Source organism: Pezoporus occidentalis, unplaced genomic scaffold (assembly GCF_034315485.1).
Source record: "Pezoporus occidentalis ecotype Australia unplaced genomic scaffold, CSIRO_AGI_Poc_V1 ctg231, whole genome shotgun sequence".
Lineage (NCBI taxonomy): Eukaryota > Metazoa > Chordata > Aves > Psittaciformes > Psittacidae > Pezoporus > Pezoporus occidentalis.
The window spans coordinates 116,499-404,856 of record NW_026914191.1 but is presented as its reverse complement, the minus strand read 5'-3'; the positions used below and the strand labels follow the sequence as shown (position 1 = coordinate 404,856).

The window sequence follows — 288,358 nt, the reverse complement described above, 5'->3', positions numbered from 1 at the left end:
TTATGAACCTTCTCTCCTTTGTGTTCCTAAACCAACCCACAGGAAAAATACTGGAATTAATCATAAGAAAGACAGCCTAAATGCTGGGATGGCTACTTCAAACACATGTGCGAGAAAAAAAGCTTATTTGTAGATAAAAACCCAACTACTCCTATTTACCCCTCTGCACCTAGAATAATAATGCAACCATCACTTCCAGCAACTATACAGACTTGAAAAGCAGAGCTCTGTGAAAAACTGTCTGCACCGTCTAACAAATTGTGAATAGCAAAGGGAAAGCTGGAGTTGATGCATGGGGAATCCTTTTCCTTGTTTAACTTAGGGCTTCTGCAGGAACACAGGCCTGTGCTTCGCTGGAGAACAGATCTTGTAATGCCATAACAGCAAACACTCACCCCTCACAGCTGTGCCAGTGCTAGTGTGTTCATATTGCTTCAAACCAAATGCACGGCTCTTCAAGACACAGGTCTGAGATACACCAAATGGGCACTAGCAATTGCTGTGGTAGATCCTGATGTCCTCTTTGCACTTGCTGTCCTCCTTTTATGAGTTACACTCAGTGAGGAAAGATAAAAGGGAAAGAAGACATGCAGCTTGTGCTACAGAGGAGTCTCCCTGTGGTTATCCCTGGAGCTCCTTGTGGAGCTATGCTATGAGGAGGAGCACTGGCATTCATTTTAGTACAGCTAATAACTATAATTTTATTCTTTTAGGTTTTTAATTTAGAAGCAGTGGACACCCATAGTCCTCTCAGTGGCTCTGCCCATCACTGAAGGTCTTCAAGAGTCCTATCTGCATTCAGAAAGGGAGACCAGATCCTTAATTCAGTTATGAAAGGTCTTTGAAAATGCATGTATTTGATGCTGTAGAGAAGTGGGAGCCATGGCAAGGATGCCAAGAAAGTAGTATGAACCTGGAGGAGAGCTTTCAGCTGTCCAGGTGATTAGAGAAAGCTGAATATTTGGATATGCATATGAGCTGAGTAAGAAGCTGTGCAGAAAGCATGATTAGACACTGAGTGTCTGAGAATGTGAAGGGAGAGAGTATCAGGTCAAAGATGATGGATAAGGTGTAGGTGTATAAAAGGAGCCTAATGGCAGTGGTGCCTGTGGCAAGCAAGGGAGAAGGTACCAAGGGTGACTTTGGGAGAATCGATATCACACTTTGCTGAGGAACATGTTTATTCAGAAACAATTAAATGAGAGTGCAGAGCAGCTGCCCCCTGTAGATTAGCTCACTATTTATAGACATTTAAAACTGTCTCCTTTCAGCCTTGTCCTTGTCTTTAATGAGTATAATTGGCTTGGTCAGTATTTCTCAAGGCCACTAACCTCAAGATAGCATCACTGGGAGGGATAACTGTGAACCATGTGGAGGATGGCTGAGAAGGACCTCTGGGCTTTGCATCCTCCTCTGCTGTGAGGAAGCATCCTGCGAACCACATCACCGCATGAGTGAAAGTGAGCCTTAGTCGAGAAGGCGGCTGTGGATGTATTTTAGAGGCTTGCAAAATGAGCGTCTCTGGCCCAGGGCTTCTTCCTTTGCTTATTCTTGCTGCCTTGAAGTGTCAGCTAGTAGCTATCTCCTGACTAGATTGCTTTGCCTACTGCATGCCTTTGTAATATTTTTTAGGAAATAGATTCTGAGCATTATTGTTGAGCATGAGGATTTGGGGACATTTATGTTTGTTTTTTTCTGCGAACAACCTTTACTGGTACTGGTGAACAACCCGCCAGGCTTAAGGCAAACTCTAATGCAAAGCAACAAGCTCATCCCAGGAAACACTCTGCTTGACACACTGTTGATGAACAACCTCTGAGGAGACAGCAACAGCTGTCCTCTTCAACTTGAATGCCTGGAATATTAAAAAACCTAAGTAAGTTGTTTTCTCTTGAGAGGTGCTGGACAGACAATGCCCTGTAATTTGTCAAAAGGTGCTAAATATAGATCTCAGGCCCTGCACTGAGCACTCCAAATTTGAAAGCGCTAGCTGATTTCTTTCTGTCTTACAGAGTCACTTCCTAGTGGCCATGACACAAACTGGGACATGAACCCTTTCTGCTGATCTCAATCCATGATGTGTCTGGTTTTGCAGGCACATGTAACTGAGAGCAGAACTTGGACCACGGGGTGGTGTGGGGAAGCGCAGGCCTAGAGATGTTCAGAGCTGATTTTGGCTCTACTGATCCTTGGGCAACTACAGTGTGAATGACAGTGAATCCATCCTTGTGAATAAGATTAGTCTGTCCCCTTCTAAATACCTCTCACTGCCACTAAGGTTTGGTTACACACAGTTACTGAGATATCTCAGTATCTGTCATGCTGTGCCCTTTCAGGTAAAGCTTTATTGGAGCAGACTCCTGCTAGCTGTATCTGAGGTCTTCACCTTTTATCAGACAAAATGCTCTTTTGCTTTAAAAGGTGCTGCCAGCCAAATAAGCCTTATTTGTCCCTGATCATGACTTCCAGAGGAGTAACAGAAAGTCCAGCTCTTGTCTTAGGCAAGCTTGGGCTGGCTTCACAGCCAGGACTTTGGCAGGAGCTGTGTGAAGTCAGTTGTTAATCCATATGAATAGCACATTAATACTTCAGCAAAAAAAAAACCAAACCCCAGCATCAGGGGAGTTTAGCTTCTTCTGTTCTTCCTTTCTAGCCTCACTGTAAAGTGCTATCAAATAGGACACAATCAATATTTGCTTCTTAAAAGGAGGCACTTGTGTGGCCAGGCAGGTTTATATTTAGAATGGGAGTGGTTTAATATGAGGCCTGGGAATTGCCTCCAAACATTGCCATTACTTCTTTAATGGAATATACACCTTGCCTTCCACAAGCAGATCAGCCCTGTATAGCCAAGTACTAAAACTTGCAAACCTTTCTCAGGCCCATAGATGGCATATTCCAACTATTTGTGTTCCGTGAAACCAGCAGTGGGATGGAGAGCAGAACAATCTAAATGGCAGCATTAAAACTGAAGTGTTTCTTTACGGGCACAAGGGAATGGGAGGGTTTTTTTTTCTTGTGATTCTAAGACAGAGAAGTGAGGAGCTCAGGGAAGACTCCGTGAATGCTCACAATCGATTCTCCCCAGTTATCCCTTGTCTAGCAATAGACAAGGAAAGCAATGTGATGGTACAAGGCATTTATGTTTTCTTGAGAACAAAAGCAGATTGGAAAATGAAGCACAAAATGCAACACAGATGGGAATTACAAAAAAAAGCACACCACTGATGAATGCTGGAAGAACCACAGATACTTTTCCATGCTAGCTTTACAGTGGCCTCAGTGCTGCAACAGATCCTTGTCACACCGACTAAGCTGTTGAAGGCTGATCAAGTGTTACGCTGGTGAGTGGCCTTCCTAGACAAGAAAGACAACATAAGGGAAAGAAAAAAGACCAAGTCTTGAGTCTGTTCCTTGAGAGAGCTAGCTGTTAAAAAGTCTGAAGATGATAAACGATGGGCAAGATGAGGGAGGACCCAGCTGACCCTCCTGGCCCTTTTGTCTTGTGCTTCCTATGCCAAAGTCTAATCCAAGAGCTTGTGCAAAAATGCAACTGTGTCTTCCTCTCCTGTCTCCTGTCTATAATTCATGCAAATTATACATGCACAATCTGTATAAAGGGTAAAGGAGATGCAGACAAATAGTGAAGTTACCTGGGAATTAGTTATGGATGAGTAAGGTGGTTTGTGTGAAGAGAAGGAAAAAGGTCTTATGTTCTCAGAGCATTTTACAAGCAGACCTAATTTTTGGCCTGCTGTGACCATCAGTGCTGCATTTTGGTACTGAGAGGCTCATGCAGAAACAATGGGAGCAAATCAACCCAGCATACCATAGCCTTCAGCAGAGGTATCCTGTTAGGGAGGATATTCGGAGCTTTTCTGGTTACCTATGTGCCCACCACAGAAGCCAAGTTCACCTAGCTCAGCAAAATATATGCTCAGGGCTGTGCATATAGGAAAGAATTCATTCACTGTGTATATGAAGGAATAATGCTGCCTGTTTTCAATTTCTTCAGACATCTCTGCAGCAACAAGAGCATCTATGGCAGGACACGATCCCCAGTGCCCAGGCCAAGTGGCAGAGAGGACTTATCTGTGCCACTCCTGGTAGCCACGCCTAGTGCAGCGTCGTGGCATCTACCCTGAAACGTACATGTCCTGGCTCTATTGTGCCTGATGTGGCACCCCAAAAATACCTTTATTTTTCACTTCAGCACATCTGAAATATATATGTTACAGCCAGAGGGGGTATAATAGCAGGATGCTGAAATTAACGCATTGCATATTTGAACATCTTGCATGAGACGCAGCCTGAGAGTACAAAATGCTGTGGCAGTGAGTGGGACTGCAACCTAGTTCAGTTCTAGTGTTGCTCTTTAGAACATGGAACCTTTAGTCCTTTAGAAGCATAGCTCCAGATAATGTTCTAGGGGAAACTGGAGAGCTTGTTCTGAAGGGGACGCTTGGAGCTCAGTTTCCTCGTGCAGTGCAGATGGTTATAGGACTACAACTCAGCAGCAGACCAGGCAACAAATTTATACGGCATTTTAAAAGTACTGTGGTCACTTGCTGGTTCATAGATTAGTTAGGCCAGAGTCAAATAACCCTTTGTCTCCATCCTTATGAAGAAAATACTCCAAAGATGTGCTGTATACTTCTATGAAGAACATACTATGCTAGCAGACAGCTCAGCAGCATGTCATTTTAGTAGACTACACTGCTGAGTCAACCTCTGTTGGGGTTTGTCACACTTCTTTGTGGATTTTGGCACCTTCTGTACTGCAAGCAAAAGAAAAACTTGCATTTTACAGAGCAAAGTTTGCTGTTGCAGGGTTAAAGTTACCTTGGTAATCTAAACTGCCATCCATCTGGAGACGTGCAGCAAAGCTCACCAAACCCTAATAAAATAAACATTGGATAGAGAGTGTTTATATAGGAAATTAAATCAATGATAGCATTAGCAAAGCAGGCCACATGCAAGGGTGCTGAGAATTCATCAGAAATTGTTCTGATGATCCTTAAATAACATATTCTTCTTTGGTTTTGTAACACATGTGATGGTGTATTTCCAGTGTCCTTGAAGCCTGCCAAGAACGGGGAAAAGTAAAGAGAAATTAAGGAAAGAGAGGGGAATGCATTGCAAATACAGGATGACAGAGGGCAGAGAAACGTGGAATGAGCTTTGATGTGGAGCAGATGTACCCCTGCATTCCACAGGCAAAACCAATGCTGCTCTGAAAACAAGAAGGAAAACATCTCCTGACTCCCTTTAACACAGAACTATTTCAGAAAGTAGTATGGGTAGCAGAAATGTTCTAATAAAACCTCCAAACGTTTCCCATAGATGAGGGGGAACAAAAAGCAGCCATAGGGAGAGTTACACTCTCGGGTACACAACAGCCGTTCTCCAAATTACTTCTGGATTCAGACACTTTGCAAAGTGCCCTTTGTTACCCTCAATCTGGGAATATTTGCTCTGTCTCTTAGAGATAAAGCAGAGTGTCATATTTAATGTGTTGTAGAAAAGTGTTCAATTGACATAATATGCAAATAAGGGAATATATCTATTTTTTATGTAGTGCAGTAGCAGAAAATACAAGACAAAGGCATAAGCAGTGGCAAGTTACATTGTTATTTCAGATATTTTCTCTTTTTCTAATAACATTAGAGATGATCCTTTCAAACTCCTCCTAGTACTCAGAAGGGGATGGGGTGCCCACAGATTGTTTGGTATCAGCACTTAATCCAAACCCATGTGGAAAGCCTGTGATGTGATGTTCACGTTTCTGCTAATTTGATCTAGGCAGAGGCTGGGGTGCAGTTCTGGCCTTGCAAGAAATTAACAGCAGAAGCTACACTGACTCCAACAGAACTGATGTTTAAACCCTTGCATGGTTCTGCTTTATTAGAAACATCTGCCAAAGACACGAAGAGTTGACAAGGAGCTGAGAGAAATTCTCCTTGTGGTTTTGCATCTTAGAAGTATGTTGAGATGTATACACTAACACGTATGTTATAACATATGCACTTATTGGGTATATGAGTATGTGTACATATACATGTATGTGTAAAGATACAAAGCTTTACACATGCCTTTTTCCATAAGTCAGACTGAGTACATTCTAAAGCTTTTGAAATATTTTAATAAGAGGAAAAAAAGCCCTGTTGAATTAGATGAATAGAAGAACTAAATAAGAATCCCAAAGTATGCAGTGTCATATATTTTTTCAAACAGAAGTGACTTTTCAGAGAATGAGCTGTGTATCATTCATTATTCCTTTTCTGCCATTTGCATGGTTGAAAGTTAGAAGTGTTTGCAAACTCTGAAATGAAAATGCTCCTCCATTTCTTTATCCCAGTCTGTTTAATAGGAAGAAATTATGTGCTTCAGCAATACAGGAATTTTATGTAGATTTCCTGCATGATTTACTAATTTCTGTTGGATGTCTTAAGTAACAATTGAAATAAAAATCAAAACGTAAGAGAACAGTAAGAACGACGATAGCTACTGAGGACACATACAGGTATTAAAAATGCTCCCTACAGCATCAGGGGCTCTAGCACAACATGCTGTTACCGTTCCATGCCAGCTGCTGGTACAGGAGGAGTTACGCAGGACCAGAGGTTTTGCAAGCAGGATATGTAGGCTAGCACATCTGATGAATCAAGCAGCCAAGGACAAAGAGCCATGTGAGAAGGGCTTCAAGTGCCCTGTATCAGCATACAGCCCAAAGGGCTCAGCACCTTCAGAAACTTCCTCTCGTAGGGTGCAGTGGCATGTCCTCCACTTCCATCTGAAACTCCTGCTGGTGGCTACAACCAGGAAAAGAAGCATGGGACCTCTCACTGGCTATGCAGTTGTAGTACTCAGGAGCCCCAGACAACCAGCTTGGAGTAACTGGTTCTCCAAGTGTACAGGTAGTGGCGTTCTGTTTTCCCTTAGCTGTTATTAGCACCAGCTCCCAGAAACCAGGAGAGAAGATATGGGTGAATCTTGGGAGTTGGAACTAAATGAACTTAAGGTCCTTTCCAACCCTAACCATTCTATGATTCTACACAGATCCAGCTGAAAAGACCCCCTTATTGTTTCAATGGGATATGTCACACTGAGACAGGGGGCTCTAATGGAGATGCCTCCATGGAAAAGGTTCCTACAGAAGCTCCAGAGCCCCCTTCTCAGAAGGAGGCCTGAAGAAAATGATGAATTAATACAATCATTGTTTGGTAAGAACCCACATGTCTTGTAGGACAAGTGCATGGAGACCCACCAGGATTTCATAGCCTGCCCTGGCCAATACTCCCCATACCGGAGCCCACAGAGGAGGCAGGATTAGGTCTGAAAATGTCTGTTAAGGTTTAAGCTGAAATAAAACCTGCCCTATGGCAGCAAGCAAAGTCTGATGTTTTATTTCACACATTCTGGGGTATGCGCAGAAAGGGATTCCTCAGAGTCCCCAGGGCCTGAATGACATTGGTTAAAGTGCAAAAAAAAGCCAGTTATAAAAACCCCTCAAAGCAAGGTAATTGCTTCCAGATGTTTTAAAATTGCCTTCAGAAATGAATAATCAAATCCTACATGAGAAAGACACAATAGCAGAGACGAGAAGAGTCAGGAATATTTATGAAGAATGGTGGGGAGGGCACCTCTTCTTTCATGAGGGGCACAAAAGACTTAACAGCCAACGGCATCTAAAAATCTGTGTTTTATATGGTGGCTTGCTATAGACTTTCAGACTGGAAGCTGGTTAAGCAGAAAGGATTGACATGCTAATTACAAATGAACACAGCCTTGACAAGTGTTGCTGGCAACAAGTTTTTCAGGCCTTAATTAAACGTGATAACACACAAAGCCTTGGTTTATTGACCTGACAGCACAGGGCTGCTGCCTGTCACTCATCTTCACATGTGGTCTTATGATAAACAGAAAAGTAAACTTACAGCCTTATTTCCCTTTTGTCTGGTTTAGCACATGGAATATTCGGGCTCATTTAACTTTATTTCAAAATTAGGATTTTCTTATCTGGTCTTTTTAACTCTAAAATGAAAAAAAAGAGTGCACTGCATTTTAAACTGTTTCAGACAGCAGAGACCTGAGTCTGATGCTTGCAAGGCCTTCTCCATGTCTCACCCTTCAGAGCAGATCCCAGGCTCATGTACCACAATGCTCCACTGTCTTGCCCCACAGTCAGTGTAAAGAACTTAATTGCCACACAACATTTATAAAAAACCCTGGAAGAAATCTCCCTAAATACGATTTTTGAGGGACAATGCCTGTGCCCACAGCATACTTGAACCTGAACTGACTACTGCAGAGTACTGTCCAAAAGCAATTTAACAGGACTGTTTTTCAAGCAAGCTGCACCCACAATGAATAAGCAGTTAAAACATAATCCGTATCAACAGGTACCATAATGATTGATAGACTTACATGCAGTATGTAAATAATTGAACGGAGTATTGAAGGAGATAAGAGGAAAAAAAAGTTATGGCCACAGGAAAAACATCAAATATAGATTTACAATGACATTTACACAATCAGTTGTGTTGTTTTGTTTTTAATGAACGTCTGTATCTATGCGTTCTTCAACTTAAAATGCAAGCAGAAAATGGAAGGCATTACAGCTGAATGTGGTTTCTATACAGGGATCAATGTGGTTGGAGCACAGCTAGCTCTTCCAAGCCGAAGTGGGACGGGAGAGGTAATCTGCCTCTCTCTGGGGTAGATGTTTGTAATTAAAACACCATTCCTTCTCAGCCCCTAGCAAAAATAAAATGTGCTTTGTTCTCTGCACTTCCAACAGGCATCTGAGGAAAGGATTAAAGAGATTAAAATGAGATGAACTGCTGGACTAATTGTTACTGAGGATGGACCATGCACTTGCCACCTTGGAGCTCAGCAGCAGGTCCCTCCCTGGCAGCGAGGAGCTCCCGGAACACACCACACCAGTGAGGAGAAGGGGAGCATGGGCAACATGCAGTGTCTCCAAGCCTGTGCTCTTCTTCTTCACGGAACACTTCCCCTTTAATGTCATTCCAAAGTTGGCGTGTGGGGGTTTCCTGGTATGTGGTGCAGCCCACCTCTGGAAGATGTGGATGTAGAGGGCTGTGCCAAAGACTTCTTCCTTACACTCACCAGTCCAGCTCTCCACCATTTTGTCCACTTTAGGGTCATTTCCACCAGTGCAGGTTAATACAAGATATTCCAGGTCTGGGTTTGTAGCATGTTGCTTTCTCTTGTGACACAAATGGTCAGCTACTGCAAATGACCAAGTTAAAAATGTAGAGCCTAGTTCTTTGAAGCAATATTGTCCCAAAAGCTCCTAAAGTAACTTGTTGATCCACCTGCCAATTCAGTCTTTGCTCAGATAGCCCTGGCCCAACCTGGAGAGCAGCCCAACACCCTCTTTTTGGCTGTTGAATGACACTGGCACTACGTTCCCCTAGTGAGCAAGGGGACCAAAGCCAGACGACAATTTTCCCTCCCCAGCTTTTAGCATTTCACCTCTTCCTGTCACCAGATACCTCTCTGCACCTTCCCCTGACCCTCACCTGGAGTTCACAGATTTCTGGCTTGCAGCCCACAGGATGGCTTTGGCTACCAAGCAAAGACAGGCTGCTCTCAGCTCCTCACTCAGCCCTTTAAACCCACTCTCCATCCTGGCACATGCACTGCAAAAGCAAAGCACTGCGTGCACTCTCTTGACCAGGGAGTTTGTGGTCACTTCACTTGTGATGGAGAGAAGGGCAGCAATTCAACCCCTGGCGCAAGGAGAAAGACTTCTGCTCCAGGGAGGCTTGAATGAGAAAGTAAAACCCCCAAGTGAGAGAAGGCCGCTGTGCAACACTGTCATAAAACAAAACAACAAGAGGTGCCCAAAGATTAAGCCTCTCCAGAGGAATTAAGGTTGACTGCAGGTTTATCCTTAGACTTCACTCTCCATCACTCTGTCAATATGCCTGAGACTAACCAAAGCAAAGGCAGCTCCATCATGGTCTGCTTTCAGACATGCACAGGCATACGGATGATCTACAGCCTCTGTGTCTATTTCCCCCGAGTTGTATGAACACACAACTGACACTGTCATATATTTTCCTAGAACTAAGTTTCTATTATATCAAATAAATTGTGCCAGAAACAACCTCCTCAGTGGCCTTTGCCTCTCTGTTGTGCTGCAGGCAGTGCGCCTGGGAGCATTCCCTCTGGAGCCAAAGTCTTTGACCTTCTTCCATCAGCAGCTGGCATTAAAGTGTGTCTCTGCAGCAGTTGTGTACCAGGAGGAAAGAAGGAATTGAAAAACTCCCATAACTGAGCTTGCTCCTGCCTCTTTGATGAGTGATTTAATCTTTCTGACACAAATCCTCCCTCTTGCAAAGAAAACTTGCTTTTTTAAACAGCTCTGGCTACACCATTAAAAGCAGCATTTGAAAGCAGAGGCCATGGATGCACAGCTGGACTTTCCCTTAAATGTCCAGAGCTTATTTCATGGCTCGTCTACGCTTGGAAAGTCTCCTGCCTACACAGGCACTCTGGAGAGCCAGGACTGATAGCAAAAGCAAGGGCAAAAGTTTGTATTGCTACACTGCACATAAATACTTCATTTTCCCTGTCTGAACAACTCTCCTGACGTCAATGGGATGAGAAACCAGAAAAAAGTTAAATGCAAGCTTACATGTTTGCAGGACTTAGGCCTTAAGCAAGCAATAGGTTGTTCTGTCTAGAGGGAATTATTTGTGTAAGTCTTTCAGGGAAGGCAGGCAGAATTGAGAAATGGTTCAATACAAGATAAAGTTTTTGTGCAGTGAGACACAAGCCATTATCAGCACAGAATTAACTGGGAAAGTGATAAAGATCATAGTGATTTTCTAGACTCAGGATTGACTACATTTCTGCTCATCCTACGCAGCAAGCCTTTTGACAGGTTAGTGTGAAGATGTCTGCACAAACAAGAGAATATTGATAAAATAAAGACATTCTCCGTCCAAGAAGTGGAAATCATTCTTTCTCTTTCAGATAATTTTCCTCTCTCTCAGACGCAGAGGCCCTTGTGCATGGCTCCTATTAGTCCTGGTATTGTAATCTTGGTTTATTTTTCCCTCGACATTCTCCTCGTCTCTCCTAGTCTCTGCAAGGGGTACACTATGTAAGGGCAGAAAGAATTCCCACCAGCACTGGTTGATCAGTGTTTTTCCAATATAAACAGCCTAAAAGAAGGACCATGGGGAAACTCATAAACAACCAACCAACCAACAAACAAAAAAAAATCAAACACATTAAGTTCCCATAAGGATACTCCCATTGTCTGGATTTTAAAGAATGACACAGACTTTGGTGCCAAAAATGCCGCATAAGCCACCACAACCATTTGCAAACTGAATTTTTCAAGGAATTCTTCCACTCTAGAGCTGTGGCCTAATGCTTCCGTAAAATATCTTACTACACAGTGCAGAGGAAGTACAAAGGATGATAAAAGCAATATACTGTGTGATATAAACCTCCTTTCTTTCAAATACCTACTATTTACTGAGTTAGATGGTCCCACTTAGTTTTCTGGAAAAGTGATGAGTTAGCAAAGGAGATATACAGCCACAGACAGGGAAGAGGTCTGGAAAAAAACCCTGTTTTTCTCAGCCCTGCAATGAACACATGTAACTCTAGGGAGATGATACCAGATAGTAAAGAGTAACTGCAAAGAAAACAAAACAAACCAGAGAGACAGACAAGATGACTTCCAGCTATTCAGTGCCTTCACCAAACCTTTAGAGAGTTATAAAGTCAGCAAAGTCTTTTTTTTACAAGGCACCAGAAGAGACTCACTTTTGCTTTAACCTAGGAAAATTGTTGCTCTCCTGACAACAGTAAATCAAGAGTAGAAAAGAATAATCAGAAGGGACATTCCTGCAAGCTTTGCCCCCTCATCAAAACTCCCAGCAAAGACAGCTGGTATCACTGCCCAAATTTTTCATGTGATACATCTGAGGATACCTGATGGCCTCCTGCTGCCTTGAGGTCATCAGCCTTTAATCACCAGCATCTAGACCTGTTCTGATGGCTGTCTCCAAACTCCTTGAGAGGCCCATGTTGTCCAGTGAACCCACTTTGAACTTCATCCATTGTAGGCCAGTAGAAGCCTTGTTTTTGTAGAAAAAGCTCTTATCTGTAGCCATTCTCTCCTTTCATGGGTCTTTCTCCTGTCACTTAAGTGCAACTGTCCTGGCATGAGAGGAAGTAGTCAGTCAAGCAAGCCTAGATTGTCACTGCCCTTACTACTCATATCTGGTTTACAACCTTTGTCTTTAAAAAGGATACTGGAAGTTTCTTCACCCAGCTATTATCACCTGTTAATCACACTTGAGTTAGTTAAACATTCACATCAGCATCATGTTAACACCATTAGCATCTGCTTATATATCTATATGCCTCATTAAAAGTAAGCAAATAATTATTTCCAAGACTGAATTGCAGTCATTTACATACAAGGTGTGTTAATGTTACCAGAGAGATCTCATATAGACCAGAGACAGGAGTTGTCTAGAAACCACACTGAGCCTGAGTAACTAGGTTACACAGCAAGCCTAGGCTTATGAACAAGGATACGTTTGCTTCTGCTCAGGTGGACAGGGCAAATGGTCCCAGGAAAGCAAAGGCTCCACATGCCTCAGTCACTGAGCAAACCAGGAAAGATTATTGCAGCAAGTTTTGCCACATGGATGCTGCTTTTGATGGCTACCTGGCAGAGAAGCATCCAAATATTTCTGAAGGCAATCTGTATCCTTTAAATGCCTCTCTCATTGCTCTGCCTTGAGAGGACCCAGATAACTGAACTTCAAGTCTGTGATGCTACATCCAAGAAATCTGTGCCTGGAATAGCTGGAGCTTAGAGTCAGAAAAGCAGTGCTGGCTTTGTTAGCCTTTCTTGTGAATTCATAGCTAAGTGAATGTACAGCGCCTTGGTACAGGGAATTGGTACTCCGCCCTGCAGAAGTTCACATACAGCTATGCACTCTGGAAGTGAAGCTACAGGCAAGTATGAAGACCTTCCATTACAGGTTTTCATCTTATCAGGATACCAACTTTTTGCTATGGGCACCATAGGTAGCCTTAGCCTTGCGGTTTGAGAGCAGATGATCTGAAGAGCTTATCCCTGCCTTGGCTTTAGTTGCCAGAGCTGGGACACTGAGGTGAGGCACTTGTTGCAGAAGGCCTGGATACAGCCTTCTGTGTGAAAGGCAATGGCCAAGGATTTTGAAGGAGCCTGATTTTCCCCGTATGCTTCCATCCCTCCTTTTATACACCTAAATATCTTACTGATGTCAGGGCAGTTTTACAGTGTAGATTAACTCAGTGATGTGAGTAACTGAAGCCTGAGATGACCCTGCCTTCTCAGACACCACACAGCAGCAAGAGCACATCAGAAGGCAGAAAAAGATGCATCCATGAATCCCAAAATTAAATAAAAAATAAAAAAAATAAAAGTAATAGAATGGAAATAGTAGAAAATTATTTTACAGCACTACCACAACCTGGGATTTGAGATAGGGTACTAATATCATCATGTATTATGAAAGACCACCTCACACTGTCTAAAAGTCTGCCTTAGGGCTAGTGAGGACTGTTAACTGGAAAAACAGTAACTGTTGTTAACATCTAACGTACATTCCTCCTCCAAGCTTTCTGCTCACTGCAGCTTCTTTTGGGAGATGAAACAAATTTTGTCAACTAAATTTCAGCCCTTCAGGGCTTCTTACTCCACTGCCACAGAGTTCCTTGACCAGCAGAAGTTATGCCTGCCTATGTTTTTGGTGCCTTCGCTTTGCCAATTCAGAAATAACAACCTTCCGTAACAGTGTGAAAAATGCACTAATCAGTTTGCTGGTGTGAAGGAGAGCATCATAAGAAAAGAGGAAAAAAAAAGACATTTGCTCAGAGAAGAAAAGGGCTCTGTGGTCAGTGGGATGTAGGATACTTCCACTGGCCAAGTGCTTTTCCCCTGTCTATTTGACGAAAAGCAATTGCATCATAATAGATTGAATTTCGGGTGCTGTGGCTCATGCTGTCACAGCTTAAGCGCTTTGCTTTGGGACTGTCTTCTCATCCCAGCAGCAGCTTTCTGTGGTGGTTTAGTTGCACCCTTGAAATACGTTTACTTGACCTTCCTGGCTGTAGCTCTGGTCTGGCTGAGGTTGAATGTTTAAAGCAACGTGCAATGAGCTATACGTGGCTGCAAGGGAGTTCCTACCTCCTCACAGCTGCATGCTATTTCCACCCCCCTGTGGTTATCCAGATGCTGGCAGTACCTACCACAGCCTTCAACAAGCATCTGAAGGTCTGGATGGAAGAGCTTAAGAGAAAAAAAGAGTCTGAAATCCTCCCAGACAAGCAGCTCTCTCTGTGCACATACAGTCCCCAGCATGGCAGTGACCCTGATCTAATTTGGATCCTTGGGACAATACCTTTTAAATGTCATTACTTCTACACTAATGATGTTGATGTTTAATGGAAAAATGATCCAGGCAAAGCAGCATAGTAGATTTCATAAACTGGGACAGAGCTTTCAGGGAACAAGCTGGACAAGAGTGTTTCTTCAGAGCAGCAGGTAAAGGGATTTTCTGACCTAGCAGGCCTGCAAAACAACCTCAGAGCAGCATCTTTCCAGGATCCATACTGGGACCCCATGTGTTTAGTTTGTTTCTGCTCAGGTGGGCTTCCACAACTGGCCAACAAACACACACCTCAGGAGCATTTGCTTTTTTATGATCTTTGTTTGAAAAGCAGAACTCAGAAGAGAAGGAGATCCTGACCCCAAAAGGAAAGGGCCACCTGTTCTGCCAAGGGCCAACAGTGCAAGAGCCTAAGTAGAGTGGGAACCAGTCCAGGCCCTCCCAGAATGAATCCTAACTGGGGTTTCCCCCTTCAGGCTGACTTTCTTACCTTACATGCACCATGCTAAGCCATCGTGAAAGGTGCTTTAGCTCCTATTAGCTTATCAATAGTCTTTAATGATAGCCCAAGAAAAAGCTGCTGTCTAGCCCAGTGGTGGTGGCATACTTTTCTTTATTGAAAAATTTTAGTTGTGATTTCTGTGGTGAGAAAATGTACCCAGACAGAAACAGGTTGAAATCCTTGTTTTACACAGTACACTGCAATGCTTACATGAAGATAACTTTGAACAATGAGTTCCCTAGGACCATGATGCTAAATTACTCTGTCCTTAATCCACCCTGCGACTGCACAGAACAATTCCAATCCAGCCAAATACAGTGAAAGGATGCTTTTCATCTGTATGTCATCACCTAATATTACTGTATTTTGCAGTTAATTAATGCTTTACACACTTTCTTTCTGAACATTGGACATGCTTATCCTTCTCCAGGGATAATAACAGAAGCTGGTTCAGCAATCTGCTGGTTGCAGGGAGCAAGCAGAAGCCTACAGTTGGAATCAAATTGTTCATGTCAGGTTGCCTTTCATAGAATCATAGAATAGTTTAGGTTGGAAAAGACCCATAAGATCATCAAGTCCAACCATTAACCTAACACTGCCAAGTCCACCACTAAACCATGTCCCCAAGTGCCACATCTACATGTCTTTTAAATACTTCCAGGGATGGTGACTCCACCACTTCCCTGAGAAGCCTGTTGCAATGCTTGTAAATCCTTTCAGTCAAGAGATTTTTCCTAATATTCAGCTTAAACCTCCCCTGGTGCAACATGGAACAGTTTTCTCTTTGTCCTTGTTACCTGGGAGAAGAGACCAACACCCCCCTCACTACAGCCTCATTTCAGCAGTTGCAGGGAGCGATAAGGCACCCCCTGAGCTTTCTCTTCTCCAGACTGAACACCCCCAACTCTCTCAGCCACTCCTCATCATCCTTGTGCTCCAGGCCCTTCACCAGCTCCGTTGTCCTTCTTTGGAACTGCTCCAGCACCTCAATGTCTTTCCTGTAGTGAGGGGCCCAAAGCTGAATGCGGTGTTTGATGTGCAGCCTCACCAGTGCCAAGTATAGGGGAACAATGCATTGTCAAGCATTGAAACAGGCTTACAAGGGGAGTGGTGGAGTCACCATCCCTGGAGGTATTTTAAAGACATTTAGATGTGGTGTTTGAGGACATGGTTTGGTGGTGGACTTGACAGTGTTAGGTTAACGGTTGGACTTGATGATCTTACAGTTCTTTCCCAACCTAGGTGGTTCTACGGTTCTATGCTATAAGGTAGGATTCTCTCCCTAATTTTTTTGCAAGGCTTTTTGCAAACTCCCATTACATCACCTCACCTTTGAGAGTCCTGGTACCCAGCAGCTGAGAGGACATGGTATTTGCAAGTATTGAGTTCGAATTTCCACTGAACTACGAAGCTTGATGCATGTTTTGTGTTCTCTTCTGGCTGCACCCTGGGAGCTGTCACCAAACAAGGCTGTAAGAATTCAGGGCAGGGATGTCTTTCCTCAGGTGTATTGATTCAGAAGCTGGCACAACAAGGTTTTCAAGCCTAATTTAATAATTACTTGCTACTAATAATTACCACTTGTGCACTAATTATTATGTAGGAAAGCTTTAACAATCGTTTGGTCCAAAAGGCACTGTTAATGCCTTTGTTTGTTCAGAGCCTCTGTTTGTTCAGAGACTCTACCCAGCAGCGCTGCAGAGCTCCCTGGCCATGTGGCCCATGGATGTGTGCTGTCTAGTTCTGCAGCTGGGGAGAAAGGATATCAGAGCCTCCATCCCCTGCCAGTAGCATAGATTGGCTGCTGGAGCAGGCTGGACCAGACTCTCTGGCAGCCAGCTATTCCCAGCTCTGCAATGGCTCCATGGTTCCAAACCATGGAAATTAAGTGTTGGTCTGACTGAGCTGCTTACACCAGAAATGTTAAATTACAGTGTAAAGCAAACCCCCATAAGACTTGAATTGCTTAGAGGATAATTTTGTTGTGTTTCTGGCATCCTGTGCATGCTTCCATCATGGTTCTTCCAATAAGACATCCCTCTTGGGTTTTGTTTGATTGAAGGGTACATGCAACCTCAAACTAAAATAAATATGCACATGCTTGGATAACATACAGAAATTCGGGCATTTAATCTGTGCATGTGTGTTAGTATATTTGCATATACACAGCCACTGTACGTAGTAGCGTGTGACTGATGTAAGTTGCCCCCAGAAGTTTGGGGTTTCTAATTCAACTGAATTTCGGATTCCTGCTCATGAAACCCTGTGACACATCCCAGTGTTCAGTAATGCCTCCTTGGTACACAGGACTACGGAAGTCAGAAGCAGGCACTCTCGGTCCAAACTGTACCCACTGGAAAGTGTTTCTGAGCCAGGAGGATCTGGCAAACCTCCAGGTTGTGGCTCTGTCCTCATACAGACGTAAGCAGAAGCATTAATCTGCTTTAGCAAAACAGGCTAAATAAGAGAGATAAGAAAACAGGAAAAATCCTGGGACGCATGATTTATTTTGACATCAGAATAGGAGTAAAGCCTCTCTCTCATTACTGCTAACCATCAGCCTTTAAGAACCTCTGTCCTGCCTTTTCCACATATGATCCTAGACAAATTAGGAGCTTGCTTACAGCGATGCCCAAGTGTCTTCTGTACGGTATTTACTCCAAGTTTGATCAGTTGTGAGCAACTAGAAGATGTTAACATGCATTTGTAGCATTAACCAAACAGATACAAGACCAGATCCCCAGACCAGAAAAGAGCTTACAGCCTGTGCCATGGAAATGCAACCTCTGGCAGTAAGGTAAAAAGGTTTTTTCACTTCTGTTGTCCCAAACAGCAGCCAAGCAGCCTCCACACTGGGGATGAAGCACTAACACTGCTGCTGTGCCCAGCTGCTTCCCTGCCACCCACAACCCGTGCAAGCCCCTGTGGATATCCTTTCCCTGCTAGGCAAGGGTCATTTGGGAGCACTCTGCAGAAGAGCTTTGTGGAGAGAGGGGAGAGCAGGTAAAAGTAGTAAACCTTGCTAATTCTTCACAAGCTCTTCTATTGGTTTAACATTGTCTCCCAGTGTTCATACAAGGTGGGATGAGAGCAATGAAAGCCTCCTGATTAAGAGCCAGTTCTTCACCCGCTGTAATTACCTGAAGTAGCCTCCTGGCTTTAACTGCTTGCTCATCTTCAGTTATGAAAAAAGCAGCCTCTCTTTATGGCTGCTCAGTATAGGTGCCACAAATTCAGACTTATTACCTGTCAGCATCATTTACAAGTAGGAAACAAGAGACCAAATTGCTCATTCTTAAAGGAGAAGAAGCACAGAATAGAAAGGAGAAGGATATGAAGGGACCAGTTGAGTCCTGGGAAATTAAGGTGAAGACAGTGTGGGGGAACTTCACAGGACACCACAGAAGAGCCCAGTTTGAAGCAGACTAGGATCAGTGAGATGCCACCTTGCACTACTGTTGGGTCTGGCTGCAAGACTCTCAGCCATATGCCAAGGGGTGGAGGTGCAAGTGGCAGCTTGTGCTGTAGTCAAACATCACCCCTGCCATGTTGGATAGAAATCCTCCTAGGTTGCTATTAGCAAAAAAGTGCATACCTTGTGAAATAAGGGCTAAGATAAGCTTAAGCTGATACTTTAAGATCAGCCATATCCCCCTTGGAAACAGCTGCACTCAATGAACATAGGTTTGGCTGACCCAATGCAACATAATAATGCTGCTTTTCTGTATTCCAAGAGAAACCCAGAAAAAGTCCTTGCAAAGCTGAGAAGAGCTCTATGAGCCCCACAGGCCAGTGCAGAGGCCTGAATACAGCACACGGTGTTTTAACTATATCGTGTTTAACTGCAATTGCAGATCATAAAGGAATGCTGTGCAGCCCACTGCAGCTACAGCAATATATTCTGGTCCAAGAGTCCACTCCCACCAAACCAGGGTGCTGCAGGTGTATGTTCTGCAAGTGGCATTTTTAGCACATCTCTTTCCATATTGTTCCATGTGTTCACCTTTGCAAAACCTCTCATCTGTGCATGAAACGGCCATTTCCCTGAGTGCTGTGAGGCAATCACATCTAATGGTCTAGTTTGTAGTTGCAAATGCTTGTTTGCATGAGGAGCCACATCTGTGGGCAAGGCAGCTCAACAATGCAAGCAGAGACTGCTACATATCTGGACTGCAGGAATTAGAAAGCACCAGCAAAATAACAAACCTCCTGACAAGGCTTCGAAAAGTAGCGTGGCATTTAGGTGTCAACATAAATGGCAACATAACCAATGGAAAACATAAAGGGAAGGAAAAAGGGAGTCATTTGAGTTGATTCTCAAATATAATGTAGTTCATTTAATGTTAATTTAATGTTAACCTTAATTAGCTCACATCTGTTGCAGAGATCCACAGGACCAATTTAACCTTTGAACTTTGGCTGCTTTTCCTGGTAGCCCTTCGTGCCACACCACACTGTAATGCTACACATCTAATTGCTCCCTTGGGGAAGCTGCCAGGAGGGGATGAGCTACGCAGGACAGACACTGGTTGCATTGCTTAATGTACAGCTATAAGACCTATAGATTCTGTGCTGACAAGAAGGAAACAGGTCTGACATGCACAAGACAGAGCCTACCCAGAGCTATGATTCATCTTAGTATTGGCCTGTGCACAGTTTTCTGTAGAAATGAAAATGTGAAAATACTTCCATGAGTATTGGCTGGAATTCTAAAGAGCTCTGGCCACTGGTCTCAGTTCTTTCTTTTCTTGTACGCTTATGACTGGCTGAAGCCTGCTTTTCACACTTGCTGGAGGTAAGTGAATGTTAAGGCTGTGAAATAGTCCACACTGGAAAAATTGCACTGGGGACTCAAATAATCCAGATGAAGATGACTTTTCCAAGACAGATTAGATTTTTCAAAGCTGATGTTCTGCATTATGATGACTTTATATGGATGTAGTATTGAAGGATTGTAGGATTAGTAGAATTGAAATTTGGATGATCTGACTACCCTTAACACAGCTGTCAAAGGAAATGTGCAACAATTTAAGCTAACCACTCACCAATCTCCCTCTCTTTCAAAGAACTCCCTTTTCTGTAATAAGACTTAATAAAAGGACATGTACACATGCCTGCTTATTTAGCAGCTGGGCCTAAAAGTTTCAAATGGGACCATTAAACTAGACAAGAACAAATATATCATAGAATCATAGAATCAGATAGGTTGGAATAGACCTTTAAGATCATCAAGTCCCCAGGCCTGCCAAGTCCACCACTAAACCATGTCACTGAGGGCCTCATCTGCATATTGTTTGAACCCTTCCAGGGACTGTGACTCCACCATTTCCCTGGGCAGCCTGTTCCAATGCCTGAAAACTCTTTTGGTGAAGAAATTTTTCCTTATATCCAATATAAACATCCCCTGGTGCAGCTTGAGGCTGTTACCTATTCTCCTAAAATATGTAGGATATATAATAGATAGATATAGGTATAGATATAGATATAGATATAGATATAGATATAGATATAGATATAGATATAGATATAGATAGGTATAGATATAGATATAGATATAGATATAGATAGATATAGATATAGATATAGACAGAGTATGCAGTAGCACCCATGATGGGCTTTGTTATCTCTGCACCCAAGCATTATATTTTATAGTGCACTCATTTTAGGGACGGCTTTGACATTCAAAAAAAATTCCATTTCTTCCTAGACTGAAATCTAAGCCTGACAGAGTCACGAGCTAAATTAATTCCTTAAGCACTTTGCCCAGTGATAAAACTTATCTGAAGCAGAAAATGGAAATGTACAGCGTGCTTTACAAAGCTGATCAAAGATCCCCTTCAGAAAGCGCTGAAGCAATAAAAATGAAGGATCTGTTTCCATGGATGGGAAAAGTGGATATTTTAATTACATTAATTATTCATCACCAGTTATTTGTGAGAAGTCTTTCATGTCTGGGAGATTAAGAGGCCTATCTATGTATGTTGAAATAAGCTGAGTTTCCTATTATTTTTCTGTGGACACCAAGTTAGCTGTGGTGATGTTTCAAATACAGAGATGGAGGAGCTTGATGAAGTTTGTAGCTGACAGCTACTGTGTGGCCCTTTCCCTACTAAAACTCTAAAGAAATTAACAGTGTGGTAGGAATCTGCTGCTTACTGAGCTGACCTTTAAAAAAAATCAGAAAGCAGACAATCTCCCAAAGACGACAACCACGTACTATATTTCAATGTACTGATATGTTGTTATCCAGCAGAAGATAAGACACAGAGGATGCTAACACAAGCCATTTCTTTCTGTTATTCTTCCAGCAGGGAATAAAACATCTTTGTCACTGACTAATCCATCACTCTTTTCATATCCATTTGTAAGCATACATAGTGTGGTTTGAGGACTTCTCTCCAGATATCTCTCCAGGCAGCATTAGAGTTTCTGTGCTTCAGAAACAGGTATTTTGCAGCTTTCTTTCCAAATTCCCTCCAGCTGAGAGGCAATGTCCTCACAACTCTTGGGGCACTTTCCCTGGGTTGCTTTGAAATGCCAGAAGTACAAGGAATTTCCTCAGCTCCTCTGCTGCAGCTCCATACACACAGCTTTGGGGGCTCTCACATGGTCTGGAACAGTCTCAATAATGCGTTTTCCCCTGCTCAAGCCCAAGCAGTGTCTGCCTCTACCTCCAAAAACCCATTAGGATCACAAGGACTCTTGAAAACCAGGAGTGTGGTCAACAAAATCTGTATTTAAAGTTGCAGCAGAGGACACCCCCCAGCACCAGCAACCTCAGAGGCAGTGAAAAGAAGACATTGAGGGGGAAGTCTCAGGCATCCTTCAGGCCATGCTTGGTGCCATCCCTCACACCCTCTCTGTGTGGACTGAAAAGCCGTACACCTCCCTGCTTCATTTCACTTGAGCTCTGATGGGAGCCTGGTGACATTTTCACCAGTAACACAGCAGCTCTAAGAACTGACATCTCCCAAGTGCAGGGGAAGGAAAGCTGAGTTGCCAGCTCAGTTGACAGAGGAGCCTGAACACATGAATTTAGGCACAGATGCGTGTTTGGTTATGGCATGACATATATCGCTGCCTTGGACTGGCATGCTGTTACTTTTCCTTTCTTCTTTCCACCTATCAGTCTGTCTGTTCCAGAGCAGGGAATCAAGAGCAAAGCTTGCAGGTGTGGCAGCCAAGAGGCTTCAGTCCCAGAAAGCATGATAGGAAGAATCCCACAGATTCCTTTAACAAGGAGAAACAGGGCAAAGATGAAGAAGGGAGGCAAGGAAAGAAGGAAAAGAACAGAGATTACATGGGTTTTAAAACCATCTGCTTGATCTTGTGTGGCCTGATTCGTAACTGCTGCATGCCAGGTGTTGGCAGCAGCACTTCTGGATCCCACCAGCAGGAGAGTGGAAGCGATGGCCAGGGAAAGCATGTGGTAAATTTCATGGTCAGCAAGCAGAGAGGAGGCAGAACACGTATCATAATTTATTGGAACCTAACAATAACACCTACATGATATGTTTAAAATTGGGCAATTGCTAGCTCTTAAAAATCAAAACAAAGCTATTTGAATGTCATTGACAATAATCCCATAGGATCTTCCATTCTTTAGATGTAAAAGGAAATCCTTGCTGAAAAAAATACCATCTGTGTATTATAAGGAGATGGTTAAAGAAGTTGTAGAACAAGTCTCTAAATGACATCCTGTCATTGTATCTATCACTTAAGGTCCTTATTGCCTTATAATAAAAATGGAGGGTTTGTTAATGACCTTCTATATAGCCAAACCCAAGAAGATCACTCTCAGCTTAATGACCAGGAAACATCCCAGACTCAGGCCCATACTCCTGTGCGCATTTAGGCATCAGGAAGGAAGAAACAGTTGCCTTTGATGAACTCATTAATGAGGTCTCAGGCAAACAATCAACCTATTGTGGTGCCTTGGCAAGATGTCACGTGCACGCTCTCTGCTTGCAGGAAGACCTGAAAAAATGGGTTGGCCTGAACTTCCTGTGCGTTCATGGGTTTCCCAATGATCCAGTTAGTGTGTCTGGAGGAGTCTCTGCTCTTCCCCTGAGCTGCAACTTCTTGCTGCCCTCACTCCAGTTGCCAGCTGAATCAAGGCTCACCTAAACCCCAGGTGCTACATTTCTCCAGGCTCTGCCACCCGGCTGCTACCTGCATCCTCATCTTAACCCAAGATTTCTCCCCTGCTGGCACAGTAAACCTCAGCAGTCTGCTAGCTCCTGGTTTTTATGCACTGGAGAAATTAACCCATATCCTAAGGATTAACAATGGTAGATAAAAACTGTATTCGGCCACACAATCAAAGTTAGAAATATGTTAGCCAAAGTGACAGATGACAGCAATCTGTTCAGCCAGCCGTGCAAATGGGATTTCTGAGTGCGTCTGTCTCCTCCATCCTTCTTTCCATGAGGCATTGGGAGTGATACCTTACATGAGATTTTGCAAAGGAATCAAAAACTACGAATATGCTCTCCTTAGCTCTACCAGCCACAAGAATCCCCTTCACAACTGTGTTACAGCCCCTTATTCATATAAAGCAGACACAGTCCTAGCAAAATCTTCCCTCTGAGTTAGAGGTATTCGACTGTGGTGTCAGCTTGAGCAAGCCTTGGTGCTGACACTTTCTGGTAGTGGTATGACTTAATTTAGAAAACATCAGGTTTCAAAGTTTATAATATGTCTAATAATGGAGCCATGGCCACATCTCCTGCCACCCTGAGCTGTCCTGGCTCCATTGGAGCCAAGGGGTCTCTGCTGGCCGGCAGCAGCTTGAGGGTAGAGGACTGAGCCTTGTGGCTGCCTTGTGCAGCTTTTGCCTGTGCAGCAGCATTAAAACCCATTTCCCACCTCACAAAGAAATGCAGGAAGGGTGATTTCTTCACCCCATCAGAGGTGACCCGTTTCTCTCTCTTTGCACTCTGGTTTTGATTACTTTACAAAGCAGAACCATGGAGAGTTGGTACAAACATTACCGTAAAAGGATGCAGGCCTCAGCTGGATTCAAAATTAATTTAGGGCTTATATTCCCTGTGTTCCTCCATAACACCTGGAGATCCTTACCTTGGCTTTGTCAGTAAGGTCTGGTGCAGGAGGACCTCAAAGCAGTAACAAGGTTCACCATAAAGTGCAGCCCATGCTGTCCCTCATACTGCATGTGGGCACCAGCACCTTTAGCTCTCCATTATTTGTGGACATGGTGGTCGCTGTTGTTAATATATCCCTGGAAAGTACACTTCCAAACCAGACTGGCTAATTTTCAACATGCAGTTATGTGCTCTCACATCATTCACAACAGAAACCTTCCCTGGTAAGACTGAGCAGGTTGAAACCGTTTGAGCTTCACAGCCACGTCAGGGAGAGCAGGGACTTCAAACTAGGTCTCTCCAAGCCTGGGGCAGATGCTCATTCTCCAGCCATGTTGCCTAATAGTAATATCTCTCATGGGCTGTGGTGTCCCCATAAAATCCACTCAAATTGTTTTTTTCCCATAACAACTCATCTAACATGATGCCAGATGATACCAGAGATGCAGCCTGGTATCCAGTCCACACTGTGCCTGCCATTGTGCCAGCCATTTCTCCTGAGCAGAGACATCCTCACTGATTCTCCCATTGCCCGTGCAGAGTTTCCAGCGCAGCAGCACAGTGGGTTTTATAGACAACAGCAAATATAAGGAACAAAACCAAGAGGAAGGGCAATGCCTGAAGCTCAGCCTGAAGCTGAGCACATGGCAGGTGGGCAGCAGGATGCGTTGCCATGGGATGAGCTTGTGAAAATCAGTAGTTACCAGCTAAGCAAGAGAGGGCAGGGAAGTGGTTTTACCTCTGGGACTCACTGGGAATTCCCTGTAGATGTGTCTTGGCATTAGGCACATGGTTCCCTCATTTTCTCTCATGGTGGTTGTAACTGGCACTCTTACCTCCCCTTTTCTCACATGCAAATGCTCCTTAAAACGAGACGTGATTCTCTGTGGAATTACTGAAAATAGAGGTGCCAGAAAATGAGAGCTTTTTGTTAGCATTCAGTGTAGCCCTCATGCAAAAACTACTTTCCTAGTTATTTTACTCCATGTAATTACACAGCAAAGCCCCATTTAACATCTCACTACATAACAGCAACTTTTTATTTCAAAACAGATTAATGTAAGAGTCACCCAGCTATTTTAAGAGATAATAGTTGTAATTAAGGTATTTCTTGTGATGGGTTCCTATTATGATGTGGCAGATGATTCTCTGATAGTTTTGTTGGCTGCATTAGTCACAATTGTTTTCATTAATATTGGCACTATTCTCTTGCCACACAAACAGAAAAGGAGATTAATCAAAATACTGTGCTGGTTTCCTATGCTCCGAGCCTTCTTTTGGACTGATGCTTTCAGTAGGAATAAAGAGCAGGTTTTGTAAGACGCACAGACAACTTCACCCATGTTATGTAAAGCAATATTGTAAGAACAGTGGGGGAGAATGATTTTATTGAAAATGTGAAAATAAAGCACTAATGAAACTTATATGTTATGATTTCTAAACATCTCATCCCATTCCAGTTTGGGTGTCAGTGATGTGAGATTGCTTGAGTGTGTCCAGACTAAGGAATGAGGTGAACATGTACATGTGGGTTCATTATTCTGAAGAAAAAATTGCATAGGCCAAGGGAAAACTGGCACGTGAGCAATTTGGGATTGTGAGGCTGGCTCAGGAAATTGGGGGTCTCCAGTGGCAGACCTCCATGGTGATGGCTTGGGATGGCCAAGCAGCTTCTTGAGTTTCAAAATGATGGGACAAAAAAGTGTCTTTTTATACCATTATTTCCAGTGAAACCAATGAAGTTAAAGTGGATTTGAGTTAAAAACTCCTATAAATGTTTATTTTCAACAGGCATCAGTTCTACGCCACCAGCTGCAGCTGTCAGAGGCTGCTCCTGAGCAAAGTTGTCACAGCAAGTCACCCAGAAAAATCTATGTCGAGTGCCAAAAATGAGAAGGGCTGAGGCAGGCAGGGAGCATGATCTCATATAACTCACAGCAAAAAGAGGCGCAAAGGAACAGCTTTGCTCTGAGGAAATTCACACACTGGTTTCCAGATCCAGCAGTTTGCTGATTAAACAAGCAAGGGAAGAAAACCAACCATAAAATGACACATTTGAGAGCACTGTACATACTGAACACTGTGCCTGAGGTAGCTAAATGTCTGTTGGAAATATACCTGTTAAATAAGATAAGTCAGTTAAAATTGATTTCTGTAGATTTGCATACTATGAAGAAATAGGAAACTGAATCCTTCAATCCCAGTTTTCTAGAGGAAAACTGAAAATACCAAGGGAAAATAATCTTAGCAAACGTTTTCATTCACTTTCTGCATTCAAATTCTGGTTACTAAGAGGCAGGCTCCTAAATAATGTGTTATTCACAGAATTTTGTTGACAAAAGATGCACTGATCGAACGGCTCCAAACCTTCCTTGCATATCATCCGTGTATTTACAGCACAGAAGGCATCACGGTGTGTAAATGTTTTTGGTTTTGTAGGCAAGATGTTTTCGTATAATTAAGACATATTTTTGTGTAACCATTCAAATGTGAACTAGTATCTTGTGTTTTGGTACATAAAGGAATATGTACTGCACATTAGAGTACCCTTAGAGTCTGTAAAATGGCAAATAGCTACGTTCTATCCAAATGTATTGCTAAGCTGTATATCTATAGCAGCTTAAAGGGATGAAATCACCAGAGCCTGAGACCAAAGGGCCTTATAAATCATTCATTACTGAAGTGAAAATAATAACAAAAATAATCTCAAAGTAAGAAACATGCCTTCTCCATGGGAGGTCTCAAATGCCTGCCTCCTGCCATAACATTGACTTTTAGAGGCTAGAGGGTCGTAAGACCATGGCTCACTATTAATTGCCTTGCTGACCTTTGTAACATGGGCTCAAATCTTGCTGCACCTCCTGATATTTTGTTTTGTTTCTAGGGGACCTGCAGGTCACTGAGACTTTAGTCCCACTGGGATATGTCTAGGGACCAGTGGTCCTATGGAACCAGTAGGTTCCTATGGTCCCTGCAAACAAGCCAGTGTGCATGCCTGTTTTCCTGCTATCTAGTCTCTGCTCTGGACACAAAGAATATCCTCATGGGAATGCAAAACTCAATAAATTTACATTACAAATCCAAACCAAAACTGCTCTTCTAAGTTCTGTATATAACTTTTTAATCCATGACCCCAAATTACTTTTTGCTAATGTTTTGTAAAATGATCCCGTAAACTCCATTACTGAAGGCTATGCACTCACATATATAAGACTAATGAAACCAGCTACATGAATTGCAGCAACGAAGACTTCAGCAAAATCAATATTCAAAAAAACCAAACCCAGATTTGTACAAAAGCAGCAAAATACATTGTGACACTGATGTTCCAAATTCATTACTGCTCAGTGTCTGTGGAACAAAACTATTGGCTGTAGAAGATGTGAAAAGCATAAGGTTTCAATAAAGAGGAAGTGTATAATTCTTAAAATGAGAGCTGTGGTTGTACACAGTCTTTAGAAAATAATTGTCATTTTAGGTGAAAAGTTGCTGTATTTTTGGTGAATCAGGGCAGAATATTCTTGAATTTCTACTTTAATATATGAGAAAGTTCTATGCTACCAACAGGATTAAACAGAGGTAAATCAGAATGGACCTTCCATCACTGAAAAATACAAATAGTGTAAAGATCATACAACTCTGTGGAAATATATTGTAGGGGATGGTACAGAAATTGTTCCTATGTCCAAAGTAATAGAAACAACAATAATGATATAAAGACTTAAAGAAGAGAAAGAAACAGAAGCGTACACTTACAGTCTAGTAAGTCACGTTCTATTTGAGGTACGATGAAACAGTGATTGGTGATGTGCATCACTGAATTTGTTACACATTGCTCAGGACAGTGATAAAGTATGTCTGATCAACAGCAGTGTGTGGGATTTCTCTGCTGGCTTCCTTTGTGTTGTCCTCAGAGGGGCATCAGCATCCCTGAGTAAAGCTGCATCCCTGACGGCTTGGGGAGCTGCTGCTAAGGCCTGATTCTTGTTTATTGTTTTTCTGAGCCACTGCAAAGCTTTGTAATTGTGGTTGTGATTTGTGTTGCTTCCAGGGTAATAAAAAGCAATTTGGGAGTTTAAAGCCCTGGTTCTGTGCTAGGGTTAAACATGCACTTAGCACTTGTTCAGTCTGTGAGCTTATCATCAATGAAAACAGAAAAATGAGCATATCCCTAAAGTTGTGTATGTTGTTAAGCACTGGACTGAATCATTGCCTCCATCTCTATTCTGTTGACTGAAGGTAATTTCTGATTAATTTTCATAAACCCAAATATAAAGGGAGTGTTTCATTGTACTGCCTTGTGCAAAAAACTTCACCAGAAAGATGCTTGTAGTGTCAAATCGGGGTCTGTCATCAGTAGGGGACAGAAATGCTGAAATGTGCATGCTTTTTGCCAACAAACCTTCCTCCACAGTTTTCTCTTTGGAAATGAAGAAAGGATTATTTGGGCACAATAGCGTAGGTGTGTTCTGACTATTCAGTCAAAGCCTTTGGAATATGGCAAAACATGGCATAAATGATGCTGTTGGCAGTAGGCTCCAGGATTGCACTCATAGCCTGGAAGTGATGGGAAGCTTTAAGTTCATTAAAGGTTACAAGTATTTACTAACTCTTGCATATCTAAAAACTAAGCATGTACAGTAGCTTTGCTCTCATTAGGCTTCTGTCCTTCCAGTTTTCCAGTTTATGGAAACCTTGTGTATTATTTCGAGTCAGAAGAAAGGTTTCCTCCAGAAGTGATGCTACTCTGTGGCTTCACCCTGGAGGTGACATTATTTCCTGGGGTGTGTGTTTTCCCCATGGGAAGGATCTACCATGTTTCATTGCCTGACAGATTAAAACCCCACACCCAATAGGCATCACAAAACCTGTATGTGGCCATATGATGTATTTTACATAAAGTGGCTGCTGCATATGGTCTGCCAGCCTGTGGCAGATGGCTTTCTGTATGTGACACGTGAACTCCAATCTTACAGAATTTCTACAACTGCCATTTTTTATTTCTGCACAAATACACTGTCATCCACCTGATATTTTAAATGAACAAAGCACAGCATTCACCAAAGTAATGACTTCACACATATAAGGCAACCATCGGAAACACCTAGTACTTGCGCTCTGCGACCACTGACGGGACATCATTAAGGAGATGCTTGTCCCTAGTCTAGGGAATGGTAGGACACTGTTTCATAGGGACAGGAGAAGAACAGTACTCACTTTTCTGAGCAGCTGCTGTGCTTATGGGCACAAACACAGCTAACGGGACCCACAAGAAGCGCCATCGCGTGAACACCACAAAGGGACTGGTGGAGAATGGAGGTCCACCATGCAGATCCCACCCTCCAGCTCCCCTCCTCACACAGCAGCACAGACACACTTCTACAAGGAGCAGCAGGCAAATCTCACAAGGGAAACACAAGCACGAGCACAACCCTGGCTATGGGTTCATTTTCAGCCCGAGACACAAAGCCAGTTCGGATTTCTGAATTTTGCCATCTTTGTTCACGTCGCAGTGGTTGAGCAGGATCTGGCGGAACTTGTCCAGGTCCACCCCGCTAATGCTGGGCTGCAGGCAAAAGATAAAGACAGTGCTGAGAGAGAAAACGGCTCTGGATTCCCTCAGCTCTGTAAAGCAGCAAGCTGTGCAGCAGCTGGAAAATCCACCTGAGGAAGGGTAACCAAATGGCCTGACCCTACATCAGCTCATACACAGTGGGGAGGCAAACAGAGCATGAGGAAAGGGCACCCTGCAAAAACAGAAGGGGTATGGGACTGTGAGTAACTGTATGGAGGTGCAACATGATTTTTGTGTCTATTAGTCAAGGCCATCAGTATCCTATCCGTATCAAACAAAAGTCTGCAGAAAGGTGTGCAATACAAATCACTGCACTTTTCTACCTGTGCTTTCATTTGGTTTCCTCTCTCAAACCTGCTACATGAGGAGTGATGTGGCATTTCTGTCAGCAGGCTACTATTTTACAGGCTAGTCAGCAACTTAAAAATACCTTTAGTGGATCATATGAATGCTAAAGACACGCATTACAATCTACACTGTCTCTTTATGTTCCTAATGCTGTACTGCTTTCTCTGGTTCTACACACTGGATACGGTATTCTTGACTAGAGATAGACCTCAAGTAATTTTCAGGTGTAGCCCTGTGATGAACTAATGAACCATGAGGTCATTCTGGTGAGGGCTACGTCCACAGTGAAGAAAGAACTTCTGATGACTGATCCATGTCAACACAATTTGCGACGCTAACATAAACCATCTTGCCTAATTCGGAGTATGAGCTAGAATGGATCTTCCTTAAATAGCGCTGCAGAGTGAAGTTGTATTAATTTGTCAGGCAGAATTTCTGTGATATGATTAAATGCTCCACAGTGTATACGCTGAGACTGACATCCATTTCTGCTGATGATTAAATTTGTCTTACTAGCCCCTCTATTTACTTAACTTTTCCCAAACATGCACCCTCCTCTCAGAAACAGGATATTAACGAACAGAAAGAGCCATGAAGCTACCTGGACCAGTTCCATCATGTCTTTGACAAACCCATCCACTTCTGGGCCTTCTAGTGCTCCTGTTTTACTCTGAAAGATGAAATAAACTCAAAACATTCCAATGTGAGTCAAAACCACTACAATGTTTACTGGTCAGTAGGTTCACATGGTCACTGAAATTTGTAGCATAAAGATCATAGAATCGTAGAAAGGTTTGGGTTGGAAGGCATCCTAAAGATCATCTAGTTCCCCAGGCAGGGACACCTTTCACTAGACCAGGTTGCCCAAAGCCCCCTCCAACCTGGCCTTGAACGCTGCCAGGGCAGCCACAGTTTCTCTGAGCAACCTGTGCCAGTGTCTCACCACCTTCACAACAAAAAATTCTTCCTAATATCCAGTGTTCTTTCCTTTTTCCCAAAACATCTCCCCTCAAAAGGGAGCAACATCTCCCACCATTTTTTGTGGCTTGCTGTTCACCACACTTAGGAAGTTGTTAACTGCCAGAGTGGCACTGAATTACTGATTCCTGACAGCAGTTTGCTGATTATGTCTGTCCTGGGCCAGACTCCCTAAATAACCCATGGATCAGTACAGGAAGGGGTTTTCATTTCAAGGTGGTGGTGATGCAGGTCCCAAACTGCCAGAGACTGCAAATGCTAAAGACATGACCTCCTCTACGTCTCTTGAGTCGTTTGAAGTGAAATGCTGCTAATGCAGCAGCACTGGCTGCCGTGATGAAGAAAGTCAGAATGGGTCCTTTGCCACCAGCTATGGTAGCATCGCTTCCCTCTGCCCCCACCTTACATCCAGCGCTGGACCCCTCTGGCCCATGGTCTCAGGCACAACTGCACCTCCTGAATGATCCCCACAGCACCGAGCAGGAGGAGTAAGTCTGAGTATGCTAAATCTGTGTGATTTAAAGACTGCAATGGAATTGCTTCTGGGACTCACAACATCATAGTGTGCAAAGATCTTCTCAAAATCTCTCCTCCTCTCTTCCGTGCTGCAAGCCTGCATGAGAAGGGGACAAGCAGATGAAAAGTACATTTAAAAAAGAATCAAGTTTGGGCCCAGGTTATCTCAGCTGAGAGAAATGGGATTGATACATTGTCCTGCTGAACCCAGGACAATGCATCACCAAGTAGCACTACTTACATCCATTTTAAATTGAAGAAGGAAATTTTCCTGGAGAGCCAGAATCCTGAATGGAGACATTTAAATTATGATCTTTCCACTTTATTATCTGCACACAAACTTCTGGGTCATAAAGCAAAGGGGTTTTAGATTATGGGCTTTTCAAAAAGAAAATTGCCTGTAGGGTTATTTACAGAGGGCTGTTATGGGAACATATGCCCCCCTCCCTGGCTGATGGGGAATGGTGGGTGCCCTTTGTCTCACTACAAATGAGTTTCTTAGCACCATTGCTTCTCCCAAACCATTTCCGGTGGTCCTGCACAATGGAGGTTGACAGCTTTGGAAGCAAAAGCTACCAGACAATCATTCCTTGTAACTGGACTGCTGTGCTGCATTAAAGGAAAGAGTAATTTATCACTCTCTTTTGGAGGGAGAATTGGTGGTTGTAAAAGACAAAGTACTACTGGCCTGTGCACTGGGACTGGCCAAATTCCTCTCCTTTCCCCTCCCAAAGACCCTTAGAGAACTGATAAAAACCTTTTCTCTCTGGCTGCTCTGCTAACCCTGAGGTTTTTAGAGCCTATGACACTGGGCATGCTGAGCAGTGCCTGCACACAGGAGGGTTGGGGCTGGGGTGTGAGAAATGTGCTCAGACCGGAGGGGAGCCTCAACTGGCCTGGGGTAAGGCACCAGCAGGGAACTGCAATGAAGAGGAAAATGCAACAGCAACCCCCTTTAAATATTCTCTATTCTCCTTCTTTCTCTTAATGTATTCAGTGGCCAAAGGGAACTGCTATATGCACTGCAGTTATTTGTGCTGGCTTGCATCATGATCCCAAGCAGAAAGAAACAGTGGCAAACCAGTACCTCTCTCCTCTCATCTCCCAACCTGGTGTTCTAAGACTGTACTTGCATGTTTGAAGTTTTGTGCAGTCACTGCACATAAATTTACAGACAGAGGCATACTCTCTATCTGCATGCAGTGAAAATCATATAAAGAAACCTCTAAGGATAGAAAAGAGACTGTGGTCCATGACTGAGTCCCCAGCCTCATTCACAAGTGTCTTCACGTTGTTTTTCCAAAAACATTGGCAAAATGCTTTGTGGTGGCACTTTTATTCCTCAAACAAGAAAGAAAAGTCCTTTGCAATCTCTGCTGTGCACAATGATGTGAAATGCACACATCCATGGCCCTGCTGAAGGGATTGCCATCCTTTTTTGGAGAAGCAGTGCCACTGGCTGCTTTGTCACCTCCCGAGGAGCATTGGAGAGGTAGCACAGATCATGCCAGAGCATGTCGATAATGCACAAGCAGGTCCTGGCACTGCTCACTGTCACAGGCTCTGGGTTCTCAGATTACTGCGATGGGGACCATATGTTAGAGACCTGTGATACCTACATCAGAGTCCCTGAGTTAACTTGAAAGGAGGTAGGGCTCTAATGCATGTGTCCAGTGGGAGATCGTCACCTTGCCTGGATCTGCCACTGAGAGCTGAAAAACCCCATCAATACTACTCAAGCACACCTTGCCAGGTCATTCAGATCCAGTCGTCCATCTTTGTTTTTGTCAAAGATTTTCATCTAAAAATCAAGAAAACAGAGATGAAATAGGGAAGCCATGAGGAGAACACACATAAAAAGAGCAGTCAGTACATATTTTACTCTATCCTGTGCCCTCTCTTTGCTTGCTTGGGGTGCTTGCCGAAGCCCCTGGCAGGATGTCCTCTGCTAGCACCAAGTGCAAGGGTGGCGCGATTTTCTGAGCTGGTGGTTTTCAAATGTGTCTATTTCTGAACCCCTCACAATATTCCAGCAGTGGCACAGACCCCATTAAACACACTTGGCTGCAGAGACAATATTTTCCTTATTGGAACTGTAACGAAAGGTAACATCCCCAAGAAACAAATAAAATTTATTTCATTTGCACCCTATCTTTGACCTTAACATTAACATCAACATAGTGGTTGACTGTGTCTATTTACAGCTAACCAGCTCCCCTCTCTGACCTCCTTCACTCAGCTCTGCTGCTGCAATACCAAGACAGAATCTTTGTGATTTCAAATTGTTTGGCCTTTTTTTCTGCAACAAGTATCCTGAATAAATTTTTCAGACATATGCCATATTTTGATTGTCCATGCCAGTCAACAGAGAAAAAATAAATGCCTGTCTGGAAGACGTAAGCCAAGCTAATTCTTGTCCTGTGACTTCCACATGAAAGATGGAAAACATGTAGGGAAGATGGACCAGTGTTTACTGAATTAGTTCAGGTACCACAGCTAATAAGATAGACCTAATCCTATTATCTGGAAAACTCGAACTCATGCATACCCACTGCATGGCAATCTTGGGCTGTGTTACTTGGGAAAAGCCTTGGAAAATTTATTGGGAAATCTTGGAAAGCTTATGAATTAAACTTCCAGTTTTCAAGCATGTGTTTGATCTGATCTGCCAATTGAGTGCATACTACACAACAAACAACAGAGGGTACCTACCCAGTGTTATGAAGCATACATCAAGGGAGAAGCAGATATTTGAAATCATTATGAGATTGTTTTAGTTTACGCTTTTTACCTTTACGCACCATCTTGATACGTTAAACTGTGTGGATTTTCAGTTTACACTCCTGAAAGGTGTATTTATGCTGCCAGGCTGACATGAAACATCCCAATGTGGTTAAGGATAAGGTCTGGCATGTTTAAATAGCACTGCATTTCAGTAAAAGCTTTGTTGCATCTAGTAGTATGCTTTATAAAATGATGCATTTATTTTACTGTCAAGCTGCCCCATGTTTTAAAGCGTTTGCACAAATTAATTCACTGACATTTTAATAGCACCAGGGAAGTCTTAGCTCTATTTACTTGAATGCAGTCCGTGCATTCAGAGGCAGACAGAGCATAAAAGTAAGAGCTGGGTTTGCAAAACAAGAGTTGTTACATCTCATGTTTTTAAGTGCAAAATCGAAACTGCCATTGGCTTTGAATACAGCAAAGGAAATATCTCTGCTTTCCCAGTCCAGTGTTATCAAGAAGGCCACTGAAACACCACAATATGACAGACACATGTGCTTTGAAGAGCAATATAAGATTATAAATGTGAAATATTTTCCATGACAGAGATAAGGAAGGAAGTAAACAACCAAAATAAATAGTTCAGTGATCAGTGGGCTCACTAAAGCCTGCTTTTAAACCTTCTCTGGTTCTGGTTGTCTGTGTGCAATAAAGTGCTTTATCCCCCAGGTGGAACACAGAAAGAATTGCCTCTTGCCTGAGCTCCTATTCTCACAAATACATACACTGTGGGCACCTATACCCGAGAGCAGGAACTAAAACTGGCTAGTGAGTTCCAAAGTTATTAAAGGAGCATAAAGACAGGAATGTGTTCGAGCCATAAGACTGCCTGTGTCTTCTTTCCTTAGGGAAGGAAGGGGAGGGGGAAACAAAGGCTTTTGCAGAGCAACAGGAGGGCCCTGCTGCCCTCAGATCAAAATGGTCGGTGCTCTTCCTGACCAGATTGCCTGTGTAAGCTAGAGAAGTCATTTAGTGCAGGATTTCTGAGAGTGTTTTGGTTCCTAAAAGACCAAGGCGTTATCTGCTGAGGCTTTCAAAAGCCTGCAGGCTCCTGAGTTCTGTTGCTTTTGATCTTCAAAAATAAAGTTTAAGCTTAAATGGGATTTTCTGCTTCCCCTGGCTTATGCCACAGGAAGTATGGTGTGAAACTAGAGGTGACAGCATCATCGTGATCAAGTCTAGAAGGCAAAAGGGAGGCAGATTTCCCTCCTGTGTGGGTCCTCTCTTTATCCCACACAGCAAAGCAACAAGAGGAATCACACCCACCCAGAGCCAGTAGGAAGCTCTTCGGAAATGGGGTGGCTCCTATAGTGGTGGCTGGGGGTAGGAGATGTGATGGTTGCAGTGCAGTGCATCACTGCAGATGCAGTCTTTTGGAGGTCACAGCATCCTTACGGAGCCACCTGGGAGGGAGGCCAGCATGAACCATTGCCAGGAGAAGGGATGTATAAAGACCTCCTCCAGGCAGCCAGTCTTCTAGGCTATAACCCACTCCTACTATATTTCTAGAGCTTTGGGAGGTTTGCTCAGTGTGTTAATAAGCATAACAAACTCTTTTTAGGCTTTTTTCAGTACAATAAATATTTGCCTTTCCATTACTGCACCATTACTTTGGTGATCATAAGAGACTCCATTAACACAGATAAGCTGGCTTGGCCATAAGGCATTAAGGGGCTAAATGACCTGTGATTTCTGTGCTGTGACTTGTTTCCTACATAAATACACTGGCATTGGCACTGAGCACAGACAAACAGACAGGCTTTCACAGCTAAAGAAATGGCCACACTGAGCCTCTATCATTGTCCTCACAGATGGGACAGACAGCAGCCTCAAAAGCACCAGAAATCCCTGCAATGTTCAGTAAAGATAACTCACCATGCATACTCATGGGCACAGACCAGCTTCAGGGAGAAGTCATCCTGTTCCCCTCTGCACTGAGAAGATGAGAAGCCCCCAGCTTGTCAGCTGGAGGCTGGCATGATTGGGGTACATAGTTCAGTCCCCAGGAGAAACTTTGCAGATGAGCACAGCAAAACCCTGGCGTCGTTGCAGCTGGGAGGATTTCTATATTGCCTTCTCTGGGGTTCATATTTCATCCTCTGCCATCTCCTTCTGCAAGCTCTCAAATGCTGCAGTTCATGACCCTTGCTTGTTGAGTTATTATCACTGCACTTACATTATTGCCTCTCTAGAATTTATCTTGCGATGAGCAAAGATGGTATGCTGCCTTGGGAGGGTTTATCCTTTACATTTTCCTCAAACATAAAAATGCTGAAACTAAAGGACTTTTTCATGCTCAGTCTGACATTATCAACATAAGGCAATGCAAAAAGTGAATGTCAGTGTTGCATGTGCGACTGCTTCAGCAGTATATATATATAACTTAATTTGCTGAAGTTTGCCTCAGTAATGAGCTTGCCCTGAATGTGGCTTGTAGACGCTAGAATTACTAACTAGAAGTAGCATGCTGCTATTTGCAAAGCTGTGGACTATCAGTGCTTCTATGGAAAAGGTAGCAACATATGCCAAGATGCAAAAGCTGAGTGAGAATTTTGTTCTTAGATAGGAGAAAGGATGAATATTTCATTTCATCAGAAATTATGTCTTAAATCTTGTTCATATTCCAGCGTTTACAATATCTGGTACATTTAAAAGTACACAGCTGTATGCATGCACACGCATGGAAGCTGTCACTCATAACAAAATATTGTCAAATGCATGTGTAAGCTGGGTATTCATGGGCTGAAACTTCACCAGGACCCAGAAGCCTAATCATACCTTGATTCTGGGGACTGAAAGGTGGTGGTAAGGGATTGGGAAAGGCTGGTAGTACTGCTGTGATCCTCCACAGCCTCCTTCTCATCATGAAGCAATAAGGGGGTAAATTTTAATTTCTCCAACTTGTTATTTCAGAAAGGCAGACTACTCCCACCATGCTCTTAAACCCTTCCATTCTCAGCTATGCTTGTCCTGTCTCCTGGAACAGGACCCGCAGGATCACTTCTCATGGACTGGAGAGTCTCAGAGCAATAGAAGGCTTTGCTTCAGCCTCCAAGTACCTGCTCCATGCTGACAACTATTGGTTTGCACCCATGGGAAGGCAACAAACCTACTGTTTTCAAGGATACAGAGCTACACATGACTGTGTATCTTCTCATGCAAGCGGGTGCCGATAAATAAACATCAATACACACTTAATGACTATTAATACAAACATACATATATGCAGGTACGACAACTAACTAGAACTATGCCTGCAAAGGGGCTTCCTCAGCACAGGGTTGCTACTTTAAATCCCCCATGGAGAGTCCTGAGAATTAAAATGTTTTTATTTTGTGGTTTAGTGCTATTTAAGATTTGATTTAGCAGACTCCTGGGGCTTGTGCAATGCCAATGCATTCACTACCTGTTTCCTTTCCAGGAGTTCATTACTTGTTCATCAAATCGCTGATCTCTATTAGTGCTCTCTAGAGGATTTCAAGGTCACAAGGAAACAGAATAGCATCCTAAGAAATGGCTTCGAAGCAACCCGATAAAGTGATATTTCTTTCTGGAGACAACAAATCTCTTCCAAAAGAAACACTTTCTCCCTCTTTCCAGATTTTTTTTTTTTTTAATGTGGTTTAAGGTCATTCATGGAAACATAAGTGACAAGTATTTAGCATAGCCTGGTTAATATGATATCTGCTCACACCCCTCACAAGCTAAAGCAGCAAATACTCAGCACAGAATCACAAACTGCCTTTTTTCTTTCTTTATCTTTTTTTTAACTTCATGCCTGGGTGAGCTTCTTTAAAATCACAGTTTCTGTCTTTTCCCCTTTATCCCTTTCTCCAGAAGGCTGTACGGTCCACTCAGGGTATCAGTAGCTTCTTAGGATGTGTGCAGTTGGCTGTGAATGCACAGAAAAGAGGGCAGAGATCTATAAAATCCTGTGGAGACAGATGGGCTTACAGCTCCTTGGGGCACAGCTTATTTCAAGTAATGTTATTACAGTGGCACTTGAAAGCCCTGAGTTGGAGAGATAGGCCACCATGAGAGACCCTGTAGCCGTGTACAGCAGAAACAGACGCTTGTCCCAAAGACCTTTTGCTCTAAACAGATAAAAGAGTGAGAGCAAAGTAATAGGGGAGAGAAATATTTCCATTCTGCAGTAAATTAATGGGTGCAGCTGGTTACTAAAGATACATCAGGAAGTCTGTGAAAGCCTCAAGAGTGAAATGTAAGGGCCACTGTCCCTCTGTTTTCTCAGACAGTACTGATGGTGGCAGGGTTCCATCACAGTTCTGCACTTTGGCAGCTCCCAACTCCACATGGAAAGCAGAGAGAAAGCAAAGAGCTTTCATTGCCCTGGACCTTGACATCATACCTTTGCTCTTGGCTCCTTGAGTCACTTCTGCCTTTTTAATCCAGCACTGCAAACGTAAGACTGAATCTTTCCTTCCTTCTTTGTAATTTTGCCCTCCTACTTCAGGTAAGTTCCATGCTATCACTTTGTACAGTTTATCTATCTGCTACTATGCAGATAGGGTCCATGGGGATACTTTGCCGTGATGTACAGAATTCATATCCTCTCTTTTACTACAGGATATCACAGGGTAAGATTGCACGTGTTGTAATGTCATACCCTGCCTTAGCTCTTGGGATCAGGTGTGTTGGTAAATATCCTTGATCTTCAGTTTATAGCAAGAAATTGCAAGGGGAAAAAAGTCATCTGCCATATCCTCATTTTCTAGTAACCATTAACATCCCTGATTCTTTTGACATTGAAGCTTTCCAGTGTTTTGTCCTCATGAGCCAAATCTGCATTTTGGATCACAGATTTCCCCAGATAAACAACACATCTCTTTTCCCAGATCAAAATTTATCCTGTGACACAGAGACCAAACTGCCTCTCCAAAGACACAAAGCCAACGTATAAAAACCCATGTGATAAGAAAGCAGGCCTCCTGGCTGTCAGCCCCAGGCTGCACTGACATCTAGCTGCATTGAAGCAGCAAAAATGGCAAATCTTTCTTGGGAAATTATGGAAAAGGGAAAAGAGCTGGAGGAAATGAACCTCCCAATGTCTACAGGCTTGAGATTGCCTATTCCCCAGCACCTGATCATAAATAAGCCACTGGGGATGGAAACCTGAATGAAGCGGCATAAAAGCTGTTTGCTACCTGTGAAGAGTACCAGAAAGGTTTTTGCTCTAGCTGTAGCTTCTGGCACCTATTGTTTCCAAGCCCTGCCAGTTGGGAAGGAATTTCTGTTGCCTGCATTCCTCTCCCTTCATTATACTACAAATATGAAAAAAATCCACAATCTTCAATAGTGTTATGGACCCTTTGCTCTAAAGGATCACATTTCAGGCACAGATGCATCATGCACTCATAACTCAGCATCGCAAAATATGCTGGCAGCTCCTTTTTTGCTTGCATACCAAGCTGGTTTTCAGGCACAAGCACAGATTTTGTGCCAGGAATCATGACAGTCCCATCTGAAGCTCATTTAGAAAATTGCAATGGTAGATGTCTGCTAGTGGAACTCAAATGATACCCTTGCGAGTGACATAAGAAATAAGCTTTTTGCTTTCCTTTCCTTTTCTTGTTTTTAGATGGTTAGATGTGATAAGTTGCTCTGAAATCCAGGTGACTGATGCTAAACTTACACCAAATATTATGTTGCTGATTGCAGTATAAAAGCTATATTGTGATAAGGCAGGGAAAGAGTTGAAGCTTCCAACATCCCAGTCTTTCAGGGAAGCAGCAGGGAGCCTTCAAGGCTTGCTGGGCTTCACAGAGCAGAAGAGACAGATACGTGCGTGTCTTGGGAGCAAAATGATTTGCTAGGAGGAAGGGAGGAAGGGAAGGAACTGCAGACCTGGCTGGAGCTGCACACACCATGAAGAAGGATGCACCCCACCTCTTTTTTGAAGGGGCATAGAGCCCTGTTTGCTTTAGCATAAAGTCAAGCTGTTTTCTCATAGAAAACAGTTCAACTCACAGCAAAAACACCTGAAATGCTCTTCACAGCTGACGTCTGGTGCAGTGCAAAGAAACAGCAGCAGCATGTGCAAAGTTCCCAGAGAGATCTCTTGGAGAAGATACACCTTTTAAGACGGCATTTACAGCCCTACAGATACTGACTCTGAAGGAGATTTTTAGGCAGTACTATAATCTAAGCAATATTAACACCATCTTCTCTTACCATGGTATCAGTATATTCTTCCAGCTTCACTTCAGTTACCACCTTGTCATGCTGCAAAAAGAGATCTCGCAGGAAATCCTGTAGGAAGGAAAGAGCAAATTTGGAGTAAATTCAAGAAAAAACAGTAAGAAATTAAATCCAAATTCAGCAGGGTTACATGAATCTGTTTCACATTCCTGACTAGTTCTGGTGTATTCAGTTTCACATAAAGTTCTCTTCTTTTTTAATTGAAACCTAAATAAGTACATTAGAAAATAACCAGATTTCCCCAGAGCAGGCACACTGGAATGAGTCATAATTAACTCACAAAATAAGGAGAAGATAATGTAAGCCCTGCAATGTTTGCTAACTGATCTCAAACCAAAATATCCGTCATTCAGCAAAAACTGAAGCATCCTTTTAGCTCCTTGTTAGGGCACAAGCTGAAACCACACTCTGAGATGTCAGCGCTGGGTCTGTAGCCCAGGGATGGACCCCTGTGCCCAGCTGGCTCAAAGCATTTGAGTTGAACAGGCTTCAGCCTCAATAGCATGAGCTTTAAAAAGAAATCAGTGCTCAAGAAATCTGCAGGCTCAGGAAGAGACTGAAGAAATCCCATTAATAAAACACAACAGCTTCGGATCTGTTTAGCTGGGAGAGGCACATGCGCAAAGCCAAGGTGAGTGCTGCCTCACCTGGGGTGCTTGGGGGTCTGCGAGACAAATGGGATCATGTGATGAGGCAAGGAGAAAGCAGGACAGCAAGGGAAACAGCAGAGCATACTCCGTCCCAGCAGGGTCCCTGCAGCCACACTAGAAGGCTGGAGGATCCCCAGTCCTTAAACTTGCCATGAACAACCTCAAAAAGCTATTTGTCAACCACACAAAAAGGCAGCAAATTGGCAAAGCCATTGTAAAGGCTCCCACTGACATCAGTGAGCTGCAGATCAAGCCCGAAGAGACTTATTAGAATAACTTACTTTGAGCTCACCAGCTGAGATAAATCCACTGCTGTCAGCATCGTAACTGCGCCAGATCTGAATGGGGATAGATTGATATGACCACATAAATATTGCAGTTAATCATCTGCTGGGTGATAGATTGTAAAGATTCAGATCAGAGCTTCCCTAATGAGCAAGCTGTGCATTATCCAATACTTAATTAATTGTAGATGACATAAAATAAACTTTTCACACAATAGCTTTTATTCTCACTTGGATGCTGCACATGTGACATGCTGCTATCACATATTTAATGCAGACACACTGTCTATAAAAGGAAGAAAAGACTAAGAAACTGCTCTGCATTTTTTACCTAATTTGTACATGCAGTTTCTTTTATTGCTCTGAGTAAAAGCCGAGGTCATACAGAACTGGCCATTGATCTGCAGAAGCCCTCTTTTTGATGTGAAATGAAAGTAACTGCAAGTAGTCTTGGAAAAAAATTTGGTGCTGGGATGCTTAGGAGCAGAGACATTGGGCAAGGCTAAGGAAAACTGACGGGATTTTGCTCCTCAATTGACCCATGTTAAGGAGATTTCCACTCTACACCCTACCAGGCTAATGCTTCAGGGTAAAATGGCACTTAAGACATGCCTGGTATGCCTTCTTGGTGTATGCTGTGCTGCAGGAAAGGCAGCTTTGGCTGTAGCTCCCAACAGGGCTGAATTCACCACTGGGTTTGGATTACCATAAAGTTTTGTCTCTGGCAGCATTACTGATAGGTGGCTGAGACTGTTTGCAAAGTTTAATGAGCTCTTTGGGTGCCCTCTGTCCACTCCGAGCTACCACATCTCTATTTTGCTGGTATAAATAACCTTCTCCACAAGAACAGGTCAGAACACATCTTTCTTCCACAATACCCATGTATTTCCAATGTTATGTACTACAGAGACTGGTAGCATACACATTGAAGAAGCTGTTGGTGTTGCAAGGGGAAGAGGCAATGTGGAGATACAGACCCGCATGAATTCCACACTGTTGTCCAAGGGAGTTTCCCGTCGGAAAAGCAGCAAAAAGTTCTCATCATCCGGCAAGATTATCTTTGCAAGCTTGGGGAAAAAAAACAAACCAAAACCAAAATGTAACCAACAACAAAACATATAACCCCCCCAAACCAAACCCGAACTGTGAAAGTAAAGAAAAGAGAAAAACTCAGGTTGCTGCTGACCCAGTATGAGAAATATATACTGGGCACATTGTTGCCTTGGAAATAAAACCCCATACCAAGAGGTCTGGCTACTGTAGTACTCCACAACTCACGTCCTCCCCACTCAGGCTCTATCTTCCATATCTTCTATAGGCCCATTTCATAGATCCATAGAATGGTCTGGGTTGGAAGGGACCTTTAAAGTTCAGATATTCCAATCCCCCTGCAATGGGCAGGGACCTCTTCAACTACATCAGGCTGCTCGAAGCCCCATCCAACCAGACCTTGAATGCATCTACCACCTCTCCAGGCAACCTGCTCTAGTGTTTCACCACCCCCCTTGTAAAAAATTTCTTCCTTTCATCTAGTCTGAATCTACTCTCCTTTAATTTAAAATGACTGCTCCATGTCCTATCCCGACAGGCCCTTTCTGTAAATCCTGGGCTGGGGCTCGGGAGAGATACCTCTTGGATTTGCAAACGTCCATCTGCAGTGACATCATAGGCAGACATAAATTGCTCCTTCATCCTTTGAACTTTTTCTTCTGTGATGGTATTCTGCCATGGGGAAACAACAAGCACATGAAAATTGCTGAGGGCATTAGAAGAGTCTCCTGGAGGAAATCTCTCCCCACTGGTAACCATCAGGATCATTGTATCCTTACCTCCTTCTAAAAGCCCACAAACACATCACCACAGATTAACTTTCGGTAACAAGTCTTATGCAAAGCTCTGTAGCAACTAAGGTTCAGTCGGAAGACCAGTGTTTGGAGACCCCAAAATATTTCAGTGACACCTGCTTCCTTATCCAACTGTTCCCACTGTATCACTGGGATTTGATTTTCCTTGAGTGTGTGTTACAGCGGTTTCCATGCAACTCATTTTCAACTCATGCTTTTCAGGAAGTTGTCCTTATCCTTGAGCTACATCCCTTAGTTCATTACATCATCAGCCCCGAAAGGTGTCAGTGGGGCTTATTATTGCCTGTCAACCGGTTCAAGACCTGGCATGAAACCCTGTCAGTGTTTCTAGGTTAATAGCATGAAATTTCAAGCGATTCACATTCCCTTTGCATCAACCCCATAATCAATTTATACATAGTGAGGAGTTTTCAGGACTTGTCAGGCTGCACGTTTTGACAGGCATCTCTGTGACAGGTGATGATTTCTTTCTCTTAGCAGTAACCATTAGAGTATCTGGCCTGACTAGGCTACACAAAGCACAATTTCCCTACCCTGGGGAAAGGTTTCTGGTCAGACAAGCTTTGTGGCTGGGCTGGGAAGCTCACCTACTCAATCTTGTCCAAGCAGTTAATGAAGTCTAACATTACCCTCCTCACCTGTATTGAGCAGGTCCTGGCTCCTCTCCCAGCCCTATGGGAGGTGGCCCTCTCTGGGACAGTAGATACACTAGGTTGTCACAGAAAATGAGATATCTTAGGCTCAGGTTCATTTAAGCTGAGGTGCACATTTGCACCCACTTTGTCGCTACCTCTCCCCATGTGTTTAGATGTGACTGGTACTTCCCAAAAGCTGTAATTTGCTGCTAGTAATAACAGAAAAAAAAGATAGCTATAAGTAGATGGGTAGGCCGATAGCATGAGTGATCACCTATGATATAATTCGATTTGCCTTCACCCCATTTCAGAGCAGACTCAGAGCACATGAGCACTTATTTGCACAGTCATTATAGGTTTATAAAAAAGCTTTACTGTCAGTGCAGAGGATCATGCACTGAATTCAGGGGAAAAAGAGTTAATTGGCTTTGATTTATCAATGTCAAGTCAAAACAACCAGAGAGAGTTCTGCTTAGAACAAGTGAAGCTCTTCAATCTCTTCACTATCTACGGTACCACAGGACTAGGATGGGTCAGACGATGGAAAGTTTGGGAATCTGGGAGTGGGAATAGGAGGCTAGGGTACCTATATGGGTCTTTGTAGGGCAGGTGGGGTGCAGCTCCTGGGACACATGCTTGGGGTACAATGCTAAGGGCTGGAAGCTCCTAGTTAGGGGATTAAACACCCAGCAGTGATCCCACAGGGATGTGCTCGAGATGGCAATCCCCTTCCTGAAGCCTGCCATTGGTCATGAGCAGGTCCCAGGGCACAGCTGCAGGATACTCCATCCCCATGGTGGTGTTCAGCAAGCCCTGCAGGCCATATGGCTGGGAGCCACAGTGGACAGAGCTTACCACTGAACATGCACATACACTTTTCTTTCCCCTTAGCATTATAACTGGCCATCAGGCTATTTAAATTGCCTTCTGATGGCACCCTGATGCTTCGAGATAGCTCCCAGGAGTTAGGCAAGCCTACCAGTTGCTGACTTCAATAGGCTTGCAAAGTACTCTGAAATTATACTCCTCCGTGCCCAGTTGGATAAGTTATTTCTGAAACCATAATCATAGCTGGTATGTGAAAAGTGTGCTGTGGAGTTCAGACTAGTCACTTGTTAAGAAAGCTTATTGCTCAGCTTCTTGTCAGCCATTAACCACCACCTCATTGAGCATTCTGTGGCAGGAACATTGTTATCTACACAAAAATAGGACTGCCTCCTTTTTTATTATTTATTTTTAAGTGATGTAAACTATAGATTACATCAATTAAATACCGGAAATAGTGACAATATTTACATAGCTCCAGCAGCTTTTAGTCCAAGGGGTTACAACACAGTGGATTTTTTAAGTTGGACAATCTCTCTCTGTCCATAAATATAAAAACTTATAAAACAGAAGTGATAATGGATCTACTAAAAGACATCCTTTACTCTCAATGGATAAAAGATATTGCACAAACTGGCTTTCCCAAGATGCTTGCTCAAGGCAAAAATATTTGTAGAGTATGAAGTTTTACACTGAGAATGATACACTTTGGTTTATGACCATTAGGTTTCAAAAATGACCTTTATGTTTACCAAAAATCCCAATCCTAGAGGATAAATGAATAAATAAATGAATCAAGTAAGCCATACCACTTCCACTGGGGGATACAGGGGTGCCCTCACTGCCTTGGCCACCTTGGGCTGAGGTTGATGTGGGGAGGCCAAGGTAGTAGCTTGGCAGCTTACTGATCAAGATGCCTGATTTTTCATTCTCTGCCTTTGGGCATTTACAAGTATTTCCTTGCCTCCCAGATGAGGGCAAGTCCTGTGATAAAGGGAGAAAGATCAGGATGAGGAAAGCAAGAAGGGGAGACCTCCAGGCAGGCGAACGCAGGGACATAATGGTATTTACATGGGCACACAGGTGCTGCACTGAGTGCTGTGGCCACCAGTTTCCCCAGGAAGTTTGTTTTTCCTTCCTTCCCTTTAATTATTAACTCACCATTCAACTAAGATTGCAACAAGCAGGAAAGCCTAGAAACCAAACACATTCTGCTTTCAAAAGTCTCATTTAATTCCTGCTGGTCAGGACAGGTTTACCATAAATTGATTTTGTTTTTTTCTTTCTTGACATGATTTTTGGAAGCAAGCCACTATATTGATAATGGTATAAAAAGGAAGAAGAAACTAAATGTAAGTGACTATTATAGCCGTTTCTTTATCTGAAAATGCTGGATTGGTTACATGTTTCTGCTAATGTTTCAGCCAAATTTGATAGAAGAGCAAAGCGTCCCAGAGATATCAAGTTCATACAAGATCTATGAAAATAAATTACATCTGCCAAGAAACCTAGTTGGAAAACAAACTCAACAACTATCACCATGCCAAAAGCCACACAGTTCAGAAAGGATGCCAGAAAATACCAGATGAGACATCATTAATGTACACTTTGACGTTAGAAGAACCACTTCTTTCTTGGCCAAAGGTTTCTTCTTTAAATCCTGTAGCTAAAAGAAATGAATCACATGAATGACTTCACTTCATCCATGCAGTTGTACATTGGATTGCCTGTATTAGTGTGGGATTTCACCATGCAGCTCCTGAGACGTCTCATTTGGGCCAACCTTGCTTACTTAACTGCAGTGCTATCGCTTGAGAATTTGGGCCTGTATTTTAGTTAGGATTTACTGTAATCCTGCATGCTACAATAGATGAGTGCTTATCCTGTCATCTCACGCTGCGTTTTTTGCTCTCATCAGCATATATGTGGGAAATATTTTTTCACATAGAAGACACCACCATACAACAAAAGCTATTACAGTCTTCCCTGTGCCAGCACGGTTTTGTGGTTAGGCTTTGGACAGGTTCTTTGTTCTGTCCTTTCCACTAGGCTGGAAGTCTTTTGACATGCCTTTGGGCACTCAAAGCATATCATGTCTGTCTTTTCCCATGGGCACGTTGAGTTTGCATTTAGAGATACTTCCAGGCACTTGCAGCGCCCTACCTTAATGTTCAGGAACAGGAATAACAAGGCTATGGTAAGGCTAATCAATGCTGTCAAAAGCCACACCTAAAGAAATAACTACTGTGTCAGAATCAAAGAATGGTTTAGGTTGGGAGGGACCTTAAGGATCATCTAGTTACGTGGCCAGGGACAGCTTCCACTGGATCAGGTTGCTCCAAGCCCCATCCAACCTGGCCTTGAACACTGCCAGAGATGGGGGAGCTGCAGCTTCTCTGGGCAACCTGTGCCAGGGCCTCACCACCCTCACAGTAAAGAACTTCTTCCTAATGTCTAAATAATCAGGATTGATTCAAGGTTTAGATTTCTGAATTAGTCTGGAGAAGGATGAAAGATGAATGCTTCCTGTTAGAAGTCTTGTTGCTGTAAACCTAATGGTCACCAGAGACCTGGTCTATCATCCTGGGTCTCTTGGATTGGTAATATATAGGGGAAGTCTGCTTTGGATGGCTTTGAGGCTGGCTGGTATTTTGGCCGTTGAACTTTGAATGATTAGGTGCTGCATTCGTGATCATACTAAGTTAAACACATAAATTAGACAGACAACGCACTGTGTGAGGCAAAGATGAAGTACAAGAGCAACTGGAGGCTGCTTATCTTCTTTGGAAGTAAAAAGCAAAGACAAATCCTTTATGACTGTTTCTTCCAGTCCTAGCTACCTACACGGTTTGGGCAGGGGGATTGGAACAAGGCTAATACCTGTCTTGCCTGATCAAATTTACACATCAAAAATATTTACATGTGGTTTCTCACACACTTACAGTTAGGTGAGGGCAACCAACTTTTATCTGAGACTCTTCTGTCTAATTGAAGCAAAGTGAAAGGCCTGTCTGTGAAAGCCCAGAGAGCATAATGGCAATGAGCCTTCTGCATCTGCCCAGACATCACTGGGTTTATGGAGATTTTCAGTAATCCAAACCCCAAATTTGTAGCCATTCATCTATAAAAAGCTTCTTGTCTAATCATTATGAGAATATACATAAAACGGCATTGAAACTATAGCAAAGAGCAAGCAAGGAAGATGCTAAATGATCTCTATACAGAAAGAAAGATGTACAGCAATGTAAGAGAGAAAGGCAGGGGCTGTAGTTTCTGTTCCAACAAAATTACTCCTTCAGTGGTGAAAGAAATTCCCTTTTTTTTCCCGAATGAATTATCTCCTTAATATAAAAACTAGAAAATGCATGATAGCCAAAATGTACGATGAGAAGTTTTATGAGTGAGCAGACAAGAGCACAGGCCGCTCACAGCAGCCACGAAGCAGCAGTTGGAAGCTGGAGGTTCGAATGCTTAGAGAGAAGTCATAGGAGTAATAACAACAGCAGATGGGTAATGCCAGCGTTCAAAAAGCTCTGCTAGCGTGTGGCTGCATTATCCTCTATTCTGCCTCATATCCCCCAAACAAATCAAACTGCAGAAGCCCCTCCAGCTGATGGAGAATTTATATAAACTTCAGTGTCATAAAACACTGAAGTCTTACGGATACGTAACGCACACCTGGAAATCAAAGGCATTTCCTTAGGAACAAACCAGAACAGAACAGGACAGAATAGAACTGATCAGACTATTTTGTTTGCAAGAGACCTACACCTGACCACTTCAGCATGTTGTGAAGGGCATTTTCCAAATGCTAGAGGAGGAGAAACAGGAAGCAGCATCTGGGATGTAGATCAGTTTAATGTAGGCCTACCTTTGTTGCAAAGTTCACCCCCCCACCCCCCCCCAAATCTTGATGGTTCAGCAAAAGACGATGAGTTAGCCTCCCTTGCTGGATGATATTTCAAGCTTTCTTCCTTGCTGGGCGCCGTCAGGAAGAGCTGTGCCTCTCAGCTTCCCAACAGGCTCCCTTTTGCATTGTTTTCCCAGCTGCTCTCATCCCCCTGGCATTTAATGTCAGCTGGGGATGCTGCAGGGAAGAAAAACAGAGCTGAAGGACTACAGTGGTCATTAAGAAAAATAACAGCTTAGAGAGTGCAGGCTGAAAAAATATAATTATGAAGCCATTCGCTATTCAATTCAAGTGAGACAACTTTAAGTGCTGCTAACATTATTTATCACTTGCATGGCACTTCAGGCACGGTCACTAATTAATCCCTGTGACACATCTGGAAGTTATGCCAGCGTGTCACTGTCTCCTCCTTTTACTGTGCAAGGAAACAGAGACATTAAGAGCCAAAGGAAGAAGTAAAGGTCAAAAGGAGCACTGAAGCACAGAGACGCTCAGTGCCATCTCACTGCTTGCATCAAGGACACTTCTTTTCTGTAAGGTGGTGAATACCCGTGCAAAGGGGATCCTTTTCCTCTCCTACTATAACCACAACCCGTACAACATAAATCATGCGAAAAAGGCAAAAATGGCTCAATGCTGTTAGACAACATTGTAGGTCTCTTGCCTATTCATTCTCTTTAACAGGGAGAGAGGGAGATAGTTCTTTCTTTAGTCAATTTGTGTTAAGCTTTTTCTTTTAATGGCAAAACCTAGGCAGCAGAAGCAAAGGAGATGCAAGCGACATGAGGGTGCTGGTTTAAGATGGAGTCAGCTGAGCAGTGACTTTTGGCAATCAATGAAACTGTTCCCGATTTCTTGAAGCAGAACAGTTCATCACTAACACACCCTTACTTTGTGCTGAATGTAATAGAGTTCATGTCGATATCAGCAAGACCACAAAAACTGCTGTGGCCCACTGGGTTTGCAACCCACCTGGTGTGAAGCTGTTTCCAAAAGCTCACATGAGGGATGTGCAAAGGCAGTGATGGGCTAGAGTGGAGCTGGAAGTTTCCTCTTGACCTCTCATCATTACGAACCTGCCTGCAGTGTGAGATCCCTGGTTAAACTTCACTTTAGCTAACACTGGAGAGCCCCACTCAGAGGTCATTTCTTCAATGACCCACTACAGTGTTGAGCTCTGTGGCCTCATTTCAAGCCTCTCCTTCAACAGCTCACATTTGCTGTCACTGGGATCATTTAAACATGCCCTGTGCTGGTGTTTCAATACCCCAAGAGTGGCAGCTCCCCATTTCATCTTTTGTTCCTGGGTAAACCATCATGAGCTTTTCAATTTCTCTTCAAATTGGTTTTTCAGCTTTTCAATTTCTCTTCAGATCAGTTTTTCTGTGTCCTTAATGATTCTTATCGCTTATCGGTGAATTTTTTCTGATTTGCTTTAAAGTCTTTTCACGTGCCTATCTGTTCATCTAATCTTCCATTCTCTAGAAAAAACATTTCTACAGAAACTGACAGTATTTCTATCCAAATTTACTTGCGAATTAAACAAAAACATGCTTGAAAAACTATTCACGGCGGCTATCTTTTTATTATAGCCCCAAAGATCCAAGAATCCTAATTGACTTGTAAGCATAATTCCGATTTTACACTTGATACTCATTAATTTATGCCTTTTAAGAGCTACCTTTTCCCTTCTCGTTAATTACTTTTTGCTTAAAGGTATTGTTTCATCTCTGTTTTTTTTTTGGCACAGCATCCCCTTCCATTTGGAAGTTTCTTATTCCTTATTCATTCTTATTCACTTCCTAGTTGGATACACACTGTGTAGTGAGAATATTAAGCCTGCTATCAGAATATATTCTTTACATACTTATGAAGAACTGGCCTGAGTGCCAGGATTTCTCCTTCACCAATGGTGACAGTCAAAGGCAATGTATGACCTAGAGCTGGGGAAACCAGCTCCTGTAAATTGTTGTGCAGCTTCTGATAGAACAGTGAATTTAAGAGTGAGGGAGGGGAAGAAAGGAAAGGAAACCATGGGAGAAACCCAGAAACACTTGAGAGCGAGGTCTTGACATTACGAGCAGCAGAATTTACTCCTGTTTGGCTTCTAGCCATTTGCAGCATTACAGATGCACATCTTCTTCCTAAGTACCGTTAAAAATTAATGGCAGCACAGTTGTTAAAGATTGACCTTGCAAAGAAACATATCATATTAACAAAACTAACCAGCACCTGCTCGAGTAAATCACCACTGTTGTCCTCTCATTGCCCTGCCAGACAATTTGCCAGTGCTTTTCCACTTGTTTCTATTCAAGTGCAATAAATTACTTTCTCTCCATCCTTCCAACCATCCCCTTCAGCAGTTGCTGACAGCAGGCTTACCCAGGCAGCAACCCTTGGACTGAGAACAATGGATCAGCTTCTCAGGTGATTGCACTCATGGTTACACCTTGTTGCCAAGAGAAAAGCTCTTTACCTTGGGGGCTGCTGTGGAAGCTAGGGAACAACAAGTATGAATCATCTCTCAGTTTAACGGCCTTTTTGCTTGGACTTGACGCACAATTACCACGGCACAGTACTTACTTCTGGTCCCACTTTCTCCAGGAGATGATGGAAAAAGTTGTCCAGCTCCTTCCCTTCTATGTAACCATTGTCTAAATAAAAGTCAAATATATTAATGGTCAGGGGGCACTGCCTGAGGTCTGGGATCGTGTTGTGGGCTGCCTGCAGAAAGGTCAGCCTCCTGCTGCTCGTGGGGGGGTCCTGCTCCATTTGATCAGCTCCCATCTATTGGACATTGGGCACAGTGTTTCCAAGTTTCCCGAGGAGTTTCCTTACAGGAAACCTTTCAGGGAAAGGTAAACGTCACAAGCTGTGCGCACACGAGGGAGCAGCTAAAGAAACAGGGAGGTGACGAACAGGCAAAAACTTGGGAGTGGGGAGATTTTCAGCCCTGCTACTGGGCATGCGGAGGAAGAGGGAGACGGGGTTCACGTGTCTCACCCTAGCACCCGCATGCAGCCACCCCGGCGTGGGCCCCCCCTTCTCTCCCCGTCGGCCCCACTTGCCGTCGGCGTCGAAGCGCCGCCAGGCTCCAAGGAAGACGGCGGCGTCGAGGCTCCCCTCCGCGCCGCTCTCCATGGTGCTGCTGCTGCTGCCGCCGGCGCCCTCCCCGAGCAGCCCCGCAGGCTCTGCCCGCAGCCCGCCCAGGCTTTGAGTGCCGCGGCCCCGCCCCGGGGGGGGGGGGGGGGGAAGGACCTCCCGTCCCACCGCTCCCACCCCCGGAGCCGCTCGGATCCCTCCCACCCGCTGCAGGGCCTGTGGAAGGCACGGAGCAAGGCCCGCGAGTAGACGGGGTGCGCCCGGGCACAGGAGTGGCAGGACGGACCTCAGGGTCCTCAGGATGCGGAGCACCCGCCCCGTAGCCACTGCTCTGGAGAGCCGTGCTCTGCTTGCAGGCAACCTTCACAGCTTCACAACTACCCGAAGGGGGCAGAGGTGCTTGAGGGAAACGTAAGACTTCAGAGGACGTGGGGTGTTTAGGGAAAAAGGGGGGGAAAACCCCAACTGAATCTTGTACCTCCTCAGTTTATGAATCTCACCTTCTCATCCCTTCCAGCCATCAGCAGGGTTTCCCTCCCAGGGATGAAGAGCCACGAAATGAAGACAGGTGGAAATCCAAGCTCTCTTCCTCCTTCAATACCAAGCAAAAGAAGGAACATTGAGGTTAGAGGTCTCAGTGCTGACAGCAAATTGCTAGTATTTACATTCCTGAAGGTCCTGCTGGGGACTGCACATGTTTTGGGTGTCACTCTTATATTCACCTTTCAAGTGAAAGTGGTGATTTCAAGTACCTGGGACTGGGCTCCGTCTCTTTTTGGGTGCTCCCAGAATCAGTTTTCACAGCTTATTACCTCCCTTGAAGTCCCTTACAGACAGTTTTTCCTTGGTTGCTTTTGATTTGATATATATATTTCAATTTTATGCGAATACAGATTTCTTTAGAGAGGCTTTCAGGGCAGAAAGCCCTTTAAAAGCTATTGGTTTGCCCTGAGCAGGCTTCTATTTGATCTGAGGAGGAAAAAACCCAAACCAAAACCCCAAAGCGAAGAACTAAAAGTTGTGTTTTACTCAGGAAACACCAGGTCTGCAAATTACATTCTTTCAGAGACACCACAACACAACAGGGGGACATGTCCAGCTTTTCCAGCATGCAAAAGAAAAGGAGATGCCACGGAGCTGATGGCTTTAAGCGGCAGTGCATGAGCAGCTTGGTACAGGGTTTCCCTAGCTGGCAGCCCAGGACAGGAAGAGATAGGAACATCCTGGTCAGGTTTCTTTGGCAAAGAGCTGCAGATCAGCTTCTGGCAAGGTTTGTAATCTGGCCTTGGAAAGCACCACCATGGCTGATACCAATGAGGGTCCTTGGTAGTATGATCGTGATAGCTGGTTTCTCACTAAGAATATTCTTAACTAAGAATAAGGAATAAATAACAATTGAGGGTAGGCAGCATTTAAAAAAGTAGAGAATGCTTTTGATTAAGGACTTCTGTGGCTCCAGCTTTGCACTGTGCAGTAACACTCGAGGTAAAAGATCTCAACTCCGTGTTTCGAAAAGCTGAAAATGAAAAAAGCCAATGGAATTGTTTTGCTTCAGAGCATTTTGGATGTTTAAAGATGCATCTTTTGAAAACCATGCCACTGTCCCAGTGTATTTTTCTTAAGTTCAGAAATGGCTTTAATGCAATAATACTTGACAAGACGATTTTCTCCATGGAGGCTTTGGGGTGGCAGATCATTAGTTCAGCTGTTTCTGTTATTGGTTTATTTCCAAATTATGGCAATTGGACATCAAGGAATAAAAAATGTCCCCCCTTTTTTTATAGTATCAATCTAGGTGTGCAAAATAGCTTTGAAAATGTATAAAAATAGCAGTTTTTCTAGAAAACCTCTTTTCCCTATGATGTTCAAGGATCCTGAAAAACACAACCAAAGAATTGGGATTTGGGTAAGACTCACTAGGAAGCAGAAATGAATAGCTTATTCCCAGTAACTCCTACCTCCTTTCAGCTCAAGTGGTCTCGTTTTGGTGGGCATCAACCCTCACCCTGCTGCTGCTCAGGGAGCCTCCAACCCGGCTTCTGCACCTTCCTGGGCTCCCTGAGAGGTGCTTCTCTTCCACAGCACCCCTCACCCTTCCCAAAACCCTGCCCCACACCTGCAAAGAGGAGGAAATACCCCGGATACACCCTGACTTTGGAGGCATTTGGCTCTTAATGAATGTACTTCAGTAGGTGCCTCAATGCTGGAAGCATTTGCAAGGCCATTATGCAGCCCTGCTGTGGGCTGGGGAGCCCTCCAGCTGGAGGACACCATCAGTGCTGTGTCATTTAGCTGATGCTAAATGAATAAAAGAAAGGGCAGTTTTTCCAAATAAGGAGCGTGTGGCCAAGCCTCAGGGTGGGCCAGCTCTGGAGAAAGGTGTAATCAAGCGACTGTAAATGGAAAAACATGCATAGAAGTGCACACTGCTGATGTGGAAACAATAAAAAGACCAGCTGACAAATGCCTCGTTCTTTGGGTTGGACTCAAACACACATTTGGGATTCCATGACCAGAACAGGAAACAAAAAAAAAACCTTCTTCTGGATTTGTGGCACAGCTTTGTCCCTCACCTTGTCAGAAGGTAATTCCCAATAGATGCAAACATGGACTTACAAATGGAAATGATTTTCCTCATCAAGTGGCTTTTGCTATTGCACTTACTGGAGATGCTGAGGAAGTCTCCGCTGGCCCCCGTCAGTGTTTCCTCCTGCACTAGATGTGTGCTTTGCAGGTAGTTTGGGTCCTGAAGGAAACCCAAGCCTGGATCCCCGGCGTCACCCATGCTCCCCAGCGCCCCATTTGCAGTGGGGCGGTGGGAGGGGAGTGCTGGGGCTGCAGAGGGAGGGGACGACGTGCTGCCACTCGGCAAGGATCTATGAGCACCCCAGCGAGGGAAGACGCTGGAGAAGCAGATGAAAGAGAAACAGAAGGGGAAACAAAGTGGAAATAATAGAGTCAGTGAGTTCCCCTGCCATCTGCCTGCAAACCGAGTCAGAGATAAAGCTGGCTGGGCAGAAAAGAAATAGACCTCTCCACTCCACCCTCTAATGGGTACAAGCTGCTTATTAGTGCAGACCCTACCCCACATTCCAAGGCAGATACCCTCCTCCTTTCCTCTGCTCTCTCCCCCTTTCTGCCCAGCAAATCCCGCATCACTGTGCTGGGCTGGATGCTGGCTCCATGCTCTCTGCCTCAGCTGGCAGACAGTATGTGTTTGCAGGGGTGCATGGAGATGCACAGTTCAGGTTGTGGTACTGATGGATGCGATGTGATGCAAGGACAACCATCACATGAATGTTCCCATCCACAGGTTCCAACCAAGGCCAGATTTCTTCATCCTTTCCCATGCAGCCCCACAAACTGAGAGGCATCAGTCCTCTGTCCTCTTTCTTTGGACCGACAGTGAGGATCCCTTGAGTATTACAGTGGAGCGGCCGACACCTTCCCACTAGGATGCTGCTGGAAAGGGACTCAGGCTATCAGATGGGGCATAAGAAGAGATTTCCCAAAAAGAAAACCCAACGTTTCCCCTCGCCACATGCTGCTTGATGCCCCTCAACCAGGGGCTGCAACCTCAGTTACAGTTCATGACCTTCATTATTTCAGTCTTTGACTAGAATTTAACGTTGTCTGAATAAAGTGGGGGTTGTACGGCCCCCATTCTGCTCTCCTCTACCTGCCTGCATCTGTGATGCTGAGCAGAGATCACAGAATTAACTTTACTCCTCCGTTCAGTGAAACCAAATCGGATTTGAAGCCCCTCTCCTGCCTTCTCTGCCCAGCACCAATGTGATTAAAATCTCATTCTCTCCAAGCAGCTTTTCTTCTCCTCAATTCAACTGACTGAAAAAGCAGAAAACAGGCTCTGAAGGGCCAGGCCTGGAGTCAGCTGGCAGAGCTCATCACAGATTGCCAGAGCAGCATCAGCACAGTGCTCCAGCATTAGCACAGTGCTCCAGCACAGGGGCATTGAAGCAAGGACTGGCCCATGAGGCTGAGAACACCCATGACAACATCTCTGCTTTCCACACAGGCTTCTCAAACACAGGCGCTTGAAACCTGCATCTAATAAAGCCCGGGAACAGCTGATGGAGGGGTGGTCAAAGGCAGAGGGGCTTTCATGTTGGGAAGAGACTGCTCATATTGGCAGGAGCCGCTTCAGTTTGTGGCTGGATACAACGTAAGAAATAAAGTTTTGGGACAGCACAGCCCTTGCAAAGGTAACTCTAACAAATGCACTTCACCTGATGTGCAGGCTCACACTTCGCTCCCCTCTGTTTGAAAACACAGGGTCTCACTGCTCAGCTCCTCGGTGCTGATGAGCATCTTTGCTCTCACAGCAATTTCTCTGTGGTACTTGACAGCAGGGCAATTTGGACCCCCAGGGCAGAGGCAGCCCTTGCAGCACCTCTCTGATGCCGGAGTGACCATGGGTGGGATGTCTCGGGAGGGGTGACCTGGCAGCCCAGGTATGGTGATGGGGTTTACCCCCCAGGCAGGGCAAGGATGGCAGCTCCAGCTCCAGCCCAGGCAAGTGCCTCATCCCAAGGACCAGCGTGTCCCTGGCTGAGTGCTGGTGGAGAGCCAACAGCTCTGTCCCAGACCCAGGGGAAAACTTCGTTGCTTGTTTTTGAGAGATTTCATTTCAGCTGGCAGAGATAGAGAAGCTTCTTTTCTCCTCCATACCTCCCATAAGAGGCAGGAGCTCTGCACTGGACTCTTTCGATCTCCCTTCACCATGTGAGACCCCAGAGGCTCTGGGATGTGTCACATCCTCAAGGGATACTTGGATGTTGTCCCCCTAGGCTGCTTTCTAGGGGCTTGCCATCAGCTTTTACACCACTCACCTTGTTTCACTGCCCTGCAGCTCACCCTGAGTCAAGGGACCTCAACTTTGCATTTCTTCACCTTGTTCAGATGCCTATTCCCAGGTCCCTGAACACACAAACCCTGCTGGGGAGCTCCCCACGGGATGTCAAACATGGTTCCATGTCCTTCGCCAGGTACCTCTGGGTTTCAGCACAGGAGCCCCTGCTGAAGCTGGCAATGCTCAGCTCCCCACCTCAGAGCCCCAGAAAGACAACCCAAGAGTTGGGAAGAGGCATGAGGGACTGCAGGAGGATGAGGAGGAAAGCTGGGAACATGCCTGGCAAACCTTCCTATGCTTATATTCAGGATAAGAAGATGGAGGCTAACCCCAGACAGCACTTGTCTTGCCTTAGCAGAACACAAGTTAATGTTTATGCAACAGACTGGAGGCATTTTCATTATCCAGTGAGCAGGCTGTAATCTTTGAGAGACTTCCTGGCAATGATGTTGGGTACCCAAGGATGTTAGAAGGGTTTTGGCTGGGCACCAGCTCACCAGCTGCCTGCTGGGGCTACGGGTAGGGCTCACACAGAGGAGGTCAGGGCTGATGGGGGGGGGGGAATGATTCAGGCAATGGGGTTTTGGCATCTCCTGTATTTGAAGGAAAGAGAAGGTCATCACCATGTGTTTATGTAGCAGTTTTCATCCTCCCCATTTACAGACTCCTAGGATGGGGAAAGACTGCTCTGCTTTCAGGCCTGGTCAGCAAGATTCCAGCATTAAATGATAATCTCTGGTACTCACCTGTGCTGTGTTTGTTAAGAGACACCCTGGACCACAGCTCCAGAAGCAAAGGACAGTGTCACTACCTGAAACCTCCAGCCAGCTTCAGCACAAGCAGAGGATAATCTCCAGAGGTGGGATTCAGGCACAGCCCACCCAGCATTAACACCCCTGGGCACGGGTAAAGCAGTACAGTGTTCTCATGACCACAGGAAAGCAACATTTGGAACACGAGCAGAGCTTTCTTTCCTAGATAATGTATCTCAGTAGCTTTTTTTCCTGTGCAACAAGAAAGAGAAGTCATCTCCACATTAATCCATTAATAAGCAGCAGCAGCGAGAGCTTGTGCCCATGGCAGCTCTCAGCTTAGAGCAATGGATTGTTCAGAGTTTTGACTAATGGGCCACATTAATTCCCAAATCATCTCAGCCCGGCTGGATGGCTCTGGTGGAAGGGAAAGATTTAAGACAATTGCTGTCCCCGTCCTTCAGAAGCAGCTATTTACTGTTGTTACTGCACGCCAGGGAATACTTTAAAATGCTCAAAATCTATGAGCCCACTTCCTTTAGTAGGGAGTGGTGCTTGAATGCACGGAGGGATGAAGAGGACCTCACCGTCACCTCTAAACAGAGAATGCAACATGCAGCATCTGTCTTGCCTGAGACCAAACCACTGTGTTAGACATAACCCCAGCTGGACCTTGTGAGCCCTTTCTGAGCAGCCAAGTCCACACAGCACAGTGCTGGGGACATGCTCCCAGCTGCAAGAGGAAGGCTGGCAGTGTGCTCTGCAGCATACCTCCTCTTCTGTGCCAACCTCTGTTCCCACGGCCACCAGCACAGCTTGAGGTACTCAAAGCAGTGTCCAGTGTGGGGCTGAGAGCAAGGCAGAGTTTGGTAGTACTCAGAGATATTATGGATGCCATGGGGGATCAAGCAGCAGCACTTCTCTTCAGCAGTAAAACCAGCTGATTTTTCTGCTCAGCTTCCCAGGATCTCTACCACTGGCATCCCACCAAAGGACATAACTTGTGTCCCTTGCCCTCCCAGTGCAGCACATGGCCCAGGAAGGGCAGGGAGCACAGGGTGCAGTGGTTGTTACTTCCCTGAAACACACTGACACTTACCTGAGGCCTCTATGGGCTCAAGATACACGAAAGAGACTATTTCTTAACTGTGTAAGAGGTACAACGCTGGTGCCCTGGATGCAACCTCAATTCTTTGCAATGGGGCCAACAGTGCTGGGCTCAGCAAGCAGAAAGACAGTAAAGAAATGAAAACTATTGCTCCTCCCCACACCCAAAACCACACATGCACACAAAACCAACCCCAGGTCTCCAAGAGCTCACTCCAGCACTCCCCTAAAGTCATTTTTCCACCACTCAGCCTGCCCACAACACACTGATGGCTGAAATAAAGAGTGGAAAGGCTTTCCATAACTAATGTGGAAAAACACTGGTGTCTAATGAAATCTTTACACTCCAGCAGGTAACTATTACAGCACTGGAGCTTTTCGTCTTCTGAACAGCACAAACATATTTTCTGTAACGCGTTTCAGACGTCCCTGTCTGGTTTGCTGATGCCAAGCACACACTGTTGCCGTGACTTCTCACAGTGGGAGCAGTACAGTGTCTCAGGTGACTGGTAAGAAGGACATCAAGCACAAGTAAGAGAAATGTTCAGCAGTTGGAAGTTAAGAGTCTGTTCTTTTTTTTTTTCTTTAATACCACAAACCTTGCTGTTAATTTTCTTAAGTTCACAAAGCCAACTAATCAGGCAACTGTGTTTGCATACTTACATTTCTCAGTTGTCTTTTCCATATCCAGTGGTAATAAAACTGCACTTTATTTATGACTGGATTGTTTTTCCTTTTTAATACAGGAGTTTAAAGCTTTCCTTTGCCATTTGTCTTGTGTTCCCACTGATGCCCCTCAAATCAGGAATATATGTGAAAATCAAGAACTTTCTCTTAATCGTTTTAGATGAGAGCAGAATTCCACGACAGTGCAATCCCCCTGGGTATGAACCCCCATCCTTCAGGACCTTTTTCCCACAGCCTTGTAGCCTACTTTCAAGATGTTAACCTCTACGAAGTGCCTCTAAGGTGTTCTGGCATAAAAGGATACTGGTTTGACTTAGCAGCCCTTTATACTGCAGTAGGAGGAGTCATAATAACAGGTATGTGCACAGGGATCAGACAGAATGTCATTTGACAGACAGCTAACTGAGCATTTCCATCCAGGCAAGAAGCCACAGCTGGGGCAGGGAAATTGCTCTTGGGAGAGAGTTACCAAAATGATTTTGTTCTGTCTTCCTATGGCACTGAAATAGAGAATTAGGATGGCAGGTATTTCTGGCTCACGAGAAGGCTGCTTTGCTGAAGATGCCAAGGGAGGAGATTAGCAAAGAAATCTCCTTTCACCAGTTTCACAGAGGTGATGTGGCATGTCTCCCTTTCAGCAGGAACAGGCATCTTACTAGAAGCAGAAAAAGATTATATGTATTTTAACTATGCTTTGTCTACCTGACACAACAGCATCATTCAGCAAGCAGAGACTATCAGACCACAAATAGTGCTGTAAAAACACAGATGAGCATTTCAGTTGTAAAATCATTTTTTTATTGTTACAAATATACATATGAATAAAATCCCTTCAACCTGTAATGTAAGTGGGTAGCTGTGAAATCTGAACCCCCTCCCTCAAAAGCTGAAATGTTTTTACAGATGTCAAACTATTTTTCTTGTAGAATTACACATTGAAAGGAAGCTAATATGCAGACAGAACTGAGGAAGGCCTCTAGAAAACACCAATATTAATAAAATTTCAATTGCCCTCATTCCAACCAACTATATACATTAATATACGAATGCGGAAGCATACCATGATTATACGTCATCCGAATCCTTCTCTGTTGTGCTTTTTGAACGGTACACAAATGTAAGCGTTGGAGCTTTATGTACAGTACGAGAACAGGAAGAAAGAAGCTCCCTATGGGAGAATGTAAAAACCATACCCAAGCATTTAATATATATAATCTATACAAATTATTTTATTAGTGTGCTCTTTTAATATAATTACAATGTGCAATTGCATACCGCAAGAATATATTTATAGGTAAGTCACGTGCAGATTTGACACATTTACATTCAGCAGTACAACACATTACCTGCTGTACAGTGTATTAGTGTAAGACAACGTCCAGTTAATTTGCTTCGCTTTCTAAATGCCCTAATGCAGGGCGCTCTTGGTAGCTGCTTCAGAGAAATTCAAGTAGAATACATGAAAGAGTCGCTGGCTTTAGCAAAGGCATGGAAAGGAATGTCTGCGTCTTACAGAACAGAAATTAAGGACCAAATCAATGCTAAGTGAGTGCACTGTAAATCATGACTGGAAGATCAGGTTTTCTGCATGGAAATGTACCTGTGGTGAAAGAGCAGCTGGATAGAAGGGCTGTTGATTGCTGTACCCTGATTGTTATAAAAAGCTCTTGCACTACGAAGCACTTGTACTGATTGCTAAACAAAAATAAAATCTTTATCTGCTTCTTCTCCAGAGTCACTGGACTTGTTTCCCTGATGGCCATCTTTACTTAAGGATCTCTGGAACTCATGAGGCTGCTGGCCAGGGCTTCTTTTCGCAGCTGTATAAAGCAGAAATAGGTCTTACTAATAATTGCAGAAAAGAGAAGGCAGCAAATAATAAATAATCATTCGTGCACACAGGACCTGCTTCTGCTCCCACTCAATTCATTTGCACTAGTGGGACTAGCCTAGGTCTGTTAATCTTCAACCCAGAAAAAAGGTGAGAGAGAAGAGAGAGTGAGCAAACTTTATTCCAGTGTTGGCTGCCAAGCAGGGAAACTTGAAATATGAAACTCAGTACTTCACTGTGACATGGATAAACATAACAGTTAGAAACAGCCTGGAGACATTCCTCTCATCACACCACTTCAAATCCAGAACAGTATTCTTTTCTTCCCCACTGGGCTGGATCTCAGGCAATGTACTCCTGACTGCTAAGGTGGACATCCTCACTGGCCACCCCTCAGATGTGCAGCACATTCCCAGGTGGGCCTGTCTTCCTAGCAGGACACATCTACATATTCTGAGTCCCTTTTGACTCAGCAGCCTTCATCAGGACAGACATTCACCTTGGCATCCACATTACTTGAAGTGTTGCTCCCTGCCTACTCTGTTCTGATGGGGAAAGGAAAACACCCATGGCTCTGAGCCCAATCTGCACCTCTTCCAGCTGAGACCACAGGCTCTGCACCTTGCTGTGCTTGGCAATGGGGTAAGCAGGACATACCCACTTCCCATGATCTAAATGCAAACAACACCCATTTTGTTCGCCCAGCACTCTATCATCTCTGTAAGGCCAGGGTTTTCCCCAAACCTATAGGCTTTGAAATAAATTACAAAGAAGGTTGTGAAACCTTGTTAAGATTTCTAATTGAATCAGTGATCCACAATTGCTGTGGTAACAAGAGAGTTATTATGCCCATCAATGAGGGTGATCATACACAAGGATTGATAGCTTTAGAAATCTCATTCTTTCTATTAAAATGAACCTTTAAACACACTTAAATGTGTTAAATGTGACTTCATTGCAAGTTGTCTCTCTTCATACCCAGAAAAATAAATGTTAAAATTACAAGACCACCTTTGCTCCACCATTTCAGATAAGGATGTCTAGCTTTGGTTCACACTGATCCTTGTGCCTGTTCCCATTTGTGCACACCTTGCTTAACAAGGCACCACCAGCAGTCACAGTGACCAAGAAGCACCACCTCTCCTTCCCATGTACTGCATACCTATAGCTTCACCACTGCAAGGGACAGCCTGCCTGTCACCACCATGCAGCTCCAGCCACAGCAGGGACAGGGAAGCAGGAGGCTGTCACTGATGCATCTCCATGACCCATTACAAATTGTGCCAGGCTGTGTTAGGGTCTGCCAGGAATACAGAAGATGCAAAGAGGAATCCCAAGGGAGTCAACGCTGCTGCGGCAGCCTCAGTAGGGATGCTCCCTGTATCTACAGGGGGCCAGCACAAGTGCCCAGGCAGTGCTGCTGCATGCCAACATGCTGTGAAACTAGAGACAAAAAGCTCTCGACCATTTCTGCTTGGCACAGACATTGTCCAGTCCTGGATCTCTGCTGTGATGAAAGCAGAACAGACATATCCAGCACATGTCTTGTGGAGACCCACCTCCGCACACATGGCACAATTGCTACCCAAATAGCATTCTTGAGCCAAAAATACCTGTTTCCTTGCTTGCACTACCCAAAATATGGGAGGAAATGAGAGCCAACAGCTACGCAATTGCTGCACTCTTACCCTGGCTTTGCAAGTTGGGACAGAGAGGAAAGGATTTTTAAAAATAATACAGTTTTTTAATAGAATTGGAGAGGATTAAGATACCTAAAAATTCCTTTAAAAAAAAAACACCATTTAGGCATTTTCACCTTCCCAAACACCACTGCTTTTCAAAGAAATGGTGCCTGGAAATTTTTGAGTAATTTTTGATAGTTGTACTTCCTAATAATTACACGGCCTTTGTTTGGCCTCCATTCACTCTTCAAACAAAACCCAGAACACATCCTGCAGCAGCCGTTTTAGTTTAGAACCTGATAAATTAAGACAGGTAGTTTGCCCCTGAATTACCTGAAAAATGTATCATCAAGCATCTAAGTTCACATACTGCAAAGCAGGCTTCTGCCACAAGAGCTTACCCTTGCCCCGATGAAACCATACACAGGTGACCTGCATAGATCTGTGGCAGCATCTCAGCTTTTGAAACTTACTTTATCAGAGGGAGATCTTAGAACAAACTAAAATATAATAATTTGATTATGACAGGGAGTCCAAGTCTGGGTGGGCTAAGTTTGATTCTACAGTATGAAAAGGAAACAAGTTCATACATTTTGGGCTGAGGATGTTATAAAAGGGATACATGATGTCTTACAAATAGAAAAACTGAAGGGTAAATGCAATTACATAAGATGTTCAAATCCCTCATTAAAATACTTCATAAAAAAGTAATTTTGAATCTTTGTTTAGACAAACCAGCTAAGAGGTAAAAAAAAACCATGTAAACACACACCATTTGAGAACAGGAGCTTCTATGTTTTAAAAACACATGGATCAACCATTTTTATAGCCTACTAAATGAATTCACCGTAAGTCAAAGCTGCTCTTCAGGAAGTAATGGCTTAAGCTTGCAGCACAGGGCTGGGTTTGGGTTCTTTTGGTGTTGTTTGTTTATGAAGCTGAAAATCTAAGTACTATGTCAAAATAACCTGATTTACCCAGTTCTCAAATGGTTTTGTGAGTGATGTACTGAAACTGGCACTAACAATATTCAGGCTGAAATGTATTTTGAAATACTTCAGTGCACACATTTTAAAAAGGGAAGGTAGGGAAGCACACAAAGCTTTTGTGTGACAGTCTACCTGCAGCATGCCTACACATCAGCATCACTGCAATGAGCAAACACGGTTTGTAATAAACCCTCTTCTGCAGAAGGGATACAGGTCCTATATGGTACTGGTCATTGATGTTGTCATGAAAGAAAAACAATAGAATCACAGAATGGTTTGGGCTGGAAGGTATCTTAATGACCATCTAGTTCCAACTCCTCTGCCACAGACAGAGACACTTTTCACTAGACCAGGTTGCTCAAAGCTCTGTCCAATCTGGACATTCACATGCATTTCTTCTCAGGAAATTCGCTCATGCCAGGTAGTCCCCATGGGAACAGAAAGATGATTAGCATCCCATGAGATTTCTGCCTTTCTCATAATCCAATGACAAACCCACACCCTTCTGTGGCTTCTTTGCTATTACAATTGTTAGTGCCAGTTATCAAGCACTGTCTTGATGAAAAATGAAAACTTCTAACCAGAAGTTGGCTGTGCCTTCCTCTGCCCAAGCACATTAGCCTCCTCTTCTGCACTGGTAGAACACTGCCCCGAAGTGGTTTTCATGCTGCTAGATGGCTTGGCACAGTCAGGAACTGTATCTCTTTTTTGACAATCTCCTGTTTGCTCTAGCAGGGAAAAGGATTCATATCTCTAAGCTGTTCCATAGGCCCACATACAGAAATTAATATAAATAACTTCATTTATCCACCCCATTTAATCAGTTGTTCAGAGTAGTAATCAATATGCGAGACGCTTGCTTAAATGTAGTCCAGATATTTATGTTAGTAACTGCAGCCCAATCTTACAGGTATGCTGTGTAAAGAGGTGTATTCCAAGACTGTCCCAAAACGATTTTATAATCAAGTATCATCTAATTTGCAGCTCTCTTTTGCACGAGATACAATTTTGCTTACTTATTAGGCAGATTTGCAGTGATTTACCAGTTGCAGAAATAAACTGAGCATGCTAGCCTGAAAGATGGCAGAAAGCAAGGACAGAGGAATGACTGAGTGAGGAAGTACAACAGCAATAAAGAAAAAGGAAAACCTCAAACACAATTAAAAAGCCTAAAAGAATTTACTCTTTCCAGACCTATAGTTGTGTAGCACCAAGTTTACTCTCACAGTCTGATGAAAAGCTGATGAGAAAACAAGGACTCCAGCAAAGGCAGTTATCAGACAGCAGCTTAGAGAGTCTACTGTGACAAGAGCCTTTGACTGCAACAGCTCTCAACATGACAGCACTAGTGGAGCAAGTCTGATGCCTAAGCTGTAGCCCAGTTCACCTGTCTCAACACAGGCTCTGATGTGACTAAATGCAGGAGAATAAACAGGTTCTATTCTGCCTTGCAGCCCTCGTAATGCCGCAAATACTGGAAGGCACTTCAGACACCCTGCTGTCTTTTCCAGACCTTGAGCCACAGACCGCAGCTGCTTTTGGCATCATGGACCTCTGAACCCTCAGCCCTTTCCAGACACAGTAGAGGTCCTTGGGTGTGCCGTGTCCTGCTGGTTTTAGGTAATTCAGTGTGACTGTGGTGGTTCTGCTGGGCTACCATTAGGGCACGAGAGCGGCCCAACGGCATCATATAGGTGGCTGAAGTGAGAGTCAAAACCTGCAAATACCCCACACATGTGCTGACATGCAGATCACAGCCACACAGCAGGAAGTTTTAAAGCAGAGCAACACCCAGACTGTGAGGTAAGCTGTTTCATAGAGGCCATGGTAGTTTCAGGACAGAAAGGGAGAAGCTTCTCAAAATATACCTCTGGACCATCCTGCTTTGGAGATCGCTTTGCCCCTCCTCTTGTCTAGAGAGTAACCGTGGGCTCTGTGGGCAGCACAACCGCTTGGTCTCCACAACCTAGTGTCAGGTATCTGCCTTGACTTACCTGCCCCAATGCCATACCATAAAGAAATGCTGGCAGAGTGTGAAAGGGCACCCCTTTGTCTCACAGCTGAAGTGATGGGAACTGCTTTGTATTCATGAGGAGAGTCCCAGGAAGGAAGAGGTGTTACCCCCAGATTTCAAATGTCTTTTGTGCCAGCTAGCACCACACTGAGCAACATTTCTGCAAAGACTTCTTTACACACCCTATGCTATCAGAGGAAGCCTTAGCAATTCTAAGAGGCCACTGTGGGCAAGGAAATGCACCAGCAAAAGTAGCAGTGCAGTGCACACATGAAAATCAAAGACAAGGCAGCAGTCTACTGGTGTGTGTAAAAGGTACCAAGCCCTGACTTGTCACATAGAGTATCATGGTCTGAGGAGGTTAATTCAGCCACATGCAATGACCCTGCAGCAAGAAAGAGTTAGAACAAAGCAGGAGGCTGGCTGCAAGGAACAACATTGTGGCTGCTCCCCTGGAAATGAGCTGCATTCCACATTACTGTGTGTGACCAACACCAATCAGCACCTCAATTCAGACCAAACTAAACCATAATATACACAAGAGTCCATTAATTGCTCAGCTACATTATTAACACCAAAGGACTCATCTTTCATTTGGCTTGATCAAAGGGTGGAGGTGAGGAACAGATAATTAGATACACTTTCCTTTCTCTTTCTTCCTCCAAATTAATAACCCTCTTCCAATCCAAGTGAAAACAAATCAAGGGACATATCGAGTTCTAGTAGCTGGAGCAACACACCTACCTTCTTGAGAAAATGATCTGACAGAGGGGCTGCTCTGACCATCCTTTTCTTTATCAGAAGGAACCTTCTTCAGCACTGGTGGAATCAGGGCAACTTTTGGGGAACTGGGGCCAGAGGGAGACTCTGGAGCATCCTCTGTGGAGTACCATGAACAAAAGGGTGAGAAGTTACATTTGTGCTGTAGCTCACAGAAATGGTGCTGTTATGATGGGCCAAACCACAACACAACACAAAACCAAGAAACAGCTAAAATCTGTGTCAGAAAAGGGAGGATTCTACATTAGGAAGAATCTAGGAGGAATTTACATTATGTCAAGAGAGCATATGATGGCCTTCGGTCCAGGATCTTAATAGCCAAAACCAAGATCTCAATTTCAGCATTTTTAATTTGTATTGCTGTTGCAGCACAAATAGTAAGCCAATGGGACCAACTGAATTTCCTGCAAGACGTAAGTATACAATTTGTAAGGGACAGCTGAAAATTATTTTGGATGGATTTTTGGAAATATTGATTCTATTTATATTTTCATTGTACTGAAACATAATGAACTGATCAATTTAAAAGTACTGTTTCACAGTTATAAAACTGAACTAGGGAAACAAGTTTCATCAATAGCCTACAGAGCTCTCTACTTCCAGGAATAAATTGCCAGTACATAACCTGATCACATCACATCTGCAAAGACTTTCTAAACAGAAAAAATAGTTTGCCTTCTAGACTGTGAGGAAACATGGAACTTAAGTTCACATTCATAGTTTAAACCACCTGGATATTTTGTTTCTCTAAAAGACTGGATATGCATTATGTATGGCAAGTTGACTACCATCTTTACAGTCATTACAGGAACACCTTTTCAGCCTTAGACACCTACCATTTGGACAGCAGGGAAGTGCAGTTACAATAGATTACTTAAACTGCTTGTATGTTTGCCTCCCAAGGAGGAAACAGTGACATATGTACACAACAGAGGGACTAAGAAGATACATTAGTGCTGACAGAAGGAAAAAGGAACTAAGGGTATCACCTGTATTGCATGTTTGTACAATGAATCAATTCAGTTGCATACTGGAAAATAATAGGAATTAATCTCTTTGTGGAGGAGCCACCACAGAGGAGACAATCTTTTTACTTTCAGAATAGGAAAGTGATGAACTTCCAAATGCAACTCGAGCAGAACAGACACACCAATTCTTGGACCTGCTCCATGCTTTTGATGTGTGTGTGAGGCCAGTTGCTTTGGGAAACTTGGTATCAACATATGGATGAGCTCAGTGCTTGGCAAACACAGCCATGTATTTCTGAACTAAAGCTGTAATGTACTTTATTGAGGAACCACTTGCAGTCTCTGATAATTTGTGGACCTCTGCTTTGTATTCCTTGTCCCTCAGATGACTTAGCAAGAATTTGCTACCACAGTTTGGCCACACCACTGGGAACAACAGCGGAAGCAAGAGTGTAAATAGAATTATTGCTTGGCTTCTTCACCACATCACCTGGGCATGCTTAACCAGCAGGTTGTTACAGGTACAGGAATAGAAGTTAGACTGCAACAGAGATGGTGCTTCTTTTTCTGGCACTTGAGGAGCTGGCCTATTACAAATAAATATTAATTACCTTGTGTTAAACCCACAGTATGCTCTCTCTGCAGGAAACAGGAGCTGGCAGAAACAGATAGCTTAGGTCTTTCTGATATCTGAGATTTTGAGATAACCCACTGCCTATTTTACAGATTAAGCATCACAATATAAGCCCTGCTTTCCTATTGTATTAATCTTTGTGAGCATCTTACCCAACACCTCTTACATTTATGGCCATTTCTAAAATGATCAATAAAGCAAATATAACGCCATCTAAAACCTGAAGGTGATTCTGTGTTTGAACAACATCCTACCCACTGAAATGCAGAGACTAGGTAATGCTCAGGTTACACATGAAGGGCAGGGAGGAGGCTGTAATACCCCTCTGTCCCCTCATCCTCACCAGATATATTTTCCTAAGGTCAACAGTGAGTATGGGAGAAGTCCAGAAGTCTATAAGCTCTTACAGATGGCTATGCTCAAATTTTTCAGTCGTTAGCAATTAATAAGCTGTATTTGTGATAGCTGATGTGAGAGTCAGTAACTACCACTTAATTCTCCGCAACTGCAGTGGCTGTACTTTGGGATGAGGGGGTTGTGATACTGGACTATTAAAGCAGCAGACAGACAAATGTATGGGAGACGTGCTGAGGTATTTCTCACTATTGGAAACCTGGAGATAATAACCAGGCAGGAAGTTAGGGCAGAACAGAAGTTAACAGTCATTCAACTGGCAGACTTACAGAGTTATAAAAGCACAGTTACAATTATTTCTAGTCAAAAGCAATACGGAAAGAAACAAAGGCAAAACAAATTAAAAGAGTGAGAGACGGTTGTTTTGTTTAAGTTATTAAAAACAGGCATTTACTTGAGGACCTAGGAGAATCCTGCCAGAAAACCCCAAGGACTTCAGTACTTAGAGAAAAGTGTTTAGGGAAAATACAGTTACTTTTGTCAGTGCTACTACATCAGAGCTTTGAGGCTGAAGTAGCTTTCTGTGATCACCTCTTCCATGAAAGCAGGCTAACTCAAAACAGCTCTGCCACTGCTGTTATTGCTTCTCCTATGGCTTTACTATTAGAGATCACAGATTGAACCATTTTAGGAAGTTTATCTGAATTAGGGCAAAGGGAGGTGGGAAAGAAGGATGCAAGTCAAGAGCAAGCGACGGAAGAACCTGCCCAAGAACCTGCCCCTCTACATTTAACTTCTGTTAAGCATGTGGCCATTGGTGTCTCCTCCACAGCCCCCACAAACACCCCTCAGAAGTACCCAGCTGGGAACAGCAAATGCCCAGAAGAGCTCCTCACCAGTACGAGAGGCAGAGCGCGGTTTCTGTGGCACCGTGGGTCTTGCTGCCAGGCTGGGCTTTGTTGCCTGCAGTGGGGGTTTTGGGCTGGTCGGTGTATTGGATGAACTTCTTGCCTTTGCACCAGCTTCTGCCTTTGGTTCAGCTTTTGAATTTTTTTCAGATGATGCTGAGATGGAGTCACCTTTATTTGAGGCAAATCGGCTCTCTGGAAGGGTCTGCTGGAGTTTAGGCACTAAAATACACAGACACATAAAATAAAATCTCCTGCAACACAGAAGGCTCCATACAGAGATATGCTCATGTGGAAAATACCACCATTACCTCACAAATCACTGCTGCACTGCTGGGTGAGTAAGAGGACCCCTAACAGTTCATTCAAAATCACTGCAAAAAAAGCTTCTAAAACTGCTAGTTCTTACACGTGCTAAGCTTCATAATGATGGCATCTCCCCTTTTTTAATGCACTTGGGGCGATGGCTGGCTGGACCTTATTCTTCCTTCACCTTTCTCAGAGCAGATGCTACAGCCTACCTGCTGAGAAAGCATGATTGGTGGAAAAGGCAGTCTTTGGCTGTTTTGCGCCTCTACAGACAAAAGGCTGGGTATCCAAGATCAACAGAGAATTCCTGGCCCAGAAAATAAATCCCAAATGTGTGATCAGCAGGCTACATCTTTTTATTTGTTGCTTTTAGCAAGCTCTGGAGGAGGTTTTGAAACTTAGCTGAGATCAAAGTATTCACTGTATAACATTTTGATTTATCTAGTAACAGTGTATATGGATTATGGTTTCCACACATTAGCAAATTTATCAACTTATTATTTACCCCAACCAAAGTCCAAGGTATTTACAGATAAAGCTACACTGACTTGCAGGCAATAAATCAGTCCTATCTAGCTGTGCAACTTGTAGAAAGCCTGCAGGACTCCAGGCTGCAAACAAGCAAAATGCCCGCCCTCCTTTCCTATGCTGCAGCTCTTGAAAGGTTGAAGGCTTGTACGTAGAGGGTATAATGATTATCTTGGCACTTGTATGTTAGCTTGGGACTTTCAACGATTGTCACATCTTTATCCTCAGAAGAGAATTACAGACTGAAATGCAGACTGGTAGCCTTGGTAGTTGGCAAAGATGCTGATTTGACCTACCTACCTGCTATTGCCATTCAGAAATCCTACTTGTGACAAAAGTGCTGAGTACAGACATTTTAAGGGCACTGGGAGGGAAGGGAATGTTGATACAGCTTTTTGCAAGCCAATCTCCAATACCTTCTTCCAGCTTATGTAGCTGTTTTTCAGTCCAGCTGGAGTTAAACTCTGGCAAACTATAGAGAGTTGGGTGGCACATACATATTTTTGTGGGTCTTCACGCATGCAACAGACTTTCATGCTGCAAGCAAAAAACAGCAGGACACCTTCTCCACTTGTGGAGAGGACACCTTCTCCACAAAAAAAGCAGGCAACATCCAGACATGAAGCAAGGAATAAAACCCCCCATATTTTCCTTCTGCATCACCAGCTTCAGTTTTCCTGTAGCAACATCCAGCAATTCTCCATTAACTGTCTTTCTTGCCTTCCTAACCTCAGGCCTGCTAATATCATTAGAACACAGTAAGTTAAAATACATTAACCCAAACCAAAGGCAAACTGTAGTCGCAACAGCAAAGAGCAGCCCCGGGGAGCTCTTAAGCAGGAGTTTACTTTTTTAAGGTATAAAAGAACTGACAGCTGGAGGCCAAATGGAAGGGACATGCACAGTGCAGTGAGGTGGGGATGAAATGTGTCGTATACAGAGACAAGGACCAGAGAAAAATTGGGGTCAGACACTCCCACCTACTTTAACGCCCCAAGCACAGATTATTCTGGCTCCTCTGGCTTCAGTTTGATAGTATTAGGGAGCACACACAGTACACAAGGTCCTCCTCAAAAGATAATCAGGCTTTAAAAGTGCTGATGTACAGAGTTTAGCATGCTCTGAATATGCCCCATTTGGATTTTGATTCCAGCCTGTTTTTTTCAGCCTTGCTTCTGTATGTTTTGGCAGCCCTATGTGCCATGCTTGCAGGATACCTACCACTAGGAAATCAGACCTGGATTTCCCAGTTCAGCCTCCTCCTTTCAGTCCAGTCATTGTTGTATGCACGAATCACCAGATCTGAATCTCTTCTGAATGCTTCACTGGCCAGCCAGTTCCAGAACCATGCACAGACACCAGAATTTCATCTTGTCCTGATATGGCTGCATTGTAGGCACTGCCATGTCAGGGTCCAGGACTACAGGCAGAGGGAACTGGTGCTTTAAGCACTGCAAGGCTAGACTCCACTTTGTACATAACAGAGAGTCATTTTGTGCATGTGTGCAATGTCCAAGGGCTTCCACAGCTTTGCAGACAACCCTGGCTTTGGTCAAGCCAGGTAAACCTTTGGAAGAGCCAGCTGCCATTGCCTACGAGATGTCTAGTCTAGCAGTTGAAAGCTGGCATATGCAGACTACAATAAATCTTGCTACTTGGTCATATTTAGGTCATCAGATATATTGAGTTTCACTTCTTCCTGCACAGACATTTTTGCTGACTCCTGGTTTCATCTTCAGCTTTGCTGATCCCAAGTCGGCATCTTTTTGAAGGTACCTCAGGCATATGCATCAAGTACTTTCCCTTCTGCACAATGTGGAACATGAGTAAAAGCTAAGCTGTCAACTCTGCCCTAGAGCTGCCTTCACAAGAAGCATTGCCCAACACAGTAAAAAAAAGTGAGCTTGTTTCTAATCCTTTTCACATAGTGTAAGCTCATATTTCACTTAAGCAATTGTAGGCACACAACCTGGAGAAGGAAGTGAGATTTTTGAGGTTAAGCATTTTGCATTTTCAAAAAGAAGCTTATACCAGGACATTCAAACTGTACCTGTGCCACTTCCATCCAGCCGCTCTGAGCACGTCGTGGTGTCAAAAGATTCTCTGGGAGTTGTGTCATTCCCAAGTTTCTGAAAGAGTGAGAAAATCTCTCATATTAATAATGTATCTGTAATTAATACAACTCAGTGGTTCTGTTAGGGTAAAAAAAGCTCTTATTTGGAAGCCATAAGGCAGAGAAAGCAGTGATAGTAATAAATGGCAGATTCTCCTTGTTTCTATTGCAGGTCTTGAAGATCTAAGCAGGAAGAAAACTGCTACTACAGCAGTAGCAGTACTAACATATTTTACACAACAGACCTTACTTACTGAAAGGTGTTTAAAGCTGCCCATCACAAGCACCAGTGGATGTTCAGCACCTCTACAGAAAGGGGTCTTCTTGTTCATGTGATGGTATACTGGCTAAGTCTTATATTCTCAAAAATAGCTTTCCTAACATCCTGGCCTCAAAACAAAAGGTGCAAAGACTAGCTCTAGCCTAAGTAAGCTTGAAACCTGCGTGCTCACTAGAAGAAGCTTAGATAGGCAGCTGATGGGCTTGTAAAAGAGCCAGCCTCCTTTTAGTGTCTGACCTGCAGGAACATTATGCTTTGTACCACTGAGTGAAAACTCAGGTTTTATTAGAATTTCTTGGCTGTCATTGATATTTTGGCTAAATTCTCACCTTTCCACCTCCACCTAAAGTAAAATGTTTCTTTGTAAGACGGTCTTGACTATGTATTTTTGAAGTGAATAGCACTCTCTGCTTACTTTTTTTTCTTCCATACCTTGGTAAAAAAGCTTTTGGGACTGAATTTGCGACAATTTCTTCATGCCTGTCACCAATATACTTTTTTTTCTATGTAAATATTGAAGATACATGCATAACACTTAGCTACGGTAAATGACTTAAGACAGTTGTATGACAATATGAAAACTAATTTCACTATAACTCCTGCCTCCACCCCTAGTTATGGGACTACTGGGGAAAATCAGACCATGTACAGAGACAAGTACAACAGCCAGTGCTGGCATCTGTTAGTGGAGTACTTAAAAATGCAATTAGGATGTTACCATGTTTGGCTACCTGCAATACACACATTACAAACTGCTTATAGTCCCAAGAGAACACTTAATACTAGCTACAAAACTTCAGTCTGAGAAGCTGTCAGTCATGTCAGATAAATGCAGGTGAATTTATTACGTAGATAAATAACGAGCAGGCCCTACTTTTAATAGGAATTCTTGCAAGGTTGGGAAATCCTGCAGAGTTGGGTACCATTGAGTGTGAATAAACAGGTTACGAACGATGGTCTGCTCCTAGGTCTTGCTTGCGGTACTTAAAAATGCAGTCTGCAAACACTAGATGGAGCTAAAAGATAGTTTTATGCATGCCCAAAGACTGTACCCTTAATGCCAATTCACACACTGTATTCTAAGCAAAAGAAAACAAAAAAAGCATCTACCTACCATCTTTCCATCTACTGTGCACCTGCTTGTATCTGTAACAAGACTGTGGTAGGGTATGAATGAAATAGTAAATTCCTTCTGGCTTTGTTTGCATGTAAAATAGCTCAGAATATAAGCAACCATCTGTAGCTTAAAGGAAAATACCATTTTCCATCACACTGGAATTCTGATAAATTTGAAGATGGTAGGGAAGTTGATGTCATACCCATCCTAAACAATGTAAGAGCAGTAGGATGCTGTCTTCTGTAGCTCAACCATCCAGATACTGTATGATTTTCACCTTTGTGAATATCATGAATAAAAGTACAAACCTAAATTATTCAATACTGTGATCCAGGATGAAGTATGTGAAAAATTCTTTTGAACAGCAGTTCAATTTTGTGTGGTCTTGGCAACATTAAGAATGGATAACTCGGTACCCTGCTGTGTACAGATTCCTATTTCAATTCTGTTTTCTTCAATTCTCTTTAAATAGTAGTACAAAAACCCCTCTATTTTTATATTCCATAAATATGATAAAACCAAAAATCTAACAAAAAAAAAAAAATCAATAATAGTTTCTTGAAAATTAAACCTTAAAGAAAAAGAGGGGCAACCTTTCCAACCAGTAAAAAAGCAAAGGGTGGAAAAAACTGGGAAGAGGCAACTTTTCTTTTTGATAGATGAAACTCAAATTTTCAATCAATGCTACAAAGCTGCTCATCAATCACAGAGCACTTTTACTCTGCCCACTTAAGAAAAAAAATTACATATGCTAATATTATACCTCAGTCACATTATTCCAGATCTGACTAACTCTAGATGACAAGTGTTAAGAACTTGAAGAGCACCAAGCATACACTGTTTGCAGTTGTAAAAATGTACATAATCTGGAGTAGCATGGTAAATTTAAAGTTACAGGCAGAGCATAACACTCTCACTTAAAATCATACAGCATTTTCCTTAAAAACTTGGTGTTTTAGAAACCAGTGGGATTATTCACGGGCAATACTCAGCACCAATGAGAATGGCAGAAATTGGTCATTTCTTCAAAAAAAAAAAGATCAGTTTTATGCTGAGGATCCCTTCAATGAACCATAGGCAACTGTTAATTTGAATCTGCTTATTACAAGACTCCAGTGTTTGCAGGAATGGTTCAGGTATCATGGCGAGTACTTTAAGCTACAAAGAAAGACAGAATGAACCTGCAATGTATTAAAAAAAGGAAAACACAGCAAAGCTTGCAGATGAGCTCTGTCATAAGGTAACAGCTTCCAAATGACAGGGGATAAATGGTGGGGAATGGAGAGCATCCAAGTTCCCTGTATGCTGAAAAGAGAGGACTGAAAAAAGGTTGATCTTTTGGTAATTTAAGAATATGGCAACTGCAGCTGGGATGATAATGGGGAAGTTCAAAGGCAAATGGACATAAGGCAAAATAGTTTGGCCTAAAATGCTTCAGAGTAACACTAGGATATTCCACTCCACACGTTTGTAAAGTGAAGCAAGGTTCCTGCCCAGCATCAGCACTTCACAGAGGAGAAAATTAGAGGGTAGTGGAGGTAATCCAGACAGATAATTGGGAATAGACCAATTTTTTTTTAGAAAGCTTATTTTCTTTGAGTGTTAGCTTTGAAATATAGAAATTGAAGGCATAACAATAATTAGATGCGGGGCAAAAAGGATGTAAAAATGAAGTGCATAAAGAAAAGTATCATCTGAATAGTTGTAAACAGTGTCACGAAGCCAGATTTACTTCTCTGCATGGAATATATAATTTAAAATACAGTACATCTCTCCATCTTTCTACATCACCTTCTAAAAGAGAAGAGTACATACAGCTACCACTGTAGTTCACTCTGCCGAACACCTGAGATACTGATGTGCAGGAGGCACACAGTAAGACATCTGTCCTAGTTTTACCTTTTCCAAAGCATGTTTCCATTACACATAAACAAACCACACATCATATAGAGAGAAGACTTCCACGCTGTGCTTACTAGTTGCCCAAAAATTTCTCTGTAACGCATGTAAACAATTACGTGCCCTCTTCTGTGCTTGTGATGGCCTGACATAAAGCGCAAGAGCTGGTGTCACCTTCTCCAGAAGAGGAAAGTACAGGCTTAAGAGCGGATTTCCTGCTGTACCTCCACATTTGCAGCCTAGCCCTTAGCCAGGGTATTCATGTTTAACCAACACAGCAGAGAGCAAACCTCTTGCAGAACACCATAATCCCTAGTGGAAAGCAGGACTGATGTGCCAAACCCCAGGCAACAACACTTGTAGACCCAGTCCACCTCCCCTGAAGACACTTGGCTCTTACCCATTTTTGTAACAACTCAAGAGAAATCAAATTGCCTTCACCTTCTGAGCAGATGCTGCTCTCTTCTCTTGCTTGGCTTTCATTTCTGCGAGAAGTCCACTGCCCATCACCTGCACGCCATACCTCCGGCCTCCTTGTGGGCTTCCTTTGCTGTCACCCCTCTCAGCTTTTGCTGCATCATCTGTCTGTGCCTCCTCCAGCGAGTCTGGCGTCTTTAACTCCTCAGATCGCTCTGTACCACTGTTCTGCTCTGCCGGCTTTACCTCCTTCTTGTTTGTGTCCACAGCTGGACTTTTTGCAGCAACCTTGGGTGAGGAGGGCTCCTCTGCCACCATCACAGTCTGGGGACGTTCAGATTTGGAGCCTCTTGATTTGATTAAGTTAAGGAAGCCACTCTTCCTTGAGTCCCTTTTCTTCTTCTCATCGCCTGCTTCACTGGGTTCACTGCTCTCTGAACTTTTAGCTGATGGTCTCCTATTAAGACATAGACATTTTAAACAATTCTCTACTCCCCTCCTCCCTCTCTTTTACACAGTACCAAATTTCTTCTACTGGGCAAACCAATCTTTTGTGTGACCCATATGTTGCTCTCAGCCAAGTCATTAGCTGGTGCGTCTAAATTACAAACTGGACAATTAACATTGATCATACTGTCTTGAGGATTTGTCCTGGGTTCAGCAGTAGCAGTCATTTTTCCCCTTCTTGGTATACATCGGACTTCCCCATCTTCCCGCATTACCCACCAAGTATATCCAGGTCCCTGAGCAAAAGCAAACCCACTCGTGTCCTGGCCTTGTGCATGTACATTGAAGAGAGGCAACTATGTCATCTGCGCTCGGAACGTCGCTGTTTCCAACGTCAATCAGCTCTACCCAACCTGCCTATGCACATCTGTACTGGGTTCACATGACAGTATTTTGGTAGTGTGTGTGGGAGGGGATCTAGAGGAGTAACTTCTGTGAGAAGAAACTGTTAGAAGCTTCCCCTGTGTCTGATAGAGCCAATGCCAGCATGTATGTTACAAGCAGAGTATTGAGAGGAAAGCTGGGTGCATAACATGCCTGCATAAGAACATCCTAACTGGAGAGAGAACCACCAGTGCAGCAAACCACAGCACCAAACAGGCATGTCCAGGGATGGGCACACAAGGATAGTGCAAGTTCATAGTGATATCTGAAAACGAGTGGCTGGCAGGCACCCAGGGGAAGCACAGGAGGATGCAGTAGTCTGTGAGCACCCTGAACCCAACCTGGCTAATCCATTTTTCAAAGCTGCCATCATTTAACCACCACACATAGTGTATCACACATGGCTTCACATGTCACTGTTGATAACTCACGCTGACTTTAAAACATTTGCTTTTCTTGCCACAGCTAGTTACCCACTAACACCTACCATTCCTTAATGGATGTCACATACAGCACAGAAGCGGTCATTCCAAGTTGTCTGGAAATCAGCCTTGCTTTCTCATTTATTTATGCAAGTATTTGTGTGTGTCTCTGTATGTATATGCACAAACATGCATGAATACAAGAACATCTAGATTTGTGGTCCTGTAAATACACAACCAGCTACAAAGCAACTGTATAAGCTGTATAATTCTTCTACAAAGCTGAAGGAGATACATCTTTCAGATAAATGAATTGTCTAAATCTGGGACACTAAACCTTGATCAAACATGTCTTTAACGTGTTTCTGAATCAGCTTAAATCTACTAAATCATCTACTATTTCAATCATCTATCAAAACATTGCCCAGCAGCAGTCCTTACTAGACAGAGATGCCCATGTGCACTACTAGCACTGGAGAGGAGATCCTCAACCAATACAAAGCCCTGCTCCAGCCCTAATGAGCTCCACTGAAGAATAAAATGAAGGCAACTGAATTACAGAAATACACCTGAGTCAGTAACTCCCATCACACAGTATATGTCCTGGGTTTAGCAGTAGCATTCATTTTTCTCCTTCTTGGTAGCTGGTGCAGCGCTGTGTTTTGACTTCAGCCTAGGAACAGTGATGATAATACCGATGTTTTCAGTTGTTGCTAAGTGATGTTTACCCTAACCAAGGACTTTGTGAGGCTCATGCTCTGCCAGGGAGGAGGGGAAGCCATGAGGAAGCAGAGATGGGGCACCTGACCCGGGCTAGCCAGGGAGGTATTCCATACCACAGCACGTCATGCCCAGGGTAGGGGGGAACGGGGAGTTACCCGGAAGGACATGGGCTTCTGGGTTGGACTCGTTTCTTGGCCGGTGGTATTGTATTCTCTTCCCTTGTTATTTTCTCTTATCATTGTTGTCGTTGGTGGCAGCGGTGGTGATTTGTGTTGTACATTGGTTGCTGGACTGTTCTTGTCTCAACCCGTAGGAGTTGCACTCTTTCGATCCTCCTCCCCATCCCTCCGGGAGCGGGGAAGGGGAGAGCCCCAGGGGGGCCTTGATTGCTTCCAACCCAGCACCACTCACTGGGAGTGAGTGAACAAGCTGTCTGGCTGGAGTTTAAACCATGACAGTTCTTTTTGGGCACTCACCAACCCAGAAGCCCGTGTCCTTCCAGGTAACTCCCCGTTACCGCCTGGGCATGACATGCTGTGATATGGAATACCTCTTTGGCTAGCTTGGGTCAGGTGTCCTGTCTCTGCTTCCTCTCGGCTTCCCCTCCTCCCTGGCAGAGCATGAGGCTCACAAAATCCTTGGTTAGGGTAAACATTACTTAGCAACAACTGAAAACATCGGTATTATCAGCACTGTTCCCAGGCTGAAGTCAAAACACTGCACTGCACCAGCTACCAAGGAGAAAAATTGACTGCTACTGCTAAACCCAGGACAGTATATTAAAGCAATTTATTACAAAGTAGCAGTTTTTAAGGGAGGGTAACTGAATTCACAATGTATTGATTATCAAGATAATTTCTGCCTTTGACTACAGCAACCCTGGATATTGGGAACAGAAGTCAAACACAACATAGAAGTGCTATGTGCCCGTCTACCAGGATGGTTTTTGCTTGTTTGGTTGTGGGTTGGGTTTTTTTATTTATTTTTAGAAAATTAAACTTAAAAAAATAAATTTGAACTTACTTTGAATCCATTTTTGTCACTTTCTTAGTGAAAAATTCATCCACGCCTTCATCCACTCTCCCCATGAGGCCATTCTGATCACCTTCTGGAGGTACTCCAGCAGATACCTGAAGGAAGAGAACACTTGCTCTGGTATACAGTAATCTAAGCATACTTGCTTCAGTGATAATAACTGAGAGTTAAGACATTATAAAAATTGTGTGAGCCAACCAAACCTCAGTGTGGACAATGGAATCACCACTGGAATCCCCCTTCCCTTCAGTGAGGGCAGGTGACGCATTCCATCAAATGTGAAGCAACCCAGAACATCAGTGACAAATTGCATACTGCAGTGCACGAGATCAGGCATTGAATGCCTTGGGCTTATGAGAATAGATCAGTAGTTCAGCTAGGAAATTAAAAAGGGAGTTAAGACATCCTGATCATGTGGTGACCTGAGGAGAACATTTTTTCAGCAGCTAGCTGTACCCCCATTCAGAGAAAAAACTTATGTTCTGGATTTTGGATTTAGAGATCCAGAAATAGAATTCCAGCAGGCTAACAAAAAGCCTTTTATAGTCCATTCAGTCCAGCACTACCAGAAGCAGAGACTAAATACAGAATCAGGGGTTTCACTTTAGGAACTGAACACAGATATTTGCTGAGTGTCTGAAAATGGCGCACCCACTCCCCTTTTTTGTTTTCAGTGCCCACATTTTGAATGTGGGTGACAGAAGCATCTAAACCAGGCTGATGTAGTAATACCTGCTGATCACAAAGGCCCTGTGAAGATTAGCTTGTGACTCTGTAGCCTCCTGAAGATGAAACATACTGTCTCCTGGGAGGATTTCTCATGTGGTCTGGCTCCTCTATGTGGCTTTGATGTGGAAAACTGCTAGTAGCAGTAGAGAGAGTTCCTTCCATTTAAATGCTGTATAGAAACCTCTTAGGTGACTACAAAGGACTCCACAAGACCCAACCCAGCTATATTCTTGGTAGTACTAACCACCAGGTATCGGACTGCCACAAAATAGCAGGGTTTGTAATTTAAAACAATTTAAATCAAGGAATCTCCTAGTTGCCACAATAACTAAGAATAATCCCAGCTTCTCTTTTCAGCTGGAATACACACTTTTTGCTATACCTCTAATAAGAAAAATGAATACTCTTAAAAGCTGCAGTTAACATCAAACTCAAGACTCCATTAAGCCAGGACAACGGATGTGCTTTGACACATGCATGAAACTTCTTACTTTTCACTACTGAACCTCATTAGAAACCAAGTATTTACTTTCTTATCAAACAACAGTTAATATTTTATGAATACCTGCTGCAGCAATGTAATACTGATCTGAAAAGAGCCCACCTGGAATGACTCCCTTGTTGCCAGTTAAACTGTGTATTTTCTATTAAAAACCAGTTTATTCTAAGAAGCACAATGACTTCTCAGACCTCCAACTCTTGCCACCTTTGGGGTTTTCTGCACAGAACTTGTTTAGCTGGAACATCTGACACTAAGCAGCAATGCATATGCTAACATCTGGGTTGGTCACACCAGTGTTGCTTGTCTCAATGTAAATATTTACCTCCTCAGTCAAAAACAGCTGACATTGACGTTTCAACCAAAACACATCAACCAACAGCGGCTGACACATTTCAACAGAATGAGACACCATTTAATATTGATACTGGAGCCCTCCAGATAGTAGGAACAAACATGGAAGTATCAAAGGCAAATGCATCTCCTGAAGGAGAAGTAATAGAAGAATCCAATGATCTGCAGCAAATGAGGTCTACCTCAAAACAGAAACTAGTTTGTACATGAAAAGCAGCAAGTTCCTAAAAATGTCCTAAAGACGTACACAAATGTTGAGAGCCTAATAAGGTCCTCAAAGCACAAGATTTTCCTAGAGATATTTAATGTAATGCCCTTTAGTGATCAACATTCATGTAAAGGACTGAGCTCTGGTTTATGTTTTACATTCCTAATGCTAAACAAACCAAAATAGTTAAGTTTTCATTTGTCAATTCTATTATTTTTCTTAGCCTAAGTTTAAAAGTGAGCCTTGTCTGTTTCTTTATTAAGGAAAAAAACTGGCTTAGAAGCAGAACTAAATAAAATGAATCACAATCTCTTGCATACTTCCGAGATTCACCTCTTTGCTGTACTAAATCTTCACACACGATAGAGGAACTCATGAGGTTAAGATCCCACAAAAATCTGAACAATAAACAACTGCTTCATCGCACTGCTTCAAAACTACGTGGGGGTGAGTGGTGTTAATGTTCCCCCTTTTTTTAATTCCCTCTGAACACTCATTTCAGTAAAAAGTGTGACAAAACTATAAATCTTAATTCTGCCCACCCACCCCATGCTAGTTTTCACTTCTCCCTTTTTTCTCTTTTTCCCTTTTTTCCTCCTTACATTTTTCAGCAAAACCAGAGAAGTACAGCTCTGACCATCAGAGACCCCTTTTAATCACTAAATGGAAATAACGGGAACAGCAAACAACCCTACAGATCTGCTTTAAGCATTAGAAAAGGTCAAGATTTTGCCTTGCTCATTTCAAGTGCTTTTCCTAACCACTGCTTTCTGTAGTCTCAAAGTGACAAAACCAGAAGCAAATGAATTCTGCAGACAATGCCTCATGATATTTTGTGCATTACCTGTGAAAGCTCCAACTACCTCCAGAACAATGACACAGTCCACTCATTACTCTGGCCTTCAAAATTCAGCTGTTTCATTTTTGGAAGCATCAAAGCAAACACCTTCAGTCTTTCAAAAAGTTGTTTAGACTTGTTATGGGGTCAGAAACAGTAAGGAATTAAATGGTCCATAAAAACAAGACAGGGACAAGTAAGTTTAAGTGAAAAAAGTTTCTTTCAATTTCTGCAACTAAACAAACCCCTGATTTCCTAAGTAATTCAATGTGAATGAGCATTCCCACCAGACTGCACTATCATGGGAAGTAACACTTCTCCTCAACGAGAAGTAAGCTTTTTGTTTCTGTTGAGCAAGATATTGTATGTCCTAGTCTCATGCCTGGTAGTAAAGCACTTGCCTTCTCCCATGCCCCCACTCCTTCCAAACCCCTGTGCAGATGGCATGGGATGCATTGAGTAGTTTGGAAGAGAAGCAATTGTAGCAACTGGGAAAACACGTGTGTTCTGCATAACTGAAACTGGAGGAAGTAAACACAGATGTGTTTTCACTACGATGTGGAGAACAGTCCATCCTTCTGCTACCTCTACCCTTCTCCATATAGCACAAGGGAATGGAAAGTTGGCTTGAATATCCCCCTCTGCTTGAAGGTTTCTGCATTTCCAAATGGTGCAAAAAACACTCTATCACCTGATATGATCTTTCCAGCATTAGGGAAATTTTCAGTGGTCTTCTCCGTTGACAATTCTTAGCAAGCAGGAGAGGCCACAGGCATTCATTACTAGGCAGCGTAACTCAGAGAAGCAATGGCTGCCCCTTGATAAGGGTTACTTATCATATCAGCTGTGCTCTGTTGCCATGAGATAGCTCTGTAACTCCTCCAGATCTGTCCTTACATACCCTGAGGACATACCACCACAGAAATAAATCTTTATTGATGTGGTATGCCAAGGAAATGGAACTGTGGGAACTCCTCACACATATTCCTGGGTTCACACCAATGCCTTTTGTAGACACAGTGCTCTTCTGTTTTGCTTTTCTAAGGCAGGCTCCAGCATGAAAAGCAGATCTGTGACTATGTAGATTTGCTGGCCCAGACACCATCTTTAGTTAAGGAGCTGTGGGAAGCTGGGTGTCACAGAGTAGCTCCTCTGAGAGCTGATAGAAATAAGAATTCATGCCAAGTTACCATGTCTTAATGCAGGCAGAAAAAAGGATTAAGACTTAACAAAACCTTGCAGTATAATTGAAAAGTCTCATGATATTTTGTGCATTTCCTGTGAAAGCTCCAACTACCTCCAGAAACTGCTTCCATGTAAAAACAAAAACAAATGGAAAAACAATGACACATATCCTGGTTTTAGGCTGTGTCAAACAAGAGAAAAAGCTTGTAATAGAGATTGCTCACTGAAAGACATGAATATCAGAAGAAAAATTAAGTAGTCGCTTATGGCTTTTAAAACTTTAACGGGACTTTAAAAACTTTAGCTCATTACATTGCAAGGCCTGACTCATGGCAAAAAGCAATCAACAGATGACATTGCCAGCAATATTTTAATGTGGACTCACTGCTGCTTGGCTCGGCTGTTGCTTTTTATTCCTTTTGGGCCTTAATTTTGTAAAGTGTTCCAGTTTTCTCCCTTCTTCTGAGGGTAACTCTGAAATGAATCCAGAAGTTCGTTTGTCCGGCCTGCTGGAAGGAAATGGTGGGTCTTCTATATGGATAGGTACTTCTTCCAGTGCTTTATCTAGATCAAACTCCATTTCTAAGAGAAATCAAAACTTTCTAATTAGAGTTAGCATGCTACTTAAAACAAAAGACAATGCCATTCCTCTCTTTTGTGGTAAATAGTTATAAACACATTTAAAGAACTCACGTTTGTGAGCAGACAGAACACTGTGAGCAAATATTTACTACCAAGTACACTAGCAGAGTCACAAACCAAAGCAACCAGTGTGGGCCTCAAATGCAATCCAGAGAGAGGGAGAGTCACCTGTGCTTTTCAATCAAGAACTACCTACTAGAATCTCAGGCAAACAAGGAAGGGAAAAGGTTTTAAGATATTCTCACTTACCAAAAGCTCTGGACACTGGGCGGAGCATTCTACTGTGGATGCTTTTCCTTTTTGATTTAGGAGTCATCTATCAACATAAAACAAAACAAAATTTACCCTAGCAGACAGAAGACGTGACAAAACACCCTTTCTTTTTTATCTGACAAATCAGTTCTTCAAGCATGCATGTAATTTCAAGATATGGTTAGGTTTAACACCAGGGGGGAATGTCTTTTTTTCCCTCCCCTTCTCCAACATGTAGAACTTTTTTCTAAATTACCATTTTGTTCAACTCCATTTCGAACAGAATCAAGGAGATAAGTTTATTCTTCCCATTAAAACCACAGGCTGTACACAGGGTGGTTATTTGATTTGTCCAAGCATTAACGCATTGATTCCCAACTGTAAAACGAGGGAACTATTAAAACCTCACCTCTGCATTTGAGATCATGAGGCACAGAAAACTGAATTACTTTGTCCAGTACTGCACAGTTAATGACAGTAGCAGGGACAGTTTCCTCCTTGCTCTGACTTAATTTTTGATACAAAATACACTTCCCTCAGTTCATTTGCTAGTGACAAGTGATTAAAATTCAGCTGTGGATACCACCACACAGCTTACTAAACTTCCCGAGCAAAATGCAGTCTTGGAGCACACAGACATTCTTCAAAAAGAAAAAATACTGTGTCAGTGTTAGCAATATCTCCAGCAAATACATGACTTCCCTGGGCTTTAGATAGGCTGAGAATAGGTGGAAAGTTACCTCATCACAGAGCCAATGCAGTTCCTGAAAGGTATGTGCTATTATTCTTCTCATGTTCACATTCCCAGAAGAAAAGAAGTATTTTGCCTTAAGAGCACAAATACCCAAGACTTAAGACCCGAGTTTGTTATTTTTGGAAAAAAAATTGCCCTTGTTTTCTTGCCTGCACTCTTCTGAAGGTTTGCATGGCAAGAAAGACAGGTTTGCTACATGCGTCACCAATTCCAAACCTCCTAACCTTAGCCCTGTAAGACTTTCAACCAAAAAGTTGGTTTCAGGGTTTCTAAAGAGTTATTTTAAAATGACTCAGCTCTGCAAAGATAGGCTCCTTTTGTGGTACTTGCTGGCTTTAGTGACAATCCATATACTTGCTAGACTTAAAGCCTCATGGCTTCAAACCTGGACTGTCCGTCAGGAAGCTGTTATAGCTCAAAACTCATTAACAGAATTGTTAATTAAGTTTAGTAGTATCAATTATATATGAGCCAGAAAAGATATAGTTGGCATTGACATTTCAGACAAATCATGAACTGTTAAGATAAACATCTGTTAGTTTTCATGTATGGAATGTTCAGTGCACAGACTTACATGTACTGAATTCATATTCCCATCCAAAGTAGTCAGGAGGATTATTATGCCACTATTCACATGCTCAGGATTATGACAGATTTTCATAGCAGGAAAGTTATTACCCATCTTCTGAAGACCAGAAAAGAACTTGAAGACTAGAGAGTGAATAGTGATAGCATTGTCTGCACAACAGAGCTCTGTTTTTATTGCCATGCATACCGCTGAGGTAAAAAGAGACAGGTTTCCACTTCCACATTTGACAAGCATCAGCAAATGATATAATTTCAAGACCAACCAGGAAATAGCTTGCCACCTGAGCTGACTTACCCTGAAACTGATGAGGAAGGAAAATGTTACTGCATCAAAAGGTCAAACATTACTTTCAGGGTTACCAATAAATTAAATGCAGTGGATCTGATGGCAAGTGGCTGGAGAGGTGCTGAACTTTTTCACTCAAAATTGCAGTGGGTTGTGCAACTGATAGGCAGCTGGACAACATCTGAGCTGCACACCTCAACAGCTGCCAATCACCCAAACCTGAAACAACCACAGGCATCCACACCTCATGTAAGGAAATGTTGAAGCCGTTCAGCATTTCGGGAACAGCAATTAGGAGTCACCATCAGTAGTCCCTGGTTTTATTTCCAGCCATAGCCCAATTCTCTTGTCAATGTTTACTTGCATGCATTTTGGTCTGCTGGCCACTTTTTTGGGTGGTGCAACTGAAGATTACATCTAGTAGGATAATGAAGCAACTCATGCGCTAGAGAAGGTCAGAAAGTAGGGCAGAAAACAAGGCTGATAGGAGACCTCAAATCACTCAGTAACTTCACAGCCAGTATTCAGAGTGCTCCTGGATGAAGACAAACAAGCTGAGAGCTGCATCGGCCCAGGGCAGCAATGCAAAACAACACAGGGCAAATTCTGAGGTTCCTGTGTAGGGATTTAAGCACTCCAAGACATCCCTAAACAGCCAGGAACACAATGATTTCATCTTCCTTCTCAAACAAGAAAATGCCCCCAGATGACCCTGCAGAGCTTGTGCTGATGCCCATAAGCTGGTTGCTGGACCACTGCTGTAACTTACTGTCTGTCAGCTTGGCATGATCCATCAGCAGCTTGGTTGCTGGGGATAAAGGCAGAAGGATAGAGATGCCTCCCATTTGCTTTAACAGCATGAATAACAGCTATACATACACTTTTATTTGAAAAACTTCTGTTTTCTAGCCTGTTTAGAAAGTGCACAGATGAAAGGCTTCTTGCCAAGTGAACTTTCTAGATCACACACAGAGCAAAATGGGTCAAAGCATTAATTTAAATAGGCCAGTGTGCTCTTTTTACAAAACATTAGACTTAATCTCAGCTTAATATTTCCACACAGTATGCTACAGCAGCACAGCACATGTCATTACTAGAGGAGATAGCTGAATTCTTAGGAAGAGATCTCTACCTCTCCCTAGCCTTAGACCCATTTCCCACAGTTCATGGAAGTAGTTCAGGTCTGGCAGATGCACACTTTTTGCCTTCCCAGCATCTCTGGCCACGCAAGTACAATGCGTCTCTCCTGCCTTATATTTCACTCATGCCCTTTACTGTTAGTATCAACCTCCCGTCCTTCACTTCTTCCACATCTTTCATAGGCTTTCAATTTTAGCATAACACCTTCTGAACTTCTTCCTTGCACTTCTGTGAGCATACTGTACGCTGCCTAGCAGAACAGATATAGAGATTAACTGCATCTCTGATTGCTGGGAGACACTCTTTGAAGTCTGTGCCACTGAGATCTCTGGAGGTGGCTCCACAAAGGAACCCTTCTGCAGGAGATGGGAGCCAGAAGATCTCCATCATGCTCCCAAATAAGGGCTTATTTAGTTAGACACTCTTCACATGTCCCACCCAGCTTTAAACTCCCAGGATCTCTCACCATGATCAGTGTCTCAGGTTCCTCTCTGCTGACTCCCTTACTCACAAAACTATCTGGGCTCTCCTGAGGTTTTTCTTTTAAATTATATTATCAACTGTGGAAGAACACTAGTACCTTGGGAATTAAAAACAACAAATAAAACCAGTCTGAGTGCTATAAAGCAACATGCTTATAGCAGCAGGTTCTCCAATACTCCACATTCTCTTATTATACTGATGTTTGAAATTACTCTCAGTGCTAAGGGATGTGATCATTTCCATGTTTTTCTCCTCCTCATCCAAAGTAATTTATATTCAATTCTATTAGATACAGGGATGCTCTGGGACCCTCCTGTCACTTCCCTTTCAAAAGATTTCAAGCAAACTAATGCACAATTTCCTCCTCCATCTTGAAATTCAGCTCCCTTCAACTCTCCTTCCTGCAGAAACACTAATGGCTAAGGGTGACAGCACAAAAGGTGAGAACAGGAGTCAAAAGCTCAAGGTGATTCAACTGGATAAAGAAAACACAACTGACCAAACTGAGATAACCCCTGACATCTCTTCCAACCTAATGGCAAAAAAGCCATAGTTTATGCCCATTTTTAAGCCATTCTTTCATTAAGCTGGATGATGATTATCAATAGATTTTCTGAGCACCAATATTTGTGCTTATGAATCCAACATCAGCACTCTGCTTTGGTTTAGTCTTAAAGACAAGGGATGCTTTAAATTCAGATGGTATGCTAAGCTGAACCTTTTTTGTAAAATCCAGTCTCACCCCTGAACTGATGCCTATTTCATTTGTAGGTGCAGAGGGATGACACTACAGTCTCCCAGGAGATTTACAAGGCAGTACAGAGGCAAATGGAGCACAAAAACGTAAACCAGTAGGCCAGAAACAGCAGAGCTAAAAAAATACTTACACTTGTACAGCAGAGAGTCTCCATGCAGCAAAAAAGAAAGGAAAAAGAATATGAATGGGGAAGACAAAGCAATAGCAGTTCTCAGGAAAGGAGGCAAAACCAGAGTCACCAAAATAAAGAAAATTAAAGCCAAAACACTTAGAAATCTTAGCAGGAAAGGTGACATGCAAGAATGGGGCAAAAATCCCTTGCATTTGGAGGGCTATACACTTCATTTTCCCATGTTTAACCTATACTGGGACAAATTCAGGTTTTCAGAGGCTTGTTTCCAATACATGGCACTCACCAATGGTGCCAACCTGCCACCTACTGTCCCCCTGTAATGTGGTTTTAATTTTCCCGGCATCAGGAGTGAGAAAACCCCTGTAATTCTGTTATTTCCTAGTCTGAAGGAAGCTTCTGAATTAAAAATCTGCAGTTTTTTATGGAAAGCAGGAAAAGAAGGAAAAAAAACCCCAAAGCTTCTCTCGAAACAATAAAAAAGGATGCAAGTGTGTTCTCTTGAGGTTTATATAAACTTAAGCCAAAGCAACAGTATTTCTCTTTCTTATAGGGAGGCTTAGAGGTGCAGGCTTTCGGCACTTTTGGCATATTATAAGAAAGTCAGCCCATGAATAGCGCATGACCTTCCCTCTCCCCTTTAAAAAAACTAAAAGAAAGGAAGCAATGCTGTATCCCATCTCTTGTGTGGCACGTAACCAGTCATGCCCTTCCTTAACTTAGAGTAATAAAAATCAATTATAATAAATGTGGTTTTGTCTTCCAAGTTGAATGGGAACTACTGCTGTAACAACACTGCTGGTATTAGCAGTGTGTTTGTGGCAGAAGTCAACAGCCACTGTGTGGATTAAACTTCAAGGCAAGGAAGTACTGCACTTTCAAATGGATATCGCACCGGCATTTAATTATCAGCAGAGAAAACAGACTGTGCGTAACATGAACTTCAGAATGTAATTGTTGAGGGGATATTAAAGTTGGTTTTTCAATGCTTTGACATTTTCAACAATAATGATTCACTTGTCACAGTTCATACACTTAAGGTTAACTGTAGCTTAAATTTTTAAGATATGATGGGCTATCTTTGAATAGCAAGAAGAGTGTTCTTGCACACAGCTCCACTTCCTCTATTTTCCTGCTGTCCTTGGGTTTGGTTTGATTGCTTTTGTTTGTTTGGGGCACCCTTTGTTTGTTTTTTATTTTCTTTTACCTTCAGAAACTTTGGTTTTATGCAGTTTTTTTCAGCTAACAGCGGTACAGGCAAACCTCCTCATTACTATCACTTTTGTATGCTGTCCACACACACATACACTCTTACACTGCTTCCCTGTCAGAGCCCATGTTCTCTCCTCTCTTGCCTATCTTCTGTAATACCATTCACTAGGGCTGCCCTGAGGTTGCTGGAGAGACTGCAGAATTCAGAGAGAAACATTTTAAAAATAAATTTCCAGCACATTTCAAAAATAATCTGCACCATGGTTTCTCTCTCAGACAGCATCCATGCGTTCTGTGTATTTAATTCAGGGGTAGGAAAAGTACTTACATTATACAAGCAGCTGGAAAGGTGATTAGGACCAAAGTGCAAAGTGATACGTATATAACAGGAAGCAATCCCAGGATTTGGGGGAGTTTACAGTCTACGGTCCTGATCCATCGAGGGCTTACGGATACTCCTACTTTCAACACTTTAGTGATCTCACCTAAGTGAGTGTGACTACTGAGTTGATTAAACCTTAAAAGGTGCTAAACAGCTTGTGAGTGGGGGTAAGGAGGGAGAAGGAGGAGAGGGAGGCACACAGCAGGCAACAGGTTAGACAAGGAAGCACCACCAAGCAAAGCAAAGCCTAAGGGACTTGCCTGAAGACACCATGGAATCTGGCTGCTCTGCAGATGCCAGTCTTCAGCCCCTTGAGGTACCACAGACCATGAGGCCACCCAACCCTTCCCTTCACTTCACTTGCACTAAGCATAACTGCAAAATAAAGTGGTCTGCCTCCCAGTGTACACAGGCCATCACTAAAGACAAAACACCAGTCCACAACCAGAAATCCCAACCAAATTCACGTGAGCAGAACCAAATCAGGGAATCGTAACAATGTGCCGATGTGCGAAATGGGAATGAGCTGTCAGAAAAAAAATATTTGGAAGGATTCTTCCAGGACATTTTAAACCACTGCTAAATTGTTTCAGCTATATGTGTTTTATGGGGTAAGAAAGAGGAATAAGAAAACATAGCATTTTATCACAAGTGCTTGCTATTTTGTTTTGCTGTAAGGAGTCCTGACCTGTAAAACTGCCATGACACCATTCCAGTCAGTCGAACTTCTTCTAGTCTCTTACCTTTGACAGATGTGTTACACATCTGTTGTCTCATTAAAATAAATAGTAATAAAATCATTAATAATAAATCAACTTCAGGTATTCTTTATAAATCAGAGCAGTAAATTGACCAACCTTGCCTTTTTGCATATTAATCTTTGGACACGCAGCTGTCTCATCATCTGTATAGAAAGCCTCAGAAACAAGATAATCCATACTTGAATATAAGGGGTTTGCTTGTTTATTTCCTTCCCTTCCTCAAGAGAATGAGCTGTGGTTCAGAATTAATTCAATTAGTCTCATCTAAAGCAGCCTGACCTTTAGAATACTTTGCACAGCAACATTTTCTGAGAGAAAAGGAGTAGCACTGCAGTAAAATAAGATCAAACAGATTTGCCCTTAAGCTCATTTCATTTTACTAGCCAAGAAACCTTTGCTTTTCTGCTTGCTGAGATGTGGCTCATGTAATCTGCAATATTTCACCAAGCATTACAATATATTATTTTAATAAATAATTCTGCTACTGCATTTTTCAAGTCATGTAAAATTTCTGCTAATAAATATTCCTGCATATAAATATCCAAAGCTTTTATTATGAAGAGTAAAAAATTAGATGCATGAATTAAACTGAGCAGTTCTTAAAACTACTAAACTGAATAATTTATTTCATGTTCTGAATTAGTAGCCTGCAAGGAACTGTGCCTGCAACTACCACTGCAAGAAAAAAAGCAATTCTCCATATCATCAGCTCTGTATCATCAGTTCTGTTTTCTACTTGCTCATGAAGAGGCTAGCAGCATCTTCCACAGCAGCTGGGCTTTAAGATAAGCAAAAAGGATGCTTGCAGCTGATTTATTCTAGTTAAAAACTAAGTGTAGAACAAATAGCTGCTGCAGGTCAGGTGGCACAAACTATTTCTTTAAGCCACCACAACCTTCTTGCTTGTGGTTGTTCATTACCTTCAGCCAGCAAATGCTGGTGCAAAAATTACTCTGTTCATGAGCCAAACTTCTATATAGTAAGAAGAAAATGTTCTTAAACTCAGAAAAGACAGAGGGGTGCACAACTGTCTCAGATATTCTTTGGCAATTCTTTAAAGACGGCCACCATATGTATCTGGTACCCCAGGGCAATAACATCATTAAAGCAAGTTTGAGGCAAGGTATTCATGAATGGAAGCATTCAAAGTCACATGGGACAGGGCTTTAAGCAATCTGAGTTAGTGGAAGATGTCCCTGCCCAAAGCAGGGGGTAAACTAGATAATCTTTAAAGGCCCCATTCAACTTAAACCCTTCTATGATTTCATGAATGGGGACTGTGCTATCTGCCTGTCATAGAGCTTCCCAGGACCGAGAACCAACTGCATGTCTGCTTCCTCCCAACAACCTGGAGTGAACAGATACCAAAAGGATAAGTAGAAATCCAGGGAGAAAAAAAAAAAATAAAAAAAAATCAGTCATCTTCCCACCATCGTTAGACCTTTTGGGGGCAGATGATGCTTCACCTGCACTGAAGCAGTGACATTTCAAAGGAGAAACGCTACAGGGAGATGCATCACATTCAATCAGGCACAGTTTACCCTGGATGGGGAAAACCCAGTACTTGAGCTGCTGCTGTTCTGTTCTCTTCTCATTTAAGTTTATTTCAGACATCTTTCCAGCATGCACAGCAAATCTTTACACCCATCAGACTTTGTGAACATAAAAAAAAAAAAACCAACCTGCAACCTTCTGAGCTTTTAAGTTCTGTCAGGAACTACTATAACAAGATATTTCCCTATTAAAACCAGGAAATATCTTGATAGACAACAAGTAAATATTCTAAGACCCTACATGGGAAACAGAAATACCTCAGTAGAGTATTTAAGTTTTGTCTCTAAAACAACCTAACAGAAGAGGTCAATCATAATTATCCAAGACAGGATAGCAAACTCAAAGGTTGGTCTATGGAGTGCCAGCACTTAAGTGTGATACATGATTTAAATAATGCTACTTGGTCAGACAGGCATGAGGCAGCACATAAGCCTAGGAAGGACAGCAACATCATGAAAGAAAAGGAAGATGCCTACTCTGCAAAGCAGGACTGCTTGCCCACAAGCGTGTAATCAAGTGCTGGCTGGTAACAAGGCACTGGATGCTGTCATTTCTCAGAGAGTATGAACACAAACTTTTCCTGGGGCATCTAAATACCATGGTATTGGTCATCAAATCTCAGCCCTGGTATGAGATTTGGTACTGGAAATGACTCATGGCTAAAACGTATGAGATGGAAAAGAGGTTCCGATCAGCCTTGACTAAAACTACCCTGACACTTCAATCACTTTGTCTATCTTGCATATTCCTTTTTCTTTAACATGTGCTCATTGAAGATTTTTTTTCACCAGTTCAAGTGCTTTTAGTTTCAGATCAGTACTCCAATCCTGTCACTACTGACCTCAAAAATTCACAGTAATTTGATCTTTACTCACATGAAGTAAGATCTTACTGCAGAGATACACCCACCACTTTGCAATGAGGCTTTAGCTGATCTGAATAACATAGAAGTGTCTGTTTACTTCTAAGTTTTCCTCTAATCTGAGAGAGATGTTTTGAGAGGAAGCTTGATAGATTTGCGAATAGGATTGCATGATGCAGTTGTCAGTGACAGCAGGGATAAGATTTGATGACTCAGAAGCTGTCTTCTACATTTTTGGCACTATGTATGATTGATTTTATGTAGTTACTTAAAATTCCTATTCACGTAGCCCTGCTCATCCTAACCTCCTTTTCCTTGACAAAACATAGCAAAATCTAATGGTAATCTACATCCACTTGCCCTAACTGAGACTTCCACTCCCCTCTTCCTATAAGCACTATGCTTTATCCCGGAAATATGAGGTATTGATTTTGCAGAGCAAAAAATTATAAGCCTCCTATTCTTCTGGGTGAACTGAGAACCATAAAGTGCACTTAGTGCATGAGACAGACTCATGCATATGCTATTTTCAGCAGGCTCTCCATGTTTCAGAGTAAATAAGACTCCCCCATACAGTACAGATAAGTAACTTGTGCCAAGTTATTCGAGACACTGCAAGAACCAAAAAACAGTAGAAAGGACCATGCAACCTATGCAGAAAACTCCTCAAGCACCTGAGATAGTCAACTTGCCAGATATTAATTGAATCAAGAAGCATTATAGCTGCAGACAGATGTGTGTTACAGAAACAGCACTATTTCAGGTTATTCTCCTGCTATTTGTGGTTGTCCTTCTGCCAAAGATTACAGAATCAAGATTTTGTAACAACTCCAAAGGAGCTTGTGCTAATCTGCCGTGGGAATTTGTGAGTAGGTTCTTATAAACAGAGGCTGTTGAAAGGTGAATTCTGTATCCATTTGTGCTGAACATCAACTGACTCCACAGCTCTGCTGGTAAAGGGGATGACAAAATGCCCCCTGATCCAGACTGTGTAAAGGGTCTTTGTCCTCAAAACCTGTTAGCTTTACCTGAAGTAGGTAAGTGATCCTTGCTGCTGGCTTTGTGGATGAGTGCTGACTGACAGTGAACCAGGTAGGGATAGTCACCTCTCTCATCTGGGTGTCCAGGTACAGCCTGCAACAGCTTGCTCGTGTCTGATGGGGTGACTCTACCTGCAGCCTAGGTATTCAAATGCAGTGGTGAACAGCGGGACTGAGCAGTCAGGGCTCCCACTAACTGTACACTGCATAGCTACATGTTCAAGAAGACCTTTCTGTTTGCCACAGACTAATATCATAGTAGTAAACTCCCTCTTAAAACCACTGCAGGGAAGTTAAACTCGCAAGATCAGTGTTTCAGTGAGTGCTTTGTAACTGAGCTCTCCTTTCAACATGGCTTTTTCACAACATGTGAAATAAAATGATAGAAAATCAGTAAGGCAACTACTGCCACACAGGATGTAACTACTTTAGTCTAGCTACAGATACTGCTGACCGAGAAAACTGGATGGTGCTCTATCTACACTGACTCATGGATGGTGGCAAATGCCCTGTGGGGGTGGTTGCAGCAATGGAAGCAGAGCAATTGGCTGTGCAGAGGTAAACCCATCTGGGCTACTGCGTTGTGGTGAGAGTGTAGAACGTGGTGGTGAAGGTGTGCCATGTAGATGCTCATGTATATTTTAGAGGGATGGCCCATTGACTAAGATACCTGTGTGTAGATATCAAGACAGCAAACATGAAGGTGATTAATTGGGAGGTATTGGAAAGTGTAGGATCTGGGCATGACATTGATGGTATAAAATAAGGGGTGGATATTATCCTGGTTTTGGCTGCGATAGAGTTAATTTTCTTCTTAGTAGCTGGTACAGTGCTCGGCTATGGTGGTTTCGATTTAGGATGAGAATAATGTTGATAACACAATGACGTTTCATTTGTTGCTGAGCAGTGCTTACACCAAGTCAAGGACTTTTCTGCTCTTTGTAACACCTCAACAGCGAGTGGGCTGGGGAGCACAAGAAGCTGAGAGAGGATACAGCCAGGACAGCTGACCCCAACTGACCATAGGGATATTCCACACCATAGGCCATTGTGCTGAACAATAAAACTGGGGGGGGGGGAGGGGGGGGGGAAGCTGGCTGGGGGACGGGAACCCGCCTCTCAGGGACTGCCTGGGTATTGGTCAGTGGGTACTGAACAACTGCTTTGTGCATCACTTGTCTTATACATTCTTTTATCATTATTTTCCCTTCCTTTTCTATCCATTAAACTGCCTTCCTCTCAACCCAGAGTTCTACCTTTTTTCTGATTCTCTCCCCCATCCCACTGTGAGGGAGCAAGAGAATGGCAGTGTGCTTCTGATACAGAAGTGCCACCATGCAAACAGAACACTCAGAACGAGAATTGTGAAGTGCAGCTGCTAACCTAAGCAGAAAACAGAAAAATTTTACACTACTTTTTTTTTCTTAAGATAGCATGTAGTGCTTAAGACAGCATGTAGTGCTTTAACAGAAGCAGTTTATTACAGCCTTTACTTCATATTGTGCAAATAATGTACCCTAGATTTTCAGAGACGGCTTTGAACTCTTAAGAAATCTCAGTTGGTTTAAACAAAACATACTATATATCAATTATCCATCACCTCCTTACACTCAGAGACCAAGATAAAGACATTGAAAGCCAGGTTTCTCGTAAAGCATTTCAGCTGGGAATATGTAACCCTAATGAGCCTGAAAGCGACTGCACTTTGTAGTCTATACATGTAACAGGCACTGAACACACACAGATAAGGACCTCCAAGGGCAGCAAGGATGCTGCAAAACTGTATCTAGGAATCCAGGAATAGATAGGTAACATACATTCACAATTAAAATTGATATAATACCGATGGTGAGGCTAAACACACAACTTACAAACAAATAAGGGATTTGCAGGTTCTGCAAAACTGTCACACTGGCTCTCTTCACCTCTTACGTTCTCAGCCGTAGCACTGCATGCGTAGGGAAGGGCTTAGGGAGCACACTGGCACTGTGCTGTGCCCCTCCTGGTGATACTTTCATGAACTGTCCTGGTTTGGGGTGAGTCAGAAATATTACTGGACTCCCACTGAAGCAGATTTGCTCACATGCCTGTGATGAAGCCTTTTCAGAAGCCAAGAATACTCTCGCATACCATAATGCCAATTCCTAGCTTCCCACAGGGTGCTGTATTTACTACACATCAAAGGCCCATTTCTGCTAATGTATACAAGAGAGAAACTCATGCGTCACAATCAATTTAATCCAGCATTCATCCAGGCTGCTGCCTTTGCCTTCATCCCTGCCTGCTTGTTCTTGCCGCTCAGGATTTGTTTTGTAACTCAACCAGGGGACTAGTCTGGCTGTAAACAAACCTGGGAAAGAAATCCTCCATAAAAAGCTTAATTTTCAGATGAACCAATTCCCACACTCAGTTAATAGTGAGCCTGTGATAATACCAGTACAGGTGTGAGGGTGTGGGCAAGAAAGAGTGAACTGTGTACTGGGGAAAGTGGAAATGCTCTTTTCAGCAAGAACAATGATTTTTCCTGGATTAAGCCAGGCACAGAGCTAGAGCTTTATTTATAGCACAAGAGAACATAGGGAATCCAATAGGAACTAGGGTGTTACTGCAGTAGGTGTTTAGTCTTTCATCCAACAAGCTGTCTATGCCTGAGAAAATTCTGCTGCAGCTGAACAGCAATGGGAATCAGATGCAGAAGAGCTTCAGGGCATACTGGAGAATATCTGCTTTATTTTCATTTCCTAGAGCATCAGCGCACATGTAAATGAGTCTGTACCATGATTTTCTCCTTCCTCCAGTGAAAACAACTGAAGGGGTTTCTGTTGTTTTAATTCTATTTTGTTTTGGATGAGGGAGTGGGGAGAGAAAGCTTCCAGGTGGTACTTTATGAGTTTTATTTAAAATACAAAATAAATTCAGTTCTGGTGTGGTGAGGGAAATTTCTCCTTTTTCTCTGAAAACACTGAGGTTCACATGCTCCTTGTCTTTCAGAACCCATGGGTTCATAAGTCTTCACCTCAATACTGGACTAACCTGCTAAATCTTTGACAATGGCTAGTTAGAACATTCCCAGGAAAGAAACATACACCATCAATCTATAGGAGTTCTGCTACTTCTGCAAATTTTATTCTCCACTGTACAAGTGAAATCTGTTGCTCAATAAAGACTAAAACATTAATATATTGCTCATAGCCTATTAAAACAAAACCAAAAACAAAACCACTAAACAAAACCAACAACTGTCCTCCATCGAAATGAACCATTTCTATGGTTAAAATTAGAAATAGATGAGAAATGGCCAAGATTCAGCATTCATCAGAGGCAGTCATTTTCTATTAGCTACAAGCATTTTTGCAAACATGTAATTTACCATGCAAGCATTTCAATCTGACACTGAAAGGCCTTAAAGAAGATTTATAAGCAGACTGGTATATTACAACCTACAATTCCTTTATGTGTTTCAAACAATTTCCTACCATACCGCTTCATAGTGCAAATAACTTCTGCTTTGCTCTAAAAATGATACTTATGGCAGCTGTATGCTTGTTACTATCTACAGCGATGAAATTATACTGCTGAAATGGATATTTGAAAGATGATGAGTACATGGATTTCTAGTAAAAACCTATTTCTCTTAGAACTTTTATTTAAATAGCGACTCTACTCTTTTGATCTCCTGTTTGCACTCTGAAAGCCAAACAAACATTCCAACAGCTAATTAAAAAAAACCACCTTAGAACATAATTGTTAAACACAATCTAACAAAGATGCTCCATTACCTTTTGGTGGGAAATTGAGCACTATTTAAAATCTCTTACTTCCGCAAAGAACTAACGGCTGTGACAGGATAAAGTACAACTTTACGCAAAATTAAATCAATTAGTATCTACCTAATCAATTACACATGCCAAGATACATGATATTCAATCTCAGTAAAAAAAGGATGCTTTATTTAAAGTTAGTTTTAAAATGTATGTATTAATTTAAAATGTGTCACACTTGTCATAAAAAATTTAGAGAAACCATCCTATTTGATGAAGTTAATTCATGACTGAGTCTAAGCTCTGAAAATCAGGACATGATTCTTTCTTTAACCTGAGAACAGTAAGTAATCTTCTGCATAAAGGTTTTTCTTTCAATCTTACTTGCACACAACTTTTATCTAATTACTTATTACCATCAATGCAGCCCTAATTAAACATAGACAACTAAGCTGCAGATTAGGGAACCATCAATTTATTGTACTGCAGCTCAGGGAGGTGTCAACTCTCGGGTTCATAATGTTCCAGCTATTGCGTCCTACACTGGACCACTCAAACGCTCCCAATGTTCTTCAGAGCTCATTTAACAGACTAGCAAATTCTGGTATGACTGACAAACCTTTCATATTATGGGCTCTTAGGCCATCATTAAAGGCTGGATGAAAATCATATCCGTAGTTAAAGCTAATAAGCTTTAACTGCACACTTGGTGTGTAGTTAAGTCCTAATTCCCACAACAAAAAAATACTAGAAATAACATTTTAAAGTCTCTTTTTTTCCACGGCAACTGACTTGGAAATGCTCCAAGCCACAGCTACTCTGTACCCAGCTTCAGAATAGGTGGGCAAGCTGTGAAACGCATAAATGCCTGTTTGTTTGATCTATCACCAGCACCAGCTTCAGATCCCTATGCTGCCAGTCCAAGTTTTATAAACAAACCTTCCTACCTTCCCCTTTCAATCTGCATATAAGACCAAATAGCTCATAAGCATTTTATTACAAATACACCTACCTCATTCATAGTCATTCACCTAACTACAGTGCTGCATAATCTACCTGAAACCACAGAATCAAAACTAAACTGGGATCCATTTTCCCCCACATTGTTCAAATACACCTTCAAGGGAGGTTGGTAAATAACAACATGTTGTTGTATACCCTGCCTCAGCTAGAATACTAGCTGAGTATCAGCTTGCTGAAGAAAACAAGAATGAAGAGAACCAGCTTGCTGGAGATAAATGGGTTTGAAAAATGAATCCAATTTTGCAAATGGAAAAAAAATAGCTACCCCAAAACGATGGTCCAAACTCAGTGCCTCTCCTGTAAGACCAAAATCTCTTCTTCCCCGGACAACCTGACAACCAGCTGGAGCAAACTGATAGACAAGGCTTAGAATAGGCAAGTTTTTCCTTGCATCCCAGCAACCTGATCAGCCCCATACCAGGTTCTGTATTTTTTTGGCAGTTAAGAGATTAGATTCCCAAACATGCACACCACCAAGCTGAAATTCAAGGTTTCAGGTTTGAGGTTTGCAAAACAGAATACTCAGCAGGTGCATCATCTACTCACAAGACTAAGATTTGTTCATCATCACACTTTGTAATGCTTAGGAATTTCCAATGGCCAAACAAGGCAGTGTTCTGGACTAAAGCTATTTTGGAAGTGGGATCTACATAGCTGTATCTCATCTAAGACTGAAAATAATTATAGTTCATAAAACCATATGCTTCTCTTTCTAGTAAAATCTTTCAGCAACATATCTGTTTCCTGCACTAAGCAGCTCACAAAGCATTCACTGATGCCCCTTTCAGAAGGATCCTTATTTCCATGCAAATATCTGTATGACACATTTGCCACAAATCCTCTCAATTTTTCTAAGACAATATCTGAAATCCATAGGATTTTCCTGTAGCAAAAATACATCACTTGGAAAATGCTATCTTTGAATTTCTAACTCCACCCCAAAGATGCATGAAATCCATTCTTAAGATGCTTTTAGTTGCAAAAACCTCAGAACACTAGCTCCATAAAAATCCCAGTATTACTCTGCCTCCTGGGGCTATCCATATATTTTTTTACAACAGCAACCAACATCACTTTCAGCCAGGATGCAAAAAGCAGCTCTTAAAAATGGATCACAGTTTTTAATGAATGGATTCTTTAGCATTAAGATTACTGCCTCGTATTTATTTTATGCTTCATTCTCTTCAGAAATCATATGTTGATGAGAATCTGTGTCACAAAGGTATTTGAATCTCTGTTCAAGAAGAGGGTGAAAGAACTGAACGAAGAGAGATATAAACCTTTCTGAAGATAAGTACCGTTAGCATCTAATGCATCTTTTACAGAGTGTAAGCATTGCTACATTTCCATTATTTTAATATAACCAAAGTGAAAGATAGCAGCATAGCAATAGGATCCTTTCATATATCCATGGTGATACAAGATAAAGACATTCTCAAAGAATTATTATTCTTAACAGGCTGCAAAAATAAATTTCAAGGGGAAGAGTGGGGTGTCAAAGTGAGCACTTAGCTTATTTTTCTATAAATGAAGCCAGCATGTAAAAATTAACTTAGAGGTACAGGGTTCAGATGCCACACATTTTACTGGGAAGTCTCTCCCATAGGACTTAAGGCTAAAAATGACTACTGAATGTTGGCTACAGAACGCTTCTGGAACCTGACAGTACCAGTGATGAGCGAGATGATGCCATCAGCAATACACACCTCAAAGTGACCTGTGATGTTCAGACAAATAGTTCACCAAATCAAATATTGGTGAAGAAGGAGACTTGGAAGGGAGAGAGAATGATTTTTAATCTGGTATTTCCAATGAAGGTGTGTTTTTGTTTTATACAGTTACGTGAGAACAGAAGATAGCTGCTGCAGAAAGGAGCAACCCTGCTGTTCCTTCTCTCGAGCTGTACTCGTCTGACTTTACAGTAAGTCTACTCAGGGAATTGAATTAATAAAGCTTCTACAAAAAGACACAACCCATTTTTATGCCAGTTTAGCTTCCTGGGAAAGGCAGGAAAGCAGAAGAGAAAGCCCATCCCTTGCAGCAGACACCATCTATTACACTGACTAATTTCTAATAGAGACGTGCTCCCTGAAGTTCCTGTCCACAGTAGAGTTCCTCAACAGAGTGAGCTGGGTGGAGGGGGGTCTGAGGTTGGAAACAGGTAGAAAACCATTAATTTGTAATTCTGTGGATTTACATCTCAAAGAATCATTATATGATACGGAGTAATCTTTATAACAGAAGTTTTTTAAATTTTTAAGAATTTTATAAGGTACTTCAGTGATTTATGTTTAGCATTTTTACTGAATCTCATACTCTTAAATCAATTACTTTTGAAAAGCTTGCCCTCCAGGATCACTTGCAGCCCAGTCTCAAGGTTTTAAGACTTCCTCCATACATTCAAAAGCTACTTTTAAAGAAGCCAACTTCTGTTCAAGGTCGATAATATAACTTCCAGGCAGAAGCATTTTTTGTCATGGCTCAGAGGAATCCACATCAAGCAGAATGAAGACATGGATTTGTGTTGTCAAAGGACAGCACGGTCCAATTTATTCCTGCAACTGAAACCTCTGTGAAACTGTGGCCAGTGGGAGAGGTTTTAGTGTATTAAGCTTGATTGCAGCAATGTAGACAAGGGATAGGCCCTTGAATAGGTACCAGAAAAGGAGAAATGAAGAGAAAAGCTTTTCCTTTGCTGAACAGCAACATGCAACTCAATGTTCACAAGCTAACATTTATTTTTTCTACAAGACAATTCCTAACTTCAGTTTCCTGATAACATGAAATTGCCAAATGACATTTGGAAAAGCATTTTTTTCCAGTTATTTGCATGCTTAACTGGGCAGAGGAATGTGTCTTACCATACAGGTGTCCAGGTCCTCCAAACGTTCTATCTCTGTTAATTCCTCAACTGTGATGACAGAGCGTTTAGTTGGTTTTTCTTCAGCTAACTCAATTTCCAGTGATTCCTGCTGTGGAAGTGGTTTGCCACGTCTGGTCAAATGGTCAGCCTGGAGGCAAGGATAAAGACAGGAGCACATCAACCAAACTATTAAAAAAGGCAAACCAAACCCAACCAGAAAGCTTACAGAACTTAAGTATTCACAGATCCTAAAAGGCCAATTACAAAAGCAAATCTCAGTAGTGTGTGTGAATCTTCACACAAGGTTTGTTTCGGTTTTCTGGGGTTTTTTTTGAACGGAACCCCTTCCGTCACACATTCTAAGAGGGAAGAGATAACATTCTAATAGGAAAAAAGAAAAAGATCAGATAAAAAGATGTCCTACTTTTGACTTATAATACTATTATGGGACTTCCTCAGCATTTATTCTGTCTTTATTACAAAGAAAACAAAGGGGTGGAAGAGAAGCTTTGTCCAGGACAATTTTGTCTGTTTGTTTGTTAAGGTTTTTTTTTATTTGTGGTTTGTTTTGTTGTGGGTTTGTTTGGTTTTTTTAATTAAATAACACAAAGACCGGTACAATTTCAGTGAATACACTTTTCATAATTATTAGATGGCCAAACTGTTAGCACCTGCTATTCAAAACACAGGAGAGCTTTGTTAAACACCTCACTTTTGTTTCCTGGAAGAGTTAGGTTAGGGCTACCATAAAAAAAGCAAAAAAAAAAAAAAGTTATTTACTGATATATCTAAGGGATAAGATTTTTTTTTTTTTAAGTATCAGAGAGGAAATACTCTTAACAATAATAAAATCCATTCTTAGACCTGCATAGCAAGAACTGTTACTAAGAGCACAGAGAATGCTATATAAACCACATGTCAGGAAAATGATGAACTATTTCCTAGTTCTGTTGCTAACAAAAGATATTAAATAACATCAGTTAAAAGCAAGTATTTGAAGATCAGCTGGCCCAAATCAGTTAATCACAGAAACCTTCAGAGACAGCTAGGGAGAGCTGTAGTCCACTGCTTAACACTAGCATGACTCTGGACAACCAGTGGATCGCAGTTTGTTAACCATGAAAAGGAGTAAACAGATGACCTGAGACAATTATAGCTCACTTAGACTAGTGTCTACTCAGAAAAAACAACTGGAGAGCTCTTATGGATTTCTCTTCAATCACACTAAAAGGGCTCAAATAATAATTAATGCTAATCATCATCATTAGCAAACTCAAGTCTTGCTGAATATGTTTTACTTTTCAAATTCACATCAAACACTGCTGTGCCAGTGTAACATACACAGATATTTGTACGTGGCTGAAGTATTAGCATATGACACTCCAATTTCAGGAGCTGGCACAGAACTCCATCAGTACATTTACTCTTCCTTGCATTAAGAACTAGCTGCCAGCTCTCACACTGACAATTTAGATAGGAGCTCCTCTACCGGCATCTGTTGAGAATCCTACTCTTCAATGTTTTCAATAGTACTGTACTATCTGAAATAATCTGCAGCTAACAAACACAGGAGAGTTAAACAGTGAAGAGGACATGTTCCTGATGCAGGCCAAAATGGATCACAAAGTAAATCAACTCAAAAAAAGAATGCACAGACAATCATTCCTTAGGAACTAAGAGCACTGGCAACTAGCTATGGACACAATCGTGAAAAGCAGCAAGTGTCAAGCATCCAGAAACCATTACTGGGAGGGAGCAAACCCCAGTTTTGAAAATGAGGTACCACTGAAACACTGACAAAAGGAAGGCACTCTTAGCTCCTTGGCTATGTAAATATGAAGAGTAAAGAGTATCAGGAGAAAACCAGTTTTGTTCCTATATATAGTGTTGGTTAAAATATTGGAATAGTTGTCTGATTCTGGGACCATAGTTTTAAAAGAGGCTTTTAAAACAGCTGGAGAAAGTGCAGTGGATTCTTACTGAAGTGACTCAAAAGACTGGAGAAAATGACTTACTGTGCAAGAGTTGGGGCATGACCATGTTGTGCAATAACACTGGACAGAGACAGCCCACTGCTCATGCCAGCTGAGTCTGCTCCAGGACTAACTGCAGCTCATCAACGTGGCCACTGCTGCATAGCTCCTGAGACCAGAGGTGGTAACTTTACACAATGCTGCTCTGTATCATGAAGACACACCCTCAAATAACACAGTCATTTAATTTTTTATTTTTTTTTATCTTTAAAAAGGGGGGAGGGGAGAAAGTGTGATTTGTTTTCTGTGTATGAGGATTTTCACAGGGAAGAAATAAAGAGAAATATATATGGTTCCCTTATGTTGTGGCGAAAAGCATCTGAAAAAATCCATGACTGCAAGCTGAAGCCAGACAAGTTTCAATTAGAAATGAAGAGCAATTTCAACCAGGAGGATGACCACCCAATAGCTTCTTTAAAAAAAAAGCACTGGATATTCCTTACAAAGGCCCTTAAATGTAATTTACTTACATTAGAAGTAGAAACATTTTTCTGTAGGTACACAGTTGGTTATTTCTTCTACTTTTGGTGAAGCAACAACCTTTATAATAAACAACTGAGCCTTCTGACAGCTAAGCACCTTCAAATAACAAAACAGTGTTTCCTTTGCTATGTTTCTACTCTTTTCTCTTCCAACTTTATACCTATTTTTCTGAGGTAGCCTCAAGATGTACTTGTTCAGAGAACAAGATCTCAGCAGTCCCTTCTCTAACGAATGAAATTTTACCTCTCATTTCATGAGCAACCAACTCTTATCATCTCACCAGAACAAGCACTGGCACTGTTTGTAACTAATGACTCAATGCTACATCCTGATGGCACTTCTATTTTAGATCTGACAATAGTGCAAAAGATAATAGGACAAATATATAATGCAGCCTTTCCCAAGGCTATATCTTCCTTAAAGCAAGGAGGCAGGAGCCCCACAATCATACTTCAAATTATGTCAGTGATGCCAATGAAAGTAAGAACAATTTCAAAATAGAGCTGTGCTAGGGGGAAACTGAACAAGTTATGAATGTCAGTGGCATTGTTAAAATACCCAGCATATTCAGCTATCAACCATGCAAATACTCACCAGTTTGTGATGGCAATGGGAAAGTGCATCCAGGATTTCATCTACCACTCGGTCAGACAGGAAAGAAGCCACTGTTAGCTTTACTTCACTGTGTGAAGATTAAAATGAGACAGAGAAAATTTTAATTCACACAGGAGAATTTTGTCTCTATTACACGTTCAACAGTGCGATGATTATCCACAGGGCTGTCACTTTATTTGAAGTAAAACATTACAGGGTGTCAGGCTACATGACTGCAGGTTTCAGAAATAAACTCATGAATCACATAATAAACAGAAGAGCCTCTGTACCATATTTAACCTGCTTCTCACATTTTTCTAAAAGCTGAAATGAAAACATCTGGGTAAGAGAGCTGAATTAAAACCACATGTGAAATGCAGCACGGAACACTCCACCTCTGGAGTCAGAGAAACGTGAACCTCAGGTGAATGGGATTAGAACAGTGCTGCCTGTTTAACACTACTACAATCCAGGCATTTTCTCTATTTCTTTTTGTGTTTCTCTGCCAGTTAAACAACAACTGTACAATGCTGCTTCTCCAGTCCTTACCATCATAACTTGGCGTCCTCTTTTTGCTCTAGGTAACCACTTTGTTTGAAGATCTTAATGTCTGCCATTCCCATTACACAGATGTATGTGGAACACCCACACACCCCATACCTGAATTGAGGTTTCACTGGTAACCTCTTACCAAGAAAATGTGTACCTTGAATTGTTCCCTTGGAGTCCCATCGTTGGCCACAGTACAAAACGCTCAGGCTGTGGAAGGCAGCTGAGCTGCAGCTGACAAGCATGTATGCCTGCCCTTACAGTGTCAAAGGCAACTGTTTCAACTGACACTTACCGGTAAGTAACATCATTTTGCTCTAAAGTTTTTATGTGTAGACTGAGTTACATTGGATTAACAAAGCTATATCTATCTGGAGCTAGCACTACTGCTGCACAAAGGCTGGGGAAAAAGATAATAAACTCCTTGGAAAAGCAATGCAATTCACAGAGACGTAGAATGGTGGCCAAGCCATGACAGAAAGAGAACGAGAGTGAAGGGATTTCTCTTCAGTTACTTACACAATAATTTCAAATAGTATAAGGCAGGAAGGGTAACAATGTGGCACCCACTGACAGTTGCAGCTTCTACAGGTGGAACGGGAACTATCGCTGTCTCAGGGTCAAGATTTCTTTGACAGGACTGAAGTGAAGACAACTCACTCCCTGAAGCATTTGAAACACTCTGAAGGCATAGCTAAAGTTCTTAACACCTTTTCCTGCCAATTTTGCTGCACCCTGCAAAGCTAATTTCTAAGTCTTACTGTTTTCCCTCTTCTGCAAAGATATTAGCATCACAATGCAAAATTACGTGCTTTTCCACCAAGCAGAAAGGATTCCTAAGACAAATGATGGCAACTGCAAAGGTTTAAGTACAGGTCAACCACCTTATACTTCATTAAACTGGTATCTCCTTAATACGAAGAAAGATGCAGCAAAAGGTCAAGTAAAAGACTTTTCTTTCCTTTTTAAAGAGCAAACAAAGAGTTGTTTGGGGTAACTGTTTCTGTCCAGGTTTGTGGTTTGAATATCCAAGTTTCCATTTTTTAAGTACGTCTGACTGCTGTGCACAACTCCCACACAAAATTTTAAAGTGATTTCTACAGCTACAGGACAAGGCTAAGTGCAGCAACAGACAGCCCACTGTTAACATAAAAAGCAAGTAAGTGCAATTTTCATCTATTCCAGTAGCTCAATATTACCTGAGAACATAAGTTAAAAAAAAAGTATCAGTCATGAATATGTTATTTGTGTACCATAAGCCCAAACTCTTACTAAATAAAACAGAAGCACATGCATTAATGATTAAGTCAACATCCCTGGAGATTCCAAATATTTGAATGTCTTGAAAAGTTCACCAGACATGTCGACAATTTCCTGCTCTTTGAATGCCTTAATATAGTTTCTTGTGAGTCACCAAAGCATTCAAAAAATCTTCTACTACACACACACATACATGCAACCCAAGATCCAAATTCTATAACTAATTTTGTTCAGTTATTCTTTTAAAGTACCTGATTTTATTGAGGATATCAATTCCAGACTGCTCCAAGAGGACATTTTTCACAAAAGTGCGCGGGATGGAAATCTTCTCAGTGCTAGCCTCAATCAGGTCTTCACGGATGCGAGCTTTCTTCATTACATTTGGGCACAGGTTTTCTGCTGCATCCACCATAGACTCAAGGAGTGTCTACAACACAGTAAGCAAAAGCTAACATCAGCTATTGAGGTTTTCATCAGCTGGAAGATCACAGCATTATTCTGGGCCATAGCACTATGACACTTTTAGACTTGTAATTTTTACAAATTCTCTTCCTAATTTCCAATCCATTTTACAAAATAAAGATAAGAAAGAACCACGTACTTGTTTTGAAAAGACCCACAACTGTACTTGATTGCCTTTTTAAATATGAAACATTTACATACCTGTATATTTGCCAGAATCTCCCTTGTACACCCACCACTGCTGCCTGTGCATGCTGCAGAAGCAGATGCTCTGCTGCAGCTGCCTTTGCTCTAAGCTGTGTCCTGAATCAGCAATTTTCATTGACCCACCAATTTGTAAGAGGCATGAGTACATGAAGGAGACTTGTAAGAACTTGACATGCTGTACAGAGCTGGAATATACTAGCCAAGTATTAAGAAGTAGCTACAAGTATGATTTGAGTGGGCATACAAACCTTTCATATATGGATCTCATTTATATACCTGGAAGCCCACAGTGAAACTTAGGCGCAGTCAACAACTTCTATTCTTTTTTAATGATTGATCAAAATCACAAACCAGGACAAAAGAAAACCATACACACTCCAGAAACAGGACTGCATAACTCCAAATCCCTTCAACTTTCTTCATCTTAAAATAAAGTCTCCCCTGCCAATGGTATAAAGCTAACTTCTTCCTTCTTAGACTTCATCTTAGAAAAATCTTTCATATATACTTCAATGCTATGATGTTACGCTATGAAGACCCTTTCAATCTCATTAGATTTATCTCCTATCTGTGTCTGTGAGAAAAGGTAATTCTAGTTTAAATCCTGTTTTATCTGGTTTCTTTTCCAAATCCCAGCTCTGACTAGAAGGTTATAGAGCCCTCACTACAGACACAGGTGAGGGCTCAGTTCCTCACAATCACCCATCTGTGTCACAAAAAGTGCTGGAATGCTCTAATGTACACACATGGGGATCAAGATGAGACACAGAAACACTACTAGTGCCCTATGTCACTGAAATGTGGAGACAGTGTTCTCACGGGAGAATGCATAATTAGTACATAAACTCTGAATAATCCTGAAAGATACAGCAAGGCCATGAGAGGCTTTTGGAAAAAACAAAACAAAACAAAAACAAACAACAAACAACAAAAAAAGCCAAACAACAAAACCCAACCTCTCAATCTATTGAGGTATTGAGGCAGTTTGTAGAGATGCCACAGACAAAGCCTAAAGAGCGCCTGCAACACAGTGGGTGCATGGTAGGAACCTTGCTTAGTATGTTTAAGGTAACCTGGGGGTGAATCCAAGACTTGGAGGAATAGATAGATCGGTTGAAATAAGAACTGCTAACTAAAAAAGCGAGAGGGGTAGTGCAACCACAAGCTTTATGAGCCGTCACCTAAGCAGCATCAGGGTGGCAGGAAAAAAAAACAACAAAAAAAACAAAACGAGGCAATGATGCAGCAAACTCCTCAACTGTTAACAATGTGCAGTTTAACCTGTCTGCTTCTCAAGAACTGATAACCTGGAGAAGGGGCTATATTTGTGTCCTCCTGTCTACAGGTCCATGGTGACTGCCTGCAAAGTTTGTCAAGCCTTGCCATGAGCTGGACAGATGAATGGAAAAACCTGACGCCTCAGCTACAGGAGTTGACTGTGAATACCCCAAGCAGAATGAGATAGAGGAAGAGAAAAACTCATGATTGCAAAACATCACTTGGGGGCAACTGAAAAGTAACATCCTGAATATGTGTGCCTGTAAAGTAGCTATTATTAGAGGCTGTAATTTTGTGTATAAAACCACCTGTATTTACTAGCCAGTTGCTAATGAGGAACTACACCTTGTATTGTATAGATTTGTCACTTGTAAAAGAGACGTTAGAACATGGAAATTTGCAGTAGCTGCTAGAAAATGCTAAGGCAAAAGCTGGAAAGATTCTAATACAATGGTAGTGTTATAAAGCAGGTATTGGAACAAATTAAAGAGGGGGGGAGAATTCCACTGGTAAGAAATTTCTTTGGCTAGTCCCTCGCTGCCATCAGCATCTTCAACATGCTGCTGCACCCTGTAATAGTTACTCAGCTAATGTAAATTTGTGTGTGCCTTGCTGTAGTAGCGACTTGTTACTGGATGAAGCAGGTGAAACTGTGCACTGACAACAAGGTGCAAGGACTGAGGCTGACAAAATGCCTGCTACCACAGTCAAGGGCAAGACTGGGTTGGCCTCTGTGTTTGCCACCAAGAAGAACCTTTAGCTCCGCTGTTGGCTGCAACCCGGCAGGCGTGGAGCGGTGGGGACACATGCCATGCCAGACCTTGATGTGAAGGATGGCCTCCCCTGTTATCAGAGAGCCATACAGCAGAAAAAAGGGGCAAGCCCAGCAGCCTGTAGTTGGCATATGTTGGAGATATAATCTAGCCCAAATCCCCTGCTCAAGTAGGGTCTCCCAAAACATATATAAAACAAAAAGGGGGAGATGTGGAGACAGTGTTCTCACGGGAGAATGCATAATTAGTACATAAACTCTGAATAATCCTGAAAGATACAGCAAGGCCATGAGAGGCCTGAAGAAGCTTAAGCAAGCAAGATAAGAAGAAGCTGGAATTCAGAGTTAATGAGAACTGTGGACTGTTGGCAAGCTTTCGAGGCCAAGTTCTCACACCTGTGCTTAACCAATTATATGTTAGTCACTAAGGGTCTTCAAGACATGTATCCAATCATAATATGCCAACTCACTGTAAGTACATGCAAGAAATAGTATATAAGGAGTTAAGGCTTTGTAATAAATTTGGCAATCGCTTGATCACATTGATCGTCTCCGCATTGTCCGTGACTCCCGCATCAACACTGAAACATCTTTCTTTTAATTGCTTTCAGTTTTTGGATCTAAAAAGCTTAGGCAGGACCACAGAAGGAATGATACAACCATCTGGCCAAGTGGAAAACTAAATTTTAAATTCATACTGATTTACTTACATGCTGACGTACACCTGTGTACAGTAAAACAGATTCACACTAAGCAGTATTTTCTGTAAGACTGGCAATTGTTCAAATTCTCTCCTACATTCACCTCACTTCATCTCCAGTCCCAGAAACTCAGGAAATCTATTTTATGTATATTTGGAGGCTGTTCGACCATCAATTAATTTTCCGTCAAATAACTTTTTTCAGAGATTGCAAGAGGTCAAGGCTCATCAGCACAGGATTTGAAAACAAACTCTCCACGTCCACTCCCAGCATGAGGTGCTACTTGGTAAACAGATGGTTCTTTCTGGCAGCTGGTCCCTTTGAACACTGAAGCTGTCATCCTGCTGCACCCCAGTGACCGTGGGGACTCCTCAGGCTACAGTGCTTCCAAAGTGGCAGGGGGAATAAAGACACCATCCTTGGTTCATGCAAGACCCATTTCCCCCATCTCTGAATACTCTACATAAGTGGGACAAGCAGCATCTATTAGAATACATCAGATTTTTCAACATACGCCATGTTGCATGCAGCTTTTGAGCCATTTTTTTAAATTCAAAGGAAGATGGAAAGAAGAGAGGAACAGGACAGAGCCCACTTTACTGAAATGGGCCAAGTCATCTCCAGTAAGACTGAAGGTTGATAACCAAATATAAAAGGTATTTACAAATAAAAAAAGGAACAAAATCATACTTTCCTTGAAGTGGTATCCTAGGTATGCCTAGCTTTAACTTGGATGCTTTTAAACTGTGCAAAAATAACAAACTGTACCCCATGAAAACTCTACAGATTTCCTTTTTCTTCTCAATCTCACTCCATTGGTAAGTGACCTCAGGCTGAACTCCATCTTACCAGAACATCTTTCTACTTGCATAGCCCTAACTGGCAACTTTCATATGCAGATACTGAGGTAAGAAATAAAACTACCATTACTGCACAATAATTTTAATGATTCGAAGCAGCAGTCTGTAGCTTTTAATTGACTAAGTGTAGATCTACAAGGACAATGCAGCAGCATGAACTAGCCACAGAGCACAGGGAAGTCTGATCTTTACAACATTTGACTTACAAGTATAAGGGACAACTGCCATTATAGCTAATACGGAGCTTGTTTCTGGGTTCCCAAATTCTCTGCACTTTAAGGACTTGTCCTGCACTCCCTCCTTCAATACCCAAGCAGATTATGGTGTCATAACACTAATAAAAGAGCCTTTCAAATCCCTGCAGCATTATCCATATGGAAGATGAAGAACTTCAATGGCAGACAAAACTGAGCCAGCCAAACTACTAATGAGTACTTCTGACAAACCCATTTTCCCATACACCCATGTATTCACTGGTGCAACTGTGCATTCTACCTTGGAAAACCACACTCAGCCTCCCAACAGTCACAAAGACAAAATGCTGCATGAAGGTGTCAGTGGGAAGCAGGAGGAAAGACTAAAGACCTTACTTGAAAATTTCAACAGGAACATGATCTTCTCTTGCCTAAGCACCATTTGTCTTGCGTACAATTTTCCTTTGGGCCTTTTTAACTGGATAAAGCACCTTTGGGTCCTGTGTGTCCACAGTGACACCAGCAGGAGAAAAGAAATACAACGGCCTTGCTATAATTTCTTCTTTGACTAACTCAACTCACTTCAAGATTTTACTTTTCCTTATTTTAACTTCTTCCTCCCCCCATCCTTTCTTTGAGGCTAAAAGGAAAAAAAAGGAAAGAAAAAAAAATCTCTTACTTGCCCGAAAAGCATTCACTGACTTTACCCAATTTCCAAACAAACACTCCTATCTAAAATCAGGCTCCAGTTGCTATGGAAGCTAAAAATCAAAACTCCACTTACAGCACCTAGGATATTTTCCCCCTAACAATTACAAAAATAACTATACTTACGTGAGCTCTCTTATCTATCTTCACAAGTAATAAACTGCACATAATGTTTTTAAATTGACCTAAAAGACTGGGAAAAAAAAATCCTAATCCATGTTCAACATTTTCTCTCCCATGCCAAGAATGGCACCATAGAACCTTTCAGCCTTGAGTGTAAAATTAATGAGTGTTACAATACACAAAGAGCATTACGATTTCATAGTTTCTTGTGAGGCACTTAAACACTACACAAATCAGAAGTAAATGTAAAAGTTAGAATGGTTGAGCTAAAGTGCCTTTTGCTGTAAATGTGTGAAAGTGTAAATGGAAGACCCATTAACTCAATCTTATGCCAGGAACTATAAATAACATTCCAAATGCTGAAGAGGCTTTCCTCCCTGCCTCCCCCTTCTCTAAGACTCTCCAAAACACACAGGACTTATTTAAGTGTATGAGCCCTGCAAAAAGGGCTGACGTGACTATTCCCATCCCAATGATATCCTAGAAGCTCTGCTGAGAAGAATCTGGTGGAGAAATTGCTTTCATGTCTGCAGAGATTAAAAAAAAGTGATAAGGAAAACTTCACCTCATTTCATATAATGGGGAAAGGGAAAATACCAGAAATTCAGCACGATGTTCCTCCTCATTAACTTTTTAATTTCCAACAAGTAATTAGTAATATGGTATTATTATTGCTTTTCATTATATTCCCACTGACTGAAATATTTTCATGTTGTTTCAACTGAAAGTTCAACCTTCACTTTCCGATCCTTTGATAAGTTTAAATACAGAGAAACACAAGAAAGGTGGCTTAATCCTAAATTTAAGTTGATCTGAATTGCCTCAGAATCATACCCTTAAATTCATCAGCTTCCATACAGATCCCAACAGTTGCTAAAGTTTCCCCACCTTGACTTCTTCCTGGACTTACACGTGCTTTATGGGTATCTATTTCATGTTTATTATACAGTAAGATCTAACATAATTGAAGGTAGAATTTTCTGAACAAGAGCTGGCTGAACTCAGGTGAGAATATTTACAGATCAATGATGTCTGTTTCCAGAACTGTTGTCTGACAGGCAGCCTGTGAAAAGATTTCCTGTAAAGCTGCCTGTAGCAATTCTTGGGGCACTCTCAATGCATAGACGTTACCCAAACCAAAGAGTTAAAGTGGAAATTCTACACCAGGTTCAAAATAGTCACTGGGAAAAAAATTCTGCAATGCCGTCTACAGAAAAGCAGCTTTCACTCCAGTGGGATACCTTAACTAGTGAGTACTTTTATGCAGGGCATGAGACTTTTTAGGGTGTTTGAGAGATGCCTTTACTAAGGGTCTAAGGAGCAACTGGCAATTCTTCCCCTTCTACAAGACAAAATAAGATGATAGTAAACAGTTTTTGCTCCTACTGCCCTTTGCAAACACTAAAGCAATTTTTTTCATTCTAAACAGGCAAATATCCAGATAAGACCCAAAGTTATAAGGAGCTAATAATGAAAAGATAGCTTATGTATAAATACACCGAGAAAATTAAACAAACAAGAGTGGCACATTTGCATTTAGCAACAGAAAACCTCAGATTTAGTTATTCCTGCATGTGAGAGACAGTAACACATCTATCCACAGACCTTAAGTTGTTCATCCACAACCCTTGTGACTTCTCCAGCCATGGATTCAAGTGTCTCTTGGATTGGATTGGAGAGTGAACCGTTCGCTCCTGCCCAAGAAGCTCCACCGAGGTGATACAGATTTGGTAGGAGCTGTAAGAGAGAAATAATCTCTTTGGAAAGTAGGCTCATCAATACCCGTCTTCAAGCCTGGACAAACACGAAATCTCTCTGCTAAATCAAAGCCTTTATTAACTAGAATTATTTTGTCACTTTCAATACTACCTGTAAGTGATCATTTGAAGAAAACATACTTTTCTGACAGATTGTTATTTCAACTCCCCCAGAAGAGAAAAGCTGCAACCACACAACAGACTGCTCTCAGTATTACCAGTATGCTAAGAAAGGCTTACTGTTTTGGAGTTCTTAGCATCCCGCATAAGCCGTTCTGCAGATTTGACATCTTCCTGTACAGCATCCACACCACAGTTTCTTAAAGAGTTGAGATGATCTTGCACTTTAACACATATTCTGTCAATCATCTACTTGAACAAAAGACACAAAAAAGATAAAACATCAGAATATTGGTCAAATGCAAACTGAATTCAGTCCAGGTAGAAAATCAATACTAACATGATGAGATCTGTAGAGACAATATAACAATCTGGAAACACATGATCAGAGCTTAGAGGTATATCAATGCCACGGAAGAAAAGCATTATATCTCACAAAGACACACCTAAGCACTGGAAAAATAAATAAAACTTTAATATTAAAGAAAACCCACAGAAACGCTTTCTTGTTTCTCCCCCTACCTCCCAGTTACCTCCAGGATAACTGCAAATAACCAACAAGTTACTCATTTCAAGTGTTGTTCTGTTTTTTTTGAGCAAGTTTAATACTGAAAATGTTGCCAATTCTAACACTTAGCTCAGAAGGTCCCTGAATTGTTAAGAATTTCAGACAGTAAAAGAAAGCTTGTCAAAAAAGCCAAGAGATTTTTCCTGTCTAAGCAAAATGCAACTGTGCAGGCTTATGGACCATTTTTTCAAATGTAAATATTCCTTGTTGTAAGGAAATTACAACTACCAAAGTAGAAGTTTCCATCAGACCTTTGCAGTAGAATAAATTGAACTTAAATCTGTATCTGCAATAGAATTGCATTCAACATGCTGAAAATACAGGGCAGTGTATTTGTATCCTTACATTACAAACCAATACGAATACTGAACATACAGTCAGTTTTGATTAAGATACATGAGGCAAGGAGACATAATAGTTAAAAGTCTGTATCAGCCCATGGAGCATTCATTAGAACCGGCTATTTGACACTTCGAAGCAATATCTGAGTGCACGTGTCATCATCATGAAAAGTCGTGAGTTCTAGCACATGATATCATTAGCAACAAGAACTGAAATAATCTCACAGCATGCTCCTTTTCTGCTCCACATGACTCTCCCTCTTCAAAAGGTTTCGGATGGGGTTTATTTGTATAAGTACAAAAAGCTAATTAATTATTAGAGTGGAAAGTCCCATTGGGACATCTGGACTAAGAAAAAAAAGAAAACACAAAAACCCCCAACACTCTGGGAATAATCATGCAATTCCACCATCCTAACTAAAAAATCTTTTCCAGCTCTCTATTAAAACTGTTTTTGAAACCCATCCTCACTGTATACAATTTAATTTAGAAATGAGTAATTTTACTTTTAAAATAACAATAAACTACAGTTACTGAAGCTTGACGCATGTGTGGTTGTTGGAGAAAAGCACAACTAAAACCACCAAACTATGAGAAGATCTAAACTTAATTCAGATGAACTTGGGAAAAACAGGTGGCTTCAGAACAGATAAATTACTAAAACAAAATAAAGTGATACTGCTCTTCCAGTTTTTAGTACCAGCACATCTCTGTATACTATTTTCTCTGTCAAGAGGTTAAAGTACAATTTCAGCTTCTAGTAATAAAATTCTGCCCCATTAAATTTTAATAACACAGGCAGAAGGAGGCCACTTTGAATGAAGATTTACAAAAAAAAAAAAAACATAAATACAGAGAACAAAGAAATTTCATTGACTCAGCTGAAAAGCAAAACAGATATTCCTCTCTTGTTTGCTGGAGTGTCCCATTTGTGTGGCAACACAACTGGTGCAAACAAACACGGAAGTAAATTTAAAACAAAGGCAGTGACAAGTTTTATTCTGCTTACACCACCTTCCTTCAGTGGTGTACTGGAGCTGAAAACAGCCCTGACAGGTACTGACAAGAAATGCACTAGAACAGAGAGAATGGTAAGCTACCAGAGAAAACACTTGTAGATCTCTCAAGAGAAAGGATAAAGAAACAAAACAACATGTGGCATTTAGAAAACCTGGTAGTGATTGACAGAACACAGAAGCTTCTCACATTCAAGCAATATTTTTGGCTGTGTTAGACAGGAAGGCTTTTCAGCTGTCCAGAGTATAAAGAACACAGAAAACTTCCACCTTCCTTTGCTCCTGTTCTCTGGGTACAGCTTCCCATGATACCCACAGTTCTGAATGTGTAAGGTACACAATGACTTGCTCTCTAAGGCTATTTACTCTGGTGGCACTTAAAGGCATGATTATACATGGTTACTCAGTGCTAGGCAGAGACACTAGAACTGACTCAGACTCCAAAATTTGCACAGCATTACGATGATGCTTATCACACTGATGAGAGCCTTCTGAAAAGTCAAGACTCCCCAGCACGAATGAACTAAACTGTTCCTGCTTCCAACAGTAGCTCATCCAGAAATAGCTTGAGTCTTTCTCTACACACTGCTACTATACGGAATGCCTCCCTCTAACAAAAGCTTTATTTTTCCTTCACAAAATATTATCATTAATAATTATTATTTTTTGGGAAACTAAGTTTCACCCTCAAGCTATATCAAGGTTCAAGCTACTCTGACAGAATGAGAGAGAACTTTGTCCCCAGGCTGATTTTAGACACTAAGAAGTACCAGTAAGGAACAAGTTCTCACCTGCTGAGTGGTACTAGTGACAATGCCTTGCTGCAGCCGGTATGCTTGCTCCTGCAGGTACTTTCTGGTCTCGTGATTACGAAGCAAGTAGTTTTCTATCTAAAAAACAAAGCCAGTTTAGGAAATTGATTCAACTCTCCACATTGCAATTTCCTTTCATTTTTGCTGTCATATCAAAAATTGGGACTGACAGGAAAAGCTGCCTGAGTATGTTTGGTTATCTGCAAACTTTGTGTCTCAGTGCTTCGTATTCATTCACTCATGGACTAGTGAAACATCATCAAACAATGTGCTTTAGCCATTTTTTTCTGAATTAATCTTCTATTTTGAACAATTTAGTAAGTTATGTTGACAAAGGAGTAGATCCAGGTTTGAGAAATATTAGAAGGGACTCTATCCATGAAGTGCTGCTGTAGAGACCATGATGACACAAGATAGTAGCTTCATTTCCTTTAGATGCATTTGGCCTGCTGCAAAGACACAGATTTAAGTAGCAGTATGGTCTTGGAGAGAAGATAAAATATCTGAAAGTGCCTAACTGCTACAGGAGCCTCAGTTCAAACGTTATGTAAGGCTAAGCAGTACTTACATGCTCTTAAAAGACAAGTGATTCCTACTTACAGCTACTGGTCACAGCCTACCACAACTGTCACCAGTAGTAAACTTACCTTCACAGTATCGCAGTATGCTAGAGATATGCTAGAGATTGGAAGGGACCTCAAAAGATCACCTAGTCCAATCCCCCTGCAGGAGCAGGAACACCTAGATAATGTTACACAGGAATGTGTCCAGGCGAGTTCTGAATGTCTCCAGGGAAAGAGACTCCACAACCTCCCTGGGCAGCCTGTTCCAGGTCACCTTCACTGAGAAGAAGTTTCTTCTCAAGTTTAAGTGCAACCTCTTGCCTCCATCAGCCAGCTTTGTGGCACACAGAGTAACCCCCTAACCTGGCTCCATCAAACTTAGTCAAGTAAAAAACCCCTACTAGCAAACATTTAAGGTTTATCAAAGGTGATGGATCTGGTCTGAAAAGAAGAGAGGGGAAAATGATGGGTGGAGTGGCCACAGGTTGTGAGGCAGAGACTAATGGGGTGGTCACCTCTAATCTGCACCAGCAGCAAGAACTGGAAGAGTCTGACCATGCCTGGCAGTAACGCAGAGTTTACCCAGTTTGGCCACATTAAGTGTGCTGCAGCGATACTAGAGCTCGAGGGGTTTGCTACCATGCCCATCTGGTGCTGGACCAGGGCCAGAAGCACTCTCACTGTACTCAAGCTGTGGTGTGCTGAAGCTTACAGGCCCTCCTGAGACGTTAGTCAGTTGAGGTGCCCCCACACTGGGCATGACAGCTCAGTTTGTGCAGACAGGCATTTCTGTGTGCATGGAATTAGCTGTGCTCACAGCACTGCTCCCGAGACCTTTTGTTTGGAAAGACCTTCCTTGTGTTGTGTAAAGAAAGCCTGCACCACACAGGTTAAAACAAACTCAGGGCCTAACAGTTTAAGCAACTTTGACATGAATAAAACAAAATGCCCTTTATACGTAATGCCTAATTAATGAGAATTTAAATCTCCATGGCCAGAAGCTTCACATTTTTGTCAGAGATGCACCTATCATTCTAGATATGAACCTATCTACAATTATATTAAATGAGATGTAAGAAACACATCCATCCCCCACGATTCAGCTTTCTTAAAGCAGAATTTAATCATTTTATGCATCAAAGAAAAAGGCACTAACTACCAGCACTTTTCCCTGTGAGAATCACTTTACTGAAAATTTCTTTACTAATAAGGATCACAGACGTTTGCTTTTTAATCACAGTTATCTGTAAGAACTATTTATCAGGTTTTTATGACCTTATCCTGGCTGAAGGAAAACTGCTCATTAAAGAGATGTGAACTGTATGCTTTCTGACTGAGCAGGAGGCTCATTTGGAGCTTGCAAGATTCACTATATAAAACTCCCAGCTGTGTTTTAATAACTCATGCAAATGGAACAGCTACACATACTGTCAACACCTCTTCATCCAAAAGAACATTTTGGTGCAATTGTTTATTTAGGGCAACATACTGCATAGATTTTATATGTACAATATAAAACACAGGCAATAAACATTTTCAAACTCCCCCACAATTAAAGAGCACCCTTTGTCTTATAAAGCACTGACTGCACTTTTTATGACAAAATGAAAACCACATACCAATAATTCTATGCACATGGAAAGCATAGCAAAGCACACAAGCACATGTAACAAACATGCCAGTTTCTAATTCTCCCTTTCATAGTTAGGCACAAAGAAAGAAAAGCACACAAGCACACATGTAACAAACATGCCAGTTTCCAATTCTCCCTTTCATAGTTAGGCATACAGCAATACAAGTTCTAGCTTGTACTTACGACTTTTTGATACTGTACCATTACATTCCATCAGCCTTCACTCCGACCACTCTTTAGAATAAAAAGCCTTACATACTCTTGCAGCACTTGCTTACCACATACATGTCCACACAAATCAAACAATCAATGAACCTAGCCTAGAAGTTTTACTCATGCAAGCCTAAAATCACAGCCACTTAACATTATTACTGTATTTTTAGTGGTTTTATTTCCATAAAGTTGGATGTATATGCAATACCTTTTGCAGTGCCTCTTCTGTTTTCTCAGGGTTTGTTTTGAGTGCTTGGGAAGCATCATTCATTGGTATAGGCATGAATCTCAAAGTATAATTCCTAAAGAAAAATAAAAGACTTTTTAAATAATAAAAGTTAACCTTATTACTGTGCCTCTTTATGGAGAATGACTAGACCGGAGAAATAAGATGCATCTAGCTTGTCCATGGAAGGTACTAAGAATGTATTTTTCACATTTGTGTGGACTAACTGGAGGCATGCACGCTCCTTTTTGCTCCTACTTCTTCTTTGCCACTAGAGAGAGGTGGAGATTTTGAAAAGCAAAAAATGCAGTCAAGTGACCAATGCCCAGTGGCTGTGAATTAAAAGGCCAAGCTGTCCTCTGTACCTTTGTGCACAAGGTTGAATTAGTTTTTCCTACTTCAAAACAGAATAGGCAGTGTTAGTGCCTGCTGGCATTTCTATCAGATCTAAGCCTAAATGGAAATATTCAGTAACAGACAGATAGTGACTAAGAAACTGAGTTTCGAAAATTTACTATTTAATAACTTCTTATGTTTACAAGGATTTGAAGACACTTGCTGAATTTTTAATAAAAGCTGACAAAACATGCATAGCATCTCTACACCGCTTCATGCAAACAAGTGCTCCCTGCATTTTACTTATTGCTTGCAAAATATTTCCATAGGTTTGTCCATCTGCTGCGATATGAGAATAAAGACAGGGTTTTGGTCTTGAGTGAAAATTGCATTTAAACTGAGAACATAAATTGGCTCGCATGACACAGTTAAACCTAAAATGTTACATGAAGTGTTGTGCCCACACACCTTCAAATTTGAGTAAGTGAAAACAAAACAGCAGGAAATTCTTAAAACCTGGAAAGGAATTTTTTCTTCCTATTTTCAATAGTCTTAATTTCCTGCAAACATCTCTTCCTCCTCCAGCCATCTGCGAACGTCCCATCCTCTGCTCCCATTCCATAGAGAAATACATAAATATAGATGGAACCCCGTATTTTTGAGCACTTTAAAGTTGACCATTTCAACTGAGTCAACTCCATTGACTTCAATGGACCCATCCTCATTAAACACGCAAAATCCAACAGCAGACACCTTAACTACTGTGAAACTCCAAGGTTCTTTCACTTCCTTTCCCACCAGTTGCTTAGCTACATGAAACACCACTCTCTGAAGGGCAGCAGTGTTTTGAAGTGCCAAACACACCAATGTCTCATATATACTACCCAACATTTTACCTTAAATTATAATTAAAAACTTCTATGTTTCTTCCCTAATGTCAATGTGAAGGTGGTGAGGCATTGGCACATGCTGCCCAGAGAAGTTGTAGACCCCCCATCCCTGGAAGGTTGAACAAGGCTTTGAGCAACCTGGTCTAGTGGAAGGTGTCCCTGCCTGTGGCAGGGGGGTTGGAACTGGATGATCTTTAAGGTCCCATCCAACCCAAACCATCCTGTGATTACAGAATGTATATATAGCTGTCAGTGGCAGGCAGTTGCTCACATGGAGTCAGCAAGGTCCCCGTCCTTCCACACTGTTCAACTGCCTACTGCATTATAGCCATAAAACTTGTCCTTCGAGAGAACTGTGCAAACAATGCAGACCCTGTTAGTGTCCTCATGTAATACTAAACAGCAAACAACTGGCTGCCCACCAGCATGGGGAAAATTTTTAAATGCCAAAGATACCAAGCTCAAAGTCAGACAGTAATTACAGAACATGCTGATTGCCCACTACCTGCCAGGTGGTGTATTTATTTAGCTAAAAAGAGAGGTAGAATTCCAAGGAATTCTGCAGCTGTTTGACATTTAATATAACTCATACATTGAAATCGGTAATTGTCAGCTCTCATGCTAGTAATTATATGCTAAATTCAATTTAGTCAAAAGCTTAGTGCACTGTCCCTCACACACACACACACAGGAGAAGGGTGGGGAAATGAAAGGCAAAGAGATTTCATGGACACAGCGTCACGGAGGCCAAACTTCAGAAGACCACTATCTCAGTAAGGCTCTGTACTTGCTTTCCTTCCAGACAGATAGCATTGTATTGGAATGCTACTTTATTTTCACCTAAGAATTAAGCAGCTCTAAGGGAAAAAAAAAATAAAGAATTTAAAGCTTGCTTTTCAACTTTGATCATCAGAGCAATATTTATCTTCACGCTTCATTTTTCTCTGTTTCCTTTGAAGTCTAAAATACTCCTCCATTCTTCTTTTTATTAGCACTCCAGTTGTCTCTTGTAACAGTGTATTTCTCTACCAAATGGAAAATCCAGTGATTTCATAATGCACTAATATTCTCAGCAACATAACTATATTTAAAGAATGTCAAATTTCAGAGGGTGCTAAGATACTGGAAAGGATGTCTCAAACCCATCCCATCTCTCCCTCTACATACAGCATGTGTGACAACAGTCCTACATTTGGTCCCTTGTAGTAGCTTCTGTCCCATTCATGACATACATTCTTTGCTGCACTGATGATGATTTTGCTACCCATTTGTTTTTCTTTTTAATGGGAATAAGATCATCTGTTCTGCAGGCTTGTGCACGTGAATTTCATGTTACTGCTAAGGGAAAAAGTTGTAGCCTTCTAACAAACCCCAGCATTTACCATGATATTTTAGAACCTGAGCTATTTATTCTATCAGTCCATACAGAAAAAGTATCGTTTAGAAATGAATGTGGGGCAATACTTCTATGACAAAGTGGGCTCTAGGCTGCAAAGCACAGAAGTACATTCTTATTTTCATATTAAAATTACAGAGATACAAGTCCCTGTTTAATGGCCAGGCTGAACAGGATGCCCACTATTCTCACATGCTCTCCTGAGCTGCCAGCTGTACTGAACCCTGAACTCTACAGAAGATCCTCTCAGCATCTCACATCAGCTGGCTGGGACACCCTTGGGGCAACTCTGCCAACAGCCATGCTCCTGGAATTCCCTTGCAGGAATACAACTATAAACAGATGAAAAAAAGCTGGAAGGAGAGGAAAAAACAATGTTTAGATTACTTCAGCCTGTTTTAAAGTCTGTTACAATCCCTCCCAATTCTCCTCAGCCTCCGCATAATACTATGAAAGCCTAGCTTGCTTTTTTTAGTGGCTTAGTGTATGATTTCATTTTGTTCTTTAGAAAGATAAACACCACACACAACAAGTATACCCCTAAGCATTTTCAGTATATTTTGACCCATTTTGAGCAACAATTCTTTCCTACGGAGTACTGATGGTTTCATGTTTTTTTTTAGGCAACATATAGTGGAGGATGTTTTCAAGATGGATTGGTCAAAGGCTAATAGTTTTCAGTCATTATTGACAGCTCCTCTCCTGCAGGTTTAAACCTTTGTTGCTTGTGGCTTAGTTTGTAATATTACCAATGGTTTTAACAATTTTAAAATGTTAGAGGAGACATAAAATGACCTCAGCTTCAAAGGTAAATAAATTAGATGTCAGCTCAGCAAAGCAGAGTGCCACACAGTTATCTTAGCATTTTTTTTTTCTTAGATGATTTGCTTTTGCCTTTGGATTTCCCCCTCCTTTCTATTTACTTATCCAAGCACTTCAAAACAGAAAACTTGATGCTCCCCAGAAAATAGGCATATTTTCTTTTCTACCCCGTCTCATAAATACACATTCTATTGCCCTCTAAAAGAGAAATGTCTGCAAGCTGAAAAGTAACCTTTGCAAATTATTATTCAATACTATCAATGGAATCACTCCAAGATGATTTGCTTAATTATGCATCATTTATATAATTTTCCCCACCAGTGCAACTGAATTCATTTTGAAAACAAGTATATGAACCACAACAGTTTCATAAAACAAGTAACTTTATAAGCTCTAGCCTCAAAACCTCTCCAAGGGTTAAAATACTGCCCTAAATAGTTACACTGTTTTGAAAGACATTTTATCTAGTAACTAGCAATTGCACCTTACCTTCACCTTCTGCAGACACTCTTTCTTCCTGAGGGATTTAACAGTGTGACACAACTGCAACTGCTGCTTAATTTAAATCTGTAATTTTTCCCTCTTAAAAAAAGTAGTAACAACATATAAAGAAACGTGATGAAGATGGAGATAGATGGAAGTAGTTTAGCATCTATCACTGGTAATGGCTGCAACTATAAGTAAGCTCAGGGAAGCAAAATGACCTAGACTACAGTGATTACAATGAAAAATAGCAGTTCCTGAGATAACAATTAGTTTCAATTTGCTGGGGGAAAAGGAAAAATAAAAGCCAGCCCAAAAGGCATGCTTCAGTAATTTTCTGTTATTACATACAGCTTCATTCACTGACTAGAATAGAATTTCTGCATGCTAGCCACACAAAAGAATAAAGAAAATGGAAAATATTCTCAAATTCAGAATTTTAATGCTAACAGTAGAACTCAATGGCCTTAATGTTGATAGCAGAGTATGGATGAAAGAGCATTAGAGCCTTTCCCATCCTTTTGAAGGATGTGAAGTCATACATTTTCCTTTAGATTGAGCATCCTGATGCTTCAAATTGAGAGCGCTCAGCATCTTCAGATCATACTGACTGCAGTGAGAACTGCAGCTGCTCAGATCATTCAGGATCTAAGTCCTTGGCTTCTTCATCAATCATTCAGTTGCTTGAGAACTTACTTTTCCAGTGCCACAGCTATGTCCTGGAAGCCCTGCGCAGTGATGTTATTCTTGTCCCATATTACAGTTCTAAGAGGTGGAGGTGAAAAAAAAAGGAAAAAAAAAAAGGGTTAAACAAAAAGCACTGCATAAATCTATACTGAAACATTGCTTATTGAAATAACCCAGTGCTGTATGTTGAAAGTTGTATAGTGAAAGGCAACATTTTAAAAACCTGCCTCTAGTTATACCTAAAACCTTGAAATGTCAGAAGTTAGGGATAAAGATACTACAAAATTCAGTCTCTCTTTTTTTAAAGGAGACTCTGTACTGCATTTTCTACCACCAGCATAAAATTGTAACTTTCCTAAAATACAGTTAATAGAAGGATTTGGAGATAAAATGCCAGCTTTTTCCAGGAACAGAATCAAAAATAAAGTTCAAATGTTTGTGTTTGCAAGCCCACACTGAAAACTAAGAACATTGCAGCAAGTGATCAATCCCTGTTCTAGATAGGTTATACGGCTACAGTTATTTACGTATTTAAAGAATTCATACTGAGTGGCAGTCAAAAATTGCAGACTATTGCATATTCAGTCCTCTACTAGCTCACCATACAGTTCCTGTGATTCCACATGCAACATAACTAGCTGCCAGTATAAGCCATTAGGTTAGGTGCATAAATTGTAGCTCTTTTGAATACACAACAGTGATATGAGTGATCAAGCCACCCTCCTCCTCCCTCAATTTAGGCCACTCAAGCAGACTGCTTGGCAATTTGCGAACACATGTTCAAAGTTCTCATTAGTAGTCAGAAGAGACAGTCAAGCAAATAAACCTTGCCTGTACAAGAGCACTAGCTGTAGTTGTGATTAAAAACTAGAGGCAACCCCCTCCTCAAGATTTGTGGCAAAAAAAGAGAAAAGATAGATGGCAGGGTTTCACAGGTATTGACACCCTTCTGCTATTGCAGAATTACCCCTTTATTTTTCAAATGGAAAGATGGAGATAAAGAAAGGAACATCCACTCTGCAAAGATCAGATATATTTAAGGTCAAATCTTGAATATTTTGGTCACTGGAAAGTGTGTTTGTATTTCTACCCGGATGTGATGTTATAAAATTTTAAGCAGAGCCAGTTACAACTACATTATTCAGTTTGTAATCACACCACAGACTGTGGTGACATTATGCCAACTGTGACATTCAATGTACTGTGAAACATTTCAGTCTGCCATCTTGAAAGCTGTCAAGGCTTTTATTTTGTCAGGCACAGTGGTCATTTCAGGTTAATACATTCAATAAGTCTAAGTCACCTCTCCAGTGTTTTTAATATTCAGTTTGGGCATAGCAACACAAAGACCAGAATCCCTGCTTCTGAACAAAATAGCCAGGACTGTTCTATCCTACGGGGAACAAATGCCTGGAGACCAAGCATAAAGTGGTCTCTTCACACAGACAGTACACTAGGAAGGTTCATCTGCACAGTCTGGCAAGTGGAGGAGTTATCTTTACAGATAACGGTGACATATTTAGAGGTCCCCATCCAGATTCATACTGATTGAAGGTTTTACATGCTGGATAGGAAAAAAGTGATACTCTCAAGCCATCAGTGCCAGACATGTGCTAAAAAGCAGCGAAGTTGTCAGGTGGATGAAGTTGCAGAGAAGAGATGCCAAGGTCCATCAGCACTGTAGTAGGGAAGGGAAAGGAGGGATGGTCCATGCTGCTACCCACTCTGAATTCCCCATGCTTCTAGCTCTCCTAAACAAATTGATAATCCGGAAGACAAAGAATGATTTAACTTAGTTTCCCATCAAATATTAATTTCTCTGCTGGGAGCGCCTCCAGTAGAAAAGATTGAGCAGAATAGAAGAGAATGGCTAAGCACTGGAACAGGGTTTCCAGAAACACCATGGAATACCTGTACTTGGAGATCCTCAAAACCTACCTGGACAAGGCCCTGAGCAACCCCGTATAGCTTTAAAGTCAGCCTTCCTTTGAGAAGGACATTGGATTACGCAACATTCAGAGCTCTATTAACAAGGATGCTTGGATTTTTATTATGATCCTAAGAAATTTAGAGTTCTATTGTTCCAACAAGAGGTCTTTCATTTAAATTAGAAAATGTAATTTTCTCTGGTTTCAGTTATAGAAATGTTTTTACAAAAAACAATCTGCTTTTCCTGGCTTTTGTTAATTTGTTGAAGAAAAAAGGATGAGAATCTTTCCAAATGGAGACACTATAAAGGTGGCTATACACAGAAGGGTTCTGAGGCGAAACAGCTTAAGTCATCACCTTCAGTATTATTAAGCTATTCTGTCTTTTACTGCAAATATATTTCCCTTACCTGAGTTTGGTGTTTATCTGTAAGGCTTTTGCCAGCATCTTTGCTCCCATGTCTCCCATGGCATTTCCACTAATATCCACTTTTGTAAGAGAAGTATTGCTGCCCAAGGCATTAATAATGATGGTGACCTCAGTCTTCAGCTTGGAATCTGCGAGGGACAATGACTGCAGAGGCTGTGGAGCACAGAAAGGGCACCGAGAACAGTAACTGATAACACACTCATTTCTCAAACACCAACCAAAAGTTGCAAGTTCCCCAAACTCTTGGAGACAGCAATAACCATCGAAGAGTTATTTCTGTGTTTGCTGCAGATCCTACAACACGTGATAAATTGGGAGTCAACAACTTACAGCACAGGTGTCAAACACATACACACAGAGTAAGTTGCAACACCCTGTGCTGACAGTGCCTTCAATTTCCTGTGTTCTATTAAGTACAGAACACAGCATGAACCCAAAATGAGACAACAATCAGCTTTGCAAGACAAATCTCTATTGTCCAGTAGGTTTCACTTAACCAGCATGCTTCCCTGTCAGTGACAAAAATGTCTAGCACTTCCCTCCTCTCCCTCAGACTGAGAGATTTATCCAAGGGCAAATTAGGAGCCGAGACATTGCTGAAACAAAACCAATTCCTTTAAACTGTTTTATTATTATTCAACTTCAGAAGTGATCGTGCCTATGTGTTCCTTCAACTAAGGGCATGGTCATTTGGGAAGAAAGAGAGAGAAAACTAGCAGGTCTGAAATTAAAAACAGTAAGAAAGTATCTATTTAAATGTGTAAGTCAATGAATATTATTCGCAGTGGTGTTCTGACACCTCTGACTGCAGTATCTTTAGGTAACTTTATACATACATACAGATAGATAAATAAATACACACACACTCTGTTATGCTGAAACTACTTTACTGGGCTCTGGTAAGGCAAACTCTAAGCCTTAAGAAAATCTCTTTTAAAAACGTCTGTATTCTCTCAGTGTCCCAACACTCAACAGCAGGAGCTCAAGAACTACAGTTTGTCCATCACCATGCCTTGCAGATGTATTACAATTGCTAAAACTAAAACTGTAATTTGTCTTAGCTGATGTATGAGAATTTCACAAAACATTTCCCTTGCTCAAGTGTGAGTTCATGCAGAGGAGGTTGCTGTTGTCATACGCCCACTTAAGCATGTACTGGAGGACGAATTTTAGAAGTTAAAATGTCCAAATTACATGTCCAAATGTCCAAACTAAAATGTCCAAACTGTCAGAATGGGAAAATCAGTATCTTTTAAGGATGAACCCACATGAGGTGCCTAAAGCTGAGATTAATATAAATAAATAACTGAACTGTGCACACCTTCTGGAGTCCAAGATGCTTGCATGGTACCTGTTATACAATGGGACTCCAGCCTCCAGACATGACTGGATTACAGTGATAACTAAAAAGCTTGCAACAATAGAAAATACACTTACAAATGAGGAAATGCATAAGTATTTGGAGGCACAGCAGGTTTATAATTAAAAAGGCTAACAGTAACACAAGCCACATGCTGGTTTTATTTTAAATGGAAGTTATTAAATTACGATGTTAATGACCTTAATCTGTCTATGTTTCCCCATTTTATTACATTATGTACCCTAAAGAATATTAGCATCATGTTAGAATGGCACTTAGAGCTCTTGGCACAAGTTTGAGGAGACCTCCTGTGACAGATTTCACAGAAACGCAGCATCACTCCGACAGAAATCGCCAATAAGCTTATGAAAGTCAAGGTTTTTCTGCTTCTTACGTGCCACTTCAGAAAGGTGCATTCAAGTAACTTAGCTGGAGGTGCTCCCTCCCACATGCCAGTTTTTCTAAACCTCATATATCCTCACAGGAGAGGATGTTTCACCTCTCGCATTCAAATACTCTGAAAAAAAAATACATTATTGAAAACATTTCTGCACTGTGCTCTGCAAGGGTTTACACCTATATATCATTACTACCACATAGAAAACATGTATATAGCCCAGTAAAGTACCTGATATATTAGCAGTGTCTTTGAAGTGGATGAACTGCTATTTTTCTTGCACAGTTAACCTTATCATTTACTCGGTGAACAAGGAGCAAAAAGCTCTGGACTCACTTGGTGCCCTGAATGCAAACTACAATCAGAACTTAACTTGGTATAATTAAACATACGGCCTAAATAGTCATTACATCCATTATCTGACCATTACATTAAAAAACCCAACAACAAGCCATGAAACCCAAATCCCCCAAAATAAGGGCAATACTCTAGATAGCCTACAAACACTAATTCCTTGTAACAACTTAGTAGTTTGAGATGGATATTTAGGAAAAAAAAAAAAAAAGAAGAAAAAGAAATCTGACAAGCACTTCAGTGTCCCTGCTGCAGAAAACAGATACTTTGCCAATACAGTGAAGATGCCTTAACACCATCTTTTCACAGAAGAGGAATTCTTAAAGAACAGAATTAGAAATTGTATGATTGTAGCCCATTGATTTTGTCATATTCCTGCTGGAAAATGTTCAAGAATTAAACCAAGCTAAATTTGTTCTCCTAAGAAAAAAATGCTGTAAAAACTCTCAAAAGGCCAATTCTGCCACAAACATTAATTAAAAACTAAAAATACTTAGCACTGTAGTAATTCTTTGCACCTATGAAGGAGTAACTGGCACCCTGAGTAATGACACTTGGCACTGTAACATCAATTTTTGCAACAGGAAATGGTACAGTAAGAATATTGCCTGCACAGTATAGCATCTACATAAATAGAAAGGAACTGAAAAGAACCCCCCCAAATAAATCTAAGTATTACATTCTTGTTTATTCTAAACACATTGTAAATTTTGCTGTGTCAGTTACTACTGCTGCTTTCAAATTGTGTAGAATTGTATTTGTGTCTAGCTCTATTTTTAGAGTCATATAACTGAGCTACTGATTGTGTAAATCATTTTACTCATGACTCACATTAACACAGCAACAGATCTATTTAAAGCTTGTATAAATACATGAAGAAGCATTTGGCAGATGACTGTTTCAGATTAAAGCCTCTTGCTTCAGCTCTCCATGAAGACAATGCACAGTCCCTAAACTGTACTAGCTTGCAGGCAATACTGATAAAGCAGTATGCGCTGGGCATCATCATACTCTGCTCTTTCCAGTTCCATCTTCATTTTAATGTCCTGTGGCAGTAAATACAGTAACGGTATAGAATATGTAATGGTATAACAAGGACCACCCCATTTAAAACTCAAATCCAAGTCAAAATAGCTAGAAATTTAAAATAATATTCTAAGCATCAGGGTATAGTGAGGACAATCCTACAAAGCCATTTGCAACACATGGTTTTTCCACAGCACTACAGCTCATCCTCAACTTTGCAGCTGCTGGGAAATGCTTCAGACTGATTTTAGCACCTGATGAGACAGAAAGAAACAAGATTCCTTCACCAAAGAGGATTAACAGGAGAAAAGAACACCGGGAGAGAAAATCAGGGTAATACTGACAGGTTCATACACTGTACCTCAAAGGTTAATGCATAATATATAGGAGATACAGTTATTAAGTACCTAAATAAAGTAACTTTTTTGTGGATTATTTCATGGTAATACTGTTTGAACATAGGATGAGACTCCAGAGAGTCTGAGCTGCTACCTGAGGAAAGATAGAGTAAGTAAGAATTATAGGAGCACTTGACCACCAGATTGTGGAAAAGGCAGAAAGTGGAGCAATGGCTGAGATCACCCATGAGCTGAAAAGAAAAGGAGCATAGGAAGTTGAAGCTGATGATGCAAAGGATGGAGAGCTGTGAGAATGATACATCCAAAAAATTTAGCAGCTACTTTTTCTTTGACCTGGAAGCTACCAAAGCAGAAGCCAAGAAAGACAAACAGAAGGTTGTAACACTTAATAGAGACAACAGGGTGAAATTTGGAATGTTTATCCTTACGAACAAATAATATGAACAGGATAGTCATGCAAAAAGGAAAAAAAAAACAACAAAACAACAGGGGTTTGTATACTTAACAGACACGAAGTGTGTTAGAGGTGTTTTAGTCTATGGCCTGAGTGGGAAGAAATGCTCACCTGCAACAGAGCAAAGGGATGAAGGAAACTGAGAAAAAACATACTAAATTATGTTTGCTTATGAGTAATCTGTTTTGACATAACAGTCTTCAGGACAGCTGTGAAAGATTTAACATGAGAGATAGGGCAGGAGTCAAATGTTCAAAGAGAAGAAGCAGGTGCTACCTGATTAAATGATACCCTTCAGCATGCTACCAACAGGAAAAGGAGAGAAGGGGAAATCAGTCTTGCAGCATTCCCTTTATAGACAAAGTAGAAGGTGGCCACATCACAAAATGAAAAGGTTAGCTTGGTACAAGAATTAATACAGAGATCTACTTATACTTCTTAACACAATCCATCTGACTTGAGTAAACGAGGACTTACAGCTTTCATTACAAGTGCTGACTCCATTAGAATCAGCTCTGGTATTCACACACAGCACTTCACTGCATTACACTGACAACCAATGATTTAAAGTCATAAGGCAGGCAAAGAATCAAGAAACAGTACCACTAATCCCAACTAAGAGGACACAGACAGAAGACAGAGAGTTTAACAAATCACTTCAAATACTACCAAGCATTAAGAAAGGATGAACACAGAACATGGAATCCAATACCTCTTCCTTGCATGGAAGGAGATATTGGAAACCCTGGTAAAAAATGCTCCTCTGAGTTGCAGGGTACAGATACAGATGAGAAAATAAGAAAGCAGTTAGTGTGGAGACCATGAACTTGTAGGTGAGACAATAAAGACAACAGGAACAGCAGCTGTTTATAGACAACTGAATTCTACAGTCAGCTATGTCTGGAGAACAAGGAAAACAGGGCTTGTTTGCTACTTGCACAGGAAATGAAGGAGAAAGAAAGGACTACAAATAGATGAATAAAGATTGACAAGCATGAGAGCAACAGAGCATCTTAAGATTCCCTTCTAACCAAAACTAGGATGCTAAGTAAGGCAAGAACACAAAACCAACCACAGAAGTCTTTCAGAATCAGGAAAGAGGGTGGAAATGAAGAAAGAGGACAAGGACACAGCAAGGCACTCTGACAGGGTTCTATGAAATTCTTCCTGTGATTAATGTACTAGAAGAAGTAAAGAACAGCACAGTGAACAGTTTTTCTGCATTTTTTGAAGGAGAAGGGAGTTCTGAAAGATCACTGCAGTAACTCCGCATTTTGTCAAGCAAAAAAAATGCTGATACCTAAGAACAGCTGTTAGGAAATAGTGCATACTATTAATTAAAAGTATGGCCACCCAGAGAACACTACTACTGAAATCTCCCAGGGCACAAAAGTTTTGAAAACTTGTGCCTGCAGGGCTGTATAACTTAAACCTCAAACAACTAGGTTACATACATCCAACTATTTAGAATGACTACTTTTCAACAAGCATAGATCCTAAGACTATCCTAAGAAACATTCACCTACATGCTACACATAATCCAAATTACTATTTGAAAGAAAAAAAAAAGCCCAAACAACTAAAATGTTGGACATGTTTGTGCAGGGTCATGATCAAGTCTTATGCAGCAAGTTAACACAGTGAAAAAAATTAACAGAAATAGGTTGTGAGGGTACAAATACACATGATGATAGTAGGTAGAAAGATACTCACTGAGTCCTCGTCTTGAATCATCTGAACTAAATTATCAAGTACTGGAGTGAGATTTCTGAGGAAATAAAAGTTAGGGTGACAATGAAAGCAGCAGCTTCTTCTCATCCATTCTCTTGTTATTTAAAAGAGAGAAAAGCCTTACTTGGATTTCATGTTGTTAAAATTTTTGCCTAACGCCAAGTGCCTTATCGATCGGTTTTTACTAAGCCAGACTACAAGGGTTGAGAGGTCAGATTCTAGGCCTGTAAAGAATCAGATAAGATTAAGAATTAAAACACATTTTCACAAGAAAGACCTAGGCAGGGTCTTTACTAGTGCTATATTAATTCAAGTAACTATATCAATGTACTAATTTCTAAGAGCTCTAGAAAAATTTCCATTCTTCGGTTTTTAAGTCTTTTACTCCTTTATTTTTCCTCTGCTTTTCTATGAGAATAAATGATTTCTCTAAAATAAGCCCTTTAAATCTCCATCCTAATCAGCCATTGAAGGGACCTCTCAGAAACTCAGAAGAGAAACATAGTCCCTTGCCTGTAGTCAACCACCCAAAGGCAGCTCCTTGCATTGTCAGGCAGAGTTTAAAGTTCCTTTGAGAATTCTGAGACCACACTAATCGCTATTTAATCTTAGCAGAGCTGTGTACCAACAAGGTCTCAAAGCCCTCAAGAGCAAAAAGGCCAACAATAAAAGGCTATGAACAAAATGATCTGAAAAACAAGCCAAATTTTATTCTACTCCTGAGCAAGGAAAATAACATGCTGCAGTACTGTATTCCCAAACTAGTGGTGCATTTGAAGAGTCCACTAATTAGATTACAGTGACCTAGGATCCAGATCCACAGGATAATTTAGGTATTAAATATGTCTATTTATAATAATAAACCTGTTTACATAATTGGGCTGAGTCAGCACCACCCAAAACTTTCTATTTACCAGACCATCCCACCTTTTTTGGGCATTCATCTGTACCGGAAATCTGTTTCTGAAATACTTCAGCATTTGGCTGTTAAGAGGGGCAAACACATCAGGTGAATTCTTCCACTTCATTTACACTCTAAGTCTGCAAGATGAGAAGCCAGCTGCTATTCCCAGCTAGGAAGCACAGAGCCCAAAATGTAGGAACAGTCCAAGGTTCCAAAGACTCCAACAGGTCTTCTCTGACCTTAAGCTGCTCGACTGTTTGCTCCAAACTTCCCTCCCTCATTTCAGTGTCATGGCTTCATTCTCTACCTGGTCTTTCCCAGCCTTTAATTATACTTTCACTTCTCATTTAGCTTCTCATCCACTTGTACTTAAACCCACATTCTTCTAGATCTAATATCACGCTTGCTGCCATCAATTTCTTTTGCTGTGTTACATATTATCCCAAACAACAAACTTCCAAGTTAGTCTATTAACATTCCTTATACACTTTATAGCAATGGGAGTTCTTGGTCCGAGATGTTTCCATAATCAATATCGTCAATATTGATTCAAGCAAGAATGACCATCCTTGATTACACTGTGAGCTGAAAGAAAAAGTTTCTCAGATTCTTGACTTGCATGATCCTCCATTCCTTTACTGTGTACTTACCATTGTCTGAGATATCTAGGCTTGTGATATTGTGTATTTCTGCTATGCATCCTTCCAAGACTTGTGCACCTCCAGATCTTAACTAGAGACAAAACATCATCCATTTTTGCAAACTAGTTACGGTTTCAAGATAACACAGAAAACAGCAGTAGGAGCTTTGTGGATACAGAAAGCACTACCAGCAGCAAAAAACAACAGCAACACAAGGAGTTATAGACATAAAAATGACAGCCTATGCACACATTCCTACTATTTTCATCCTTTAAACTCAGTATACACATATAAATGAGAAAAAGGACTCTGATTTCTCTTAAAACTATTGTTCAACAGTTAACATGGGTGAAAGATTTAAATGTTGGAAACACAGTGAATCCTTTAGCATTTTTGCTAGGCAGTGACTGCAGGATTCTGGTGCTGCTTCTTTACATGAAAAGTCCAGGATATTTCCAACATCTAGTGAGAAAAAAAAATAAATGGAGCCCAGCCTACAAGCATGCAACACTGTCACCCCTGGATCTCACTACATTCAAGTCCTCTTTCAGCTCTCAGGACAATGCTAGGGTGCCCCCATCAAAGATGAGTAGGAAATAATAAAAAATAAAAAGAAATTAAACAAAACAACCCCAAACAAAAAACTACAGGCAATGAAATAATTACGTTTCCCAAAGAAAATTGTTTTTTTTTCACTGAAAAGAAAATTTAAATAATCCAATTGTAAAATGGCCACAAAAGGCGATAAACAAGAAAATCAGTAATTTTCATTATTCTAAATTTAAAAGCATAAAAAAGAAAAACAGCAATGCCTAGCTGGAAAGTATTGATTATGATCCAATTAATCTGAAATATTACATGAATAGAAAAGAAATATCAGGATTTAATGAAAAAAAAAAAAACAATTAAATGGCCCAGGGGAAAACATCAAGACTCACAGTTGTGAAAACTTACACACTTATTTACTAATGGTACTGAATTAATGCAATGTGGCAGGGTTTTATTCCCCTCAAAGAAGCAAACGCATTTTCTTATTTCCTGCAGCCACATAAACTACTTAAGTGCACTTCACTTTACGAACATCCCCCAGAGAAAAACTTAATCAAAAGAGAGGAAAAAATCTACTAAAATCTATTTCCATATTTTCTGTTTTCTCTTCCCTTGCTTCCAAAAAAAAAAAATCTGAAAGCTTTATCAAACATCAAACAGCCTTTTCACCTCCTGTGCATAAAAAAATGAGTAATATTTTACTTAGATGACTTACGGGGCTAAGTATCCTGAATCAACCTGCTTATATTTCTGCAGATAGACTCTTTTATCTATGCTATAACTAAGGAAGCATATATGCCTTCTAGAAGTATTTTTCAGTAAAGACGCAATTCGGCACTTCCTACAACGTTTGAGATATGTGACTGGTTAACATGCAGCTCAATAACTTGGCCTAAGCATTTAAAGAACAATGGTAGTCAAAGACAACATCTAAATCATAAGTCACATCTGGAAGTGTAAGAGATACAGAACGTAAGGCACCTTTCCTCTTCAGCATAAAACAAAGCGTACCTATCCTTCACCCTATCCTCTCAAGAAGTGATCAGATTAAAGTCTGTATTTGGGGCAGAAGTGGTGCAATTTTAACTCATTTTTCTGAGAGCATTTGTAGCATTTGGTGTATACCAAAACCATTCAGCTTTGCTCTGCACTGCTGTCTTAGTGCGGTGCACCAGAAAATGACCATTTTACAACACAGAATGTCAAAGCTATTATTGCAGGATCTATGGAACTGGTAAATTTTATATATATATATATATATGTATTTATATATATATGTGTGATAGTTTGCATTGGTTGTTTTTACTATGCTTAGTGCCATGCACTTAAATTATACTCACAATAGAATCCAAATGCTTATGCTTTATATACTTTTAGGGTTGAAGTGGACAATTTTTCAGGAGCAGCTTTCAATCTTGTACTGATAACTATATTCAAAAACTTTAATACACGAGTATTTCATAGGTGCATATGGTGATATCTGTTTAATCTGGGGGCAAGGATAATTTGATTTTTGGGATCAAAATTTACTGCAACTGTATTAAAGTGTGTGTATGTGTATAGATATACACATGTGTATAGATATACACATACACACAGAGATAAATTGAATGGCTATTTATCAACGTGGACTGTGACACTGAAAAAAAACCAAACCTCTGCAACATCTCCTATATGACATTCTTCGGCGACTACAAATACAAGCTCTTATTCAGAGCAAACGAAGAACCATCCTTCAACAATTCTAAATGCCAAGCATGTTCAAAGCTTTGAGGTACCAATATAGGAAGGGCAAACAAAGCTGCTTACTGATTTAACAATTAAGGTAAAGCATGGAAGGTACTTACACAGTGACCAAGCTAAGGGAAGCAGAAGGGAAGAGAGTGCAATACATCAGTGCTGAGCAGATAGAAATAAAAATGTAATTTTCATAGTAAAAATAATTAAAACCAAACAAATAAGCAATATTAAATGATTAAGCTTGGAGTTAATATATCAGAAAATTATGGGAGCAAATGAAAAGTGGTGGGAGAGGGAAGGAACTGAGATTTATCCTTCCATAATTAAATACAAGCTTGCCTGATGTAGGAAAGAGGAGAGCAAAGCTGAAGCATCAGCTCTCCAGCCTGCTAACAGTGTGTGTTTGCAGGAACCAGGCATAGTGCAGGTCAGAGCTTCCCACAGCTTTGTTCTGGGTGCAGATTACCCTGCCCAGCTCACAAGAAAGCCAGGGAGAAGTGGAACTAGGACCCACTGAGAGTACTCCCAGCTCCTGGGACATCAAGACTCCTGATGGTGGAAGCATAACTTCTTCTTTCCAAAGCACATGAGAATGGATAAAGCTCAGGGTTGTGAAAAAAAATGTTAAGGGAAGGATCTAAGGAAGTGCTGTCAGTTTGAGCAGACCAGCTATGGGAACGCAACACCATGAGCTGGGCACAATTTCTTCCTTTCTGTCACCAGAGATAGACATGATTATATGTGCTTTGGTGTCCAATAAAGCTAATCGCCCCTCAAAGGACTCTTCCATATCCTACCCTGGAGGTTATATAATGAAAGAATAATGTTTTTACTCCTGTCAGCCCTTGATAATTTACATGCTAATTTATTTACATTTTTTTACATTATTTACATTTGTGTTTTATTGATTCAGTCTTTTAAGGTTATGATTACAGGATTTTATTTTTGTTACTTAATTACTCCTCCCTTTTCCTTCCTCTCTCTGAAAGAAAAATTATCATCCCTCTGATCTCTCCACTCAGAAGTCAGAAGCATGTGTACTTGACCTGAAAGCTTTTCTATTTGGAATTTACATGTAGTGCTCTTCAAAGTAATACAATTTTAAAAAAAGTATGAAGTATCAAAACAAGCTATGAAATGCATTCACAATGACTTGTTTTTTCTTCATAAGGAACTCTGTGCACATTCCAAAAGCAATCCACCTCAAACCTAAAGCAAGGATTACTGCACCGCAACATGTTCATCAAATTACATGTTTACTACTTAAAGCGAAAACACTGCATTTGAAAGGCACTTCCAGAACAGTTAATACTCAGGTGATGGAAAGATCTGCCTAACAAGTGAGAGGCTTTCTTTGCAGCTTAAAAAGGAAAAGTTGGCTGCTCAGCCAGGGGGCCTGAGCCTAAGCTGATTCATGTTGGTTTTGGCAAAAGTCCCCACAGTTCTCTATGTAACTTCGCCTCACTAACCCCCCAGGGTCATGGCTGATCTTTTGTCTTAAGCTGCAGCCACACAGGCATCGTCCTGCAAAAGTATGGACAATCCTGAGAAATGAAGTGCACAGCAAAGCACAGTGAAGCAAGAGGAAACAAGGTAAAGCCAATCAAGTTGCAACAACTGTTTTTCTTTATTCTTCAACTATTTAAAGCCATTTGCACAGTGCCTCTTGTGTTAATGGAATATTTCAATCAACTTTTACCAAAGCTCCCTATTCGCCTGAATTGATTAACTGATTAGGAAAGCAGAGGTCCTCCCAGGGTTAAAAACCAAATCTGCAAAAGATGAAGCATGTCTCTGGTTTTGAAGGAAAACAAGTGTATCACAGACATGGCTTCAGGGATTCCTGTGAGCCATTCAAATCTGGATGCATTGGAAAGTCCTGCAGCAGGGTCCTGTGTAATCACAGCACCAACAGCATAAGCCACCAAGTAGCAAACAGCACGCTGGCTCAATATCTAGAGCAGCTATGCTGCAAGGAGGGTTTTGATAATCTGGTGCTGCAGGTGCTTTGAACCTCTGGGCTCATTATTTAGGATGCTGTAACAAAGAGCAGCTGATTTTTACCGTAACTGCTTCTCTGAGTTCTACCTTTCCCACAACTTTTGACTGCAGAGGATTTCACAAGAACTCTAATTCCACATTATTGCATCTTTTGAACACATCCTGATAAATATTCCTTACCTCACAGCTACTGAGATCTAAAGACACCTCCTTCAGATTGTGATTGCAAGCCAGGCCTAACAAAAGCGCTCTGAAAAAGATCAATTTTAGAACCATTTAAAAGAAAAAAAGAATAGCAGCTTTACATCATCATCCAAGAGGTCACAGGTTACTATAACTATAATGCAAAGAACCATTTCAAGACAAAATAACAATAGCTGATCAATTAAATGACAATGGCAGCACAAACCTGTCACACTTTGAACATTCCAGCAGCTTCAAAAACTGCGGGGATGCAAGGCTAATAAAGAAACCGTGTAGCTAATGCTACATCAACATTTAATAACATTCATCAGAGATGAGTTTGCTTCAACATTTGCTTTCAAAGAGCATCAAGTGATTACAAAAGGAGTGCTCCATTGTGCAACCACACTAGCCCTCTGATTTTACAAGAATTCAGGGGAAGATTGCATTTTTAATATATGCAAGATGCTGTGCAGACTGCCATTTCATCCAGGCACAGTGCCTGTAACACTCAAACACTGGATCATATTCAAGTATCACACAACACTCTCAGTTCTGCAACCCAATAAATATTTACAGATTTCGGAATGATACACCCAGACAATGATATCCTTTGTCTTTAGGCATAATGGCAGACAAGTGTAGCAACGACTGATCATGATTTTCATAAATCCACCCTTAAGGCCTTACAGAAGCTTGTTTCCACATATAAAAGTTAGTGTTAACATCACATTCCTATTAATGCTGTCAAATCAGAAAGAACAACAGTATGTGTCTTAGAAGGAGCAAACACAATCTGCATACACCTTCTAATATCTTTAGAATAGACGCTGCTTTGAATTAATACTTGAACAAAGAAACAGAAGGACTTCTTTCCCAAACTTCATTTCAGCCAAAACCAATCTAACAGAATCCAAACTACCGATGCATGGAACAAAAACCAATCCACTTTGTTGAGCCATTCATCTACACGCTTGCTATGCAAGTAGTGTGTAAAAGCCACATTTAAAATGTGTGTGCCCCAGGAAGATTTTTCACTTAAACCTACTTATATCTGCCCTGCAGGTACGAACATGAATCAGACCTTCACAGTTAACAAAGGCAAGTATCTTGTGTTTATTTACTTCTTAAGCTACCAATGTACAGACTTTGAAACAGACGTGAAAGCTCTGCAACAGCTTTTACAGATTTTTAGCTTATATTTCCTTCCCAAACATGTTTTTATTCAAAGTTAGTCTGGCTGATGTTAACTTTGCAAAGAACTTCCTAAACATTTTGAGGTAACATAAAAAAATATAGTGCAACCATAAAGAAAAGGCAGATTAAAAGAAAGACCCAATGCTGCTTCAAATGTACTCTCTTCACAGGAAGAGGGTTATTTTAAATTCCTAACCTCCTCTTTCCTACAAACTCATCCTAAGAAAATCTCATGATGTCTCAACTCTTTGTCATGAAAAATCACCAGCATCCAAAGGCACTGAAGGCAGACATAATTATACTTAGCCACGACGTTTAAATCGCACAAGGCAATATGGAAAGGTCTTGTCAACTGTGCTAGATGCAGAATCCAAGAATTGGCCTTGTAATTAGCATTTGCATGAGAAGCATATGAGAAACTTCCCTTGTTGCAGCACTAACAGATCAAAATATAACTTTCGGCAATGTCTGTAAATGAACTAAACCATCATAATACACTTAAACAAGGAAAAGAGTATAAATAGCTTCACTCAGTTAAAAAAGGGGAAAAAAAAAAAGAGCAAGCTGTGATGGAACATTAACTATATTAACTATGTGCAAAAACCAGAAGCACCCTTTCCCCACCCACTACATAGCATCCTCACAGTACAGCTTTATTAGCAAATCTCTCCCCTGAAAGGCTTGACTTATATTAACAGGACCATCACTATACAAGTAAGTCTGTCTCCTTTGCTGACTGTACTGATTAACCAGTATTTTTAAACTCATAATAGCATATGCAATTAAACATGCCACAACTGTTGATCTAAAGGAAGTTGATAAGAAAGGAATCAACTAACAATCAGGGGAATTTGGAAATCAGGGCCAGGTATCTGCATTTTATCTGTTTCTTTTCTGTAGGCAGGCTTGATCTTGAATCAAGCATGTAACTCAGTGACCTCTGGTTCATGGACATAAAACCAGAAACTTCTTTGTGACAGGACAGTTCCAAAGGCTGATGTTGTCTGAACGATTTTGACATACACTGATTAAAGATGCCAGAGAAGAACTATTATCATACACTATGTCATTTTTATTTTTCCTTCTAGGAGATCATCCCTCATGTGCTATTACAATCTTGGCAATGACAAAGAAGTCTGTCTAAAAAAAGGTGTTTCCATTTTCTTGTCTTCAAAAAATCCTACAATCTTGACTGTTCTGTAGAAGTTTTGTAATTTTTTACAGTTAAGACCAAAAGGCTAAACAGCTACCCCAGGATATAGCACATCATCAGTTGTTTTAACATCAGATTAACTTCCACAGGATGCTTTTGAAGCGTATTACTCAAGCCACACAGGGTGTGAGAAGGAAAGCAAGATATACTGCCGATCACAGCTCTCTCGGCTGTTGTGAAATACACTCAGCTCAGACTGAAGAAGAAACTCAGGTCAGAGAAAGCACATCAAGGAAACTAACAGAAAATATTAAGAGCTCTGACCTATCTCTTAGGCAGAGGGGAACATTGCATCACAATAAAACAAAAGCAGCCCACGACAGAATGCCAGCCAGCTGAGAGTGGCATGGACACTTTGCAACCCTCCATGTCCAGCTGGACTTTGGACACTCCTCACACCCCAGGAGATACTCAACATGCCAAGAAGAAGAGCTAAATATAAACCTTAGTGTTTGGAGCTTCTCACCTTTCCTAATCTGCGTAGATATAGTCAGTGTCTCACATCATTCTTTTTGTCCTGTAGCACTGATAAGACTGTCTTGTGTATATTCTCCATTCTTCTGCTTCATTAAACATAGCTCCCTGCTGCCCTTCACCACAGAATCAATAGCCCTAAAATAATCAGATGCAACCAATGTGTTTCTCAATAACCACCTTCTGTTTGAAAAGACTTCTGTTTGAAGTACCACACCTTCCCAATCCTAGCAAAACAAGACAGCAATCAAGAGCATCAAACAGATCAGTAAAAGATCAGAGGTAAAGTGATAGGCTCCTACAGCTGAATATTGATTTCAATCCAGTGCATCTTACTTAAGCATCATATTGTACTATCCTCTCCAATCTCAAACTGCACTGAGAAAAAATATTCCAAAACAATGTACACTACTCTTTTCTGTGGGGCACTTGCCACTCTTCTCTCCCTTAGCTTCCCCCAGATTGTATCAACTTTTCATCCAGTGCTTCCTAACTATTCTTCATATACTATATCTCTAATTTTGCCATCAACAACCTTGCTGAGCTACTGTCCACTTCCCTTTCCTGTTCTCCCTTAGGAGGCAGGCCCCCAACCATGCAAATATACATACATACACATATGTATCTGTATCTGTGTCTAGATTAGGCTTCTGGAGGTGTGCTCCCTGAAATGGTTAATGAACATGTCTAGATGTCTACTACAGATAGAATTATGTACGTTTTAATGCCTATTAGTTAGCAAACTGACACAGTGGAAAGAGCGCTTTCTTTAATTTAGCCCAATAAACACAAAGATTCTGTCAGACTCATTGAATGATGTACCTAGATTAGGCCTGCCTATCTAGACCTACCTTGACTTTAAAACATACCTTTACATTTCATGTGTGGAAAGTTCAACACAGTTCAAAACTGCGCATGTCCCAGGAAGGGACACAGTGCTTCACCATTTCCCTTAGCCCGCATGAGGCTGTAAGAAGACTTTCTCTCGAGTACCCAACCCACATCACCACAACCTTTTAGCTACAGGATGCATGACATACAGCAAAGAGATGCATTGCACTTAGCACTCCTAGAAGCAGCTGCCATTGCCTCTCCCTGCAAAAGGAGGGCAGAGCTCTGTGCAATAGGTCTCTCCTCCCAAGCACTGCAACAGGTTCAGTTTCATAATGGCCGCTGCAATACTGCAGCCTCAAAGGAATGGCACTTGCACAAGTACATAATCCCATTTTCCATGAAGCAAACAGTTCTGTTTGTAAGCCATAAAGTAAGAAATATATCACAAAAAAAACGTTGATGGAAGCTAAACTGCTGTGACATTCCCACAGAACGAAGTATGATTAATGTCCTCAACTGTGAGATGGAAACATCATTTTCTGAATGCATCATCATTATGAAACTCAGGCAATGTATCAATAATGTACAATGGAAGAAAAAAGAGGCAAAATCCTTTCCCTTTCATTTTTAATATAAGGCACCCACATAAGAACAATGCAAACTAGGTTTTAAGCAACAGGAGAAAATGAAATTCTTACTTTAGAGGCTCAGGAGGGAGTTTAGTTCCCGACAGATTAATCTGCATCAAAGCAAGTGAGCTGCTGAAAAACTGTTTGAAGGAGGGAGGGACTTCTTTTCCTTTTCTGTAAGTAAGCAAATTCATTAAGACATAGCATCTAGACACTCCTTATTCCAATAAACAGTGAATGCAAACCGTCAGAATCATAATGATCTTTTACGTGTTTAATTTGCTCTACCTTAAAGAGCTCTGTAGTCAGGGGATCTCAATTAGCTTAGAATTATAATGTCATCAAAATGTTGATTCAACAAACCTCAGCATTGCATTGCTGCACAGAAGACATTACTATCTAGCTTCTGTTTGATGAACTACAAAATAAAAAATGGTCATTTAGGTCTGGTTAATAGTGGAAATACTTGTATCTTATGAGCAGAAGATCGAGCAGGACACGACAAAGACCCTGAAATTGCCTGTTCACCACAAGAAATAATTAGTCAATGCTGGTATAGCTTACCTCCAATTAGGTATCATCGCTGATATAGACCCAAGACACTGATCTGAAGAAAGTGGAGGCTAATGTTGTTATTTCCTACAGTGCAAGTATTCTAAAGTCAGTGTTAAGTCTCAAAGACTTTCAAAGGGACATCCTCCCAGAAGAGGACAAAAAAGCAAAAATGCATTTGTAACCATCATCAAATCCTGAAAAACGCAAACTTAAAAAAAAGACCAATCCAAATTTATAGAGGAATCAACTCAGTCAGACTTCAAAACCTGATGTTAATGCCTCTTAGAGACAAAAGATACATACAGACTTTCCACTGCATCAATATCACAAAAAACATATTAGGCAAGATAATGCTGACGAAGAGCAGGAAGGAAAAGTATTTTGCTTGGAAAAAATAATAACTATTTCATAGAGCACTAGGACTTCTAAGACTTTTATAAAGTCTTTTTAAAGTCTTAGGTTTCTTCTTAGAAAGAAAAGTGCAAGATGAGAGCAAGAAATGATAAAACAAAATATTGCAGGAGTTGAGAGTAATGATATTTAAACTGTACCTGTGAGAAAAAAGAGTTCTAGAGAGGCTAAGGACAGCTAGATGCTGAAGACATCCCCGAAGGAGGGCTCCACACACCTGGTTTAAAACAAGGAAGGCTGATTTTACTTCATATTAACCAAAACAGTGCCTGGGGATAGAAGGTGGGGAGTGTTTCCTTGGTATTTGAATCTCCAAGAAAAAAATGTTTTTACCATATCTAGCGCACACTCCGTGTTGGATAAATCCAGATGAACAAGGGCATTTGGCTGGGCCAAAAAATTGTACAGGCTCTGTAATTAATAGAGGAAAAAAAAAATAAATCCATGTTAATTTTGATATGATGACACTAATTACTGGATCCCTACTTCTCATTAGGTTTTAGGCTTTTATTATAAAATTGAGCTACAAGAGTTGTCTCTGAAATTTCTTTTCACCTAAGCAGCAAAACCCATTTTATTTTTGAAGGCTATTATTTTTTAAAATAACAGGGGAAATATTGGTGATCAGACTACATTTATCAAACATTACTCTTAATGCACAAGTCTTGAGTTACCTTGAAATTCACTTTTGCAGCAAATGATGATTAATTCAGTTAGAAATACCTTGCAATGTCACTCAGATTGCTATTATACTTCAGAAAGGCTAATTGGTTTGTAAAGTTTAAGGCAGCCCCTTGAAGCATGAGGGAAGCAACTAATTTGCATCTGAAGCCCATGTTTATTTCTTAGTATCAGCAGTACAGGTAATAAGATTTTAATATGATGGTTTCAGTACTGCATAAGGTATGTCAAGTAAATGTTAGTGTATTTAAAACTTCTCACTATAGCTTTATTTTGGGCTTTTTTTAGCCTTAGAGAACCACACAGAAAGATAAAAGTATGACCCAATTCACAGAAGCAAGGAATGCTCAACTCCACATGAAAACCAGCCAAACAGAGCATGTTCAACATTTCTAAAATAGATCCATCTTTCTAAAAACTAGGTCATTTAGCCCCTATACCTACAGGGCAACAAAGGTCCCTGCTTTAAAAATCCATGTGATTTGCTAGGGTTTATTTTAACTGCTATATAACAGGATTTCCTTACTCCAGTTGGAAAACTGCTCCACAGATTAAGAGATCTCAGTATTAATAACGCTTTTCTTTGAACCATATCTCTCTGACAGGCTAAGAAAAGCCCCACTTTTTGCATTTATGTCCCTTAAAATACTGTAGGTAGATACCAGGTTTCTTTAAGCATTGCCTACCAAAATTGTACATTTTACTTTACCTTTTGGTTTTACATTCTTTGCTATGCTAGTCTCTCAAAGAGTATTCACTGTGTGTCTTTACGTACATTTAACTAGTTGTTTGCTACCTTTTAAATCCTCTTGTCCCACTGAAGTTCTGTCTTAAAAGACTAATTCTTTGAATATACTGATGAATCTGAAACTTGTAAGATTTGTGAAAAAGTCAGTCGTGTCTGAGTGCACTTTAAATGGTTAAGATTGGGTGACTAGTGTTGCACATTTTAGATGCTCAATACTTAAAAGAATTCAAAGCCTGACACATACACACAACTTCTGATGTGAGAGAGAAATATGGATGTAACAGTCAAAAAGCGAATACATACAAATTGAGAACTAAGTGGATTCTGTTATGGAGAAAATAGAGCTGCACCTCTATGGCAACTGACAAAAAAATGAACATAGAAATTAAGAAAATAGTTACATTATTCAAAAAAACCATAAGCTTCAACAGCATGTGTCAACCGGCTGCACGGATTTATTTACACAAACAAAAACATTGAAAACAGAAATTCTTTCCAAAGAAATAATTTGTTTCCAACCTTCCAACAAAAAATTTTTAATACACTTATCACTAAAAAAATAGATGAGTTTTTTTATTTTGCTTGCTTTCAAACAGAACCTGAGGAGCATGGTATGTCCACTGAAACAAGTGATACACTTGCAGCTTCCTCATTTATCAGAGAAGCCAAGGATTAAAAGTATGAACTACAATTAGGTGGATTTGTTTAGCTGCATGGGACAATTGAATTCTCTGACTATAGTGAGGAGTAGAGATCAAAATGTTATTTTCTATCCCTCCTAGAACTCTACTGAAATAAAGGCAAAAAAGGAGCTAAACTAAATGACTTTGCCTTTCTCTTAACAATTAAAACATCCATTCATCAACTCCCAAATGAGAAGAACTTGCTTACTGAGAGATCATCACCACGGAGCGCATTCCCTGAGAGATCAAGATAGACAAGCGTGCTTGCAATCAGCGAGTTGGCACTCAGTGACTGGGAAAGGCTGTTCACCCCTGACAAAAAAGAAAAGCCTGTCAGTACTCAACTTAGTTGCCCAGACCCTGCAAGTGCAGTTTCAGTGAACACAGGCGTACATAAATGTTTAATGACCTCCTGTTACCATCAGCATACTGCAGCAGGGGAATACAGATCACCAGGCAGACATGAGACTGTTCCCTGCTACAAGATGCGCAGCTTTGAATGGACCATGCTCCACCAGCTGCCCTGACAAAGCCACAGTGTGTTACAGGTCCCAGATCCAGAGAAGAAATCTTTTTGCCAAGCCTAGAGTGGCTTTAACAGTGTGATCCCATTTTGAAACAGATTTTTAAAACAGAGTTTACTCCCTAATGTTCAGTCAGCGTCTTCCTGCAAACAATACTATTTAGATAAAAGTAGCTGTTGCAGTAGATGAAAGTATCTGTGAAAGACATTAACAATTATAATTGGGAAAACTTCAAAAGCAACTGACAAGACCTAGAAAATGAAATATTTCAGCTAATGTATTTGCCTGTAATTTCAGAAAAACAATTAAAATATCAAGAGATGCATAAAGACTCTCAGCTCCTGATCAAAACAAATACATATTTCTTACATTAAAATTAAAAGCTCACATTGAGAACAAACCAGTCAGAGCATTCTTTCTCTGAAATTCTTCAGCTTTTCCAAATACAAGTTAGGACATGGCTATTTCTAACTCCTTCAAATCTAGTTTAATGTAATGTCCTGCTAACAATTCAGATTGTGATATCAAGAATCAATTATGGGAATTCGGGAGCAGTGTTTGAGTTTGGGGGAGAAGAAGAGCTATCAAACAATCCATAACGTTGCTGCTTGTTTCATGTTCAAAAAGGGCCAACTGCTCAAAATCAGGCACATCAGTGAAGGTAAACAAGGTGAATGAAGGATTTTTTTAATTAGCCTTTGGCTTGGGCTCAGAAAAGCAAGCCCTATCTTTGAATGAGTATACTAGAATTTTCCATTTAACCACAATCTTCAAATCAATATATTTCTGTTTGAACTTCACCTACCTCATGCTACACTCTAATACTAATCTCACTTTCATTTGCAGACAATCTTTTATGCTCTTTTACTGCTCTCAGAAGGCTCAAAGTGTTAATGGCTCTCAGGAACTTTGAGATACAATATTTGAAGAAAGATCAGCTGGGAAGTTACCACCTGAACTTCACTTCTCAACCTTAGAAACTTATCTCAAAGAGAAAGTTCTTTTAACTTTCAAAAAGTCAAAAAGTAATGAGGGATTGTACAGAATTTCTGAAACTGAAAAGCTCAAAATAAAAAACAATAAAATATATTAAAAGAGAAAAAGTCTGAGGAAAAAAATTAATCCACGCACCTTGGAGTCTACTGAATCCAAAATCCAAGGTCTCCTTCAGACTTCCCCCATAGGAAGTATTACAAATTCAAAAATAGCCTCACAAGTTAAAACCAATTCAGTGCTGTCTTCTTAAGTTAAACTGGATAAGATAAGACAATTTTGCAGACAAATGAAGAAGTGAAGGTGAGTTTTTTCAGGTGAAGAGGGTTACTGAGAATAGGGAATAAGAATTCCAATTGTAAGACTTTGCATATACTTTTCTAAGGAATACTGAGGAGCTGCCATGGGACAATATTCAAGGTGACATGTTATTCTCTGGAGAATAGACAGTTATTGCAATGTAGTCTGGTCTAGGATTCACATGAGGTATTAGACATACTAGGAAACATTTTCAGCTTTTGTTTCAAGATTGTCTTTTAAAAGTCTGTTAGAAACCTTCCAAATTCTTTCCATAATCTCAGAATTTATTTTTACTGACAAGAGTTTTGTGGATGAACTTCACCAAGCTGGCGATTTATTCTTTACAAAGACAGAAGTGTAGCTAGAGTGTTCTCTGACTCAACAATCTCAAAGCACTTGCTGAAATCATTCAGATCACATGAAGAATAGAACAGGATGAATGAACATAGCAGAACTGCATGACTTTCTGTCAAATTCATGAACATCTAATGTTCATGAATGTAGTACATGTAAGGTTAGCCAAGATTTTTAATTAACTTCATTTTTAGTGACAAGCAGTTAACAGTGGAAAAAATTAACCCCACAGTTTAACAGTCTTTTTAATGACAATCATGATTGAACCTGTTTATAGTTTATTGTTTACTTCAGCATATCAAGCTACAGACACTCATTAAAAAAACACACCAAAAAACCTTTCTCTCCAGGTCAGCCCTAAAGCTTAGGTGAACAGAATTTGCACTTCACAGAGCAGTAGCTGAAAGGATAAAAGAGCATGGCTACTATCTGTTATCAATTAATGCCCTTCATAGACCTTAACTCATATTTTCCAGGTCATCAACATCTGCAAAAATGCTGCAATAATCTCAGTGTGTTTTTTCTATTTTTAACACTCGTGTCCTATGCAGGAGAGCCTGGATTTATGCAGCCTGCTTGAGAGGTGGCTGCATCTATTATTTGTAAAACAGCAATGCAAAAAATTGTGAAAGCTTCTGACTTGTGTTTCAGGACTGTTACTGCTTTTAAAATATACATTGCAATTACAGTATCAAGTCAGAAATCCGCAAGTTACAAAACAAAGAAATCTTTACTAGGAACAAACCACTTAGCAGCCACTGTCACAACACATGGTTTCATCAAATAATTGCATGCAAAACATTTGGAAAACTCCCTACACATTTCTACTTCAGACATCTTTTTGAAGCATGTATGAAACATAACATTTACGCCAAGTCTAAATTCAATCTTTCTTGAACAGTACAGGCTCAAGCCCAAAGCTTACATAAGTGAGTAAGAAGGGGACACAGAACTCAGCCCACAGTTCAGCAACCCAGGACTGCAAAAAAGCATCAGTGCTATCGGGAATACATATGTAAATCATTTACAGATTCAATTACTTTATAATCTGGTAACATGAGGTATTACTACACTGGAAGCCTGAAACCTGTAGAACAGAATAAAGAAGCATAGCTATAAAACATACCTTTAGGTGACAAGGAGGTTTTAGATAAATTTAAATGCTTCAGTCCCTTTGGAAGTTTGGCGAACTGGATGCTCAAAGATGACACGCCTGTTGGGGGAGCAAGGAGAAATGGAAATTTTTAGGTCAACTGTGTGATTTCAGGTTTTCACACAATCACACAAGTGCAAATGGCACTGGTGGAACTACAGAATTGCACTCATTGGGGGTGGAAAGAAGCAGAATGACCCTATCTTTTATGACGGTAATTCTTTGAAATGATTAATGTAGTCTAGATAAGGTCTTTGCTAAACACTGAACAAATAGGAAATCTTCCTGTTAACGATCAGTGAGTCACCTTGATTAATTTAATGACTATATAATACACACATACTTTGGAAAAGCAGTCAAAGGGCAGATGCTACATATGTCAAGCAGTCAGCACTTAAGAAATCTGGAAGCCTTTTATGATTCAGAAAAAAAAAACACCAAAAAAAACCCAACATAAAAAACCCAACAACAAAATAAAACCCAACAACAGTACTTCATGAGAAACTTCCAACCATTTTTATTATCTTTCAAAAGGAAGGGCTGTCGAGGCAAGAGAGACACCCATGTTAGCGAACACTGCCCTCTTTTTCTAAGGTAAACCCTGAGAACCTCAAATGTCTACTGAACCATAATGGCTACTTAATTCCCCTACAGTAGCCTGCAGGTAACCAGCCAGGACACAGGCTTGAAAATGCATGTGATCCCAAACAGCAAAAATCCACTAAGATGCAGACACAGACTGGACTACCTCAGTACAAATCCAACAAAAGAAAAAAAAAACCCACAACCCAACACTTTTTATCAAAGCCATTTCTCACAGTATCCAAGTTCCACACTCCATAAATTTAATTCTTCCATTTAAGCAAAAGACTGAAATTTGATTCAGAGAGCACCTCCTAAATAACAATGGAACTAATCTTGAAATATTTATTAGAGGACTAAATCAACAGAGAATCTCCGTGCTTAACCTGAGGTGTGAAATACAGTTCTCTACAGAAACTTGGAGAGAAAAGTGAGAAAGAGAGTAAAGATTCAAAACACAGTAAATGCAAAAGCTGGTACCCTTTTTCACATATGCAGACAAGAAACAGTCCACTAGTATATCATACACATATGTTTACTCTGCTGACATCATTTTTTAACTATCACTGATAATGAATGAGTAGCTACCTTGCACATACTTTTGCGGGGGATGGTGGTGTTTAATGTTCTCTGTAAAAACATGCCGTGTATGCTGGTGATAGGTACAACATCCATGCAGCTCAAGATAACATACCGTGTTTTATTTATATTGCCAAAATACAAGACCCATGAATGTGTTGGCATCATTTATTGAAAAGCACAATGGTAACCAGATGTCTTCAGCAACTTTAAGCAAGAACAGATCAAGTCATATTAACAGATTTTCTTTCATAGCTCTACTATTAAAATAAAATCTGTTTAGTTCCTCACAAAATAGAAGGCTCAATCTATGTTAGAGTGGCCTCAGAGTTTATAATCTGTTGTGGACTGTCCATATTTCTTAAACTGGGTTAGTCACAATGTATGCTTTCAAAATCAACACAGAGTTATGCTGGCAAAAGAGGAGAAAAAGGAATACAATCAGGATCACTAACAATATTTTTTGTTGTGAAGGCTTCTGAGTAAGACATACAGCAAATAATTTTACCTCTCCATCTTAGTATTCTTGTTTAGCTAACAATCTGCATACTGCTTACCACTTTAGCCAGAGTAATTTTAACATGTTACCAGCACTGGAGGTTAAGGATCCACCCAGTTCTAAGATGCAGGAATCAGGTTCATAAAAGAAAAAGTACTTCTGGTCACTCAGGCCCTTAAACACTCTTTAAGCCACCCATTTTTGCTAACCTCGTAATACGGATGAGACCTCTAATGCCAGAAATAGAGTTAATTGCATCAGGGTGCACACAGTTCTCAATTTGAGTATTTCCAGGTTTCAAAATGTTTGTTTTGCATTAATTTTAACAAAATATGACATTATATCCTGATCTTAGTAGAGCCAAAAGCAGAACTCCCATTGCTTTAGCATGGCTAGATTTTAAAGCCAAGACTGATAAACTTTCCAGGTGTCAGTCTCAAAAATATCGACAGTACCATAAAGGGAAGCCAAACACACATTAAGAGACTGGTCTCAGTGTAAATCACTTCATATAAACACTGCTTTGTAGCTGAACTGAAGCCAGATCTTATGCCTTATGCATTTCCCATGTTACTGGAATACTGACAGTTGCATTAATGTAATAATATAAAGTCTTTACTTATTTGCACTCAATAATATACAATAGCTTAGGGTGGTTTTTTGTTCAAACAAGGCACAAAGATACATTTTTCTCTATAATTCACACAACTGTGTTATTTCTCTTATAACTGAAAATAATACAGTAGAACGTCCAGTTACTGCAGGTGATTTTTCAAGATTTTAGGAAATATTAATTTTTACATGAATCTCCATTATGCCAGCTTTTACTTGTGAAATGCTTGCTCCCCTTCAAATCTAATAAAGTCAAATCTACCTTGCACTCAGTGAATATCAGATCACAGGACACGTAAATCTTTCTTAAACTGAAAAGCTGAAATATTTGCACATTGCAATTATAGTTAATTTCTTTTTAAGTACTCCCATAATTTACCTAATTCCCTAAAGAAAAGGTCAAATCTTAATTGCATATGTGATGAGAGACTGAGATAATGAAAAAAAAAACCCACACGACTGATTTCTCCAAGTTGTAGTTGCTGCATTTCATTGTACGTATGTTGTACGTGGATACTACAGAACAGTTAGAATCTACTGAATCTATAAGTTTGCTGCAAAGTAAGTACCCACACTGATGTGTTTAAAAAAAAAAAAATCCTCTGCACTATATAACATCAGTCAAATGATTATTTGCTTTGCTTTCAAGATAAAGATGAGCTCCTTTTAGAAAAACCTTTCCTATAACACAATCTAAATTCTGCTTTTGAAGAAATGCACCAACAACATAACAGCCTTTTTCCAGCTTACAACAGAAATTCTTGTACAATGCATTTAGGCCTACAGCACACTGTAATAGTGATGTTCGTCAGCAAACCATTTGCTTTCATGGGATACAGACTCTTAAGGAGGACAAGAGGTAATCAGCAGGCAAGCCGTGATCAGAAGAGTTAAAGCAAACCATGTGAACAATTGTAAATAAAATAATACTCTGAATAGGTAAAAAGAAAACAACCAAAAATACTTTCATACTTGTTTCTAGTCAAGAAGAAAAGAGATACAAAAGAGGAAAGGAAAAAAAATCCCTTTCCATCTTTTCTTGCTGGTCCAGTGAGGAAAAAAGGAGAGACACTTACACAACCCTGTGTTGACAACATTCTGAGTCACACAGGTTGCAATCAAAATGAGCAGTTTTTCTATTTTGAATCATGACAGCAAAAAGACTGGAAAATTTCCTCAAATCAAATAAATGAAGAAAAGGTTCACTGTACAAAATTTTTGTTTTTCTTCTGGCCCAAGAGGAGCACAAGAAAGTCTGATCCCAGGACACTGTGTCCCTGAAATGCATTAAGTGAAGCAAACGGGAACCTCACATGGGCAGCGCTGAAGGGTCAACTTCAGCCTGAAAGAATGTAACCTTGTGTCTCTTGGGTGAAAAGAGAGTAGACAAGGGAGGGGAATGATTTGATTTCGGTACATATCATGCCTAGTGGTGCCCTATCTAAGAAGAGCTGTTCTGTTCAGCTTGATTTTATATCTTGTGGCATGGGCACTTTGCTCCATGAGCACACCAGCTACACCAGTATTACTGAGCACTGCAAACTGGCAACACACTGTGCAAATCAAAGCTGAAAAAGGAATAGTTTTAATACTATGGCTGAAATAAAAAAAAAAATTAGGAAAACATAATTCAAGCAACAAGACTGCCTTATGCTTAATCTTTCAGCTGATTACATTGCCTTTTAAAATGCACACCACTTTAGTCCTAAATAGTTACTGAGTTTTATCTTCCTTTAACAGAAAATTCTCTGAAAATGTAATGAAATCTAATGAAATCCATGGTTGGCTTAAGACATTTTAAATATTTCTCAACAAGCTAATGGATACGTATAAACCAAAGAAGAACAGAGATTCTGAGTCATTTGAGAACAACAGATATTTACAATAGCATTACACACAGAACAATAACCTATTATCCAAGCAAAGCTGAATAGAGCAGCAGTAATCCTCCTAATGTATTTGTACAGTATTTTGTAGAAAGAGGAAAAAAGAAAGGTTACAGTTACCTCTATCTTCAAGTGGATTGCTGGCAAGGTTGATCGTATGGAGTCCTGAGTTGGGATTATGGGCTAGGGCACTGGCTAGTTTCTGTGCAAAATCTCTGCAGAAAAGAAAATAGAGGGAGAAAGAATCTTGTTATCTCCTCTATCAACAGCACATTCAAAGGCATAAAAGCATCAAGGGATTACTAGCCAGAAGTGGCCTATCCTACTGCAGAGCAGTAACTTCATGGTTCTAAACAATGCTTATCTTTCAAAGACAAAGCTTTATCTTAATTTGCTATCTTTCAAAGTGGATTGTTATATTATTTATTTATTCAACGACCTAAGAGACTGAGGGCACTCAATCAAAGCTCAGTCTGCTTTTGATAGAGATCTAAAGATATGAAATAGGAATTACACAGAAAAAATGAAAACTCCTGCACATCTTTCATCTCCTCCATGGAGGGACTCAACGCATGAATGAGATACATACATCAACTCGCATACCACTACCTCCTTCACTTACAAGCCAACCCCCTCACTTGCAGCAGCTCTCTACCAGGTCACGCAGACAGGCTTTGCAACACATCCAGAAGGTCAACAAACCAGGAGCATTTATGACCTTGTGAAAGAGCAGGAATAGCTCTCTCAAAGAACAGCAGGACACAGATGAATTGGTATTTGCTTGCTTCTTTTTACAGTGAGAAGCATCCAAGTATATAACTAGCCAACCACAGCCCTAGTAACGGGTCCCAGGAGACTATGGTATATCAGTTCTATGTGTTCACAACAGCCAGGCCAGGTAGCACAAATAGCTTTGAATTAACTTTAACTAACTATAGTAGGCAGCTATAGTAGCATGACCTCTTATCTGTTCAAAATCCACTTGAGAGGCAAAGGAACACTGCCCTGTCTGAGACTGTTCTGCTGCTGCTGGACTACCCCTATCCACAGCACTAAGTTCAAGGCTAGTTTGTGTTTCTTATACAACCACACTGTCAGACGCTGGTGGAGATATTCCTTGCATTTAGTCAGAAGACTGTTGGCTCTTAGGAGCACCAAGACAAATCCTCAAACCTGTCCTTGTTATCTACAGAGAATTCATGTATTAGAGGACTAGCTTTACTGTGGTTTTTCATTAAAATAAACTATAATTTCAATGTTCTTGCTTCACTTAAATTAGACATGGCAGAAGAAATCAAAAATATGCCTTGAGCTTTCTTCTCTCTGCCTTGAAGTGCATCATCTTACCTTCTGTAGCCTAGTAGTGGAGAGCTACTGGCTACGTTGCTAGGAGAGTAATAATTCAACACCACCCTCTTTCCTCAGGACAGATCCTGCCTACCATAAAATCAGTAGATTAGTCTGTGTGCTGAGAACTGCAGTGGAGGTAGCATTCTCTTCCAGTATCTGGAAAAGAGCAGAGACTGGACAGCAATAGCCTCAATAACTTTTGGTTATCTGTTGTTGCAAGATGTACTTGCGTACAGAGATGTTCCAGGCAAGTTTAATTTCCGCTTGAAACCTCATGTCCTTAAACAGACTCCTGGGGCTAGAACAGGTTCCAGCGCTGCAAATGCATGATGGGCTGCCTTTAGGAAAAGGGTATTCTTTTCCTAAAATACAAGCACCATGTGAATACAAACACTCGACAAAAAGAAATTCTGGGCTTGAATCTCTGCTACCTCACAGGCCTCAGGGTGTCCTGCTTTGCTACCAGCTGCTGCCACAGAAGACTGCGTATCTCCTGTGGGTTCTCGGATACATGTGCCAACACTCTGTGGATACCCTCCAGCATTTCAAATGGCACTAGATGCCTGTGCTTAGGCAACTGAACTAAGCTCCATATGCCCAGCCAAGAAAAATGAGGTTTTGAGTTTAAAAAAAAAAACAACCAAATAAACAAACCCCTGCTCTTCATGAGGAGTTTCCACCTCTTCCTTTGTCCCTAACAGATTCTTGCCATTAGAGTATCCTGCCTACACCTCCAGACTTGTTTACAATCTGTTCCAGTTTCTGCCAACAATATAAGCAGGATGACCAGAACCTTTTGGACAACTGAGGTGGAATTCACTCTGTATGCATTGCACAGCCATGCTTGCCTAGACTAAGGACATTCAGGCTTGAAGATGAAGTTCAAAAAAAGACTCAATTAAACTGTACCTATGGCAGGTAAGGATATATCACCAGGAATAACAACACCGCAGACCCATAAATCTCAGAAAAATAAAAGTCGTTTCTCAAAATCTGTCTAGATAATATTCCTGTAACACAAAAAAAGAGGACGTGTGTGGAAGGAACTAACACTGTTAGGCCTAAGGACATTCAGAACCCATCCAGCAGAGGAAGATGAGATACAGTATCACTGCCAAAGGCTTTCTAGGTACCAGCACCAGGCACCTCTGCTTTTTTCCTCTCTGTTGGAGCTGGGCTCTCCCTTTAGAACAGGCCTGCAGAGAGCAGTGCACAAGGTCGTAGGGACATTCTGCCTGTCAGCTTTCAGAGAGTATGTAAGCACAGCAAACATCCATTTTCAACAGCTTCTGCAAACAGGCCTTTGCAGACTGAAGAGTCTGCCTTGCAGTTTCATGGAAATGAATACTGGTTATCTAATATTGTCCCATTCCTATAAAACACCTCAGGGATGTAACTCTCAAGCTCATCTGTTCAGATCATCCTGAATGATTTTCCTTTCCCTGGTGAGATGGTTATCATCTACCTCAGTTAACATACTTAACCAAAACATTAGTGTTTGATACACACATTAAAGCCATCCAACTAGACTGCACCCTTTACATCTGTGGTGGCTTAAACCCAGTCAGAGAGCTTGTTCACTCACTTCCCCCCCTTCTTGCCCTCCCCCTACTCCCAGAGGGACAGAGAGGAGAATCAAAAAGAATGCAACACCCACGGGTTGAGATAAGAACAGTTTAGTAACTAAGGTATAACACAAATCCCTACTGCTACCACCAGTAATAATAATGATAAAGGAAGTAACAAGGGAAGAGAATACATCACCTCACTACCAGCCAACTGATAACTCATCCCCCTAACCCAAGCAAGCACCGACCCATACCTCCTCCAACCCCGCAGTCTCCCAGCCCTTCCGGCTAACTCCCCGTTACATCCTGGGCATGACGTGCTGTGGTATGGAATACCTCTTTGGCTAGCTTGGGTCAAGTGTCCTGTCTCTGCTTCCTCCTGGCTTCCCCTCCTCCCTGGCAGAGCATGAGGCTCACAAAGTCCTTGGCCAAACCAAAACATCATTGTTATCAGCTCTGCTCCTGAGCCGAAAGTCAAAACACAGTACTGCACCAGCTACCAAGAAGGAGAAAAATGACCGCTACTGCTGAACCCAGGACAACATCTGATAAAGAAACAGCAATGGAGACAGAATTTTCAAGAACATCTAAACTGTCACAAATCTCATCAGACAGGAGGTTTCACTTGACACCATTTTCTCCTACAGCAAGTCTGCACTCCCCTAGTCCTGCATCCTTTCAACTGCTACCACACAATAGTTTTCTGCCTTATCAGCTGGGAGGATGACAAGTGTTTAAGGGGCCATGGCCCAAACCAAATCACAGAAATGAGGGGCTGGAGGTAGGAGAGAATGGAATCATCTGAAACTGACTCTACGGCAGGAAGAAATATGCTCTTGCATCTGCTCAGGTTATTTCTCAAAACATTACTCTGGGTAGTTCTTTCTTAACCCTGGTTTGGCATTCTGTCACAGCTCATTAAAAATGACTGGTCTGTAAACTATGCACAGGAAGATGTCGAGTAACAACAGTATTTCCTCTTAGCAAGCAGATATGATAAATGCCAAAACTGACAAATACATCCTTGACAAAAACAGGCAGACAATGCTGATCAGAGCAGATACACACCAAGGCAAAATGCCAAACACTGTGCACGTAGACAGAGACACAAAAACCAAAGTCACAGGTTGATTATCTGTCAAATCCTGTTAAAACTGAAACCAGTTAATCCAACTCTGATAAATTAAGGTAGGCAATGTGTAAAGGTAGTCAATGTATATTTTAATATTAATGATTATCACTCGATTTCATGGCACATACTGTAAGAAAAACGGGATTAAAATCAGGTATGTTTGAATGACAGCTATTAAAGGCAGTGCTCTAGTGATCAGAAAGCTTGGGTGTAATTCCAAACTTGACCTCAAGTTTCTTGTGTTCTTTAGGCAATTTTCTGTTGCAGGTATTTTAATGCAAAAACCCATCTTAAAAAAGGAAAAGATTGAAACAGTAGAAGAGGAGACAATATAAAGCACACCAAATATTTTCCCTGAACATGTTTTCCTTCCTCACTTGCAATTCAGTATAGCGTTCCGCTTTGCCCATCTTTCCTCTGCTTTTTTAACATAAAAAAAATCCATTAGTGCTACGGTTTTTCCTGTCTACATGGTCTTGGAGGATACTCTTAACACTAAACCAGGAGACAAATACTTCCAAGTGGGCTCGTCTGTAACTTGAAATCTCCTTCTATTTCATGTGAAGGGAAAAAAAAGCAGCACCTAGTAACTACAACTTACTGTATTTAAAACACATGCAAGGTTTAAATTCTATGGCTTACTTATATGTATCTTTCTTTTAAGGCTCTGGCAAAACATTAAAACTTATTTATATACTTTCTTGCTTCTTTAAAAAACTTGCTCATGTTGAAGTCCTGTTACATTTGAGCAGACTGCAATCCAGGGTAAGACAAGAACAGCTCTCTTGGTAATGAAACAATTTGTTGCAAGATGCAATAATGCACTTTCTTAACACTATTTTAAATGATAAGTGATAAAAAGGTGTTCCTACTTCTCCTGGCAATCTTATTTGGAGAGGAACAGTGTGAGCTGATTGAGGGTTTATGCTCTTATCCAATCCATTTTGCTCTGCTTAACCCAACTCTCCAGGCAGAATCTCAAAATACATCAGTTTAAGGGGATTTCTTAGACATAGGAACCTCTGGAAAACCTGATAAAAAGCTTTGCGACTACAGACTTCTCAGAACAAGGTAGACATCAAGCACAAGGTTTTTTAATGCTTATTCTAGCTAACACACATCACACATCCCCTTTACTGGGAGTAAGCAGTAACTAATGCAACATTTCAAAGGAATTACTTACGTTCTAAGCCCGGCATTCTCTAATACCAGTTCTTCCAATCGATTGGACCTACTCACCACTCGCAGTATCTGCTCACAGACATCAGTGGACTGCCACAGAAGAGACAGAACAGTGTTAACACAAACATGGAACAGGTGGTTATTGAGTTATAAGCTCTACATCATAGTGGAATCCAGGACACGGCCATCATCTTACACTACATAAATAGTAAGCAAATATACCAGAAACATCCAAAAGAGAGTCAGGTAGCAACAGAGGACTTCTGCAAAAGACTCAGAGAAGCAAGAGGCAGACTGAAAGCAAGGCATTTATGAATTAGGCCACCTAAACATAGGGGCAAGACTTTTTTAATGATAGTAAAAAAAACAAGCTCTGTGATTCAGAAAAAAACCACTCACTTAATTCTTAAAGAAATCTTGTTCATATACATGATAATTCTTCAGAAAAAAAGTGACTAGTGCAAAGGATAATAAAGCCTAACCAGGAATGATAACAAAACACAATCCCCTCCCCAAAAAACTTCAAAAGCAAAAGCAGTGTAGCTGCAAGTCCTCCAAAGACTGCTATGGACTAGTGTAGGGCCAGTGTATTTCAGTTTGAATTCTCCCAGCCTACAGAGGAGTAAATTTTCATGATCTTACTGTTGTTGGATTCTAGAATTTGCATGGACATTTGCAAGTACCATTAACCAAACACAATTACAAAACTGTTTGTTAGCTGTGCTCATTCAAACAGATAAAACTTTAATGATCCAAAATCCATACAGGTAATTCTACACCTCAGTATCTTTAATTATCATGTTTTATTTCACTTCTGGATTTGACTATTTTTTCCCACAGCACACATTAGCCAACATTACGTGATGTCCACAGCTGAATTTCAGTCATGATCATGAAGTGCTGAAACTATTTCGTTATCTGCCTCTAAAAACAACAATGTGTCATACCTGGGACATCTATGTCTCTAATGAGTTAAATTTTCTAGTTGGGGGGGGGGTGGGGTGTGTGTGCGTGTGTTAATTGTTGTTGGTTGGTTGTTTTTGTTTGTTTGGGGTTTGGGTTTTTTATACTTTTAAGCTAATTGAATCTCCTAAAAAGAAAAAAAATACCCTGCTCTTCCACACACATAAAATCTTATTCATCTTTTACGCAGTAAAGGTGACAATTTTTTCCTGAAGACTGTTACCTTACTCATCTTCCTAATTCTATCTTTGACTTCTATAGTTTAATAATTCAGCACATTATCACAATGCTTCTAGAGCAGTGTGACTGCTAGTGGAAAGTTTCATGCATGTATTATAAAAACACTATACTATAAGAAGATAGGTACCATCTATCAAACACAATGACAGAGCAGGACTCATGAAACACAATGCATTAAATAGCCTCTAGATATGTCTGACCTCATACTGACTCTCAGCACTGTTCCGATAGCACAGATTTACTGTCCAACAATTCATGTTTTCCTGTTGGTTTTGACTGAAAATGGAATGCGTGGAAGATTTTTTTTTTAAAGGAACTGATGCATTTTCAAGATTGATGAAGTTATTTGTTTTCCACAGAAAAGTTGCTAAGAACACAAAAATACCTCAGACAGATAATGTGGCCAGTTCCGGTTCTAAGCAAACTACACTAGCCACTCTTCTAACTAAGCAAACTGTCTCATTTTGTTGAAGTGGAAACTGATTAACTGCATTTTACTTTTTAACAATGCTGATTTTAACAGTGTGCTACAAGATTAAAAATAACCCGTTTCATTCTGCGTATAACTTTGAGTAAGATGGCCTAGCAAGACAGTTTATTGCCTTCTTCTGCCACGAATCACATAAGCTAGTTTCTACTGAATTTCCATGCAAAATTATAGGTTAGGAATGCAATAAGAGCACTTTCAGATCAATAAAACTGCACCAATTTAAACAAGATGAGACTCAACCTCCCATTATTAAGGAGAAAAGCTTCTGGATGCAGTTGTGAAAGCAACTTCTCAAACCACTGAGCTTACCTGTGACTATAAACTTGCAAGTTTAGAAGAAATAGTGTATTTTGAAATATTTAAAATGTCAAATAATTACTGAATTTCTTGGCCTTTTCTTCAGTTGTCCAACTCGTTTAGATTTTCTTTCAGAAACAAAACTGATGTGGAAGAATGTCAATGTCACACATCACTACATACTTGTTACTACACAGTGTTAGCTTCAGACAGTGGGGAGAAAAAAAATCATCAGGTTGCAATGAAAATTATGAGGAAAACCATGCTTTATATGCAAAGAAAAAAACCCCAAATCCTGACACTTTATTTCCACCTCCAAAAAGTAGCAGATGTTTTGTTGCTTTAAAGTCAGTTTCCTATTTAGTCACCCAAAACTGTTTGGGGGTGCTAATGAAGTAGTTTTATGGGCTACTGTTATCACCCAAGGAAGTTTTCAAACTTTATTCATTTGAAGTTTTGACAAGACCTGCCTCTCGACAGTGTTTCTATGGTATGAATTAACTATCCAACCATTTATATTTTCCTGATATGATTAAGGGAGAAAACAAAAATTCAATAGATTACCCAGCCTAAAAAGGTTCACTTTGAAAAATGTAACAGCATCCTCTAAAACACAGCACAGCTTGGTAGGAGCAAGTACACTGTTTCAATTTGTTACTTACTAATTTCAGATCCTTGGAGGACAGCTTTGTAAACCACTGATTATACTCCAAAGCAGCAACTATAGGTATTAAGTCTCTAGAAAAAGAAAAACACTTTTACACACATTACATATAACTGTCTTTGCTCATTTGAAACAACCTCTTAAGTGTTCTTCCATATCTAATTCCCCATGCTTTTGCAATACAAAGTACCATCCTCATTACAGAAAGCTCAGCATTCTAAAAATCGAGCATCACCAGTAGATGTGTGTCTTTTTGGTATTTTAATACAGATTTTTTACTGTCCAACTGACATCCATTCTAGCACGAATTTTTAAATCAGGAATTTGTCTGGGCTGCCATTCCTACTCATAGCATTACTTTTTCTTCAGCCTGTGACATATTTTAGCTTCTTAATCACCTCTAATTATAATTTAGCATGACGCTAAAAAGCTTTTTGGCAGTCTGATGATTTAATATAATTCCATGACTGAATGCTTCTAGAGAACACCTCCTTGTCTCATTGCTATAGTTAAATTCCCCCAGGAAGCAGGAGACCTGCAAAAGAATAATGCGACTTTCAGCCCTCCTTCATTGTAAAAGGGATTTCACAAATGAAATTCTAAATTATTCCCGTTTTCTTCATTCCAAGGCTCTTAATGCGATCTGCTCTCCCTCTGTTAAGTTTCTGCAGTAACAGACGTTGACAAATGTCATGTCTGTACACTACCCCCAGCTGAATCATTCATCAGGCACTAGCACACCATTTAGCAGCACAGCACTTGGATCATTTTGATGCAATATTAAATACATATATACACCTACACTGGGACTTAACAGCTACTTAGAAAGCCCTTGTCTTTATAATGAAACAAAGAGCTGTAATATACATGAACTTATCAGACCAGCAAAACAGTGTCAATCCAAGCCTGTTTTTACAGGGAGAAATTTAAAAGTATTGGCTTTTATAAGCCAGTCCTACACCACACCCCACCCCACCCCCCAGCTTCTCATTCAGGATATAGGGCAGGCAGGCACAGATCTACAGTAAACACACAGCATCCTTCCATCTTCTTTTCCTTCTTCCTCTCCTTCAATTTTTCTCTACAAACCCTCCAACACTTCAGCGTGGCTGTTAAACATGTAGGAGAGCCAGGAGACAAGGCAACATCATATGGACAAGCCTTCAGCAGGCTATATTGGGAAATGCGACTGCTAGATTTGGAAGTGCAAGCCCATCACTAAGGTAACAGTACGAAGGTGCAGCATTTTGCAGCAAGACTGTAGCCCACCGACTGTGAAGCTCATGCAAATAGACTGTTTTCACACTCCTGCAGAGGAACTAATGTGTGGTGCCCTTCAAGGATTGACTGTTTCCCATCTTGCTCACAGCACACATCAAGTGTCATGGTGAATTCGTTTCCACTGGCACACTAGAGTCTTAGCAGCTTCATGAAGCGTATAGATTTATTTCTGTCCACCATGTTGGTCTTGTTCCTACACACATACACTTCATTTCCATGTAAAGCAGTAACTGACTAGTGAAATGTCAGGAGGGAAAAATAACAACCACAGAAGCATTTTCCCAGCATTTTCCTTGGGCAGACAGAAACCTTGCTATGGAGTACAGAATGTGCACACAGAGAGGTCTGTCTTCCTTTGCCTTCCCCTGGCACAATCAGTAAGAAGATAATGAATTAGCACCTTTAATGTCACTCTTGCCAGTGCCCTTGGCTTGAAAGTGGAATGACCATAAGGCTTTCAGGTGTAATTTTGGTTTGTCCACACAGTGGTAACCAGCCAGCCACAGCTAGCGGTAAATGCTGCAGGGCAAACACTGGACAGGCTGATGGTACCACTTTCACACTGGTGGAGCAGAGCTGTTAATGCTGTGGACCACCAATCCTAAAAGAGGCAGAAGGCACCACCAGCTGTATTTCAGCTATCAGCCACAGTCTAGTTCCTCCATAGGAACAGAAGGACACGGATAGGGGAACACTGGTTCCAAATGTTTACACTATCAGGGAGCTGATAAGCCAGCTAGGAGGGCTGTCAAGAGCTCAGTAACTTCTAGGCAGTAGAGTGGCTGCAGGCAGAACTTGCCTGAGGTGTTCCTTTCTCCTCTCTTGTCCCCAGGTTTGGGAGGGAAATGCTAAAGGGCAGGGGGTTCCCAGGCTTAGTTGGAAAACCATCATACTTTCAAGAAGTTAAAGAAACATCACTGGCACAGGACAGGAATATTTTAAAACAAATCAATGCAGCTGATTTGCAAATTCTCTTTTTTAAATAGTTTAGTCTTCTGCAGTATTCAAGGCTTGTCTGTCCAAACACTAGACAAGCACAGATACTGGCACCCTTCAGTAACACCAACTGCTAGCTTCCCCCCAGTCCCCTCCTTCCCCACATGCCTGAAGACAGAGAAACCCCTGCCCATTTCTGCAAAAGCCTTACTGTCTAGAAACTCTGCTTTATCAGATGCTACCATCTGATACATAGTTTAGGTTTTTTCCCATTTTGTTCAAATTTCTGAAGGTACTTCTGACCAGTGAGTGTTCATTTTACCTCTACTTCTCTTCAAGCTTATCTAACCTCAGTGCACTTCTTACTGAGTTTTCCTTTTCAACATTATACTCTGCTTTATTCACTTAATTAAATTCTAGATGCAGTGCTAATAATTACCTGAATTTTCTGCAACACAGTATGAAAGAACACGAACAACCATTTCCAAAGGCAGGGCCTTCTCATAATGTTCACTCACTGGGTTGCTTATATTCATTAGTTTGCTTACTAAATTACCATCCAGAATAAAGAAAACTTTACAAAATGTAAATCTGTGCCATCTTAAACTGAGAACAGATTCTCTTCTTCTGGAATGCAGAAAACCTCTCCAAGCTTCCACAACATTCAAGCTGATCTAATGCCTTCATGTTTTTTCAGCATCTCCGTCCCCTCATGCATTTAAAACGGTAAGAAAGTTAAAACACCGCAAAGAAGTCTAACCAATCACGCTTTTCTGACAATCTTTTTGAATGTCCAAGTATGCTAAAACCTATGCTACACAGATGAAAATCATGCCACTGAGTTTTAAGTAAGCCCTGTTCACTTTGAGCTTTTTTTCCTGTTTTTTAAAAGTGATATGGTTCGCAGCATGATATAACTTCAGATAAAGCCTCAGAAGTCATGTTCCCATGTGGCAAGCCATGCTATGCACTCAGTCAGATGCTCTGGGAACTGAAATTCATCTATAATCCATGACATCTTATGGTGACCTCTAACAGAAATGCCTTCCTAGGAAAACCACAAATTGTTTATTTTTGCAATGCATAACCCCTCTATCTAGAGGACTGGTGCACCCATCCTATTTCACTTCAGAGCTACGCCGCAACATGAAATATATAGTTCCAGCAATCCCCAAAATTATGTGGACAACAGTCTCTCAAAATGCAAATGATGATGGTGCATTGTTAATTTATAGCATTCTTACTTTCTAAATATATCACAAAACACTCGCATACATTCTTGACTGGGATCCCATATCCTAATTTGTATATGAATAACATAAGACTTTGACTTCCTGAAATATCTATTTCTCTTGAAGTTTCAATCCAAAACATTTTCCTCAGTTCAGTCTTCAACATGTAGAAACTCTCATCACAGGATAGATTCCACAGCATGTAAACAGCTCCAAAATTGTTATGAATCTTTGGACTTAACACAATCATGACACATTTAATAAAGATTGTTATTAACCATGCCAATATATTTCCTCAGAGATGTCAATTATGTAAAGTATACTTCAATGAAAAGCTTTTGTGAAGCAACAAGTCCATTATTCTGCTTTCCAAAAGCCAGCTCATTTGAACCAGTTGAGATATCCTAAATATTAAAACAGCTCTATCTACTGTTTCATAATAAGTAGCGTTTTTCACTCCCCATAAATTGTTCAATCATTTTAATTTCTATTAAAGCTGGGTATCTGTAGGCCACTTTCTGAAGAATGCCCCATGGGGTTCTCAGCATTTCCACTTTGCAGTATGTTTAAAGCACTCTCAAGTTGTCTCGTATTTGCTTGTGCTGAATAGTACTCCTTCCCTTATCTTGCTTCAGCAAGGCTTAACTAACCAGTCTTTGTCTGTATCTGTCATGCAGTAGTTCCAGCCCTTGTCTTGTCTGAGTTACCACTGAATTAGTCAACATGGGAACTGGTTAATAACTTTGGCATGGGATTTGGCGCAGACTGTGAAAACCCATCACAGAAGCTGAATAAAGTATTTGAGTGGGGTTTTTTTTGTGAGTTTACAGACCAGGTAACTTAAAGTTGCAAAGAACGCTGTGGCAAAACACTCTTACTTACCTTCCTCCAAGTTCAGCCTTCCTGTTACAATATTTTAACATTGTACTTTTGACGGATTCTTAATTCCTCCACTGGACTTTCCCAAAGAAACAAGTGCTTTCTCTGTCTTATTTACAGTTTCTTAAATTTGTCACTTTCCTTGTATAATGACGGATTTTAGTTAAGACTCCCTCCCATTTCCTCCTACTTATATATCTTCAGATTCAACTTTCTTAGAATCCAATTTCCTCAGCCAGCTAAATTCAGTAAACTAAATGCAACACTTAGCTATATCTCCACATTTCACACTGAAATTACCCTCAATTAGTCCCTTTCTGGAAGCACACATTTTTGATAGCATCTATTGTAAGTGAAGAAACTACTGGCTGGGATTCAGTTAAACAACTCAAACCTTCCACTGACTTGCTGACAAAAATAATTCTCATTACGGTGTATACCATGAGAAAAAGATTCTGCCTATGTAAAGACTGCATAATTTTCTTTTTTGCTTTGCCCACCAGATGTAGTTGCACGTTTTCTCTGCTGAACTCGAGTTCTTGCATCCGCCATCACAGGAAAAGTATCTATCTGCTAACTTCTTGGAGTGCTTCCAATAGCAAAATATATTTTTCTTCTCAGGATCCTCAATAAAATATGGTCTCCATGGGCTTTTGTGCAAAAACAGCAGCTTTGTGCTGAAAAGTAAAAATGCTACAGATGGTCACTTCACAGGTCTACAAATTCAAGTAACAGCTATGAGACCATTCCACTTTAGCAAGGGCAGGCAAACACTGCTGAGAAGGAGAACAAGGAAAGTTTGCAAAATATTACCATGATTACTGCATATTGCTTACCTGTGGTCAAGGTGGCTGAAGTCTTGCAAATTCAGCTCTCTGGTATCTTGTGTCAGATAAATTGTATCAACATCCTGTTAAAAATACATAACCAAATACATATTTACAGAACTGTTGGTTTGGTTTTTTTTCTCCAAGTTCTATGATTTACCTGTTCTTTCATCCTCTGTACAGTTAGCTGAAAAGAGCTCCAGAACAAGATATGTACCTACCCACTGTACTTCTTCTCTGTAGGGAAACCCAAGCCAGTCACAAACGCAGGCATACATCTGGGAAAAGCCCCCTAAAAACAACCCAAGAGAGTAGTTAACGTAATAGTAACAGCAGCAAACAAACAAACATCTAAAAGGACACTTTAATACTTAAAGACCCAGTCTTTCAAAACTCACTCTTTTTTTCTCCCAGAACAGTGTCCACTGTGCTGCTGAAAGAAACTGAGACTATCCTATCTTTGCCCAGTAGGTTGCAAGAAAGCTTAATATAGTGCCTTCACCTACCAATCAGAAGTCTGCTCCATACTAATTACACCTTAAAACTAATTACACCTTTACAAGCTTCTGCCAGAAATAGAATTAAACTTCCTGACTTTTCAATTCCAGCCTTTTTATATTTGAGCCTTTAAATTCATACCACAGGGTCCAAGTTCTGCCACTGTCTGACTGTCCCACAGGGCCTGGAGATTAGCCAGTCTTTCTGAAGGCTCCATAGTTACTTTCTTGAGAATCCTCCTACATACGAAGGGAGGGGGGAGAAAAAAAAAAAACATTCATGACTTTGAAAGTATTTTTAAACTCATAAATCTTCTTTACTTCAAGTATGATTTTAAATGAGTGTATGGGAAGAATTACCAACTTCAATACAACTCAATTCTCTACCTAAAAGCCACACACATTGTGATGCAGTCCAACAGGAATAATGTTTATTTGTCTCTTCTTTCTTTCCAGTGATTAACCCTGTGACTACTGGACCAACTAAGTATTTTTTCATGACAGGATCACTGAAGCTAAGGAGATTTATGGCCCTCATCTAACACAAGGATGCTTAAAACAGGAGAGAGACATGGTATTGTTGGTCACCCTGAAACCACTGTTGTTTATACACTGCATTTATCCAGTAAAAGCACTATAGGGCAAATAGAGCACGCTCAGTAACTACATGTGGCCCACAGGCTGCACTCTACTCAGCTCTGATCTTTCTAATTGGGTAATGTTCTTCCTTGCCAAGACAGAAACATAATCCCTCCTGCCTTATAAAAATTGAATTATCTGTTCTTCTGTATGATAAGACTGCCTCATAAACTGCAGAATTCCATAAAACAGGGTGACGGGAAGTATTAAGAAGAGATATTAATGGGAAAAACCTCCATCCCCCTTCTTGCCTGTTCTGATCTCACATCATCTGCACAACTCCCAGTGTCTTCATTTTGGAAAGTTGTGCCATCTGACAGGAAAGCAAGAAATTTGATTTCTTTTCTGGGAAGCAAGCACTCCATACAGCTACCCCAAAATACTCCACCCGTGTTCTCAGGAAAGGTCAGAGAAAACATGCATATTGCTCAAACACACAGAGTCTTGCAGCCCTCTTTGCTCTACTCTTTTTGCCTGCGTTTCTCACATCATGACTGAGGTTTTATGGCAAACCTGCTCACAAATATTTACTTGTCTGCATGCTTTTTGAAGGAAGAACTCAATCTCCATTAGGGCAGTTAGTAATACTGCCACAGAAGAACACTGGAAGTCAAAACCAGAAACTGCCAGCTCCGAGTTTATGAACTTTGTTTCCTACTCTGCCTACAGGAAAGGTGAATAATAAAGACATGCACCCAAAATAAAACATTTAAATTTAGCTTGACCATTCACATCTAATGTCTGTTACAAAAGTTCACTTATACAGATCAGCATGTCCAAGAAAACTCTGCTGCACAGTCCCATTTTCTCTCATACTGTTGAAATCTAGAAGCTGAAGAGAGTAATAGTAGAACTGCATGACCTGGTAGACAGTGATGAAGATAAGGCAAGGACAGAAGAAAGAAAATGAAACTAATAAAAACCATTGAAAACTGCTGCAAGACACAAAATTCAGAGGCACAGATACAAAAGGAAATCAGAGGCAAGAGCACTGCAGAAAGAAGCAGAACAAAGAAATGATAGAAAAGGAGACATACAATCCAAGGAGCGAGCTGAACCATGGAAAGTATATAACAAGACTGCCCAGGGCTCAGTTCTGAAGAGCAAGTCTCCCAGTCATGTGCATCATTTCACACACAGTGAAAGTAAACAGAACTTTTCTCTCCTCTCCCAAATCAGATTTTACTTCTGGGGAAAAAAAAAAAAACACAGCAAAACCTGCACAAAACCCAAAAGAAGTAAATTACAACAAAACCCCAGAACCTAAGCTATACCTGAGTCTGGAGAGGCAACAAGGTAAAATGAAAACTCAGACCCCCAAAACCTGCAATCCCCTCTTCAAAGCAAAGGTTCTTGTGACACATAGCCTCCCAGTGTTCTGCACTGCCTCCTGGTTTTGCCATACACTTCCGACAAAAGCTCAGCACGTGTCTCCAGGTGTTTCTTATATCCTCAGTGTGTTTCTGAGGTCAGGGTGGGGAGACCAGTGGACAAAAAGTGGTGGCTTGCCACTGATGCTGCACAACCTGTTCCCACTAGAGGTTCCCTTAAAGACACTTACACTGGTGAGAGTCCAGGGAATATCTTTCTGAGGCAGGTCCCGATGTGTGCCAGCACCTCGTTCACGTCTTCTGAGGATGCCATCTTCATGGAGATGCTGCATTTCTCAGTTTCCATAATCAACTACAAATAAGAGGGCACGAAGGCAAGAACTGGGTATCATGTAATTTGTGTCTATTTAAAACAGAGAGCATTCTGAATGCCAGCTAAATGCTCTGTGCACTGGTAGGAACCTGTTACTCTTTAAGACATGACATAGCAATGCTCCAGGTAAAGTTTCCTGAAAGTTCTTCTTGAATGTACAAGACTCCTGTACTCAAACTCTGTTTTTCCTAACAGTACCCTGCTTCCCATGGGAAGTAAATTTTCAAAGGACCTTGACCTCAGCTGGCACTTGGAAAACCAAGAACTTTTCACATCATTGTCCTCTTTTGAAATGTGTCCCAGAACACCAGGAGAAGCAAGCGCAGCCTGACAGGAAACTATTGAACAAGCAGGGCCTGCTTCCTCCAGCAAAAAGTAAAAGTCTTTAATGGCTGTGATCCTCTGGAAAAGCACTAATGCTTTGATCTAAGCAGTTTAAGAAAATGTTACGGTAATACATTGTCTCGGTTTGGATGAAGCAGTAACTCAGCCAACATAACTGTCCCGCTGTCTGGGGAATAGCTGCTTCAGTGAAGGGGAAAAATAAAGCCTTTTGCAAATCATCTCTGTTATATATGGAGTATTCAGAATTAAATCAGATTACAGTATGACTGACACATCGGGTCTGCTGCACCACAGGAAGCAATGTAATGTTTGTCTTCCCCAATGTGACTATTTAGCACATATTTAGTCTTTTAGATATGGAGCTGTGAACTCACAGTAAGAAGCTAATGTTAGGAATAAGTAAGAAATATAGATAGAAGTACAAGAGGACACAATATGCTACAGAAGATGGGATTTTATTGAAACTGGTTCCCAGGATCATCATGAGGATAATCCTTGAAAAGGCTGCATTACCCCAAAAGCACACCAAGAATCTTCACACCTTTTCCCACCAATTCAACTCCTTTCTGAACCTGCTGCTATTGCTCCTTGAAGATGAGTGGGCAAGTTACTACTGGTTTTCACTGTCACCAATATGAACACATTTCCCTGTATCACTCTTTCCATTTGTTCCCTATTCTTATAGAGGGAAGCGTTTCATGGCTTTCTGCAAAATGCCTAGCACAAGATTACATTCTTCAGGTATTATGGATATATCACACTGTTTGCAGGAAAACTGCAGCAGTATGATTTGCCCCACAAGCAATAGTCTATGATTTGGCCTGCCTTCAGCTATAAGCTTACACATTTAAAACACAAATAAATGTAAACATGCAAAACCTTAAAAAATATTTTAGGAAAATGGTATGTAAGTGAGGCTGCTGAAAATCCCTTGTAAACCCTGCTACAACAGTGACTGTCTATGCCTCCAGGAATAATTAGTATTAGCTACCATGGCATTTTAGTACCTTAAATAAAGCAAGCTACAGAAACACACACAGAATTTACTAAATGTCTTCCCATTATAATAGTAAACACCCAGACCTTTTTTTCCTTCTGTAAGGAAAGCTCCAAAAGCCAGGCTAGAAAGACTACATGCTAAATACAATAAGAGCTTTTCAGAGTTCAAATGAAGTGTTCAAATATGCTCATCTTATGAATTAAAAATGTGTTGAAGGCATTCTTCTTTTCAGCACCTTCTCTTTGCATTCACTTATTTTGGCACACAACTTGGTGTCAAATATATTTTGTGTTGTATACAGTAATGGCACCATGAGTAGTTGGAAGGGAACTATTTCTGCCTGCAATGTAAGTAGTAGCTTAAGTAGCTTTTGGCTTCACTGTAAAGGTATACACCACAGAAGCCATTCAAGTTTGGGTGGTAACGATTGTGTACCAGCTGCCATTGTTTCATCATCTCCGAGAAACATATTCACTCATGAGACAAATGAAAACTGGCACCATATTGAACTAGGAGAAAATAAGAATTTCTTATCATCATCCCATCTGCACAACACATTCCTAAAATTGACTTTTTAAATTCTTACCATTACTGTTAAGATTTTAAAGCAGTATGAATTTAAGAATGCAAAAACATACAGTTACTCACTGGATATGGAGACCTGCATGTTAGAGCATTACCTCCTTCGGTGGAACAGATTTAGCAATGAGTGAACAAGTATCTTATCTAGAATACACTTACCTGACCTGGTTTACTGGAAGTTACTCCTTGGATTTCCAAGTAGCTGAAAGTTAGTTCTAACTGTAGTTAAAAAAGAAAATGCCACATTAGTGCAAACATTATAATATTTTAAAGGGCACTTACGCTTTTCAATAAGATTAAAAATCCTTAAGCAAGGCTACTGCTACTTAATATCAATTTCTAGAACTGACAGTAAGTATTTGTTAATATCTCATTTCATTTTTCCCTAAAAGAACACATGTGGTTGTTACAAGTTCAAATGGTTATTAGAGGTTATAGTCATACAACCTTTTACTGCAAGCGTTAAGCACGTGAACTTCTAATAAAATTTATAACAAAATTTCACTATAAAAAACAGTGTTTATACAATACCCTGCTGATGTGTATGTACCCTTGTGACTAAATAATCACTAATTACAATACTTACAGCATCACAATTACTCTTTCATTAGTTATACTAATCACAGATGGGAAAAACAGAATCATAGAATAGCTTGGGTTGGAAGGGACCTTCAAAGGCCATCTAGTCCAACCCCCCTGCAATAAGCAGGGACATCTTAAACTAGATCAGGTTGCCCAGAACCACATCCAGCCTGGCCTTGAATGTCTCCAACGGATGGTGCATCCACCACCACTACGGGCAACCTGTGCCAGTATTCTACCACCCTCGCTGTAAAAAAATTTTCCCTCACATCCAGCCTGAATCTTCCCTGGTTTAGTTTAGAACCATTATCCCTTGTCCTGTCACAACATGCCCTGCTGAAAAGTCTATCCCCAAAGAGACAAAAAAGCTTCAGCAAAAGAAGCTGAAGGGACATGGATGCACAATTTTTAATATGTACATATAGAAATAAAAATACCATACATAAATAGATACAGACAGACAGATAAATAGATGCTCGAAACTGCTTCAGTAGAGGAAGTAATACTTTAGCTTTGCCTGAATGGCTTATCTGGACGACAGGCAGGATAGGCAGGGAAGAAAGGTGAACAAACTGAATCCAAATGGAAACTCTGAAGAAGGGAAGTCCTCTTCTCCAAGGACAAATCTAGGGCTACAGGGAGTGTGCTAAGATATGAATTCACAACTATGTAGACAAACAACTTGATAGCTGAGATATGCAGAAAGAAACAAACCTCTTGGACTGAATCATAACTACAGGGCAAGACATTATTATGGACACTTCCTTTTACTTATTATTAAAGCCAATGTAACTGAGCAGTCTGTATGAGCTGCACCAAGTTTCCTGCCCTTTATTTTATCCTAGGTTCACAGTCAGGGTGCTCCCAGGCTAACACCATATTATTCTATTTCTGTACATGTGGCAATCTTTAAAAGATGACCCCAAATGACTCCTGGGGTGCTCAGAACCCAGGCGCAGCTCAAGAATCCCCATTCACAAAGCTGCAACAGCATATCTGAAAGTTGGGAACAAAAGTACCAGTTTCCATCCATAACAACCAGCTAGAAATTTTCCAGAAAGCAGCAAAATAGTAGGGAGAGCTCCTAAATGTCAAGGTCTAACTGGCAAATCTATAAGCAGTCACAGTGTTATCACAGGATGAAGCTGCCCCAAAAAATCCAGTTAAAATTGTTATGATATAGAATGCACTGAAATTCGGGGGGGGGGGGGGGGGGGGGGGAGGTTAATGAATCAGAAGAGCTTTTTTAGGCACTTAGCTACATTATACACCCACAGCTGCAGAGACTGAAGATGTTATTGCTCTCTATTTGTTTTCGGTTGACTACTTTCTGAATCTTTTTCCCTTCAGTTGCCCTCATGACAGCACCAAAAGATATAAGCACCCTTCAGGCACTTCTGTGCCACGATCACCTTCTACCAAAGACCTAATTTAGTGACCAAACTCTACCCTGTATTTCTGTATTTCACATGCTTCATTTCCCTTATTCTGCTGCAGGGGCAGCATCCACAGCAAAAAGGCAGTTTCAGACCACAGGGGTGTCACTGCAGTTGCTGATGGAGCAAGTGTGCACAGGGAACAGAGGCAGGCAAGGCAGAGCCATTACAAGCATCTTCCCAGTGCCCACACCAAAGTATTGCATTTCTCCAAGGGTAAGACATTCACTCCTCTTCAGTGCCTTATTTCTAAGATAAGACTGGCAATCTTTTGTGATGAGAGGACATGGCCCTGTGCAGTTCGTTCAGGCCAGAAAGGAAAGGAAAAAAATACATAACAGCTTCTGTTGTTGGCTACTGAAGTAAGCTAGATGACACGTACAGAAGCGGAAAGCTCTTCTTCTTCAGTGCTAGTCAGATTAAACAAACACGAGACTATCTAACATTTGCTTACCCAAATCACAATGAAATTTTAAGGGAAGAGTTTTTGTGATTGAAATCCTTCCTATTTTGCAAATTATTTACCTACCAGATTGAAAGATCTGCTTTTGTTAATGTACTGTGCGTGTGCAAACATATATATATGTACACGCAATCAGAATACTCTTCTATGCCTAACAAAATACAAAGATCCAAACTCAAGAATTCAATCTGCAAAAATCTTCTTGACTAGAATTAACAAATACCAGGAAACATGGCAACATTTCTATAGTTCACCTTTGCTTTGTTTTTCTATTTAAAAACATGGATTTATGGTCCTTGAGTTGCAGAAAAGCTACAGAGCACATTTTAAATATCATCTACCTCTAACTATGAAATTATTTTTACAAGATTATAAAAAGCATAATGGCATTTAATACCTAAAATCATACAATTTTTTTTTAATCCTCTTAAAAGGCTATGAGTGCCTCTCCTCTAGGGACCCTTCAGTTACCAAGATAGCTAACTTCACAGTTTCAAACCTTTTTTCAATCAAAACTTCACGAAAGCTGGCACTAGAAATATGTTCACAAACCTGAAATACACTCCTACAAATATTTCACACACTTGACTTTTGGCTTAGTGACATCCAGCATACACTACTGTTGCAACTATGTTTAAAATAGGCTGTAGCAAGAATTAGCAAGTTTTAAGTACTGTACTTCCTTTCCTAGCAACCCATCTAAATCAGTGGAAATGACTGATTGGACCCAAGCATAAAGTTAGGAAGTGGCCATTTTAATATCCTTGCTTCAAGGAAAATCATGTGAGTTGATATTATAGTTAATCAACTTTATACCTTTTAACTTTGATCCTTGTTTAGTAGATGCATCTCAATAGCATTGTTTAAAGAAAAGTGAAGCTTGGAATTAGATGTAGTATTAATAGCCACTCAGAACTGGCCGTCTCTCAGCATACTCAATTTTGTGAGAAGTCCTTGGGGGAATTAAGTGTCTTTACTGCATGTTCTGAGCTGTCTTGCTAGTAGCTACTGCCTGCATTGAAAGTTTTTGGGCTCAGAAAGCTTCTGAGCAGTGTCTGAAAATCCTACAGACATTAAAAAATTCAGTAAATTTCACTAAACCTGCTAGGAAAGAAATGAATTTTCAAACATTCTGTAATTGTTTAGATATACAAAGTTTAATTTTGAACATACATCATGAGCAAGCACTTTCTTCTGCTAGCCTTTCTTCTATTTGTTAGCACTAAAGTCACTTTTCTTGTACAGGGTACATATTCTTGATTTCCATGAAAACAGAAGTGAGTTTTTCAACTATGTAAATACATTTAATGAAAGGAGTTTTGAGAGGAGTCTGTAATGCTAAACCAGAAGTACAGCTATTCCTTAGTACTCCAAGTCCTAGCCTTCAAAAGCTTTTTTGATGAATTACAATAGCTTTACTATTATTTAACAGGATCACCAACACCACCTGTCCATCATCCTGCCATTGCACTTATGTCCGAGCTGTTTACCAACTGGCTCTTTGGTCCCATGCAATCCATCACCAGACCCTGTCTTAAAACAGCCTGGCTGAAAACTGAAGTGATCCAAAAGCCAACTGACAGCCAACTGGTGACGTCTGTGCTACACGGTCAGGGTAATCAAGTGAGGGAAATAAATCTCCGAAGAAATTCAAGCTGAAGTCATCCTACCTGCCTGTTTGCATCTTCAAATTATAGGTAAGGATGGTCACATTTATCAGTGACCATAACTGAAAATCTGGTATCAGTCATTCCATTTATCAGTTCTGGTTTTGGGTTTGTTTTTGTTTTTTTTTATAAAGCATATATTTTTGTATCTCTATAAAGTGTACACACACACATCCCTCCATGCACACACATGTAAAACACAACAAAATAGAACATGTACCAAATTCCCATTCACTGATTCAAAGCTGGACAAGAGATGTTCTTGCATGTCAGTCATTTTCATTCATGTGGAAATTACCTTTCTCTGCTACAACAATCATTACAAATTGTCACAGGAATAGCAAAAGTAATTCACTGGCACTGGCAAGGCAGGTTGGCAAGATGCTTTTCAAAATGAACAGAAATCATCAGAAAACAGCAGAATCTAATAAAAATCAACACCATTTCTGTCTCCAAATCAAATATATTACTTTTTGATACTACAAGCTCTGGAGGGAATAACACCATCAGTTTGTTTGCACATAAACCGTTCCACTAGAAAGATCATCAGGCTCACCTCAGAATTCTTCGAGTTGGTGTTTCCAACATAATTCTTCACTTACCTGCATTTCTAGAAGTTAAAATTCCTCTGAAACAGTACATGCATATGTATATGTTGACAAATCCATTTAAGATGACACTAACAGAAGCACCACTCTAACGCAACACCGTGCAATGTACCATTTCTTTTTCTTTTTTTAAATAGGTGAACAAGTATAACTAAAATAGCTAAGTTATATTTGTATCTAAAAAAATTAGAATATTTACAGAAACACAGTAACTTTACCTTGGTGGGAATCCGAGATGTTAAAAGAAACGCCCGACATGATGCCAACACCTATTGAAAAAAAACCAAACAAGAGAACAGAATTTGTAAGAAGTATTTCCAGGAAAATCCTGAAACCAGAAAGAAAAGGCCTCTAGCAGAGTGAGTGTTGATTCCCTTTGCTGTCATACACTGAGGGAAAGAAAACTGGGCTCAGATCCAGTAGAGCATAGTGAAGAGACTGCTGCAATCTGATCAGCTATGAGATAGTTAGGACAGCAATGAACTGCAAAAAATTGTTTAATCAAGCTCTCAAGAGCATCTTATGATGATGTAAGAAACCTTAATGACATTTAAAAATGAAGCAAGGATAAAAAGTCCTACCAGGAAAACATGAGGTACTTAAATATAACAAAAATATGCAAGATAAACATGATATTGTTAGTAATACAGAGACCATAAACAAATGTTTTCTATTGGACATACTCAGTGCATTTCTAGAGTAACAATACAAAGGTTTCTCACTAACACCATCTGAATTTCTTCTCCAGAAAAACAATGAAGAAACACAATGGAATCAGTGAAACCAGTGACTTTGGGAGAAAACACAAGGAAACAAATATTCTGGAAGTTACTGCCAATCAAAATATGACACACAAGTACCACTCCACACTCCCGTGGCACATCCCACTCACAGGTTTACAAAGGGATGACTCGTTCTGCAAACCTCCAGTATTACTTTTGATTGACCTGCTTACAGAACTAGCTACTATTGGCTACATCTTTTTCCAGACAGAAAAAAATAAGTAAAATTAATTTGAACATATAGGTCAAAGTCCCACAGCATGTACGGAGCTCTTCCACACAGCTGGCACCTCTTGAACCAAGTTCTGCTTGGTAAGTATCCAAGGTAAGTATCTGCTTCTGGTCAGCACATCTCAGGTGCAGAAGTGAGATAGTCCGGGGAAAGGACAGCTTTTGAAGAGCTGCTTGCCATATTTACCTTCTATGTAGTGACCTATAATATTAGAGAGATCAGTGTTTGTGTGTATGTCACCATAGTGGGACAGCTGGTTACAGGAAAATCATGTCACGGTCCTGTTATAAGACATTGCCTGCATATATGGGTTAAAGCCGCTTTATATAAGCACTGACAGGGTCCCTGTAACATGATTACAGTACACATGAGCAGTCCAAACAACAAATTTAAACACAAACCAGGTAACCAGAAGGCTTTAATACAATTATGCTGGGAAACGATGTTCCAACAGAACACAGTCAGTGTATATTCTCCTGGGAGATGTATCAGTGCTCCTAAAGTGATCTTGCTGAAACCACCACAGCTGAACTACCCACTTACCTTAAGAAAACACATTTACATACAAAGGACTGCTGTAAGATGATACTCACCACTCAGCCGGTAAAGAAACTACTCTTGAGCAATAAGGTGGTACAAAATGCCTGAGCCCTGTAATCCAGTAACACTGAGGTTTCTACCGTTTTTACAGTTTATGTTTAAGAACACAGTAGCCTCTACCTCAAATTAACTTGAGACTTGTTGGATAAGCTGGGAAACATGAACTATTTCCAGTGACCTCCTCTTTCTCGATAAGGCTGCGTGCATAAACAAATAATGGCCATTAAGGTACCAGCTCACCCACGTCTCTGTCAATAGGTTGTTAGTACTTGCAAGGACAACGGAATTTATATTATAGCCGACTTAAACAGATCACTCTATTCCTTCCCGTGTGAAATACGATGCTGGCACCAAAGGCACACAGCACAGGAGGTGTTTTCACACTCAGAATTCAAGTCCCCTCTTTAAACACTGAGCTATTTTTGTGAAAGAAACTCTAGGTCTCTGTGCATTCCTCTGACATGAATAACGAGTATGTGCTTAATTGCACAGTTGTCTAGGGCTTTCAGAAGTATCCTGGAGTGCTGGGTTTTATGAATAGGCAGATACTAGATTTCCTGGAGATTTTAATCTCTTCATACAGAGACACTAAAAAGCAACAGTAGCCACCAGTTACTCTCTAGCAGTTGTCAGGCTGGAAGAGAAGATTTTGCTACCATTATATTTGCTCTGCTCTTGGGGAACCTTGAGTATACAGTAGAAGCACCATGGTCAAAGTTCCTTTGAAAACCAAAGACACAGAGGTGCCGATCCCTGTACCTGGACAACTCTGAACAAAGTCCTCCCTTGCTCACAAACCATCAGCAATGAGCTAAGCACAGTGTATAACCCATCTTGTCTTCTGATAAGAAAATGACCATTTTTTCAGCTCAACAAGTTGCACCCCCATTCCACAACCATCTTGTTTGGTCACAAATAGCATTCAATCATTAATAAAGTCAAAAGATCACATCAAAAGATAAACAAGTGCAGGGTAAAGAGACTCAGAAGTGGGTTCACTCTTTATACACACCTGCATACCAAAAGGTTTGCAAGTAATTGATGTGAAGGCAGCAAGGTCATCCGAGCCAATTTTATACATAATCTGTCTGCTGCTCCATGAAAGACACAATGAAAGAGAATTATATTTAGTTTACAGGAGCTTTACTGTCTCTTCCTACTCTGCCTTTTTTCAAGCACAAAACAGGATTATCATCTGAATGTTAAATGACTCCTACTCACACACAGATACCCAATTTGATGATTTCTTTACATTTTTATCAATCCAAATTCTGTAACGCTCCCTACACTGCTCACAGTGCACATGAAACAAGTTAATATTTGGAAATTAATTTGGAAACGTTCACCAGAAACATACCCTGCAAATTATTTATCCAGAGACTTGTGGCCTACAAGGTCATCTTCTATTTCTTCTATTTACCAGAATAAGTAATTTGTTTCAGAAAATAAAATTAATTTGAACACAGATCCTCAGTGAGTATAGCAACAAAACATAAACATAGATGCATTTCGTGATTTATTCTCAAATCCTAGCCTTAGTACCCATTAACTGCAAGTTAAATTGACAGGGTTAACGCAGCCACCCTACCTGGCAGTCATTCTGGGGAAGATCATTAGAGCAACACAGCTCTGTGCTAATTGCATCTGTTTTGCCAGACAGACCACTGGAACTCAAGACACCTTATCTATATTTAAAGTTGTTTCAAATTCACAAGCAAATTAAATACATATTTTAAAAGTTACTACTACCTTTTTTTAACTGCACAGGAATAGAGACCGCTGGAAAACACAGTGACCGTACATGGCTTCATGATCAAACATAAACCAAAATGAAACCACCTCAGCACTTCATAGGCCCCGGGAAACTCAGTGATGCTCGCTCCACTCACTTTCATTCTGAAACTTCTTTCTACGTTTTTTTGCTGTTGGAACTGATTGACACAGATATTAAAAAATACCCTAGTACTTTTTTGATCAACTGTTGCAGTTTTACTTCTTAAAATACACTCTCTAATCTCTTTCTTCCACCATTGCTTCTTTTCCCCCAGCATTTGCAATTTTGTCAGTCTCAAAACTGCTTTGGTCTTTTCCATTACAATTTACTTAAGGAAAGAAGCATCTGTGATGCATTTTCTTACTTAGATATTCATCATATTGAGAATTCCTTGAAGCCCAGAATACAGTTGCTTTTCTTTATATACCACTTAGTTATACCATCCCTATTTTTATCACTATTCATTACCATTATTATCCCAAATATAATATATATATATTTTTTAAGTTTCACCACTTACTAGATGCCTTTCCATTACTACTACTGATTCAGTATCTAATGTACACATAATAAAGTGAGGTAAAGCAGCAGCACTAATAGTTTTTGTTTGTTAAAATAGGGATGAATCAATACCTGTTAGAGCATCCAGTCTCCCGCAGTTCCTATAGGATCGACCATTCATCTACCACGTCGCATGTCTGATGTTGTAAATGCTCCATCCTGAAGCAACTGGAGTTCGATTAGATAAAAGGCCCCTTTCAGCATCATGTTAGAGATACTAGAGCTGGTTTAAAGCAAGGTGGTGTCTGTTAAAAGCACTGAGCTTCCCTACACAAAGAGGGCAGATGACATCCTGGAGCTCTTTTTACAGAGCTAATTAGCTCAGGCACAACATGAACACGTATGCTGCTTCTGAAATGGTGGTATTGCTTGGAACATGGAGAGTTTCTTTGCAAAGCGCTAACACCAGCAAAGGAGCCCAGTTCAGCCCCAGTCGAAGAGCTTGCAGCACCACCTCCTTCATCCACAGCCCTCTCAGTCATCCAAGGTTGAATTTGACTTTGAGCATTTGGTCTTGGCTACTTTTAAGATGCCACCTATGATAAAATCATTGACAAAGCTTACTCACTCCTGTTCAAATGATTACTTATTTACCTACCAATACCACAGCTTTTGTAGCTGGGGAAGATGCTCTGGGAAAGGGTTAATGCAATTCAGCTCCTGGCATTCACACACACACAAAAAAAAAAAACAACAAAAAGCAGAATTTCTCTGTCCCTGAACTGACAGCCAAGTTGAACACATTCCCAGGCTTGCCCAAGTTGCTGGTGCCTGTGTGGCCAGCCAAAGACCTATGCAAAACACACCCTGGAGCAGATCCTCAGCAGCAAACGAAGCCGTTGTTCTCCCTCTGCATCAACTCTGAGATCGTTACTTGCAGTGCAAGTAACAACCTCAGCTACCCCCATGAAGAACTGCTCTGCTGCATGTTTCTCTGTGATCACTTCTGAAGTCAATCACAGATTCCACAACAAGGTCCCCTTGCTGGAGCCATGGACAGAGAGCCTGCTCTCCACCCTCCCATGGGCACACTGTGCAGAGAATAGGTTTTCATTTCACTGGTCCTTACCGCTGTTGTACTGCATTAAAAACTCAAGGCTGATCTGTTATGGGCCACCAATTTCCGTATTTTATGGATGGCAAAGGATGGTACGGGAACAGCCTTTAGTTGCAATGGGATTTTACAACAAAGTGGGGTCAGATGTCAGAACTGCTGGCAACAAATCCGCTGCGTTTAAATAGTTCACCGAACAAGACAGGGGACACCACAAGATGGCGCAACGGAGTGCTTGGCTCAAATTTCCCTTTCAGTCGAAGTTAAAAGGTGTCCTTTTAACAGAAGCCTATTTAGCTATTGTAGAACTGCTCCAGTATGCAGTTTCTACTTCAGAGTCCTCCCTGGAAGATAAGTTAAGGAAAAAAATATCCTCATTTTCAAATTGACAAAAACCAAGGCATGGACAAGCCAAGAAATCTGTCTAAAGCAAAAGGGAAAAATGAAGTAGCCAAGCCTATAAGAGAAGTTTGAAGTAAACACCTCTTAATTTTAGAGTACAGGAGAAAACAATATAGTTTGGAGGTTTATCAGCAAACTAAACCAAAATCTCCTGCTTAAGCTAAATTTGTTTGTTAGCTCCCCCAACAGCTGTAACAACAATACCACTATCACCTCCAGGAAGGATCCTAGCCCTGCAAACTGTAATGGATGCATGACTCAAATTGTGCTTCTTTAACACCTGGAGCACAAATTAATATAAATACTTGTTATAGCCCTATCTGCATTGTGCAAATGACCCAGCTATTCCAGTAAAGGTGGGATTTCAGAAGATACTGAGACAGGGGTTCACCTTTGGCTGGACACCATCAATGGCAGCAACAGGAGCCACGGACAGCTCAACTGCCAGCCTATCACCTGAAGCAGGCTGTGATGTGGTCACCAGTGGTGCAGACTGGGACTCCCCTGATTCACAGACTTTACACTCAATTGCTTATCACATCCTATCGTTTCCATTAACCGCAGAGCTGCTTGCAGAGGGGCAGCCAAATGTGCGCAGGGCTTCCTTGTTCTTTCAACCAGTCTGTCACGGAACAGATTTTCATGGCATTGTGCGAGATGTCCAACACAGAACACCTAAACCAAGACAACCCCCTGCAGACTGCAAAACTTCCTTGCTGATCCTCTTCCCACCACACAATTCCCAACAACAAAACACAGCAGTGCTGTAAAGCACTAAATACCAGAAGACCTAACTACCATATTACTTAAGCCTGCTCTTAGTCACGAAAATAGGAAATAGAGCAGATGCATTTCACAGATACAAAGTCTTCTGTGTGGCAATGGACCCAGCACATTGACCCCAGCTGGGGTGAAGAAGGGGAGCGGAAGGGGTGCCACCTCAACCATGTACATTCATTTGTAACTCATCAATGAGCACATAACCCCAAAGGAGTTTTTCCTTCTCTGTACCTACATTAAAAATAAATAGGTCACTAGCACATTACTGCTAATACACCTTTATTTCAGATTTTTTCCCACTTTCATTCTCCTCTGTACACAACCATTACACAGATTCACTGCCTCAATGCAGGTTACGATGTGCCACAGCAGGATACCTTCCCCACATACCAGCCTTTTACGATGCTCTAGCCCCCCGATACTCAGTTAAATAATAGTTTTAAAGCCTTCTCTTGACTTGTAATTCAAAAGGCCCCGGGCTCTAGCCTTTTCTGTGCAATATTTTTTTTTATGATCGTGCATTACTTCTCTCCCGCATAAAAACAGAACATACAGGAACCCTTTAGAAAAGCTCTCCCACAATCTATCCCTGATGTGAGTAATAAGAAACATCTGTATACCTTCCCTCTTTCTACACAGAGCCTCTTTCCTTAGGTTTACGGGCAGTAGGTTAAGACTGAAAGCATTTTGGTGTGCTGCATATGACGCTGTTTCTATGCAGAAGCAGCTGGAAATAGATTTTGCTACTGCAGTGCTTTTATTCTTACCGTCTTTAATTTCGTCACTTAGAAATGCCAGATTAAACATTTCACACTGTTCCTTGGTGACGGGGTTGCTCTCTTTGTATATATGTCACACACAACCATCATGCAGAATTTTAAAGACCAGGAAACAAAACAAAAACTTCAGGGACAGCGGAAAGGCTGTTTGTCCATCAAGGAAGTGTTTTATACAAAACTCTTCTACAACCATTTGTATTTGCTTTTAGTTATCAACAATTAAATGAAGATTCAACTAATAAAGTGCAATGCACTCAGCTCCACTTAATACTAAAATAAAATACATAAACATAGTAAAATTCTGCTCTGTACACAATGCCACAAACCACAGTCTCAATAATATTGACCTTCGACAGCCCCAAGAGCTCTAAGGGCCAGACAAAGATGTTGGCCTAATAAATCTGCAGAATTAAGTCCTTTTTGTCCTCTCCGTGGCACAAACACATTCAAACACAAAACCAAATTGATGGGTATAGAATTATGAAAACCTTCAGACCAAGGCAACTCCTTCCCAAAGAAACCACTGATACAGGTGCAAGACAAAACCCATTAGGTTCAGAGGGGATTACTCAAGATCTGCTCCTCTACATCACTTCAGGAGCCTCACTGCAGTCCTCAGGTGTACTCTTATTTCCTCTTCCTTCTTTTGCTTCCCAACAGAACCCTTTTTCCATCTCTATCATCTGCAAAATACATAGTACCCGCTAGAATTAACATGACTGTGAGAGCCACTCCATCTTTAATCACCTGAGATATGCTACAGGTCTTCATCTTTTTTGTATTTTGACATCTTAAGACTATCAGTCTTTCAAGACCGGAATGGTGCTTAAGTACTGCAACCAGCCACTGCTATACTCCCAGCCCCCAAATTTGTATTTTTTTGTTATACTGTTTCACATTTTATAAGACTATCTCTTTTGCAGCTATTTTATTATTATTGTATCACATTTCTCCTCTGCTAAAGGAATCCTTTCTTTCAGAGCTCTGAAACACCTTTCCGAAATAGGAAGAACAAACTGATCACCCCTCTCCCTGAACAAGAAGGCAGGACTGGAAGGGATCTCCCTTTCACTGCCCACTGCCATCTCTGCATGCAATGGGCAGTGAAAGGGAGGTTACTTCCGTTATGGAGCTTTCCCATAGCTCCCATACTTTACCATTTAAGTGGTGGGAGCTGAAGATGGCTGAGGCATCCTCTGTTGGCCTACCCAGTGCTGACACCCAGGGAAACAGACAAAGGTTCTTGGTCAGGCACTTTTGCAGCCAGGGTGGCTAAATAACCAAGGCATGAACAATGTTCTCACCCCCAACACACAGGTGCATGATGCTGGACAGATTTCTTTCTTATGAAATTCTGCACCAGATGATAAATCCCAGAGTCTCTCCCCCTGCTCCCACTCTATATAGCAAGCAGGAAACCCAGAGGCCAAGCCAGCTTTACGCATTGACACAGCTGATTGCATCTGGCTTCCCCTCAGACAGAAATTCAGGAATTGCCACATTCCAGGAAAGCACTTTTGCCTCCAACTTCCTGCAAAAAAAAAAACCAACAAACACTTGCAGTTTCACCCCGCTCCCACCATGCACACAGTATTGTCTGCCTAAGGAGGACAAGCTGCATGTGCTCAGCAAAAACCACTAAGTAACCCCGATGGAGGGTTATTATTGTTTGCGCTGGGTTTTAAAAGTCATGTGATGGCAATTATCTAATGCTGTTCATTATTAAAAATGAATATGCTCCAGTCCAATATTAAAGCTATTTGAATACTTTGTTTTTTTAAAGATTCTTATTTAAACATATCACACTAATATTGCCTGTGTTTTACTTGTACAGCTTTCTTATATAGTATATTAAAATGACAAAATATGTGATAATGAAATATCCCTATTTACCTGAGAACATCAATTTCCAACAGCCAAATGGAAACTAAACTTCCCAAAATGCCAGAAACTGCTAAAAAAAAAAAAACAAACAAACAAACCCAAACCAGAAATTACAATGCACTTAATGCAAAATAACAAATAATTCTGCTCTTCAAACTTAGTTCCTAAGTATAACAACTGTTACACTTGTTACACAACACTCCGTGAGGAGTCAGCTCCCAGCTGTAAAGAAGATTCTGGTGGTTTGTAAACTACCTTTGCCTCCGAAAAACTGGGGGGAAAATAAGCTAGATTCCCCAAAAAGCCTTCATGAGATTCTGATGCAAAGGTCTTCCAAGTCAAACTGTTTCTCAGAGCAATTCTGTGGGCGAATTTTGGTTTTGTAAGAACTGAGCTACATGCTTGATGTGGCTTAATCATTGTTCATTTCAGAACACACGTCTCAGAGAAGAGAGCTTCTAAAAGGTTACTCACTACTGCAAATGTGAACAAACGACTCAGCTTGCCAGTGCAAGCTACAAAAGTAAACTAGATCTTCCGGGGTTTATCATTTTACCTAACCCTAACCCTATGACTTATGAACTCTTCAATTTGTCTTAACTTTTGCTATGGAAGTACAGTCTGCCAAAAAGGAAAGCAAACCTGAGAACATCCTTTTCTCTGTTTAGATGGTAGGTTTGCAGGCAACGCTCTGCCTTGTTTTCCAGCCAGCCAAGCCATTGGTTGCTCTCAGCCTTCCCCCCCACTCATTCTGGAACTGCTTAAGCTCTTCTGCTGACCACACCAACCTGCTCTCCAAAGTTTTTTGCTGGGAGCTCACAGAGCAGCATGAGGAGCAGCAGTGCTGGCCAGCCTGAAAAGCTGAAGCAGCCTCTGGGAGCTGGCAGCACAATGCCCCAATCTCAGGAACTGACAGACCTGCCTCCTGCAAGCCAGGCTTCAATCTCCAGCAATCACCTTAAACACACCCTAAAAATCATCCTGGGTAGCCAGAACACAGATTCAAAAACTGTTATTGAGTGGTTTATTTTTGAAGGAATTTCTAACAGAGGAAAAGCTGGTATAGTGCCTCAACTAAGAAGGAAAGGTGAGCACCCACCTAGCTCAGCAGCAGAGTTTGCACTGTGGTGAGACTACCTTCCCCATCGGCCTAAGCCCCACATGCCACCAGCACTGAACCACCAGATGTGCCCAGAACAGTCAAAGGCAGCTTCTATCTCAAGAAACCTAGCTCAGCTTATCAGCAATGTAGCCCAGCTACCATCAGCAGCAGAGGCACAGGAACATGGTGCTCTAGGTGAGCTAAGTGCGCAACAACTTCTCCATCCCATGGGCAGGTCTTTCAGGATGAACTGAGCTCGACACTACTGTAAGTTACCGTGGTTTCATGGAAATTTAAGGCTTCCTTGAATACTACAAGTCAGAAGGTATCCTGACTTTAGCACAGGCACATTTTACAGCACTCCCTTTCTCCCAGGCTCCTGTTTTCCCAGGCACCACCATGCTCTTGCCATCAACACAGCTCCACTAATGATGAAAACAGAGAAAAAATTAATACAGACAAAAATTTAAGCAGCAGGATGCCTTTAAGCACAGTACCCCCAGGCCTATTATCTGTTCCTATTCAACAGCATGGCTGAAAAACCACTGGCTCTCCCAGCACTGGAGAAATACTGCTTTTAATAAAGCTGGGAAACCTTCCGCTGAAATTCAACATATCATAAACAAAATTTTTCATGTTCTGTCTTTTCAATGCTTTACCTTTTTGGCTCTGACACAAGGTGTTTACAAACACAATTTCTGTCTTTATTGTGGTCTTAAGGTAGGCAGTTCCTAAGAAAAACAAAACCCTAAACGCCTTCATCCTACTACAGAGTGACCCTTAAACACAACTTTAAACTCACCATGTTATCATTGCAGCTTCAAAACCAATGTGAGACAAAACCCATGCTAAAATTGTCCTGAACAATCTCAAGGAAGTATAGCTGTTTTGCTGTTATTTCTTTTTTAAGCTGTGGTTTCTTTGATTCAGAATCTTGGTGAATGGGGTTTTTTACTACAAAACCAAACCCAAAAACTGGTAACTGTATTTCACAATAATGTACAAGTGTTTATCATTTAAAAAACTACTACAAATGTTGAGTTTCCAGGGTGGACCTCACACAGTTGCTACTATTGCCTTTCCTTGTTGCCTATTAGCTTCAGGTGGAATTGTAATACTTAGTTTAGGTAGTGCAAGTCCTCACAAGTGAAGTTTTAGTTTGGTTAAAGGACAATCAAGCCAAGTTTAGTTTGTAAGAGAAAGGCTTACAATTGCAATTATAAGTTTATACCAATTTTAAAGTATGGTATTAACAGACACACACCAGTTCAGCTAAATTTGTTTCTAATGTGGTTATCATCCTTAGCCTAATTAAGTTCACAATAACATTGATTAACTATTGCTGGAGTTATACATCATCCATCAACTACTTAAATGCACCTGGACTCAGCCAATTTTGCTGGTCTTCTCTCACCAGTCAGAAGGAAAATAACCCTTCAATTGTATTGCCTAAATGGCTGATCAATGTGTATCATCACAACTTTTCAGCACACTTCTTGTTTACCATCACTTCTCAAGATCTTTTGTTGCTTAAAGTTCTAAATATGTTTTCTTTTGTTGAGTGTTGATACTTCCATCAACACACAAGTTTTGTACAAGTAAAATTAGAACTTTGGAAAGGGAAGGGGAAATCACAGTAAAGTTTCTGAATTTCACAGATAAGCTCCCCAAAACACCATAAATGAATGACCACAGCCTTCTTAGCAGGTTTGCAGAAAACTGCACCCGACAGAACATCAGATACATTGAAGATATGAACTCTGCCCACACACAAACATTCGTATTATTGGACTATTAACTTTATTATTCAGATGAGAGCATTAATGTCAGTAAAGCACAGCCATCAAAACCTCCCACCACAACTGACACACTAAAACAACACCCCCCCAGCCTTATTTTATCTTCCATTTCTTCTATGTCAGTGTCCTGTGATCATTCAATCTGCCTACGCTACCAGTATTTCTCACACAGCAAGTGCACCAAGAAATGGGGACAAGAAGACAGCATCCGCATCAACATGCCTGTGGTGGAATTATGATTTTTTAAATTCAGGTGCATTGCAGAACTCTCACCAATTCTGAAAGAGACACTTCCCCTTGGTCATAAATTAGATCAGAAATTAAGATATTCTCTGTCCTCAGGTATAGATTTCTCCTAAAGCAGCAGTCAAGGGAGATGGAAACAATGAGATGTGCTGTTGATATCTACTCCAGGCTAAGTAAAAGCTCCAGTTTAAGTTTAAAAAAGCAAGGGCACTCACTACCCAATGCATTTAACTGGCTTCTCACCTCAAATGATCACATTATCATGATCATACAGTACATTTTAATGAGGCTGCTCCCAGCCTAGAAGCTATTACCATACAGACATGTGATTAAGGCCCTAATTTAAAAATGCATGTGACAGAAGCAAGTAGGTATAACTCTTTAAGGAAAAGATGCCAAATACCAGTGTTTTAAATCCACAGTATCAGCACAGGACCTGTAACTTCAGCTCCTCAGTCTGACCCCTCAGAGCAGTTTCAGTAGCTGTCTGTTGTGGTTCCTAATAAAAAGCTTTTTAATTAAAGAATTTTGCTTTAAAACATCCAACAGTGGAGGGGGGCAGTTTCACTTTCCCTGGAGCCAAACAGAAATCTGCAAGAACTTTCAAAGTACATCACTGACCCACTCATGGCACAAACCAATTAATTCTATTACTGAATCCCAGTAAATTAGCTAGGAAAACACAAGCTTCTCCTTCTCTTCAAGATTTACAGTTTATGATCCGACCCTGGTTGTAATGATCATGTCACTGCAAACACATGCTGAATGAATCACAGCTGTCTGAAAACACCGGTACTCAGTAACGCTCCCTTCAAAGGGGTCAAAGCCTGTAGACCACAGGCTTCTAGCTTCATTTCCATTCTTTGCCACATTTTTGCTTCCAGAAGGCTGCATTACCAGTCCAAAGACTACAACATCCCACACAAACCTCCATTGCTAAGGACAGTGATTTTTATTTATAGTATCTAAAGTTGCTACTTATTGACAATATGCAGATACTGAAGAAGAATTTGGAAGAAGAAAATCAGGTTAAAGCTGACCAACCTCTTCAATTGGGGATCTAAAAGATCTGTTATACATACAAAACATTAAGGTTGCACTTCTACACAGCAAGTCAAATGCATCTGGCTTCTCTGCTGCCTACAAATGATAGCTTCTCTGCTCATGCTTGGCAAGCCAACATGCTTGACACACTCTATGTGTCCTGACATGCAGCTCATGCAAGCTGTGTCTGGCTACTGTGTTCATGTATACCTAGAGTAGCTGTGGCCATGATTCCCAGGTGTTCAGCATCTTCAGAGCCACGGTTTGTTCTGGGACACCACAGGCCTGGAAATCCAGAAGAAACGCACCATACCTTCAACATTTTACCTAGTTTTGGTTTCCCTCAAGTGGAAGCAGGTAACATGATCAGAGAAATCCAAATGTATATGAGTTGCAAAGACCAAGGACGGGGTTCACAAAAGGGTTAATCTGTGCAAGTCAAGCTGTCTTGATTTAAAAGCCGTGAACACCTGACACTTACTAGGGACTGAGTTATTTCCCAAAGACAAGTTTACCCTGGGCTAAATTTGTCACCTTTCATATGCCTACGTTTCAATCCCAGTGCACTCAATTCTAATGTTACCAAATGCACAGCCTGCCCTTTTGTCTGCAGTGGCTTCAGTGTTGCAGTGTTGTTTCTCCCTGGAGGTTCACCCCTCTGCTCCTGCGCCCACAGCTTGAGCAGCTCATAACTGGCAGATCTGGGACACTAAACAATTCTAACAGAAAAGCCAGGAAGCTTCTGAAACCAATAAGACAAAAGAATGTCTCAGCCAAGGATGCGTGTGCACGTAATGCATGAAAAACAGTGACAACATAAAACTGTAGGAAAATGTTTCTTTCCAGGTCACTTTTACACCATGAAATATGTTTTGCTTCTCCAAATCCACTCTGATGTTATAAACATACCCTTTTTCAGCAGCAAATGTATAGGCAGCTGCAGAACCACATTTTAAACAAAACAGTGCTTTTTTATTCCTGATTATTAGCTCAGAACACCATCCCTTGCAATGCACACTCAAACTTAGGACTGCTTTTGTAATGGAGCACTGATTCAAGTATTATTTTTTGTTTCATTCTAACAAATAAATACAGAGAGACTACAAATACAAGGTAACCAACAATTTTGAAGAAACAACAAAACCATACTGTTTTCTATTTAATTTAGTAATTACTAAAGAAGAGAGAAATCTTTTGGAACAACAAATGAGGCTCTCCAAAGGAGGAAAGGAGAAGGCTTAAAAGCTAATGTCTCTTAAAAAAAAAAAAAAAAAAAACAACAACAACAAAAAATGACAGCTAATGATATCTCAACCAGAGATAGCATCCTCTATCTTACCCAGAACTGGTATGTTTTTGGTATAGCTTCAGAAGTCAACTCTGTTATCAAAATACAGTCAGCAAATCTATAACACACACAAAAATGAAAAGTCTGGAGTTAAGCAGTCATCTGCGTCTTACCTTAGTTATTAAGTAAAGATGATGGAGGGTGTCAGGGGAAGAGGGCAACAGTTGCACACAATTGGGGACACTGAAGAAAAATACACGAAGCTTTACAACAGTCACACGAGTACATAGTGCCTTTTTTTCTAACCACCCAGTCATGAAGGCACATTTGAAGATGATCCACCAGCACTAGAAGCAGGACCCACCTCCTCTTTCTTCCTTGCTTATGTGTATGAACTGCTCTCTTCCAAGATCCGGCTGCATCCACTAAAACGTTGATAAGCAACAGGAAATCTAGATCACTCAAACCAAGGTGAAAAATCCCCCAGTTAAAAAGGGATTCATACCCTGTAATAATACATAAAACTGCATGCAGTACCAGGAGCACTGCATCAGCCTCGGCACTCCATGTTCTAGGTCACACTTGGAGAAAACAGGAAAGAAAGTGAGGGAAATCAATTAGAAGTGCAAAGCCTCCATGCACGTGCCAAAATGCGGTTTTAGGATGCAGCTGCATACTACAACTAATCTAGTATAACCACAGGGCTATCCCCGAGCGGCTGAGCCTGATCCTCCCCCAGTTCCACCACTGCGCATGGCATCTTCAATGCCACACAGCTGCTCAGGTCGCTCATCCAGACATGGAGCTAACTTGTACATGCACACCAAATCAGTTCTCCAGCACTCCACGCAGCCGTGCATGGCCATGGCCATGCCACCAACTCAGCCAGGGGTGTTATTATTGTAGGAAAGAGCAGCAGCAGAAGGGCAATGTAATTAAAGCTCTAAACAAGCCGGTGATGCACCACAGCTGGATGACTTTGAGTCATTCTATGATTTAGGTATACAGACTGAGCCCTGGCAGATCTCCACTCTAGTAATTACCACTTGGCAGTTCACCCCCAAGCATCCTACCCAGACACAGATGCCTCATTTGGAGATGCCTCTGCTGATAAACCTGACAAAGCTGCTCCAGGTTCCAGAGGCACAAGCATGGTGGAGGTCCCTGAAGGCGAAACAGATGCTGGAAGCTGGAAGGGCAGACCACTGAGGCACCAAGTAGCACAGTAACAAGCCCACACACGAGGGTTCATGTTTTTGTTTAACCACTACACTAGAACAACCAGTGCCATTTGGATAGATTAACCTTAAATAAATAAATGAAAACCCTTCACCGTTTTCTACAGTAGCTGAAAGATGGCAATGCTGCATGAATTTACACTCAACATTTCAGAAGCACAGACTGAAATCCATCTCTCCTGACACTGTGCTAGTATGTGGCATCCCTTCTTTAATAGCTAGCACCCCCTCATCCTCATTTATTTGGGATCTGTTCAGAGTTCTCACAGCCTGAGCTCTGAATCTCAGTTCAAGAGTTAACTTGCACACAGGAGTGAGCACTTATCCAGCCAGTTCTTGCCCACTCTTGGGAAAAAGGAAGCAACTCAGACATGTTGCATAACTGCTCATCAGCACACTCAAAGAGCTTGATCAGTACTTGGAAAGCTAGTATCACTGCTCCAAATAGGTGCAAAAATACACAGTGAAAAACCCATTAACAGGATAGATGAGACATTCAACTCCTCTCACTGCAAGGGCTTCTACACAGTTCAGAATAATTCAATGCAGGGTCCAAAGAAAATGCCCTCCCATGTGTATGAGATGCTAACTCACAGAATTAGAAAGCAAACTCAGGAAAACTGAAGCAAAGAAATGAGTCTACTGTAAAATCAGGGTCCAGTCTGAGCAAGTTAACTTGGTAGCATGCTTTGCTCATATGCTCTAACATACATACAGCACATAATTTTGGTCAAGTTGGCTGTAATCCTGACACTCCTGCTATCCACACATACACAAGTGGGTTTCCAAAGAGCCTTTTAGTTTCCATTTAGCTATCACATCAGCCAAGATAAGCACATTCATACTACAGGTGGTTTTCTAAAAGGTTTATGCTATTAAAAAAAAAATAAAAATTAACCATAATAGGAAAAAAACCCAAACAAACCCCTTACGCTTGACTATGCCCACACACCGTTCGTTTTGCTTGCACATTAAAAAGCAGAGGTCATCTACATAGTAGCCTCCACGGCACCATGGAAGACATTGTGTCTGCCTAGAGGAAAAGAGGAAAAAAACCTCTACTAATACAAGGAGAGGTATAGATTACCTCTTCAGCTGGTGAAACAGAAAGTGAAAAACATGAAAACACAAGACCTGACAGTACACTTTCTTCTAAAGTAATCAGCAATTAGAGGAGAACTAAATAACGGGAGGGGGGAGGGGAAGAGGGCGTCCTCATAGAAATACATAAATACATGCATACAGTGGAGTGATAAAATACACAGAAAGGATACGTGGGCATTTCTTTTCCACAGGACTTCTCTGATACTAAAGGATCAGAAAACATTATCACGATTTTCTTCCAAAATTCTTCACAATACTGAAGGTAGCAATCCATTTGTCAAATATGCTTAGCAACCCCTTGCAGAGTGCTAAAATAAATTTGTAGCAAATGTTCTTTTTCTTGGCAGCATAAAATCTCAAACAGTATGTTACAGAGCATCTTAGGTTAGTCACAGCATTTAAAACTGCTGTAGCTATATTTACGTTTGCTTTCCAATGAGAACATGACAACATACAGCATCTGTCCCAGAACTCTAAGCAGGAATAAAGTTTCATTTTATGAAAGAGTTTTCCCTTTCAAGGTCCTAAATAAAGCAAAAACAGCCAAACAAATAACTGACTCCCATCTTCACAAAAATACCCCAATAAATAACAACTTAAACCCAGGCATTTTAACACACACCATTCTCCAAGGTCTCTTTTTTATATGTTCACAAAGCACCATTTAAGATTTTAATAAAACCAGCAAAGGTGGCTGCAGCACCACTGCCTGGAGTCTGCACATTTGGGCTGCACTCCAGTCCTTGCCAGCGCTCCCCTCTAAGCTCCCAAGTTTATATCTGGGTCCTTGTCTGCTTCCGCTCAGACCCGCTCCTAGCCCGTGGTGCCCACAGACTCCCATCCCCTGTCCCAGGACCCCATAATAGCCCAAGCCTTCTCCCTCCTGGAAGGCTGTGGCTATGCTAAGTCCAGTGGCTAAGCAGCCTTCTCCAACCAATACTGAATCTTATCAGTAGAAAAACAAAAAGCACTAGAGGAATACAGGTTTGAAACAACAAATACATACCTCAAAGTCTGCTTTTACCTGACTATCCAACTCCTGGGTTGGATACCAAGGAGAAAACCTACCTCCTTCACCCTGTCTTAACAGCTTTTCTAAACAAGGACGTGAACCCTGTCAGAAAGGATTTTTTTAACTGTTCATAACCCTTTGGCTCACTGTTCCATACTACAGCCAGACAAAACATCCGTAATCTGGCTGGAGCTCAGAGTAGACTTTCAACAGCTAAAAGCTCAGGAATTATCTATTAACCACCCCTGAGACACCTCCAGAAAGTATTTTATTTCAGGCTGTTGTTTTGCTACCTGCTTTTCCAGCAGCCTGTTGTTATTACAGCACATTCACCGGGTAACACCTCAATAGGTAACTGAATGGCACAATACAAGGTAAGCAAACCTCCCAGCCGAATGAATAGGGCATTTTCTTACTTAATTACACAGCAGCTGTCCATCAACACATGCATTAAGACCCAACTCCAGCCTGCAATCATGAGAAAGCAGCCTTGTGTAAATACACCAGAAATACACAAATACCCTACAAATACCCCTGTACCCTGAGCAAACTGTAGATACATAATACAAATGGTAATATACCCAGTGAAGAGCAAAGATGGAAAACTGCACAGTTTTCATGACTGGTTAATGAAATAAGCCATAGCCCAAGGCAACAGTCTCTACCAAACGGGGTAAGACTGCATTATCAGCTTATTTTAACAAGCTAGATTTTTTCCCCAAGAGAGATAAATAACAATATACTAGCTGTGTTACCTAGGATGTTAAGCATACACGAAAGGAACAAGATACAACTATATTACTACTCATTCCCGTAAAGGAATTAGAAATTCAGTAGTGAACATCCACCCAGGTAAATTAAATAGTTAAAGAAGAGCTTCAGGAATTAATCCTATTCTGCTCTCTAGGCAGCTGTCAGACTGCAATGATGAGCAATTCATCTTCCATCTACAACACAGTCAGCAGACAAGCAGAGTCACTGGGGAAGTCAGCTGCAGTCCACACTCTCTACAGTATCAAATCAATGCCTCTGAGGAAGAACACACCAGGCAACTTACTCAACCGCCCAGCTGCCCTACAAACCGTGAAATACTTGCACTCCAGAGGCCAGGCGGCTTCAATCCTTCTGCTTGTTCAATGCCTGCTGCCCTCAGAAAGAGGAGCTACCTGCCCTCCACCCCCTACAAGGGAGAAGTTACACAGACATGAGAGCTATCAGCTATGCTTTTCCACCCCTCACTTGGAATCAGCTGTGCGAATCCCCACACCTTTGCATCTAGATGCTACCAAACTCAGAGAAACCCCATGCACAGCTGGCGTGCCCTACTCACCTCTGGTCTTGAGTGTAGCACAGACAGGCAGTGCTACAGAATACCTATCATACAGTGCAGCCAGAATACCTATCCCAGAACATAAAACTTCCTCCAGTACAGGAAGAAACAACTTCAGACCTGCAGACAGGCAAAGTAGCTTGAAACAATCTGCTGCCAACCATGCACAGGCAGAAGTGTTCTCACCTGGAACAGCAGGCAAGAACAATGCTTCCCTCCCATATCCACAGCTACTGCATTAGACTAACTGCTGACACCCTCTTCTTAACTGCCAGGCTAATAGCTTTTTATATTTTAAAAACATCTGTAATTTCATGACACTGTTCTTAGGTTAGCTCACAGTAAAGGCAACGCACTTTAGTTTTACCTTAAATGCAACAAGAAGACCTCACAGACACCAACTGATGGCACAGAGGCTGATCTAGTCTGATGGAGAGGCGGACACACCACAAGGCTGCACAACAGAGCACTGTCGATGCAGCTAAGGAGTCAACTGGAAGCAACAGCAGCCTGCATGTTTTGTAAATCCTGATATGTGCACAACAAAGAAGCATGGTGAATCAGTCCAGGAATTACCACCGCATTGCACAATCCCATACCTCATCTCTAATGAAACTGGAACCATCAACATTCTTATCTGTCTACAACCAGTACCAAACTGTGAAAGCTCATGGTTCTTTGTCACCAGTGCCTACAGAGGAGGTCAAACACACCATCAGAATAAACCTTATGAACCACTTGGTCATCTTTTCTGAGCACAGCCACAACACCAAACCAAAGTCCCTCACCCCAAGTAACTAATGGTGCATGAATTTCAGATGCTGTCCAGATCACCATTTCCAATTTACCTTTAGAAGTACCACCGACATGTTTTTCAGCCATGACTCACTGCTCAAAACATAAAAGAAATTGCTTTGTACCCTGAGGAACAGCAAAAGACTTGTAGCTGGTGGCCATGAGTCACAGCTATTTGAAGTTTTGTCTGAATGGAGGCATCTGCTCAGACAGAAAACTTCAGGAATGGGCTTGTTTTGCAGCTGTTTGCCTTGGGTCATGTAAGTATTAACTTCCCAATTTTCATCAGCAACAATTACATTTGCTAAGCAAGACATTAAAGCATGTTTATGAACTATAAAATGTAATCAACAATGGTATGCCTCGTAACTTTCTGCCACTGCACGTTACAGAACACAAAACTTATCTCAAAAAACTTGAGAAGTTCTAGAAAAACTCACTCCTCAATGGGACAGCAGTAACATCTCCTTCCTACAAAGACAGCTCCATTATTTCAGGCAGCACCAGCTCTCCATCTGGATGTGCTTCCAATGGTCTTGCGTTAAACACACATTTCAACTTTTTGTGCATTCATTTTTGGTGAACGGTCAGGATTTGTCTCTTACTTCTACAGGAAAGCTTTAAAACAGCATTGGAGATTTGCAGTACCAAACAGGATCAGGGGTGTCACTGAAAAACAACAAAAGCAAACCCCAGAAATAAAAACCAAAGCAGTAATTTACTTCCAGACATGGTATTTGCCTTTGTTTAGACTCTTAGACAATATCAGGAGTACTGCTGCTCATTATTATTGCCTCTTAAGAAAAAAAAACCACAACTCTGAAAATCCATTAATTGTGGGTGTTTCCACTTAAAGTAATCCCTACAATAATTTCTCTCTACAAATCTAACTTGTCATAAAGGTGGAACCATTAACAAACAGGAATTGACTGCTAGAGAACTTGCCTGTGATTTTACACAACCCCTTTTTCTTCTAAATCTGACTTTGACAGCGCTTTTCCACACTCTCAGAAACCCCTTTTAACAATGGAAATGTCACACTGATACAGCATGGGAACTTGCTGACTTCTGAGCTTACAGACAGTATTACAGATACCATCATTTCTCTTCCCTGCTCTGCTCTGAAGAGGCAGCTTCAGTTACTGACACAGCATATAGGTGGAAGAGCTGAATCCATTTCCTTATGGACCTAAGCAGCAAGCAGACAACAAGGAGAAACAAGAGAAAACAGAAAGACTGAAGATAAATAACTGTACCACATGCTGCAGGAGGGAAGGAAGACAGGAAAAACGAAAGAGCACAAATTACCCTGAGCAACATTAAAAAAGAGCCACCTACCAAACAAAATGCAAACATTAACTGAAGTTTGCTCTGTAACTCATAGAGCGTGACTGCAGATTGCAAGCCAAACCCATCTTTCAGGGATGTGTCACTAGCTGGTTTATGGTGCTCAGACTGCTCACAAAGCAGTTCTAGCTCTGTGTAGCCAAGTACCAGCATTTCCCATTTCTAGATTTACATGCTGCTGCCTTCCAATCCTTATCTTCAGTCAGTGAGCACCACTGGCCATCCTCCAGCAATGCCATAGCCACCAGCAACCTGGCTCACCGAGGAGTTTATTTAATTATGGACATATTTCACTTAAGGGGAAAAACAGGTTAGTTCCAGCATGTGGAAAAAGTAGCAGCTGCAGGTATAAAGATGAACAAAACCAGCCTACAATGCACTGCACAACTTTCTGCCTCATGCTAAAACAACCAGGGCAGACATAACCAACTCTGTGAAAGCAACTGATTATTTTTGTGAACAATCCACCTGCAATAGCTCAACCAGGTCAAGCTGTCTAGCCAGGCAAGTCAGCTTTCTGCCATGCCTTTCACAGAGACAATTACACATGAATATGTGTGGTTTTGTGCAATGTTCATACACACACCATTACTTGTAAACATGGTCCCTTGAGAGTAGGGCACAGAACCTCCTTATTCACGCACTCCACACAGGCCACAGTGTCTACATAATACTTCCTTTCTGGCTCCCATCAATGACTTCAGCATAACCTATTTTGTTTACTAACATGACAGCTCAACCGTGTAATAAATATACCAGGGCACTGAGCTTCCTAAACTGCTTGGGAGACCTAGGGAATCACTGCACAAAGGTCTCGTGTAACAGTAACAGCCTGTTCTGTCTCAGAGCACTTGGAGAACAAAGCAGCAACTCACTTCAAGTACACTCCAAAGGCAGCTCTCCAACATATACTCTTTTTTTGTCATTCTGATTTGGATTAAAATGCACTTTTATGTCTTTTGAATACAGTACTTTGAATTCTAACAAGCAGGATCAAAATGATACCCTGTAAGATGTCCTTTATGCTATCTTACAAATGTGAAACAGTAAAACAAAAGAATCTTCATATTTTCATAACCAGGTAAAAACAAGCACTGAGCTCATACTGCAGACCAACCATGAAGTTAGCCTCACTGTTCATCATTTGTAGTCTAGTCTCATCTTCCCAGGCTGGGCATTTGTCATAGAAAAACTGAAAGAAAAATCACTGTGAATTTTCTCATTCACAACAAGGAAACCTCTGATGACTGTGTTTGCCTTTAGCACAGCTCTTGCTTTCTAGAAAATAAGGTACACTAAGGAAGCTGAATACAGCCTTCCCAGATGCTTTCATGTGAGGAGACATCTTTTTCCGCAGAACAGAACACCACTTCTCCCAGCAGGAAAGACTGCCCAAGCAGCTGAGTGTTTCTTTCTGTACTACACATGCAGGGCCTGACAATGAGCTGCTGCTGCTGTACAAAAGCATGCACAAGCCAAACTCTTCTCGCAAATGCCTGAAACCCAGCAGTGCCAAGGTGATTTCCAAACAAGAAAACTAGTCACCTGGCTCCACAAAAGTCTGGATACTGTCATCACAAAAAGCAGGACCTACTGTAAATATGCTAATGATGCTAGCCAGTTCATAATGAACTGTGTGGTACAAAATGTCTTAGGCATCCTGACAATGAAGCTGTAGTTGGGGTGTATCATCACAAAAAGTAGCGCCTACTACAAAACATTAACAACCCTAACTGTTTTGCAATGAATACAGCATTGCTTTGTAGGGGATCTTGGCCATCCTTGGTGTGGAATGCTGTCCAGGTATGCCAGTGTTCAGAAGGAGGTGAAATCCAGTAGCATTCACCTAACCTGAGTTCTGCCAGAACAGCCTAGGAATCACACGCATCACACTTGCTGCCAGTACCAACCACTAGCAGGTTGGAAAGGGATAGCAGTGAACAGCTGAGGGAGAAAGAGAAGGAAGACTGAGACACAGAACTTCTTGGCTGGGGTTTGAAGACAGAACTGCATCCTGGACTACAGCCCCCTGTAGAACACGGGTGGCATCTGCTCTGGAGCATTTCAGACTGGTCACACAAGTATGCAGGCTTCTGTCTCTGCAGAAAAATTCCTACAGCAGGAACATACCATAGAATCATAGAATAGTTAGGGTTGGAAAGGGCCTTAAGATGATCTAGTTCCAACCCCCCTGGCACAGGCCATGAAGAGACATAGTATGTCATTCTGCAGCTCTTGCACGGACATGTTTTTAATGAAGGTATCCATCATCCTAAAAAAGAACGTGGAAATAGCAACATCTGAAAATGATGTGTGAAAACAACCCAACACACACAACTATAATGAAAAGATATTAATTCTACAGCTAGGCTGTAAGTCTTAGAAAAAGAAAATACAAATCATATTTTGCTTTTATACTCATACAGTAAAAACACTTGGATAATTACAGTCCAGGTAAGCAAGTTTCCCCTATAAATCTAAGGCAGAAAGTAGGTTACATTGGAGGCACAGAATGTCATGGCCTCTCCTCTATGTATTCTTTTTGCACTCTCCCTTTTCCTTTTAACATTGTCTCTACTTCGCACAGCTCTTTGAGGTAAATAAAAATTACTATATCAAACTTTTTAGTGTATTAAGCACACAGAAAGGGAGTTGAGTAAACACACCACTTTTCCTTTTAACATTGTCTCTAACCCACAACACAAATCTGCTGTCCCTCATCTTTGAGAATACTTTACACTTTTATGTAAATAAAAATTACTATATCAAACTTTTTAGTGTATTAAGCACACAGAATTAAACACCCAGAATCAACCATAACTTTTTCAAAGGTGTATTTTAAGCTTGTCGAGATCAGAACACACCACTGACAGCTATCTCTGCAATGTATGCTTCAAATGACATAAAGATTGTCTTTATGTGTCACAGGGTACACAGATTTGCCACTTGTGATATTCACTGGGATGAAGGGCAAGGCAGTTTCTGATGCCCAGCCACCATCTTTTCAACTTGACATGCGTGGTCACACATCAAGTCTCTTCAGGTGCCTTCAGCCTGAAAAGTTGGAAAAACCAGACCCCAGATACACATCCTTACTTCTTCTAGCCACTTTAAATTTAGCATCTCAGTGAAGCTGCTATTCCCTCCTTCTCCAAGATAAAGGCAGCGCTGAAAAGGAACACACAAAAATCAACCAATCTGGCCCATGAAACATGAGCTACATTCACAAGACAAAAATAGAAAGCTTTCATCTTTCATTATCAGACACTCCAGTGCACAGCACAGGAAGTTAAAGCTTGAGGCAACAGTAGATTTCAAATACTCCTTAAAGTGTGAGCAAGGCTTTCCTTTTCTGCTCTGTGAAAGGCTAAAAGAAGTTGGCTTGGCAATGACAAAAAACATTAAGAGTCTAACAAGCCTCTCCAACAGCAATCCAAACAGAAGGGTCTATGGTCAAGCAGTTGGTTAAGCAACAGCATCATCCCCACTGCATAAATCCTCCTGTTCAGGAAGACAACCCTTCTGAACCCTCACTTCTGCCTATTCTAAAACTCTGCATTTTAATTATTCTTTTTTTATTTTTAATTATAAAATTGTAGACTTTTTAAGATTCAGTCCTAGCTCCCAGAAGAATTCAGGAGGAAAAGGGAAGAGGAAAACACCACTGCTAGAGAGCTGATGCTTCATGAGCTTCAGAAATCATACTTATCGAAGCCCTCCAATCTCCCTCTGTAAACAGCAGTCTGAATGCAACAGGGTTTGCATCTGCTCTCTAGGGTTTGGGGAAGGCAGCTGGACAGAAAGGAGGGACTGCACAAAAGGAGACACTGCACAAAAGGAGACATGCACTGACTGTACTTCCCCTCTGTCAGGGTGTGTCAAGTTCTTCCAGAAGTCCCCTCAGCCTCCATTTTTACAGTCTCAACTACAGATGATATGGCCATCTGCTGAGCTTCAACTGTTTAAAATGTCCTTATTATAAGAGAAGTCGTCAGTGAAAGAACCATCACGCAAAGTCATAACGCTTGCCCAAATACACTTCTTCTGCGGTGGCTTTATCTTTTTACCTGTTCTTGCCCACTCTGTAGTTCCCCAATGAAGCCAGAGATGAGCTGGGTTCACTCACCTCACTAGCTGAGGAAATGCTGTTTCTGAATCTCAATGGACTTTAACACACCGTGAACTAGAAACTACACAAACCATTTAAACTCACCAAGGTGAGTCAGTCTGGCTCCTACCATCATTCACATCTAACCCACTCCTAGCTTTACTACACACATTGGGAAAGCATCTTTTGGGGTCCATTATCTTTTGGGAAATACCATATTCCATGACTCAGACGTGTGTTTTTGCCTCTTTCTGTCCTTGCAAAATCCTGACAGGTAGCAGAGAAATTGGTTCTTTTTTACTGACAGAGTTCAGCACAACAGCTGCACAAGCACAACCCTCCTCCTGGGCAAAGGACGAGGTGCCTGGAAAGGTTGTCTGTTGGGTGGTACCTCACTGAATGATGGGTGAGCACTGCAGCAAGGAATTACTGTGAACAAGCACATAGAGAAGTGTAGATGAAGAGCAGGAGGAACACTCCACTGGGGTAAAAAAAAAAAAAAAAAAAATCAAGACATAGCTGTAGATTTTCCATGGCACTGCTATCCTTACTTTTAAACAATAAAATGAAAATTTCACTTAGGCATCCCACAACATTTGTGCAGAGCATCCGCCATCAACATGCCCTACAGGCAACTTTCAACAGTCTTGAAATGGAATTAACTTTGTTTTAGAGGCTAGGAAATTCAAGATGCCTATGAGGCAGAGAGCATAAAAACAGCAGCAAAACGAAAAGAGCTTAATCCACTCCAAACTAGAAAAACCTCAGTAATTGCCATCTGCGGATTCTTAAAGAACTGGCAAATGCAATTGCAGGGCTAGGTGCAAGGACTTTCATAAAACTATTAAGTAGAGGGTATTATATGACCTGAAAACACTAAAAAAAAAATGCAGTAACTAGATTTAAAAACAAGTTTAAAAAGGCAGAGGAAGTGGCAACAAAAACAAGTCATCCAGGCAACTACTGCTCATAAAAACCACCTCGGTAGAAACATATGGCATTGGAACACATTGCAAAGGGAAGCATAATTAAAGAAACAGGCTGAAGGAAAACAGTAAAACACATCAGTTTGCCAGCAGCAAAAAGAAAAACCACATCAGACCAGTGTGACATTCTTACTCTTCACTGACTGGCCTTTGCAACTGCTAGCTGCCTGTCTCCTCTACAAACAGCCAGAGGAAGTTCAGTGGAATTTAGGTGGTTAAATTCTTGTGCAAACCTACCGGACACCTGGGACCAATGCAGGTCTGGAGGTGCAGCTAGCCCCGGCTTGACACAGGTAGGTCCAGCAGTGCATTCAGTTCTCACGGACCACCTCCGGAATCTACACAATTCATGTCAGATACATATAAAAAGCAAACTTCTATATCCCAATTCAGTTATGTAAGTGTTCCTACTAATGCACCTCATTTGGAAGATGGAGAAAGGTAGATGTAACAATGGGAAAAAGCTGTAATACAAGCCATGAAAAAACAGCTAGCAAAAAAATACCCACCCACAAGCAATGGATCCAGAACAGCATGGTATAGAAGGGACACAGAATTAGCTGCCAAGTATGATGTGAGCAGTAATAGAAGATAATCAACAACAAAAAAAGCCCACAACAGTTGCTCAACTTAGGAAAAAAGAATCACAATATCCTTAAAATGAGTCAGTCAATCCGATTTTATTTCTTCCCGTAAACTGCAGTAACATGAACAATAATGTTCCCAAACTGGAAGTTTTTGTTTTCTGTCTATGAACACTAAACCCAGAACTCTATATTGAAATAATGTGTACTTTAAAATAAATTAATTTAATTAACAAACACTTCTAGATTCCTCTGCTGCAGACAAAACTGCTGGCAGGAAACTGTAACATTTCCAAATTAATACCTACAAATCCAAAATAGTTCACATTCACTAACCAAGGAAGTAAAAAGGCAGGGTGGTAAAGGAAGGGAAAATCATGCTCATCTAGGACGTGCAAGTAGACTTCTGTTTATTAGTCCTCCTAAAGAAATATTACTGTGCATTCTCAAACAGCACAAAATTGTCAGATATAAATGCTTCTGAATACACAGAAATACTACAAAATTAACCATAAAACTAGGTACCTCCTGCACTTCCCTCCATCCTGCTGCAATAATTGTAGTCTAGGCTTCAAACCATTTTTGGCTGCATTTGGGATCTCACAGAGAAAGCTCTCTTTTCCAGTTTATGATTTGCAGCACATCCCAGAAACTCAAGAGGACAAAGCAAACTTGCTTGCCATTCCCCAAACCACTATCCACACCATAAGAGGCTTACGGTCTTCTTCATTACTTTATTTACCCCAATATCCTTCATCTACTGAATAACAGAGAACAAGCTACTAAAAGACTCTAGCGTCTAACAGACTGGAGCCTGATAGAGACACAAGAGACCTCAGTCTGCGCATGACTTCACCAGCAAATCCAAGCAAGTCCCCTTACTTCAGAGTAACTTCTCATAATCTTTCCTTACTTAGTCTATTTTTAAGCTTTTGAAAGGGACAGTGCCTTGTGCAATACATAGTTATGTCTAAATGGCATGAGGAGCAGCACATCAAATAGCCTCAGGAAGCAGCTCACCTACAGCACTATGAAGCCACTATTCACTGCTATAATCTCTTCCTTTCTGTACCATACAACTTCTAGTATCCAAGCTAGCATGGTCTAGGCTTGCCCAAGAATCCCTAGCCATTACACTGAATGCCATGGATAACTGCTTTTTGATTTCTAGACCCCATTACAATTAAAAAACAACAGAAGAACAGATTATACTGAAAAAAACTTTGTTTACTCAGACCAGGCCAGAAAAGAGCTCATCAAATGTCCTGCTTACTTTTATCTACCTAGGAAACACCCAGGCAGTGTACATGTGCTCTTCTCGTTCCACCTGGCAACTCCAACTTCTGCCTCAGTTAATGACTTTTGTTCACCTTCTTGCAGGGACCCATGGCAGTGGCCACAAATCCTCCTCGAGACCAAGACACAGACCAGGGCAAACACAAGGGGCAGTCTCCATTAATCCAGACACTTCCTGCAGACACAGCACCCTCAGTGTGCCAGTGTTAACATGTAAGACATCATACATAAGGGAGGAACTGCTTTATTGGTATGGAAGAGAAATTAAAAAGCTGGTTGGATATGTTTATTTAACTTTTCCTTATTTCAGCCTTAGATTTTAAGTACATTACAAATACGTACTGTCTTGAAGTCCTTATTCAGGGCACATACAACTCACAGCAGAACATGAAAATATACTATGCATATAAAATCTGATTAAAAAACAAACCCACTTGTTTCATATTACTTAATATCCCATGGTTTTGGATGATACCTTGTTCAGCTGAAATACCAGGACATTTTGGAGAAATGTTGTTTCTGCTGAAGGCTCAAAGCACCTCCTATGTTTATAAAGGGTCCATTTCACAAATGGCATCATATTCCTTAACATTTTTATCCTGAAGAACATTCAAGCCCCACTAAGGATCAGAGCCACATTATGATAAAACTGCGAAAAAGTATATTTAGATATCATCTATCCCCAGTGATCTTGCAAGAAGACATCCAACATATGGCACATGAAAGAAACAAAAAAGGGGGAAGGGGCAGGAGGAAGAGACAGGCTGTTAAATATACTTCAAATGAATACTTTACCCAAAAGAAAAAAGGAATAAAAAAGAAAAAAAAACAAAAAAAAACCAAACCCACATACCAAAGCACTTTCTGATGAGCTCAGCATTTCATGGAAACATGTAGAGGCATACAGGCATTTTAAACTAAAATGACATTGACATTTCTATGTCAGTTGTTTTGCCCTCTATTTCTTTATTCTCAAGAGTAGACATGTGCCTTAGTTCTATTTAGTACCTGAAACTAATAATTCCTTTTTTAAAAAATAAAGAAGTTTCACACCGTTATTGAAATCCAACATTTCAATGCCCCTCCTAATAGTATTTCAGAATTCTCATTTTAAGAATACTTCCCAAAATATTGGGGGGTGTGTTTCAGCTTCAGATAAGAAAACATTAATTTCCTGTTGCAATGCTAGAATTTCCAGAAGAACAAAGTATGAATAAACCGCAATACTATCATAACCCAATGGTTCCTACTGCAACCTAGTGACCTTTTAGAGGTAACTGAGAATTTCCATGAGCTCACTGCAGGCAGAACTGTGAGGGGATATTAAACTACCTTTCATCATTTTACTGTCAAGTCTCATAATACCATACTTTTTTTGTAAATCCCACATCCCGTTGTCAATACCAGGGTAATATCAGAGCCCGTTTTATTCCCCAAAATCTCCTGAACGTGCACCTTAGGCTTCCAAATAAAATCTTGGCTATGCCAACGAAGTCCACTCTAAAAACTACAAAATGAGAACATAAATAAAACCAAGCCACCGCTTTAAGAACAACCACAAATATCACAAACTTTGGAACTTAAAACCCAGAAAAAGGTCAAGAGGAAACACAGGCTTCAGAAGGTCCTGCTGTACAGGTTTGAAATATTTACTTTTCCTTGGCAAGCAAAAGCAGGCTGCTAGCACAGCTCCATCTGCTCTGCCAAGGGACACGCTCAAAAAGAAGTCAAATGTGTCACTTTGCTAACATCCTCTACCCTCACTTCATTGTAACAGCCTCTGGGAAGCTATTTCAGAGTGTGGCATAGTACTGAATCACCCAAGCACTACTCAACCACCCAAGCAGTATACAACAGGATTTAGTGCAGGTCATAGAAGTTGCCTCCTGGCATGCTGCAGATCCCATGCCAGGTGACTTAAGCCAGCTTCTCAAGGAGCAATTTGATCCACAGATAAATCTTCCCTGTCATGGTTCAGAATGGAAACAACTTGGCTGAGTCTTGAGACAACCCAGAGCTCACTGCATCATTCTGCAGCCTTGGTGTATGCAAAGCAGGGAAGGGGAGGGTGGATGGGGAGTCCAGTCAGTGAGGAAGCAGCAGGGAGGCTTCGTGAAGTGAAAGCAAGGGCAGACGAGTAAGCGTGACCATGGAGAGCCTTCACACCTACCTGAGGCACTGACTGGGATCAACAACTGGTCTGACCTGTACTGCTTCCAGCATGATCCTATCTACCAATGCTGACAGGTCACAAGCTGTCTGCAGGACTAGGAACCAAAACCAGAGCCTTCTGATCTAGTGCTTAACTGTCACCTGCTATCTGTGGGAGAAGGAAGCTGTTAAAATGAACACAGCAGTGGCCTCCAACAAACTACCCCATGTAAACTGTTAACCACGTGCAGGTACACAAGGAAGGGAAGCACACAGGCGATGAGGCTATAGCAGTGGGGCGTATTAGAAGGGGGGTGGTTAGTAGGTCGAGAGAGGTCCTCCTTCCCCTCTACTCTGCCCTGGTGAGACCCCATCTGGAATATTGTGTCCAGTTCTGGGCCCCTCAGTTCAAGAAGGACAGGGAGCTGCTGGAGAGAGTCCAGCGCAGGGCAACGAAGATGATTAAGGGAGTGGAGCATCTCCCTTATGAGGAAAGACTGAGGGAGCTGGGTCTCTATAGTTTGGAGAAGACGAGACTGAGGGGTGACCTTATTAGTGTCTATAAATATATAAAGGGGGAGTGTCACGAGGATGGAGCCAGGCTCTACTCAGTGGCAAACAATGATAGGACAAGGGGTAATGGGTACAAACTGGAACACAAGAGGTTCCACTTAAACTTGAGAGGAAACTTCTTCTCGGTGAGGGTGACAGAGCACTGGAACAGGCTGCCCAGGGAGGTTGTGGAGTCTTCTTCCCTGGAGACATTCAAAACTCCCCTGGACACATTCCTGTGTAACATTATCTAGGTGTTCCTGCTCCGGCAGGGGGATTGGACTAGATGATCTTTCGAGGTCCCTTCCAATCTCTAGCATACTGTGATACTGTGATACTGTGCTGTGGAAGTACAGGCCACGGAATAAGCTAGGCCTGCTGAGGCTCCTGCCCTTCTCTCAGCTGAGCGCTCCACTGTAACCACGGGACAAGCAAGGAGCCATCACCATGTCCTGACAGCAGAGGGGCACCCCTGCCTCCCACTCTGCCCCAGTGCAGCGGGCAGGGCTTTATTTACATGTTTCTTGACTGCAGCTATCTTAGATTTCCAGAGACCTCATGATAAAGCACCTCTCAGCAAACCAGCCTCCAGCAGTTCTGGTGGCAGGCTGGTGGCCAGGTCCTGCTCGCAGAATAACACCGTCATCCCTGGTGTTGACCCCACCCCAGAAACGATGGGGCACAAACTCCAGTAATGGATGTCCTCCTTCCACCCCCCGGCACATCCCAAGGAGCTGCTGTGCCCACAAGGGAAGACTGGCAGCCGAGTGCACACCCGGGCACCACAGGGCCCTCTTCAAGCAACGCATGTCATTCACCCAGAGAGAAATTACCTCCACGGGGGGAAAACTGAAGATGCAGGTGTCAACACAGCAAGCAGCAGAAGTCACTCCCAAACATTCTATCACTTTTTTGGCGTTCCCACTCCTGTTTGATAGGCCTTTTCAGATGTGTGCAATGACCACTGAGGACCCACGTGCCTGGGTGCCCACCCCCCTTTTGTTGTTTGTCTACATCTCACCGCGGCGCTCATTCAGCAAGCTGTTACACTAAGCCTAAAACCAAGCAAATTATACAGTATATAAAATGCCAAGCTTCTCTTGCACTGCCAGCTCCAGTTGAAAAAAAACTGATGAAGTCTGCATGCACAAAATCACAATAATTAGACACTTGTAACCAGCTGGTTACATCAGGAATTAAAATAGCACACTTTGGAAAACGTAAGAGGGCAGGATCTTTGCAGTCCTATCCCGCACAAGAGGGAGGGAATGTTTTTTGCCTGATTCAGCTCTATCTCAAAGAAAGCCCTATAGTGTTGACTTTACCATCTATCACTCACTAAAGAGCTGTTGTACATCAGCACTCTTTGTCATAAACACTTTATTGACTTAAGGAATTTAAACCTTGGCTGTGGGCAGGCAGGCCTGCATTTGGGTAATTTAATAATGCTGCGTAGTTTGGGTTTGCTTGTTTAAAATTTGACTCTTCTGCTGGTATTAACAATCCTTCCTTTCTCAGCACACTTTTTAACATTCCACGTTGTGTACCGACCCACTGAGAAAAGCCACTTCCCAAAGTCTTTGCGAGTTTAAATAAGGATGAAAAGCCTTTTAGTTGGTTAGTGGTTTTGTTTAAAAGTTGTCATAATTAATACATCAACAAATGCATAAATCCAGCACTGAATCAATCTTCAATATTAGCTCCCATCACGTAACTTAATCCCTTCAAAACTAGCCTGCTCATCCTGGAGACACTATTATTAATATCAACATCACAGTAATCCCCAATCAAAGCATTCAACAAAGTTCAAAACTGTCAACTTACACGCCTCCCCTTTCACAATCTCCATGTTTTATTGTACTTTAAAACTGTATGCCTCTCTGAACCTTCCCTTCTCCCTGTTAGAACAATGAATTTAGAGCTTTAAAAATACTGATTACTCTCCAGAAAGAAAAATAGTACAGAAAAATTTCTTATATTTAGGACAAAGCAGCCACTAATTTTCTCTGGACACATCAGCCGATGTTTCCTACAATAAGAATTAGGAATAAAGTTAAGAGCATTCTTTATGCATGGGTTTTTTTAATACAAAACAATTGCTTTTTCACTTTTCGGTTTGTACATTATTTTTTCCATCTCACATTGAACTTACCACTTGCTAAATCCATAGACTACAGATTTGATTAATTTTACACAACCTATAGCGAGCCCACTTCTCCATTCACTGAGATTCTGCAAGATGACTGTTTTAAATTCCTTTCCTACTGAATTCCGTAACAGTGAATCAGTAAACAGGCACAGAACAACCAGAATGAGACTGGGGGGGGGAGGGGGGGAGGTAATTTTATTTTGGGACCGTATATTTCAAGATTTCATACTTCACTGGGTAAACATATTACAAATTGTGATGTGAATCAAATTTTCAGGAGTCAGACTGAATAAATGCAGGATTTCTGTCATGTGAGTACTACTGGGTTTAAAAGTAATAAGATATGATTAGAATTGCTGTAGTTGTTCTTGCTCTACTGTAATCAACTCAGCTACGTACTTAGTGTTACAAGAAACAAAAAAATACCATGAGAATAAGAGAATCATGACCTTTTTTTAGAATTTATCTAATTAGTGCCTTGTTTGATGAAGCAAATGGAAATTATTACTCATGGCAGATATTATTCTTTTTATCCTCTCATGCCTTTTCTCCATACTTCTATAAACTTCAGCATTCCTAGGAGAGAGATAGAACTTAAAAGCTCTTCACCTTTTATTAGATCACTTTGTGGTATGTTTGGGGTGTGACAGAATGGCTTCCTGCAAGCATCTACCATTTAAATTTCTTACCAGAAGTTTTATCCTAAGTTCTTTAAATAAAACTTTTCCCAAAGACAAAATTAACATCCAAAATTTTATCTTGGAAAGTTCCTGATACAGACTTCATTTAGATACTCTTTTCCATTCTTCTTGTAACAGTCATTCACTTCATCTTTTATTACACTGATTGCTGCAATTGAGAAATATTGAAGAAGCAGGCTGTAAGACTCTCTCCTGTCATGCAGAAAGAGTACTTTCATGCACAGGGTTGAGAATTCAATCTGAAATATTCAAAATACAATAGCAGACATTAATCTTTGTTAAGGACTATTTAATAAAGGCTGCAGGTTTTCTCCTTGCTGAAAAACTAGCAGAACAGAAAAGAATTCCCCAGTTAAGAAACTGGACAACACTGAAATTATATCCAGAACCTTACACACTTGCAAGCAGAAAGGCCTACAATTTTTCTTGTCAGAATTCACATAACACTCCAGAAGGGCTGGCCACCTGAAAAAGACAGGTGCAAAAGACACATCTGTGCAAGAGATCTTAGCCAACTCACTGAGAGATAAAAGCAACTGGGTTTGAATGTGAAGAGGTTAATAAAACAGCTGTTAACAGCCTTCATCCTTGGCTAACTAAGATTTAGGTGAACTAAATCATGCACCTCATGAACAGTTGCTCTTCTGAAGGATGCAAGACCCAGTGCTGCTCAGCACATGTCATAGCCAGGACAAAGCTATTACCATTACCTTTCCAGCCCTTCATCATTTTTCCAGCAAGCTGTCATTCCTGCTGTGTGCATCTAAGACTGTAGTGCCCATCAAGGTTTCTGACAGCAGAGCACAACTCTCCTTCTTCATGCACCCTGTTTACACAATGAGATATTAACACATCAGGGGAAAAAAGTGCAAAGCCAATAGCTACACACATGCAGCAGACAAGAACTTCAAGCTATTGAAGCAGCTATGCGACCCACAGTCATTCAGGGTCCAATAAAGTTTCACCAGGCCTAATGTTGCAGACATCCAGCAAATGGGATAAGGATGAATGCCACAGATGCTGTAAGTCTGTGAACAGCCTCAGTGCCCCTGTGTTTTAACTACTCCAGAGAGAAACGTTCAAAAGAAACTACTTGAGTACAAACATCCATCACTATACCCCAGGCTGGGACAGTTCTTTCCTTTCTGAGAGTTTATTTTCCAGGCTTGCAAGAAGGCATCTAGAGCTGTCTGACCCCTGCTAGACTGTAATGCTAACAGGCAAAGTCCTCTGGAGTTCATCTCTTTAGAAGTTACCTGGGGAAAACCACAGCATGACTATTTTTCTCTGAGTTTATGTTGTGCCTCAGAACCAGTTTCTCTGAGACAAAGTAGCTTTGTGCAAATTCAGAACTCTGAAAACCACCCATTTCCTCTGACACAGAGCCAGAAAGAAAACCTCCAGTTACATACTGTTTTTCATCACCATCAAAAGCCCAGAGTAGAGGGAAACATACTTTAGCAGACTTAAGGCAGTATTTGATGTTTCCTAGTGTCAAGCAATCCATGAAGAACTCCACTGCAGTATCACCTGACACACCTTTCCTGTCCATGCACAAGTAATTAAACAGAGAAGTCCAAATGGCTTGCAATGCCTTAGAGAACAAATGGTTTCTTTCTAACCTTCTTTCTCACCCAGGATAAAGTCTGCTCAATGACAAAACATCAATTATTAACTAAGACTCAAGACTGGTAATGTTCAGATAATAATAACTGCACAGAAACCAAACATGACTTACACAGACATCAAGAATAAACCTAAAACAATTGTTACAGCACAACCAAGTCTCTCATCACATAGATTCTTTCAATTATAGTTAAAAAAAACAAATAATAACAACACAAAAACCCAACAACTCAAAATTCTTTAGCTTGTGATGGAGAAGTCCCTTAACACATAACCCTATGCTCAAGTATAGATACTAGCGTATAGCTGGATTTTGGCATGTGCTTACTTACTTTGCTGAAATATTGTCCACATATCTTCTAAAATTTTTATACTGTATTACAGAAACAAGTGTCTGGCATAAAAATCACGTACTTCATTAGACACCAAGGCTTCCTATATTTATGCCTAAAAAAGATATCTGCGTCTATTTAAGAAACATTAGCGTACATTTAACTTGCCACTGATTTACAAGGTCTACAAGTTATTTGCACCCCATGAGGTCGCATACTTTTAGTCAAAGGTTTGAGAAAAAGAAACAAGAAGGGATATGTAGCACAGTGTAAATCATGTAAACTTGTTCAGAAAGTTCTTCTTATACTAGTACAGAAAACAGTCAAAAACAGCCTTCAAAGAAATGGAAGAGGTTAACTAAAGGCCATTTAACCATTGCTGGCAATAGCAGGCACCAGGCATAAAAAAACAAAGAAATACCTTAAAGGTCCAGTCTAATTTTCTATTCAACTCGTTCACCTGGTTTTCAAGCTTTCCTAAATCATTCTTCAATACTACCACTCACTTAAAAACTAAATGAAAAGATAACCTAAGCCATATGGGAAATCATACCATCAGTCAGTGAAATAACACTTCAATCCAATGTCACCATTCTCAAGAAAAGGCCACAAACCCTTGGCAGAAATGCAATGGTTTAGCTTTGAACGCTGAGCCTGAAAAAGCAGGACCCCTACCTCAAAAAAGCACCTCACGAGCACCAAAACAAGTTTAAGAATTGCTGATTTCATGAATGGTTTCTATTTAAATAAACTACCATTTCAATAAACTCCCAATGTATTTAGCAACATATTCTCTGATTATTTTTAACCTGCCAGCAAGCACGGGTAATTCATAAGCTCTAACAGCTTGCCACTTAGTGTATCAAATTATAACATGAGGAAAAAAAGCAAGGTGATTTCCATCCCAGAACTGTCCAGGCAAGGAGTTTATGCCCTTCTTGCTACTCACAACTTTCTTTCTCAAGAAGCTTCTTTCTCAAACGTCCTCTCTTTCACTGCATCCCCGAGGGTTTACCTCCTACTAGAGGTACAGCCATCCCAGCTGTCTAGATGCACTTAAAAGGGCTGGGTTTACTCTCAGAGATTCAAATATAAGTTATTTGCTCTTATTCTTACAGTGACCAATCTGCTGGGAACTGGAAGTTTGGAAGAAATTTACAGTGAGATGAACTTCACTTAAAGCCTGTTTGGTATGTTTTTTGCAGCACTCTTGACACTTAGTTTTGAAAACGGAAGATCTAAACAATACGGCACATGTAACAGTTAAGAAAACCTCACTTTAAGAGTCTGTGATAGCTGTACAGGAACATGCAAAGCATGTTTGTTCCAAAACAAACCGCTGTAATTGTGCATTGCAGCACTTCACAGCTGCTCCCTATTTTCCTTAGCTTTATACTATGCATTCTGTAGAAGCAAATGTGTATATATATACATACACACACCAAATAGCTCTTCAGGCATACAGCAGGATTTAGTCTTTGTTATCCTATGTCTGTACCCCTTTCTCCCTTCTGAAAACAACATGAAAATGGGGTCCCAGAGCAGAAGACCCATGTCCATGTCCAGCCTCCCCATTGAAACACCCATGAGCTGTAGCAACAAGAAACCTGCTGTTCCAACATCCAGTGCTTTCCCACCACCCCTCCATCTCTCCCCTGCCAGGCTGAAAACGCCCTACTTGTTTCACTCTTCTCTTGCACTACTTTTAAAAAGCAGACACTGGGTGCTACTGTAAAGAGTATAAAAAACAGTAACAGGAAGAGGGAGAGAAAAAAAAAAAGGGATTTTTTCTTAGTATTGAAGTTTTTTCCAACTGAATTAAAACATGTGAACACAGCTCTACTAAAACAGACACCAAAACCCTCTCTCTAAAATAAGTACTACTACAGAAAGGGAAAAGAGCAAGAAGGAACAAATAATTCAGAGAATACTCATAATTATACAACACTTACCCAAAGAATTCCCTGTTCAGTAACTTGAACTTGAAAGAAGCAGAAATTTATAAAACTGCTGGACAGTCAATATATCACTTTCCCTCCTCCCCAAAGATTGCTAATTATTAATTCATTAATTCAGCTAAGCCCACAAGCCCACCAACAGAACCCCAAATTAATTAAAAAATCAAGCATACCATGGCTGACACATCTGCTTTAGGCAAGAGACTGCTGGAGGGCAGAAGAAGCCTGGGATCTGCTGCAGATTGACACCTGCCGTGTGGCTCGGACAACTTTGCATAGAAACCTCTATTGCAGATTAAACATGTTTAGCTTAGCTACATCATAACAACCATATTTAAAAAGAAGAGAGAAGAAGGAAGAACTCCCAGAATTATTGTGGATTCTATTCCCTTTTTTTAATTACTAAGCATTATAATCATCAAATCATTTAGGTTGGAAAAGACCTGTAAGATCATCAAGTCCAACCATTAACCTAACACTGCTAAGTCCACCAATAAACCACGTCCCCAAGTGCCATATCTACACGTCTTTTAAATACCTGCAGGGATGGTGACTCCACCACTTCCCCGGACAGCCTGTTCCTATGCTTGACAACCCTTTGAGTCAAGAAATTTTTCCTAATATCCAATCTAAACCTCCCCTGGTGCAGCTTGAGGTCACTTCTTCCCGTCCAATTGCTGAACACAATACTCGAGGTGCAGCCTCACCAGTGCCAAATACAGAGGGACAATAAAGACTGTTCACCAAGGAAGGCTGGATGATGACCAGCTCACTGGGTTTAAGAGGACCCTTGTTCTTTGCTGTAGAAGAAAAGTGACTTGCCTATTTGCAAAATACTCTTTCTTTGCAATGAAGTTAAAAGGATGATATAATGTTTATGAGGAGTGTCCCACACAATGGAAATTAATAGAAAGATTATACCTTAATCCCGAAAAGCAGGAGAAAAAAATACCTAGTACAGTCAACTACAAAAGGAAAGGGCTCCAGGGCAGCCACAGAACAGGAATCAATGCTATTTCACAACCAAAGGATAGGATTTATTTAACACAGACGGACCTCAACCTCCATGCAAGCCTGACACCTCCTAGAAAACTACCCTGTTAAGAAAAGCTTTGGAAAGATTCAGAAAACAACAAAAATCACTTTATTTTTTTCAGCAAAATGGCACTTACTCAGTTCATGTCACAGGAAGAAACTCACCAAAACACAAACAACAACAAAAACCCCCAGTATTTAATGTAGCATTACTTGCTGACCCCTAAATATATAAATCAACATTTTATAGGACAGTTTTCAAAGTCACTGAGTAGCTGATGAACTTGGAATAATGTCTTCTTTTTATCTGACATCTCATTTCATCACAGTGGTTTTTACTGCCAACATGTCTGGTTTATTTGAGTTTTATCAAACTAATGTGAATCCTAATTTGAATTCTCAGCAATTATTTAACTGTGGTTTACAGAAACTACTTCTTTACTGCAATTAAAACTTTATTTTACATTACACTAATGCTCTATGAAGTTTGCTAATCTCATTCCATGTTCACTGTAAGGCAGAAAATCACTGAAACTCCTTGAGAAAAGCTTCCTACTGTGAAAAAGATATTAAAGTGATATTTCAAAGACTTTCTAGTACTGCCTAATTATGTAGCAGCAACTATGAAAAGGTCAGTAAAGCACATAAGTCCAAACACAAGATTTAAGGTAACTTTCAAATGATGAGTTGCATAGCTGTCTTTTCCATACAGCTTAAATTATTTCAGTGAAGTATTTCTAAGTTTGGCTTTCTAAGAAATGCTGAGTACCACTGGATGTATTATATACAAAGTAGAGGAGGCTGGATCTCAAATCTAGCAACTTGATGTCAGATTTACAAATGAACTGGTCAAGAAAAGAAAAAGCAGATGATGAATGGCAATAACTGTGACTAGTAAACTTCATGAAAAGGAACATTCACAGCAAACCAGCAAAAACTCATTTCCCTGCTATTCCCAGCCTTCATCACATACCATCGCATATTACAGACATCAGAGAATTTGCTGGAGAGATAATGGGTAATAAGGGTTTAGGGTTTATTACACTGTCCATCCTTACAAAGTTTATTTTACACTTTTGGAAAACATGAACAGAGGAGGCACCAAGTGAATTTCAGATCCCTTTATTACAGGAATGCTTATCTTGGGTTTGCTCAGAGAGGTATTCAAAGACTTTGCTGAAGCCAGTAAAATGCCTAATTGCCACCTCAGAGGCCAGACTTTCCTCACTGAGCTGCATGAGGGTATTTGGATGATGCACGAGAGCTCAGCTACACAGAAAGGGAAATGCATTTAATCTGGGTTAGAATCTCTAGCTCCCAGACAGCAGGGAAGGAAGGGCAAGGGATAAAGCAGCATCAAGTCCAGCAGGCCTGTGTGTTGCCTCTGATCCAGAGTGACAGCAAAAGCCAGTGCCTGCACCCTGCTCCTCCCAGTCGGTTCCAACGCACTTCTGCAGTGGAGTGGACTTTCAGCCACCCAAGTTTGCTGAAATGCTGCTGCCATATACACAAGACTTGAGCTCAAACAGCAAGCACGGTATAAACTCATGAGCCAATTTCTCCATGTCAACTGGAGCACATGGGCTCAGTTTTTCTCTCCTTTGTCCTTCTTCTTAGCCCAGGCTCCTGGAGCTAGCCTCCCAGGCTGCACTCATTTCTTCCAGCCAACCTTTAGACTTTCAGTGTATAGAGGAAGCAAGACTGAGGCACTGGGCTCCTTACTGTAACGATAGAACTGGGAAGACTTCCCCAAACTATGTTTTAGCTTGTATTAAGCACGTGCAGCTATTATGTCCTATAACCATTCTTCCTGACTTCTGGGATGCTCCCTCTCAGATCCTTGCCTTCTGTAGCAATACTTCACCTCCTTTCACCTTGTCTGAGGCACTACTGCTGCAAAAGCAACTCCATTATTTTAAGAAGTATGCTCTGTTTTGTTGCACAAGTCAAATATTAATGTAAGGAACAAGAAACATTGCTGCTGCAGCTCAGCACAGCACAAATTCTTTCCCAAATTTGTGACATTAAAACTGCCTCATTTGTAGAACGAGCACTGTTTTATATTGGTGTACATACTATTCTGGTCAAAAACACCCACACTGTAGTGCTGCATATACGTTTGCACAGCAGCACCCTCTCAGTGCCCAAAAAAAGAGAATTAAAAATAAGTCATGGCATAAGCTTCCTGTTCCATTGCTTTATTCCAGCCTCAACACAGGAGCTTAAAGTTTCAGTGAGCAATACTACCAGTCACATAATCCACCAAAGCCCCGGATCCCTTGACACTGCCCCTACTCCGATAGTACAGCCTCATGTGCCCTGGAGCAAATCTTCAAACCCTTTAGTGAATGGGCATGCAAAGGCTGTGCCTATCTAACCCAGAAGGTGTTACGTTCTCAGAAAGGAGGGAAGGTGACAGATTTCCAGACCCTCCAGAGAAGCAGCAGCACCCTGCGCAGGCTGAAGGCACTTCAGGCATGAGGTGCTTTGTAAAATTCTCATGTGTTCTGCTCCTGGACAGCACTCGGCTGCCTTAAAGTAAGTTGCATGCACTTTGAATTTTGGCTATGCATTCATGGCATTTATTTTCTTTACAGATGCCTCTGTGTTTTGCACAACTAACTAAAATACTTCTGCATGTTAGCTTTCCTCTCTTGGAAATACTCTAGATTAGCTAAACAGTTACTGGGGTATTGTGGTTACCAGTAAATTACTGGTCATGTCAGGAAATATGATCTAACTGCTCAGTTATGCTTTCCAGACACTAAAGCACAATATACCAGCATCTAAACCCAAAACATTTGTGAACATTTGTGTATAACATTGTTACATAGCTATTTCTTGTCGAATGTGTGGGGGGGAGGGTAGGAGGGGAATAAGCCACTGTATTTTCCCCAGATACCTCAGAACCGTTTGAAACATGTCCATAAAAGTAATTTCTCTTCTGTACAGATGTAAAACTCTCCAATGTTGTAGCTTCTCAAACCATCTCACAGACATATGAAGAGTCTTCTAACCTCTCCACCCCAATCAGTTACAAAGTACTCAGGCAGGATGTTAACCAAGCACCTTGGTTTTCAAAGAATGACCTTGTCATTACCCTGTCTCACAGTACAGTCACATCAGAGTTCTGTAAAACCACAATGCCTTGTACAGTTACCAAATACTTTCCAAACTAATTATCTGCTTATGGCCCAAACTGTAGACAATGTTTAAGTGCAGGCTTTATTTTGCATACAGCACATACACAAACACCACGTGCACACATAGTTCCACTGACCTCGATATATTAGGCAGGCATGCGTGCACACGTTTGGGTCCCAAATACATGAAACTGTGCTTTTTCATGGACATGCATTCTCCTCTGAAAACACAGCACTTCTCACAACAGCTCACCACCACAGTTGAAGATAAAAACTACTAGCGAACCTGAGAAGTCGGGATGGCAGCAAACAGCCAGAGTGTGACAGCAGAAACTCCATGTGTATCACGAGCAAGCACCCACATTCATTTTGTTCAAACGAATCATGTTTGCTGCGTTAATCTTTACCTGTCTCCCTGCAAGGCTGAACAAGCCAGCCCTGCCATAGGACATGACTAAGTCCCCATTCTCTTTCAAGAGCTTTGACAATTCAAGCACGCTCTAAATACTTTATGCCACAGACAGTTATTGCCCACAAGCAATCGGTTCTTCCTATTGCTTTTGAGTCAACAACATTCCTGCTCAAGTCTTCTAAGCATTTATTACAATTCAGCCTCTCAGCTGAATAAATACAAGTTGATTATGTTAATGATGAGAAAGTGCCGTGCTCCTTGGGAAGCTTTCCGTAAAGAGTTCATGTAGGGTTATGAGGCGCGTTTTGGCTGCGCATAGAGCGATGGAGAACGCAGGAGGCCCACAGTGAGCAGCCCAACCCAGGCACAAATTGGCCAGTGCTGCCCCTTGAGGCAATCAGGGAGCAGCAACCCAGATCCTGGCAACAGGACAGTTAAGCAATCTCCTCAGCACTGGTGTTGAGGGGACTCTTCACCAACACCCAGCTTGCAAAGTTGACAGAGGTAACACTGGCTGTCAGGATCCTAGAGGGCCTTGGTCTGGCAAACCACACTCATCAGATCCATGGAACCAGGAGAGCCTTCAGTCAGCCCATCTCAGACACCGGTTGCTACTATACACACTTTCTTTCCTGATATCTACCAGTACCACCCTCATTCTGCGACAAGAGCCAGTGCTGACAAGCTATTATGATACCGGTTTCTGTGCTTGCAATACTTGCCCGTAAACAATATTCTGCCAGAGGAAAACAGAGGGGAAATATCTTTACAAAAAATCAGGTAAAATACTCTTCATTTTATGGATCCAGGTCAGGAGCCCCAGATATGAGAGATGAAGACCTTAGTCCAAAATATGGAACTGTCTCAGACTTCCCCCTTTGTAACTCCAAACAAGTCACTTAAGTCTATGCCGCAAGTCTCATCTCAGTGATGGACACTCATACTTCCTCATCTCACAATAGTTTATCCTGTCTCAAGACACAATCCATCTTTTCCTGTCTTATCTTCTACTGCCGAGCAAGCCTTAATGCCTGAATTCTCCCTTGCCAGCACATTCTTGGGCAAGTCACTCAACCTTCCAGTCTTTGTTTACCTCCCAACAATACAGTGCACTGATTTGCTAAAGTAGCAGCAGCCGTATCATTGCCTGGGTGAGACTTCCCCACAAAACGGGGCAGGAAAACCACCTATCATGCAAAGCCAGGAAGGGGTAGGTCACACTAGATAATGCTATTAAAACCGACTTAGATATGAAAGTATGAAGTTCATAAACAGATGGCCTTTACTTTACAAATTTATTGTCCAATAACTATAGCATCTTGGAACTAGCGTAATCCTATCAGTTTAGTAATGCTGTATTAATGTTATACAAAAAATGGTTTGTTCTGTTACTGACAAAATTAAGTAAAAATTAACTGCTCAGTGTGAGCCACATCTTAAATGTAAAGCCAGAAGTAATTATAAAATAAATACAAGTTTATTTTCACCAATTTTTACATGCATTCCACAGAAACATTTAGCAGCAAGGCACCTGCAAAGATACAAAATGAAAAGCCATGCAAATATGCATTCTTTTTTTAAAGGAAAATAGTGCCTACTCATGAACAGGAGTAACAAATAACTGATATTCACTTCAAAGTTAATTAAGAATGGTGGAATCATTCCCTGAAATAAGCTTTTTCTAAGAGCACTATGAACACACGTATTCCAAAGAGATGGAAAACAGGGAGTTAACTGCCAAGCAACGAGCATACTAACTTGGCTTAACATCCTAACGAGTGAAAGGTAGAAAATCAAGAGCAAATCCAGCAACATGATAAAGCATAAATATCAATGTGCTTTCAGCTCAGTCACCTCACAGTGAATACATTATTGCTGTCCACCTCACTGACACCAACCAGGGGGCAAAATTTGTCACCTTAACAAATATGTTTTGATTCCTCACCATTATGAAACCATTATTTGTTTCTTTGCTGTGAAGTTACAATCACAGAATTGACATTCCCCTGGAATAATGACACCAGCTAAGAAAGCAACAGGTCAGTTTTAAACAATAGCAGATAAAAAAAAATCCAAAACACAACAGAAAATTGGAAAGTTCATGTTCCTTCACGATCTGAACGTCCTGTTCTGGCTGCCCGGTGATAATCCCCGGCGTGTGTCACTTCCTGGTCATTCCCTGCTGCTGCGATGTGGGCAGCATTTCTGCACCCAACTGCAGGGAGAGCTGGAACAAAACGGGAGCAGATAGGATTAGGGGATTATTCCCTCTTACCCTTATGTGTTTGCATACATGTAACCATTTGGTACCTGATGCCAGCTGGTCTCTGGGACCCAAACTCTCAGGTATTTACACAGCCCACTCAAACTTCTGAACAAACATCTTTATCCAGAAGTTTTATAGCAGCAGTACAGTGCCAAAAACACCCACAGACACCAAATACAGTGCAGTAACCCCACAAAATGCAAGGCACAATCTTACAAGTGAAGAGTCACATGAAACATTCCCATTTTGTGGTACAGTAATCATGTGCAAGCCTCTGATATTCAGCATCAGTGTTGGCCTTGAAATGAAGTGAAAACCCACATGACTCCTGACTAGTATAGCTTAGCTTTATGAATAATCAAGACACGAAGCTGCCCTTGTAACATAACACTTCTTTTGCAAGCCTGTGGTAAACAAAGCCTTAAAATCTTTATTATTTCACTGCAATAAACTGAGAAATGTGCTATTAAAAGCAAGAAATACACAACTAAAGGTCTGTTAGGAAGCTGGCTGGTTAACAGATATTCATATGAATTAGAAAACGGAAAGCCTTAGGAACCTGTGGCAACCGCATCATATTCCTGTTGGAGAGTGTCATCCAACCTTTCTCCAGCTGGATAAACATATATCTCAATGGCTAAAAAAAAAAAAAAGAAAAGAAAAAAATAAACTATGTTTCTTTTCCCTGTGCAGATGAAACAGCTGTGGGCATAGACTGCAAAACTCTGTTTTGGCTGTTCCTATACAGGACATACGATCACCTTCCTAGAACACTGATGTCCCTCACTGGGAGCCAATGAGAGGATTCCTGAGTGTTTGCCAACACCCTGTCCTTTGGATAACTGCAATCCTCCTTACTATTTTCAATGGTGCCTATAAAGCAGTAACTCACTGCTATCTCTCCACTATCCCTGAGAACCTCTTCCACCTTCTAAAAGCATTTTTTCCTTGTTGTTACCTTTTATCAGGTTTTTTCCCCACCTTTATTAAGTTTTCTACTCGAGAAGCATGCACTGTTTCAAAACCTACCTGTAAGTGATTAAATGTGGAAAGAAAAAGTAACTAGAAGTATCACTCTCAACAAGCTGCAAGCCCATCAGTTCCAGACAGCCTTTATCAGATGTAAATGACAACTACCACACCTGAAGAAAAACCAGCATCTTGGCTGCAAAACAAGATATCATTTCTCCATCGCGTCCACTGTTGCAACTCAGCAGGATGCTTTCCTGGGTAAAGCCTGGGAAAGGAGTGAAACCCTGCAGTGCCCTTCATGAGTCACCCATAATCCAGCCACGAAGGTCAGATTTGGGGATACAGCACACCCTATCATTACACTGCTTGATGGGTCATCATTAGGTCAGTCTCCTCGGTTTACCTAGGGCAGGAAGCATCACCAGCTTTCTATAGCCAGAGGGAATCTGCCTCTGCTGATTTCATCAGCCGTGAAACAACTTATGTTTCGTGTGATGCAGTTTGGGGCTGGAGATGCATGAATATGCTTAGCAGTAAGGATAAAAATACGTAATTACATGTAAGCACAAGTCCCAAGGAGAAAAAAGTTCCTCTTGGGATGCTTTAACAGCTTAATCTCATTTCCTAGAAAATATGACACTGTGAATACTAAACAAGGGCCTATCTGGCTTTTTTTTTTTTATTATTATATATCCACTGAGCCACTCAATGCAATTTACTTTTTTTTTAATTGCTAAAACAGAACAAAAAAAAAAGAACAACAGGAGGAGAGGGATAAACAATATTTAATATGTTGAGAAGATATTTCATATATTCTACAGTGTTTGGGGACTAGTATTTCAACTCTTTTAGACAATAAACATGGAAAGGGGACACTGGATTAGCCTATTTCTCTTCAGTTCTGAAATTCACACACTTCTGCCATTGATGGTTAGTGAACATCCCGCCCCCATCCCTGCAGTGGCGTTCCTCTCCAGTGTAGTCATCCAGCAATATACCAACAAGTGACTGGTTTGTCAACTCTGAGTGCAATGAGTGCCAAAACCAAACACCTAATCCCTCACAACCTCTTCTACACAGGAGCTATACTGTAGAATGAATTTGGAAGAGTAGAAACCTCCGGGAGGTAACACAGAGTGATATGACAAGATGCACTTCTAGAAGGACTTAATACAGATGCACCAGGCACTTTCAGAAATGGAGAAGAGTGCTTACCAGCGCAGCCCATTTAAATTACACTGATAGTTTTTCAGTCCAACAGTTATAAATGGAGTCTCCATTATCCATGCAAACATAATATTGGCATGTCTGGGTTCCTGCCAAAACTGAAGCAATAAAACTAATGAACTGTCAAGGCAAAACATTCCAAGGAAAGTTTAAAGCCCCTGCACTTGACACCGTAAGAAATTTTTTTTACATCTATTCCTCACATTTACTTCATACTGAAATTCCAAAACACATGTAGTGGTATGGAGCTCCCTTTTTTGTTCCCTCCCAAACAAGCTCACCCCTTTCGAATCATGTTCTTCAGATTCATGGCAGCAGAGGATATTCATATTGCTTAGGTGCAGCCAGGCAATTAAATATCTGAATTCAGAGGTAAATGGTAATCAACAGAGAGATATAGCAGTCTCCACAAAGAAGTTCAGAAGAGCAGCTTAATCTCGATTCTCCCAATCACTGTCTGCAGAAGCCCCTATATCTATACACTGATAACAGAGGGAGCCTCATCAGATCAAAGTTGACAGCCTTTATCTATCTCTCCTGCTCTAATCTTTATTACAAGCACATTTCTTTTCTTTCCTGATGCTTTTATATCACAATCAGGTGAGTATTTTCATAAAGATGAACAAGATTTCTAAAATATCTCAGAAGTCAAAGACACAATAAACAAGAAACTGGTTTGCAAAGTGGTGGTTTGCAAGATTTGATTCCACTGTTATCAGCTACAAAACCACCGCTACAAACACCCTTTCATGACACTTCCCTGCAAATTCCATAGCAAAATAATTCAGAAAATGCTATTTCCCAACAGAAAAAAAAAATCCTCTTTTCATTTCATTGATCTTCAAAAAAAATACAAATTAATTTAATTTCTTCTCTATTTTTTCAGTAGTTACCAGCTATCAAGCAGGTTTTCAAAGGTACTCATATTCAGCCACGAAACTAACCAGATTTTTACAAGATGTAGCCAGGTTAGGTCCAGAATGTCCTTTACTTCAAAAGTCTCAAAATTCTACCTGTATATTAAAAAATCATTAAAGCAGCAAGAAACACGCAGAATTGCTATCAAAATCCTATCCACATATGTTGCCACACCTAGATAATATCTCTGCTTAGCTAGTAGCCCTTTGTTTCCTACAGGAAACATTTCTACAGAAAGAAAATTATCTTCTTTGTTTGCTCTACTAGGGTATACAGTAAATTAAAAAAAATTTATTTCTTGAAAATAATATGTCAATAAATTAGAGAAGTAGGATGTAACCAGCACTCAAGAGAGATAAGGTGACAAATAAGAAAACACTTTAAGGTCTTCCCATGGGGTGAATATTGGCAAATTAATGGAAGATGGGGCATTAAACAATGTCTATTTTTCATTCCCATCTATGTATTTTTGAGAACACAGATGCATTCTCTTCCAGACAGTTTTATTCCTTTGAGATATTCCATATTTAAAACAAAATGGGAGCTGTGTACTACATTTTAACCCAGGTTTAAAAACAACACCTTTCTATACAACTTTGAAAGATAAAATTTTCCATCATAAATAGAAGGTGGCTACTAATTTTAGTGGGACTATACAGAGTCAAACACTAGAAAAAATCTTCCTTGCCACCCGTGGAATAAGATATGTTAAAATAAAAGCCACTGTCTCCCACCCACCTGTCCTGTTATGACTACATTAACATAACAGGAACACAAAGACCAGACTAGAAACTGTCGTACCTGGCATACAGAGGCAGGTATGCTTGTAGTCACACTGAAGGGACATACCTCAGGGCTCATTCCTATGGAGTGAATTACCTCAGGTGTGTTCACACTTCATATTTGGAAGATGAAGAAAGTTTGTCATTTCAGTTTGGAACTGGCTACAATTTCTACTGAACTGCATCAAGCACCACTTGCAGCTCGTATCTGTTCTAAAAAATACCAGACAGACAAGAAATACTGAGGAAAAAGAAAAATGCTTTCTTTTCTAACAGCATGAATGGCATCTAAAGACCAAATCACCCCAGGCAGCTTGAGGAGTGGGAGTATAGAGCCCATTACAAACCGGCCCTTGGAAAGTCATTCTCCAAATGAAAGGCAGGCAAACAAGCAACAGCTTCCCCAATGGACTGCAGTCCTCGTACAGTCCTCTTAGGGCAGAGGCCAGGGAGAAGCAGGCAAGAATCCTTCACACAAACTGCTGCATGCTCTTTTTTCTGCAAGGATTTAGGGGGTTTTGATACCTGCCTATTCTAATCCAAATCCTCTGGAAAGTGGGATGAAGTAGAGGAACATCATTTGCTGAGATGTCGTATTTAAGACATAAGTAAAATGGCTGAGAAAGAAAAAGACATCTGCCACCAGGTTGTAAAATAAAACCAAACAAAAAGTCTTAGCTTATTAATACAGTGATTTTTTTTCTGTGACAGGGTTATACATACAAGAAAACTTTTGCAAGCTGCTAATTAGTACTTCCATAGGAAAAGACACCTATTTGAAGCACTCAAAAGAGAATCAATAGGTTATGTCTGTGACACCTCTGCAGATCAAATTCATCCAACAGAAAGAAGCATCTTTGTTCAGACGGCTCCCACATTTTGTATGCAGAACCCTAGACACCATGTCCTCTCCATTTCCTCCCTATCACCCTGATCACTCCAAGCACCCTGGCACAACAGCCTGGCTCACTTATGTTGCCTTGGGCAACATACTCTAGCGTGAGGTATCCCCGCCCAAGGCAGTGGGGTTGGAACTGGATAATTTTAAGGTCTTTTCCAACCCTAACCATTTTATGATTCTTTGATTCCACTTGTTACAATTGTATCTGCCAACCACCATGGACAACAGCAAAGCTCGAGGCCCATTTTCTGGCGCTGATGAAACATAAGGCAGAATTGTTGCATACAAGAAAATGTTCTGTATTCCAGACATAATGAGTTTTTGCAAGAAAACTACTATTACTACTACTTTTTAGTAGCTAGTCATTAAACTGCCCTCTTTTTTATATCCCAAGCTAAACACCACAAACATGTACCATATATCACCAAAACCACATCACATTTCATTATTATTTCCACTCAAGCAGCACCTACAAACCCTTTTAGAACTGAAAGTTCAATGTCTTCCTTGAACACAGATATCAACTCCCCCCTAGGCTTGCAATAGTTAACACCAGACATTATAGTGCAACAAACAGCAGGAGAAGGGGGGGAAGGAAGAGAGAAATAAATACACATGTTTACATAGCGTAACTGCATGGAGAGCCTAGAAAAATAATTAAGAGTTCTTGGAGGAAGGAAGAAAGATGAGAAGCTCCATGAAATAAGGCATTCAGTGGCTATATTATATTTACAATGGATTATTACCCTTCCCAGGATATTGTGCTTAAGCAAGCGTTCTGTGAATACAAAATAGGATCCCATGGTTAATACAACAAAGTAGATTCACAGCTGGACTTTCAGAAACTGCCAAGATAATATTAAATCAGTGATGCAAGTCACCAGTTCAGAGGCTGCATTTTGCGAATCTTGTTACAGTGCTCGTAACAGGCAACTCCTGCATGAGGAGAGGAAGACTCCCTGAAGTGACCTGACTGCTCCTGTGAGACAGTCCCTTCACAACTGTTGCTGGCTAGTTCAACTGGCTTTTAGTGACGGATTAGACAACACTTTATTCTGTTCATCTCTGATTTAAGAGCATGTGCCTCAGCTCTTCTAAATTATTTATTTTTATTTAAAGTCATTCTGATCTTGGGCTCCTTGGAAAATATTTTCCTTAGAAACAAAGGGAAACTTCTGGTATTATGATTAGAGCAAAGGCATTGGAAGACACTTGATGAAAGGCACTGGTCTCAAAGAGAAAGGCACACCTCCTTCCTCCAGCACCCGATGGGACACCAGCTGTGCCTGAAACACAGAAGGGATGCCCACCCTGGCCACAGGAAAGGGACTGCCAAAGCACTGGCCACATTTCCTGCACATACCAGGGCAGGATGGTATCAAAGACCTCCATCAAGATGGTGAAGGAAAGCCTCCTCAGCTGTAACCCAGGCAAATTGGTTTTGATCAAATTCCACAGTTACTTGGTGTTCCTCTACAACATCCCCTGTTTCAGTCTGAACCCATTACCCCTATCATTACAGTCCTTAATGAAGAGTCCCTCCCCAGCATCCCTATAGACCCCCTTCAGACACTGGAAGGCTGCTATGAGGTCTCCACGCAGCCTTCTCTTCTCCAGGCTGAACAGCCCCAGCTTTCTCAGCCTGTCTTCACAAGGGAGATGCTCCAGTCCCCTGATCATCCTCATGGCCTCTTCTGGACTTGCTCTAGCAGCTCGATGTCCCTTTTATGTTGGGGACACCAGAACATATTCCAGTCTTGTTCGCCTCTAAGCGACAGAGAGAGGAAAGCAGTGCTGGACACTTAGAAGATCACAAGGAGGTAGAAAGAGTGTCTAGCAGACTCCACAAAACATCTGCTAAATGCTTTGCCACAGCCCATAGCCGATGTCCCCATACACCACTACACACTTCAGCAGAAGACCAGAAGCCACAATTATAGCATGCCACAGCAAGACAAATGGACAGATCAACAGTATGACCAAGTGCCACACATTTGTGGAAACCCATCACAGTAAAAAAACCCTGCACAACAGTGGGATACACCTGTCAGGCAAAGGGATGGTCATTCTGCAAGGCAGTGCCCAGCCGCTCTTCCATTTCTCAAACATGAAAGCAAAGTGCAGAGAAGCAAAGTGAAAAATCATTCCTGAGCTACCTAAAAGACAGGCATTTAACCCAAGTTGAAATATAGGTTATCCCCTTTGGTCCCTCTCTACTCAAAGAGGGTGATTCACCCCACCTGCTTCAGAGTTGTTCTCTGATGATTTAACTAGCTCAAATAACAAACCCTTTGGGTTTTGCCAGCTAAACATGCAGCAGGTTCTACCTTGCCTCATGACTAGCAAAGTATTGAGCTGCAGTCTCTTAAGGAAGATGGAGACGTAAAGTTAAAACACCATCACAAGAAGCTGGATGCAGAGAATGGTCCTTCCTCAGCAGCACATCTCGGCAGCAGGGCAGTAGTCATGGCAAGCTGACCATCGCAAGGAGCAGGAGGTTACACAGGACTTCTCACAGAGCAAGAGCATGCACACACACAAATGCCAGCTGTAGCAAATATGCCAGACATCTGAATTCCAGTAATCAGGCAATTGTTTGTGTAACCCACAGCTGACATTTTTAATCTGTGCAGTTATGTCCTCTTCCATATTCCAAATACTTCTAAAAGGTATGTTTTTAAAGCAGCCCATTCAGGAAACAGTTGTTCAAGACCCCTATACAAAAGGAAGAAAAGAAACACAGGTCCATCTTTAAAACTTTGTTTACAGTTGGAATTCTAGCCAGCACCAAGCTGTCACTGGAACTGCTGATTGGATGTAATTAACTCAGGCAACAGCCCTCCTCCCTTTCCATCCCAAATAAAATTTATATCAGACCAAACCACTCCTGCTTAAAGCTAACCTAATCAGTGCAGAAATCTGAGTTCAGCATAAACTTCAGCACACCTACTCTTATGGCTAACTGCTGATGTCTGTGAATCAAAACAACTCTGCAGCTGCAGCTAAGCTCTAGATTTATGTATTTGTATCCTTTCAAACACTCCTTGGAAGTACACACTTCCTGAGTTGCTAGTTTCAATCATTTTAATCACAGTAATCCTGACCACTATCGTTGCACATGTTTTGCAGTATCTTACCACACTGGGGAGGCAAGAATGAAATCAAGAAACAACCAGCCAAACCCAATTAAATTTCTGGCCTTTCCAGGTTACTTCCACATCCCTTTGCCATGGCTTGGTTCTGATAAGCACTGCAGGACTCCCCCCTGCATGGACTCACATTTCCATTCTCTTCAGCAGACAATGCAAACACAGAGGTCTTGTTGAGACAGGGGTCTATGAAGCGATGCTGAGCAATTGTTTTACTTGGCTCTGTAGTCCCTGATCTCCTAGTTTAAAAATGTCCCGTTCCCTACAACCTCATTCTTAATTGCAAATTGCACAACGGTTTATTTGTTCATTTTTCATACACACAGAAAAGTCTCTGCCAAAACAAGTTCTCCTAAAAAAAGCAGCTGGGTTAACTGAGGCAGACTGCAAGATCTTTGAGAAACGAGGCTCATTAAGTACTTAACGCTAGCACAGTGTAAGCCATTCATTCAAAACTCGAAGCACAGATTTCCATTACTGACTGAAATAAAAGATCCAAGAGAAAGGAAAGGGGAGGGAGGAAATACATTTGAGCGTTTCCATCTGCTTTTTCCTCCTTGGCACCATGAAGCCCACTAACTACAGCTCGCAAGAGCTATCCCACCGCACTTTGATTTGACACCTGCCTGGTTTCTATCTACACTAACAGGTAAAGCTGCCCTGCAGCAGCCTGAGCCTGCTCAGCTTACTCACTGTCATTCTGCTCATCACAGCAGCTCAGGAAAACACAGCAGACCACAGTAATGGGCAGTGCTCTCTAGCTGGAAAGCCTTTCCCCCTGTCCTTTCCAGCCTTCAAGGAAATATGAAAACCTACCACAAACAGCTTGGTGTCTCACCTATGGCTAGCACAACAAATAGCAAAGGAAAATCCAGGGTAGAGAAAGAGCTCAAAGTTATTGTTATGGCTTTTATTCTTTCAAAACATCCATAGGTTGTTGCCACTCGCTCTCTCTCAGCAGGGGCAGGCAGATTACAAAGAAATCAACACTGTGTTTTTTTAAACATGGGTAAGAGAAAAGCCACAAAAGCCAAGCATCAACAGCTTCAACATCAGGTCACTCCTTCATAAAGATGCTCATTTCCCTGGACATCTTTACCTCCATAAAGCATCCTGTGAATTATAAACTGTAGTGCAATACCTTGCTTGAAGAGACAGGGCATTCAAACAATGAAAAGCAGAAAGAAAATAGTTTTTCACAGAACAAAAAAACGTAACTGTTGTATCAAGTTTTAAAGGGATCAATGGACTTCTCTACAGAGGAAAAACAAACCGAGTGAAGTGGCTTCTTCAGTGAAAAGATAACACTGTCACAAAACCCAGGGAAGTTTGTTTAATCACTCACGTAGCTCAGTAGAAAAATCCTGACAACATATGACCTCACAAAGTTCGTAGAAACCAACTTTCCAAATGCATTTTTAAACACTAATGACCTTTTAAATGGAAACTAGTTAACTTCTAGAGAAAGGATTACACTACATGTTCCTCTGTATAAGGGGAGTTTCCAAACTGAGTCAAGCTTTAATCCTTTTCAGCATTTGACAAGTCCTAACTAAACAATCTTTTCTTACAAGATCATGAAGATTCAAGGTCAGTCAGTTTATTCAGTACACACAGAGACATCCAAGAAGTACAAAGAAACTAAACATTTGAAGATGATTCATCATGGCCCTTCTAAAGGCCATTTTGGCCATGTAAATATTGTCTTTCTTTCTACTGAATTACACAAATCAAGTTGGCAGTTTCTACCCTAGACCTCCTGCATTTTAGGAATCAATCCCAAAACCAGACTGGGCCCAAGTTAGAAAACCTCCAGTTTCTCCAGCAATTTAAGTAGCTCATGTCCACTACTTACTACAAATGAGCAATATTCTTTAAAAGCTGCGGCATTGCTTTCAAGCTAGTTTCTTGGCAAAGATAAACCTCCTCCAGCCTGATCAGTCAAAACTAGATAAATACTGAGGGACAGTACCTAAATCCTAACACAGCCTCCTAAAGTCTGCTTCAAATCCATAGACCTTTCCAACTCAAACTAGACGCTAATGTCACCAGTCACCATCTTCAGGATTTTTACTTATAAGGATATGACACAGAGCCCACCAGACTCATGTCCCACTTTACCCACTCAGCAGCATCCTTCCACATTAACAGCTGCACTTGTATATATTCAAGGTCATTTGAAAAATTAGCAGACCTGTAATACTATAAATATTTTCCCCTGTCCTTGCATACTGTGTATTTATTAAAATCTGTTAAATGCTTGTGTTGCCTCACAGTATATTTTCTCCCCTACTTACTAACAACAAATATGCCTGCATGGTGTTTCACTTCAGGGAAGAGCTTTACATCTAAGTTACAGGTGATATTCCCTAGAGTCAGACTCGGACAACTCCCTTCTGCTTTGTTTTCCTTTTAATAATAAATATATTCCAATATACTTAGTTTGCTATAATGTGCAAGAAAGTTATACAGATCTTATGAAAAATACTAGTATTTTAAAAACAGAGGAATAGTCTACATTATAGTTTAAAAAAGAATCTCTCCTACACTAGATTGTTATTTTTTTGTCCAAGTCAGTCGCCTTGTCTGCCTCAGACTTACCAGAAGTCAACAGCTCATCATATGGTTCAAGGACCGTAAGTTGCCCTGCAAAGACAACACTTGTCCAAGAGACCTTATCACATGGGATTCACTGGGGAAGCACAAACTGGGAAGCACCAAAACTCTGCTGCAATCACACCATCAGAGCACAGAGATGATACTGGAAGAAAAATATTTAAAACTAAAAAATGTTAGTTGGTCAAGGCCAACAGCATTTCTGCCTGATATGTGTTTCCCCAGCTGCAAAGTGGAGCCATTCCAAAGGAGCCTGCCTTCTCATGAAAACAGACAGCTGCTGAAAGCTCCCAGTATCATTTATGACTCCAGGATTCAGATCTTATCCTTCTGTCATTAAACCATCCCCCTCGCTGCAGGCAAATAATTACCTCTTGAGTCTGGTGGGGTTAAAAACAAAACAAAACAAAACAAAATTCATTTGATTTGTCTTGGCTTGGGGGTGTGGGGGAAGATCCATTCACCCTCAGTGTGAATGGGTGCAAGGTGATTTATGTGATGGCTACAGTGAGTTGACAACTCGCTTAATTATTGGATGCTGCTGGCTAGAGCTAAAGTTTTATACATCTGATCCTAAGTATTTAATGCTATTAAATATTCATACTTAGCATTCACTCAGTTATCAATATACTGCTCAGAGCTTATGCTCAGGAATTCTTATTACCAGTAAATCCAAAGAAATGAGTGTGACAGCAGATACAACTGTCAATACGACCTGAGGTAACAGACTTTCCTTCTGGCTTTCTGTTGCTAGAAACTGCCATTATAAATGATTGTGTGACAGGTCCCACTTTCTAATTCCTCACCCATAAACACAACAGCTAACATGTAGTGCAGTTCAGAGTTAACACCATTCTTGTGTACTCTGATATAGTGTTATGTGGTCAGCCATCAGAAGCACAAAACCGAAAGTTCTATTTTCAAGTTTAGATTTGTTCACAATCATTTCCCCCCCAGAAAAAGGCAGAAAGAAGAAAAGCACTAGAAACCTCAGTAAAGAGAGCAAGGCTAAGCAAACAACCACACACTGCTCTCAGCAAGCACCAAAAGCCATAGGCTAGCGCTCTCACACAAGGACTCGCCAAGTGCTTCAACAAGTGTTTGAGAAACCCAGCTGACTGAAAAAGCACCCACAGAAATGATAGCAGGGCTTGACCCCTGTGAGTCTTCACAGGAGACAGAAATAAATATTCACACCAGAAATGCTTCCAACATCCATAAGTCTGGGTGTGGAAAAATCATTTGAACAAATATCCAATAAGCCAGACTCAAGCCTCTGAACAGTGCGCTCTGCACAGCCATCTGAGATTTCCAAGGAATGGTGTTAATTCCACCTCAAAAACAAACACCATGGCATTTTTGTAAATGCATAACCAGACAGAAGAGGTAAAGGTATACATTTATACAATTAATTATTCATTGCAGATGACACACTTGGTTCCAATTAGTGCTCCCACAACTTCCATGCATTCTGCAGCACTAAAACAAGCAGAGAAGCTCTATTCTAAGCCTTGGAAATGTATTTCAGCAGACAGTATTACTGAAGAGCTTGTACCTGATAATTACAGCTATGGCATGGAACAGCATTCCTTAGTAGAAAGAGGTAGTGGTTCACTTGGGTTAAACCAGTACTGACTGCATGTAGACTCGTATCTTTCTTGGGTGATATGGTTTAGTGTGAGGTGTCCCTGCCCATGGCAGGGGGGTTGGAACTAGATGATCTTAAGGTCCTTTCCAACCCTAACTATTCTATGATCTAGCAAGGGTCAGGGTCCTCAGCTGCGCACTTGCCCTGGAATCCAGTTACCTCTACTCTGAGGAGATATTATGACCCAAAAGGAATTAGCCTGCCATTTTAACTGGGGAGGGGGGGGACACCAACAGCCCACTAGTCAGAAGAAACTGTTTTCTCATGCCCAGCTTGTCTTACAGCATTTTGAGGTGGCACATCGCCTGCCATGCTCATGGCCTACCTATGGCTATTTTACCAGCTACAGCTTTGGAAACAGATGTACAGCTGCCCATTGGCCAGGTAAGAGTGAAGCTATGGAACAGCTAAGATAATCACAGCTGAGACTAGACAAAACCTACGAGTCTGAGGCATGGAAAGCCTCAACTCCTTGGACTGCTTTACTAATAATGACCATAAAAACATTTAGCATGTAGCACTTGAGCTCCATCGCTTTCTTTTCAGCTTCTGTTTGCCCAATTAGAGAAACACGAGATGACCCCTACTCTGAGGAAAAAAATACACCTTTCCTTCCAGGCCTTCTGCTGCATGGAGGAGGACAAGGTTCACAGCTGCAGTCTGTCAAGTACAGAAAGCAAGAAGGAAGCTCACTCAATCTGAGTAATTCCTCTGGCCTTGATCTCACCCTTCCTGACCCTTCTTTGAAATATTCTTCAGAGAGCCTCCCCTCTTATTCTTTGTTCTTTTCTGGTGAAGAGTGAGCTCTTCCACTGTTAGCTATCTTGACAGCAAAACTGCTGTCCCAGGTCACTGGTGGTGTTACATCCAATGGCATGAGAAGTCCTGAGGCTACCTCTCTTGACCCAAGAGGTGAAATCTTCCAGAAAAAGAACCTTACAGTCCCAAACTGGTTATTTTTCAAAGCAAACAAATAAATACACACAGGTGGAGACTGAGCTAAAATCTACCATGGCTGTATTTTCTGAATCAGAAACAAAAGCCTGTATTTGGAAAGGTAACTTCTTCTCAAACCAAGGTCTAGTGGTTAACTTTGTTCTTCTCCCTTTAGAGAAAAGGCTGATGTTCTGGAGTAGTATCAGGTATGTTTATAACTCCCAAATACAGGAATGCTCATCTAAGAAAGGATAAGTAAAATAAAACACAATAAAAAGTAGTCAGAACATGCTTAATAATAATTGAAAGACAAGCCAGTGCATATATAAGATAGAGCTTAGGAAGAAAACCCAACGCCTTGATTTGTTTGTTGCTCTCAAATCATCATAAACTTAAATAAAAAAACCTTTAACACTGGATGTCTAAACTGAGTTACTTAAGAAAGCTTGAACCCTTGCACCTCATGTCAGGGAAGCACACCTTTCAGTTTTATGCTCTGCTCATGTTATTCATGGGGACTGCATACCAGGTACATTAATACAGAAGTACAGAATGTTCATACATATGGTATGAACATCCATTTTTAGGTAGACCTAATATATTATTAGATCTCCATAGGAATTTTCAAATACATGGGATATTCTTGTTTCTGTTTTCAGCAGAAATCTAGCACTTTAATTTTACACAACTACACAGCTTAGAGACCAGGATGGAGAGGATCCACCATCCTGTTAAGCAGTCTAGCCTGAAGAGCACTTCAGTAGAAAATAGAAATACACAGTATTTGCATTTAAAAAAAAAAAAATTAATAACCCTTCTAGACTCTCAGTGGAGGTTCCTGGGTACAGCCACAGGGAAAGGGATTTTATAGCACTTGTCAAGCAGAAAGTATGCATTTAATAATGAATAAACGACGCAGATAAAGCTACAAGAACTCAGCAGCACAGAAGGTGAACCAGGCTATGGTATTTCACAGCAAGTGTTGACAGAGGAGTGTGCCCAGGCTGAAACAAATGGGCACTGCAGAATCTGCAGATGCACTCGCTGTCTGGGAAAAAAACACACATTTAGGAACTGAAAATCATTGTGATGCAAGAGGCAGCATGCTGGGCTCAGAAGATTTGATTTTACTGCCTCTTCTTTCAAGTTACTCCACTGACCTTAAAATAAGAATATAACATAATAATCTCTGAAATGTATATAATCTACATGAAATATATTAGGCAATATATAACAAACTAGCTCTTTCAGTTACAGACCCATCTCAAGCATCAGTGTGTGCAACATTACATGCACTGGTACAGATTCATGGGAGGGGTGATGATTAAACACACGTAAAAGCTCAACGTTCATTTTACGCATGAACTCTGCCTACAGGAACGGAAGAACATCAATATCCCCATTACAGAAAAGCAACCCTACCATACAGTTGTACAGTGATAACTGCAAACCACTATGAATTTTTACCTCCACGTAATGCTAAAATCAGCTCAGGACAGATTTTCCATTACAGGGGAATTAAAAAAAAAAGGGAGGGAGAAAAGGACTATTTTTCTTACAGTAGCAGCTTAATGCTACTGCCAGAGGCTACTGTAACCCAGATACTAAATTTCCTCATGTCAATGCAGTCACAATGCCCTGAGCATTAACCTAATGCTTAGCCTGACTGGCCTGGCTCCACCACGCACCAACAGATCCACTAATCCTCAGGCTGTGCAAGAAATTCTGAACAAGGCAATCCAATCCTCTCTTCACCCTGCAAATGTGGGGTTCAAAACCCACCTGGGAGTGCTCTATACTTAGACCACGAGGGATTACAGCTAGGAAACCAAATCAGGTTTTGGTCACATCTTAAGTAGGTACCATTCAACATAACTGAACAGATGGGTTATTCAGAAATCCTAAAAATACAACAGATCTGTGTTAAATGGATTTCTACCACCCAAGTTTAAATGACGTAGCAAGAAAAATTCCACCTGACCATGTGTGGTTTTTGTTTGTTCTCTTAGACAATGCCATCAGATTATCCAAAGGTCAATTAAGAAAACCTCTCTGCCCCCTGAGGGAGGGTCATTCAATACCCATGCACATGAAGTCAATTACGCAATTTTGTGTCCTTCAAAACACTAGGTGGCAACAACCACAATGTACAAACAACCCTGATGGCTTCCCCGAAGATGCATCTGGACCCTACATACTTACAGATTCTCTCAACATGTTTTATTACATTAAGTCTTAATTCACTGGACCCCAAGCCTAACATATAGCTTGAAACAGTATTGTGGGAAAGCAGAGCAACATCCATGCAGTGCAGCAGGTCTCCCATGTACACTTCTGCAGTCCTCTTGTCAATTTGCTTCAATTACCATAAGCATATTCCTACAGAAATAAAACCGATGCGATTTGTGATACTGCAGCAACTTTCTTTCAAGGGGGTAACTGCAACAGCATAAATAAATAAATGGATGAAAATAACACCTTTTGCCAAAGGGTCTCAAAGCCCAGTGAGATTGGTGCAGTATTTGTAACAAATCCCTCTGCCTGGACCATAGAAAATACACTTCAAGAGAACACAAAAACACAAGAACAACTAAGGCAGCTTGCTTAATTCCTGCCAGGCTTCCAACTGAGAGTCTCATCTCTCTGCCAGCTCTTCCTCTTTATGTTCCAGGAAAGCTGCTATTCTCACTTTAGAAACAGTGACACAGGGAGGTGGAAAAAGTTCTGCAAGGATGTATACCCCCTTTTGCATAAGATGAGTTTTTTTTACAAGTATTATCAATAAAACCAAAAAATTAGCAGGTGAGGATGACTTGGGAAAACATTTCTGAGGCTAGGACCTCACAGAATGAGTACAGCGAAATGGATGTGGTAGGAGCACGCAGTGCCTGCGATGTAACTCCTCTATTCTTGTTCATTGGTGCAACGAAAGCAGCAGTACAGTGAGTGAAACCCTCCCTCATATCATTTTCTGATGTCGAGCAGCACCATGCAAATTCATGCATCTGGCAAGAGAGAAGTCTAACATCACAGAAGAAACTGTGCAGAGACACCTCCCCTTCCAGCGCAGTGCAGCCTCTTCCAGTTCCCTGGAGCTCTGGCACACAAACAAGGTTGCACCAGGAATGGCCACAATGCCACACGGTGAACTTGAAGTGCACAGGCTGCTCCACAGCACAGCTTTCTTTGCAGCACATCTCGAGGTACAAGCATGATATCATCCCTCCTCTCATTAGGATCTAAGCTACCCTGACACTACAGTACATTTATTCAGAGGCAGAGAGCATTACCACCAGACAGCTCTGGCTTCTGAGAAGGCCGCACCTCAGAAGGCAGAGGAAAGGAGGTCCATAGCACTCTGTGTCACTAACCCCTTTGTGCAAACTTTATGCTGCTCCTGGCTGGAAGGAGAGGCACCATCACCACCATACGAGTTGCATCCTAAACAGCAGTAGAGGGCTGGAGTAGTTAAAGAGGTGCAACGGGAGGCTGAGAAGCAGACTTGCCAGTGTTCCTTCAACTACACGTATGTCCCCAAGACCAGCCGTGATACCAAACAATTGTCTGCAATATTTTCTTTATAATGAGAGTCAACAGACACTCCGAAAAGGAACAAAAAAAAAAAAAAAAGGACTACTCTAAAATAGAAGAATAATGTATTTTGGGCGGACTTAACCACTCAGGCTGAACAAAGACCTACTAAAATTACATTAAGGCTACATTGTGATAAATTAATACCATGCAAAAACCTGCAGGATTTTAATTTCACACAATTTCACGCACATACAAACAACAGCAGATCCATCTAATAGTGTTACAGGAAATACTTTAAAAGGATAGCATTACACTGGAAACATCACATGAAACTAACCCTTCTTCAGGTTTTGTACATTTTGCTGAATGTTCTCAAAATATTTAAAAGGGAAAAATATATTTCCAAGGCTTACAATAAGCATTTACTAAGTTTTAAGAAAACTCTGCCAGCTGACAAAAGGTCACTGTTTAACAATGAGAGGGCAAAAAGACATTGTGTTTTCAGTGTTGGCATCAATCCTGCAACTACCTAAAATCTTTTGAATTTGAATACGCAGCTCTTCGGAGTTGAGACCTGCACACTTTACCATTTTCAGCAGTATTCAGTGCAGGCAAGAAAACAAAACCAGCATACAACTGAAACAAAACATAAGTCCCTGCTGCGTTAAACCACTCCTGAAGACTTCTCTCAGCATTTGGCTAAAGACTGAACATAACACTCTTCTCTAGATAACTAGTTTTTCCAAGCTTTCATCGACGTACGTACACAGAAGCCTAAATCAGCCTTCAGCTTCTCCTGCAGTTTGCCTACATGGTATAGCTAAGCAAGAAAACAGAAAAGTGGATATGAAATACTTTGTGAAGGAAGTAGTAGAGATTATATAAGATACAGTAAAATTTATTGAAAAATGACAAAATTGTGAAATCTCTTAGAAGATGCCTTCCCAAAGCAAAGAGAAAACTATCAAAATAGGGAACATAGCATTGTATTCACAGAAAAAACCTTCTAAAGCTATTTTATAGAATCATAGAACCATAGAATAGTTAGGGTTGGAAAGGACCTTAAGATCATCTAGTTCCAACCCCTCTGCCATGGGCAGGGACACCTCACACTAAACCATGTCACCCAAGGCCTCGTCCAACCTGGTCTTGAACACCACCAGGGATGGAGCATTCACAACCTCCCTGGGCAACCCATTCTAGTGCCTCACCACCCTAACAGGAAAGAATTTCCTCCTTAAATCTAAAATTCCCCTGTTTAAGTTTTAACCCGTTACCCCTTGCCCTGTCACTACAGTCCCTAATGAAGAGTCCCTCCCCAGCATCCTTGTAGGCCCCCTTCAGATACTGGAAGGCTGCTAGGAGGTCTCCACGCAGCCTTCTCTTCTCCAGGATGAACAGCCCCAACTTTCTTAGCCAATCTTCACACGGGAGGTGCTCCAGTCCCCTGATCATCCTCATGGCCCTCCTCTGGACTTGTTCCAACAGTTCCATGTCCTTTTTATGTTGAGGACACCAGAACTGCACACAGTACTCCAAGAGAGGTCTCACAAGAGCAGAGTAAAGGGGCAGGATCACCTCCTTTGACCTGCTGGTCACGCTCCTTTTGATGCAGCCCAGGATATGGTTGGCTTTCTGGGCTGCGAGCACACACTGCAGCTGGCTCATGTTCATTTTCTCATCGACCAGCACCCCCAAGTCTTCTCCGCAGGGCTGCTCTGAATCTCTTCTCTGCCCAACCTGTAGCTGTGCCTGGGAGTGCTCTGACCCAGATGTAGGACCTTGCACTTGGCATGGTTAAACCTCATGAGGTTGGCATCCGCCCACCTCACAAGCGTGTCAAGGTCCCTCTGGATGGCATTCCTTCCCTCCAGCGTATCAACCGAACCACACAGCTTGGTGTCATCGGCAAACTTGCTGAGGGCGCGCTCAATCCCACTGTCCATGTCTGCGACGAAGATGTTGAACAAGACCGGTGCCAACACCGATCCCTGAGGGACACCACTCGTTACTGGCCTCCAGCTGGACATTGAGCCATTGACCACAACTCTGTGTATGCAGCCATCCAGCCAGTTCTTTACCCACCGAGTGGTCCATCCATCAAATTGATGTCTCTCCAATTTAGAGACAAGGATGTCGTGTGGGACAGTGTCGAACACTTTACACAAGTCCAGGTAGATGACATCAACTGCTCTACCCCTGTCCATCAGTTCTGTAGCCCCATCATAGAAGGCCACCATATTGGTCAGGCAGGATTTCCCCTTAGTGAAGCCGTGCTGGCTGTCACCAAGCACCTTGTTGATTGTCATGTGCCTTAGCATGCCTTCCAGGAGAATCTGCTCCAAGATTTTGCCAGGCAAAATTTTACAGTCTTCTAGACTGCTCTGGCACATCAGGTAATTGCATTTAAATTGCCATGTTATACTACAGTTCTTTACTTGGTTCATTTTCACTTTTTCTTCTTTCTTCAGCCCAACATCTCACCTACCTAGAGGCCAATACAGTTCAGTTGTGTCCATCCTAATGGCTTGCTTCCCCTCAGGACAAGCATCATTTGCACAGCATTCTGTTGAGATGCTAGAAGCTGTTTTGGGCTTTGTTTGGTTTTAACCAAAGAAAGCAGCTTTGAGAAAGGTAGAAAGAACCTAAAGCCAGATTATACTAACAGCTCCGTAATATCCAGCATGAACCAAACTGCTTCCACCACACAAATAACAGCTCTAGCACAGATTTTTATGAAATCTGAGAAGAACAAGGTAGCAGAGAACTTGGCTAGCAGGATCAAAGTCATGTACAGAATAAGTTTTATAGCAGCAATCAACATATTTTAGCATAGCAGCATTATGCTCTGTCCATCATCCGCATATTTGCATGGATACTGAAGTCTTTGGAGATATTTATATTATCTTTTTAAAGAGAAGAAACAAGTCAGGCAACACACCACTGGGAAAATGAGGACACCAGTGTGAGAAGGGGTAGAACACAAATCCTGATGGTTATCTACACATAAAAAGTTTCCTGGGACTTGCTGAAGCAGCGAAGATGGAATGACAACAAAGAGGGACACAGGTGGGAAAAGGGGCATAAAGATACCCATAGTGTATGCCACAGCTGCATACAGCATACAACAAAATGCGTCACAAAAAAAAAAATGCATTTCTGCATCTTCTTGAGATAACAGAAAGCCCAAAGCCCACTGTGCTTTTCTGACACTTGCAAGGTACAAATGTGAGCAGTAACATAGTTAAGAAAACTGCTTGCTATATTCAGAATACATTTTTCATGTTACACTATTATTAATAATTTAAAAGTTACCTATTTTGGATTTGGGGTATGAATAAACTTACCAAGACAGCAGAAATTATTACTCATCAGTACCTAAGAAAGCTAGTATTTCTGCAAATATTTACTGGTAACATGGTAAACACCAGAAGAGAATATTATCAGCTAAAGTGGGTTGCACTAAAAATCCAGACATCTGTACTGATCTGCCTTCACTGCTCCCAATCTGAGGCCTCCAAGAGACCTACACTGGAGTGGAAGCTCACACGCAGGGCTGTAAGACAGTATCATCCTTAAGCACCAGGCCCAAATTTTTTCAGAGGCTCCTCTCTTAACAGGGCTTCCCCTTTATCCCTAGTTTTGTGTAAAAAGTTTCGGTCTGGCTTATGGCCTTGAGGGAAGAGAGGGAGAAGTCTTTTCATTCTAAGGCTGACCCTGAACAAACACAGAAGTGCCCTGTCTCTCAGCTCAGATCAGGGTCAACAGCCATTCACCTCCCCTAATCAGATTTGAGTAAAAACTGTTCTGCAGCAGCTCTTTCACCTTCTTGTTTTCCTCCCATGCCCCAAGAACAAGTAGGTATCTGTAACTTAGCTCCTCAAAATTTCATGAAGCTCTCCAAAGGCAGTGGTTTATCAAAGTTTTAGGTGGAAGATTGCTCCACCTAAGGTTTAAGGTTTAATCAGAGACCTGAGGATGCAACACGTACCTGAAGCGCTTATTCCATAAATACATGCCTCTGGCAAGCATCGTCCAAGCACTCAGGAGCACGAAATGGAAATGGCTTGCTCTGAGTGACCTCAGGCTCCTAACCACTGACTGTTAGAGTTCTCCCAGACACCACAACCACATCGCTGCCCACTTCACAGGCAGCACACTGCTAACTGCTATTTTAACTGTGGAAAGGGGGAAGAAATTAAATCTAGTTATCGACCTACCTAAATCCTAACACAAAAGTAGATCCAGACTCTCCCCTTCCACTTTCCATACCCACATGCACATTTGTTGAAGCTCATCCTGCTGTCACACAGGCCTTCCACTGTGCACGGAGATACAAATGCCACTTGTCAGATAAGGGAATAAGCTGCAACATGTCCACCACCCAGAAGTCCAACCACAAGTTTAGGGTTTTTTTTTCTTGTTTTTGTCGTCAAATAAAGGTCACTTTGCAAAGAAGATCCAGAGACACAACCTGTCCAAGGGAGAGCTGCTCCTCACTTGCTCACGGTTTCTATCCTGTGGGCACCTTTGCAATAGCCTCAGCGGATATGTGGACCTTTCAATTTGTATTTGTTCAGAGGGGTGAGCACTGTTAGGATTCATTTGCAAAGCCCCCTGAAGAGTAACTGTAATATGACAATGAGCAAATATTGCTTGGCTGTGAAGGGGGAGAAGCCTTCCCCTTTGCTAAAACTCCACCTACTCATTGCTCCCCCCAGAGCTGCTGGCCTGGTCCTTATGGGGCCAAGCAGCCACCTCTCCCACACTCCCCACCAGCAATGTGACTTCTTGTTCAAACTTTGTGCCAACCAGCAGAAACTTGTTTTGCTTTGCTAACATTAACATCGCATCCTGCAGCTATTTGGACCTTATTCTGCAACCTCTACTCGCCAAGCCAGGGTAGTTCTTCCTTCATCCAGCAGGGCAAGTAATTTGGTTAGGTCTGTTTCAGAAGCACTGGGTTATCAGACTCTGGCTCTCATAATTAAATTTTCATCATAATAGTTTTTCATCTTAAATAATCAAATTAGGGAAGCCATCATTAACAAAAAGCTGTCACTCATGAATTGCCACAGAGTGGGTGTTCTGGAAACAGGGAGAGACAGGAACAAGGGCAGAAATCAGCTTGGGGACCATCATTCTAACCCAGGTTAGGGACTCTGGTAGCAATATGAAGCACAGCTAGCAGCAGTTACAGTTCAAGAGTAATTTTACATCCTGGCCCTGTAATTATTTTACACAGAATTAAATTACCACCATCTTGAGAAAAAAATGAAGCAGAATTGCAAGTGATCCAAAGTAACTATTTTAATAATCAGACAAATCAGTGAGGCTCACCAATTTCACACCACAACAATGGTTGGAGACAAGGGGCTCTGAGCAACAGGAAGCATTTTTCACAGTATGCAGCACTAACTTTTGAATTAGCAGCCCTTGTGGCCTCTTAAGCTTACAGTGTGCTCCTCCACACCACTTACATGAAGTGAAACACATTCCCTGTGCAAAAAAAGTCTTTTCTTAGAATAAGTATCTTCAGGCAGACAAAACAAGCCATACAAGGAAAAAAAATAAAAAAAGGAAAAGAAAGCCACCAGTAAATACGGACAACGTTTTTGCATTTATGTTGGTCTACCAAAGAACACATATTCTGTTCCTTGGGTAAAAGAAAAACAAAAAGCTGTCAGTGGAGAAGAGTGACTGAGACAAGAAGTTGACCCTAATGCTCATCTTCTATTTTTTATTTCCAGCTTTTGAGAAATTAGATGTAACAGTCTTCTGTCACGTTCATGCAGTTTTCAACATAAACCCTTGCTTAGGAGAGCTCCATTTCACAAATAACAGTGGCAAGAGGCAGGCCGTCTACAAACAAAAGTACATTAGCAAACCACTTTGGTACCATTATACCATTTATATATTCAGCCAAAAAAGTAGAAAGAGTGTGACATTTTAAAAATAAAACACACACAACTGGTTTTTAATTGATCCCATGAACAATTCAGAGCCACAGTGTATTCCTGCCTTCCACCACTCCTTTTCCCCTGTGAGCTGTGAACAAGAAACCAGAAGTGGCTAACAGCAAGATAATATTTACACTTCCTTCTTCCAGAGCACCGCTAAGGACAGATGCACCCACAGGTCGGTGTGCACATGCAAAGTACAGAAGACAGCACAAGGGCAGGCACCAAAAGAGAAGTTACCTTTTCTTACCTTTCCTTGCATATACCAGTTGCCCAAAATTAAAGAAAAGGAGAGCAAGCAGCTGCCCTTCTTCTATAATGGTTATGCTACCCTCCCAAAGTGTGCAAAGAATACACTATGTTCTTTGATGAGCAAGAAATCACCCAGTCAGACCTGCACTTAAAAGGACACAAAAGAGCCAGGATTGCAGAAAAATGTACATTTTGCCTGGGTAGCCAGAGAAAGAGGACTGTTTCTGTTTGGTCAAAGGCCAATTTCATTAAGCAATTAGATTAGATCTTACCCTTAATGCAGACAAACCTGAGGGGAAGAAGCCTCAGAGTTTATATCCCAAAAAGTGTGTCAACACCGATATAAACACAAAACAAGTTTCTATCTGCAACTGATGCTTTGATTGTGGGAAATAAGGGAAAAGAAAAAGTGGAAGTAAGAACTGGAAAGAGAAATTGAAGGGGGGAAAAAAAATAATTCCCAACCTCACCAACCCAAAGAGGAGGGAAGCATTTCTCAACCTGGTTAATTCCACTGAATGCCAATTTCTCCTCACAGAAGTGGAAACATGTCAACAAAAAGGAATTCAACACCTGCATGCACTATCACAGCATCAGAATGCTAGGTCCGGCATTCCCACCAGTAAAAAGTAACCTTACAGATCGATATACAACATAAATATAGATTTCAGTCAAACTTGCACATCAATGAGTATATTTTTAAACAAGTCCTATTTTGGGACCATATACAACTGCATGGCTGGATTAATAAATTCTCTTTCCAGCCACACTCATTATTTCAGTTTTCTGTAGTAATCTTATTGGCTACAGTTCAATTGTTTTCTAAGAGGCACCTTGTAAATGTATTAAAATACATTTTCACATATAAGTACTTTTTGATTACCTCACTTCATTTAGATTTCCTGACATGAGGGATGTACCAACACCTACTTTCTTTCATCTTCATAAACACACACTTAAGATATATGTCATAACAGTCAACCTTCTGGGCAGGGAAGAGGAAACACCATTATTTTAAAAGAACGCCCATATTTAACACATTATCACACACCAGCTGTCATGATATAATGTGCAAGATTGCAAACATTTTATGTAAAACTAACCTTGGACACCCTGTGAGCTTCATGCTTTTACTGGTTTAATATACAAGTACATATTTTTTAAGGCAAGACATTTGCACCTAGAGAAATCCATCTATTTGAAAATAATGTCATGGATGGATCATGACAGAAGATGAGCAACGGGAAACCAGCACCAAAGCTTTTAATCCCAAAATACTTTTGGCAATGCAAAACATTATTTCTGCCTCCACCTGGAGACTGCCACCCTTATAGCTGAACAGGCACTGCAGCTCACACAGGCTTTCCTCAGCTGCTTCAGGGCAGTCAGCCAGGTTGTTCAGACAGCATTCAGAAACCACATGGACAGTGCAAAACTGCTCCTTTAAAAATGAATGCAGATAGATTTTTTAAATAGAATTTCAGTCTTTGTGAGTCTTTAGAAGCAGAACATGAAATCTCACACCATGTGCACTGAACAAATATAAACCTGTTTGAGAGGAGTTGACTAAAAGTTTTGTTCTAAAAGCCCATGGAAACATATGTCCCAAAGAAAGTGACAGGGACATAGAGATTACTCCCAGGGAAGCCACCTGCCAAAGCAACTGTCCTGGTTCCAGAAGCACCATTGTGTTACTGTAACAAAGAGAAGAAAGTAAAAGACCTGCGGCAGCAGCTTAACAGAGAATCCTCAAGGGGATTTCCTAATAAAGTGCTGTTGTTCACTACATCACATCACACTACTTCATGCCCTTAAGGTTAGGAAGACATTACAAAAAAAAAAAACAAAACGCAACAATCACACAAACAACCCAAGAATATAGCAAAAAACCAGACCAGCCATACAGAGAGCATGGTCTCGGGCAACATTTCCTTGTCCTTAATTTCTAAAATAAAACTATTTTGGAAAGGAAAACTAATCTCAAAGGCAATTAGTCTAGGAGTATTCCCTTTCATTAACAGGAAAGAAAGAAAAAAGTAAGAGGAATCCTGAATTCTGGTCATGAGCCACTCCCGAAAACATCAGTATTTCATAAGAAGTTGGTCCGATGTATTTAACATCTTGCTTTTGTCTTACAATTTTACCTGTCATTGCTACTAATTACAATAAATCTGATAGAAAGAAACCGCAATGGGAAATACTCAGCAAAATGCTGAGCATTTGTACAGATTGTACAAAACACTGAGTATTGTACAGATACCTTGGCTATTTTGAGGGTGAAAAAGCAGCACCACAAACACTGAAAGCAAGAAACTTAGTTTTCCAGTGGTGTTTGTCTGAAGGCAAGGCCTGAGGCCTCTGGTTTAAAAAAAAAGGCCAAGACAAAACACTGAAATCTTTCTGGTGGACAGGACATTCTGACTGATCCGTTATCTTGCCAAAATGAGGCCCTTATGAGAGGGAGTAGGTGTTAAGTTTCTCTTCTTTTTCTGCCTGCCTTTCCCCAGCGCCCCATTACGACTGAGACCTCTACATACCCATCAGCTTAAGCTGAAACTGGAGAGAAGGTCAGAGTCCTCGGTGTGAGAAAGGCACACAGCAGCCACTCTGCATGATGCCTTAAGCCTTGACCTTGTAAGAAAACAGCTTTAAACAAAACAATCCCAGGAAACCAAAGCAATCCTTGACTGATTACAAAATAGTGATATCTTTATCTATTTTAACCCAATAAGACTATTGTTGTGAGAACCACATTGAAGCCCAGCGCAGTAGTACTCTGTCTCTGGCTCGAAGGTCACATGGAACCAGCTAGGGCAGCCTGCCCCAGGGCCCTGCCTCAGTTTGGCTGTCTGCACCCAATGTGGCACAAGTATGTGACCAAAAACCTGGGAGACACCTTGACCAGGGCTCCCCATATTGCTCCAGAGTTCCAGCACTCAGCCCCAGCCTGAGCAATGCCTGTGCTTGGTCATTTTCCTGCCTGAGCCTGCCTCGCAAACCTAACTGCCTGGCTTGACCTCAGCTCTGCCTCAGCTCTAAGGCTGCCCCCAGCCACCACCCCTGGTCCTGCTGCCTGCCTTGCTGGTGCATGGTGGTACTGCCAGCACCCCTTGCCCATGGGGCAGCAATTCCTCATCAGCGTGTCACCTGAAAGGTTCCTCACCTTACCTAACAGCAGATTTGCCCTGCTATCAAGATGACTTGGATAGAGCTGGAGTTTGACCCTAATTGTGTGAGGACTGACCTACCCACTCAAGCTGGTTATTGCCTTTTCAGGGTTGGGCACCAGCTTGCTGCCTGACCACCCAAGACCTGGTACCAACAGACCAGAGGCAGTTGAGCAGCTCACTGTGTTTACCAGTTTGCATCATTATGACTAACTGAATAACTAAGCAACTGCAGATTGAGAATACTAAGGCAGCAAACTCATTGTGCAGACTGAAAAAGTCTGGTTTACATCAAAACTCCTAGTCATAATTTCCAAACTTTGGCACTGAAAGCTGAGATCCTAAAGCACCTTAAGGCAAGCATGGACTTCATCTACCAATTTCACCAGTTCAACATTAGGACCGTATTTCAAGCAACAGCAGGGGTTTTCCACTGTTTCATCTTTACTCTCAGATTCCAATTTCTATCTTAACTATCAGAGGAATTTCCTATAGCAGCGTGACTTAAGTAGATGGTTATATTCATATTCTAGTACTCTACACCTTGAACAGACTATGAACAACAGGACTAGAGGTCAAGTGATTTCCTAGGCACCTGCCAAGTGCAGTCATTTTTAAATAATCTTCCTTTCTCAAATTGGTACTGATTTTGCTCATATTTCCTAGAAATGAAGAACGAGAGATCATTCAATTAAAGCACAGATCTGGGTATTAGGGCTCAGTGCCAGCCTCTGAGATCAACCTCCTCTAAAACCTTGAGCAATTTCACCACGGCTCTGGGGTTGGCTAGCCTGACAGCAACTGGTATTTTCTCCTTATTAAGTGCTGGACCCAATGAATGCTACCTAATCTGCTTATAAACTCCCAACTACTAATAAAATTTAAACCAAAATCTTGAAACAATTCATTGCTACACGTGCACTCAAGAGACCATTCTCAAACGATTAACATCTCAAAACCAAGCTCTCAGGAGTCAAGGAGTGCTGGCATGAACACTGCCCATGCAATCACATTTGATCCCTCTGGTGCATACACTTCAGGATATAGTCTTTAATTACTGAATTGCCTTTGCTGCCAACACTTAATTCAGCATTCAGTTTGACATGCTTACGCAAGGCACAGCAATCCAAGTATTCAGTTTTACCTGCCCTGGTCAGAATGCAACCATATGCGTTATTTACTGAATATTATGAAGTCTCAGCTTGGAGTACAAAAAAATCTTAATTTTGTCAGTAGCTTTCCTATAGCATTTAGTATTAAGCATCTGCATATCTCTGAAGCAATGTTATTTGTTTTCAGTGTCACTCTGGAGGGGAGGAGGGTACATCTCCTCTACTTCACAGGTCAAAAATGAGTGTGTAGACACAGCAAGGCCAAAAAGTCTCCACTAATTTATGGCAACTTAAGGTGTTGCTGGTGTCATTTTTTCAGATTAGCCTGCATTTCAGAGAACTCTGAATCCCCAGAAGGAACCACAGCCTCCACTGGCCCTGCCACAGCAGATAGCACTCAGCACTTCTGAAACAAAACAAAACAAACAAACAAAAAAAAAAACAAACCCAAAATCACAAAAGATACACATGCAATTAGAGAAACACTGTAAAAAAGATGCCATAGTGGTTTGTGAAGCTTCACACAGGGCAGTTTTCTTCTGTGGTAGAAGAAAACACAAAATCCAACCCAAGCAGTCAGCAGTCAATTTTTCTGACCATGAAAACTTCCCCCCCTACACTTCCCCAATATAAATCCCCTGCATTTTTGTATCATGGAACCATTTGCTCTTCCAGACAACACCCCCTTCAGCAATTCATCCCCTTGAAAGACTTATCCTCTACGCTGAAGACAGTGTGCATGCACACACACAACAAGTGCTCACTAACTTGTGAACACCTTAAAAATGTGTCTCTCTTGCAGCACCTCTTCAGTCATCAAAGGTTAAAGTCCCCCACCTGAGAGCTTTGGAGATTAGAGAGAGAAAAAACATGCAAGTCATCACATCTAGGCCAAGTAGTACACCTCTCAGAAACTTCACTGGCAATTCGAATCTCAACATTCTTTAGGTCCCATCAGGTCAGAACAGCATTGCAATATTTTCACAATATATTTCAGTATTGATAAGAATAACAATTCTGTATAGAACAAAAAGTCAATCAAGTGCTACCACTTCAGTGAAACTGTCAGCCTTCCCTATGAACATGGCTTTTAAATAAACTGAAACAATCCATCAGCATTTACATAGTCAACCTATTTCCACCACAAGAACTGTAAATCCAGGAGCCACAAATAACATGGGTAGGTATTATGCATAAAATACTTCAAATTCGTTAAGTAGCTGCTCTTGATGAAAAGTAGGCTATTATCTACAGTCTTACTGCCCAAGAATACGCAACATGTACTTTATGAAAACAATTCAGAGCTGATTAATAAGTTACAGATTTTAAAGACAAAACAGAGTATCTGCATAGGCCATGTACCCAAAATTTGTCACAAGTTTTGGCAACGAAACTTTCAAATCTGCAATACATTTTTTACAGACACAAAGCACCAAATCTCAAATATCTTGCAAAATATTACAGCAGCACTGTACTTATTTGTGTTTGTTACTCTAGCTCTCCTGAGAAAGACATAGCAAAAGAACACAAAGTTCCATCTCTTTTTGCATATCCAAGTATTCAAGATAGTATGTAAGCATACCCGCTCATTACCACAGCTTGCTTCTTATCAAGAGAGGCCAGCAAAACTATTCTTGAGAAAACAGGAAAGCATACTTAAGAGAGATTAATTTGACACTTTCCTCCACTACAGTTTCAGGAATGACAATGGAGGATCCCACACATTAAGCATTTCTTTTAACATGCAGATGTGTGACTTAACAGAGAGTACTAAAAAGTACGAATAGTCATTTGAGTTCAAAAAGCACAATAGTTTTACTATTCACCACCACAACAGCTTCAGAAGATTCTCAAAAGATAAATAATTCCACAGGCCTCATTTTGCATTTCTCATCCACTCAAAATTCCTACAGACGTAAACAACAAACCTAACCGGCAAAGGCAGCAAATTATTTTAGAAGAGGTTCTAATAATAGCTTGCTTTAACATCATCCACAACCCAATACCCTAAACTCTGAAGAAGAACTCAGTGACAAACATGTGCGTTCATGTGCATGCCTTCACATCAACTTGCTGTGCAGGCTACTGAGAAAGTACAAAAGTAAGTGATACATGTATCTTATGGCACACACAAAGTTCAAAGAAGCCTTTCAGAGGAGAATTAATACCTTCTGAAAAGATACTGGCTTTTCCTTCACATATATAATCAGAGTCATTCTGTCATACTTACCAATACCTTGTTATCCACCTTGTCTCCCTTAGTTTCCAGCTTTACTTTTTTCTTGACCGAAATTTTGATTTTCCTCCCAATAACATCCCTGACACTTTCTGAAATGAAAGAAAATACCTTAATTAAATACCTTCAGTGTCAACATGAGAAGGAAAAAAAGGACACCTCTTTCGAGTTTTCAGGAAGACGCAGAGCTACATTGTTCAACAAAGCTCAACAACACGTTGTTCTTGATCGCTTGCAATCGTGGAAGTCTCATGCACATTCACCAGGACTGAACACAAACTAACACAAGTACAACTTTTTTTAAATGTGCCATCTACACAATAATTTAGGTCTAATATGATAGGATTATCAATGTCATATGCCAGGATTCTAAACATAGTTTGATACTTCTTTCCAGCACTACTTAGACATCAAAAGCATTCCCAAGACAAGCCCCAGCACTGCTTAGCTCTACTCTGGGAAAAGACAACAGATTCCTCACTTGCTATTATTTGTACCTGAAAAGCTTGCTACAGCAAATTAACTTCTTGCATTGCAAAAATTTTAGCCTGTTGCTGGTATCAGGGAAGCTAAATGGGTCAGGCAAAGGAAAAGCAAGTGTTCATACATTTTGCATTCTGCGCATTTAAGTTGCAAAGCAAACCAAGCAGACTTCCAGATGCTAACACCTGACAGCTCTGCAGAGGATGCTATGGAGGGGAACACTGGTCTCAGTCCAAGCCCTAACGACAGTGTAGCCACCTCATGGTGCCAACACCAAAGTTACATTACTTGCCATAATGCCTCAATATGTATATGCATACACATGTATACACCATTCTGCCAAGTACTAAATGAACCAGCCTTTCCCCTAAACGTTTGCACCCTGGCCTGAAGGGAACTGCTAACACAGGGAACAGTGTCAGAAAGCTTATACAACTACTGACACTGACGTAACTGGGAGATAAACAGAGAAGTTCATCGAGAAGAGCCAATTTGGCACCTTCCTTAAGTTTCTCTCCCCAGCCCCCACAGAAAAAGAATGAGAAAGAAACCTTTTAAACACATTAACCTATTTCCAGCGCTACAACTGGCATCTGCCAAAGGCAAGTCTCCACCCTCCCCAGACACACACACTTTGCCCTTGCGCATGCTAAAGTTTAAAGGCTAAAATTGAAGATAATGGGCTATTCCTAAGGCTTTTAATTATAGAGCTCTTTATAGCACTTCTCTGCACAATTTGCATCTGGTAGTCAGAATACATTACAGCAAACAATACACCACTTATTAAGTCTGGACATTTAGCCCAGGCCACAGCATTCTGCCTGCAGGGCACAAGGGTGTGCAAGTCAGACATGCACTTGGTCGGAGCACCTCTCCACCAGAAAGAGCTTGTCCTGAGGAATCAGCATGATTTCCCCTGGAATTTTAATTTTCATATCAGAAAACAAAAGCTCCTCGGTAGCAGCGGTTTGGCCGGCGAGAAGCCTGTCCCAAGCCATGGCAGCCCTGTGGCAGACAGCCAGCTCCCCGGGCATGGGGGGGATCCAGGCAGTCAGCTTCCTGAACAGCCAGGTAACCAAAGCCCAGGGAAAAGTCCAGCCCGATGGGAACAATTTGCCTGAGTCTTCTTCTCGCATGAGTAACGCCCAGTTCTGGATTCTCTGTTCCTGCTGAGGAACCCAGTAGCAAGCTGACCACTCAGTTTTTTTCAAGTCCTACCTCCTCACAGAAGGAAAGATAATGTGCTGTTTCTGCTACTTTATCTCTGCCTTTCAGTTTCTCCTCTCCCACTAACAGCTCCAAATGACTGCATCTAGCAAGGGACTTCCTCCTGAAGAGCCGATGTGGGGAGACCATCTTCTTCCCTTTGTTGTCCCACACAGCAGCAGTGGGAGCGACTGCAAGCCCTCAGCTCCAGGCCTCTTATTTCAACAAGCCACAGAAGTGAGAGAAAGGGCCTGGGACCCAAAATTCCAGAAAGCATCAGGATGCCAGCTCCCTCCAAATCTCTATCTGCCAGAAAGGGCTCAAAAAACTTCTTCAGAGTTTTTTCATAGATATTCTCCATGTGACTGAGGCCACTTCCTTACACATTGGGTGGCAAGTGGACTTGCAAAGTTGTTTTTCAGATTCAGAGATAGAAACATTTTAAAGCATTCATCTATTTCTGATGCTGGAGACTTCATACATCCACACCTCAGAGGAGTGGATTCAGGTAAGCCAACAACGAGTTTTTCTGCAGACTGCGACCTATGAGACCTGACAAAGGTCACATGGGAAAAAACACAATGAAAACCACAGCTCAAACACTTCCACCCCCAGTTTAATCTACTCCTACTCCCAGTTTAATCTCCATGCTCCAATCGCTAAGTGTTAAGGCACATCCTTTCATCCTGTTCTCAAAACAAGGTTACTACAAAAAGACTATTTAAGAGGCTCAATTTTAACATGCAGACACTAAAATACTGCTAGAAATTAAACCAACCTATATTAACAGACCCACATGTCACAAAAGAGCCCTTGAAAAAGCAAGTTGGGTGCAGGGCACCAGGACTGAGGAGTAATTCTTAAAGCCAACAGACAAGGAGATGCGTGAAGATGCTCACGTTGCTCTACACCTCACCTACAACACCAGGGCACAGCACTGACCCACAGTGAGTAACAAGTACCATGTATTAGCACCTCAAACATGCCTGGCTATTTTTAAAAAGAAATGGTTTTTTTGATCATAGCTACCCCCAGCAGCCTTCCCAGCTCATCACTTCTTGATAGTAAGCTGTAGACTAAAGCAAACCACATGGATTGCACACTAAAAGCACTGCAAAATAGAGCTGTTTTGCCTATACAGAAAAAAATCCTATGACAGCTGCAACCATCCATCAGATTTTTAGCAATATTTTTTAAATGCTAAAATCAGTTGCCACCTATAGCCCTGACTGATGAAACTGAAGGAAATGCAACACTGTAAATGAACTAGGTGAGGTTCAAAGGTTTGTATTCAATACAATATGTACCTTACTGTCTGACAAATTTCTGCTCCCATCTATCATTAAGGCAACACTTTAAATTATTCTAACGTTGGTGATATCCTTAGATCTCTCCTTCAACAGGCAAAACTGCCAACCAAAGGAAGTTCAGCCTCAGTGAGGTGGCTGAGGACCAGGCCTAGAGCGTCAGACTTGCTCCCTCCCTATGACACCGGTTGCCAACATACAGCATTAATGATCCACTTGTCGGAAGCTCCCCAACAGCGATGACGGCATTTCCAAGGTGCTTACAATCCCCTATGATGCGCTCACCGTGCAACACGGGGGTTGCATGCATGTGGCCATAAAACTTTAATTATAAATACCCTCACTCCTTCGTACATACATTGGAAAAAGAGTCTTAAGGCGAAGCCCCGAGGGGAAATAAGGCGCAGCGGACAGAGGTACAGCTCGCAGCCTCAGCCCGTGCCCTCAGGCCGAGGCGCTCGGAGGACTGGCCCCGGCGGGGCTGCTGTCCTGGCGCGGGAGGTTCGGGGGACCGGGGCAGCTTCCCCGCACTCCGCCAGCCACTGCAGACCCCGCAGCCCCGCCGGCAGAGCCCTCCGGGGGGCAGCCGCTGGGCCGGGTCCGCCTGCCACCCACCGCTCACCGCAGGGGAGCCTCGCGCCTCCAGAAGCGGGCTCCACGGGCACGGCCCCTGCCCGCTCCCCGCCGCTGGCCCGCAGCCCTCCGCTCCCCACACGCAGCGGCAGCAGCGGGGCCAAGCGCCTGCGGCGCGGCCCCGCTGCCCCCCACCGGCTCCTCGGAGTACCCCTACGGCTCCCCAGCCATATCCCGCGGACCTCCCCCCGGGCTCCACGGCCACCGGGTCCCCCCACCGCCAGCGCTGCAGCCGAGGGTCGCCCCCAAACTTGCCCTCCATCCCTCTTCCCCCGAGCCCCTGCATCCCCATCCCCGCCGCCATGCCCCGTCCCTTACCGATCAACTCTTTGGGGACGTCGGAGCTCTCCTCGGCCATGGCGGCGCTGCCCGGCGCCCGGAGGTGCCCGGTGGCGGGGCTGCTTCAGCGGCGTGCCGCCCCTCCACCAGGCGAGGCGGGCATCAACCGGCGGGCGGGGGAGGGGGCGCCCGTGCGGTGCCTCTGTGGTGCGGGGTGTGCGCGGAGCGCAGAGAGGGAGGGAAAGAGAGAAGGACGGAAGGGGCTTCTCCCGCCCCGCGGAGCCGGCTCCCTCCGCGCTACATGACGCCCCCGGCTGCCGGCGAGGCCAGGAGGGGCATTTCCAGCGGAGGAACAGCCAGGACGCACCCCGCAGCGCTCGCTCCCTCCTTCCCGCTCACACAGCCAGCACCTCCGCGCTGTCCGGCTCCCCCCGCCCGGCACCGGCGGCTGAGGCGCGGGCGGGAGGAGGCGGTGGCTGCCCCCGCCCCGGGAGGGCTGGCGCCCGAGCCCCGGCCCGGCCTCCTCACCTCGCGAGAGCCACCGGGAGCCACCCGCCCGCCCGCTCCCACCGAGCACCCGGCGGCAGAGGAGGAGGAGGAGGAGCGGGAGGCGGTGGCCCGGAGCATCGCCCTCAGGAAGCCATCGCGCCCGCCCCGGCGCGGAGAGGGAGGAACAGGAGGAGGAGGGCACCGAGCTGGGAAATCGAGCGCGGCGGAGCCGGCCCCTCCTTCGCGTGATCAGCCCCCGGCGCTGCGGCTGACCCAGAGGGTGGCGGCGGGGGCCATCTGCCGGCGGCTGCGAGCGGCGCGGCTCGAGCTGCCCGGCCCTTCAGCCGCAAGCCAGGGCCGTCAGCGCGGTGTGTGGTGCTGGCACCGGCCCTCTGCAGCTTCCGCTCTGCTTTTCGCAGTTTCACCTTCAGGGCTTTGCGCCGCGGGAATTCGCTGGTTTCATGCCATTAAAAGGGTGCGTGGCACGAAGCGGGGGAGGCTGTGGTCGTTAGTCAGTCCTCGCGGCCTGAGGAAGCGATCGCCCAGGCTGGATCACTTCAAGCCCTGAAGGGGGTAACCTTTGATCCAGAACGCATCTGCTTCTCCCTGCCCCCCCTCCCCCCCTTATCTCCATCGGGACGGCAGCTCCCTGTTCTGAGATAACACCCTCGCTGGAGATTGCTTAGGAAACTCCTTGTGCAGGGAGAGTCAAGTCTCTGAGCTTGGGCTGGGGCGAAGGGAACCGAACATGCCTTCTTTCCCAGGACCAGAGACAAATCCACGGCTTTGCAGTGTTCTGCTTGTTGCATTTTGCTGCTGAAAATATTGTTGTGCCTTAAAACCACATTAGAGAAATGCTGCATGCGAGGTACCTAACTGCACCTCTAAAAACGAGGACAGAAAGCAGCTTATTGGATGAGAGCGAGGGAAGAGGCTCGGCAGCTCTGGGAATCCTTTGCCTTCTGGCAGCTATGCCTGGTTTCGATGGAAGGATCATTTTCACTGCAGCAGGACTGTGATTGGCCGCTCTCCATCCTAAAGGGGTGGATTCCTGTATAAACCTCGTATTTTGAGCACTCTGAAAGTGAGTGACGGATCTGGGAGATCCGAGTCATTTATGCCTAATTAAGGAATCTGAATGCATTCAGTGAGAGCAGGGACATAAACCCAAGAAGAGTTATTTTGCTGTTACAATACCACACAGCAGCACTCTCTGTCTCAGGGACTACTGCATATGGTGATCTTAGGAAGAAACATGACTAGCAGTTTGAAATCAATATGAGTTGTCAAACAATTTCATGATGATTCCCTGTGGCACCAACCAGATCTCTGAATAATGTCAGACATGATTTTACCAATGCAGGTGCAATCACTACAGAAATGGCTACAATTTGCTCTCCAGTTTGTTGGTTACATGCAACAAATAAGGACATCCTTTAAAGAAAATAAACAAGAAGTGAACATACTAGTAAAAGAATATAGTAAAGAAGCTGAGTGCTTTTAATAACAATGTCAATCAGATCTTGCCTGGATATGTATATATATAGAGAGAATGCACTGTATTCCTTGTCCATTGACAGTCCCTAGCACTCTTTTCCTCACTGTATCTGAATACTTTTCCAATGTATGCAGAATACCTGCTGGCCTCTTCCTTCCCTTGCTGCCAGTCTTTCCTCACAGCTCAACAGAAAACTGTGTTTCTTGCTTGCTGTATACACACTAGCTTAATTCTGCCAAGGAACATGAGCATCTTTCAGCAGGGAACAAAAAAAGAATTGAGAAGTTCATACCTTTCCTCCTATCAACAGGGAAAAATCAGATCATAAAGTGTGCATAAGAGAGGCCATGTTATTTCATGGAGTTATTTCCATATTGAGTCTAATGCCTGTGTTCAGCTAAAACTTCCATGAAGATATTTTCTCTTCAATCACCATTCACTTGCACTGCAAAAAATGTATATTTATGGATCTATGACTGACATGCTTCTTCTATACATGAAGCATGACAGTTTCTCATTCTGCAGTAAACCACCGCCTCTTTTCTGTCTGAAACAGTATTTGAAGCACGGACCTTGCTTCCTTGGCTGTGACCAGACACCCACAGGCCTCTCAGCATGCATTAGCTCCAAAAATGATGTGTTCCTTCCAGGCCTGCCTGCCTGCATCATTCTGCCGGGATACAGCTAGCACCTCCTCCCTCCCAGATCTCTACCACATGAGCTGGCCAGGACAGCCAGTACAGCCAGTCCAGGATGTGTAAAGGAAGAGAAGAAAAAAGAATACTGGCAGCAAGCAGGGCTTTTTTGTTTTGGGTTTTTGTCACCAGCGCTATAGACTAATGAAGTAGCAGTGCCAAGGCTACTGTATAATCCCCACTTTGGTGCCTGGGAGGCTGGACCTTTTTCAAGGGAGGGGAGGTACAGGCTAAACTCAGGTGGATTAGTGCTCCCAAGGCCAGGTTCAGTCAGCAAAATGCATGGTTTCCCATTCTTTGTTCCCTGGACAGGAGGCAAAACATGCTTGGCCAGGCAGGCTGCTGCTTCCTGCTCCTCCAACTGCAGTTGTGCCTGTGGATTGGAGCTATCATGTCAGTCAAGCCTGGGAAAAAAGGGGGGTTTCCAGTCCCAGGAATCCACCTCCCAGCACAGAGAAGACTGGGCCTCCTTCCCAGGGATCCCAAACAATCAACTCCCAGAACCTTCTGAACAACAGAGCCTCTCCTCCACACTTTAAAGGCAAAGGAGCACCACAGAGTTTGCTGGCTTTGTGAGGAAATATGATTTTTGTCCTCTCCTGTTGACCCTTACTCTCCCCTAGTCAGTTCAGCAGGGATACAGCAAAGACACTTGGAAGAAGTTTAGCCCCCTACATCAAGCCATCCATGCTCACTCACTGCTGTTTACTACTTTGCATGTTGTGCCGGGGGTGAGAAATTGTGGTACTGTGTTGTAACCTGAATAGGTGAAGTGGGTCAGAAAGGGGATTTTTGTCATTTCAGTAATTGAATTGTCTTTTATCCCTCCTTGCCAACCGACAAATGTGACCAATTTAAACTGGGATGACTGGGTTTCCTGCTTGAGCTCAGCAGCATTCCTGTAACTCTCAGGTGCAGCTCATGCCCTGAGCTGCCCCTGAGCAGTCCATGCTATGTTAGCAGGGCCTCCTAACCTCACATTACCTGCATTGCTACAAATGATCTCCACTTCAGTGCCTTAGCTAGGTTTATGCTCCAGGAGTAGTGCAGCATTGCATATCACACGTGCAGCAGGCCTGCGGAGAATGAAAAGATGCTACATGTTCTTCTGCCAGAGCAGAAGTCATTTTTAAAGTTATTCAAAGGGGAACTGATTTGCCTGCCACAGGAATGGAATCTGTGTGGTTTTCATTGGAGATATTTTTTCTCTGAAGGCAGCTCAAGTTGTTGTAGTTTCTGGCATGACAGAAATGCTGATGAGAGTAGTGGGCTGGATTGTGTGTTAAATGGCTACAGGGAATGTTGCAGCATCCACAGCTTATATTTAACTGACAGTAACAGAGCAGGGGGGAACTAGGAGCTTCAGAAGACATGGATCAGGAAGGCATGTGTGACAGAAAGTGATGGGGTGGGGGGGGGATGTCCTCAAAACTGCAGCCTTCATGCATCACATTAGCCATTAATTACATGAAGTAACTTTTAAGGGACTTGTGACTCCACTCCTCAGAGGTCTGTATTATCGTAGCACCTCACACCCTGTATTTACAAGACCAGGTTGGATGGAGTCTTGGGTGACATGGCTTAGTGTGTGGTGTCCCTGCCCATTGCAGGGAGGCTGGAACTAGTTGACCTTATGGTCCTTTCCAACCCTAACTGTTCTATGATTCTATGACTCTATGACATATGGTGTAACGTATTCCTGTTTTGCAGCCAGTCAGTTGCCCTTGTCCTTCTTCTTAGCCTAAATCCTCTCTCCTCCTGCAGATAAGGCAGGTGTCAATAAGAGTTGGTGCCAAGCCATTCACACTGTGGTAAGGTAGGGTATTCATAATCTCAACTGCTGCACATCCTCCCTGCCAACTCCTCTGCCACTTAGATTATGGCTTTAGCACTGAAGAATCTGTCTCTTTTCCTGAGAAGCAATGGTATGATATCAATGTTATGATGTGGTCAATTGCATGACCTTGCTCCTGCTGAAGCCAGTGGAAAGATTTCGGTTGCCAACAGCAGGCGTCAGACCAATATTCAAGTCAGGCCTTGGAGTCATCCTGCTGCAAAACAGCATCCTGGTGGGAGGAACAACATGATCCAGTCTGATTTGCAAAGCTGTCTTGAAGTATGCAGCAAAAGCTGAGAACGTCTCATAAAAGACAGCTTTAGAGATTAGAGATAAATCACCAAGCCTTGCCAGTCACGTTTCTAAGCACGAATTCAAAGGCATGAATTCTTCCTCAGCTATGCCTTTGCTGCCCCATAGATACTGTTTACTGCCCTAGTTGAATGCAGACAGAATGGGGTCACTCTGTCTCATGTCCCACAGTGGTAGCCAGTCAAGCGTATCCACAAGCAGTATCATTTAAGGAAGTGTTTCTTTTCAATCACTGCAATTATTACAAGCATTTTAAAAACCGAGAGGCAGCTAATCTACCACTCTATGGATGTATGTGAAGCACAATTAAGATACATACTTCCAATTATGCCTGAGCTCAGAAGTTCATGAAGTCTGCCCATCTATGCCAGCTTTATTTCCACTCAGCCTAAAAATAATTTATAGCACTTGCAGTTTTGGGCTCTATCCAGTTTTTTGTGTTTGGTTTTGTTTTGGTTTTTTTTGGAGGGTTTATTTGGGCTTTTGATGGGGCTTTTTTAATAATTTTTACCCAGTTAATATCTTTGTGTTCATTGTCTATGTGTGGTGATGCCATTAAATGTGGTATTTAGACCCCTCATTGATCACATATATTCAGAAACCTGTAGATGTTCCAGGAGTCAGGGATGCTTTGACATGAAGCATTAATTATAAAAAGAGCAGAAAACAAGTAGGTAGCTAATTGCACAATAATAAATATGTCTTATATTGCTGAATGACTGGATGCCAGCTTTGGAATTCACCAGCTGAGACAAAATTGATAGGGAAGAATGTGTGTCCTCCATCAATTGCTAGTTTGGCAAAGGAAATGACACACTTATAAGTAGTCTCCTGTTGTAATCTGTGACTGAGTCTTTTCAGACCAGCTCCTCTGGCTTGACGTATGCACTTAGGATTATTTCAGTACCCTGCATGCACACACACACACACACACACACACACGCACACACACACACACAAGTATTTTGTCTTGATTTTAAATAGGGTGAATATAAATGCAGCAGCAAAGATGCATGTTTTGATAAGGCATACAGGTTGACAGTAGTGTTAAGAAGGTAATTACAAAGAGCAGCTGACCTGTCTTAATAAGGGAAATCTATTCAGAATAATTCAGGTTACTCTACTGTATTTGAAAGAGGCAAGGGATAAAAACAGGCTCACTAGAGATAAGCCTTGGGGTGGCACACCAATGTTTGATGGATGGTGTGCTAATGAGATCTGCCACACATAGTCAGGGATGGAGATCTATGTGGCAGCAAAGTCACAAGTGTTATGGATGTATTAGAAACCATGGAAGAACCTGGAATGAGGAGTTGTCCCCCCAGAAAGGTGGCAGGAGCCATAGCCCAACTGAGGTGCATCTACACCAGTGCATGCAGCATAGGCAAGGTAGCTGGTCATCTTCAACCACCGTGGATCCAGCAGTGACCCGAGGGTCCATGATCTTCTTCAGTGGTTGGTGTCCTCCCCCAGGGTCTGTAGTCCTCACTGGAGGTGGGTGGCCACAAGGGCAATTACCTTTTTCCCCTTTTGTTATGTGTTGGGTGATGTACCTCTGTTGTTAAGGTATTTCACATTCCTGGTGGATGACCTGCATCCAGTTTGCATCTTCAGCTGCACTCTGTCATTGAGATAATGGACAGCAATTCCTCACACCAGCCCTTGAGATAATGTAATCTTATCTGAGCTCCTCCCACTCATCTCTCAGGCAGTGGACAGTGGAGTCCTATTTCAGCTCTCACACCCACCTTCAAGATAGTGGGCCTCAGCTTCTCACACCAATCTTTGAGACAGTGGATGGTGGAGTCTGATTTCAGTCTTGAGCTCTCTACAGCTACCTGAAAGGAGGTTGTAGTGAGGTGGGTGTTGGTCCCTTCTCTCAAGTAACAAAGTGATAGCGCAAGAGGAAATGGCCTCAGGTAGCACCCAAGGAGCTTAGATTGGGTATTAGGAAAAAATACTTGACTGAAAGTGTTGCAGATTGTCTTAAGTTTACTGAATCTTTTTATATTTTCTGTTTGTGAAACAGTTGCCTATAGGAACATCTTGATTTGAGAACCTTTATGTTAGCATGGTTTGCTGTGTTACTTGAAATCTGATGCTGTGTTGCTTGAAGTCCCTGTTCTCTGACATGTTAGCCGTAGTCCTTGTTCTCTGGACCATAACCAGAGCACGTAGGGTCTGTTGTATATAGGATGAGTTATTTGACAACCTGCAAGGTAGAAATCTAGCCAGTCAACTTGGCAACAAAGCTTACTTTTAAGGTGTCCTAAAGTAAATTGCCTTTGTTATAATACTAGAAGAAACACCCACAGATCAAGAACACCCTTGCCCAGGTGAAGACCCTTACTCTGTGCAAGCATAGTAACAGAAGAGAATGACACAGCAGGTATTATAATTGTATGCAAATCACTAATCAATCATTGTAACTGGGAGTGTACTACCTTGTAATTTTTGTATATAAATATAAGGATGAAATCAACATGAGGTGTGCTTGATTTGTGGAAATTCCACCTAGCACCCAGTGCTGCAATAAAGAAGTGCCTGCTTCTTAATGCTACATTGGTATTGAGGAGTTTTATTTTCCCAATTTTCATTGACAAAAGGATTGTCAAGCCTTGGAACAGGCTGCCCAGGGAAGTACCTGGAGGTATTCAGTGTGCAGATGCGGTGCTTAGGGGCATGGTTTAGTGGTGAACTTGTCAGGTTTGGGTTAACAGTTGGACTCAATGATCTTACAGGTCTTTTCCAACCTAAATAATGCTATGATTCTATGATTATTATATCATCTATTTCCATATTCCTCTTTCTTCATTTATTTTTAGCAGGCATATTTACATAAAACCAGGATCATTGTTGCCTAAGAGTTCATCTGCTTCTGCTCCTTAGCATTCACATCAAATTAGCATATCCCATCACATTTAGCTAGACATTGTTACAACTTTTATGACTTCAGATGTGGAACTAGCAAGCAAAAGCAGACAATTCCTAGACACACAGCCTAACTGGCATCCTGTTTTTCTCTGTTCTGTACCAGGCATTACTAGCAACAGCCTGCATACACTTAGCAAGATACTGAGTGGAAATGCAACATTCTAAAGCATTTAAAAACAGGTATGAGAGTGTTGCAAGTCTTCAGCTCACCTTTTACTAAATCAAGCTACACTATTGTTGTGCTTTTAGCTCAGCTGGTAAATCAGAACCATGCAGTCCGCTTGCTCACTCCCCACCCCCCTTCCTCCTCCTGCTCCTGGAGGGATGGGGAGGAGAATCAAAAGAATGTAACTCCCACAGGTTGAGATAAGAACAGTCCAGTAACTAAGGTATAACACAAATCACTACTGCTACCATCAATAACAATAATGATAAGGGAAATAACAAGGGAAGAGAATACAACCGCTCACCACCCGCCGACCGATACCCAGCCCAACCGAGCAGTGATCTCGCCCTTCTGGGTAACAGCCTCCAGTTTTACATCCTGGGCATGACGTGCTGTGGTATGGAATACCTCTTTGGCTAGTTTGGGTCAGGTGTCCTGTCTCTACTTCCTCCCGGCTTCCCCTCCTCCCTGGCAGAGCATGAGACTCACAAAGTCCTTGGTCAGACTAAACATGACTTAGCAACAACTAAAAACATCGGTGTTATCAGCACTGTTCCCAGGCTGAAAGTCAAAACCACAGCACTGCACTGGCTACTAAGAAGGAGAAAAATGACTGCTACTGCTGAACCCAGGGCAACTATTTTTAGGGTCTATGAAATCACATTTCTCCTCTACTAGAGACTTTTATCATGTCAAATATCTCAGCAACCCTCTTTTTCTTACCATTGATTCCAATTTAATCAAATAACATGCCCTGATTGGGTTTCTATTAGTTCCATGACATTAACTATCCCTTGGAATTGAGGTGGTAAAACATGCTCCATGGACATTATTTGAACTGTCTGAGATAACTGAGGAAGATTTTCTTTGTTGCAGTGAAGCGGATGAAGTGAACCTGTATAAAAATAAATCTGGAGTAGTTCTTACCTAAATTTCAAATATAAAATGATTATCTCTTTACTTTTTAAAAGCCTGAGCTTCTCTCTCAGCCTTTACTCTTCTTACTTCTTTCCCTGCAGAAGCTACTAACAGCCCTTCTATCAATACCAATACCCTTCATTCAACCTAACAACCTCTACTGCAAAAAAATGTGTTATTCAGATCTCAAAAAGCTTTCTTAGAAGCAGCACATTCTGGAGAGGTCATTGACCATTTGGTGCGTCAACAAGAACCTTTAAGAAGGGGTGCTAATCCTAAACGGGCAGACACATAACCCTTCAGCTCACAGTGTGATAGCCCGAGAGACAGGGAAGAGAGGGTAGGCAGTGTAGAGGAAAAGTTTTCTTGGACTTTACTGCCTTGGGACCAGAAAAAGTTGAACCTGAAGAGAAGAGTGGCAGCAATTACAGGTGAATTTTAAATGCCAAAAAGCTTTCTAGCTACACTGAGGTACCAACCTTTTGAATTTCAGCCACCTTTAGGAAAAGGTGGGGATGTGGCTAGAACATGCAGAGGTCTCCTTCACAGAGGATATCTGAACTCTGATATGGGCTATGACAGTATTTTGTATGGTACTTCTGCTCCCTCTGCACGGGCTATTTCCTCTGCAGAAGCCAGTGTCTCTGGACAACTTATGAAAGTTTTATGAATAACATATAGAGGAGTTAGCAAGCAGGGAAATCAATGTGAGCAAAGAGCAGGAACATCCTAGCTGCATGTCCCTAATATAAAACAGCATCAGATGTGATATTGCAATGTAATAGGAATTTACTGGCAAAATGAGATTGCCATTTCCTGGGCTGGCCATAACAGGATGTTAACATAAGAGTTGAGTAACACAGCAAAGCTGAGGTCACACCAGTTGTTCTGGACGCATACATGTCAACAGTGATTTGGAGAAAATTATTAAAAAAAATGCTGCCTTTTGGGTTCAAATCATCATTTTCCAGATCTGAAAAAAAAATATAATCCTGTGCAATCGGATTATCACCAACATGCACAACCTCCTTTCATCAGTGTACACACATACGTTCCTCTGAGTACTTTGCTCCATGTATGGCCGTTTACTCAGTCTTACTGAAAAATAGTGTCTTTAATTATTAATTCCAAGCCCTACTTCTAATTCTGAAGCTGGCTGGTATTCAGGAGCAAATGGCACCACTGAACTAAAAGTAGTGGGAGGTTCTGGTTTGCTGAAGAGGCAAGAAACAGTTCTTGGCATTTACTGTGGCCCTCAGGGTACTGCAAGGAAGCCCAACAACAACCAACCAGCCTCACTTTCCACTCCAGTTAGGTGTTCTGCTCCCCAGCAAAGGAGAGGTAAAATTCACATCAGTAGCTTTATAAAGGCAGGAGAAACACTTCCACACTACTTGTGCGAAGAGGAAGGCTGTGTTTCTGTGAGTAAATTGAATGGCCTAATGACACTGCTGGGTGCTGAGCATAGTGATCATGGGGTGGCTTGTATCTATGCTAATGACTCCCTTAGCCTTCAAAGAGTACATGGAGCACCTTAGTCACTGTGCAGTGATGGAGGGTTGTTTGCCAGGTGGCACTTGGCAGGCTCAAACCAGAGAACAGCTATTTAGTGCAGACATTTGCTTTCCAGGGGCTGAGTATGGTTCCTGGCACAGATTATTTGTGTGTATAGACTTAGACTAAGCACACTCTGTCTCTCCTCCCTGCATGGTGAAGGGTGCTCAGAGGACTTCTCCAACACAGTGAAATCATTGGCTGTTTTGCTGCAGAAGCAATGACCTCAAGCCAGCAGTGCCAAAGGAGCACTTTGAGAACAGCAGAAGGAAAAACACTTGTAAAATTCCTGAGATAAACCACAAATATGAGGAGGTCGCAGAAAGAGAGCCTGCGCAGTTCCATGGCATGCCATCAGCAAAAACAGCCGAAGATGTTTCTGCTCACACCATTGCCACATTTCATAGTCATTTGGCTGGGCATACTGGTTTTGGCTGGGAGAGTTCATTTTCTTTGCAGCAGCCCTATGGTGCTGTGTTTTGAGGTTTAATGAAAACCAGATTGATAATAAGATGGGGATGTGTTAGCTGTTGTGAGCAGTGTCAAGACCTTCTCCTGCTGCCCCACCAGCATGTGAGCTGGGGGTAGGCAAGAAGTTTGGAGGGGACAGACCTGGGGCAGCTGACCCCGGTGGCCAAAGGGATATCCCATATCATATAATGTTTAGCAATGAAAGCTGTGCTGGGGGAGGAGTTTGCCAGGGCTGCTGCTGGCATTGGACGTTGGTTGGCTGGTGCAGAGCAGTTGTGGGGTTTGCATCACTTGTTTTGCTTTGTTTCCTTTTTTTACTTATTAAACTGTATTTATCTCAACCCACAGGTTTTCTCACTTTTGCTCCTCCTATTCCCTCCCCCATCCCATGGAGGGAGGGAGCAAGTGGCTGTGTGGGGCTGAGCTGCCTGCCTGCTGGGCTTAACCCACAACACCAGGCAGTTACAACTCTTTGCAGGGCCATACAATAAGCCAAGTGAGAAGACCCAAGTGGAAAACAAGTCAGTGTATCATGATGTTGAGGTCGTAATCAGATGCTCCAGAAAAGTCACAGCTGATCTTTTACCTTGCTGTAAATGCTTTAGACTCTTCCATTTTTCTAATCTCAAATCACCACTGAAAAGATCAGACACTTACGGAATGTATTTGTTATTAGAAAACAATTACTTGCATACTTCTCCAGAAAATAATCAGTGATCTGCAAAGCACAAGTTTATGAATAACTATTTGTAGTTTCTAATCTCCAGTTCACATTTTGATCTCAGTTACAGATGCCTCCCAGCCAAGGGAGCAGAAATAAGACCACCTTATTTAGGCTGGGACATAAAGATGGCAAATAGGGAACTGTATGGCTGGCTGTAACATTCACAATTTGCAAGCTACACTTTTCAGTCAGCGATATAGGTCAAACGGCGTTATTTCTGTTCCCCCTCTGGATGATTTGCATAATAAACTAGCATAGCAAGAACAGCATATTTCACAATCAGCCTGAAGTTTGCTTTCAGCATATGAGCGTCTACTCTCATCAAGTTCAGGTGCTCAAATGGTCTCTGAAAACAGTTATGAAATGCTTACGGCCCCAGTGGACTCAGAATCTACTCATGGATTTGATTGGAGATTTTTGGAAGCATTTTCCCCAGTTGTCAACCTTGATTGCAATTTTCTGTAACATAATTTCTCAGAGCACAAATACATCAGTTTAGTATGATTATGTGCAATAAAACAAAGCAGGGTCAGAGATGAGTTTGTATTTAATTTTTTCATCTTCATTTCAACAGAAAGGACCCAGCAGGATTTAGCAGTCTTCAGTCTGCCCCTAAGTGGTTAATTTACTATTCAGAACAGGGTTTTATTACCCTTTCTTCCTCCCCTGCCTCACTGCACATGTGCTCATCTTTTTCCCTGCAACTTGATGCTTTTGGTTCCTTTCACTGTGTATTATCTGCTGCTGGCAGTAATGTTAGCTCTTCAACTGACAGCAAAATTATGAGGTGTTCAGTACAAGATGACAATTTTCCTTCCCTCATTCTAATTCATTTGCACCGCCATCAAGGAATCAGCGTCATCTCTTCAATGCGTTAACAGCTCTCTGCTGATAGAAAGCATTAGCTCCCCGTTCTTCACCAAGAGGTCAGAAACGGTTTTTGTTTTGCAACAACCCATTAAATTTTGAGCTTTGGAAAATTCCATCTCTCTGTGATGTCAAATACCTAGGCTGTTGTCTTGGTTGGCAGGCAGAGAGAAGGTAAGATTTACTGTGGTGACCTAGCAAGTGACACAGGCAGCCAAGAGCCTTTCCTAGAGAGGACCATGGTCTCTCACCATTCTTCCTTTGCTGATTACTTGGGTTTTGGGTTTGGCTTTGGTTTTTTTGCCTATGCTTAAGAAAGACTCTGTTTCAGTGTGCACACAAAGGCTTCTGGAATTGTTTTATTGGCTTTAATACAGTGATAGCTAAATGTTACTGTAGGCTTTTTTGAACTGCAAAAGGCTATGGTTTTACACATTACCAGTTAAATCTATATAAAATCCTAACACAGACAAGACCTACCTAACCTGCTGCAAATAGTAAAGGTCACCTCTGTAACTTCCGCAAGGTGCTCATGCTGACTTGGTATGCCATCATGTGGGCAGTAAAAGAGGATAACATACTACATATCAGCACTGTTTCTGTATATATGGCATAGCTTTATTCACTTTTCTGTACAGATGAGCTTATCTGGGTAGACAAATGAGTCCCTTATCCCCAGGTAGCTTCATAACAGGAAACCTTGGTCAGTGTTAACACATGCTCATTTACATTTAGTGTAACAGATGCCTAAAACCTTTGTCAGACAACTTGCATTAAATTGTTCAATGGGCACAGTTGTGTTTCTGATGGGTGTACAGGCAGACTACAAATATGACCTTAAATATGCCTGGCAGCAGACAGAGGGATCTGCAGAGGGTGAAGGGATGTACTGGCCCTATCAAGGTCCCCAGGAGCTGGAGCAGAGCTGGGCTGACCAGCTCAATTTGAGGCAGCATGAAGCTGGCAGTGTCACTCCTTGTGCTGCAAGCAGACAGATGGTCCTGGGTTTTTCATATCTCTCTTTCAACTACAGCACATTTAGACAGGAAGGGTAAAACTTGCAGTAACTGAAAACCAAAATATGGAGAATGAGAAGCAGAAACAGCGTTATTAAAAATACCCCAACCAGCAAGTACGCAGTACAGTATGCATACTGTAATATTTGCAGATAAGGCAGAGATGATGGAGCAAACTGTGGTTTGGGGTGAAAATAGAAGTTGAAGAGCTAATTCAGCATTCACCTCAGTAAAGTCAGAGCTCTGGCACAGAAACTAGTAGGACTGCTAGGCACTGCAGCAGAGATAGCAGGACACCCAAAGGACAGGGTTTGGAGAAGAGAAACCCATTCATCTAGGGAAGAGATGGACATCTGGAAAAAAAACCACAATATTTGGAAAATGCTGAGGAGAGCCAGCTTTCTTCTACTCCAGCTGCAAACAGAGCAGCCACAATTGCCATGATGACTTCATGCCACCACAGGGAGCATTGTGGGGCTCCCGGGGAGGGGTACTGGCACCTCCTCCCCTTGGCTGGGCAGGAACAGGCTGACACAAACCAGGCTGGCTGCCCATTTCCAAAAGCAGTGTGTAGGCATGTTTCCCAGCAAGCTAGGAGCTCCATGAACCTTTAGTTTATTGCTGCTGCCCTGGGAGTAGCTGTATCTATTTCCAGGTTTGCATCAGATGGCATCTGAAATTGATGTTCTTTAATAAGCAGCAAAATGTGTTTTGTCAGCATCTCAGGATGAGCACATATACAATTAGATCTTTGGCAGAGCTTATTTATGCTTTACCTGTGCCTAGGAGTGTTCTTCAGGTTTTGTCCCATGGCTCTCCTGGATTGTTTATTTATTTAGCCATGATTCAACAGAAAGCAGGGGAAAAACTGCCCCAAACACAAATACTTCACTCCTCCTCACTCCTCCTAGTTGCACACACCCAATCAACTCATTTCCTTTCCTCAGCAAAGGAATTAGGACCCTGCGATGCCTTATTTCCAAAACAAGGATGTTCAGCGTGAAACCATAGCCTCTGTGCAAGGGAAAATGTGCCAGATGTCCTCATTGCACACAGAAAGGGGGCCAGCCCAGACACTAACACATAATATACACCAGTGAGTTTGGTGAAATGCAATACATGACAATGTATTTAATGCAACACATGCTAAAGCACAAGTGCATTGTGTGCCAGAACTGCTGAACTGTGGGGGCAGCAGGAGATATTCATCCCTCCAAGCAAAGATGTTGTGTCCAAATAGGGGTGCAGGGGGTGGAAGCTGGCCAGTGAAGTCTTTAGTTCCCTGTGACATTTACACAGAGCAACCCTACCTGAAGCAACTCCCTGCCTCACCAGACTTAGGATCCTCATTGCTTAGTTCCAACAGCATTAAATTATCATTTGCTTTTCATTTCTTTGGAAGACCCACCTAGTTTTGCTAATTCTTGCTGAAATGCTGCTCTGCTCTCCTCAGAGACCATTCACAGAGCTTGCAGTGTTTACTGTCTAGTGATGATTTCCCCATGAAATAGGCTTGGTTTGAAACAGTGTTTTCTTGAGCTGCCAACTCCGTCAAGTCTCCAGCAGTTAAGCTGGCTTTCTTCCATCTTAAGCATCAGTGCTAGCAATCAAGGGTCCTGCTGACAAGCTTCAGACTCCGACTGTGCCTGTGTGACCATGTGGCCATCAGTTGACACTATCAGTGACATCTTGCTGGATCTGGTAGCTCTTGTACAGAGGGAACATTGGGAACTCACTGCAATGAAGGTGGCAGAGCTGGTGGCTGTACATACTGAAGAGGGCTGCTGAGAGTCATGAGAAGAGCTACGGACTGACTGACTAAGGTGAGGAGAACCCTACATGGGTAAAAGCACACCATCATTAGTCAATTTTCAGAGAGTGGTTGCACTAGAAGACTATTTTGCTGCGGGCTAGAAAGAGAGTTTTCTCCACTTTCCAATTTTTTCCAAACATGGAAAAAATCCCTGAAGGGGCACAAAAATGCCTCCCCCCCCCCTCCCTATTATGCCACCATGGAGCATAAATTCATGCATATTCACACACGATCTTGCTCACAGAGAAAAAAAATATAACAGCACTGAAAGAGGCAGTTCAGAATACCACTAAATTACACGTGCCATGTAAATTGTGCTCTTCCTCTTCTGCAAATCAGCGCTATTCTTTCCTTCCAGCACTCGGTGTGAGTACTTGAATGCAGAACTGCCACTTGGAGCAATCGAAGTTCACCCGAGGAACCCAGAGGGAATTCAGTGTCTATTAGCTGTGGTAAAAATATCTTTGCTGTATTTCAGCTGGATTATTAGTACTGTGTTAGGATTTCTGAAGGCAAAAGTGCTGTTTATACAGCACCAGTTGGCAAGGGGTTGTTTTATTATTAAAGCACTGTTGAAAAATCTGGCTATTTATTAGACATCTATATGGTGCCTAGATACTTTCCTGCAACATTTCAGTTTTAATGAGATATGTTAAAAAGCTGTACTCTTCTCAACATGTTTCTATTTAACGAAGATGTGAAAACGATCAGCAAAAAAGACAAAGCTCTAGAGACTCATCCAGAAACAGTTAACACTTCTGAATAACAAGTGACAGAAGAAAAAAAAAGGTGAGAAAAAAGAAAAGGGAGAGCCAGGCTTTCAAAAATCTTGACACCATATCAATGTCTAATAAATAGCCAGATTTTTCAACAGTGCTTTAATAATGAAACAACCCCTTGCCAACTGGTGCTGTATAAACAGCATTTTTGCCTTCAGAAATCCTAACACAGTACTAATAATCCAGCTGAAATACAGCAAAGATATTTTTACCACAGCTAATAGACATTGAATTCCCTCTGGGTTCCCCGGGTGAACTTCGATTGCTCCAAGTGGCAGTTCTGCATTCAAGTACTCACGCTGAGTGCTGGAGGGAAAGAATAGTGCTGATTTGCAGAACCCTGTATGTGATCTCCTTACAAGCTGAAAGGAGAAGACATTGCAGTTGAGATTTACTCTCATCCTTTGCATTTACTGGATTTTCATTTTCTATTTCCATAACTGCCATTGCTCCTGGAAGAGAAGTAAACTTTGCTGTAGCTCTGATTGAGAATATGCCAGCCATTAGTTCTTGTGAGTAAGGATTGACACCTTGTGGCCAGAAAGTGCTAAAGAAAAAAATCCTATTGCGTTTCGAATCATTTGGCCATTCCCTATAAGGCAAAATTTTCTTTAACTATTATTTACTTAAGTCTTTAAAGAGCCACAGAAATAGAAGCGTAAGTGTGGTTTTGTGATCTTTTGCTTAAGTTTTTCTATGGCGAAGAATGGTTGAACTTCCTGTCTCCCAGGGAGAAAAAATGCCTTTGGAGGCTTTGCTCCTCTGACAGCAGATAGGGGGTTTCTGCTCCAGCTAGACCATCCCCCAGGGAGAAGATAGCTCAAAGATCATGGCCGGATGATTTGGAGGAATAATATTTCTCCACTGGAGACATTTGCAAGACCTAGGCAAGAACAAGTCTTAAAGCGGAAACTGCCAGGACTGTTAGCCATGGGTCCCCAGCCCCCTGTCAGCCCATTTCAGGACAGACCTCAGCCTAGGGAGCAAATGAAATGTGTGAGAGCCACCATAAGGTGGGGACAAGATGAGTTCTGGCTACTTCAGGATGTCATTTCTGCTTCTGCTGTAAAACTTACATATAAATGTTGAGATTCTCTTAAAATCTCTGGTTTCTTTATTGTTGAATTAGCAAAAACAGGATTCTGAAAATCTATTTAGCTCAAGGAAGTAGTAAGTGTAATGGGCTTGAAACAGCCCTCGCTCCAACCTGGAATTTCTTCTTATGTGGAGATGTATTTGTATTGTTTAAATTACACTAACTCCTAGGAACTCAGTGTGCTTGGGTTTGTACTAACAAAATACTCAAAGGGTAGTTAAGCAATGCCTAATCTCATCAGTGTTTATGTAGGGGACAAGAAGTGTCAGCTAGACAAAACAGATTAAAGCTGGAGATGTCAGCTGGGAAGATGAGACAATAGAGAGGAAAACCCAGATATTCCTGCTCATCCACTGATTTAGAATCATAGAATCATCGAATAGTTAGGGTTGGAAAGGACCTTAAGATCATCTAGTTCCAACCCCCCTGCCATGGGCAGGGACACCTCACACTAAACCATCTCACCCAAGGCTCTGTCCAACCTGGCCTTGAACACTGCCAAGGATGGAGCATTCACAACTTCCCTGGGCAGCCCATTCCAGTGCCTCACCACCCTTACAGTACAGAACTTCTTCCTCAGATGACATCCGTAGGTGACTTCCATAGATTACTTCCGTAGATGACATCAGCTGCTCTACCTCTGTCCATCAATTCCATAGCCCCATCATAGAAGGCCACCAAATTGGTCAGGCAGGATTTCCCCTTAGTGAAGCCATGCTGGCTGTCACCAAGCACCTTGTTGATTTTCATGTGCCTTAGCATGCCTTCCAGGAGAATCTGCTCCAAGCTTTTGCCAGGCACAGAGGTGAGACTGACTGGTCTGTAATTCCCCGGGTCATCAGTTTTCCCCTTCTTGAAAATGGGGGTTATATTTCCCTTTTTCAAGTTGTCGGGAACTTCACCTGACTGCCATGATTTCTCAAATATGATGGCCAGCGGCTTCGCAACTTCATTTGCCAGCTCCTTCAGGACCCGCAGATGGATTTCATCAGGTCCCATGGACTTGTGCACATTCAGGTTCTTAAGATGGTCTCGAACCAGATCCTCTCCTACAGTGGGCCCAGGGTCTTCATTCTCACAGTCCTTGCGTCTGCCTTCCAAGACTTGGGTGGTGTGGTCAGAGCCTTTGCCAGTGAAGACTGAGGCAAAGAAGTCATTCAGAACCTCAGCCTTCTCCAAATCTAGGGTAGCCAGTTCTCCTGAGAGCTTCCGGAGGGGGCTCACATTGTCCCTAGTCTGTCTTCTATTTACAATGTACCTATAGGATCCCTTCCTGTTATCTTTCACATCCCTAGCCAAGTTTAATTCTAACTAGGCCTTAGCTTTCCTAACCTGGTCCCTAGCTTCCCAGACAACATCCCTGTACTCTTCCCATGCCACCTGTCCTTGCTTCCACCTTTTATAAGCCTCTTTTTTTTCTTTTGAATGTTCCTCAGCAGCTCCTTACCCATCCAAGGAGGTCTCCTGGCCCTCCTGCTGCACTTCCTTCTGGTTGGGATGCAACACTCCTGAGCTTGTAGCAGGTGATCCCTGAATATCAACCAACAATCTTGGGCCCCCCTGCCCTCTAGGGCTATGTCCCATGGAACCTTACAAAGCAGGTTCCTGAAGAGGCTAAAGTCTGCTCTCTTGAAGTCCAGGGCAGTGAGCTTGCTGTATGCTCTTTTCACTGTCCTGAGGGTCTTGAACTTGACCATTTAGGTCATATCAGATGAAAATGATTTATATATCAGCATGGCAAAGGTGAATTTTGAGCAGCAATGCCAGAGAGGGTATGTTTGACTTCTTCAGATTTTAACTGAAAGATTTTCCCAAGAAAAAGGCATCGTGAGGAAGAAAACGCAAAGCATCTTCCTGCTCTTGAAAAGTTCATCGGGCTAGTTCAGACTGGCAGTGAAAGTATTACCTGACTCCAGGTCAGTCTGTTTTGTTTGTATGGAGTGCACAACTTCTCCCAAAGAGCAACAGTCATCTCTTAAAGATGCCCAAGAAAAAGAATCCGTGACTTTTTCATGGGTAACCATTATAATGATGCGAACGACCATCTACCCACAGTGACAATGTCAAAAATACTGTACAAAAAAATATGTTGACATGATACAGATTTCCCAGCTCTGCTGCTGTATGCACTGTAAGATGACTTGTGTGTGAACCTTTATGAACTTAAGAGCTGAAAGACTCATCCAAACCTCTTTCTTAAGTGAAGGGCAATGCCTCTTCTGGACTTCCCAGTTTGGGAGAATTTGCTTCACCTGAACATTTAGCTTGTGTAGGCACCCTCCTGGATAGCGTGTGTCCTCCCAAGATACACCAACTGTGTTTCAGGTTGGTAGCAGTAATAACTCTATTTGCAGGTCTTGTGTGCATTGCCTCTATTTTTACTCTGCTAGGTGATGACAGCTCTTTCTCCAAACACCTATTACATCAACCAAGCCAGTTCTCCTGGCTGGAGCTACCTCTGCTCAGAAGCTGTTTAACATTTGGAGCCTCCGATAAAGGCTGATCCCAGCAGTAGACTATTCAGCTGCAATGAACTGGATGTTTCCAGCGCTGTGTGTGATGGGTCATGCTTTCACATATACTGAATCTCATGTCAGTGTAAAGTTGTGGGGCTTGCATGCACAATTGTATCTCTGTCGATCTATCCAGAGGGTGTCAGATGGATTGATTCAGCACTAAACTAGCTGGCACCAGCAGGAGGCACTCAAGGCTGTGCTACCGTGCCCCGTAGGAGAAGTGTCACATGTAGTTATTCTCTAAAAGGAGGACAAAGGATGACACACCTCTTGATGACGAGCCCAGGGAAAATATACTGTTGTGGGGTTTGGGTACAATTTTGGTTATGGCCAAACATGAAGGAGGAGGAGCCCTAGCATTTCAGAATATGCGTCTAGGACAAGAACCAGGAATTGTTAATTTTCAGGATTGAAAATCTGAGGGCCTGTCTTTATACTATGTAGGCAGAGGACGTTAGCACTGCTTTCTTAGCTTAATCCTTGGAAACCTTTCAAAGCGCAGCTGGAGAGGACCCTGGGAAATCTCATTTGATTCTGAAGTTAACCCTGACTTGAGCATGGAGTTGGACCAGGTGACCTCCAGAGCACCTTCCAATCTCAGTTTTTCTGTCATTCTCTGAACTAGGGTTATCCCAGTGTCCTGGGTTCAGCAGTAGCAGTCACTTTTCTCCTTCTTGGTAGCTGGTGCAGTGCTGTGTTTTGACTTTCCTCCTGATGTTTTGGTTTGGCCAAGGACTTTGTGAGCCTCATGCTCTGCCAGGGAGGAGGGGAAGCCGGGAGGAAGCAGAGGCAGGACACCTGACCCAAGCTAGCCAAAGAGGTATTCCATACCACAGCACGTCATGCCCAGGATGTAACTGGGAGTTAGCCGGAAGGGCTGGGAGTCTGCAGGGTTGGAGGGGGTATGGGTCGGGGCTTGGTCAGGGCTGGGGGGGGGGGAGGGGGGCAAGTTATCAGTTGGCTGGTGGTGAGGTGTTGTATTCTCTTCCCTTGTTATTTCCTTTATCATTGTTATTATTGGTGGCAGCAGTAGTGATTTGTGTTATACCTTAGTTACTAAACTGTTCTCATCTCAACCTGTGGGTGTTGCATTCTTTTCGATTCTCCTCCCCGTCCCTCTGGGAGTAGGGGGAAGGCAAGAAGGGGGGGAAGTGAGTGAACAAGCTGGCTGGCTGGGTTTAAACCATGACACCCAGCAAGCTGGGTAACATGTCAAACCAAGCCACAGGCCAGAAAACTTTCAATAAAACCATGATCAGAGTGTTTGCTTTGAAGAGAAGCTCCGGCATAACTCGCAGTTAATTTATGTCGTGATTTACCACTCTACTGGAGACACATAATGCCCCCTTTTGCAATTTTATAACAAATATCTGGGGTGTAATTTTCAAGTTTCAGCTTCTGAAGCCTGGAAATTTCAGAATTAATTCAGGAGAAGATGAATGTGCCTATGGGACTGAGGCAAACTAGGTTTGAAACATGACTTTGCAGACTTAATGATTTTTTGTATTTTCTGGATGACCACTGACATGCCTTCACAGCAGTGCACCGAGTTAAAGTCTTTGATTCTCTGGAATTGTCCCTACAATAAGCCTAAAAGATTATTTTCATACAGTCATTTGTTATGGAGTTAGGGAGAAACAATGCCCAGGACTGTTTCGTCAAGCATGCTTTTCTGAGGCAGTCAGTAAATAAAAGCATCTGAGTCATGAACAAGTGGAAGGGAAATTTTGTGTCAGACTATAGAGTAATTTGAACCTATTTCTCTCCTACCAGATCTTTTGTGCAACCTCAGTTTGAGAGCACAATAGGTTAGAAAACAGGTTTACACATTTCTTTGGTTTTGAGTCATGCTATTGGTACCTTTTTTAGCTTTACAAAGTCAGAAATCGTGACTACGCAGGGAGTCCGTATAATATTAGCTGCAATAGCTGTGGATTCTTTGTTCACATCTATTCCAAGACGTGAGCTGCACCTTCTGACAGGATTCTTAAAAGAGATTATTTATCTTAAGGGGTAGTGGGAGGTAAATGAAAACTTATCTTTAGAAATCTTATTAGTAGTCTAAGTGCTACGTCTTTCTGGTTTAAGGCAGTCAGGTATGTTATAGTTATATGAGACATCCTACCATCCCTTATTTTTGGGATATTATTTAAAATTATTGAAGCATAGTTATAATCACTTTTATATAAATATGACATCCTAAGAAAGAAATTTACTTACAGGAAATCAGTTGTGAAGACTGAAAAAAAAATACCAATAGGGTGGGTGTGAGCTTCCTTTGTGATATGAGAGTATACACCACGGTGCTTGCAAAAGCATAACTCTACAAAAGAAGGACATAAAGTTCTGGCCCATAGAGTCCTTGTGAAGCTCTTGGAGTACCGTGTTTGGTACTGGACTCACATTTGTCAAAAGGAATTCAAAGAGAAAGATGCAGAATAACAAAAATATAGTCAGGGCTATGGAAAATATCAATGTGTTAACAATCAACATGTATTTAAAAAGAGCAAGAAGGGAAAAAATATTCAGAAGAATACCAAGTAAAGCTAAGCACAGGAAATATGAGATTAAGCTAATAGAAGAGATAATTAAGAGGGCTACCAGAAATGGTATTTTAAATGAGTTAATAAGGGACAGGCTTCAAAGGAAAAGACAGAAGGCAGCTCAGTAAGTTTAGGAATGGATAGCACTTACAAAGCATACTCATTCTTATTTAAGAGGCCTTTAGGGTGAAACCTACTTATCTAATGAAAGCATAAGTACAGCATCATTGTAATAAAGTGTTACAAATATTATTAACAGTCACAAATCTTCTGTGTACTTTTACATGTTTTGCATGGATGCATCTTTTCAAGGAGGAAGACTACAGTTAAGTCACGCTGAGAGCTTCCATATGAGCTCCACTTTCACAGCAGCTCCCATTTAAGGCATCCTCCTTTACAGAGACACAATCCTCTCCACCCTGAGTTTTTCTATCTGAAAGAGTTTAACAGTTGGTTTATCTGTCACACCTGTGGAAGCCTGGATAGCCTGGAAGCTTAATGAGCTGGCTTTCCTGCACCTGATAGCTGTCTGCAAGTGAAAACAAGGAAGTTCAGGAAAAGATTAAGGAAACAACAGAACTGTGCCTTAAGTACAGTATGTATTTATTGACCCATAAGTGGTACAGCTGTATTTTCAATGTTTGATTGGAAAATGCTAAGATAAATATTTTAAGAGGTATGTCTGCTATCTCCCCTGCTGTTATTCATGGCCAGCACTCTATTTTGAAAGCTTTTTTGTCAGAGGTGAGTTTCCTGCAGTGTTTCTTACTCAAATCTATGCATACAAGTGGGAAGCACTGTGTTATTTCTAAATGCTTGAGGCTTTGTGGCAGGTCTTGTAGCGTACTTGAGTGTAGAATAAGAAGGCTATGATAGCCTTAGTTACCTAAAACCCCCTTCTTCCTGTACAGTGGCATGACAAGTTTATTGGTAGCATAATCCAAATGCTTGCCAATCTCTGACAATCTATTTTTCTAAAAATATTTAGTATTTTTATGATCATGTATGTAGTAAATGCATGCTCATCCAGGTGAGATTTCTGGAATGATTAATTAATTTTAGGAGAAATTGCCCACAGGCCAACAAGTAAAATGCAAGTTAAAAAATTAATTAAGATCACAGAATGAAGTTTAAATAATTAAAATATTGTGTCTCCAAACACAAAATTTATGCATAGTCCCTTTGTCGTCCTTTTTAAAGAGTATATGACATTTCCACCATGCTTTAAAGGAGGGTGAAGAAGCCTGTCACCCCATCTTCCCAGTTTTACCTTTCCACTGAATAAAGAGTTGCAAGAGGCAGCCCATTTAACAAAAAAATTAGTTGAAAGCTTATTTTCCACATATTTTTTAAAACACAGAGCAAGGTCATGGCCCCACTTAAATGTGCAGCTGGAGGAGAGCATGAGGGGGAGGTAGGAGCTGCAGCTGGAAGCAACTTCTCCAGTGTCACACCCTGGCCTGGCCAAGGCTGCTTTGGCCCCGTAGCAACACATTCATCTAAGATCATGTGTGGAAAAGAGTGCCATTCTGATCACCCTTTTGCCTACAAGAAGCTCTGTAAGTGCTACCTGCTCTGATAGCAGCCTGCAAATACACTTGATGCTGGTATTGTGGGGAAATAATTTATTGATGCCAGTCATTTAAGATCCCCAATCCCAGGCTTGTCACATCAATATGCCACTCTTTATAGGTTTAAAGACACTGTTTCACCAGCTGTCAGAGCAATTCACAGTGTTAGATCAATCTGGCATATATCTACCCAAAACAGATGCAAACAGGTAGCTTTACAGCTAAAATAAAGTACATGTTTTCCACGTTTAAGCACTTCAGGAACATCCCTGTTTGGGGACACATATCCATTTAGTCACTGATTTGACTTTTGATAAAAAAGTTGAAAGTATTTTCTAAATTCTTCAGGATTGTTCCTGATTTCAGGGGTTTGGAAAGCCAAAAGTAAAGCACTTCTTCATTAGTACACCTGGTGGGTAAGGGCCTGCAACCTGTGTTTCAATGTCCCTCACCATAACTCAGCCACAATGCAGAAAGCACCTATAGACAGAGAGCAAACTCCAGGTAGCTTTTGCTTTTGAACATCTGAGCATCCATAATTATTTTAGCAGGAAATTACATATTTAAAGACAGAAAGCACCATCGGATCTGACATGCTGGGTAACACAGGACATCCCATCCCAACTTTCTTGTAATGAGCCAACTAGTGCAGGATAGGGTGGTTTAGCTGTAAGTTAGAGCTTAATATGAAGGCATGAAGACTGTGTTGACTAGCTATTAATTTCTTGGGCAAAATCCAACATCAAATATTTGCATTTAAAAATAAACTGGACGATTTTCTGTTTAAGGGAATGATGAATTGAAAGTAAGGAGGAACTGGTCAGTAGGTGGCACAAGAACAGCACACGACTGCACTGCACTGCACCTTGAAAGCTGAGCTACCGGGTTGTATCCTGAGCCATCAATACTGACTTGGTTTACACACACACACGGTTATTTATGAACCCTGTTACCCAGTGATTTAACTGACTGAATCATTGCACCGAAGCACACAGAGTGAATGGCTTACGTGGAAGTTCTTAGTTACTCCATTGCTGAGTGCACTGCGTACTCCTGACATCCACTAACACCACATTTTATCAACTGCTTTCAAGCATTAAATAAGATTGAATTCCACTATACATCAAAATAGACATGTGACATGCTGAGGTATAATGCTCTGACATTTAGCAGGCTTGTGGTTTGGGCTTGAGGCACCAATCTGTAGCCATCACGATCTGCAAGAGGTCTGTCTTTCTTGAGGAATAGTAGCAGCCATTAGAAACCCACATTGCGCTGGGGCGTCAGTGACAGGCATCAGATTGAGGGGTTATATTTAACCTTGGAAACCCTACAATGACTGAAGGCTGTTGCCTTTGTTGGCTGTTGCCAAGGTTTTTCTTGCTGACTGGATTTACAGGAGCAACGTAACTGAGTGCAAACTGCATCAGCGGTTCCTTTTTCTACTGTGCAAATGAATGTCTCTTCCACTCCACCAAGATGTTAAACGCATAGACACATGTACTGGGTGCCCTGCCTTGTGACTCTGACATGTCATCATTAATTTACAGAAAATGAGTTGGAGGAAAATTGGAGGGGGGTTGGTGTTGAAAATGACGTGCATAATTAAGCTCCTCTGAATGTCTACTTGCACTTTGGTGAGAGATGACTGCATGCAAATCACCCAGAATGTTATGAAGAATGTCATACTGAAATAATCAGCTGTAAAAAAGGATTACTTCTGCCTCCTCTGAAGTAAAAATATATCTACATATACACCTTATTCTAAGCTTAGGTGTATTTGTGTTTAAAAAAAAACTGTTTAAACCAAAAACTGAGGAAAACAAACATCAAATATTGAAGAAAACAAGCTATCATCAGCACAAATATACTTGTCATCATAATGTATTTTCCTTAAACAAGCTATATTGTATGTTACATAGCCAGTCTCTTACATTGCTCTTACTTATTTGTCTGTACAATTCTAAAAAAGACAATTATAAGCACTCTTTAAGCATAAATTACACCAAAGCCATTATACCTTTCTCATTTCAGATCTAATTTCTTTTTCCAGCCCACACATACCTGCTGCTATATCTCATTTATTGCTTTACGTGCATCAAAGTCACTGCAAGTAACTGATGACACTGAGATCACTGCTGTGCTGAATTCTAATCAAAAAGTGACTCTTCACCTCTTAAAGTCTCCTCAACTTGTATTTTCTTATTTCACATGTAAAATAAGGCAGGCAGATTAATTCTGAGATATAATTTATCAAATACGGGAAATACACTGGGATTGCCAAGGCAGCTGGAGACTGGACATGAAGACCCAGGAATTCCTTCCAGTCTGGTACAGCAATGGTTTCTGCAGACCCAAAGCATCACATAATGAGTCCTTCTTGATAGGAACAGAAATAGGTGATGGTGCCCATCAAAAAAACAGGAGCATGTTGGTGGAGAAAATAACCTGGGTCAGCTGCTCCCTGTTATGCCAGCAGTGTTGTCCACCACAGTATGCGGCTAATTCACCCTGATGAGTCTCCAAATGAAGTTATTGCACAATGACTCAAGGCTCAAAGCAAATTCTTCACGTTTTTCAGAGTGTTTCTGCACAACCGTTACTTTCATTCCTGATCAGCTCCAAATAATCCGACACGACTGTTGTCTGACAAAATATAATGGGGTTCTATGGGATTTAATTTGTTCCCTTGACAGTGACTTGCGGTTTTGGTTTTAAATTTCCAGGCTATTTGGGTTGTCATACTGAATCCTGTGTGAATTCCCAGTGTCAGTGATCCACGCATAAGCTTTAACACAAACTTCAGGGTAAATATCACCGAGTTTTTCATATTTCCAGTAGGCATTCAAACTGCTATTTTTATTCCAGACAAGGATGAATCCAATGAACTTTAAAATGAAGCTCAAATGCATCTGCTGGGTTTTATCCATCACTGTGAATGAGAATGCAAGATTTACCTGCTTACATCAGACACAAAAAATCCATGATGATGGCCCTTCGGATGACCCTACTATGAGATTCAGACAGCAAGGAAACCTGAAACGCTGCCAGCCACCGTTCTCCAGTTACACTGGTGCATGTGGCAGGGCATGCTTCCCTCCCATCCAGCTTTCAGTGGTCTCACAGCAGGACCTGCTGTAGGGAAAGGCCCATGGCAGGGGGCTGGAACTAGATGATCTCTAATGTTCCCTTCCAACCCAAACCGTTCTATGAGTCTATGCTTCAGGGGTCCTGCCAAAGAGGACACTACCTGTGCATTTGTAACACAGTTCATGTATTCCAGACCCACTTCTTAGCTTTGCTCTTACCTGGTAAAGGGTGTGCTGGGGGAGTATGTGTGGACAGTAACCTTCTTCTTGTGATCTAAGGAACATTTAAGGTAAAAACCCATAAATCTGTCTGCTGAGGCAAAGCTTATAGGTACTGTCGACTCATTGGTGGGGAGACCATTTTGTCACATTACAAAACAAGTGCATTGGACAACAGTGACAGGGTTATGAGTAGCACTCTGGGGATTGCTGTAACATCAAAAGTGAGATTAGAATGTGAGAGAGACATATGACCACCCCTACCAGTGCAGCACTGACATGGACATGCTAAAGCTTTATTGTGCTCAAACACTCTCAGCACCCCGTTTTCTGCACACTGCAGCAGTGGGGCTGAGGTTTCACAGCCTGTGGTTCTGTGACCAGAGGGCACATGGGTTTCTGCAGTGCATCCCGTTATCTTTGCATCCTTCTCACTCTGGGGCCCACACCATGCGCAGCACTGGTAGACATGAAGATGGATGAACTTCAGACAGTACCACAGAGGATGACAAACACCCGTTTCTCTGATGGGCACTTTCCCCCACCCCAAGAGCACTGCACACTCCCGTCTCCCCCATGAGCTGCTCTCCCCTGGGATGGATGCCATGGCTCCCCCACGTCGCAGGAGCTCACGTACACTCCAGGCGCAGAGAATCAGGATGAAATTACGCGCTGTCTCCTTCATGCATAAAACATGGCATGGCGACAGCGGGACGGCAGGGCCTCGGCAGCTGCCCGCCGCATCCTCCCGGCGGCCCGCGGCTTGGCCCGGGGCTGCCGCAGGCTTGTCAGGCGAGGAGCAGGCCGTCCTTGGTGGCCCCGGGGACGGGCAGCCCCTCGGGCCATGGACCTGTCCCCGTGCCTGCACTGGGTGCGGACGCGGCTGTGGCGATGCGGGCCCCGGCGGCGGCGGCGGTTCTGCAGTAAGTGTGGCGTCTGATTCCTCGCGACCCTGTCCCCCTTTTCCACTCCTGGGGCCTTGCCCTCTATGGCTTGCACTCATCCCACAATGTGCCAGCACGGAGCGGGTCCCCCACAGCCCACCCAGGGCTCTTCGTTGCTGAGGGCATGGCGGAAGGGCAGGGACACAGCCATGGCTGGCTGTCCTCTACAGCCCTGAGGTGGGAGCTGGTGGGCGCTGCAAAGACCTGTGGCTGGTGGGGCATCTATGGGGAAGGCTGGTTTGAAATCGGGGTCCCTTGCTAACATGGCTAAGCGCTTTTGCACACTTCTAAGAGTGTTTTAAAAGAGGGTGGTTTGTGTGTTGGAAGAGGAGTATGGAAAAATGCAGAATGATACTTGCCCCTCTTTCTTTGACCAGCTGCACTATTCAAAAGAAGCTTGATCAAAAGGAACATAACCAGATCAGTGGCTTGTGAAATGCCACAGTGCAGACCATGTCCTGAGTCTTCCTGCTTCTTTGGCTGGTAGAAGCCATGTACATCACTGACCTAACCTATAGCCTTGCTGCAAGTTGCTGCAGTACGTTATTCACAATTTCACCATGGTTTTACTGGAGGTAGTTTGCTTGCCTTCTGTGACAGACCTTACATACTACAGCAGGTGCTGCTGTGTGGAAACAGCCACTTCGAGCTGCTTTTTCAGTCTGCCTTTCAGCTGGCACCTTGGAGAGAAATGCTACCAGTGGTTCTGCAGAGACTCAGGAAGGGTATGTATCTATGACAAACTGAGGAAACTGGGGATTTCTCTGGTGCAGGCAACTGTAGTGTCTAATCACTCCTGAGGAGGTTCAGTGCAGTGGCTCAGGAGGATGGGCTGGGCTGGCTGGCAAACTGAAGCATGTCTCTACTGTCAAGCAGCTGATATATTGTAAAAGGGATCTTGGAATGAGAATGCTATTCAGGGTACATTGCAAAAGGATAAACATCATAAAAGGAGCATGCTGTCTGTCAACACCTCTGCCCCAAACTCGGGTCATTTCACTATTCTGGTTTATCTGTGGAGACACCAAGGTCTGTTTGAATTTTTGTAAGTCTGGTGTTCCAGCATAGACACGAAGCTCTCACAGTTGCCTTCTTAAATATAGTTTTGTCACGAATTCAACTCCAGTTTGCCTTTCAGATTCAAAATACTACTGGTAGATGTCAGAAAGACTGATTTTCCTAGTTGTTGGTTGACTGTGCCCAGCTGCTCATTGGTTTTCAGTGCTTGCATCTTTGTGATTATTTTGTTGTGCCACAGCTTTATGATCGATTTTCTGGTTGTCAATGAAGTATTAAAAAAGAAGCAGTTTTGTTTCCTGTCTACTTTGGGTTACATTTACTTTTTCCATTTGACGTTCCCTGCTCTTCACAAATACATATTTGGCAGATAGTTTGTGAATGTATATGGAAAATTCTTCCCACAACATTCACTTTAAGCATTAATTATCCTATGAATACATATGCTCTTTCCTTGGATTGTCCCCTGAGTTAATAAGAACTACTGCCAAATGCATGCAGCACCACTTAGCTCAAGCCATAAGAATGGGAAATTTGAGAATGGCAGATACTCTGAATAATTGAAGGAGGTTTCTTTGGTTGACAATGGTGCTATCCTTGCACAGCTCTCAGAGCCCCTCTTTTTGTCTGGCATTTGGCTTAGGGAAACATTGCAGGACTGAACAGAAAGAAAAAGAGAGAGAAAGATGTTTTTATTTTTATTTCTTCACAAGTCTGAAAAATGCTAATCATTTAGAAGGGTATTTGTTGGATTTGTTACTCGAAATACCTTCTGGTGTCTTTAATTAGATTGCTTTAGTCTGCATCAGTGAAGGAACACAGTTTTCTGTGATCTGTACTGAGGCCAGTCCTGAAGTCCTGCTCCTTGCAAGATGCTCGTGTCCAAACTCAGCTTGTCCTCCCTGGCTGCCTTCTCCTAAGGCATTGCAGCAAAACTGCTGTAAAACAGCAGATGTGCTACTCTTCTGTCTAGAAATCTACAGTTTAGAATGAAATGAATATAATAATCTGGTAAGGAAGCTACTGCTGCCGGTTTTCTGAGGTCCCTGTGAGCACAGGCTGTCACTGTACCTTCTTATTAAAACAGTCATTCAAAGAAACAGCCGAAGGACTTCGCAGACCTTCTGTGCCTGCCCTTATGGCCCTGTTTTACAGCTGGGTCCCTGAAGGAAGCTCTCTGCAGGCACGTGGGCTCATGGCAAAAACGCTGCCTTGAACAAAGGCGCATTTTCAAATGGAGAGCAACACTTCCCTCACTGGATGAGGCTGTCCCTCCAGCCCAGGGAAAGCAACTGCATCTTGTGCCAGATAATCCCTCTGAGAGGCTTTTGACATTCACAAAATCGACTTTGTTTTCACCTCATGGTGGTGACTGCTTCCAATACTGTGGGAGACACTGAACAAAGGTACTAGTTAAAATGATACTGGAACTAAGGAAACCTGCTTTCCTGCTGGATGCTCTATGGTCCATGCAGATGAAGAATGTTTCAAAGCTTTTCTGAAGTGGGCATCCACAGCATCTCCCTGTCCCTGGGATCTTTGTGGTCTCACACAGTTTAACCTGCTTTTTCTTTCACATCCCTTGGCCCAGCCACTTACGGTTCATGAACCTTGTAGGAACTTGGGGTCTGCAAGACTTCTGCTTGACTGCTAGATTTGTTTGAAGCTGGCCAGTGGGTTAAAAAATATGGATGGTCAGAGTGTCATCACATGTACGTTTCCTTAGGAAAGCAGGCAAAAAGGTCCTGCTCACGCCAGGGTTGGAAGCAGATTTTGAGTCATGTTAGTAATAACTTAATGGAGCAAGTCTTAAAACTGTGCTGGGAAGAGTCTGAAAAACAGCTGTTCTCTGCTACTCCCCAAAATGTACTTGGCTTCTGGCCACCAGTACATGTTAAAGCCCTACGGATCTGTGGTGAGGCGTTTGCCTGAAATTTAACAGATGGGGTTTGCACAAAAAAACTAAGACTTCCCAAGAAGAAAAAGAATTCTATGTCCCTCATGGAAGATGGCATTGGGAAATTCTGCTGGCTGTGTGGATGAGGAGAGTTTCAAATGGTTTTTCATGGCTTGCTATGCCAGCCCGGTGCTCAGAAGTTGCAAGGCTCTTGGTCTTGGGTGGTCTCTGCAGCTACTCATCTGTGCTGGACCCATCCATACCCCTTCCTCCACTCTAACTATTCAGTTGAAGAGAAGAGGTGGGGAAGCTGCAGCAGAAACATGAAGTGACTTGTTTAGAGCCATAATCCCAGCTGGGGCTGGCAGGCAAGGCACAGACATGCCCATCCACACGCTCTTCCCATGGGCATCAGCCACCAGCAGCACCACGCTGGTCCAGGTCTGGATTTAGCATTTGGCACCAGTGCCTGTCACCACCACCAGCCTATCCTGAAGCATTGCCAAGTGTTAGCAGTCCACCCATAGCATCTGCCCACCAAGGATGGACCTAGAAAGCTATATCCTTCTGGTGCTAATGTAGCTTTCACAACCTGTAAATTTTAGAACAAGTAATCAGTGGCAAGCTTTGACCAAATCTCACGAAGTATTCATCGTTAGGAACTTTTTCTCCTCACCAGCAAGGCCTACTAGAGTAATGCTGTGAACAGCCCTTTATTATTTCTGCTTCAGACTGGCTGGGCAATTTAGACAGGAAAATGTCTGCTATGCATTTCTATTTGTTTCCAACTGAAAAAGAAATAAATCAATTGCCACCAAAAATCAGAGAAAAGCAAGAATCCAGGGGCAAAAAAGTCATCCAAAAAAAAAAAAGGCAAAACCACAGTTTGTACATAAACTGCACAGCCTCACACAATAGCAAAACCTACCTTATTTCATGGTATGTGTAATTGGCTCCTAGAGGAAAAATTAATTATACTAGTCACTGTTATTAGAGAAAAGAGTACAGAAATATGATTCATATTTGTAAGTGGAAATATTCTATAATCTAACAGGTGAGCCTGGCTTTAAACTACTCTTAGCCATCAAATGGCAATTAAAAAAAGAGTGTGATGTTTGTCCTGCTCATTCTTGGTACTTACGTAGTTTTAAATGGTGTTTTTGTTTCGGGAATGGAGGAGGAGATTGCTTTCCTACAGAGGAGTAGACAGACTGTATGCAATATTGGGTACAAGAGCTATATTTTGCCTCTTACTTCAGGGAAATGTTCTTCAGAAAACATATTGTAACGTACCTGAAGGCATGGCTCCTTGTGCAGCACTGTGAATACTTGCGTGGGCAAAATGCCTTTCTACTCAGAGGGGTCTATTCAAGACTGGTCCAGATTGATGGATTTCAAAACCTTTTAAGGCATGGCTCTTTGTCTTCCCAGACCTTTGACGTGATGAAAGAATATACAAGTATGACTAATGTTCACCCATTGCTGTGCAAAACTTCTTCCCACAGAGCCTTTGTTAGTGCTGTGCCCGGGGAATGCTTAGACTCAATCCTTCAGAAAATCATAATGTGTTTGTAGGTACATTTTGAATACCAATTAAAATACTGAGAATTTCGTATCAGTAAGTCTTTGAAAATGACCTCAACATTTGCATGATTTGTTTTGGTTTTCTTAGTATCACACCCCAACCATTCATTTTAAGGTGCATTTCAGAGAAGTTGGAACTGCTTTGTCATTATTCATTGCAACCAGGGAACCTGACAACTTAATGGTAAGGCTGCAGCACAGCCCTGTCGGGGCAGTTGGCAGTGAAAAGATGGTAGGTACATTTACATAACATATAATAATTCACCAATATTAAGAATTTCTAGGAAACAGGTGATAATTGCAATTGCCTAAGCAAGACAAACAAAAACTGTCATAAATTAAACCAGTAGCAACAGTTATTTTGCTTCTGGTTTTCCCCCCTCTATGCTCTGCTTTATAATTATAGACTTAGCATATAAACCCTCCTCCATTTCATCCTTCTGGATACAGCAAAACTTTGGCAGTTCTCAGCTGAATTATCAGCAAATCTGACTAACTCTCATGCAGAGTGATAGTGGTCTCATGCTCAACATCAGTTACAAAGTATTGTGCTGATGCAATAACTTTTGTTGGAATTGTAGGGACGGCACTACTGTTCCTCATTCTCACACAACACGAGCTGACAGATGTCCTGTGAAGTCTTGGCAAAGATGCCTTGGCCTTAGGAGACAACTGCTGCATGAAAGGAAGGAGTTGAGCCACTAAACTTCTCCCACTTGTAGGACTTAGAAGTCTCAGCTGGGCATGAAACAACACTTGCCAAATACATGGGGCAGTGCAAGAAAATAACTCTCTCCAACAGCCAAATGTTTCCCTTTGCTTTTTGCATTAAAGCTGTTATGTTCATACAGTGAGGACTTCACTGTTCTGCTGAACATTTGGAAAACCCACAAGCCCTACATCTTCAGAGCAAGCCACATTACTTAATGCCTTGTGCTAAATAGCTTTGGTAACTGCTTACATAAAATCCAAAGGAATTAAATCCCTGGGCCTAGGGACAATGTTGCATAAATCCCACCTTGAGGGGGTGCATGAGCCTTGCACTGCGCAGAGATGGGCTCTGCCTCTCAGCATCTCACAAGCAGAAAGTGCAGCACAACCTCTGGGTTGGAGCATAACATGCTCAGCTCCTGCTCTGAAGACAAAGAAACGCAGTAGTATAGATGTTTGGTATTGCTGTATCACTGACTGTTGCTGAATTACTCTGCTGGCTATCCTCAGTTCCTCCCTTCTCCTTCCTGAGAATAGTACAGGCTTAAGGTAGTTCCAAAACTCCTGGATGGATAAAATTAGTCAAGATAAATCCCACTTGTAGTGATCTTCTAAAGAGGGTTTCAACCCTATTTTTTTCTTTCAAAATAGGTAAGGATTTAGCAGTCAGCTGTAAAAAATTATCAGCTGGTCCAAAGCTGATCATTTAAACAGAGCGGTTACAGTATCTGCAGCATAGGCACTAGTGAACCTGTGCCAAATACAATGGCTGTTTTACTTAAGCTTTTTAGCTCTGTTAATCCTGTCGATCTGAGTAAGGAGTGACATGTTGGAAAACTGAGCTGGAAGGCAAAGAGAAAGTGATGAAAAAAACCAACAGATTACACCTGAGTGGAGGACATCAGGGCTAAAAAAAATGCAAAGGACACGTAATAGCCTTAAAAGCATTACAGCAGTCACCAGGCACGGAGTGGTCACCACACTGAGCATCTGATTTGAGAAGTCCAGATAAAAGCGTGTAACTTTCATTTTAAAAGTTAAGGAAGAACCAAACTTAGGTGTTGTCAGATTAAGACTTAAACGAAAGCAGGGTGAGTATGTCATTGGGGTGACACTATAGTGTGATGTTTATGATGACATGGTTTTTAATCCCTTGCAGATTACGATCCTGTGCCATAGGCAGCAGTTGCTTTTGTCAAAGCTTCCAAGTGCTGGTGACAGCTTTCCATCAGTCACCACCTCCTGAAGTCTTCTTTGCAAGTCATCTTCAAAGCCAGTGTGGGCTGTAGTCACCTGTGGCTCAGCTCTAGTAGCTCTGCAAGTGCTGGGTGTTTCTCCTGAGAAGAAACTGAATTACAGAAGTCTTCATAAAGCATCTGTATTAAATAATGGAATGCAGATACTTTCGAAGTGATGGACAGCTCTAGGGAATATCAGTATGCATCACACAAATGCTGGGAGGAATACAGACCTCCAGTGAAATATTACCTTTGTGCTATTAAAATTGAAAAAAAACCTTTACTTAGAATTGCCATTTTTTTTTGGAGTGAGCTCTTCATTTCTAATTTTTAGATCAGTTATCCTCCAACATATTCAGCAAAAGATGCTTTAATGTTTATGACAAACAAAACTCTCCACTTTCAAAAATGTTACACTGCTTGCTCTGTTGCAGAAGTCAGGTTTCTGGGGTAAATTCTCTGGATGCAAACATATTTAAAACAACTAAGAAATTAAGGTCAAATTTTCAATCTTGTTTTTAACATCCAGACTTTAGACCACTAAGACAAAACTGAAAAAAGGTGAACGTGTTCGAAGTACTAAGGAAACTGTGTGCAGTAAAATAATAGCAATAAGCTTGTCACCAGGTTTGTAAAACTGCTTAGCAGGGGTAACCATTATATACTTTTGCATAAGATGAACAGCCTTAGAGTCCTTTCAGACAACTACACTTCAGTGAAACTAGGCCCTTTTACTTAATATAAAATCTGAAATAAAACTTGAACCTTATACTAAAAACGTCTGTTGATTCACTAAATCTTGGCACAGTAGTGGCTAGACCCTGAGTTACGGAGGAGAGATCTGCAATGCAGAAGTGTCTCTGTTTCCCACTCCTGATCATCCACATGGTGCAAGGAAATCAGCATCTCCCAGGAAGAGAAAACACAGCCAGCAACCTGAGAGCCCAGCCAGGTCAGAGGAATTGTCTGATGGAAAATATGGAAGATAAAATAGTTCCCACAACCAGCTTTACCCTACTTATCCTTTCTATTTAAAGCCTGTGATGAAGGGAGTTCAGGATCTGAGAGGGTTTAGTCTTGGGGAGGGGTGGGCTGCTGCATAATTGAATCGTTTCTTGTTTGGA

General features: G+C 41.6%; 2 protein-coding genes and 1 long non-coding RNA gene across 8 annotated transcripts; 1 reads left to right on the top strand and 2 right to left on the bottom strand.

Annotated features, from left to right (window-relative positions):
- Positions 1-29,028: 29,028 nt before the first annotated feature.
- Positions 29,029-51,792, bottom strand: SCGN (secretagogin, EF-hand calcium binding protein). Of its 2 annotated transcripts, XM_062621700.1 has the most exons (11): positions 51,705-51,792; positions 51,220-51,290; positions 43,031-43,123; positions 42,379-42,468; positions 41,399-41,455; positions 40,441-40,518; positions 33,207-33,262; positions 31,703-31,748; positions 31,499-31,558; positions 30,569-30,637; positions 29,029-29,610 (listed from the first exon to the last, which is right to left on the bottom strand). In XM_062621700.1, exons 1-11 carry the CDS (start codon positions 51,775-51,777, stop codon positions 29,482-29,484), a joined length of 822 nt encoding a protein of 273 aa, XP_062477684.1. In that variant the 5' UTR covers positions 51,778-51,792; the 3' UTR covers positions 29,029-29,481. The 2 variants fall into 2 exon arrangements, with proteins under 2 accessions (XP_062477684.1, XP_062477683.1); XM_062621699.1 differs by lacking the exon at positions 51,705-51,792 and having other exon boundaries at positions 51,220-51,569.
- An 8,137-nt stretch (positions 51,793-59,929) lies between these two features.
- On the bottom strand, positions 59,930-252,914 carry CARMIL1 (capping protein regulator and myosin 1 linker 1). 5 transcript variants are annotated; one of them, XM_062621692.1, is made up of 39 exons: positions 252,776-252,914; positions 248,823-248,920; positions 175,185-175,235; positions 170,370-170,429; positions 168,141-168,262; positions 166,083-166,180; positions 165,665-165,735; positions 165,453-165,526; positions 160,287-160,362; positions 157,636-157,724; positions 152,523-152,617; positions 148,218-148,304; positions 145,129-145,232; positions 143,142-143,219; positions 142,949-143,025; positions 141,912-142,016; positions 137,493-137,562; positions 133,032-133,113; positions 131,602-131,701; positions 131,460-131,514; positions 125,777-125,949; positions 123,448-123,516; positions 118,807-118,900; positions 116,169-116,267; positions 113,573-113,701; positions 113,181-113,312; positions 106,522-106,697; positions 104,462-104,549; positions 101,350-101,499; positions 87,894-87,911; positions 83,753-83,819; positions 83,247-83,443; positions 79,037-79,143; positions 76,002-76,434; positions 72,202-72,280; positions 69,303-69,536; positions 66,415-66,549; positions 64,238-64,384; positions 59,930-60,974 (listed from the first exon to the last, which is right to left on the bottom strand). In XM_062621692.1, exons 1-39 carry the CDS (start codon positions 252,813-252,815, stop codon positions 60,850-60,852), a joined length of 4,284 nt encoding a protein of 1,427 aa, XP_062477676.1. In that variant the 5' UTR covers positions 252,816-252,914; the 3' UTR covers positions 59,930-60,849. The 5 variants fall into 5 exon arrangements, with proteins under 5 accessions (XP_062477676.1, XP_062477678.1, XP_062477677.1 ...); XM_062621694.1 differs by lacking the exon at positions 64,238-64,384; XM_062621693.1 differs by lacking the exon at positions 87,894-87,911.
- On the top strand, positions 105,261-106,618 carry LOC134165182 (uncharacterized). The gene is made up of 3 exons (XR_009965423.1): positions 105,261-105,307; positions 106,022-106,169; positions 106,519-106,618. It is a non-coding gene; the product is annotated as an uncharacterized LOC134165182 (long non-coding RNA).
- Positions 252,915-288,358: the final 35,444 nt, after the last annotated feature.

Coding starts and splice junctions, on each gene's coding strand:
- SCGN (XM_062621699.1), bottom strand. CDS start 51,423: ATGGGAGCTGATCAAATGGAGCAGGACCCCCCCACGAGCAGCAGGAGG. Junction 33,263..40,440: donor AAGAATATACTGATACCATG/GTAAGAGAAGAT, acceptor CTTGATTTTTAG/ATGAAAATCTTTGACAAAAA. Junction 30,638..31,498: donor TCTTTGCACACTATGATGTT/GTGAGTCCCAGA, acceptor TTCATCTTTCAG/AGTAAAACAGGAGCACTAGA.
- CARMIL1 (XM_062621692.1), bottom strand. CDS start 252,815: ATGGCCGAGGAGAGCTCCGACGTCCCCAAAGAGTTGATCG. Junction 165,527..165,664: donor ACAGAGAAGAAGTACAGTGG/GTAGGTACATAT, acceptor TATTTTTAACAG/GATGTTGATACAATTTATCT. Junction 64,385..66,414: donor CAGATCATTTTCTCAAGAAG/GTAGGTGTGTTG, acceptor TTTCCCTGCTAG/AGCAAACAGGAGATTGTCAA.